Here is a 237,020-nt window from a genome sequence, read left to right as displayed (position 1 = left end):
AATCTCAGTAGCACCTTAAAGGAAAGTTCTTCAAATCTGGAACAAATTATGAGTTTGACTCAAGAACAAAATGATTAGGAATAGTTCACCAAAAAATGAAATTCAGTCATTATACTCCGGAGTAGTTATTTATTCCTCAAAGTGCATCTGGAGACCCGGGAGGCCGGTTCGTTGTCCAATTAAAACTTTATATGAGATTAATAGGGGCCGACACAAAAACGTCCATAAAACTACACAAAAACCATGTAATATTCCTCCACACTGCTGTTTGTGTTGGGCACGATGCACGCGTGCGTCCCGTGAACGCGAGAGTGCGCCCCTAGGCAAATTCAATACAGGACTGTTTAGGCTGTAAAAATGTCCTAAATGACATTGTTTCGAGTATAAACTCTGGACTATATCCCTTCAGGACACTTGGATTACAGTGGACGAGCAGTGTGGAGGAATATTACATGGTTTTTGTGTAGTTTTATGGACGTTTGTGTGTTGGACCCTATTAATCTCATATAAAGTTTTCTCCAGATGCACTTTGAGGAATAAATAACTACTCCGGAGTATTCATCAGTATGAGGGTGAGTCACTAATGACTAAATTTCATTTTTTGGTGAACTATTCCTTTAATATCTCAGCGATGCCTCAAAGGAAATTGTTCAATTTTCAAACAAAGACAAACGTATTACATTTTGGTGGATGACGGTCAAAGTCAGTGTGACTTTACCAAGCACTTTTTACTCAAAACTTCATACATGATTTATGTCAAAACTTTAGTCCAGTCCAGTCCAGTCTGGTGGAACCATGAGGCGGTAATTCTTGTTTAAAGAGTTTGCTAAAAAAAAAAAAAAAAAAAAAAGTCCACAGAAATTAAGTAAAGTAAAGAAGAATTACCCAAATTCATATGGGAGAAGTAAAAAAACAACTTCTCCCATATGAATTTGGGTAATTATACAAAAAGGCAATTTTGTGGTCACTGCTTCAGCAGATAAATGTATGTGTCCATCTTCATTTTAGCCTTTTCCTTGGTCGCTTTTTAATTTGCACAATGCCAGTGATTCTAATTTGAATGTTTTTTAACTTAATGACTTTTGCCACGAACAATCTCTTTTGAATAACCCCTTTGAATTTCATACTATAATTATTGTTTATTGAAACTGATCGTACAATTAATGTAATGTGAAGCACCATGAAGCACAAGCTGCCTCTGCACGTCCAAAGTTTTATTTCTGAGCCAATGTTCCACACGTTGTTGCTTCACACAGGGAGCAATGTGTGTGTGATTGGATACAATGTGAAACCTGCTGGAAGATAATCTGAGCACGGTGGGGCCGATGACGGCGTCTTTGTGTGGAAGAGACAAAGATGTCCTGCAGGACACGGCGGTGAGTGGAAACATCAAAGCACTGAGGATCAAGAAATCTCAATCAATAGCTTTCCTGAGTGAGAAGTGTGTCGGGGGAGCGAGAGAGAGAGAGAGAGAGAGAGAAAGGCACAAATATAGAGCTAGAGAGACGGATTTTCGGCATTACAAGGTATCAGTGTTTCTGATAATCTCATGAATGCGTGAACATCTTATTCACTACATTATTGCAACGATAAAGAGTCTGAAAAATACTACTGGCATGAACACATCCTGCCAAAGTAAACATATTGTTAAGGTTTAATTATATTGGTTATTAATGTTAAATAAAGCCTGGGTGTTCACTGAGACACACAGGTGGTGAAATTATATAAATAGTAAAAACAACATCCAGTCACTGAGCTGACATCCTCACACTCTGTCTTTCTTGATAAGCCCAAATTTCACATATATTCGGTTCACAATTACAAGCAACAGAAAAGCTGTAAAGCTTCACAATTGGGGCACAAATGATTGGAGCTGATTAGCTTCTCTTGATTGACCAATCAGTTACTCAGTTTCTACTTTCCAGCTGTGGATTAATAGCAAACGATTAAGAAAAAAAAACAGCTTTGACAAGAGAAGGTAACTTGAAGGCCTCGTCATCAACCGTTACACCATCACTAACTAAACTCTCCTCCTTTCAGCCATTATTGCATCTTTCTTCCCCAGTTTCAGCTCTCTGTTCTGAACAGTTCCAATTATTTCTGCCCAGGGGGAAGAAAGTTACAGTGTATGGAAAACGCCTTCTGCCTGGGTGTCTCCTTTGATGTATGATTGACTCGTCATTACCTAGTTAGCCTTGAGAGAACAGTCAATTACCAGACTCTCTGCTGCTCACATCTCCCTCCAAGTGACAATGCAAAGGGATATTTTGACACTGCACATATTGCACACAGAAGTCAGATAAGTACCAATTCGGGTTTTTTAACAAGCTAACAAAAAAAAAAAAACAATATGGCACAAGATGAAGCGTTTCATTGATGGCATTTTGCTCTGCAACAGGTGAGTTCTTCCAGCTGAATGGTGAATTGGCAGTGACACTGTACCCGTTTCTGTTAAATTAACCAAACGAACACCTCACACATTTTACTGCTAAAGCTTCTGGCTCAATGTGTGGAGTTAAGCACCGCTAAATTAACGTGTCTGCACTAAAGCAGAAGAGAATTGGGCTGGCTGGATCAATGTTATACCTTAAAGCTTCATTTTCCCCAGAAACATTCATGCTCCATTAACATCAACCCACGGTTAAAGAAACTATCTTTTTGTGTTGACGCTGTACAAAGCAGAGTCCATTTTCATGTCATGATCCTGAGGTATGTTTAGACTTTCGCTGCATTATGTCCTCACTTATCTCCTCCCTTGTGTGTAGTTGGCATAAGCATGTCGGGCCATTGAGACAAGTTCAAAATGAAATATATTTATCTTTTAGGCAAAAGTGTAAGACAAAATGTATCAAAATAAAATCTCAAGTGAAATATTTTATGTAAATAAACTGGATAATGTTCAGCAGTGTTGCTGATATAAATATTATTTAATCCTTCTTGTAAATAATGTATGTTTACATGTACACGTTGTGTTTGAGCAAACAAATGTTTTTTTCTTCTTGTTTCCTTTGTATTGAATTTTTGCTAATGTGTTTAGAACAGAAGCACCAAGTGTTTGCTGGTTCCAGCTTCTCAAGGGCAAGGCCTAGGTTGAATATTTGATGCTTTTCTTTGTCATACATAATAATGAAGTGGATCTCTATGGGTTGTGGACTCTTGGTCAGAAGAGTAAATAAGACATTTCAAGATCTCTAATTGTACCACAGAAAAATATATAATGCATGTTTTTCCACCGCTGGCCTTTTTTTTCAATGATTATATAGTCAGTACTGAAAATAACCTTTTGTTGCAGTCTTGTTTTTAGGAGGTCAAGTTTTTTAGAAACCTTAAAAAAGAGCAACGGGAACCAATTTTTCAAGTTATTTGTTTGGTTGAACACAACAAGGCTCCTCTATTTTCTTTACCTCACACAGGCTCCTTAAAGCTCGAATAAACAGTACAATATAGATGACCATGATACTGTCACTATGGCAACCTGGGAGTTACGTGCATACCTGAATTATACATATTTTGAAATATACTGTATGAAACGAAGCTGGCACAGGTTTTCCTGTTCTGTAGCTGTAATTCAAGCAGCTGCACAGCGTTATGATTATGATGGGTTGCCAATCTGTGTAGCAGACCCCTCACCTTGCCAGTGTCCGGTCAGTGCTCCATCTATCCAGCTACACGTAATAAAACCCTTAATCCAAACAGAGTTAGTGAAATGCTCTGTCCACTGAGCTTCATATTAGGACATGAGATATCCAAAATCCTGAAGCACTGAAACATCTCAGCAAACAGGATGAGATCATTAACAGCAAGGGAAGAGATGAAGTGAAGGACAAACACATACATTATGACACAAAACCTCTCTTTCCCAAACACCAGAGGGAAAGTCTCTCTCAGTCACTGCCTAATTTCCCACGGGGAACAGAGAGAAGGTGCCCTTGAGGTTTGAAGATACTGTGCTGTAATTAGAAAGTCACGGGTTAAATCCAGTCAGCAGCCAACACATCCATCAACAGCCATTTGTCCTGTTACAACATCTTTGCCACTCTCTTCGGTTGTTGCATTTCTCATGCACAGAGCACTCTGGCCATCGACCGAGTGCTGGTTAAGGTCTAATTTGGATTAAGCTATCTAAAAAGAGCCAATCACACACTGATTGTATATCCCCGAAAAGCTTAACATAATATTGCATAAGCCCTGTCACCTCTACCCTCTATATTTGACTAAGTGGATGGCTTTCAATACCAAAAGAAATAATTATCCCAGGAGTAATTTGTGCAATCTCCTCTACATAACCTGACAAATAGGCTTGTTAATGCAGATTCTACATGAACAAGCAAGTGCAGCTGCCTGACTTGGAAAAACTGAGGGTGCTTGCTCCCACAAGGCTTTAATGCCATGCTGTGCAGCACCGCCAAAAGTCGGAGAACATTTCTAACAAGAATGTATTGTGTCAAGTCCAGCATGCATCACATAAATACAATACAATGTCATGTAAAATTAAATGCACCTATTAACAGGGCTGTTTCTGTTCTGTGAGCTACAGTGTCTAATTATTTGGATATAATTTTATTATAAGTGTGTATTAATTGTTTTTGCAAATCCAATGTTTGTCGTTCTTTTGAGACTAGCCAAGCAAACGCAGCCAACTGACACAGGTAGTATGACATCACTGTGCTTTCATAAGGCTGTGTGAGTTGAACCTCTTGCAGACTGTGTGAGAGCAGATGATTTTCACACATCACTGTAAGTAGTTTAAGTGAAACAGACAGATTTAAATTGTGTTATTACTGAAACATGAGCTTCCCGATGTCATTCTGAGAGTTGGAGTGACTCAAGACACGGTCATGGTGAGAGGCAGTTAGCTGTGAAACGGTCTGATTTATTAATACAATATCAGCTGAGATTAGACCGGTTATTGGTTAATGTTTTGGTTAAAATATAGCATGATTTATTTATTCGTTTAATTAAAATGCCTCGTTGTCTTGGTCCTTTGGGTCTCAGTTTTCAAAGCTTTTGACTTCCTGCTCAAAGTGAAATTAATAATTAATGCCCCCCAAGTGAAGGTATTCAGTCAAAACTTGTTATTTGGTTTTCATCAATATTACTCAGCCATTATACAATTCATACCCAGAGCCTTATAAAAATTCAGTGTTGCAATTAACAAGTCATATCATCAATTTATCTGCACACTAGTTTCTCCATAATTTATCTGCTGTATAAAACATCAAAGATCTGTGAAAAATACCCATCGACTTAGTGTCTGACAGTACAGGGTGACTTCAGCAGCTCCAAAACCCTAAAATATTCAATTTAACATACTGTAATGTAACTAAGAAAAGCAAAAGTAGTTTGTGTTTAAAGTTACTGATAACTGCATATTATATTTCTCTTAATCAACAAACTGATTAATCAACTAATTTCTTCAGGTTACGTTATCCATTTTATTTTTCAACTGTTACCCAATTGTTTAATTTGTAAGATGCCAGAAAATGTTGAAAAATGTTCCCAGAGGCCGAGGTGGCATCTTGACATTGCTTGTTTATCTAAACCGCAAGCATACACACACACAGGCACAATTATGTACATATATACTGTATCTTCCCGCTGTGACATGTTGCACTGTCTAACAGTGTAGGTCATCCGGCCCTTAACAAGAGCAAGAGTTGCTATTTTTAGCTTTATAGTCTTATTATTTATCCTCTTTTACCAGTAATTTTCAGATAAGGCTGACTAATGTGCACAACACTGCAGGGGGACGTCTCATTAACCATTTGTGCATAATTAACCAAACCAGAAGCTGGTGCATGGTACAGCATCTCAACTTCTTTGTAATTTATAAAAATGAAGCTGCAGCTCACAGATTAAACTGTTCTGTAATCATGAAACCTTCATCTATTCACAGGGTCCTAAACAACACCACAGAGAGTCAACGCCTTCCATAACATCTACAACAATATTCTTATAATTATTGCTGAAGATTTGTTCAACACATTAACCAAATCACAATTTCACTATTTTCACACTTTGTGCCTACGACGAACTCAGACTGCTCTGGTGTACTCAGTTTGCCCTCTCTCTCTCTTTCTGTCTGACGTACATATAGCAGTGAAGGAAAGGTCTGAGAGCTCCAGTGGAACTATAATGTGAACAGAAAGAGGACTGAGAGCTGGCGAGGCCTATAAAGAGAACTGAGACCTCTTTCAAATGAAGTGTCTTTCCTGGTGGTCCACTTTACAAGCTTGGTTGGTTGGCTTAAAAGGAATTGCAAACACCCTTACTGTAGATCGTGTCTTTGTTACAGAATCCCGACATCATCAGCTGTTCTAACCTTGATGCTTTTGTTACGTTTTTTTCATTATTAATTTTTATCTAAGGAGGCCTTGCAAGGTTTATTTCCTTTGCTCATAACTAAACTAATGAGGTAAGTGAATAATTTTAAGAAGCCAGATTCTCGTCAGGATCACAGTTGAAATTGATTGAATGTGTGGATGATTTTACAACAAACTTTCACCAACTTTCAGTTTTGTAATAATAAAAATACTATAACGCCTTTAGTCAAAAGGCCTTAGAAAAATGAGCAATCAGTGTTTACTTGATTAAGTCTAACAGTGGCTCTCTTTTTCATATTTACTTTTCTGTTTACAGCTATCAACCTGAGAAATGTGGTGTTTGATTGTTCCATGCTTGGCAGTCCATATTAAACATTAATCATTAAGAGATAATTACATTAATTGACTGTTTTTCTCCCGGGGAAAAAGTGGATTTAATTATTATAGCTGAATTACATTATGGGAAGTGTTTTGTTTTTTTTCTCCAGTAAAGACCCTCTCACATCTCAAACTGACTATTAGTTCCTGAAGTGCGGCTGATAATAAAAGTTAATTTATTAAGGTGTCGGGGTGAGGTCAGTAAACTCGAACAGAAACACATGCCTGATTTGAATGTACCGCATCGCTGGGAAGTAAACAAATCAGTATATACACTTCATATTGAGTTCTACTGTGGAATGCTCTTCATTTTTTGTATATGCAGTGGGGTTAGTGTAGATTAAAGTGTTAATAGTCACCTAGAGGAAACACCAGCAGTGGTGATAAAAATTGAGAAGAGCAATAACAACAGTGTCTGTGGGGGAAGAGCAACAATGTTGACTTAAGGGGACGCTAAGATTTAGAAGCCATTTTGTTGGTTATAAAATTGAAGATCTCCAAGGCAGCAAAACAAGCTGTGTAATACTTTAGACTAACTGCAGATGGTGGCACGCTGGGGGTTGTTTTTTTTTTGTTTTTTTTTTAAGTATTAAATTAATTTGGGTAGCAAGAAGCATGTACATATTACAGAGCCTGGAGTCAGTGCAATACTTTGTTTTCCCAGAAACTGTAACCTTTACTTCACACAAGACTTGTTTCTGCAGGAAGTATAGTGTGGTCATTAGTGTGTATGAAGACAGGAACTTTACTTTTGGTTCAAAAAAAAAAGCTAAAAATTACACAAATGCATACAGTTTAACACAACTTGCTCCCTGTGAGGATCCACGGGTTTTCTCACACTCACATCCTTCGCTGACCTCATCATCCCGCCCCACCGCCATCATTCATCAAAGTGGCCATTAAAAGTAATGACCTCTGTAGAGCTGCCTCATGATTCAATGGCCTCAGAGAACTTAGCTAAAGGTATTGTTTACAGATGAAGAAAAAGACTGTCAGGGTAATGAATTTTAACACCATCAACTCCCCCTACTTTTTGTGTTTGGAATAATATGCAACACTGATATATGAATGCTGCTGCAGTGATAATGACATCAGGCTAAAATGGGTCTGCATATTGTTCTAAGTTATTGCTGATGTGAAGATAAAACAAACATGAATTATAAAACAAATTATGAGCACCATAACTATATGTTATGGGAACTGATGTGTCAACTATACGAGAAAAAAAGAGCGAGTTATTACCTGGAGCCAAAGTGAAACCTGCGCAGCTAACCCCGAGGACAAAATATCTGCCTACACAATGAAGCTTAATGGGGCAAAAGACCATTAGCATGGAGAGAAACACACCAATAAATTACTCAACCACTGGTGACTTCATTACCAGTAAACTGATTGAAGTGTCTATAGATAACTCAATGTTACACAACCCTTTCCACGGTGGTAATATTGCTGTCTACATAAAACACATAAAGACGTGGTAATATGTGTGAAGGCTCTTGGAAATCCATTTAGTACTGCAATACGATATTGCACCGCAGAGTTCTTCTCCCAGAGATGCGCCATGTAAATGAGATTTCTGAATCTTGAAGAGATGAAAGTGCAGTCTGGTGTTAATGATGCTGTAATGTTCAAGGTTACCAACTTGGTCACAGAGAAGAGAGGCTGTGCAGAGGTCTGAAGTCACTGCTGAGGAAAGTGAGATATTAACACCCATCGCAGGTCATGTCAGTATCTTTCTGATGCAACAAACAGCTGATCATACGAGACAGGTTTCCCCCAGTCGACATAATCAATCAGCTGACCAGCACTGAGTCTAAGTTTTTCAGTTTTCTTAAAGATAAAATCTTCTGAGATTTATTACTAGAGTTTTATACTATGATCATCTCGACACACCGCTATTTTTGAGGGTAAGACATGCTGCACTTGGGCTGCATTAAGTCACATCAAGTCATTGATTATTTCTGAGAATAACAAGCATCACAAAATCAGGTTCATGTTTCATTTGTTGGTTTAAGGTTTAGTTTTGTTGTCAAAAAGAAGACTCATAATCAGCTTTCCTTATGCACAGCCATAAACCTGCATCCACTGTTTATCTTCAAGTACGAAACAATAATTTCCCTCCTGTTTTCTGAGGAGTCATTGGTCATTTTCAAACAAACATTCATGATATCATTCATACAGGTTGATAAAACGGAGAAAAAATGAGCCTGGCTCCTGTCATGTTCTTGTCAAAATGCTCATTCTGCCTATAATGACTGTTTTCATGTCGGATTTGTGATATGCATGTTTGTTTATTTTGCCTAATGACCAGCCTCGCCTCTTTTGTTGATGAACAGCCATTGAAGAAATAAACACATGGAGGACACCTTCTGACACATCTCATCTTTGTGCATTTTCCAAAGAAATGAGTGTCATGGTTATCAAACCACGGCCATTTTCTCCATAACTGTGACAGGAAAAGAGGGACGATTAGTTTTTTACCCAAAGGTGTGCAGTCACATCAATTTCATTCAGCATTCATATTTAAAAAAAAAAGGAAAAAAAAGAAAAGAATTTAACCTCTTGCAAACAGAGATGTGACCTTACTCAACACAGTGTTTTGAACGCCTTTATCTCTCAGCTTGGTCAATTTGATCATGGTCTCTGTTTTTCAAACAGCAGTTCAAAGCCATCTGTTGTCACAGACAATATTACTTTGTAATTGCAACAATCAAAAAACACTGAATTCTTTTGAGGCATACACAGGCGGGAAAAATTATAATGACTCTTCCTGTTACTGGCATGTGATGCAGGGAGACAGCATTCAAAGGCGAGTGGCAAGTCCCCTGCGTATGTCACAGCATGTTTTACCAGATAGCCAAACAGATGGAGGAAGCACTGCAATGATTAAATGAAACGCTACACATTAAAGTCAAGTTTAGTTTTATTTACTTGGGTGCCTAGATCAACATGTTGATCAAAGGGGATCATGAACACCGGATTGTTGTGATTTCCTCAATTTTCGACAAATTCTGCTTAATTGTCTTATTTGAATCACTTCAAATTTAAAATATTTTTCCCCAACTGAACTTCATACAGTAGAAGCATTTTAGTTTGTTTTCCATAAAAGTGAATTGTTTTCATATACAGTACATGTATTATTTCTCCAATTCATGTTAAAAAGCAGGGCTCCAGAATGCCACTAAAACTTTTTATTTTTATCTTAAACTGGTGAAACACGGAAGGGGCGACTCAAAGTTTCTGGTATCTGCCATAACAGGTGTCAGGCCAATGTGTGTGAGGATCATGAATGAAAAGGAAATGTGAATATTTGCTTTGCAAGTCAATTTACAGTGTGCGCCACTATATTTTCTGCTTGGGCTGATGGGCTCCTAAAATTTTAGGTTAGGGGGCCACTGTACTGAAAAAACTTAGTCTGGAGCCCTGAAAAGTGTTACTAAGAGCATATAAACAAGCACAAAGGCATAGAAAAACAACTGTAGTGCCAATCTTGAAAAATCTTATGTTGTTGGTATAGTGTGCTGCTATTAGGGTTCAAAATGCAGTTTTTCTTTAGAGATAACACTTTCCCCATGTGGACCGGAGGGCATCCTTTAAAAACTGACCGATATGCTGTATTCCCTTAGGGTTTTACCAGTGTGATGGAATTATATACAAGTTTTGTTTACATCAGGTGCTTTTTCTGAAGGGACCTTTGACCAAAGTGTTTTTAATTCACACCAGAGCATTTTTAACAGTAAATGTGTTGCAACTTTAAAAGGAAAAAAAATAAGAATATAAAGGTACACTGTGTGGTTGCCTTTCAGGGATTTACTAACCACTGATGGCTGAAATCAGGCAGGTGTAGGTCAGGGAGTCGTCTACCAATTATTGAAAATACATACAGTATGTTAAAATTAATTGGTTATTGTGCTTTCTATACAACCTTATTAGTATCCTGTACAGATTGTGTTGTAATGCCTTAGTTATCACTCATCTCTTTGACAGACCCTTGACAGTTTGACAAATATTGTGTTAATCTGAAATAAAGTAGATAGCAAAAGGAGTGTGAAGTGTGAAACTAATTACATTTACTGACAATTAGTTCAATATATAAGGTTTTAAGAGTTCAACAAGCAGTGGTTTAATCAAACCTTGAATTTCCTTGCCATATCATTAATACTCAGCCGTACCTTTACTTTTAGTTCTAGTTTAGTTGTATGTCAATCTCCAAGCCTAAAGAACTTAAAGGTCCAGTGTGTAAAATGTGAAGGGAACAGTGACTAGCGTTCAGATTCTAGATTGCAGCGCTCACTCGCTTGCTCGCGCTCACCCCTCCTGTCGGCAAAGTGACGGTGGCCTCCGAGGACCAATAAACTTCTGTGGAAATGGCTTTTCCCACAACTGAGATGACTGGGAGTAGTTCAGGATCAAGAGATGTGAAAATGTAAACCATTATGATATGTTATACTGTAGGTTATTATCAGTGAGAAGTTAGGAGTGTTTCATTCCTAATTGTAGACTTGTTTCGATTCCGAAACAGTATTGGAGTCCAATACTGGCGAAAATGCCAGCATCGGTATCGGCGAGTACCTGTTAGCTCTGTTGAGCCGTTAGCGTCGTTTCGTTAGCTCTGTTAGCTCCGTAAGCAACTACAGTCAAACTGCAGCGGTCCATTTATTAAACAAAATGAGCGGTGCTACAAAAAACCTGCGTACCTGTGTTCTGCGTACGTGTGTCTCTGTTGTCAAAGTTTATCGATACTTTAGAGACTAATTTTTACAATCTGGAGTCATGTAAACATAACGACGCGCGTCTTTTTCCGGTGTGTTGTTGTGGAAATACGATGCTCTGCCAGCTGTGCGGCGAGTGAAAACAAACGTTTGTACGAGCTGAAAAATAAAACTATATCACTGTATACCAACAGTATGTGTGAAAACACACTGTGGCTGCACTTAGGCAGTTTTTAAATCAATTATTTATTAACATAGTCGTCTTTGCTTGCTTCTCCTCCCCGCCCCCAACAAAACAAATATATTACACATTGTACCTTTAAGCAACTCATTAATGGATTAGAGGTGTTATTACTGACTAAACATGACTGACTGAATTAGATTTCATGAAATGATTTTCATAGCAATTGATATATGTGTCTTGTCACGCCACTTGGACACAGTGCGATAGGTTAGAGAATAAACTCAGAAGGGAGAGTGACAGACAAACCAGTGTTTCCTCTACCGTTCTGTTGGCGAGCCCCCACCCCCTTGAAAAAGGAAATCTAGGAGCCAAATCTAGGAACCAAACGGCGCTATTCTCCCTCTGCCATCTGATTTTTAAATACCAGCGCTCACCCTCAAAAACTGATCACATGAATGCGATGCAGACTTCAGGGACACGGAATCGTGGATGTTTCTGAATAAAATTGAAGCCGAGTCCCCCCCCCCCCCCCCTTATACGTTTATATAAGTTTGTTTGGAGCCTAAATCGAAATTATGCTTGCTTAACATTTTCCTCACAGCATTTTGAGCTTCATCTAGTGTATTTTCTATTTTTACTTTAGTCTATATTGGTGATACTAGAAACATGTATTACAGCATTGCAGATGAATAACAGTTCTAAACCATCTGCTGACTTAATAGCAGGTAGCCCTATTGATGAGAGGTATGAGAATAATAGTGGGACTGGTTGAAGTTGATTTGAGGCTGCAGACACTCACTCGACGACGCTTCTCACTGGTGAGAAGAAAAGCTTCTCAGAACCTTGAGTTGGATGGACTACGAAAGCATACAATACATCTGAGTACTGGTGCTTTGTGGTCATATATGGTTATCATCTTCTAGTGGCTCCTTCCAGCATAACACAAAGCAAGTCATCTCAAACTGGTCTGGTTGACAATTGGTTCAGTTTACTTGAGTGGCCTCTCCAGTCATTGTATCTGAACATGGGCATCGGAACCATTATATTGGTATTCAGAAGGTCGTACTTTCAGAGTACTGTTACTGTAGTTAGATCCAGTGAGGAATGTCCTGATTAATCAAACTCCACTCCGTGTTTTCGCTCCTGGTTCCTCCTCTCAGATCCATTCCACTTGACCTGCTTGTTCAGAATCTATAGAAATTAAACTCTATGCCGTGTTTTTGCTGCTCCCACTTGTTGCACTGTAGCATATATTTCGAGAGGGGGCTATTTGTATATTTCGGACATCACCTGTAAGGATGGTCACACATGGTGAGGAGCGCTGTGTTGTTTGGCTGCACTTTGTTTGTATAAAAGATCTGAAGATGTGAAGATCTAACCTCCATCTGAGCCACAACCAGCTAAGCCAGAGCTCAATGGATGTGGCTGCACAGCTGGAGCAGTCACATATGTCGAGTCACATATGTTTAATAGAGCATTATAAAGGCATTGTTAAGTTTTTCTGGAGCATTGAGCTTAATTGAAAGGCAGAAATGCTGGCATCTCGCCTCGGCCAAAGGGGTGGGACTTTCAAGCAGCGCTGCAGATGTATCCATTCAGGCTCTCTCAATTTCTCCCACTGTAAGAATCCCGGTCTTCAATTGGCTGGTGCTTCGGCGGTGACTCTGCTCATTTGCGTAAAGTTGAGCTTCTCTCAACTTCAAATTTATGCTTTGGACGCCGCCGAGGCTCCAGACGCCCGTCAACGCTAGCATTAATTTTCCATTGAAAATGACAGTATTGGCTTGTTCTTGACAGATCATGTAGTTTAAGTTTTGTGTTACTCAAATGAAAAGTTGTTTGTGGTACTTAAAGATCTTGATTGTATTTATTTGTTTCAGTACAAATGGTTTTATTTCTTTAAGTGGTGCACAAGGCTAGATCATTATTATTCTCTCATCCCTTTTGTGATCGGTGATTGGTATCGGTATCAGATTTTTGATTCCTGTGACCGGTAACCGGATCGGCCCAAAAAATCCTGATCGGAGCATCCCTAGAAAAAAATCAGTAGGAAATTTGTTACACAATCATGTCAATTAAATAAATTTGAGCAACAATGAAAAAGGAGATCCTACCCAGGAGTGGTGGTGCACAGAGAGTTCATCAACTTTGAAAGAGAGACTTTTTTTCTGGTGCTGGCATATTGTACAAATGCACAGAGCTGCATTGATGCTGAAGTGATTTCTGAAGTGTCAAGGTTTACATGTTGTCAAACACTAGAAATCACTGTTATTATTCATAAAATTGACTTTGAACTAAACTTTCTCTCCTAACCTTCAGTTCTGAAAATGAAACAAAACTTTAACAACTTGCAACTGTTGTCACAAGGACACATTAAAAGATGATTTAATGGATTAATGAAAATATTAGGCCTATCTGCTGATATATATTGGTTGCATAACCATTCCCCCTTAAAAAGGTTCCACAACTGCAAACATCACTACTATAAATTAACATAATTATTTGCAGAAAATGATGCAAACAATAAGACCTTTCTGAACATACCCTTATTCAGTGGAGCCAAACACACAAAGGACTTCACTTTGACAACTATGACTTTGTTTTTTTACTCGGTGCTTCCATCAGTATGCTTGTCAGGTATCTGACAGCATCATGACAGCTCAGCATTACTGTGATGCAGCCAGCTAACTGTGAATGATACCTAAATTACAAATCTCCCTCATTGCTTTTTGCTGCAGTAAAATAGCGAGTGAAAAGCACCTAGGGCTGCAACTAACGATCATTTTCATTATCGATTAATCTATCGATTATTTAAACGATTAATCGATGACGTCCTCAAATCTCTTGTTTTGTCCACAAACCAAAGAGATACTCAGTTTATTGTCATAAAGAAAGAAAGGAACCAGAAATATTTACATTTAAGAAGCTGAACTTTTTTTCTTAAAAAAACTACTCAAAACGATTTTTTCGATTATCAAAATAGGTGACGATTAATTTAATAATCAATTATTGTTCGATTGATCGATTAATTGTAGCGGCTCCAAAAGCACCCTAATACAAGTTACAAATACAAACATAACACACGCACATGCTTGGCAATTGAATGATTAATCAATTCATGTTGTGAACCCCAAAGGGGTAAAGTGTCTGACAAAGCAGATATAAAAACATGTCACATATGATGGAAAGTACCAACAAAACAGCAGCACACCGGTGTATTCAATACAGCATCGACCTGCAGAGCTCATACAAGGACAGTGTGTGTCATAAAAATAAAGCAAGAAAAGCAGGAGAACATCAAAGCTGTGGCCTCCAGATTAGGAGACACCTGTGGTCACTGGTGGTGACGCTAAGAGCACCTTTGTCCCAGAGTTTCACTTGAAATAACACATGTATCGATTGTTTGGGGCATGAGACTTGCTTTAGAAAGGGCTTCTTTGTCAAAAATGCAACAGAAGAAGCATCTTTTGTGTGTGAACCTGAACCTGAACCTACAAGCTATACTTGTATTATTTCTACTACTTGAATCCTTTACAGCGAATCTGGACACCTGCTACCAACAATGCAAACTACCAGGCAACTGATGGGTAAAATAGCTATGGCGGAGTGAATGTCAGTGCCAAATTGAAATTAAAATTGTGTTTATCGTGATGAAATGCTTCATAATTGTAAGTTTAACAAACACACACATCACAATATACACCCTTAACAAGTGTGTTGAGGAAAACTGATGCTGTTTTATAGGCAAGCGCTAGTTATAGCCAAAGCTGTTTACTACACGTTGTATGAAGTTTATTGTTAAATAAAAACTATTCATGGTATTATTTTGATAGCATCCTCTTACTTTTAGTGCCTCAGCAAAGCAAAGTCTATGAGGCCTCAGTATTACCATTTATCATCTTCTAGTGCAACCTTTTTTTGTTATTGTTGTGGAGTTTTTGTAGTTTTTCTAACAAGTGTGATCATTTTTGTAAAGTGTAAAAGCAGAATGACTGGATTTGATTGCTATACATTAATATAAGGAAAATATTCTGACAAATATAAAGATATTGATGTGATATATGGTGTCGAACATCAATAATGCAGTGTGTGGCACACAAAGTCACTCTATAAGCAGTATAATTCTCAACAAGCCCTCTGCTCTCCCCCAATCTCCACGGCTGAGTCAGACTCCCAACTTAATTCAAACACAGTACAGAGATGGAGCAGAGCAGCGGACCATAAAGCTCTTAGGAAGTGATGTAAGGAACAAGAAAATGTGAAAGGCAAGAACGGAAAATGGAAATAAAGCACTGAAACGCCTGCAAATGAAAGCCCCCCCCGGTCTTCTCTGGTAGTCCGGAGGTACATTTGAGGGTCCTGACTGGCAGAGAGGTGCTTGGAGCTGAGCTTCAAAGGCCCATCACCGAGCGATGAGTGTGTGGCAGCAATGTGCCCAAAAGACCAACTTCAATATGAGCATCAAGCAGCCCGAGAAAAACCCATCAAAACAAAATGAAAGAGGAGAGATACACTGAAGCCCAATTTATATCCACGTGGCTCTGCTGTGCCACAATTGAGTTAGTGGGCTGAGACCACAGAGACTTGGACAACCTGTCTCTGGCTTTGTGTTGCTTTCTGCCAGCAGTTTAGCTCCAAAGGAATTAATGACATTATACGTTGATGAGTCAATATATTCAGTGGAATAGGAAACAAAATAACTCCTGAATCACAGGTGTTTTTCCCCCATCGGAAACCTTAAATGAATAAATCTTACAATCTCAGAGAATTGATAGAAAGCACCATGAGAACCAAAACACCTTTATCACTTTTGTATCATTTAATTGGGGGATGGAGTGGTCTCTTAATACTATCGAATTGTCATTTTCCAGACAGCTCAGTGCCACCATGGATATTTGCCAAGCTGCACTGGGAATACTTTCTGTCAGAGGATGAGGTTTTGTTTTGGGGGGGGTTTTTTTCAATTTTTTCTTCACTGTATTAATGGAGCGTGTAATTCTAAGGCAGTTTATTCCAAAATATGCATCGTTCGAAGATAAGACATTCATCATTTACTGGCACATTATAAACTAATTTCATTATTTAATGATTTGCATTGAAAATATCGTTAAAATGAGATTAGGGAGGCAACCAAGTGTAGGTGGCACACAATTGTTATGAATGCTTGTATATTCTCCTAAAGTGACCTTTTTAATCAAAAATGTCCCCAAAAATTAGGGAGTAAATTAGAGGAAAGGTTTGGTGCCACATATATATCACCAAAAACAAGAAAATTTAGCCATGTTGCTAAACTTTAGCTTAACTGTTTTTGATTTAAAGATGAAAGAGTAAAGAGGAAAATTAGTCGTTTGATAGGGCTGGTTAATACACAGAGTTACAAGTATCAGAAAACGCCTTTAATTTAATAAGCCTTTAAATTGTATGTACAATATGCTTGTTGGTGATTGGCTGTCTAATGTGTCTGAAAGTGATATAAACATGTTGAAGAATCACACAGGAAAAATACTGTTTACAGTTTATCGGCGCACTCTTAACAAATATGGTGATACCAACATGCACATGTTTGCTTCATTTAACATTACTGAATGTGTGTGGTGACTGGATATTATATCTTTAGATATAGTATACTATAAATCTAAAGTGGCTAACTAAATTAAAAGATGAATTAGGGATAGCGATAATTCGATATTGATGTATGTGATGGTCAATATAAAAATTTGATAGAAACAGACCTGTGAACAAGCATTTCCCTTCCTGTTACATAAGCCTATCATGTCGCTTAATGCTGATGTTGTTACTTCCTAACAGCCAATCAGAAACGCCGGCCCAGGCATGCACAATTCTTTGAACGATCGTTCGTCATTCCACCAACATGTGTTGATTCACGAAAGCAAATGTAATGAGTCATTGTTGGCTGGTGAGTTAGTGAGTTAGCTCCTCTGACCTGTTGTTGCTGGTTCATAAAACGTGCCGGTTGTTGGCACAATAAAGAAAAATAACCCACACACAATCAATATCGATCAATTTGAATTTTCTTTTACTGATATACTTTTTTTTTTAAATATCGCCCGGCCCTAAGCTGAATATATCAAGTCAGTAACTGATAGGCTTTAGCAAATATAAGTTTGGTTTTAAAAATAATGGGTGGGCTGGACATACTCTATCAAAGTTTGCAATGTTCTTCATCTTTTCAAATCAGTTTAGAAATAATTATTCAAAAAGGTTCTAATAAAGACAAAGTGAGAAAGCAGGAGATGGTGCAAATTCCTGCAGTCAGTGTGCAATGGAAGATGTGATAATAAGGACACACATCTTTCTGCAAAGTGTCTTCTCACAAACATGCATCGTGAGCTCTCTCTCTGACACACACACACACACACACATCTGTGAAACAGCAAGGTGCCTCAGGCAGTTCATTGGCACTGTAAATAACAGCCAGAAAACATGAACTTTAATTAAAGCGCTCCCCTCTGAGTTCTGTTCTTCCAGAAATGTATATGAAGAAACATCCAAACTAATATTAAAAATCTGAACTTAAGTTCTTCAGTTTCTATGAGTTTCTAAAACACAAGTCTCATGCTCTGCATCAAACACTCCTGAACTCACATATTGAAACAACAACGTTTTAGCACAGCCATTAAAAACTCTTGCTTAATCTTGTTAAACAAAAGTTGCCAATCTCATTTGATCTAAACACATTTTCACTCACTAAAAGACTCGGCCCTGTTATGTGATGGAAAGTAGTGTCCAGCTTTTTTAGTAAGTTATTATAATGTATATTGTTTTTAGTTTTTATTGTAGAGCAACGTTTTGAACAGGACTGAATGGAGGTGGGACTGAGAAACACAAACAGCACAGTAAGGAACAAACTAGTTGTAGTCTCTTTATAATTATGAGAATTATGAGAATTGGTTGCAGCTACCAAAAAAAAAAAAAACGAATATTGCCACTTGAAAATTGAAATGTAACAGGAAGAAGCAGGATATATAGTTCATGTTTTCAGCATCATCAACTCTCAACTTTTCTCCACGAAAGCAGCAAACATTGGTCGATCATTTTTTTAATATCCACACAAAAAGTACTGAATGGGTGTTGTATAGCTCACTTGGTTGAGCAGATGCCCCATATACAGTAGGCTACAGAGGCTATTAGTCCTCCAGCAGCCAGCCCCGGTTTGAATTCCCCGGCAGCCCTTTGCTGTGTCATTCCCCTTCTCTATATTGGCATTTCCTGTCTCTATCTGAGTATCCTATCAATTAAAAAGCATAAAAGCCCCCAAAAAATACAAAAAAAATAATAATAATAACTGGTATCGGTACCATATTGGTTTAAATGTGAGAGGTACCCATAGGATACAGTAACTATGCTGCAGCTTGATAGAAAAATAACTGCCAGATTTATACTGTATTGCAGAAACAGACATTTTTTAAAGTCCTAAATTATGCAACATCTTTAAAATTTGGTGTCCATTTGTTTAACACTTATGAAATACTTCCTACCATCTGAGCACAGCTACAGTATACTGACTTGGGGGGGAAAAAATGCTATTCCATTCACAGTATTTCCTTCAGGGCAGGATCCATGCACAGCCACGTCTTATCTGTTATTAATATGGACGAGACATTCAAACACATTTTCTTGCCTTTTCTCCTCAGTGAGCACAAGCCTTTGATATGACTCTTTGGAAAGGGAAAAGATAATTGGTAACACCTTACTAAACCTGACTAAATGCCCTTTTTCTGATATTCCTCGTGTGTGTATTGTTGTGGACAAGGTAAACTAGAGCAGCAAAAGACATGGCTGAGTGGAAGTGAGGAAACCTAAAATTGAAAAGAAAGTTACTCTCTGGCTTTATTACTTGTGTTCCACCTTGTACTCTGAAAACAAAACAACTCCACATCCACAGGGAGTTTCTGGCACTACCAATGACATTCAGTGACATTTTTATCTTCTTAATTATGCATAGCTGAGCTACGAGGAAAAGAGAAAAAAAAACAGTGTTGGAGGATATTTCAGACTGTATAACCTGTTATTGTGGTATTTTTGCTAGGGTACTTTCATTACACATTTCTGCTGTAATTAGGAAGCTTACTTCTACAAATAATCAAATATGTGTTCAGCATTTAATTAAAATCATGAATGATTTCTGATAAAAGTTCTTGAAGCAGTCAATACGCCCACAGCTGGGCATCAACTTTGAAGATTTTTTCCCCTCATTTCTCTACCCATCTTTTTCTTAGAATCCATGCCCCTGTCAATCAGACACATTCATATTCTTCTCAGTGACAGTCACAGTGTAATAATGTACAGTGTCAGCAAGTTGTCAGCCTCCTGCCTCACCAAAGAAGAGGGGAAAAGAGAGCTGGTGCCTTCAGTCGTCAGGGGTCTTCCCTAACCTTTTCCCAGGAAACCAGTGGCTCCTTTACAGAGAGAAGAGATCTTTGATGCTGACTGCAGTCTTTGGAGAATGTCATCCCTAATTACCTATGAAATCCATCTCGTCCCACTCCATCCCCCAAACATGCCACCTGTGTGGACTCCCTGTGTTTGTCAGCTGAAGCCCTGTCCTCAGCTATTGGTAGCAAGTACGGTGAAGCCATTTGCGAATATATGTTTTGTTTTTAAATCATGCAGCACAACTTCAATCAGCTTTCAAGCTGATTATAAGCTTTAGAAAGACTGTTTGAGGTTGTTGTTGTTGTTGTTTTTTTAAAGACACCATGTAGTGCTCTCCCATGTACAAATATTAAACAAAACCTCCAGGACACTGGCTTCTTTACTATCAGTTTATTTCATATGAAATAAACTAGGAATCTGTTAGAAGTTGGTCTGCAGCTGTTAGACATTTCTGTGTACACCAGAAACATGATATTTGAAAAATACTGACATGGCGAAATGAGACTGCTTGTCAGATAAATCTGCAATAATCAATATCTATATATTCAACAACGGACCAAATGACCACACGTAAAAGGGAAAGAGGCCATTCACAGTGACAACCCACTGAGAATTATCACTCTACTTGGTGTTCCCACTGAGCTGTAGAGAGCGTTTCAGCATTTTTGGGCTTATTGCTTTGGTTTTACAGCCTGCGATCTCACCATTTAGTTCAGTCTGACTGCCCTGTTCAACATCATTAACAGACACAGCAAGCAGTCAAAAGGTTCTGATGAACCCAATGCACGTGACCTGCTGCAGATGTAATTAGTGACTAGCTGGTAAACAAAGTGGCGTATTTAGCAGCTAAAAAGATAAATATTTGAGTTAAAACACCACTGTGAAAAAGGCCATTGCTCATCCGTAGGCAAAATACTTCGAAGAGGTGCTGGAGCTGAACATTGAAACTTAGAACAAAATAGCAACCGCACACTCAGCTAAGACACAACTACAAGTGAATATTGAACTTCAATTCTTCAGGTCAACGGAGACATGAGTTCAAATTATTGCTAATGTTTCGTCATTACTGCCTGTCGAGTAAATAAGTAACTGTTTGTTAACAAACTTTCAGCTTTTCCTGCATACATTTAACTAAGCGCTGACCTCAAAATTCAACTGTTGTAAAACTATAAATCACATGATGGGAGAAGACAAAAGCAACTCACTTCATTCAATTACACTAACTTTGAAAACTACTGACAAAGTCTTTTACAAATACAGGTAACACAATATGGTGAAACTATTGAAGAAAGCTTATAATTAACAAACGATTAAAGGGAAAAGTTCAACTAACAAAAGTAATTGCGGGGAAAATATGAAATATTAGCATCACGTATGAATATACCTATATCAGTGTGTATTTTTAAATTACTTCCTTTTATAATACCTAATCATATCTGACAACAACACTTTCCTTTTGACTAAAGTTGGAAAAAAAAGAATAAACTGCTCTGGTCTTATTGTCTGGTGCATATGTACAGTTGAAACACAAGGTGATTACAGGGAATATGACTACTGAACCTCATCACTTCCTACTGTCAGGCTGACATTATAATGAAAGCATAATTTACTCTGTTATCAAGAAATACACAAGAACTCAAGATCAGCTACAAGGCTCCACTTTCAATCAATCACATTTGTTAAATTAAATGTTTTTTTTTCCTCATGATGAGCTCGAACAGATGTATGACAACTAATTAACATTTAATGAAAAGGAAAATCTGTGAAGCCTTTCTTTAATACGAAATGCAATTACAACACCCCACCTCCTGCTCCTCCTCTACCACAAAATCCAACTGTACCTTATGACTGTATCATAATTACATCAGTATAATAGAGTTTATATTGTTCAACACACTGAAAAAAGAAAAATCTACATAACTTCATAAGGAAGGGTTTCCTTTGTAAAAAAAAAAAAATTCAATCCCTCATCACTTAATTTACAAAATTATATGGACTTGCGAAGGGAGGTGGGAGTGACAAACTCTCGCTAATACCTTTGTCTGTCAGTTGAATTTAATTCCCCATTAAATTGAGTAAGTGTGAATCGCCCTGCCATAGACCCCAACGGCTCATTGTTCGAAGCCAGTCTCATTAAATCTGTCAAATGCCCATTTCCGTGCACGGTTTCCTGCCCTCATATTTTAATGAATAGCAGGAAGATTACAATAGCTTACAGTTATAGATGGCGGGGGTATGGGGTGAAACCAAGAAGTCTGTACAAATAACTTGATCATTAAGCCAAGGTGGTGACTGCACAGAGAAAATATAAGACTCACAATGTTGTTTTCCCCCTAATTTCTTTATAGCTTTCCAAAACAGAAAATACAAAGCACAAATAAGAAAGGTGCTTGTATGGCAGGAGTGGGCCTTGACACTTTCATGATTAACTCTGCTTAGGGTCTCAATGAACTACACATTCATCTTGTGCAATACTTCAATATCATTACCTGCTGTATTGCATGGAATCGTAAATGATATGATCACATTGGGAAATCATTTTGTAGCTCAATTCCAATTGTAATGAGAAACTCACAAAACTTGTGGTTAATGGTTTTTGCTTTATATATGTGAAGATTGCATTGCAGTGGAACATAGTCAATCCCACAGTTTGATCATTTTATATGTACTTTTTTTTCAAAAGGGTAAAAACAAAGGAAGCACAGCACTCAACAGGACTAATGTGCCTCAAGCCTATCTGGATAACAATGCTTCTTAATGGTTTGCAAATCTGTTACAAATGACCAAATTAGTATTTCTTTAGTGGACAAACTACGTACGATGATATCACATGCATCAAAATACCTTTAACACATATTTGGCTCTACTGGAGCTTTTTGTTCTGCTGTAAATAGAGGTTAAGGACGTTTTCATTGCAGGAACTATATGGGGCAAATTTATGGGGCCAGGGCAGTTAGCGCGTGTCTCCATACCAGGGACCACCCCTGAGGGACCATCTCCTGGAACTTTTACCTCGGGGTAGGTCCGAGCTGCCCCGAAAAACTGCCAGGTGGGTAAAAGAACAACTGCTGCACAACGACTGTGCAATGATTAAAAATGTTGCACAATGATTATGCAACAATCAAAACTTTTTTTTATTATTCAAAAAAACAGGGCTATTATATGGACTTTTCCTATTTGTATTGGGTTTTTTTCTATGATGGGTTCAACAGGGCTCCAAGCTCCCTCGTGACCTTAGTGTGGATAAACAGCACAGAAGATGAATGAATGAATGGGTGCGAGAGGGCCACCCTGAGTTAATGAACGTTTGACAGCTCTGTACCTGCTTTCCCTGTTTTGTTTTTGACTGCTTAATCTCAAAAGCAAGGTGAAGGCAAACTCCAGGACCTCCATGAGGTAAGATGCAGTGTTTCCCATACGTTCATTTATTTGTGGTGGCCCGCCACGAATAAAATACGTCTGCCACAAATAGATTTTTCAGCTTTTGGTTCGACCAGCGCGATATCGTTCTGTTTAGCGGTCTTTCTCCGTTATTGACACACACAAAGACGAGCGTGCATGCATGACAGCAGTATGCGGTAAAAGAGACTGACTCATCGGACGGTCCAATCGCGCAACACCCCCCCCCACCTGAGCAGCTTGTCGCCCATTATGAACGACATGTGCCACTTGTGTCACACATCAAATGTTATGATGGTGATCTAAAGACCTACAACTCCTCTCTGTATCCCAACTCCTCGATGTTTGACCTTCAGTTACTATAATTGCTCAAACAACATTCTTGTGTTGCCTCGACTACACCTCATCCTGATCTTCACTGTTACTTTGGAATATGCTAATGGACCCAGCCAAATACCATCGCTGGCTGATACCCAATGACTACAAGCAATTATAGAGATTTTTCAGGGTTCCCAAAGGAAGGGGGAGGGTTTTCCATCTTCATCAGGAACTGCAGCTCCAAAGCATCCCCTTATCATGCACCCAATCTGCGTGCACACTCTTGTGGAACAGCCTTGCAGAAGAGGCCTTCAATACCCCAAAGCCATAGTTCACCTCATCCAGCCAAATCCATCCATCCATCGTCAAGGTTGTTGCCTAAGTTGTTGAGGTGCTGACAGCACTTTCCCAAAGCTACTTCAAACCCAAGTTTTACCCATGTGCTTTCTGTCTTCTGTCTTATCACCTTATAGCTCAACAATGGCCCTTTCTTGCCAATTCAAGCCCAAAGCCTCACCCAGGGGCCACACAACCATCCTGCCCCTTGCTTGTGTGATTGAAGGTGTGATTTGGGACATTGAAATTGAGTTATGTAGTTGTCCTCTGTGGTTGTAAAAAAAAGAAAGTCTCCATTTCGCCTTTAATACAGCTTGTATACCTCTCTGAAACCAGTGGTGGAGGCGAATGCTGCCGATGATGGCTTCAACTTTAAGAACATTCAATTGCAAAAGTAGAGGGCATAAGTTTTCTTTTAAGCCATTAAAAAAAAGCAAATTCACTTCTTTCCTCCTCTCCATGCTCCATTAAGTTTATACATGCAATGCTCCCAGGCCAAAGAATACTATCTTACAACCTTAGGCGCAATGTTCAGGATTTGCATTCTCACTGTAATCTTCAAACATGGCAAAGGCTAATAAATATTCGTATTCTTCCAAGCTTGTTCAGTGCTGTTGCACTATAAATATATTCTATTCTTCAAGACACTCTCGGTTGAATACTAGCTTTTTTTGTAGCAGTATCAATAAAACAGTATTGGCCTTGTGGACAGGGCAGAGTTACAGTTTATTTGTTGACTTCCCACAAGAGATAGAGGGTTTCACTCCCTTCTCTGAGCAAAACATAAATCTAACAAGCACAATATGGGTGGGACTGGATATCATTAACAGCTCATGTGGAGTGTCATGTTTATCCTGGGAAATTTTCACCTCTAAGGGAATCGTGGTCACATTGCGCTTTTTTGTTCAAGACCATTTGTACCCTGTTGTGGCTAGCAGGGGACTAATATCTCGTTCTTGGCACTGCAGCTTCTCAACTTTTATGAGGTCTTCAGTTTGTGAATGCAACATCCCGCTGAACCCACAATTACCTGCTAATGCACATTGGCTAATTTGGATCTGGGGAGAGGGAAATTATGCAGCAATCAGCTTCAATCTAAAACCATGGTATGTGCGCGATATGATAGCGCTGTATGGGTTCCTAATGGCTTTCCCATATGGAATCATTTTGGGTTATTCCTCTTTATTACAGCTTTACCCTTTTTTCTAGCAGGAACAGATGCAATTTGCATATGCATACTATATGTGTGTGTGTGTGTGTGTGTGTGTGTGTGTGTGTGTGTGTGTGTGTGTGTGTGTGTGTGTGTGTGTGTGTGTGTTGATTATAAAAGCTATATAAAATCAAGCTAAAATTTACTGATTTTTAAATACTTTCCATCTGATGTGATGTAAATCTGTAAGAGAAAAATACTTATTTAATATGCTCACATTCTATACTAACACCAGATGTTGATAGAACTGTTGTTTTCCTAATTACTGTAACACACAACACTATAACATAAGGTGAAATGTCAAGCATTTACATTAAGTTTACTTAAAGTATGGAATTGAAAAATTCTAGCTATTAGACATACTGCTCAAAAACTTTAGAGGATGAAAGCTTGTTTATAGCTTATGTTGTTTTCACCCTTAAAGAGGCACTTGATAGATCAATTATGAATGTGAAAAGCGACACAGATTTCCATAATGCACCATAACAGATTAAGATGTGAATCAGATAATACAGCGTAATTACTCTTAACTTACCACACACACAGTGTCAAACCTCATCACAAGAGCCCTGGCTGACAAGAATAATAATGTGAACTGTTATTAGCCTTGATTATTTATGTGTATAAAATATTTGTCTTCTAGGTTAAAGTTTGCTACGACATGGAGTACATTGTTTACTATCCGGTATATTGTAATGTAAAGAGTATTATAGGAAACAAAAGGTCAAACAGACACACAGAGGGTACCAGCTAGAGACGTCATCAATCTCAAGATAATGTTTGAGTACAAACCAAGAACATCTAGAGTTACTGCATTTATGTGGGGTATATAGACTTGTACGACACCTTAAACTGCTTTAACCAAGTACTGTACTGTGAATGTCTAGTGGGAGGAAAAGGATTACAGTAGGTTTGAAAGCCACAAATGTTAGAAACTGTCAAAACAATTCTTGAGATGATGACACTGATCAACAGTTATACGTTCTGATAGACACTTTTAATAATTGATTTCAATATAGCTGTACAAAGCCTTTGCAGTTATTTATATGAAAACTGTCAACAACTATAAAATGCAATATGTAACAATACAGAGATAAAAGACAATTAAAACAAAGTCATAACTCTTATAATGAAATCCACTGGGTTTAATTAAAAGTGATTCATATCAACCACAACAACTTTCTCTTAATATGTTTACCAAGAAAAGAAAGACAATACAAGATCATGTCATCATGTCATGTCAATTTTTATTCATACAGTACTAAATCACAACAGACTAAAACAAGGGTTTTCAGAGCAGGTCTAGACTGTACTCCTTATAATATTATTTACAGAAACCCACAAATTCCCACTATATAAATCTACATCTTAATGAATTCTGTCACTGTCTCTCACACACTCTTGATACAGATTTTATGCATGAGGACACATAGTTTGACAGCTATTAGTAGAGGTGATGTACGTATTTTACCTTGCAACGAAAGCTGACTTCTGGGAGTTCTCTTCATTAAAAGGAGTCAGGGAGGGAAATGCTGCCAAATATGTGCCAGCAGATGTTCTAAGTGAATGCCAAATATTATTGTTTTATTCATGTGATCTTATTATTTTACTGTTTTATCGCATTTCTTATGTGACAGTGAAGCTGTTTTTGACATTTAGTACTGTAAAACATCTCTGAAAGGGTTTGGATTGCAACTAATGTCTTTGTTTGGAATAAAATACAAGACAATACAACTGAATAACTTGAATTTTACATGTCACTGTTCCTAGATATTGTGAATTAAGATTCATAGTAGTGTCCAGATCAGATCTGCTAATTAAAGTTCAAAGTGATGTCATCATGAACTGTTCTCTGGATTTTGGATGCTGCTGGAATGAGCAATGTAATGGATAATTTCATTCGCTTGGTCTTCACTTGCATCATCTGACATTCTTTCCAAAGCGCCTTTAAAGTATGGGAGGGTTTTCTTTTTTATTTATTTCATATTTATTCATTATATCTTTTCTTTCTTTCTTTCTATTTTTTGGGGGGGAGGCGGGAGGGGATAGGAAAGAGATGATTGTATTTTCTTCTGACGTCCACATAGAATGTGATCTTCAAAAGAAAATGTTTGAAGTGCTAAAGCTTCTGCATTAGATAGCTCAATCTCTGGTTAAACAAATCCACCTACTAATCTGCTGCCCCAAAACACCATGCGTTTTATCCTAACACTGGTTCAACTTTTGCTCAAGTGATTATGTTGCCAATCGTCAAGGCTGTGCACCCTGGGAAAGCTTGTTCTTATATGCATATTCTGACAAAGAAAAATGACTCAATTAAAATCTATGGTTTGTGCTCTATGGAGCTGTTAATGTCTGCTGACCTGAATTTCTCCAATTGGGTTAAGTGAATGTTTGTTAGAGTGGGACACAGTTCAAAGCAGAAGTCAGTGCCTTTGAGGAGAGTAATTATGGTGCTTAACATTATTATAATTTAGAAATACAGCAGCCCCATCCCATGTGGTCATTTCAAACACTAAAGATGAACAATACACCAAGTACTACAATGGAGTCTGAAATGTGAAATATTTAGTAAGAAACACCTCAGAAGTCAAGGTATTACAAACAGGTATTACTGTAGCTTCTCAGTTCTATCCTCAGATTTATACATTTACATTACAGTTAAACATCAGTAGCTGAAATGCAAAATACTATAGTCAATAGCTGGTTGAAACCAAACTAGAGTGAACAGGATGGTGAATCTTGCATCTACTGCCATCAGGTGAACAGAAAAATGGCTAAAAAATGTTTGATTACACATCTTTTTTGTCACTTTAAAGGCAGAAATAAAATTGGAGAGCTTTACATAGTGAGCTTTATCTGCTATCTAGAAATAATCAGGTGAGAGGGGAACAGAGAATAAAGGATGTGGCTCAAGCTGGGTTTTGTGCTATGCATTAGATGCCTTAACAGCATACTAACTGTTCAGTTGTAATAGGTTTACTGTGTCACATATGGCCCAGAGTAATAAACTCATGGCAGGTAGTTAACACTGATTGATAAAATACCTTTTAGAGGGCGCTGCTCCCTGTGTGGGTGATTTACTGCCTTTTGTGTTCACCACAAAGAGAGATGGGAGACTGAGACCAAAGAGTTTTGACATTAGCAAATGTGGTGCTGGGATTTTAATCCATTTAACAAAACAGTTTGCAGAGAACAGAATAGCCATTAGCCTTCGTACTAAATTACACTTGTGTCTGTTTGTAGTTCAGTGTGGATTATTTTTAAAATGGCTTTCTTTAACATGGCTAAATACTGTAATTGGTTTAAAGCAGAAGTAAGCGATCCGGTCGTTTTGCTAACTTCTTGTCAGCCGATGGAGTTAGCAGCCCCCGCCCTCATCATGGATCTATTGGTCCTCGTCCCTATGTCACCACATTCACGCGCATCCCTTGGCTGCACACACAGCCCTTCATGCCGTTCTCTCTCCTCATTGGATAAAGGTTGTAGGATACAAGGAAAGTTTTCTCCTCGGCTTACAGCAGAGCAGAGTGACTGACAGACCCGTGTTTCAGACCAAACACTCTATATAAGTGATTGCCGTTGGAAGATATAACTATTTAAGACTTATATTAACACAAACATTCCGCTTACTTCTGCTTTAACTGTTTGACAAATTCAAACCATATAGATAGTTGGTTTTTATTAGCATAGCAACATAATGAGTATTTTTGTATAATTTCAACACCAGTAAGTGTTATTAAAATATTTCAGTGTAATCACATGCTTAATGCAGCTCAGCCAAACCCTAACAACTAAAATAGTATCGGCTCCAAGCTGTGTTTACAGAGCCGCATACTTCAGCCTGCCCCACAGTTCTCCTTTCACAAAGTCCATCTATTTCCAATATTATTTGGAATCACATATAGCAGCCAGAGCCACTGCAGTTTCAACACAACTAAAAGAGAAAGAGGATGTTACCACTAAATCAATGGATGGGGCTTTACTGCTTCAACATATGGGAGTTTGGGAGTTAAATCTTGCTTGGTTGCTGATTGAATTTTACAGCGAGAGGCTTCAGGAGAGTGCTGAATGGTAATTACCCCAATGTAGGACCAACCAGAGTGGAAAGGAGTGCTAAAAAAAAGCGAATGAGAATGAATAGCAGCAGGCCAACACTTGGGTGTAACCCATCTGCTTTGAAATGTGGTAAGTTTAAAAAGAGGACAGGGGAAGCTATAAAGGACAAAATTGCAACAGAAGACACATTGTGGCTTTGGTTCTTAACCCTTTGATGCACAACATGGGTCTAAAGTGACCCGAGTGAGTTTTTTTGTGCTATATCTTTGCGAAAAATGTATTTCATCATATAGAATTCCAGGTATTCCTCAATTAACTTGTTTTTGATCATAATACATCCTTATTTTATTTTTTACTTTTTCACTTTTTTAATAAAAACACATTTTGTATCACTACCCCTCTAATGCGCAACATGGGTCTAAAATGACCCACATTCATTTCCAATGTGATTTCATGCTGAGTGATAGTTTCTTTGCTGTAACTTTTGAAATCTATCTATTTTATGATTGAATGTTCCAAGTATTATTTAATATATTGTTTTTTATTAGTAGGGTCATTATTTCCATTTTTCATTTCTTACTTGTGAACAAAAATGAACAAAAATGTCTCAGTGAGTGGACCAGTTGAAAAAACAAGTATAGCAAGAATACTTTAATTTTAGCATTCCCTCACTATCTATACCAACAACAGACCATTGTTTCCTTGATTACAATAATGACTAGTCATTACTTGTCCCTTTTCCCCATTAATAGCTCTGTTGACATATTCTACTGTGGTCAACAGCTAGCCATAGTTTATTCTATCTGAGTAGGCTATTTCAATGTTATATCTTTGAAATCACTGCACAGTATTTATCATTTTCTTCAGTAAATATTCTTTTTTAAGCACATATAATCATATTTACTTGTTTTACAATTATTCCAATTTACCTAAAGAAACATTTGATGACTCAGATAACTGTGCATAATTGATAAGGTTTTAGTTACCTTGAATAAGTAGCTACATTACTTGTCATAAAGGGAAATACCTTAATATTAGCAAGTTAGCTAACTGTTAACATGATGACATGTTCTAGCTGGTGACAACAATAGAATAATATTCTATTGTAGACACCAGCTAGAACATGTCAACAGCTACCTAGCTAGCTAGCTGGTGACATGTTCTACTGTAGTTAACTAATACAGTAGAATGTAGAAATGTCCACTGCTAGCTAGCTAACTGGTCCACTCTCTGAGACTTTTTGTCTGTTTGTTCATAAAATAAGAAAGTAAAAATGGAAATAACACCCTGTACTAATTAAAAACAAGATATTCAAATGATACTTGGAGGATTCAATCATAAAATATATTGATTTTAAAAGATACCACAAAGAAACACTCACCCAGCATGAATTCACATGGAAAATGAATGCGGGTCATTTTAGACCCATGTTGCGCATTAGAGGGGGTGTGCATATGTTGTGCATCAAAGGGTTAATGAGTTTTATCGTCTTTGCAGGCAGGAGGCGTTGCTTTTTTTGTTAACAGTTCACAATGGTTAGGAGATTCCTATTTTCCCCACAAAATTAAACTGTTTAACCAGCCACGTATAACTGAATGTACACGGTTGGACCTTTGAACAATGTCACGTGACCTATTGAAATGGCTGCTAAAGCCAAAATCAGATGTAACCAAATGACTCCACACAGTCTACATGAGTGGTTCTCAACCTTTTGGGGCGGATGCAGTACTGTAGCTTTCAGAAATTTGAATGACATAAAACAGATGTTTTATGCAGTCTTCAAGAACAAAAAAAAAACATGTGAAATCTCAATGAATATCTTAATAAAATCTTAGTTGTATCTGTTGACAGATAGTGTGTGTGTTACCAAAGCAAAGCATCCTCCAAATGAGAATATTCACAGGCTCAAAGCATCCTCACTTCTGTTTTTGTGTCATTTGGGTGTGGTGTGCTGTGCTGTGGTGTGGTGTGGTGTGGTGTGGTGTGGTGTGGTGTGGTGTGGTGTGGTGTGGTGTGGTGTGCTGTGCTGTGCTGTGGTGTGGTGTGGTGTGCTGTGCTGTGCTGTGTAACTGTTAGTGAGACACTTGCACTTGTCTGCCACTCATGACTTTCTGTAACCTGGGTTGAATAGTGTCAACAGCTGTAATGATACTCCTCTCCAGTTGAAGTCTGTTTCTCTGTTTGGTCTTTATGTGTGTCAGAGCTGAGAAAGTGACCTCACATAAGTATGCAACTCAAATGGCTGCAACTGGTAGAGAGCCTCTTTTGCAAGCTCTGGGTACTCCTTCTCCACACAGCACCAAAACTGTCAGTGATGTCTCCAAAAATTTCAGTCTGAGGCCACTGTCTGAAGACAGGTCAACAAGGCTCTCATGGAGTTGCTCTGGTGCTGTATCCATGCTGCTGTGCATGAACGGCCTGCGTATCCAGTCAAGTCCAGTACACATGTCCTCAATGTCTGGGAAGTATGATTCAAACTCAGCTGTCAGTTTGGCCAGGTGCATTTTTACAGTTTTCAAAATGTTTTGCTTCATGTCAGCTATCCAAGAGTTAAGATGAGGGAAATTACTGACATCCCCCTTTTCACACCTTCTCAACCAGAGGTCAGTTTTCCTCATGAATGCTGAAACTTTATCATACATCTAAAGAACAGTTTTGTCATTACCTTGCAAGCTTGTGTTCAACTCAATCAGACGGCCAAAAACATCAGCGTGGTAAGCTGGGTGAGCCAACCAGGTCTGGTCTTCAAGTTTAGCAGCCAGAGGATGTCCATGCTCTGAGAGGAAACCTGCTCTTTCAATTCAAATAGTCTCTGTAGTGCTTTCCCTCTTGATAGCCAACGTACATCAGCTGACGATGGTCACTGCCCGTTTCCTCGCACAGCTTGTGGAACAGTCTTGCATTGAGAGGTTGTGATTTAATGAAGTTAGTGTCTGTCAAAAAGCTGTCCAGTTTTGGGCTGATGTGTTTTGAAAGACAACGCTTCTCTGTGAATTATGCAGTGCATGCTTTGAATGTCGGGATTTACCTGCCTGATGCGAGAGACAAGTCTGCAGTGCCAACCTTTCATAGACGCTGCCCCATCAGTGCATACAGTACATGCGAGCAGCACTTCCAGTCCAACTCGTGCTCTGTGAAAAAACAGTCAATCTATTTAAAAATGTCCTCACTCGTGGTTTTTTCAGGTAGTGGCTTGCAGAAGACGATGTGTTCAACTATATCGTTGACTGTCATCTTTGAAACAAGCAAACATGACCAACTGGGCTTCTCTATTCACCTCTATTCTCTCTATTCTCTATTAGACTCGTCTAACTGTACCGGAAAAGATCCTGCTCTTTTCAGTTTGTCGTCACCTGCTGAACAATGTCACCAGCCATCTCATCCACCCTGCGGCATACTATACTGTCATTAGACAGCTATATTGACCGGACTGCATCTGCGGCTTTTTTATCCACCATGGTTTCAGGATAGCTGCAGCTGGTGCAATTAGCTCCTCAGCTATTGTATATGGCTTTTTAGCTGTGGTCACAAGCAAAGCTACCTGGTAAGAAGCTTGAGGGGAAGTTGCTGAAGACTGACTTGCAGCACGCATGTGATTTTGCATCCCCCCTGAACTCAGACAATTTTCGCGTGAAAAAGTCTGCAGGCTTGCCCACTGACGATTGATGCCTGGTGCTGAGATGCCGCTGCATGTGTGACGGTTTCATGGTATGGTTTGAAAGTACCTCTCCACATTTTCTTCTTCTTGTTTGTGTAACTGTGCTTATCATCTTCTTTGTTTGTTTGTAACATTAGCTTAATTTCAAGTGCTAACCTGAACCTTGCAAGCTAATGAGTTTTACCACATCAGCTTCCTGCAAATATTTCACAATAAAAGCACTATTAAAAAAATGAATGGTGTATGCCCACTGAAACACTAGGGGGCTCATAATTTTAAAAGGATGCAGATCCTGTTAAGTTTGTATTAACAGTCATGCAGTAACTTTAACAATGAAAACAGGTGCAAGATCTCTTATCAAAATACAATGAATTAAACAGATGGACTTCGAGAAAAAAAAGTCATTCTACCCTCTGTAGTTTAGGTAGATAAAGGTCTCAGTCACATTTGAATAAAATAATGCCATTTCTATAAATGTAATAGGATCTTTTTTTAAATATACTTTATTTTCACGGACCCCTTGCAATTACACCATGGACCACTAGGGATCCACGGACCCCCGGTTGAGGATCTATGGTCTACATGACTCCCAGGATGTATTGTGCAAACTAATTTGGTAGGCTTAAGGACTTACCTGGGAGATGAGTGTTTTATGGATGGGGTGAGGTATTCTGAGGTACGTATAGTACAGAATAAATCATCTCTCAAATAAAATGTACTTTGGGGATCTAGAGCCATCAAAAGTTTCCAGCTGCAGTTTTTGTATTTTTGGTCATGTCACAAATGCAAATAATAAAACAGCTGAAAAGTAAACTACTGATCAACAACCTTTAGTCGGTTCATTGATTAGTTTAGATGCTAGAACTGTCAGTGCATGTAACTGTATAACAACAATGGCTGAACATTTTAGGTACACAGTAATTTCATTAACTAATCATTACGGCTGTCAATTGATTTAAATATTTTAAGTGCAATAAGTCACATAGGTGTCCATAGCAAATCACAAATAATCACACATGATTTATTTGTTCAAAATATACCCTGAAAGAATATTTTTCAAGTTTAATAATGAACAAATATGCTTGCAAATGTAACTTTATCATACACTAAGCAGAAACCGGCTGACAGCACTTTCAACTCGTAGTCATTGTTTCATCTTAAAAGCAATGTTTCACTGCCCCAAATTAGTCAATTAATTGATTAGCCCATGGACAGCTTTTGATAACTGACTAATGGTTGAAATGATTTATCAAACCTTAACTGGTTCTATCTTTTCATGCAGGGGATAATTTAATGCTTTCCTCTGTTTTAATCCATTGTGAATCATTTTGGGTTTCTGACTGTTGTTCAAACAAGTTCTGTGAAGAGAGAGGCTTGTAGAAAGGGGATTTGTTTTTGATTTATAAAAGTTAGTTTAGCTGATGCCCTGCACTGCAAATCATTTATAACATCTGTGATTTAATGTCCCATTTTTTCCGAAAAGCACATGATTTCAGATTGAGCTACTACACCAAAACTTTGTGTGTACTACATCAAGTGTTACAAACTCCAGACTTACCACAGATATTATTCCACTTTCTACTGTTCTGTCTTTGCAGAACCACACTGTGTACTGTTTATCTCCACTGAATCCCATGCCATCAAGAGCAGCCAGGTTAAAGATAGATGTGTTTAGGTACTGTGAAGAAAGATTTACAAAATCAGAGTGTGTCGTTAAAACTTTGAACAAGTATATCCCATCTTGACTGAGCCCAGATCTGGCTGAAAGGAAGCTGAGTGGGATTATGTAGGTTGAGTCTTGTACTGTGGCTGATGAGATCTGCTGAGACTTCACGTACTCACCCATATCTACTATACTAAAGTCCTATCCCGTGATGCTTCCTGCATCGTTCTCCTTCACAGAAAGCCTATTTGACTTGTGGGTTTCTCTTTACTTGCAGGGAGGGAATTGTTAGCTATTCATCTGCTTTCAATTGGACTTGCCAGCCAGCGAAGATCTCCCTGATAGCATGTTATATTGCCGCTGGGTCTATCGACTCACTTTGCATCCAGGCAGGCTATGACTGGAATTACTCAATTTGATCACAGGGTAGAAGATTATACTGAGCAAACTCAAGGATGTGACAGCATTATACCTAAAATCTCTGGACATGTATATCCCACCTTAACTGAACTTCGGCTGTGACATATTTTTTTCTAACTATCTGCTTCATACAGGGCTCTGCTTTTTTTAAACATTTTTACAAATATAGGTTACTATTATATTATGTATTATGACATCTATTAATGTTCTCCTGCTCTGGTCTGGCCCTTGCAGCTATGCCAATAAAAGATAATCTACTCAAATATAAATTTTACAGAAATTATCGCAATTTTTAAGGTATATTTATTGGGGTATATCACAAGTACGCTGGCTATAGACGCTGACATTAAACATTAATGCCCTCCTGCACTGCCCATTGGTGCATGGATGCCAGCATCTACAATCTGAAACAAGTTGCTCAGTCACCAAAACTACAGATTTATGAGGTCACACCAAGGTGGACCTTGTTGGACCACCATATTCTTATCAGTTCATCCTTGAGTCAAAGTGAACGTTTGAAGCAAATTTGAAGAAAGTTCCCTTAAGGCGTTGCAGGAGATACTGTGTTCACAAGGCAAAAACTGTGTTTTGTGAGGTTAGATAGACAGGCAGCAGCCCAAAAACCTATTGCTGCTGGCTCTGACTGCACCGAGCCAAAATATATATTATACATATTTTACTACTTGAAATATTAGAAAGCACAACTTAGCAACTTTAAGGTTTTGAACTTTTCCTACCAACAAGTGAACAAGAAGATGGTGAAAGAGAGTTCTGTCATTTCTCTTTTATTGAGTTCATTAACTGCAGATTTTTTCTTTTCTCAAAGTGTTTTCCAGAGATCAATACATTTATGCATAGAAAGTCAATGTTAAATAATTCAAGCAATTAACCTTGCTTTCTGTAATGTTTACATGTGAAGTACTAATTAGGCAGGGATGGTATACCGTAGTTAAGATGTTAATGGTACTACTTATCCTGCTTATTGATCTTCTCATACTTCATTGATTCTTTTTGTTATTATTTAACCCATGTCCATAAAATTTAACTGTGATGAGCATAACCACACTACTGAAGGTCTGGTTGACTCCTCAATTGTTATTGATAGAGAGTTGCCCCCTCCCCTCAGATGCACAGGCTCCAAGAGACAGATCTCTCCCTCTGGATTAAGAAAAGCAAAAAAAATCTCTCTACATCACCAAGTGAGGAATGGGAACACAGTTAACTGTGGGGAATATAAATAAAGTATAGTTCCACCTCATGTAAAATGCACTTTTCTGGTTTAGTGGGGTTACCACCAAGGGGTGAAATTTGAGCTATGGATCTAAACTTGTGTTATACAGTACAGTAGGTATCTATGGAGGAACTGACGGTAAAGACTTGCACGAAGTTTAGCCTACAATCCCATTTTAAAATCAAAACAACACCACACACAAAACTTAAGTGGATATTTCAACATTTTGGCAAATTTGCCTATTGCCATAATCCCTATAGTCTTAGAAGTAGGTTCATTACCTTTAATTGCCAGTGCAAGCTGTTTTTAGATCTGCGGGGCAGAGACGTGAGCTACTCAGCTAACACAGCGGAGGCTCATGGTATTTCTACATTCCTCTCATCAAACTAAATACACAGTCCAACAAATCCAAAAGTCTCTTGTGGACAAGTTGTGACCTGCACATTCGCCACGCTACGCTCAGAGTTGAAATTTGTTAAACTTTTGGAACAGAGCACCGCTCATCAAGCGGCTCGTAAGTGAGACGACTCGTTTTGTAACCTGGTTACAGCAGCATTCTGAGAGAGAGTGGTGGACACAGCCCCTAAGTCTCAAGGTGGTATCTGTCATTTAAGAGTTACATTGCAATATATACTTAACTCAACTGTATCACAATCAAATGCCACACAAAAAAGCAGTACAGGTGAAGGGGAAATCGACTGAGGCAAATTCAACAAGGCAAACCCGCTGTAAGACAGAATTTTACTAAACACATACTGTAGGTCTGTATTTTCCACAGAGATCTGTAATGTAGTACAAAAGGCCAGTTAATAGTACAAAAAAAATGTAAAAGTTTGAAGTAGGTGCAGAAAAGTGAATCTGTCAGACTCATGCTACAATATAAAGTCTTTCAGCATTTAAATGAATGTAAGCCGAGTCTTGAAAATAAAAAGGAAATCTCAACAGTGAGTTTTCATGCAGTAGTCAAGGTCTCCATACATTTTGTTATAAACATCAAAGTCCTTAGATGTGACCACAGATTTAATTTTTAGACAACTTGCATTGAAAGAACTGATTGTATGCGATTACTTCACAATAGAGCGCATAATGTGCATCCACAGTAAGAGGAATTATGAGTGGTCCCCAATCTGCAATTTTCCCATGATCCTTATCTTTATTAGCTCATTATTTTCAGTGAAGCCAGCAGTGGCTGCTGATCTGTGGCATTTATCCGAGAGAGCAGAAACAGCCAATTAGTGAGTGCTTATCTCATCACAGATATGGAGGTGCAATAAGAATTAAATAGCACAGTAAATTTTGTGGACAGGCCTGGATTTAAATTGGGTAACTAATATAAACGTATGTACAGTTTTGAAATTTGGTATTTTGACTGCCTGTAGAACTGAATGTGAAATATTTCAGGAACTAATGGGATTTAATGCAACAACCATTTTGTGTTTTGCTATAGCTAAGTGCTCACTTAGAGGTAATGGTGAAATGTTTTAAAAGTTTGTAAGTTCTGTCCTATATGAATATTATAATTATTCATTTAGCTGCAATGGGAGCAAGAGCAGTGAAATTTCATTCTCTACTGTCAGAGTCAGAATACCAATCTGACCTACACTAAGCCCCACAGAAAACGATAGAAGCTCTCACTTTCAGATATGCTGCATATTAATGTGGCAACGACTGCTTCAAACACCTTTTGAAACTCTGGTCAGCCTAACGGCACTAGTGTTGCTTTGGTGTTTTGGACTGGTGCAAACACTGAAACCACATTAGCAACAATCCGTCTCTGAACAAAAACGAACTCTCATTCACTTCAATTGAAGCATGAATGACTGTCAGAGCTCTGTCTGTAGCACAGACTACAGTATATGCTTTAATTTGTCAGGCTCGCAGCGATTTATTCAAATCTGAACCCATTCTTGTGTTTGTAATTTGTAAGTCATTATTCATCACCATGTCTTGTTCAATGTCACATCACCGAACAACAAAGTGCAGCATCCTCTCATGGTTAGAGTCTATGCTCAGTATATAGTATATCAGCCACACCGGACCTGTGTTATCACGTCCTCTTTAAGTGATGAATGTGGGCCAACTCTGTTTGACTGAAGGCTAATGTGACCGTACCCTTTGCACGCACTGGAGGGAAAGGCTATCATGCTGCAGTATATGTTTTGTGTTGTCATTCAGCTGAGCAGCAAAGTTGCAAAATTAAGCAAAAAGCATCAAAATACAGAAAAAGTGTTATTGATATGTTGAGCTTTGTGTATCTTTACTGAAAGACCATTAACTAACCATTGACATTTGACTGGCTGTAAAGTGTTTTTAGCATCATCAATTACACAGCCAACAAGTGCTCTAGTGTTAAAATTGACCATAAAAACAGATTCTCCATTATACAAACATTTTATGTAATAATTTCTCTATACAGTAGTTTACTCACAGCTCAATCGAGAATGGCTTCACCTAAAAAGTTTGTGCAAGATATTGTTTGCTTTTCTCATGCTCTTTTGTACCTATATTTTGCCACTGACCTGAAATCAGTTGTCGTTTTTTCACTTCAACATGATTGTTGCACCACCAGGCACAGTGCATAGACAGAGTCCAACTGTGCATGCTTCTGTCTGAACACAAACAAATAAGGGGTCATTCTTCAGGTTGAGGATTTGTCTGGAGCCTTGTGAGGCACCGCATGACTGAGAGAAAAAAAAAAAGAAAAGAATTAGCACACTATTTTAGCCTCTATTTTGTTTCTCTGCTTTGTCATTTAATTTGAAGGATTTTAAAGATTTAACACAGTGAGTTGAATGCAAATATTAGTCAAAAGCTCTACGGAGAATAATGACAGTGCCGGAGGCTCTTCTGAAAGCAATAGCAGTTGTTTATATCCTAATCAGTGGACAATAACTGTTAGTGGTGGAGAAATTGCCCAAATGTAACATAAAAGGAACCAGCAAGACTCAAAAATTAACTGTTACAGCATCCATTATGCTCTACCTGTCAACCCAATCCACAAAAGCCTAATTAGCCCAAGAAAAGGCACTAACTTCCTGCCTCATGTTAGATTAAAGCAGCAGTAAGCGATCCGGTCGTTTTGGCTAACTTCTTGTCAGCCGATGGAGTTAGCAGTCCCCGCCCTCGTCCCTACGTCACCACATTCACGCGCATCCCTTGGCTGCACACACAGAGAGGACTGTCCCTTTATGCAGTTCTCTCTCCTCATTGGATAAAGGTTGTAGGATACATGGAAAGTTTTCTCCTCGGCTTACAGCAGAGCAGAGTGACTGACAGACCCGTGTTTCAGACCAAACACTCTATATAAGTGATTGCTGTCGGAAGATATAACTATTTAAGACTTATATTAACACAAACATTCCGCTTACTTCTGCTTTAACGGCTGCCCTTCTTGGAGTCTCTGGTCTAAACTGAGAATCAAATTTAAAATGTTGGAAAAACACTTAAAGTATCCAGCACCAATATTCTGTATTTGTACTCGAAGGGGAAAATCTATGGAATTACTTTTGTACCAAATCAATCCAAACAAAACCTCTTCAATGTCAAACAAAAACTAAAAACTTTATTTAAGAGAGAACAAAACTCACTGAAGCAAAAAACTGTAATCTCAAAAGCAAAATGTATAACTTGAAAACAAATTACAAATATATTGGTCCTTTAATTATTTTGATAAATATGTTTTTGTTTACAGTTCGCTTTGCTTCATTTTCATGGGCGTGGCCAACCGTCACCCCACCTCGTCTGTGAACGTGTGTGTGGATTTATACAATTTGTAGGTAGATGAAAGTGAGATATTTATATTTTCTTATGATAACATTAAATATTTACACTACTAACAGTAATATTTAGCATGACAAAAATAATTTAAATCATTTTCATGGGAGTTCGCGGCCATTTGTTGGACGTTGCCTAGGAGATCTGTGCCAAATATCGCGAGAGTGTGTCGTAGAGACAGAGACAGGTCTTGAATAAAGTTAATTTTCTCCTGATGTGTCCGTCTGAAAATTGCCATTTTCGTGTCAAACTGTTCAGAAGAGATGTGGCTTGTGAAAAATGAGTCCAAAATTTACTTCAGTGACTGTGGGGAGAAAGACTCGACCATAATCTGTGTTCACGTTCAATTTTCCCATTGGAGTCAATACAGTCCAGGCTGCCTCTGGTCTCCCTAAAGGGGCGTGGCCGTGCAGAAGCCCACGTGACATCATACAGGAAGCTGACTCGTCATGGAAGGTCTTGGTTTATAAACCGTCTTTGGTTGTGCTACCACCTCTCTCTCCTTTGCGCTCCCTAAGTTTTTGTTTGCAGTTCTGACATAAACCTCTTAGGTGGGCGGGCATTTTCAGGGGTGTGTCCCCATTGGCTAACAAGTTTTTGATTGACAGCTCAGTGCTTCGGAACTTGGTCAAGAGTACCCTCCTGCCGCTGCGTCCCTAAGCAACGGCCTGGTTAGTACTGGTTCTCTGGTTGAGAAGGGCAACTGTCTGCTGTGCTGACTTTGTCATCCCTGTAGAGTAGCCCACGTGAATTTGTTGCTGGCACCGGCACCGGTACTGATGCCGTAAGTCATGCCTGGAACGCAGCATAACTCTTGACCATGTTCTGGAGCACTGAGCTGTCAGTCAAAAAGTAATTGGCCAATGGGGACACACCCCTACAAAAGCCCGCCCACCTGAAAGGTTTGTGTCAGAACTGAAAACAAAAACTCAGGGGGCGCAAAGGTGAGAGAGGTGGTAGCGCAAAAACTAAAACATATTTATCTAAATAATTAAAGGACCAATATATTTCTCATTTGTTGTTATACATTTTGCTTTTGAGAATACAGTTTTTTGCTTTAGTGAGTTTTTTTCTCTCTTAAATTAAGTTTTATTCTTTCTCAAGCTCTTATTTTTGTTTGACATTGAAGAGGTTTTGCTTGGATTGATTTGATAAAAGTAATTCCAGACTAATCAACATACTGATTGTACTTATGCAACACTGTGGGGGTCCTTTGTTAATTTGCCCACTGGTGAGAAAAGACTGTCACTATAACCTTTAGCAGACCAGTTGATGACCAGTGGGTCGCTGCTCTTGTTCCCATTAGCTAACTGTTCATTTGCATTAAGTTTGATTCAAGTTTTTTGTTTCAGGCCCATCACTACATCTTACAAGATTAGGTTCTGACTTATGAGCAAGGGTTTTGTAGTTCTTCTGTCTTATTGACAACCAGAGCTGACAAGCATGTAATTATGGTTTTCTCTTATTTATAGTCTCAGTAAGGCTCAGTAGTTTTTGTTTTGATCGTATCTAACTGTAGACTGAGGGTAAAGTCAATAAAGGTTCAGTTATGTTCTATTAAAAATAGCAGATCATCACATATTTCCACTGTTTATCTGCTGCCAACTTATATCTCCTTATGTCAAAACTGTCAACAACTAAAAGTATTTGGTACCTACTGCTTGGCCAATTACTGATAAGCATTTAACTTATAATCAATATCTTGCAGACTTCTGCCATGTTCCAGTTTCAGACCTCCATTACTTACTGTACATTATCTCCACATGTGAGTGCTTGATATGTTTACTGACTGTCCTAATTGAAATTTGAGAGTAACTGTGCCACTATATTTTAAAAATGGGGAATGTAATGATTATGAAGCTGAAACCAAAAATATGATACAAACACCCAAATCATATTTCTGGGTGTCTGATGATGACCGCAGCTATGTTATCAAATGTTTTAGCTACATAATATGGGAGGCATTGTGTTCATGATTGTCCAGCAGCAGTTTGACATGTCTTGTTACTGATTGGGACTGACAGCAGTGGTGCAGAGCCAAGAGATCACCATAAACAGATATCAGAGCCAGAGCAGTTACACCTCTGCATACTGTACATCAGGACATGGGTTTATTTTTTGGTGCTTTGATGGGGATCAAAAGGCCCCAAAACAGACACGCACCATGCATTCACTGCTTTGCGAGCATCATTCATCAAACTTACAAGCAAGTATGATCATGAATCTTGCTTGGATAACCTTTAAAAGACGGCAATTACAAGAAGAGGGAGCTTTTTGGGGGGGGAAATTCATGCAAGTCTTATTAATAAAGATGATTCAGGAAGATTTAGAGCAGGAACCAATGCCAGAGTCTTTACTGAGAATTACCAAGATAAACACTAGAATTAGCATCTCCTAGTCTCAGGTTACATGCATGTTTATCCAGAATAATCTGCAAGCATTTGTGGGAAATTTTGTCAACACCCACACACCTGGCTGCTTGTCTGCGTGCGACCTCATAGTCACCAGACAATGACATAGGCTATTATAGTGTTTATTGTGTGCTCACACAACCAGTGCTTCATTAATACAACTGTTCATATACTGCAATACATGTACAGTAGTAAAAAGTCAGATGGAGGGTTGCGTATGGCACCCAGAAGCCCATGACAGTGGTGTTTTGAGGTTAAAGATCTGTGAGTGAACTGCTGAGATGTGTTGCTACTATGCAGTGTAACACTAGCCAATATGAATGCACTTGTAGTGGAGCCTACCACATCTACAAGATGTTTACAAATGTCTGACAACAAATAATCATATTTGCAAGTAGGCTAGAATTAAAAATCTAGAGCTATGGATAAAATCTCATATTAACTAAAACTAAAATCATTTTTTTCTCATCTGAGTGTGAGCAGAGGAGTGATGAAGTGAAATGATAGAGAGGAAACTTCTCTCTCTCTTTCATATGTCTAGACCAACCGAGATCAAACCTTGACTATCTGAATGTCGCATGGTTGCGATTGCTCAAATTGACAAGGACATAAATGAAATACTTTTCAGGTGTTGGGCAGTTTGGTGGGGCAGCCGGTGCACTTGGTGGGGCTTTGCTTCCCCCATGAGTGCACATGCCCAGGGCTGTCCAGCTATTTCCTAAGGATAGGTACCAACAATGAAATAAAAAATGTATATATAGTAACAAAATCTTAATCTGTAACTGAGCAGATGACAGCAGGGGTAGGGTGATTTGCATGAAAATCCCATTGGACACTTCCTAACCTTCTTTTCCAGCACACACTAACAGCATAGGGGGAGTGTACAGCGGGCATATCCTGTTAGGATTAGTGGGTCCCCAGGAGCCTTGGAGAGTCTCCAGGCAGTGATTGCCTCAGTTAGACAGTGGAATGAGTTACAGCTACTGCTGACCAGGGGCGACAGCAAAAATCACCACAACTGCAGCTGGACTGTCTCTTTTTGATGACAACCACCGCAAACCCTTCATCACACGCGCGCACACTCTCACACACGCGCGCAAACACACATTTACAAACACCAACATACTTTGCCCACACATCTCCTAGCCCTTAGCTGTTTAGACAGCAGGGCAGCGGGTCCAGAATCTTATTACTCTTAGAGGAGGGCTGAGCAGCTGGCAGCCTCTCAAATTCATGAAATCTCAATAACTGTTGTTTTTTTATTCCGTGACACAGGACAGCTATGACTCGCAGATCAGCCATTGTTGAATATACAATAAGACTCTGGGTAAAGCAAACCACAAACACTGAATTGTTACTGTTTTGTTATGCACTACATAACTATCTTTTTCTATAGTATATTAAAAATTACAGTTTTTCATTGCACATAAAGTTTGATTAAAAACAGTTCATTATGTGCTGAAAACCATTGGAAACAGATTTGTGACGTCAAGTTATCTGCATCTCCCAGATAGAGAAGTTATTTTCATTCGGTGGAGAAGCTAATCTGGAGTCTCCTATTAATCAAGCACGTCACTTTTATCAAGTACTATTGTGCCTGTCCCAGCAATTTCCAAGTTATGAGCCGCAAGAAGATCACATCATAAATCTTTTTGTTTGTTCAACTGAGAAATATAATTCCTCTACTGCCTCACAAGTGAACGAGCTGTGATATTTGAAAATATAAACTCAACTTGAGAAAGCAAATTCAATAAACTCAAGCCACTTAGTTGGACTGTTTCGTCACTGGTAATTACAAAAAGATTTGCTTTTCTTTTGCGCTCTCAGTTTAAAGAGTCTGTTTCTCATTTGAAATGAAGATCTTACATGGTTTTGTAATTTTGTCATATCGTAGTTTCACTTAAAAAATGGTTACATTTAAATTAATTAATACAATAGGTAATTAATTAAACGTACCTATCAACTGTTCACATAACTTATTCTAGCAACAAAATAACAATAAGTTTGATTGACAGAGGACCAGTTTGGGCTGGAAAATTCCTACAAGTAATATAACTCCAGACAGGGTTTTTCCTGCATTAAAATGTATGAAGCGACCACCACCGTCGAATTTTACGCTGCCTCCAGCTCTTGTCAAATTCTGTGGGGTGTCTTGATCGAAAACATTTACTTTCTAACAAGCGTTGCATTGTGTTGCATTAACACCAATGTTGTGGTGGCACTGTAACGTAATCAGCAAAATGTAGTCCTACCAGGAAAGGAACTGCCATAACAGCCAAAGAGGAAAAGGAGAGCCGCAAGGTTGCTGAAGGAATCTCTTTAGATTAAGAGCATCTTTTTACACAGCAGGAGTGTGTCTGGCAGGAACGCACCGATATGTTCATGCGTTTCAGCAACGGTTTGTTGTAGGGCTGAAAGAAATGATCGTATTCACTTTCCCAACAGTGATGTCAGGGGCTCCTGGAGTACACCTGTACATCACTACAGCAAGGTGAGAGGTTACACCATTACACCATCGACAACATTTCCAGGGAGCATTGAATTTCTCTCTAAGTGTAGCAATGAAGTCGAGAGTCCCCACTCTGCACACATAAAAGTGAAAAACCACAACCTGCATGGATTGTCCTTTTATATGACATTTATAGTCACATCTTATCAAATAATTGGGAGTAATGCAAACTTTAATCACCAATTATTTTTTTTGTTGCAGTTGTTTTACTGATTTAATTAGTTCGTAAAGTACGTAAGTATCTCAAAGTGCCCTCCCCTGCTGCTTGTGAGAATATCCTTTTAAAAGCCCACACCTCATCTTCAAAAACACAACTTAGGAGATAAATTACTGGCAGATACTCGAGGACTGTAATTAGGTCTAAAAAACCCACTTCTCATTGACTTGTAGAAACTTGTTTTGGAAAAACACCCAATAAATGCTTGTTATATTTCTAGACGTATTATATTTTTTTGGTGATGTATTCTTGTTGTTAATTAGCCATAATGAAATGATGTGACAATGACAAGACATCTTCAGTACAGCTCAATTAGAGTTTATACTTGTTTTAAAAACTTTTGTGTTAAAGCAGCAACTTTATGAATAATACCTGCCATTTGGCCACACGATATCAGCAAAATGCGCAATGTCAATGACACTGTTTAATATTGCGATGATGATATGGCGCAGTATCCCAGGGACCTGACAGAAGTCTGCTGTTGTTGTTACGTTACATTACGTCCAGCAGTGCAGCTCAGGTTACAAGTGTAAGTGTAAAATGAGTGAGAAGTCCTGGCACCTGTAAATTAAACTTAATCCTCACATTTCAGGCAACCGTTTGCGATGTGATTATTTTGCATGTTGATACAGCGATGGTGATGAAAGTAAGATTAATCGGTTAGCCCCACCTGCCATTTTGTCCTTACATCTGCAGGCAGCTCAGACTGTGATACTGCTTTGCTGTAGACTAGAGGCATCTGGGTCATAAAGTGCAAGACAGTAGCATTGTTAGTTGAGATTAAGTGCACGTGAAAGAAAAATGACAGAAAATTCCTATTAATTAACCCCTGGTGCAGTGACTATCACATACTGGTGACAAAAAGTGAGATTTCCTTCCACGGCTTTCTACATTGATATGATAAGTTCAGTGTTTTAGTGGACAATTCATTTTCTGGCGCTTGCGGCTAGCAACAAGACAGTGACAAGAAACTTCTGATGCTCTGTCTTCATTTTCAAAGGTTATATTTTCTACTTGTGGTACAAAACATGTTTGTCACACAGCTTAGAGGAGGGATGGATTTGTCATGTCATTGATAAGGCTGGAAACCTCTTCAGTTGTTCAGGCATTCACTATTTCTTTGCTTGAAAGTGAGATATGAACATTTACTCTTTATCTTTCTGATTAATTTGAAGCTCTTTTATACTAATATATTGCCTTTTTAAAGCAATTCAACCCTTAATTTCTTTCTGCAGAGAGGCCTATATAAACAAAGATTGATCAATGTAAAAGCCTCATAATAGTTTAAATAGTGCTTGATCCCAATCATCAGAATTTTCATACGTTATTTGAGAGGGTTTTTAATTATTTAGTCTCCCATTCTGGCTGAGGTCTAGCTGCTACTTGGCCAGAAACATGCAGCTTAAAATTGGTTTAAGCCTCTAATGACTAGTGCGATGAATCTCACAATCTCCACTTACTGTGTTGCTTGAAAGGGAGACAGCGAGGATTTAATTCTGTGAAGCCAAGGGAGAATTATTCTGAAGCGATGTGCCATGTGAAATGATGCATGGTGTTTTTAAGAAAGCTGTGCGCCTGCTTCGGTTCGTTTTAGTGAGAAACAGCAATCGAGAGTTGTGTGTGACTGAGTGATGGGAGTGAATTTAAACTATTAGTTTGCACAGTGTCGGTATGCCAAGTTTCAAGAACTGCTTAACACCCCGCTTGGACCAGTAAAGTCTTGCTGTGATGCTTGAGTAGACATCCAATTCAGTCCAAAGAGGTGCACGCCGCCATGTTGTGTACATGGGCCCCAAACTATCACCTGTTCTTCATTATTTACTGTCTTCCACACCATGATTAATTGAGATTTTGAAAGATTAATTAAAAAAAAAAAAACTGAATTACCACTGCACAATTATGTCTCCACCTCCCCAAATCTAGTCAGTTTATCTCTGAGTCCAAGTGAATTTTCTGCCAAATTTGACCAAGTTTCCTCCAAAAGGGGTTACTGAGATCTGTGATCAAGAGAATGGGATGGACAGACACAGACAGAAGGATGGAAAGACAACCTATACACAAAATGCTACATGATTTGGCCATTTAGTATCCTGATATTTAGATAATAATTGAATGATCCCTAAATAGTCAGTTATGACATAATGCATCAAAAGTCATAGTCACAAGTAGATGCCAGTGTTTTCAGAAACGTATTCAACTTTTTCAACTCTTAATCACAGGAAGAAAAAGTGAAGCAGACACACATAATTCAGCCCAATAAATGTGTGACTAAAACAGCTACAGCTTAGCATCAGGATCGCTTCCTCCCTCTTCATACTCCTCTGACCCTCCAACACTGCGCTTCAATCCACACGCAGGTGACTTGAATTTTTAAGGAATTATCAAAACAGACTGCACCACTGAGGTGCATAGAGAGCGCCTAGCAATCATTGAAACGTGTTGGGTTTGACAGACACCCACTACGCCCAGCTTTGCGCTTGGATAGGTCTGAGATCATTTTTCATTTCATTTCAACTTTATTTCTCTGGGAATGCCGTCTCAGTAATGATACAGCCTCCCAGGTAGTCTCAGGCACATGTAAGAAATCTAGTGGAGAACCAATAAAAATAATTGGAATTTTTTTTATTTTTAAAAAGCATGACAGCCCTGCTTATGCACACCTAATTTAGGTCCACTTCCCAAGTCCTGCAGATAACTTTGTTCAGTGGTAGGTATAATTAGCAAATTTTAAATCATCAATATCAAAGACTGCACTTGATATGGCAACTTTTCACACAGGGATTTTCAGGAGGCTGCTAATTAACCTTAATTCATATCTGAAATCTCTATGAAAGTCAGACTACAGAGTTTCTACTCCCCATCTCATGTTAGTAAAGAGAATATTTCAGAACTATAACATGCATTACAAACCAAAAGCAATGGAGCAATACTTCCTTTGACTTCTCTGCAGTGCCTGTGTCACTCTATCCCAAGGTTATTGCTTCCCACTGCGTGTTAAGTATAATTTTGAAAATAAAATAAATATATAAACTGCCGATTGAAATTTAGGCAAGAGTTATTCGAACAAGCTGATTTCTAGAGACCATTTTCAGCTGTGGATGTACTCACAGTCACACCAGTGTGTCAGACAGTGTATGTGAAACTGACACAAAAACTAACAGTGACTGCTCATTCTATTAAAGCATAACGTTACCTAGTGTAATGGTGTATGTTATTGGTGTGGTTTTATAGGTTCTGGACAACAATGGCGTTTTATAGCACAGAGATGAAAAAACCTGTATCAGACTTGGACTACACAGAAAGGAACAAGCCATTGTTGGTTTTGGTTTTTTTCAGTCTTTTCATGGGATTTAGTGACGATAAGAGAAATAGAGAACATAATACCAGCATTATCCCTTGAGGTTGAAGTTGAGGAATGGAAACTGAAATGTACTGAATGCTGCCATCGAATGTCGGAGAATCTTGTGGACATATTAATTTTTGATTCAAATCAAAATACTGCCAATTGAAATGTTTTTGTTCAGGAAAATTTGTTGTAGTGGGTTGCTTGTTTATCATCATGCTCATATTTCTCAGGGTTAGGGTGGGGAAAGCTGAAGGCAAGGAACACAATGGATGCATCATGAGTGCGTAGCAGCAGTTTAGCGACATTTTCTGTCACATATAAATAAGAAATTAATCCATAACAGAGAAGTCCAACATTCCAGTAACCTGCAAACCGCATCACAGCACATGTGAAACATAGCATGCTTCAGTTCAGCAACACCAGCCACCATGCCCACACAATGCAGGAAACGTGTGTAAAAGGGTAAAAATGTAGTTTTTGTATCAGAACTGAAAGTCTTCATGAACATCAATAAATACCAAATGATACCCAACTCTACTGAGCACTCAACTTGAGATTACTGCCTCACAATTCATTCCAGTACAATAACACTATAAACTCTGACCTTAAAAATGGCATAAATCATCAGCTCACAACAAAGATGTAAGATATATTACACCGACTCTGTACTCTTTTGTTCAGTGTAAGGAATGCATTGTTGTTGCAAGTCAGTACACAGATGTGTTTTTTCATTGTGTCCACCCACTGTATATTTTATACATTCTTTATCCAGTTAAAGCCCAAGGGCAATCTGCCAATTTAATCTGTGTGTGTAGCATCCTAAACAAAATTGAAAATACACTAAAGAAAAAAATACAAGAAAAGCAACTGACAAACAAAAGGACAAAAGAAGCAGAGGTTTTGAATAAACTTGTCTGCAAGAAAAAGGCCCATCCTAAATCCTCAGTGTGAACAGTGAATAGGCCACATCTGAACAGAAACAGCTACAGCAAGCACATCTTAATCTGCATGCTCAACACATAGCTTTGCACACACTGAAATGAGCCCACAATGAATGCAGGAAAGTCCACCTAACTGTAGCACCATTAAACTATGACACAAGTTATTGTTTTTTGATCAGGGCCTATTTATAGAGGATTTTCACAAAAAGTAGTACATTGTGTCCTGTCTAATCCCATGCAAGCTTCCACCCCACCCCCATATCGACACCCACACACCGGCCCTTCACCATGAAGTCAGTCATTTCCTCCCAAGATATCAGACATACTGTGAACAAATCTCATCTTCTCTTGTTTAAGATGTTGCAAAACCTCTTTTGATCCAATGACAACTCATAGACTGGAGAGAGTCTTTCCATCTGACCAGTATGAGTTCCCTTGGCAACAAAGTGTTGAAAGCCAGCATGCTACACTTTTGATTGCTTAGATACACCCTGTGGTGCAACACCAAATAAGGCAATAAGAGGGGATTGATCCATTGGCTCCTGCAGTACTTTACAGAGAGAATTGAAAATTGGCTGCTAGAGCTGACAGGTCTAGAACATATGTAATAGGCTTGATTGCATCTATCACACAAACTCTAGGGCAATTCAAAGGAGGTCAGCGTACCATTTGTAATTGTACAACAGCATACCACACGCCTCCCCCTGGGTGGAACTGGAGGAAAAGTCAGGGGTCTCCCAAAGATCACCAATTAGGAGTTAAATAAAGGTAAAGGTTTGTACAAAGTTTTGGGGCAATCTTTTGAATTTCTGCTGAGATATGTAACACCAACAGGTGACACCTGTCAGCTGTTGCTAGCCTCATTTTGTGAGAACAAACTTCCTGTTATGAAGAATCTGCTACATGTTACATGTGCATAAATGCATCTAAACACACACACACACACACACAAAATACAGTAACTTAAGTGGTGGTGGTGTTATCTCCCACTCAGCTGTGAGTAAATTTCACACCATACTATTTAACGTTCATCACGCAAAGTCGAGACTTTCTTCGCTTTAACAAGACCTCACCTAGAAATTAGAGCTGTAATTGGATTATTGGCTTACATTTGTTAGGGCACAGAGTCAAAGAGAGACACACGGTCCATTGTAGTCTTTGGGTCCTCTGTGAAAGGTGGCAGGTGGTGAACAACAGCTGGCTTCCCATGCTGCTTTGCTCTGGTCAGAACTGTCTTGATCCAAAAACTCCCAGCTGCCCCGTCAGTCTGTCCAGCCAGTCTGCCTTGCCGACTTCTCTCTGTTTATCAGCCAACTCTGCTTTTTTCATATTCCTTTTCTTTGACTCATTTTTAAGACCCTGATTCTTATAAGCCATTTGTCCATATCTACTTTTCATGCTTCTCTCTTTCCTTCCATTAAGCACAGGCAAACAAATACTCTTGACGTAAAGCTTGAGAAGGAACGGAAACATTGACTGTGTGGATTTGTACGGCTAGGATCGACTTAAGAGTTTATTAAGTGGTGTGAACAGCATAGATTCGGTGGCGGCCCATCTTTCCACAGTTAAAATACCAGTGTCTGGTGAGGTCAATAGATTCAAGTCCCTGGACTCAAATCACATCTCACACTAGACACGACCACCTCAAAAGGCAAGCAAAATACCAGCAGAATTCAAAAATCTAATAGGCCTAAGCAACTGTTGTACGTAATGCCTCCATTCAGTCCAACTTCTTTGGACCTTATTAAAGTGCTTCCTGTTGACATATTCAGTTAATATTCCACACATCACAGAGAAGCCCATTGAGGCCAGCACAGACTGTGTGAGAGCCTGAATGAGATTGATCAGTTGCTCATTACACAGATCGGAGCTGTGTCTGGCGCTGTAGGTAGTGTTTTCGATGGGAGAGTGCTTTGGTCAGTGGCAGTCTCGCCCCTTTTGGTGCCTCAGGCAGCATCATATGAAGACATCCCTTCAAGGCATCCTCCAAGGCAATTTAAAAGTGCATCTAATTCCCACCTTATTACTGTTACACAAATCACTTAAGATCTGGCTCTTGGTCCTTCAGCCAGCTGCATATAATATCACCTGACCGGTCTGATTGACCTCCCCTACAGTGGGTGCACCTGAAAATATTCCCCATCTTCTTGCAGGGTCTCCAGTTGATGCTGATGCTCATCTGTTGGGGCAAAGCACAGAGGCCCTGGGCAGCTGCCATGACTGCACTCTGGATTTATTTTGAACTGAAGGATAAAAGCACTCAAACCTCTCAAATGATATTAGAATAAATAAAAATAAATAAAAATCAAGGTCATTTATTTATACCATCCTTCATCAGACTTGTTTCAAATGGCTCTAAAAGAAATCAAGATCTAATAAAGAATCATTGGACAATATTAAATGAATCATTGTACACACAAGAACAGGTAATAATTTCTTCTATTTAATTGCAGAGAAATCTTATCATATTTTTGCAAGTTTTAATTTAAAAAGAAATGTTGATTCAAAACAAGCTGCAAATAAAGACAAAGGGATGTTGTGTTTGCACCGATATGTAGGTATAAGGAAATTTTGTAATGTCACAAAACATTAGAAGGTACTAGAGAGAAAGAGAAAATCTGTGGTGAGCTAAAACTGCTTCAACTTTCTTCAACTATCTCGATATCCATAATTTAATGCCAATAAGCCTTGGTATTAAATTGTGTCACAATAAGTGCATAAATTCTTGAGTTATATCCAAAACCGTAGCCAAATTGTATTAAATGCATCCCCTACGTCCAAGTCCAAGTTCCAGATTAAATTCCCTCTACAGTATGCACTCTATGCACAAACTCTGAAGGAATTTTTACCCAAAGCATCTTAAGATATCTGAATTCACAAAGTAAAAGAAAAAAATCTTTCCTCGTGACCACCAAAATCTGATGAGTTCATCGCTGAGTCCAAGTGTCTTTTGTGTCGAAGTTGAAGACGTTCCCTCAAGGCATTACTGAGATATTGCATTCTCAAGAATGGGGACAGACTGACCTAAGCTAAAGCCTTCAAAATTCAGTCGACTCAACCAGACCTGAATGGAGACAAAGAACACCAACAGTGGCAGCAGCATGATGCACCTCTAATTACTGAGCAACAGTGGTCACAGAGTGGCATTCCCCCTATACTTTACAGTTTACACACACTTCCTCCTGTGGTTATAAATCTGGGGACATGCTTGAAAATAAATTGTTTTTCCAACCACATCAGAGGTGAAGAACAGTGTTTACAGTTGTTTATAGCAACATAGGATGACAATCTAAAATGGAAACAATGGTGCACAGCCTCAGATCATCTCTCCCCCTGTTTAGTGACCTCTACAGCTGCATGTGTATTGGCAAGAATCAACGATACGTATCACGTTAAAAAGTCAATACAGTGCTCCTGAGTATTGATACAGTATTGCAGAACAAAATATTGTGATATTTCAGTATATCAATATTTTCTCACTCCCCTAACACACAACACAGGACCCTGCTCTGTCAGAAGGACTATGATTTTAGTGATGTCATGAGCCAGATCTTAGAAACATGGAACTGAAGAAAAACCTCAACTAAAGACTTAGATAAAGAATCATACATCAGATTTTAATATGTTTTAAAGGGGACCTATTATGCTTTTCCAGCTTTTCAGACTTTTATATATGTTTAAAATGTTGGATAATGGTTCTAGAGGCCGTGGAAGTGTCATATCCTGAGGTTAATGCATTTGGAGGTAAACCCTGCTAGATAATTGGGATTTCTCTGCACACCTGTTACACTCGGTTGCGCTGACTTTTTTTTTACATGAGCTCGCGTCTACGTCGATGCGTGCTGGACTCCCCTACATGGTCATGCCGAGGTCTCTGCTCCAGCCGGCCCCGCCTCCTCCCATGTTGCTCTGTTGTGCCTGGTGTCACAGCGGAGAGCGGAGCGGTCTACTTCCTGCTTTTCCCCTGCCTGTTGTAGGGCTGTAGCGTCACTTTACTAAGTTTTATTTAGAAGTTTACGCCGACGTTTCATGTAAGTGAAGCTGTACCTGTGTGAGAAGCGACGTACCGCCGGCGACGTTGTTCGCCGGACTGACGTAACGCTGGACCGACGGAGCACCGGAGCTGCAGCGGCTCCTCACACAGGCAGAGCCCGTCTGCAGGCCTCCTTGGCCGGGCAGACGTCCGTGCTCATCGCGGTAGAGAAAACCCTCGCTAATAAACATACCGCAGGTTTTTTAGACGTTTACCACCGTGTGGTTATTGTTTTCAGGAGATAAATGTTGGTCTCATTGATGAAATCTTACAATTGTGGCAGTTTAATTAGTTTGAATGAAAAGTGAAGCTGTGAGAAGGAGGAGGAGAGGAGCAGTGCTGCGGAGCTCTGTAGTCTATGTGCACAAATCACCACGTTTACATCAATAAATAACTGTTTTACAATGAACTGACCAGTCTGCATATATTTATTTTATATATTTATTTTTGCATTTATATTACATGTTACATGGTTACAGTAGCCTACATGGCAAAGACTACTCTATACCATCTTTGGTTAGGGTGAGACTAGGTCAAGGGCACATTTCATTACACAATGTAGACTGGTCAGATGCAGACTGGAGATCTGGCAATTTGCCTACTGCAGATTTAGCTTTTGTTTGCATACTACATTTTGGCCAAATCAGTATAGGTACTAGTAGTAGACATCGTCATGGTAACGCAATGCTGAGGGAGTGGTTCATTTGCATTTAAAGGGAGGGGCCACTGAAACAGACCGTTTTGCAGAGCCCTGTTTTTGAGAATGCTGTGATGTTTGATCTTTGGGGTATTTTGACCAAAGCACGTCACAGACATGTCTTTAAGACACCTAGGAACTATTTTAGTTTGTGCAAAAAGGAGCATAATAGGTCCCCTTTAATAACCTCTGATGACACCAAAGAAACAGACTGTCCATGACCACATGTCACCTGAGGCCTGCTACAAAGCAGTTTCAACTTACCCAGGGTATCTTTCAGTTTCCCAGCTTCACTTAACCAAACTATCGCCATCACACGGCTAAGCGGTCACACGATGGTGGTTATCAACTAAGTCAACCCAGGGTTTCACACTCCAGGTATGAGCGCGTTCACATGAAACGGGCGGAGTTTGTAGGATCAGACCAATCACAGACATGGACACGTCTGGCCAGCTGTTCAGCATAAGTTACCATCAATCAATCAATCAATCAATCAAAATGTATTTGTATAGCACTTTACAATAGCCGGACGGTACCCAAAGTGCTTTACATCAAAGCAGTAAGATAATACATCAAAACAATACATGAAAAGAAAGTGCCACAGTGCTGCAAGAAGACACAAGAAAGTGGTACTAGTGCTGCAGGGTGTTAAAGGCCCTCTAAAAGTGCATACAGCAAAATAAAAACAGGCAAAATAGGTACATATTAAGAACAGGACTTCCCTAGTCAGAGTTAAAAGCTAATCTAAAAAAGTGCGTCTTTAGCTTCGATTTAAAAAGGCTGAGGTCAGTAATGGTGCGAATGTCGGGTGGCAGTCTGTTCCACAGCCTGGGAGCTGCAACAGCAAACGAACGATCGCCCCACTGTTTGTATCTCGACCTTGGGACCTCTAACAGAAGCTGGCCGGAAGAACGGAGGGCCCTGCCATGATCGCGGACAGTTAAAATCTCTGACAGGTAGGAGGATGTATCCCGGAAAGAAGTGAACCACCGTCGGAGTGCAGAAAACCAAGAGTTAACCCTAAAGTTTGCTTTTGTTTGCTTTTGTTGTCACTGTAAAATGAATGTCTCCTTTCAAAATGAGAGTTGCTAATATTTACAGTAGCACTGAAATACGCTGGAGTTTGGACACTGAATACCACATTTTGAAATAAACACCAAATTGATAAATGTCAAACACGGATCACTTTAGTCAGCTGCCTCCAGTAACTGAGTTGTTTCTAAACTCTAGAGATCCAGAGGAGGTCATTTTTCTTTAACCTGATTTGGACTACTGCAACTTCCATGTTGGCTTTTTCAATAAAAAAGTCACTTTATGTCTCTTTTATAGCTGTGTCTATGTTGTCGACTTGAATGACCACCATGTCAGTTATTATTTCCTGTTTACAGTTGTGAACAGACTTTACTGGCAGTGTCAAATCAGGTCAGATGCAACCTGACAAGCCAATTAACATCTCTCAATACCTCAGCAATGAATCAAGCCAAGTTTATTTTCATGACTTCACTCTGCTACTCTAACACCCTCAAAGTGTCAAGGTCAGCCACTACTTTTTGGTTAGTTTGTCCTCACAGAGAGTCCAGTACTGAGACTACAAATGAATGTAATGACGACCATGATGAGATGAATATCGACACTCGTTTTCATGCATCATTTAACCAAGAGATGATCCAGCCCATTAGCTTAACAAAGCCGTCAGACAACAAACGCCCCATCATGACTCCTGCAATTCAATGTAAACATACACACGTCCCTGGTATTAGAGGTATTTAATTCCTTTGAAGTCACATTCTTAATAGAGCTATAAAGTCTAGTGGACATTTACCTCAGTCAGTTGACATAAAAAGGATTCAGCATCGATTCAGATAATGAAAAATATCGTCTTCAAAACAGATATGCCACACATCTGCTGGTATTAGACTCAAATTCCACGCATTTGTTTGTTGTGCATGATACTACTAAACTGAGAATTTTTGATAGTTGCACAACCACTGAAAACACTGAAAACTGTGACGATGCATAAAAAAGGCAAATCACCCAAAATATTTCGAGACCCTCCAGGCTGTCTCCTCTGCATCAGAAGCCAGAGTGTGGTCAGCTGAGTGTCTGCGCCTTCAATTGCACCACTCATCGATTATAGAAGGTCGCCTCACTAATGAGCGAAGGTCAGCCCCCTCTCTTCATCCATCACTGTCTTCCTCACCAGCCGTTCTTTCCTCTGAGTTTCCTTTCCTCTCTGCTTCCCTCCCATTGTCTGGCTCGCAGCAGAATGTGGCGAGAGGAGGACATGTCAATGTTATCACCATGCAACAGACGACAGCTTTGAGGGAGACCGTGACTTTCAGCTGCTGCCCCAGTGGCTAATTACCCTCACTCCACATGAGGAGGACCCCCACTTGCCACTTTGCAAAACAAACCGCCAAGCTATGGGTGGCCATTTTACATGTTGGATCTTGTTTCAACTTTTTTTTAATGTTCAATGTTACTAACACTGTGGAGCTCATTAGCAGTGGTTCACACAGGGTGCACCCATTTAGACCACATTAGCCCACTTCCTTTTCCAATTTCCAGGTAAAGTTAAGTTACCATGAGTTGTGAGGTGTGTTAATAAAGTTTTCTTAACTCTGATATTTGAGGATTTAAACAAGCTACTGGTCAATATATTTATTTATTTTCCAAACAACATTTCAATAAGGATCCCAGATAAACTACTACACTATACAGTATATAAAATGGTAAGATAAGGCATCTTTTGCATTTCTATAATGTAAGCAGGGCTTGAAATTAGCGGTCGCCACTCGCCATTTGCGACCCAGATTCCTCTGTGGCGAGACAGATTTTTAGCTGTCTCGCCACTTGGCGAGCTAGAAAAAAAGAGACTCCCAATCTGTTTCCAGGGTTTCCCCCAGTGTATTATAAACTTATAGTCACCTGACAACGTCACAACTTAGTCGCGCATAGCGGGACACGTGACGGACATCATGCTTATCAGACCGCTGCTGCTTCACAGCTGACCGAGAGGAACGCAACGCACCGAGCCCAGTTAATGTGAGCCGAGCCGCGGCTCCAAAAGGCTCACGCCTAAAATACACTGGATGCCGATACGCATTAATTATAATCACCGTGGCAGCGTCCACCGACTCCGGGTCCGCTGCGTCGTGGGTCCGGAACGGCACCGGCATCCGGCAGCCCTCGCAAAAGATACGCAGAGCTTCTATTTTTGCCGGACGCCAGAGCACGGCGCATCAAGCAGCACAGAGCAGGTCGTGTATGACAGGAAATCGTGGGCAAATTACAAAATAAAACACCCGGTTAATTTTCAAAATAAAATACACCATGTTTACAGCGGAGCATATTTCCTGCTTTACACCTTGAAAACGTTGTAATGGGCAGCGAGCGGCCTGAAGTCAGCAGCTCGGAGGTTTTCAGACATAATTTCACCCAGTTTACACCATGGACAAGGAGATAGTGATTGTAAAATCAAGTCAGGTCAGCACCAAGTTGTTTCTCTACTACTCCTCTGGATTAAATTAATTGTTTTTGATTTTATGGTTCACTTTATGGAAACTACAACCCGCTTTATCGCGAGATCACGTGTTCCCGCTGTGCGGCGGAGCCGCAACAATCAACATCACGGACGGAACCGGTGTGAGTTGACGGAGTCAGAGTACGCAGCCGTTCCGTAGCGGACCCGTTTCGGAGTCGTTCCGCATCCAGTGTATTTTAGGCGTCAGCTGCCGTAGCACAGCTGTTAGCTGTTAGCTGTTAGCACGCCGGAGTCGGTGGTCGGACTATCTGACGGACGGACGGACGGGGGTATTTGAACACTGTACAATCAGCGCGATATAGCGCATTTACGAGCGGCAAAGTGCCAACTGTCCATGCGCCCGTGTGTGTGTGTGTATGTGCGCGCGCGCGCGTGTGTGTGCGTGCGTGCGTGCGAGAGAGACGGCAGGTGGACTGACAGGCAGAGATGAGAGTTGGTGAAGCGCTGTATAAAAATTATTATTATACTGTTCTTCTTTGAGTGGGGATTGTGGGAGGGATAAAAAAACTGGGGGAAAAACGGAAGAATGGAAGTCTTCTCTGTCACGTTGTACTGTCATGTTGCTACCTGTGAAATTGCTTCCATTAAAGAAAGTCATCAAAAAAAAAGAAAAAAAGCCTTTCTTTGAGAGCCTGTGGAAGGCCGCCACACATATACTGTTATTCCAGAAAAGTTGAAAGGTCATCATCTACAGAGTACAATTGATTGAGAAGAACAGGATGACTGTTATATGGTACTACTATGACTGCTATATAACTAGTGACGTCGAAATACAATAGTGAAGCAACTTGTTGGTTTTGGCTAGTACGAAATCTGTCTGCGTGTAACTTTTTTGACCTACTAGCCACTTGGCTAGTAGGTCAAAAAGTTAATTTCAAACCCTGAATGTAAGTGACTGATTTCTAATGGATCCTGATGAAAATGCAATGAAATTAAAAACAAAATGTTTTATATAAACATTTATTTAAACAAATTAATTATAATTAACTTAATTTATCTTGGTAGAGACTTATTCACCTATGGTTTTTCTGCAACCAAAATTACAAAAATAAAAGCTACAGTAATGTTAATGATGAAATTATATATTTTACCTTCTGTGACAGTGAATTGAGTTTTGATCTCTATAAAATTATATAAATACGAAAAAGTATAAATAAAAATATATAAAGTTTTACTAGAGCCCTACGAAAGAGCCAATAAGATTAAGTATATATTTTGTGTATTGAAAACCTTTAGTTAATGAACTGGATCATGGATTCCATTAACATTTAACAAGAGGCAATGTGTTTGATATTTACTGCACCAAAGCACAAACTGACCGTATTATACCTGCAAGGGACTGCTGATCAATACCAATAACTTTCACTTGGTGTGACTTCACTTTCTGACCTGTGCTATTTGTTTTTAAACCAAAAAAAAAAAGAAAAACTCTGCTCACTACTGAAATATTAAACTGATGCTTTACTGTTAGTGTCCGTTACAATATGTAAACAGACAATGAGTGGGGACATTTTGCATTACATTTTGGTATAACTTAGAATAGCATCTCTCATGTTGCTGTTCGAATAAAAATGAAAGAGTTCACTATCGCGAGCAGCACAAAAAGCCTCACAAGCCCATAAAACTGAAATTCTGAGGAGGTTTACTTTCAAGAAACATTTGACATTGATGTTATTGCTCATTTACTTGAGACGCAGAAAGGCTGTCACCAGTCCAGATCTATTCACAGCTTGAAACTATCAATCGACAGCAGATGAACATAAGCATGAATTACACGAATCACGAGCCACATCTCTGCTTTCTATAGATGTCTTTTTGGTATTTTCAAGCAGTTGCTTATTGAAATGGAAGAAAGGCTCTGGATCAACTGTATTTGAATCAATACAGAGGAGGGCAACAAATGACTTGGCCTTGGAGGTAAGCTGCAGAGTTTTAAAGTCTATTGTCACCACTAGAGTTTTTCTGAGCCATTCAGTCATTTCTAACATTTCTAACCCTGACACCAAATGAACCTTTGCCTATGGATGAAGTCAAACATAAAGTTTACTCAGTGGGTAAGCAACTCATTGATTTTAAAGCCTTTTCCCCATTTTTGACTAAGAGAATGCAAATGTACATATTAGATACTGAAATCTATCAGTATCAGGTTTCTTCTACAAATTAGCACACTCAAGGCTCAATTATGCTCATAGCCATATCAGTAGCAACTGCAGCCATTGCACCTGTGGTGTGCATGTATTTATTTATAGATTCATAGTGGCTTCTGTTCCACCTGCAATACAGTACTTGTGGTAAATCTGAATTCAGAAGATTCCCTGATTGTCTCCCACATCACTTTTTGTAGCTACAGTACATGATACATTATTTGTGCAGCCGGTCTCTATAAACCTTAAAGAAGTAATCTGCCATTCTAGGGGGAAAAATTTAATTGCTTTCCTGCTTAGGGTTACATCTGTACAGCGGCGGCAGCAATCAACAAACACCACAACCTGAGATATTTTTCATCATTACTGGCAGCTTCAATCAAACACATTTAAAGACTGTTCCCAAAGTTCCAGCATCCTGTCCAGTTTGCTTCAAGAAAATACCCTGGACCTTGTTTACATCCAAGTTGTTGCTCACTCTGATGGTGACTACTGAGTTGGCTTTCTCAGGCAGCTCCACTGGCAGCTCTTTAGACAATCAAATGTGGCAAGAAAAGAACCAGACAACTCTAGAAATGTTTCTATGAAACTAAAAGTGAATACGTTTTGTAGGAAATATAATGCACGTCTGTATTATGTTAAAAGGAAGTATATTTTCTCAATTAATGAACCTCTAACTTTATTTACAGCAGCAGAGGTGTAAGGCGGAGGTTGGGGTGGATGGTGGGCGTACAAAGTGCACAACTGTCACACTCAAGAGTGGAGATTGTGGTTTTGGTTGAAATACACACATTGTGTTTGAGTTCCTGTAAAGTTTTCTGATATTAAACCAGACCACAAACAAAACCAAATGCTGTGAGTGTCTAAACATAACCAGTGTTTAACAATGCTGTGGTCACTGCAAGTGGATACTGTTCTGTTGGCTGAAAATATAAACTGTGAGCATTTTACTGAAAGTCAGTGCTTGTCACGTATGTAATGAAGCATTTCCTCATCATTATTATTATTATTATTTTAATCTATAAGCACTGCAGTGATGCTTCCTTTAAAACATATTTAATGTTGCAGTTCAGTTTGTATAGAAAGAGAATTTCTAGGAGACAGTGTTGTGGTGAGGGAGTTTTCCTCATGTTCTGCTAATGAAGCCTGAGTCCTCTCCTTTACCCAGAAAAACAAACAAACCAGGGAAAAAAAACATGAAAGCTGTAGCCATGGGAAGCTGTCAGCTGGTCAGACTGGGGTAAAACGCAAAGAAAACACTTAATAAGAACTAATGGGCTCTGCTACATGCTCTCCCTTTAACTGTCGCAGCTGACAGCAGCAGTAAAGATTAGATATGCCTTTTTCCACATGCTTGCACCCACAATGGCAGAGTGTGGTGTTTCTCTCTTGTTGTGTGCACATTGTTATGCTCAGTAGGAGTATGACGGAATCAGAGTTGTGCTGGAAAGGCGTCAAATCATATTTAACATTGTCTGTCTTTCTAAAGCTGGTGGGAGGATTACATGCCGGCTTCTACATGCTACTGTCCTAAATAAAACAGGACCACACTTCTCTGGGATTGTGGCAGAAGCCCAGAAGGTCCACATACATTACCCACTTTGGTGCAATGTCAATAAATTACGCTTTGCAGATGCTGTTTCCACTTCACGTCTTCATATGACAATAATGTGGCACTATAAAGTCTACGTTGCAGGACCCCATAGCTGTTAGCGGCTGCCTGGGTTGTGACTAGGTTTTTAAAATGAGTCAGTTAGCCGATGGCAATTCAGTTAGCTACTTAGGACCCAGTAGCTGTTGGTGGTGATGGTAATGGGAGGATGGTGGGGGGCATGACTTCAGGGATCAAACACTGGAAAAAAAGTGTGTGGAACTAAAACAAATGATTATGTTTTTGCCTCTTTTCATGATTGTAATAACAGGCAGGAGCTCTTTACCCTTCAAGCACTGTTCTACATTGGAATATCCCGTGAACAGAGTTAATACTCAGGTACACTTTGATTTGAGCATTTCTGATGCTTAAAAGCAAAAAGGCGCATGACATTGAGGTGGGGGGGGCTACAGAGGTGGCAGGTGGCAGTGCTGGTAATTTAGACTTTGAATACAGGCGCACAACAACATTCACACTGAGCGCTGAAACCACATTTTCATATGAGTCAAGGACCTATGCTCTTTCAGGAAACCCCAACCACTATGAGTTGGACCACTCCTTCGCTTTAGTGGTCACAAACTGACCTTGAGTAGTTGAGACCAACAGATGCCAAATGGCACTCCATCTAAAGTCATTAGTTTGAAGAAAAAGAAACTGTTTAGAGTCCAGCCAAGGTCTTCTGGAGCCTGCACAGTTTATTCTCACACGTCCACCGCTCTGCCTCTCTTAGCTAAATCAAAAATAATCATCCACACAACAGTAAAATGAGCTCACAGCAGACTGAGGGGTTTCAGACATCCTCCATCACTGTCATCACTTCTTTGTTTTTTATCCATTCTATTATTTGATAAGGAATTTGAGTCACATCTCCTCTGTCAATACAGCCTATTTAAACAGGCGCATCCTTTCGACTGTTAATGAGTGAAGCTGGGAAAAAACATGCTCCATGCTTCAATGGATTTATTGATGCAGTAAAGAGGCATATGAGAGCATTTTAAGGAGAGATATCATTTGCTTTCCCTGCATTTATACAGTATATAAACTAAACTCTTGATGTCTAACTTCTCACCACTGCAACTGTTTGGGATCACCGAACAAGGGCACTTGTGGCTTCTTCAAAATGTCAGCTTTGTAATTAACAGGGCCATGACGATTCTTTTTTTTTAATCCAATTAGGGTGTTTTAACATTTCAGTATCAGTATACCACAAGTGTATGATTCTTTTTTCTCAGGCCTAGTCCACACGAGCCCGGGTATTTTTGAAACCGGAGTTTTGCTCCGCGTCCATACGAGTGGTGTAATAAAAACCCTCCGTACACACGCAACCGTGGAATCCGCTACCAAGTGACGCAATGCACGTGTGGAAGGCTGTTTTAACCAATCAAAATACAGTGGAAACCGCTTATGGATCAAAAGGCTTGGGACGGAATCATTTCTATACAAATGCTGTTTAAATAATTTGTTATCAAGAAATCCGCTTATAGTGTTCATTTTTGGTAATTTTATGGATGAAAACATGCGCAAAAACAATTTAAAAACTATGTGTAGCCTATTTATTTTATTTTCGGCGGTGTCCCTTTGACGTGCACTGCTGCAGCAGCCTACACATGTTGCTGTGCTGTGTCTTGACTCTTGTGCTGTGTGTTGTTGTGTGCTGTGTTGTTGTGCTGTGTGCATCACCTGGCTGCTGAGCCACATGACTGTCGGTGCGGCGCAACTCTTTATCACTGGCTGTTGTGTCAAAACATGGATGAATGAAACATATCCACTTTATATCGACCGCGGACGTCACGTATACATTTTCGGCTTTTGGCTCGTTCCGTTCATCTCCGCATAGCCCCCCCCCCCCCCCCCCCCCCCCCCCGTCGTACCCGGTCTGACAGTGACATAGGCTGTTGCCTGTTCATTCATGAAAATCATCCCGAAAAACTCTCAATCAAACAAGGTGGGGAATAAGAAACTGCGGCGCTACTGTAGTAGTTCTGTAATTTAAAAACACACCGGCAGCGGCCCCCGCTGATCTGTAGCGTCACTTGTTACTGTAAATGATGCTGTGTGGAAAAGCAGCTGTGGTCTGTGATTGAGGGTGAGTTTGGAGCTGACAAGAGGATCGCCCTGACGACCGTGTCGTTATATTTTTCTCATCGAAAAACTATACAAATAGCATTTAGATGATGTAAAAAAAGAAAAAAAAAGAAAAGTGAAATAATAAAAATCCACTTGTCACCTCCATTTTTGCGAGCTCACGTCAACTTCTGCAAACCGCTGCAAACAACCTCTGCAGCTGGCAGTGTTTACATCAGCACGTGTGCAGCTATGACGTAAACGAGAAAAACAATCACGGTTGCAGTGTCCACACGCACCCGGTGAAACCAACCCCGGCCGAAAACCCCACCCTGGACTCCGGTTTCAAAAAAACACAGTTTCAGGTTTCCAAAAGCGCGGTTGCGTGTGGACAGGACATACAACCGGGAACATATGTTCACGGTTTCAAAAAACCCGGGCTCATGTGGACAAGGCCTCAATCCATAGGTGCAGTCTTGATAGGTGAAAAACAAAAATCAACAAAACAAGACTTTACATTTCATTTACACCGGATTTAATAAAATACATTTAAAAAAAATAATAAGTTGAGCTGATTATCTGATTTTGAATCCTGAGTCTATGTATAAATAAAGTGGAAATCCAACACTAACCGTTCATACTTAGTGCCATCAGGGTTAAATTGGAGCAGTCACTTACTCAAGTCAATCTAAATATTAATAATTATTTATTAATTGCCCTAGGTTCTGACATCAACTTTGGCACAGGCAACCTGTAATGAATTATATTTTGACATTTCACTTCACTAACTAACTAATCTATTTATCAAAAATAATAGCAGCTTCTTCTCTGTTATTGTAAATAGAATATTGTTGATGGTAAGATTGTGTTTGAGTTGCCTTGGCAATTTAAAAACAAGCACATTAGGAAATTGAGATGTTAAAAAGGAACTATGCAAGATTTCTACCTTGATTTAACAGCTTTGGAGTAATTGTGATGATTAAATGACTTGTTAAGGTGAGAATGGAGGCTCTCTGCCTTCCACCTATAGTGTCTCGTGGCAAAACAATGAAAAAGCAACCATACCTGCATAGTTTACCTTTAAAATCATCATTTCTTTTCTAACAATACACAGAGAAAACAATTAAATCAACTACCACTGGCAGTGCTACAATATATAATGAATATAAATTAACTGCACAGCAGGATATCAACAAGGCAGTGAGGGCTAAGAGTTTTTTCAATGACTATGGAGAATGTGGGATGACACCTCCACCTCAACTCACCCAAAGCATTAGAAATTGCCAAATCCTAAAACAGTTGAAGTGTGCAGCGCAATTACACAAGAATTTTACTGCAATATTTTGGTTAGTTTTTAAAAATGTACAATTATATTTCCAGTTATATCAGCATAATTGGGCTATCTAATCATTCAGGGTTGTTGTGTTCCAATGATTGTGTACAGTATTAACATAGTGTGCTAGATTGAAAAACACTGCAGCTCCATAAACAGTTGCAGCCATGTTTAATAATGTTCTCCTCATTATGCTAAGAGCTGCTAGTGTTCTCTGCAACAGCAGCTAATATAATGCCATTTTAACTTCCAAATGTTTTGTTTTGTTTTATTTTGCTCAGTCGGAGATGGCTCAAAGAGACTCACTGGAGTTCCACCTGTTATTGGTTATGATCATGGCACATTGCTGCAGCAACAGAGTTGTATTTTGCTATGAGGATGCACTTGAAAAACAAAACAAAAAAAAACACCAACACCCCTCTCTCTGCTTTATCCATTTGAATAGCCAAAAAGATAAAGCAATGCATAAAACCCAGCCTGCTGGTGAGTTTATTTCTTTGCTGTGACTGAACACATCTAAATTGATTAGAGTGAGGGAACTGCTACATGCTGATTTATTTTAGAGATTTGTGTGACAAAGATGTTCATGTAAGATACTTTGGTTCTAATCCATTTGTCCGATTCAGAGTTACCTCAAGATTTCATCATATTTAGATGTAGAGATATAGGTATGTAGATAATGTGCTAGGATACTGTACAGTATATTATATAGGCCTACTGTAGATGTTTTATCTTCCCTACCTTTCCTTTCTTCCTGTGTTTCATTCACCTAATGTCACAGAATTTAGACTTAAAGCCTTTGGAAACCTGACTATATATAGTAAAAATGCTTATATTATATCAAAGTCAAGTGCCTCATTAAGCATCCACAAAAGTCTGAGTGACAATAACTATTCATAACTATTAGAAAACCTTGTTTAAAAACAGCTCATTTTGCTATTGAGGCACTATTGAGGCCACTGGTCAGGACAGTGTGGGCGTGGCAGATAACGCTATGATTGACAGCTCCATTGTCATAGCAACACGTCAATGGCGACCGTTAAAAAAAAAAAGTCCTCACCGGAGGACGTGCATCGATTGATTGATGCTATTTAGCAGCTAACTAGTCTACCAGCTTCGTTTTGGAGCATCATAACCGTCTTTGGTGTAGTCTCACAGAAAAAAAAGAAGCTTTTAACCGTCACTCATGTCTGTGTGAGCGCCAGGAGGGGCTGACTGACACACACACAGAGACAAGGCAGGTCGCACTGGAAAGCTAATAAATGCTAAATGCTGATCGCGGATTTAAACCGCCCGCCCCCCCCTCCTCCCCCCCACAAAAGAAACGGCTGTATCGGCTGCATGTAGAGAGGAGTTGTGAAGAGTTGTGGGCACTGACAGACAGACAGACAGGGCAGGTCGCGCTGGAAAGCTAATGAATGCTAAAAGCTAATCGCCACACTGGTTGCCATGGCTCTGGTTGTGAGGACTAGAGAGGAGTGGTGGAGCGACCGTTAGCAGAACGGTTTTGTTCGCTGCCACTGGGGGGCTGGGTGAGAGAACTGACGTGGCGATTTATGAGTGGTAGGATTTATTGCGTGATAAATCCCAGAGATAACTCCGCCCAATTCAAACCTACTGTACAAAACCTTAAAAGACAAATATTTTCAATTTGGATGGAAATTTTTTTCTAATTATTTTTACATGTTTAATAATATGTACATAAGACCCTAAAATACATGGTTAGGAGGCTTTGGTCGATTTGGGTTTCCAGAGGCTTTAAGTCCTCCAGTAGTTTTAGTTCTCTTACAAACTAAGTTGAACCCATGTCAAAAAATCAGACATAACTAACTCTGATGATCCTGCTGTGTGTGTGATATTTTCTGAATTTGGCTTAATGTTGTGTGAAAGCAGCCGTCTAGATGCTAATGGATCAAGATAACTCAAGTGGACACCATTTAAATGCACATGTCGACTCAGATATTTGGTGGGCATCTGGGGAAAATAACACAAGGCAGGATACAGGAATACTAATATCATGGAGCTGATTGGCTGTTCTCCAGGGAGAGCGGAGGGGAAATGGGTGGGTTGCAGTCTGGATGCTGCCATCAGCCTTCCACTCCCCCCTGCTGTATAAGAGGTCACATGACATCTGTGTGAAAGTCCCTCTAATCCCAATATCATCAAAACCTACCACTGGAGACAACCCTGGTGGTTGAGGCGTGTGAGAAGAGAAGAGCGGGACATGAGAGCTAAACACAACCCAGACAATAATCAGAACCATGGTTATCACAGCCATGCTCCCATGTCCACAATCTGATAAGTAAGATTTTACGCTCCAAAGGAGTCTCCGTACAGCTGGCACTTAAGTGAACCATGTTTCTCACAGGCAAAATATGTCAAAAATGAATTTTAACATAACAGATAACAGCTGATATGAGATAATGGTCTGTTGATTAGATGCAACTTCACTGATTCCTACTGGGCCATTCAAGCAGGAGACATGAAGGCAGCGAGAAAATTAGATAATAAATCTAGAATCACCACATTGCCTTTGTGTGGCTCAATCGCTCACGCTAGTTTCAGATCCCTGTTCTAAAAAATATTAACCAGTTATCTGAGATGTTGGCAGATATTCTTATGAGTAATGGTTGAAATGTGTTTTGTAAGGTCATACTGACTTTGACCACCAGTTCAAGCTGTTTATCCCTGAGTCCAAGTGAACATTGTTACGAAATTTGAAGAAATTCCCTCTTGGCGTTGCAGACACATTGCATTCGCCAGCATGAGCCAGACAGACAGAAAACCCCGCAAACCATATGCCTCTGGTTCTTGGAGTTATAAAACATACACAACCCAGCTCATCGAAATGGATTCAGTGAACGATTTCTGTACCGTTATGAAGAGCAGGAAAATGTGCTCAACTGAAGGGCACTTCACACAGCTTGCTATAGAGCAGCATTAGTGGTGAAACCTACTGAATAAATCATTGAAATACTGTGGAGTCAGTGTAAAGGAAACTGAAAATTATTCAACATGTCGCATGTATAACAAATGAGATAAAGAAAACATTTGCTGAGATCAATTCTTCTTAAAGCTTTCTTTAAGAACAAATAACATATAGTATGACTGCAGAATTAATTGTGTACATTACTGAGGGTCTACATAGGTGAAGCCAATACTCTTGTTGCCCTATTTCACGTATTTATGCGTGTGTGTGTGTGTGTGTGTGTGTGTGTGTGTGTGTGTCTTTTGGTTTTACTTGTGCTTTGTTTTGCTTGCTTTTATTGTGTAAAGCACTTTGTGCTATATTTGTGTGAAAAGTGCTATACGGTAAAGTCTGATTGATTGCCTGAGATGAAACATTACAAAAGATGCATTTCACTTCAATTCACTAAATGCAATTTTGAGAAGTTATAAAGGTGCTTCATATGTTCACTCATCTTCAGGGGCTTTGTAGCAAACATAAATTACTGAAATATAGGATGAGTAACATCTGTATCATGTAGGCTACTACAGGGCTTTCCACAAGCGCCGGCTGCCGGCCATAGCTAACTACACAATTACATTGTATATTAATTAACTGTCAGAAGGACTTAACAATCATTTAAACAATCGTAGTAAACCTATGATCGTACCATCTTACTTTTTTAATCATCTTTGTTTTAAAGCCCATGTGAGTCCTGTAAAAGTCTTAGTACTCATTCCATTCCTTAAATCCGAACATTCATGAAAGCGCAGCACCAAAACCAGAACGCTGATCGCTTGTTCTCGCATGCTCTATGGGCCCCGTAACACGGAAGTAAACCCGTAAGTCAGAAACTTTGCGCCAGGCAAGCAACTCCAATTTAAATCAACGGGCGCCATTTCTGATCCAGTATCCAGATATAAGCTAATACATCCATGGTTTGGACCATAACACATCCATGGTTTGGACCAGAGAAAAAACAAATGTAAACGCGAAACATACAATGAAAAATTTCAGTATGGCTACTTGAAGGATAAAAGTAACGTCACTTTCTGTGCAATGTGAGAGGTTGTTAGTAGGCCGGGAAGGCTACTTATTTATTATGGCTGGCTAGTCTGTGCCTTAGTGGTAAGCTGGTGACATTATTATTCAATTTTCAATATGTGACATATTCCATTTCAAACATGACACATAGTGTAATTTAATTCGGCCACATCACTAGGAACAGATTTGTTTACAAGAAAACATAAGTCTGAGACTAGTCAGTGACAATAATAAACTTTCCACTTAAAATAATATCACAAAGCTTGATTACTGTTATGTGAAATATTTTACTTATTAGCTGGACGCCAGCTGTCGCATTGCCATTCCCACATCTTGACACTGCTATGAATACATTACCTTGCGAATCAAAATAGATGAATCCAAACCCAGCGCTCTACAACTGCTTGATAAATAACCTGTGTAGCAGATGATTAATAACTTACTTTAAAAAAAAATATGTGTGTGTAATATGCAGGATACAGTACAATATGGGCCTCAAGATGATGAACCAGCCCCTGGTGGAGAAATATGCAGGCAATAGAATCCACACTAATCAAAAATTAACATTCATATGTCCACTAACTATGTACACAAACAGCATGAATGCATCATGATGCACCTGCCAAACAGCCACAAATGAACTTAGCCACACACCAAATTGGGCTCATTCACGAGAAGTGCCAATGCAAACACACACAAATACCAAAAAGAGGCAGCATCCAAACAGTAATTAACAGCCAGCAGGCGCCAATATATTGACAACAACAAAAAAAATGTGAAGAGCAATGAAACAGCCAGCAGTCTCAGCACAGCAGCAGCCTCATACAGTAAAAAGCCCACATAGAGGACTAAACACAGCCAAGAGGTCAACTGAAAAGAGTCAGTGAAAGCAGCAATTACTTAGCTTGTTGAAGAAAAGGAGTGATGCATGGTGTCTCTGCAGAGAAGTCCGGGTCCAAAGGTGCTGAAGGCCCGGACAGGAAACTAAAGCTTCGGGCTTGAAAAGTGCCTTTAGTTGGAAGAGCTTCCAGCAGCAGCAGCAGCAGCAGCAGCAGCAGACACAGGTCCACAATCCGTAAATCGCTCCATAGTTTCTTTCCTGAGGTGACACGATGGAAATTAGTAGGCCTATCTTCAAAATTGCTTCACAACAGCAGAGAAGCTGCCCAGTAAAAACAGTTTAAATACTGTCGTTTTGTTCTTTTAAAAGTCGTAACAGTTACCTTTGGAGTTTGGGTCTGAAAAATGATGGTCAAGGAATTTAAAATATTTACTTCTTTTACTTCTGTTCGTGGTGAAGTTAGTTGAGGACGGATGCTGAGAGGCGCCCACAGGTGAAGCTAATTAGCTACCTGCAGATATTTCCGCATTGCCCAGTAGCTGTCGGACTCGGTACGCCGCCATATTATTCTGGGAAAGACCGCTCTGTAAATAAAGGGAGGAGGAACTGCGTTTTTTTTTTCGCGATAAACCCCGCTGTAACGTTTATATTTCTTATTTGTATAACATATCTTAACTTCATATTTCTCAACGTTTAGCTAGGAACGCTTCCTGCTTTGGCTGGACAATAAAGTTTTTTTCTAATTTCAATGAGTCCTTTTTATAGTTTTTTTTTTGTTGTTTTTCTGGTGGAGTGAAAAAAATAAATAAATAAAGGTTGTAGGCTATCAATCAGGTTTAGGCCTATATGCCTAAATAGGCGTTATGAATATGTCTTCACAAAAGTGATAGCCTAGCTATTTTTCTTATAGGGAGGAAGCAGCAGCAATGATGACAGCTGGTTGAATTATCAAAAAGGATAGGACAATTCTTCCAAAAGATAGGATATATGTGACATATGATATAGGCTAGGCCTAGGCCTATTAAGATCCTATACAACTTGTATAATATATTTAAGCAAAACCTATTAGAGCAACAACTAACAGAAAGTAAACATTTGGCAAATACAGAAGAGAGAGAGAAAAATATTTGTATATTTTTATCTATATTTTTTATTTGTAAATATATCACCATGTTTACATTCAACAGGCTCAGTGTTGCACTTCCCCCTCTGCCTTGATTTTGGATTAGAAACCACAGTAAAATAGAGCAGTGATGCATCATTACTTACGTTCTAATAATGTAAACATGGTGATGTTATGAAATAGTGTCTGTAGCCTACACTAGGCCCAAACCACAGTTGATTATGATGGTGGTCCTGCTGTCTGTTCTTTATTTTTGCTGTTGTTGTGTTATGATATCTGCAAAATACAAAACATGTTGGCATGGACAAAATGTTTGAACCAGAGGAACAGGAGTCATCTGAATTACAAAAAGTGTCAATCCAGCACTCAATGCCTGAGGTCTGGATTGACACTGATAACTGACTGTTGTCAGCACATTGATCCACTCTCACCTCCTCAGTGTCTGTCAGTAAGTGTAATATTTGTGCATGAGGTGAGCCTGCAGATAGTCACTATGCATCCCTTCAGTGCTATCCTACCTAAATCAGCTGTCTTGGAGATGTTACCTCTGGGGAGACACATGCACTGCAATGATCTATTATGACTTCACTCCAAACAGTGAGTTCATTTAAATATTGGTAGGCTACATGTGCAAACTTATGCCCTTGTTTCATTCTCTTTACCATAGGAAACACAAGATCTTCCCAAAGAAAGGAGCAAATGTAGTCCCACGGTTCCTTGCTACAACAGTTACAGCTGTTGTTGTTAAATGTCAATATCTTTATAGATTAATGATATTGCCTAGGTGTTGTTTGCATTAAGACTGGAAACAAGGAAAGGCCACAGCAGATAACTAATTAGCAGGACATATATTCTTTGTTTAATTCATTCAAGGTATAAACAACAGATTGTTGCACCTTACAAGACTGCCAACTATGTCTCCTGGTTGTACCATTAGCAACATTAATTATAAAGATATATGAGGCTTTAAACTTGCCATCTTGGCAAGCAATAGGTAATTCTTGTTCTCTTGCAGAACAACCACTGTACAGTACGAGTTTTCTGTTATTACACAAGAGCAGTTACAGCACTGCATGCATCTTGCACCTTGTGATGCTGAAGCAGAGGCTGGAGATGGTCTGCAGCTCTCAGCCCACCACAGAGGGAGTGGGAGATGTTGCTTAAGATGGAGATCAGTTCAGTCCTCATCCTCCCCTCTGCTGCTGCCTCCAGGCTGTCCAGAGCTTTTTTACACCAGTTTGTTTATCCTGCCTCCCCCGCCGTGATGCTGCCTCCCCAGCACACCGCTGTACACAACAGTGGCTGGTACATACTGCAAAGAGAGGATTGAGAATGTCAGTCAAATGAAAGAAAGAGATGTAAAATGGTGTTTTTAACCTAATTAATCAATGTACATTCCCAAAAGCGTCCAATTCTGTCTATCTGTCAAGTGAAATAGGATTTTGTAGAAATGAAGCTCAGTAGAAATGCAGGAGGAACATCCTGATTATGGTAGGAGAACATGTATGCACATGCTGATGCACAGGTTATATTGATTGCTGGAACTGCAAGTGAGCAGTGTAAGATGTTCACTGGACCATGCAGTACAGTACATGCTGCACTACAGATATATTACTCCAAAAACTCCCCGTGGATCCCAGACCAGCTGCAAGCCCTCTGACCTTTTAAGCAAACTTTTACTCTATCTATTGTGCTACGAGTCGGCACTTTTCTTAATTTATGTGCATTATATAAATTTGATAAGTGTAAGAAATTCAGATGTGCTCTGTCACCACTTGCTGTTAATGATGAATTATTGACCATCTGTACAAGAAGCTTTTGAAGTATAAAATTGGATGCATAATGAGAATTTGGTTCAGAGGCAGTTCCAGTTCCACCTCACCCTTACATGATTGCATGTTGAATAATGATTATGCAAAAGCCTTTAAATGACACTAAAGACTAAATCAGCTTCACACCAATCAAATCTACTGTATCGCCAACTTGTTTATGTTGTGATCATTTAAAGTTGATCTGCTCTATTTACCATCATTTATGTTTCATGATTTAAACAGCAGCAGTGCAACTACTTGCTAATTTACATGATTGATTAATTGATTGGTTGATGAATTTTCTAGAAAAGGTTTGTTTTTTATTTAATTCTTACAAAATCATTACCAAAGTTATAAGGCGGAGATATCTTTAGAAGTGGGCCATGCATGTTAAATTATCAAACCATCTATGGGTTAAACATATTCTGTGTGAAGTGATTCACAATTTTACTCATTAGCTGGTACATCTATTTATCCCCAGCCCACTACTTTCCACCTCAAAGGACCACTCAGATAATAAGCCTGTAATTAAACCTGGCTGCAGTGGTTTTTGGTGTCCGCGGAGGGAAACAGAAATAGCAGCAGAACTAATACCAGCTTTATGTTGTGCAGAAAGAGCCCCAGATTAATATGGTCGGTTGTACTAAGAAGCAGTGACAGCCAGGCCCCACTAATGTCCCTCGATGTGGACCAAACTTTCTTTCTTCCTTTTCTTTCTTTTTTTCTGAGGACAGGCAAACATGAAAGAGCTGTCTGATGTTCTGACCTGTGAGTTTACCTTTTGTTCATCCTGAACCATGCGCTTGTGTGCAGCGGGTCCTGCATTTCAGATCTGCAGCTTTCTGTGAATTCGACCATGAAAAACTACTGTACCGCTCCTATATCCCCGTCCATCCTGTGTCTGATTTGCTCTTCTTTTGATCTATATGTAACCCTTGTTGTCTCTGGAGCACTTGGTAAAAACCTGCTTGTACCATTTGACAGCAACAGCACCAACAACTACGGTATTATATCTTCATAAATGTCTGTATCATAATCAACATAATGATAATCGTTTCACAGCAATGTAACTGCATTGTACATTTGTGTAATGGGTTACTGCATACGTTGTATTACGACAATTTACAGTCACATACTGGTAATATTGTAATAATGACTTAAGGAACTTTTGTGATTACTATGACACTAATAAAGTTAATTACAACCAGCATCCTGTTGTGCAAGCATGAAATACACGAGACTGATTGACCATCATATTCACAGTTGAGGTGACTTCATTTACTCTGTTATTAAACTTAAGTTATAGAATTAATGTTGTTTTAAAATAAAATCATTATTTAATCACCATTAAAAAATATGTAAATGCAATCACACTGACTGTTATTATCATTATTGATTAATCTGCAGCTGTACAAAACTCAAAGATATTCTAGTTATGAGGAATACCTGATCAGACTAATCAATAAAATATGCAGTGCACATACTGAAAAACAGGAAGACATTAACACAGGTCTGACAGATTCCTCCACTTATCCCCAAATTACTTGTCTTCTAAATATAAGCCGGTGTGGAGGTGAGATGACCTATTCGTGGTCAGACCTGATGTGAGGAGGAAGTGACTGTGGCCCTTCAGACCCAGTTAGACCTAATAGCCAATTAGTGGTTCAGAAGGAAGGTGAATGTCAGCTCATTGTTGTGATGAGTGTCAGAGCAGCTGGATAATACAGTGTCTTTGCCTGAGGGAAAAACTCTCCAGTTAATGATGTCTAATTGGTATGTTGCTGTCAATAAGGCATCTATAAAAACGTACTGTTATTGATCACAAAACATGAAACTTGACCTTCAGACACTTTTTTTCCCTCCACGACACTTCTTGAGATCTATGAATTTCAATAAGTCATTGACTCTACTGTAGGCTAGTTATTGTGTTGTGTAAATCCTATACAGATAGTTCAAATTGTGGCTTTCTTGCACAAAGACACATGAGAAGACCAATACCACTCACATGTCTGTCTGTAATGAAGCTCCAACCAGCAGCTGGTTAGCTCAGGTAAGCATAAAGACTGCAAACAGCTGATTATCCCAATACTGTATATCCCATGTCTAATTGTGACAACATAGACTAAAAGAGCACTTGCTTGTTCATACAGTTAGACGATCAGGGGTTAGGGTTAGAGTAATGCATCAGTTCTTGCAGGTTGCAGGCGTAGAACAGAATGGTGCAAAAAGGAGAAAAAAAATGCAGTTATGTGGATGTAAACACCCTGTTGATAAGAGAGGTCAGAGGTGAATGGCTGGACCGGCAGGAACTGACAGGTATGCTCAGGTAACACAGATAACCACTGTGGTGAGCAGAGCAGCACATCAGAATACACAACAAGTTGAACAATGAGGTAAATGGGCTAGGGCAGAAATCTGAGACGGCACGGGCAAGATCTGGACAGATAAGACGACTGGTCAGATGAATCTAGATTTCTACTGAGGGACGCAGATGGTGGAGTCAGACTTCGGCATCAAAAATGTGAATCCATGGACTCAACTTCCAGGGAGGTGGTGTAATGGTCTGTTTGTGACTGTTTTCTCCTTTAATATCAGTCAATTATGGTTTGAATGCTACAGCCTATTTGTGTATTATTGCCACATTATGGCCACAGTCCACCATTGTCTAATGATTAATTTCAGCAGGATAACGCTCCGTATCACAAAGTCAAAGTGACCTCAAACTGGTTTCATGAACATGACAGTCAGTCACTAGATCTGAATCAAACACCTCGGCAGCATGAATGTGCATCTGATGAATCTGTAGAAATGATGAACCTCAAAGGAAAGTTTCCAACATCTAGTGCAGTCTACGCCTCAAAGAGTTGAAGCTGTTTCTAGAGCAAAGGGAGGCCCTAGCCCAGCACTTGTGTGGTGTTCCTAATAAAGCGCTTGGCGAGTGTGTAATCTGTTACCTAATTAGTTAAAACTTCAAAGGCCAGCTGCCTGTCTTTAACTTTGTTCAAAGTACGCTTCGTTTCCTTAGCAGCCGTGCACCTGCATGCAAAGTGAGGGCAGAAGCCCTGCCCTCAGTAAAATAAGCTATTACCTCAACATTTCACTATAATGAGCCCAAATTATACGATAACGTGTTAAAACAAAAAATAGTCATAGTTTTTTTCTTTTTCTTTTTTTTTTTTTTACATTAGAGGAACCAAGCACTGATTGATATCAGATTGGCCAATCTTATTTTCGCCAGATTTCTTTGTCAACCACCAAGTAGCCTACAGTAATTTAGTTCCTTGCACTCAACTGTGAATTAGGCTGCTCAGGGGTCATTAACTTAGTAACAAATGTACTTTTATTTCAGCCACTATTCCAAATGGCAAAGTAATGCTGGGTTCACCACCTCTCTCAACAATGGTAGCTCAACAGGAGACGGAACTGCATTTAGCCTTGTGAATCCCATTCAGTGCAAATAGAGGGACTTGGACACTGAGTGCCATTATCTATCCCCAGATTGCCATCACTCCAAGGTAAAAGTCTGAATGGTTATTTTATTACAAAAAAAAGACGAAGAGAAGAGAATTCAATATAAGACATTTTTTTGACAATTTAGTGAAATATCTGCCTGAGAAATCATCACAAAACCCCCAGCAAAGTTTTATAATCCCCATTTATACAAAGGGAGGAACAGGGTAATAAATTAAAGACGTTTCCATTAAATTGCGGTAATATGCAGAGAGAAGATTAATGGAGCTTTGATGATCACGGATAATATGACATTAACCGTTTTACTTTTGACATTTTCAGCACTGTTGCTTGGATTCAACTGTGATAGCCATATATCTTAGACAGCGCTTAAACATATAGAAAATTCATATAGCTCATTACATTATAATGGACTCCTTAAATCATTTCTTGCATTTAAAAGTATCACCCTTCACTAGGTTGAGACCTTTTAATCACATGCTAACACACTCAGCCAATGCAGGCCATTGAGATGGAGAGCCAGGCTCTTGCCTCTGCATGCCAACTAGCTTATTGTGAGTCAGGTTGGTAAAGTGAGTGAGTCCACGGGTGGTTGTTCCCTTAAAAGGACCTTTTGAATTCACAGCATCCCAAAGTGTGGCTCTCAGCTATATCCTATATGTACAGCAAGGATGGTGATCGAGTGTGATCTTTCAGGGTCAATGAAAAGGAGCAGAACACAGCATGTGAAAACACACGAGGGAATCAGTCGTTTACTGGGTTTCATGTCTCTGACACACTTTAGATTACATTTTCAGAATGTCGTTTCTTTTTTTTTTGCCTTAATAAAGCTTTTACATGGTTGTGGAGCATTTTTAATGGGTGTACAGTTGACTAATATATTCGACAGAACTTACATGGGGATGGCTTCACAATAGCACAGTATATTATAATGTAATGTGACCATGGCTGCGAATCAGACTGCTGAAATTAATGGATTGCAGCCTTTCCTTTCAAAGGATGTTCTCATATCCATTCTGTATGTGGTTATCAATAAGGTCACATCCCTTTTATCAGACTTCACAGTCCTTAAAGGTCCCATATTCTACAAAGGGAGACTTCTATGCCTTTTTATTTTTTTTTGATTATCTAGCTTCTATATTAATGCTGTGAGAGCATCAAAGCCTCAGTCCATAGAGAGATGCACACAGCCTGTATTGAGGAATTGAGCCTTAAAATGGGCCATTAGGACTTCTGTCACTTTATGATGTCACAATAAATCAGACACTGCTAGTCATCATGTCCAAAGACCTGCCCACCTCGACCTATATTATCCAGTCATGCAGGATTTAGTTTCTCTGAGCGTTTTACCTGAAATCTGTTATAGTTCTATATCTATTCACTTAGAAAAAAGTCAGCCAATCAGAAGAGAGCCTCAGGGCCTCCTTACTTCTATATAAACATAATATATTTATCAGGCTTTTTGCCTTTAATTGATACAATAGTTGAGAGAGCCAGAAACTGGGGAGGCAGAGAGAGAGAGGGGGAACGACATGCAGCAAAGAGTCACCAGATTTGTGCCGCCTTACTTCTGATTGGCTGACTGACCTATAGTTACCAGAGATGCAGAGAGAGGTCTGAGCAAGGAGATGTAAAACTACACTAAATGGCTTTTGGTTCTTAAATCCATAAATGCATCTTCTTGGATCAACCCTTCAAATAAAATGAAACAAAGGTGTAAAATATGGATCCTTTAAAGGAACAATTCAACACTGAGATGAGAAGAACAACACATGTTTTATAAAACAAAGGCAACAAAATGCTAAACTGATAACAACAACAACAACAACAACAACACCTAACCCTATAGTTCTCTATCCTAGCCCAGCAATAGCTTCACTGTTTAGCGGAATGGCTAGCATAGCTTAGCATGGACATTAGTCTACTTTATGTTTATTTTCATCTCCTTGCAGCTCTGACTGAAACTGTAGCTTATCCATTATATCCATATATGAACATTTACAGTTTTTCTCAGTCGCTTTGGTGCTATTCTCAGATCAGAATGAAAGTTCTCATAACTATTAGTTCAACCTCCACAACATGTAGTCATTCGTCCACATCATAGTAGCAGTTTCTCCTTCCTCTGAACAAATTGCAAATGCTTTTGGACATGTATCAGTTGCTCTCATACAATTCTCTGCTGTTTTACAACATTATCATTTGTTTATGTCATGTCAGTCAAAATGAACTATACTTTTGAACGCTGAACAGTCTTTCCCTATAAAACTAATAGTCCTCATTTCATTGCTTGAGTCATTACATACAAAATTCTTGAACTAGTTTTCAAAATCTGTCAAACTAGTTTTAAATGTTGGGAGAAGCACTGTGAATTCAATTATTCAAACATTTACAGTAAGGAACAACAGGTATGTATGGTATTGGACAGTAATTCAGCACTAAACAATCTGCACTGCTGTCATTGTGTCAGGCATTACTGTAAGATACAGTGGGACAAGAACTTTTTTACATTTACATTTAGACTTACAGCTTCACTAGAGAACAGATTTACTGTATTGTAATGTATTACAGCAACCACTGTAAAGATGGGAAATGGGATGGGATGGGAGTACTACAGCATTTTAGAAGTAGGAAGCACTTTTACAGTATTGTACACTACAGTAATAATGGTTGATGCAGTACATGTACTGTACATTACTGTAATTTTACTCTGCATCACATAGGATCACAAGACAACCTCACAGAGGTGGAAGAGACTGAGCCCATTACAAACAATGGCATAAGGTTGAAGACATACAATGTAAGGATGACATTACTGTATCTTTGGGAATATTGAATCTGTTTCAATCGCTACAACTGACAGAGTGATGTAGATGAAAATGTGACTGGAACGTCTGGATGTGCAGGAATGATTTACAGTACTCTGTAGGTTCAGTTACTATATGTACTGCAACATTGTAGAGTGTTTCTTATGTTTGTTGTAGATGACTGTAGTGTATTTTTCCTTTGCACAATGCTGTGAACAAATCAGAATTGCAAAGAGCATATGCAGTAGAAATGTGAAACATACATATTCAGTATCTCCACTAAATACAGTAATGTGTAACTTTACTGTAGTTTTCACATGGCTGTACAAGTAGTGTATAGTGCTGTCTTGAGCATTTTCAGGTAGTATCATCACTTTTTGCATTGGAAAACACTTAGAGAATAAAGTGTCCAAATGAAAACATGACAAAGCCATTTGACTATCTTGTTCATAAACGATGGTGTCAGGACTTCTCATTTTGACGACACTGACAGTTTCATTGACATGAGTACTTGCTTTTGAGGGATGGACAATCCATTTTGAGCAAGTGACGCGCTTTTGCAGGTCATCCACTAGGTTTTGCAGTTTGTGATAATTGTTCTGAGAAATGCACTAACTGTTGTGCAAATGTTAAGAGTGATGTGAGAATAGCACCAAAGCGACTGAGAAAAACTGTAATGTGTCTGGTCCATCTACATAATGATCGCAGACCTTTACTCTGCTCTACAGCCCATAGAAAGAGAGCGACAGTGTCCCCGCTCTGTGATTCCTTCTGCCAGCACCATGAATGACAAGAGCGTCATTACTGCAGGAGGCAACAGGTTCAACTGACTCCTTTCTCTGAGGAGCAGGAAGACACAGATTTATTTATGAGCCCTGCAGGCTGGATAGATGGATAGATAGATAGATAGATAGATAGATAGATAGATAGATAGATAGATAGATAGATAGATAGATAGATAGATAGATAGATAGATAGATAGATAGATAGATAGATAGATAGATAGATAGATAGATAGATAGATAGATAGATAGATAGAGCAGCAGCAGCATCAGTCCAGCAAAGAGCAGAACAGAGGAAACATTTCCTCTCCGCCAAACACAACAGATAATAACAAGACACGCATAGTTTGAAAATACTGTGGCTGCTGCGCTGATTTTGTCATATTGATTTTTTTATCAAGGTGTCATAAGATTTAAAATTGTATTGATGTAGCTCAAAATGTTTTTACAGTGGCAATTGCCTGTTGGAAATTTGTTATTGGAGGGTGAGGAGACGAGTTCACAGAGCCGAGAGGACGGAGGAATGTGTCTCCATTGTGTGAAGAAATGGGCTCCGATTCAACACAGGAAAACATTCTGTGTGATGGTTCAACAACACCTCAGCATCACGGCGTTCAGACTTAGCTGAGCTGAAGCAGTTAGATATTAAATATCTGACAGAATCATGTGATATACTGTAATCATCCAGAGTGAGAACCTGTGGTATAATTAGAGAGCGGCTACTGATATTAGACCATGGACTCCCTTTATGAACCAGGCTGAATGTGAATATTTTCCCCCGTCAGAACAAAAGGAAAGAATTGAAATCCTCTCCCGAGCCTCCTCTCAGCCCTCAAACCCTTCTCTGGATTTTCACCAGAGCAAATTGCAGAGGAAAGCACCTGAGCAGAGAGGAGAGAGAGAGAGAGAGAGAGAGAGAGAGAGAGAGAAAGAGAGAGCCGCTTTTATTAATCTTTCTTTTTCTCAATTCTTTGACTCTGACAGCTTTTAACTGAATTGTCTGCTCGGGCCCCGTGTAGCCCCATGGAGCCCAGACACAGGCCGGTGAACGCTGTGACATCTCCACTCCCCTCAGCCCTAGTGCTGCTGCCTTCATCCAATTTACCATGAAAGGAATCCAGACAGTCCCATAATATGACCCACAGCTGCCTCGATTGAACACGGTCGACAACTCTGTGCCTGGGCTTTACACACATAACCAGCCCGGCTATCTACAGAGGACCATTGGCTGCCTGCTACCCCTTGATAAGGTCCATTGCCCAGGGAAAGAGTGGACAGGTCCGTGTGCGGTGGTGGTATTTAATAGTGAAGAGTGCCCCCTGCTGCCCCTGAAGGAGAACCGCACCTCCAGAGCCAAGTCAGCAGTAAACACCACGCCTCCCTCCCTCTCCTTCTCTAATCACAGGGTGGTTTCACTGTCAGACTCAGATTACAGACGTGTTTTCCACTGTGATTTCATGCAGCCGCCTTGCTCGGGGTATTTTCTTGTTGTTTTGTTTCCATCCCTGCGTCACTCACAGTTATCTTTCTAATGCAGGCGACTGCAGTGAGGATATTTTCCTCTTCAGATACTTTATCACAATGAAAACATGATTTGTCATTGTTAGGGCTCTACCTCCATTTGTTTGCAGGCAAAAATGGAAAAATAAAAAATAAACAATTCCATTTCATGAAAAATATAATAATAATATAATAAATCAGTCAAGTCCCAGATTTCTGAGAGAGACAGAGAGAGAGAGAGAGAGAGAGAGAGAGAGAGAGAGAGAGAGAGAGAGAGAGAGAGAGAGAGAAAAAGAAAAACAAGGCCATGTTTTCATTCACTGGACAAAAACTGGAGCTTATTTTGTTTGTATCCTGTAAAAGTAAAGTCCAGAGATAATCCACAAACTTCAGTCTCCTCTCACTCCTCAAAGTCATACTCCAGCAGCATCTCTTCATTTTCTGCTGGTGGGCCGGTAACACAAAGCTTTGGTAAAACCACAAGCCACACCAAAAGACATTTAACTGTTACAGTTTTGCATGACAAGAGCGGTTTCCCTCTCAAAAGTCCTCAACGAATAATAATAAACAAAATAAATGAAATTCTCATGGCTGCCTCTGCATTTTTGACAGATTTACAGGAAATATTGGCACAAATTCCCAGCAGCTTTGATTCAGGAAAGTCTCCTCTCCCACACATCCTCCTCCTGTGTTTCTCTCTGTGTGAGAGACAGAGGATCGAAATAGAAATGGAGGCAAGAGACAGTAAAACAGATATTTTTACCTTTATTTACTGGGCTCAAAGTTCGTGTGTGAATGTGTGTGCGTGTGTGAGCAAGTGTGCAGCTCCTCATTTCTCATGGTAGGAGTGTGTATCAATTTTTGGAGAGGGTGACAAATTGGGGCCCTCGGCTCGGTGATAGAGGAAACCAGGACCATCTCGCCTGCATTATTCATGAGGGCGGCTGGGGATGTTGAGCAAGTGATACAGCGTCGAGAGCAGCAACAGAGATACAGAGTCGCAGGGCATCTCCCCAATCTGAGCAACACACTCTCATCACAGAGGCAGTATAAACCCCATAATAACACACGGCAGCAGCAGCAGCAGCAGCAGCAGTAGCAGGGAGGAGTGTCTCCTAACGAGGTAAACACAGGTATAACGACGACTTCTGAATTAGTTTGGACCAATTACAGTGAATTTAGTGTGGAAACATTATAATGATAATGCTGTATATCCAACACATACACTGACTAGTGCATGGTGCAGAGAAACAGCGCCCTCTTGTGGTCTGAAAATCTCATTAAAACCCACAACATCTCGGGTCCCTTTAGGAAAACTAATCATCATCTGTGTTGTGTTTAACATTTAAGATTTAAAAGCACCACCATTTTCAAACAAAAACATGTTATTTCAGGCCCGTCTGCTTTTATTACGTCGCTACAGGCAGCTCCTCTGTCATTGTGAATTATTTTTTAATCTAATGGAAATGTTTGCCTCATGTTTTATTCATGGTATATTAATCTTTCTCCACTCATTACACATATGAGTAAATTTCGGCAATTACGTTGAAGAAATTTAGACAAAAAAAAATTAAATGCTTTACTGGTAGGAGAAATAACTAGAACAGCATGTATCCCCCAAACACTGGCCAGAGGTAATAAGTTTGGTATCACTTCATTTTTCTTATACAGGGGGGCGATGCTGCTGCTGCTGCTGCTGCTGCTGCTCAGTGAGGTGGAGATATAGGATTTATGATGGAGGAGCGAAGCAGGATATCTAAGAAACACATTAAAAAACAATGAGAGTAAAAGATGAGAGATGGGGCTCGAACTATCCTCACGACTCTGCGTAACAACACAGGACAAAACAAGCAAATAAAAGCGAGGGCAGACTTCAATATCTCTTTTTTATTAATTCTGACACGCTGAGGTCAGATAGAAAAGTATGAGAGTTACACTTTTCAAGTTGCTTCCATGACTTGTGCAAACACTAGACGGTATCTGGGGAAAGAACCAAAAAAAAAAAAAAAAAACTCTGAAGGAAAAAAAACAAATTAGAAAAGAAAGACATCAAAATGCAGAGGAAATGAATAAGTGCATTTAAACCTAGGTGTTGATTCTTTATGCAGTATTTATTGATTCCCAGCTTCATATAAACTGGATGTTGAGGCATAAACATAGTACATTTGAACAAAAATATAACCAATATTTACAATTATTGTATTAAAAATACAAAAACAACTGATACATACTCCACCAATTGTCTTTTTAAAAGACATACAGGTCAAAGTAGTACAAGAAAGAATGAAGAACAGAAGGTCATCACCAGCTAAATGTACATTTCTCACTGACATCACACATCAAACGGAGTAGCAGTTCTACCTACTACACTTATCTTTACGCTTGTACATTTTTGTGCAACTTTTTGTTTTTCGAAATAGGACTCGGCCCGCTAATATGCACATTATCTTCAGAGTTGAATGAAAGTGAATGATGCATGTTACCACTGTACTGTAATACAAACAAATTATTAACAATCTATCTGCAGCCATTACAAAAAAAAAAAATACAATAACAAAAGAAACCCAGGAAAGAATTAGTATGTAGTCACAGAACACAGTGGAAAACACTGCACTCATTCATCTTTTTCTCAGTCTGTAGTTTCCAAGACTGATCAATGTGATCAGTGCGAATCAGTGATTGAAGAAGAAAAAAAAAGTTTTCACAATTGGATTTCTAATCGTTCTGATTGGCAGCCTTGAAAAAAACAAAAAAGTTTCTTCAAAATGTCTTCCCCACCGGAGTCAGAGAGAGAGAGAGAGTTAAAAACAAAAATCAAACAAAAATCTTCAGTCACTTCCATCGATGGTGAGTTATATGCTGGAGAGCTGGATGCAGGCGTTGGCGATTTACATACAGCATCCACTGAGCTGACGTCTGTAACAGGTGAGAGGGCTGTTTCTGTTTTTTTGTTCTTTTTTGTTTTTTAATTGTCTGAGATGAATCTGGTCGCACAACAGCAGAGGAAGAGGTGCAGGGTCACTGTGCATAGATGAAAAACGATCTACAACACGGTGACGCAAAGTCCGAAGCCACGTAACAACAAAAACAGAAAGAATAACGCTTCAGTTCATCATCTTGTACCGAGTCTTAAAAAAAAAAAAAAAACGTCAGAGGGGGGGGGAAGTATCTTGAATATAAGGCATTTCACTCCACTATTGCTTGATTCAAGATCTGCTCTTGAAACAAGGTGATTCATGATGAACAACCATGCAAAGAAAAGTATGCAATCATGGCATCGTAAGGCGCTTTGGACATTCACGACATGTGGCATGTGTTCAGGAAGGGGAAGAAGCCAAATCTGAATCTGTGGGAAAAACATTTGTTTGTTTCGTTTTTTATTTTAAATTATTTTCAGGGGGAGGAAACGTGTAGATTTATAAGACTCTGTACAAGATCGTGCGTGAAAGCAGATTGTTCGAGGTCCACTCGCAATTTTCACACATGAGCAGCTTCTGTGATCTGCTGCTGTTCGACTACCCTGCTTGGTTTGTGTCCCTGGAGACCAAAAAAAAAAGAGAGACAACAAGAGGCAACTTTTTCAACCAGTGAGTCAGTGAGCGCTCGCTTACAGTTAAAACATAACAACAACAAAGTCCATAACAACAGGCTTCACTCTCCTCACTGCTGCTGCACTGTCTGGGATTTGATTTGATTTTTTTTTTTTTAGTTCATGTTACCTCGTTGAACCTCTGATGCGCCGTACTGTAGAGACCAACGTGTTCGCTCAGTTTTCAGCGGGTTGGCCGATCACCGGTGTGCTTTTTGAGATCACCTACTAACAGGCGACTGACAAAAAAAAAAAAAAAAAAAAAAAAACGGTAAAAAGCTTGTGATGTAACAGCAAAGCCACAGGATGATGAAAAGACTCTGATATGACCAGACAAAAAGCTCAGAGGTGGGACGACAGTCAGACATGGCTCACTCATACCCTGCTGTCCAGCCCCAGGGTCTGGTAACATCTAGGATTGTGCTGAAAGTGCTATTCTTCTTTTTTTTAAATTTTATTTAGAAATGAACTGTATTTTTGTGTATGTACTGGTATAAAAATGTACTGTGTGTGTTTGTGTTTGTATATGTGTGTGTGTGCGTGTGTCAGTACACTGTGCATGTTGATTCTCTCCTCCCAGCTGTGATTTGAACCAACACTTGATAAGCTTTCACATGTGAAACATGAGATAATACTGGATTCAGAGTTCAAACACTCAACAACATGATCAGGTTGTTTCAGTCCAGGCAGAGAAATCATGATGATGATGATGATGATGATGATGATAAAGATAACGATGAGCTGACTTGGTTTCTCTTTCCGCTCCCTCCCCCTCCCTCAGAGTGCAATCAGTCAAAGAAAGGGAAAAAAAAACTACACAAAACAAAAATAAACCCCCAACAAAAACAAAATAAAACAGAAATCTACAGGAGAGTTGAAAATGAAGAGTCCAGTCAACCTCTGTGTGTCGATCTCCGTCCGCAAACAAGAGTCTGTTCTGACTTTGTTCTGCTTGTAGAAAGTAGAAAATGAGAAAGTGCAGATGAAGCTCAACACGTCATGATGCTGTCATGTCAACAGGTGGTTTGGGCTTCTGTCACTGGGGGGGGGGAGGGGCCGCTCGCGAGGAGCCGCTCCCATTTCTAACAGCAACATCTATGTGGTTGTGTGTATGTGTGTATTTGTATGTATGTGTGTATGTGTGTGTGTGTGTGTGGCCAGGTCGACTCCCCGACGCTAGTTAGTCTTTTTCCAAAGTGCCAGGCTTTTTGTCATCGTTTTTGACCTTCTCTCCATCGCTTCCTCTTCTTCTTCTTCTTCTTCACAGTATTTTTTGCATGCAGGGTCATTCAACCCCCCATGATGCTTTAAGGCAGGGGAGGGAGATGAGCAGAGGAATCCACCAATCAGGAGGGAGAGCCAAGTGGAGGAGGCAGGCACGTACGTAACTGATGATGAGTCTATTGGTCAGTCTGTCTTGTCTGTCTGTCTCTTTAATCCCGCCCACCCCGAAGCAAGGAGAGGGGGAGGGGTGGGGGGTGGGGGGCTTCAAGTTACTGCAGAAGGACGTCCACTGTCGTCCCTCACACTGCTGACACCTGTTCATCCTCTGTGGAGAGAGACACAGGACACACACGGTCAGAGGTTACCATGACAAAACGCTGTTTACCTCAGTGATGCTGAAAAATAAAAGAGTCAGGATCTAAACTTTACTACTGTCCAACGAGTTCATTGAAATTTGACAGAGACAAAGGAGGTCGGATCTTTTTTTCTTTTTCTTTTTTTTTTTTTTTATTACTGGAGAGTTGGAAACTGGAGATGTGTTACCCTGCATGTCCACTGGATGTCTTCCAGATGTGCCAAAGCTGTGTCACAAGCTCTTTTCAGTCTCCATATTTGCAATATATAAAATATACAGCAGGGAAAATAAGTATTTGATCCCCTGCTGATTTTTTAAAGTTTGCTCCCCCACATAGTTTTTATGGTAAATTTATTTTAACAAAAAAACCTAGAAATAATAATATTATCATATAAAGGTTATAAATGAATTTGCATTTGATCAAGTGTAATGAGGGTAAAAATCAGCAGGGGATCAAATACTTATTTTCCCCACAGTATATTATAGTTATTATCAGTATACTGTAGTTGTTTTGTTCATGTTAACTGAAGATTGTTTTGTGTTCAATCTTCACATTTTGGAGAATCAGTGTTTAGATTTACAGTTGCTCCAAATATACAGTAGTGCTATAAAACATCATAGGGGGTGCTCGGCGGTCGAGTGGTTTTAGAGCATGTCATTCCCTGAGTCTCTGTCCGTGCTTTCCTGTCTACCTACACTGTCAACACTATCAAACAAAGGCAAGAAAAAAAAAACCAAATCTTATTAAAAACGAACAAAAAAGATATTGGGCAGATATTGTGAGTAGTAGTTTTTTCCTTTTCATTTTTACTTTAAAAAAATATAAAATTGATGATGTGAATTTTGTGCTTTTACATTCTAAGAATACTTATTTGTTGTCCAGTGTGTCTCTGTAGTATCACAATGACAACAATAAACCACAATGTGATGACACATTTTACTACCAGCTCCAGCAGCTCGGTTTAAATTGCAGTTTCAATTTCATTGTGATTTTTTTTGTGCATCGTCTGTCAATACATGTTTTATTTTGTATGTATGTTTTTTTAGGAAGCATCTGTCAAATTGAAAACAACTCACTGGTTCATTACAGAGTAGTTTCATCAATAACACACAGCTATGAGGGAGGAAAACTTTCTAAATACTAATTTTGGTAACACTTTATTTGACGCCTATCTCTATAACGCATTATAACCATACTTATAATGAGTTATAATGCACTTGTAGCACTGTATAACTATAGTTATAAACACTCATAAATGATCGTAATGCTTTATAATGATAATCATAACATATTATAGAGCATAACTCTATTATAATACTTGACCTTATAAGCCATTATAAAATGCTCTGTTTATTGTTATAAAGCCTTATGATAATTTACGAGTGTTTATAATGATAGTTATACACATTTATAAGCCAATTATAACACATTATAACTATATTTACAACATATTATAATACCTGACCTTATAAGTCATGATAAAAAGCTGTTATGATTATTGTTATAAAGCATTATGATCATTTATGAGTGTTTATAACTATAGTTATACAGTGCTATAACTACATTATAACTCATTATAAGTATGGTTATAATGCGTTATAGAGATAGGCGTCAAATAAAGTGTTACCCTCATTTTCACGCTGGTGTATCTGCTTTGATACGACTGTGGAGAAACGTCACTTTTACTACACAACACTGACACACCTGAACACATCTCTGTCTGTCAGTTCGACACCTGGTGACAACAACACAGAGTTCAATCAGAGTCACTGTAGGTGAGTCGGGTGCGTGTCGGTGCGGGAGGATGGAGGTGCATGTTTTCAGGCATCGGGTTTGATTGCATGGGTGAGAGGATGCGAACAGCGCGAGGCCTGCAGCTGATGGAGGCTGTTCGATGCCGTGCGTGAGACAGAGAGAGAGAGAGGTGGTGGAGGAGAATGTGTGGTGGCAGAGAAGTGGTGAGTTTCTGATCCAACCAGTATGACTCATGCATGATGACTTATTGTGAGTTAAAGGTGAAGGTCCCACTCCAAATGAAACAATTCCCAGATCATACAGCTCTGGAAAAAATTAAGGGACCACTTTAAAATGATCAGTTCCTCTGGTTTTAGTATTTATATTGTAGGAATGAGTTTGAGTGAAAGGAGCACTTTTGTTTTATTCTGTAAACTACTGACAACATTTCTGCCAAATTTGAAATAAAAAAATATTGTCACTGAGGTCATTTATAGATAATGACAACTGGTCAAAATAATAAAAAAAGTTCCAGTGTTTTAATTTAGACCTTGAATAATGCAAAGAAAACAAGTTCATAGTCATTAAAAAAAAAAACACAACACTAATGTTTTTAATTTAGAAAGATTTCAGAAATCACTGGTGGAATAATCTCTATTTTTAGTCTCAACAGTGGTTTTTATAATCTTCATCTTCAATGTCCTTGTGTTGAAATTCAATAGACACTGGAATCGCCACATGTAGAGAAGCTGATTTATTAAGAACATTTTAGACTTGGTCTCTTAACTTTTTTCCAGAGCTGTAAATACTTAATGTCTCAGGGTTCAATTGATGGGAAACTGTAAATTTGAAATGGGACCGCTCCTGGTGCTGTGGGAGGTTTGTGTGAAGAGATGGTCAGTCTCAGTCCAAGTGTGTGTTCCTGTTCACATGCAGGTTCGTTGAAATGGAGGAGAGGAGGGGGGGGGGCAACCTGATAAATTAGTTTTTACCTGCCTTGGGGAGAGGGGCCCTGCCTGTTAACCCCCGTACACACACTCTCATGGTCTGGGAGTCTCGGGTGTATGCTGAGCCACTGGCTTTGGCTTCCTCAGAGCGACTAGTTTGGAAGACAAGGACTCACCCTCCTCTTCCTCATCGGGCTCTTGCTCCTCGGCCGGCGAGCGCGTGCGGTGGAGGCCGCCCGCCCGCTGTTTCGCCCCCTGGTGGGCCTGGTGGGAGTCGGGCGACTGGGTGACCATGCGCGAGCGCTGCAGGGCCGTGGTGTAGTCCGGCGGCCGACGGCCCGAGTGGGTCGCCGTGGTGGTGGGAACAGACGGCGCCGCCGGGTGCTGTCCCTCGGCGAGGTCGGAGATGGTCAGGGCCGTGTAGCCCGGGGGGGTCGGGGGAGGCTCGCGGTAACGACTTTCTTTTCGCGCTGAGGGAGGACAAAACGGAGAAGATGATGAGGGAGGAAACTGAGGTCAGACTTGAGATTGATTTCAGTATTTCAACAGTTAAAGGGATACTTCACCCAAAAACAATTCACCAATTTTCTACTCACAGTCATGCCAAGGAAGGGTTTGGAGAAATTTCAGAGTCATCAAAACGCTTTTGGAGTTCCAGGGGGGGTCCGGCTGGCAACCGATTTTCATATACAGTAATGGCGGCGGATAGAGTTCACTTTTGAATCGGCCAAGACGCACACTATGAAACATCCAGATACCTCCATACTGCTCGTCTGTACTGACCCAAGTGTCCTGAAGCCGCCACATGAAAAAGTTGTTTGGGAAAATTTAATTTGATCTCTGTTTTCAGCCTTGTTGTAGTAGTAGTAGCTCCCAGTGGCTCTGTTGATGTTTGTGCGCATGTGCGAGATTTGCTGCGAGATGTTCGTTCATCATTGTAAACCACTAGATGTATGACGAAACACGAAAGAACATCTCGCAGCAAATCTTGTGCAACTTTTTCATGTCACAGCTTCAGGACACTTGGGTCAGTACGGACGAGCAGTATGGAGGTATTTGGATGTTTCATAGTGTGTGTTTTGGACGATTCAAAAGTCAGCTCTATCCGCCGCCATTATAAGAAAATCCGTTGCCAGCTGGACCCCCCCCCTGGAACTCCAGAAGCGTTTTGATGACTCCGAAAGTTCTCCAAACCCTTCCTTGGCATGACGGTGAGTAGAAAATTGGTGCATTGATTTTGAGTGAAGTATCCCTTTGAATTGCTTCAGTATAAAAACTCAGTGAATGAAGCAACTGGACTGTGAAGTGCAGCCACTCACAAAGTAACCCTTTACCCCCAGCGGTGATGGGCGAGGGGGACGGCCGGCTCAGATGCTTGGCCTCCTCCGACCCCGTGGATGTGATGCTACTTGTCTCCGGGTCGGCGTTGACGTCCTTGCCCCCCCTCCTCTTGATGGTGCCGGTGTCGCCCTCGGAGTCCTCCCCCCAGTACGCGGCCGAGGACGAGGAGGAGCTGGCGGATGCCCAGCTGCCCCTGGCCTGCGCCGCCCACAGCGCGGCCGGTCCTCCTAAGAAGGCCTCCGGTCCGCCGGGGGGCAACCCTCCGATGCCGCCGCCGCCTCCGCCTCCGCCGAAGGCCAGGGTCTCCCAGCTGCGGCCCTGCTGCATGGTCTGGATGTTGTCGTGGGAACCGGAGGAGCAGGACGTCCAGGAGCCGCGGCCGCTGTCTGCAGCATCGAGGGAAACGCGGTCGCCCTGATCCTGAGTTAGCTCCTCTGAGCTGGGCGAGGAGAGCACCGTGGGGCAGCCGGCGTAAATACCCCGACAGTCCTGCATCGACGAGTACGACCTGAAATATTCATAGTGTTAGTTTAGTTTTCTGTTTTTTGAATTAATGAAAATTTGTTTATTTCGGTCAGGTCATTCAAAGTTAAAAGTCCAACAGAAAATATCAGTTCAACTAGAAAAGAGCCAAACCGAAAAGGCATAGGCTGAAGCTATCGCTTATTTTCCGCCTATAAGCGATTTTAACCCTCCTGTTGTCCTTCTGGGTCAAATTGACCCAATCTGTTCCCTTCCTCCATCCTTCCTTTCTCTCTTCCTTCTTTCCACAATCCTTTTTCCCTTCCTTCCTTCCTTCCTTCCTTCCTTCCTTCCTTCCTTCCTTCCTTCCTTCCTTCCTTCCTTCCTTCCTTCCTTCCTTCCTTCCTTCCTTCCTTCCTTCCTTCCTTCCCTCCTTCCCTTTGTCCTTTCATCTTCTTCCTTCCTCTTTTGATCCAATTGACCCTCCATCTTTCTTTCCTTCCTTTTTCCCTTCCTTCTTTCCACAATCCTTCCTTCCTTCCTTCCTTCCTTCCTTCCTTCTTGACCCAATCTGTTCGGTCCCTCCATCTATCTTTCCTTCCTTTTTTTCCGTCTCCTTTTTCCTTCTTTCCCTTTGTCCTTCCTGCCTTCCTTCCTTACTTCTTTGCCTTCGTCCTTCCTTCCTTCCTGCCTTCCTTCCTTCCTTACCTCCTTCCTTCCTTACTTCTTTCCCTTCGTCCTTCCTGCCTTCCTTCCTTGACCCAGGTGGACAACAAGAGGTTTAAAGTGAGACAAATAAAACAAGAGGTTTTCTAACTGAATCGTATTATGTTCCTACCCCAGACTGTACTGATCGGGGTCGGTGGTGGCTCTTCGTTCCAGCCGCGGCCCCCCGATGTGAGAATCCCCGACTCCCCCGGAGTGACGGAGCCTCCTCTCCTCCTGGGCCATGTCGAAGGAGGAGTTACTGACCAGGCTGGAGCGGGAGGAGATCTCACTGTGACCGGAGTCTGAGTAGGCGTCTCCCATCCGGTTGTAACCTGGGTGACAAAGAGAGAAGGGAAATTACATTTTGATTCTTTTATTTTTATTACCTTGTGTCGAGAGTTTTTGAACCTCGGTCTCTGCGTCGTTTTAACAAGAGAACGAGTAAAAACCAGACAAACCGAAATAACTGGAGCCTTGTAAGTGAATTTACAGCGTTACATAAAAGCCCTAACGCAGCTTTTTACTCTATGTGCTGAGTGGTCTTCAGCCAAATTCCTACGCACCGCTCCAATCCCCTGAGGAGACATCAAAATAACTTACAGTGGGTTGCCTCCGTTTTACCAAACTGTAAATCATCTCTCATCCACATATCTTATCTCAGGCAGGTTTTAAACCAGGCATCGCAAACACACACACACACACACACACACACACACACACTGTGAGGATAATTGCGGAGTGACATTTCCAACTTATCCGGCCGTTAAGAAGAAGATGAATTACCGAAGCAGCGGTTCACTACTACGACGTTCTGGGTTTCAACAAAGCCCTGAAGAGTGCGGAAAAGTTGAGATACTACATGTGACAGGACTGGGAATTGCACGGCAACGGTATAGAGAAATCACTGGTGCTGACTGCTGACACATGTAAGTATATATTTTCTCGTTATAAGCGACTGTCATCACGGTCTCTGCTGCAGCTCAGCTATAGAGTTTAATAGCCCGGCGGTCATATTTCCAAGCCATCATCAGTGTAAATCAACCCGGTGACCTCTCCGTTTCCTCCGTACTTAAGAGTCTGAGCAGAAGGAAGGAATGTTAAAGGAGGCATCACCATAAAATGTAAAGAAGTGCCACTGGATAAAGGATTGACCTCCACCAGGTGACTTACAGGGCAATCTGAGGTCTCAGTAGTGACAGAAACAGTTTCTAAGTCGTTTTTATACTTCACAGAGACAACAGAGCTCTTTCTACAAAGCCACATTATTCAGAATCAGAGTGGTGGGGTCTGCAGCCAAACACATCCAGTCCAGCTGCACACAGCCTGCAGCCAGACACAGCTGCACCGAGGACCCAGGTTTTTAAAATTGAGAAACAAGAGGCATTTCTGATGCTTGTCATTGCTTCCTAATCTTTCTGGATCAACATTAAGCCCTTTGTATTTTGTACAGTCTATTCAATAAGTGGAAGGAGATCAAGCTACAAAGCTCTTCTAAAACCCAGAGTGTTTTCACAGTAACAAAATCATCTTGGCTTGGAATAAAGTGGGAAATAAAGTAACTCTGATTGTGGAGGAGAAAAAATATATTTTTTTTTTGCTGTATTAATTGAAACTTAATGCATTTCATGATGGCAACCACCAGGTGGCATTTGTGGCCCATGGCGACAGACAGAAGGAGCCTGTGGAGTGGTGTGGGAGGGAGGGAGGATTATTGGCTTACTTACCCTTCTTGGGCGAGCTCTGGGGGGAGGTGGGAGGGGACGAGAGCTGGGAGGAGGCGTTGGACACCGTGTCCTCTGGCTGCCTCCGATGCCGATCGCTCGCCTCCTCCGACAGAGACAGGATCTTCTTCAGAGACTGTGGGGAACTGGTGCCTGTGGACATTTGCAAAAAAGAAGATGAAGATGAGCAGAATTAGCATCAGGAACGTTGCCATCCCCCCCCCAAGGGTGTTGGGATGCTAAACTGCTTTGTCTGGGATTTTTTTTTTTTTTTTTTTTTTTAAAGATATATGTGCTTGTTTCCAGACAGCCTCTAGGTGGCAGCAAAACCCTGAAGAAGCTGCAGAGGGCGGCTCTGCTTTTGTCTGCAGATACAACAGGATGTGGATAAGAAAACAAGGCTGGAGTGGAGGCCTCCATGCTGTTATCAGTAGACGTCATCAAAATGATTGTTGAATCCAATCAGATTTCACATGCACACGCATATAAATGATACATATAAAGATATTAAATGTTAAGTATAAGGGTATCTAGCTCATCTTACTCATACCGAAGGGCGGCAGGTCTTTCACTGGCACTTTCTTCCGGGATGGGTAGAGGGCCACTGCAGGGACCTGGAGAGCCTGGTTCCCCTTGGCCAGCTGGCCCCTCTGTTGACTGGCAGCTCTGGACACGACTGGAGAGGTGTCAGGTCGTTTCCCGCCGGCATTCTTGGGTACTGATCATGGTGAGAAAGAAATATGCATGTACAGTAAGCAGAGTTATGAGAAGACAGGCGCTTTCTGTCTTGTTAAAAAAAGAAAGAAAAAGACAGACTGCTGATGGACGGAGAGGTTTGTTGCATGGATCAAATTAACAATGTGAAAATGGGCGAGCGCTTCAGCCATTACTGTTCGCTGCCAATAAGTGTTTCAGCAGGACTGAGTGTCTTTGTTACTACAGCGGTCCCCACCCTGTCTGCCTCTGGGCTGTGAATCCTGGGAAACATGTGCAACAAACGCCTCGGCATCGTATTTTAATGTGTTTTTTTTGCACGTCACACAACACAAACTCACGCGTACTGATGGATGGCTCGCACTGCAGCGACAGCGTCTGCAGACTCTCCTCGTTCGTCTCCAGGCTCAGGTTGGACAGGTACTGTTTGACCTTCCTGGCCATCTGGGCGTCCTCGTAAAGCTTTTTGGCGTTCAGGAAGGAGCTGCGGCGCACGCGCTTCTTGTGCCCGCCCGTCTGGGTGACGTCGAGCACCGCAGCGTTGGCGCTGCCCTGGCTGAGAGACCTGGTCGCGCACAGACACACATGACACGGAGGAACAAAGACACAAAAAACACAGAAGAGAGCAAAGAGAGACTCGTTTAGTTTGTGAATGAACCGTCAGATAATCACTGTATGGATGAATAGAGGCTACTGGGCTGCACAGAGGGCATGGTATTTAAACTAGGACATGCAGAGAGCAGCTTTAGGTATTCGTCTCAACACCAATGCATTCCAGTCATTCCAGGCAGCGTGTGGAGGGAGGGGGTAAGTTATGGTCAAACAACGGGGGAGTAGAGAGAGAGAGGGGGGGTGGGGGGTGGGGGTCTACTGGTGTAACACGGTCATAGTTTACATTTCTGTGGCTTGAGTCAGAGCTGGTTGTAGTAGCAGTTCACTGTTCAAGTCTTTTTTTCTTTTTTTGTGCATGGTTTCAGCCAAACAGAGAACAGACACAAGGCCTCAGTGTTAGTGGTGCTTGTTATGTGTCAGTCAGTGGAAAGACATTTATCCAGTTATTCAATGTTGAATGTTAAAGAAAAAGTGTCTTTTAAGTGATACTGACTGTCAAAATACCAATATGTCTTATGGGATGTATAAACCTCTCTTTTCTTTTTTTTTCCTTTAGGTGAATGAGATAAGCATCTGTATATTTCCCATTGAATGCACAACGGTGTCCCATTTGACCACAAGAATGTAAAGCATGATAAATAAAAAAAATATTTTATATCCAGAATCTGTGGCTGTTTGGAGGTTTCACACACAGACTAAACCTCAAAGACAGGAGAAATTCTGAAAATGAAGTTTGCATGCATTTTGTTAGGGTAAAACAACATCTCACAGAGGTCACGTTTGCTACTGCAAGGCTGGATCCCTTGCTTAGTGACATTTAGGAGATATGTAAACTGGTTTGGAAATAATATCCCATATGTTAATAGTTTTGTCAGCACAAGTGACCTTTGTCTTTTTGGTTAGGGAGTCAGGCAGTGTTAGTAAGAGGATTCAACTCAAACTGATTAATGGAAACAAAGAAGAAAAGCAGCAAAGTGCGGTGGTGCAAGGAGGGGCAAAAGGCTGCAGGGTTACCCAACTTACCCTAAACTTCTCCACTTCTTCTTCCTAGAGGGCGGGTGCCATGAACAAGAGAAGCATGGGGGGCAAAAGGGTGGATGAGAAGAGAGAGAGAAGGAGACAAAGCTTAGGACAGGAAAGATCACCAAGATCACCAAAGAGAAGCAATTTCACCAAAGACCCACATGAAAGTCAGCGAGAGAGGAACTCAAATGGCAACACTCCACTAGGAAGAGACATCATTAGACAAGGACACACTTTCACAGGAGCACTGTGCACAATTTTTTTTTTTTTTTTTGCCAACAATGTGTATGGGGGGAAGGAGGGCGGGGAAACAGTTACCAGAAGAAACAGTTGCCAGAGGAAACAGTTGCCAGAGGGAACAGCTGCTCGAAAAAGAAAAGCGTGATGCAGAAATCTTTACTGAATCTATGTGAACTGGCTAACCCCACAACAGAAGAGCCCGGTTAGTCAGGAGAGTGCTGACTGGTCCTACGGGGAGGGGGGGGGTGAAGGGTCATTAACAACCTCGAAATCAGGCTTTTTTTTGCCTTTTAACGTGTCTCCTCCTCACCTTGTGCGGAACATGAGGGCCGGGTCCATGTTGACGGACGCCATGCGGCCGACGTGGCGGATTTCTTTGGCAATCATCCTCAGCTTCTCAAAGTTCACCAGGCCGTCCACCTTAGAGTCGTTACCTGGGAAACAGAGGGAAGGAAGAGGGTGATTACCAATCATTGACAAAACTGATGCTGATCAGAAGCACAGCAGGAACAAACTCTTAAAGGGATAGTTCACCCAAAATTCAAATTTCACTCATTATCTACTCACCCTCATGTCAACTAAGAGCTGTGAGAATTTTCAGAGTCCTCCGTTCCTTCTCTGAGTTACGGGGGGGTCTGCGCAGCAGTATTTGTCCATATAATGGTTGTGAATGGACACCAGAGCTCTTCGTCCAAAAAGACACACCAAAAAACATCCAAATACCTCCATACTGCTCGTCTGTAATGTCCCTCTTGTATTGAAGCCCCGACATGAGAAATTGTTCCGAAAAAAATTAAATAAGTCTATATTTTAAGCTTGTTTGTAGCGGAAGCTCCCAGTGTCTCAGTTCACTGCTCTGCCTGTGTAAGTGCAAATCTCACGTGATTTGCACTGACCGGCGGAACAATTTCTCATGTCGGGGCTTCAATACAAGAGGGACATTACAGACGAGCAGTATGGAGGTATTTGGATGTTTTTTGGTGTGTCTTTTTGGACGAAGAGCTCTGGTGTCCATTCACAACCATTATATGGACAAATACTGCTGCGCAGACCCCCCCGTAACTCAGAGAAGGAACGGAGGACTCTGAAAATTCTCACAGCTCTTAGTTGACATGAGGGTGAGTAGATAATGAGTGAAATTTGAATTTTGGGTGAACTATCCCTTTAACACTGCCCTGACATGGAGTTACAACCAAACCCCATCAGTTAAATAGACAGTTAGCATTAACACAGGAAAGCTAAATCAATGCCAAAATTCTGCTAGTTACATTTATGATGGCATTTAAATATCAGTAATATGGCCCCATATGGAGACATAGTAATTCAGTTTGTCATACAACATAAATAAACAGTAGATGTAAACATTTAAAGGGATAATTCAACGGTTTTGGCAAATTGGCCCATTGCCATAGTCCCTATAGAGACAACTATGTCTCATAACGTTCTGTTATTATCTCATAGCGCGGTGTCCATGAGAGTGTTTTGGAGTTGTTGGGTTTTTGTATTTGATGAGTTTGATGAGGGAAACCAAGAAATCCCATTAGCCTCCGTAGCGTAGCTCTGAGCAGCTCGCGGCTCTGCTCCGCTGTTCTAAAAATAGCTTGCACCAACAATTAAAGCTAACAAACCTACTGCTATGACTATAGTGAGTTTGCCAGAATGTTGTACTATCCCTTTAAACAGAGTGACCCCAAAACAACATGAGCGAAAGTGGTCTCACTAACTTAGCTTAGCAGAGGAGCCTGAAATAGTGGAATTCACATCATGAGGTTCGGTTGGGCTTCATTTACATGACATATTTTAGACACATTAAACATTTATGTATACATTATTTATGCATTACTACAATCACATCTGAACGCCTTATTCAAATGCTTTGAATTCTGGACACATTTATTGCTATTGTTCACTGAAATGGACGGTATCGTTCATATTCACTGTGCTACAGTGCTGTACCTGCATTTTTATACATTAAATAGGATGTGTGCCATTTAGTGTAAAATACTGCAGCCTAAAACTCTTAGCGTGGTATAGCTATAAACAAATGTGCGCAGAAGAGAGTTATTTCCATAATATTGACATTTAGAATTTAATAAATCAAATAGTTGTGGGAACGATAAAATGTGGTTAATTGGTTAGTTTACACATAGACCAACATCTACCTTCATGTAGGAAGGTGAGGTCCTTCTTGATGACGGGGAACAGGGGGATGATTGGTGGCTGGAGGTTTTGATTGTTGAGGACATTCCTGTACTTGGCCATGTTTCTGGAGGGGTCGAACAGATCCTGCAGGTCCCCGAACAGCTTCTCGTACTTGCTCGGGAGCTTTTCCCACGTTCCCCTCAGTCGGGAGACCGGAGCCAGGTTCAGACCGCTGTGGGGAGAGAAACACGTTTTCAGTGAGAGCGAGTGAAGAGTCACAGTTTATTTGTCCGTGACTTGGCTGATTGGTATCTTTTATTGGAAGCTAAAGAAGAAAAAAAGCTATAGCTGAGATATGAAGACGTGATCACAGAGATAACATAAATCATTCCCTCCTCTCACCTGATGATGGCGAACATGGAGTTGAAGTTCTTGCACTCGCGGCAGTGGAGGGCGATCTTGATGAAGTGCTTGACGGTCTTCATGCGTTTCAGCTGGTTGGGCTCCCGCGTCACCTCGGTGGCCACCCAGAAGGTCTCGTGATTAATGGCCTCTTCAAAGCGCTTCAGGCTGGCCGAGCCCGTCTTGGAGCGCAGCTTGAACAGGTCGTCGATGTATTCGGTGGGCTCGATGGCACAGAAAAGTTCAAACGCCCTCATCGAGAGCTGAGTGGCCACCTCCACCGTGCTCAGCTGCAACAGAGAGATCTGACCCTCTCTGAGGAGATCCTGGGCGTCCTCGTCAGAACATAATGTCTCTGTCTCCATGTTGCTCTTCAGGTAGTATCTGATGATGGAGGAAAAGGTGCGATGCTTACTTTCTTTTTTTAATAGTATACGACAGAAAATTGACTATTTCATTGTAGATTATTTGACGCAAACTACAACTACTACTACTAAATAAAACTCTTGCTGTTTCTTATCTTATGCATTTATTTGTTTAATATCATTATATATCAATCAGGGTTCAATCAGCTTTGATATTTGAGTTTTTAAGTTCTTAGAAAATGAGTGCCATTTCATAATTAGACTTCATAATAACAGAAGATCAATTGAAGATGAAAATAATTGTTACCTTCAGCACTCATTTATATTAATTTGAGCTTTATTAACACATTACAGTGTCTTAAAAACCTCTAATCTAAGAGTCTTTGTGTTACAAAACAGTGGATCAAACTAAAGACGTCATTACTGTACCTGCCGCTGAGCTGAATCCTGTCGGCCAGTTTAGAAAGCTGGTCTGGTAATCGCCTCTGTTTGATGACGCCCTCTGGTGTGACGGACACCTCGCACAGCGAATAAGCCTCCGGCGCTGCGGTCAGGGCGAACTCCCTGATGGCCTGGGCCACCACCTCCTTGGCCGTCGTGTCCTTCCCGATCATGATGTAGCGGGACTGCTGGTCCGCCTTGAAGACTCGCAGCACCTGGTCTGACATATCTGTGGACAGACACATCATAGCGATAAGGATACAGGTTAACTAATCAGACTTGTTTCATTACGAGGTCTTTTTAGCAGCGATTTTTTTTAAAGCTTCCATCTTCCCAGCGTTAACCACCACCTTTGTGATGTCACCCACAAAACCATATTTCCCATAATTCATTAGTTTATCCAGAAACACACCCGCTGCAAATCACATGACCCCAAATCTCCATGACAAGAATCACACCCCGTATTCCCCCGGAAAACTGTCAGTGATCAGTGCCAGGCTGTTAGCATAACCCAATTAGCATCCACAAGCATGAATGCAGATTAACTGAGTTCATGTTACATCAGCAAACTGGAGTACGTCAACTGATTAATGTCTGTAAGTCTGATAGAGAGGCTGATGGCTCTGACAGAGACCGAGCTGTGTCTGGAGAAGCAGCGTCACGGGGAGGGAATATACTCACTCAGTAACGGGGAAGGAACTGGAGGGACATAAACAACATGTGACGGACAGGAGTTAATAAAGATGCAGGAAAAAAATAAAAAGGATTATAGATCTACCACTGGTGTGATGATATTGGCTGTACAGCTGGATGATGTGACTGTACTTTAAATAAATACTGTGGTACTGTGACATTTAGGCAGCTACACCTTTAATATATCTGGATGAATTAGCCAATACTGCAAATGAATGAACAGGGGGCAGGCATTTACAACTCTGCTGCATCACTGTGATTGAATACATACATCTACCAGGTGTTTAATTCAATGTATTACTCCAAAAATAGACCTTTAATCCTGTTTATTTTATTTCTAAATGTTATTTAGAGTGAGTTTCTTGTTGACCTTGAGGTCTGTGTCGTTTCATCATTAGATTAACGTTGTTGAAACTCAACGTTCCTATAAGAGCTGGACCTACTCACTCAGCTGATGAAGATCATGTGAAAGATCCAAAGATACAGAAAAGCTACTAAACAAGATCCTGTGGTGACCTTAGTTAGTCAAATAAACCTTCACAAAAAGATCCATGACGATATACTGTATGATAATATCAATATAATGATGGAAGATACTGAGTATAATATACTGCACAGTGATTTCATATTTCATCTCTATCATCGCCTAATGCAGACCTCTCAGGTTTCCTTAATATTAAAATCTCTGCCAAAAAAAACACAAAAAGAAAAGAACTTGGCCCATTTATAGTGTAGAATCACTTAACTTAATAACTTAATTATTTAATCTTATTGGCCAATGAGGTCAAATGTTTAAAGATAATAAAATAAAAGTCCCAGTTTCTTGTTAAATCCACGTGACAAAGACATTTTTTTTAAAAACCCACCAGGCTGGTTGTTGAAGTCCAGGATGCGGTGGTGAGACTGCAGGAGGTCGGGGTTGGACGACGACAGGTTCCCGCTGACGGGCAGAGCCGGCGGGATCTGTTTGGACTGTTTCATCCCCACAATGCTGTCGTCCTGCGATTGGCCCACGCAAACGTCACTACGGAGGAAGGAAGGAAGGAAGCAAAGAGAGGAAGAGCGTTGGGAGGGGTGTGTGAGACGGCAGTTCGGTCAACAAAAGGCAGAGGGCGCCGTGTGCGTTGGCAAGCGGCGCCGGGGGAGGCGTGGACACCTCTGGCTTCAACAGAATACAGTATATTCCACATGAATTTGATCCACATTTCACACCCAAGACCGGTCGACTGGTGCGATGACAGGCTCACGCTCGGCTCAGTGAACAGAAATATCAATCTCAGTCCTGTACCTGCTGCTGCTGCTGCTGCTGGACGCTGCACTGGAATAACAAACCAGAGTCTTACAACGTGAAAATGAAGAGCAGCTGTAATATTGTCAAAGGTATTGATCATATTGTGATATTGTGCTGGTTTTTTTTTCATATTAAGATACAATAATAGGAAGTGGCACAATGTCAGACAGCAGAGGTCACATGCTCTGTCAGTCAACAGCTGCTTTCAGATTCAGCTCAGCAGGTGGTTGATTGAGTGAGTGATTGATCACATTTTAGCGTGTTGCAATCTCAGAAAAAAAGAGGCCTAACCTTCTGAGCTTTTACAGACTGAGCAAAGTGGAGCTGGAAATATCTGACTGCTTCCTCTTTGCACAAAGAACAGGATCAATCAGCACTTGGGAGGAAAATGCAAAAAAGTCTGATTCACCGACTTAGAAACACAATCCAACGTGATTATTGGGTATTAAAAATGAAACATCTGTAACTGCACATGTGTATGGGTCTTATTACTTGTATGGTTTAGGAGGCAGGATGCTTGTGAGCGTCTTGTCGAAGATCTTCTTCAGCTTGTTGCGACCTCCCACCGTGTTGGTCTTGGCCTTCTTGCTGACCTTCTCCAGGCCCATCACCTGCTCCACGTCCACCGCCAGGTCGGGGATGGAGTAGCGACTGGCCTTCTTGATGTCTCCGATCTTCGGAAGGTGGGGCGCCCCGTTCTTCCTGTCGTGCTCCTCCTCACCGTCCAGGTCGTGGTCTTGTTCTGGCCGAGTTAGAAGGTCTTTAAACACTGGAGAGGAGCAGGGACAAGGAATGAGTGTTACTGGAAAACAGCATCTACAGTATTTGGCTTCTTTTGAATTCTTGCCAAACCCCAAATATCTCCTCGTCTTTCATCGCCATTACTTATAAAACACAATGCTCAGATTTATTTACTTTATATAACAAAGAACAATCTGGCCTTTTTGTACACAAAGCATGTAATTTGTCTCAGAAATGTGATCCCTGAGGCCTTACCTAAGAGGTTTGTTTTCACAGTTATGGACAAGTGGGTGTTGTTCTTCAGAATCTCGTTGGCTTTGTTGAGCTGGACATTCTCGAAATTCTGCCCGTTGACCTCCAAGATCTGCAGAGAGAAGAAACCCATCAGTGTACCTTCCTGTTTGCTCATCGTACAGGTTCAGGACTTAGTATTTTTTCCTAATGATACAATTATTCAAAGCAGCACTGGCGATTATGCAGTGATTTCAGGCTGAGCTCTGTGATCCTGAAACCTGAGAACAAAGCAATGTCTGTTCATGGTCTCATAGGTTTTTGGACTCAGTTACGCAGAGTTGTTATTCCTTCTCAGGATGATTTTAGGGTTTTAAGGAGGTAAACAATAGAGCTCAGTTTACAAATACCTTAATTTTGTGTTTTTTTCACTGAGGTTGGTGAACAAATCTCAGCAGGACTTTGACCTTCCTGTATTTTTTAATACTGTGTCTCAAATCTTTTAATCGGTTCATTAGAATAAAGCAATACTTTCAGTTAACCACATACACGTTAGTCTAAACCTGCAGCTACCTAAGTGTGCTGGAGGGAATAACGACTCCTCTGCCTCGCTGTCACGTCAAACCACATGACAGATTGGACGCATGCTCTAAGTGTTGAACCATGAAGTGCAGGAAACGTGCCAGGTAACGACACCCTGCGCTATATTTCATCTAGTGAACAAAAGGAGGGTAATAAACACTGGCATGTTGTACATCTTGACATTTAGTGCGACACATGGTTTTGACATTAACATGCTCCGTGTCACCTTCAAATTGTCATGTCTTTGTCTCAACGGCCCGACCTTCGTATAAGAGCCGGATATTTGCATTTAAACACAATGTGGCGAGCAGGCTTCGCGGCTTCCTCTTTAGCGGAGAAAGGAAGTCACCTTTGACAGTAACGTAAGAGCAGGCCATCCTACTGCCGCTAATCAAGACCCACTTTAGCAGCGATGAGTGACATGCCGAGGTTTACTCCCGCTAATGGAGCAACGACAAAACCGCTGAGATTAATAATAAAGCTGAAATGATATGTCCTGGGTAAACGATGGCAGTCACTGTAGCTGCTAAAGAGCGGAAGGTGTAAGCTGCTATGAGAGAGTGAATGCTTCCAAGGATGTCAGCTTCTCTGCTTCCTTTTGGGGGGGGGAAACAGCTGCAGGGGATGTTTGGAGTCACGAGGGCTTAATTCGTATCCACACACTCTCAAGATGGTTTCAAGGATTAAGGGACTTTGCTTAAAACCCCGAGGACTGCCGGGTGTGAAAATGTTTGAGAATTCAAGTTGGGAGAGAAAGCCAAACACAGGGCGCCTGCAGCTACTGGCGAGTTCAATTTTGGGACCTTTAATGCCAGTTAGAGGAAAAATGTAAAAACCAATTTCACAACAAAAATTAATTTACACTGGAAAAAAAAAAAAAAAAAGTGAATCGAGCGCTGGTCTGTGTGACGGGAGAGATCCTTCCTCACAATTGTAGCCTACAGATAGAAAAATCTGCCAAACTTATGAAACTTGGGAGTTTATGTGCAGAATTTTGTCTGACAAAGGAAAAAAAAGCACTACCTGGAAAAATGATACCCTACAGACAGATTACGATGACAATGTACAGTAGAGGATGTAACCCCCAAACACAGCGTTAAAGGTGCAGACCAGACATCTCACCTGATCTCCACGCTTAAGGCCGGCTTCTGCTGCCTTGCTCCCAGGCTCCACAGCATCGATGAAGACGCGAAAGCCTTTCTCCTGACCTCCGAGGAGGCTGAACGCCAGCGGAGAGTCCCTGGACGGCTTGGTCAGTGTCACCAGCCGCGGCTTGGCTTTAGCAGCACACGCAATATTTAACAGTCTGAGGTGCCCACACATTTTCTGCAAAGATAAAAGCAACACAGAAGTGAGAGGAAAGTTTAAAAAACAAGAACAAAGGCACCAAATGAGAGTTTTTGCATGCTGAGCTTCTAAACTAATTATCATTCAGCACTCGTTGCACTTACTTCTTTCTCCAGATTGTTTTCAAACTCCTCCAGAAAGTGAGTCATGGCAGGGTCACCCTCAAAGTCATTGAAGTGATTGTTTACCCACAGCAAGACTACCCGTGTAACCTGCAGCAATCACAGGATCAGCACAGGTCAATGCACAGTCTACTGATGGACTAGTGGTGTCAACACGCTGCTCTTTACATCCTGACCCCCCGATGTTAAAGTTTTTTATAGATCTGATATTATAGATGGTATAAAATGTGTGTTTTTAAGCAAATAAAAAGCAAATAATCTATTAATTACAAAATATTCTCATCATCAGGTGAACGTACCTTGTCCCTGAGACTGGGGTCGTGGAACCACTCCAGAAGCTTCTTGCCCACGACCATGGGGCTGGAGAGGAAGGTCCTGTAGGTCAACAGGAAGTCCTCGATGTAGGTGGGGTCCACCACCGAGTGCTCCTCCACCAGGTGCATGGTGAGACGCTCTGATGTGCCCTGAGGTTTATCATTGTCATAGTAGATGCATTAACAAAAGGAGTTGCATACAATTTGCATTCAAATAACTGTTCATGCAACATGAGGAGATCTGCTCAAACATCCAGACGTGATGTGAAATGTTGATGAAGTGAACGCTGAGCCGTCACCTTGATTACGATGTGCCCTTTCCTGGTGCCGGTGCGGTCCAGTTCGCGGTGCTCCTTCACCATGACGATCTCTCCTTCCTCCTCCACCTTCTGCATGTTCTTCTCCACCTGGTTGAGGATGCAGCAGTAGTCCTGCTGGGCTATACACACAAACTGGACGAGACACAGAGAAAAAGAGACAGAGAGTGAACAAGAGTTAGAGAAAGGAGCTGATTCATTTAGAAACAAATGTACAAAATACAAAACGAGTGTCCTGCTTCATCTGTTAGTGTGACCACTGCAGCTGATTGTAACTCATAAACAAACGGCCAAATGAAAGTTAAATTAGTGAAACTGATGCCAGCTGACTGGAGATAAATCCTGCAGAGCAACTTTGCTACTATTCCCAGTGATAAATTATGGAAAAGGGGCTTTCACTGATTACGAGCACAGATTTCTCTCGTGCCTGATGATGAGCTCAGCTCCTGATGATTAAAGGACTCAAACGTTTCACTGTCTTTACTTATACATTGTTCAATCAGTGCCTCATTCGCTCTCAAGATATGATACAACAAATGTGATCCACGGAGGCAGTGCAGTTACCAAAAAACAACTTGTAAAAACACAAGTGGGTCTCAGTGGGAGCTAATATCACACAATGGGAGAGATTGTGCTTCACTTTCCTCCCTGAGATGCAGAGGGAATAAACCCAGAGGGTCGAAGAGCCATGTGAAACTCAAGAACATCCTGACCCTACCTGGCAGTCGTCCACCTTGGTCTTCATCACACCCTTCATGTACTCCTTCTCCATGGTCGGTGACACGCCGAAGCTGTTCCCCATGCACAGGATCTCTGTCCGGCTTTCTGGATACGTCACCTCCACTGAACCGTTCAAAATCACCGACCAGGAATCCAACTAGACGCGACACACGATCACAGCAGGTTAGATGTTGGGGGTTATAAAGCGGTAAAGCAGTAAAAGAGACACCTATGACAATACTAGAACTTTGTAGATCCGACTAAGTTCAGTCTAATGATATTCCCAACAGCTGCCGTCCCTTAATGAGTCAAAGTTATTTACCAAAAAAGTGCCATGTGCAGAAAATACAAGGGGCCCGCTGCGGCTAACAGATGGTTTCTTACTTTCCTCAGAGGAACACTGCCGCAACATGGGAATAAATGAGCTGCCCAGCAAAACACAACTAAAATCACAATCTGCACTACACTGCAAGTATTGTAAGAAGTTGTTTTTGATCGATTTATTTATTTATTTATTTTTAACTTTTTGAGCGATCAAGATAAATATAAGGATGTTTTTCAAGAATTCCTAAAAAGCTGGCATTTAGTAGACGCTCAGCTTTCACCCCCGACAGCCAATATTATGCTCGATGAACCTTTGATTCTCTATGACCGGACATTCACTTAAGTGGTCGGGCCTTTGGGGCAACTTCTGCTCTATCTCTCTGCGATAGAGCAAAAAAAAAAACAACCAAATAGTCTTCATTGAAACTCGTGTCATGTCTTGACCGCAGAGAGAAAAAGAATAAGTGATGCCCTGCATTAGCTGCCTCGGGGCTCCTGGGGAGGTCTGGTGATAAGAGATGCTCACCCATTCAGGTTTAATAGAGCAGAAAAAAACATCAAATGGAAAAAGAAAGAGTCATTGGTGTGAAGGCGGTGACACACAGGTTCGGTCTCCTGAGAGACACACACACACACACACACACACACACATATATAAATACAATTAAATATAGGACACACGCAGTCTTAAGACTCGGGCTCTTGTGTTGATGAATCCTGACTGACACCTACCTCCTCCCCGTCGTTGAGGACGATGGTGCCGGCGCGTTCGACCACAGCGAAAACCATGACGGCGCAGAGTTCCCTCCTCACCGACATGGTCATGTTTGCAAACGCTGGCAGTTGATGCATGAACTCCAGTAATTGCTCTGTGTGAGGGGACAGAGAGAGACACAGAGAGAGAGACAGAGAGAGAGACAGAGAGGAGGAAGCGGAGGAGGTTGAGAAAAAAAAGAGCAAACAGAGTCTCGACACTCAGAGGAGAGAGAGAGGACACTCAGCGCTCTTGGCAAAAACCTCACGAGCTCCTCCTCGCTCTCCAGCCCGAGAAGGCACGAGCATCAAAATGGATCATCACCACAATGAATAGCCGACACAGGGATCGTTATCTGGAGAACATTAAGCCAAATATCAATTCCATTGATATAAACTTTCAAGGCGGGCCAAGAATAATCGCTGACACTTCACTCGGTGACCTCGCTGCGAGTTCACCACGGACAATGAACCCGCGGTGCTCGGTCAGCCCATGATCCAATTTAAAGCTTCTATTCGACTTAATTACCCCCCAAAAAATAAATAAAATAAATAACACACATCCCTCGAGGTACAGACGGATGATAGATTCACGCGCTGGGCTGCCAGACCAGCTGCGATGTGGCCTAGTATTGATTCTTTAAGTCTGTGGATGGGATGAACACCCTACTTTATTCCCTCATTTGGTGTTTTGATGATGATGGTGGAGAGTGCTGCTTCAAAAACCTCCCATTGGTGTTGAATTGGTGTTGAGATCTGAACTGGATTGAGAGAGCCTACGTTTGACCCCTCGTGCACTACACATGAGGACTCTGTTCATGTTTCTCTGCTCATTTTTCATGTTTTTTTCCTGTGGTGTGCTGCTGAAAGCACCAGAAAAAGAACAAGAGCAACTTTCCCCTCCAGAAACAGTCTCCCTGTTACTCTACAGACTTTTCTGTAATCGATGTCTACAAGGAGAATATCTGCACAGACTGAAATCTGTGGATTGTGCAGAGTAAGGTTTATGGTAATGTCCCTATTGTTTTTTTCCCTCTTCTTTTTCTTTTTTTTTTTTGGTTTGTTTAAATCTATTTTCTCTCCCATCCCTTATCCAACATCCACCTCGCCTTCACAGCGGCAGTCTGGCGTTTCGGGCCTGACCTGTGCTTGGCATGGCAACAGCGTTGTGTGTGAAGCTGCGGAAGTACTGAAAGTTTAATGCGCTGGGAGAGGTGAGGCGAGAGGATGTGCCGGAGTGACCTAGAAAAGCCTGCCGGCAGAGGGAGGGGTGGTACAGTGGCGGGATCAGCGAAAGAGAGAGAGAGGGGGGGGAGGGGTAGTTGGCACGCGTTCTTACTGTCCCTGCATTCAATGCATCTGCATCGTCCTCCCCCGGTCCACATCTGTAGTTAAGCTCTAAGAATATGGACTTTTTTTTATTTTTTAAACATGCCTATCATTATCTTTGGAGTTGAGTCACAGCTTCGAGGGAAATGATACTGCGAGCGTGATGTGGCTTTGAGAATTACTCGAAAGCTTACATCGTAAATGGGAGCGCTTCAGACTTCAGACAAATGTAAATTTACTGTGACCGATTTAAATAAGAAGGGAGGGCGTGGCCTTCATAGGGAGCTGAACTCATCTAAAAATTGGGACGACTACTGTCCCAGCTGAGGAGAACTCTGTGTTTTTCACTGATACAGTAGTATCTCGGAATCACACCGAAAGTGTCCCACTGCAGAGTTTGCTCAAATAAACAGTGGATGTATTTAGAATAATAAGTGTATTTGCAGTGGAGATGCAAACTCTGATCGCTGCAGTGCAAACAAAAGGAGACGATAAAACCCCAGACCGGGTGCTGCTGCTCACCTATGTCGTCATCGGTTCTGTCCATCGGGTCCTTCTCCAGACAGTCGCGCACGATGTCCCGGCTCATGAGGGGATCGGACGCCCGCTCGATGTCCTCTTCGTCGTCATCCTCCTCGGAGTCGACGGCGGTCTCTGGCAGGCCACTCAGGTCCATGTCACCTGGTTCGTTCTCTGTGGCCTGAGAAGAGAAGAGAAGAGAAGAAGGGAACAGATGAGAAATGAGTTATCGATTAGCCATGACAACGGAGGCGGGGAGGTGGCGTCTCTGTCCAACATCAGCGGTTGGCAAAATACAGCCGGCGGTGCCCCCCCCCCCCCCCCATAGCCGGGGTCAGAGTTCAAATCTGTGCAATAACCGGCGAGTCAATTGAAAGCCATGTCTCTCTGGGCAACACAATAAATCAAGTACCTGCATGCTGAGCAAGCCGGACATCAACTCATGTCCGACTGTCAAACCGCACCGACGGAGCAAAACCTCAGACTCATTTGTAAACAGCCAGTGTAAAAAAATCAGCATAATCAAGATGCAGAGGTGCAGGTTGCACAAAACACACCGGCACACACTGCTGAAATTATTTTACAGTACAAACATCAGCAGCAGCAACAAACAAAAGCCAGACAACAACAACAAAAAAAAGACCCTCTGTAAAACTGCTCTGCGGATTTGACCCACTTCATGAAACGGATTAGAGGTTCAGTACAGTATGAGAACGACAGGCATCATCATCGCTGCATACCAAACAGCCGGCTATGCATAGCAGCAAGCTAATTATCTCCCAACCTTCCTCTCCTCTCCCCTCAGCCAGCTCCAGCGCCTGCCTCGCAGCCAGATCCTGTTCTTTGAAAGCACAAGATGCAATATGTGTGGAAGCAGGAAAATGAACGAGGACGAGGAGCGAAAGTAATGCAATCGCTTGCGCATGAGCGATACTAACAGAGTTCTTCTGCTATAATCAAAGAAAATATTTCTAAAAAAAAAAAAAAAGATAGAGGAGCCACGATGCCCAGTTCAAGCTCCTGGGTTCAAAACCTCCTCACATAATAAAAACCAAAAACAAGTCAGAATGAAATGAGTAGAAGAACAACCAATGGTCAACTCCTCTTACCTCACAGTGGAGCTCAACCTCCCGCTTCTTAATAGAAAGAGAAGAAAAGGTTGCCTTTGCAAAATGTCCACAAAATCCCAGAGCCAGACGCATCTTCACCTCCCAGACTGTCAGTCTGCCTTTAATTTTTCAAAGCTCAGAGTCCCCGTACCCAGTCTCTCAACGAAACCCTATGTCATTTCTCCTCAAACGCCATGTGCAAAAGGCTCATTAATGATTCAGGCCAGTGTCTGAGTGGCCATTTGGGCATCACCGGCGGGTGGGGCCATGCAGGGTCTGCAGAGATGATGTGTGTGTGTGTGGCCTTTTGACAGTGGAAAGTCACAGATTTAGTAGAGGAGCAGTAAACACAAGCAGTATCATATATCTGATCTCAAACTAGAATAAATTAACAACAATAAAGGAAGTAAGAGACACGAGAGCGTCTGCAGAAAATACGTCGCAATAATTTCCATAGAAGATTGTGAAACACTCCCTGAGCTCTCTTTGTTTTCAAACCACAGAGAGCTGCGTCTTCACTGACCAGTTTCAACAGATGGACAAACATGAGTGAAACAGATTCACCTTTTATCTGCAGGCGGTGAGTTTAAAAATCTGTAAAAACAGAAGTGAGGTTGCATATTCCTTTACTTCAATTACCTCATAGGATTCTAACAGGGAGAAACAAAAGATACCACAATGCGGTGACGACTTGTTTGAATGCCGGGGCGGTACATTAAAGCCAAGGTTGCTTGTTTTGTCTTTGTGTCTGACGTGTACCGGCTCGTTTTCGTGTCATGTATGCATCAAAAATCCATAAATGTGCAGTAAGCATCGAGAGTCAGTGGGCGAGTCAGGTGCTGTTAATATTTCATCAGGGCTATTCTTGGATCAATGCTTTCAAAGTCCTTCTGAAGGACCAATTTCATGATTTATTCAGGCACAAAACAGTGCTCCATGTCGGCAGTGACGTGAAAATGATGCGGTCCTCTTCGTATAGAGGCCGTTTTCACTGCTTTCCATTAAAAAAACAATTGGCGCCGTTGTCTCCTCCACAACAGCATCACCTGAACGTAAGTACAACTAAAATCTAATACTCCGTGTTCCTTTGTGCCATCAACGTCCTGTTTAAAGAGCCATGATGTGTTTATTCAAACATCACTGGTGATCTACTCCCCCACTGTTATTAATCCTGAAACCTCCAGGGAGCAACTTTAGCTACACATAGAAAAAGGAATATAACATAACGCAAACAGTTTGAGAAACCATGCTGCGGACCCCGGGATAGGAGGAGATGAATTATAATTATTTTCTCAATTTTTTATGTTTTGTGAATTTTAATTTAAAGCACTTAATCCAAGTGGATCAGAAGTTAGAGGAGCAGTTAGTTAGTTAGTTACTTCAAGTGGTCCTGAGAGAAACCTGAGGGGTCAGGAGGGGATGAAGAGAAGTACAAAGTCCTATTTCTGCAATATAAAATATGCAAACAAGATGCTGTTTGACCCGTTATGAGCTAAAGATTTGTGAAACAACTGCTCTGATCGCTGACAAAGCTTCTCTAGAGTCCAAACATATTCATTTAACCGTCATTCGAGACAAAGCAAAGCAGCAAATCCTCAAATCTGAGAGTCGACTCAATCCAGCTCATGTTTGGTATTTTCATTTTCAAAAAGACTCGATACTTGATAAATGAACAAACTTCTGATTAATTATCTGTCAACTGGAAAACGACAGATCTAGATTGTGACACACACACACACACGTACAAAAAAAAACAGGCTGCGTACTTGACAGAAACATTAGGTAGAGACACACAGACACACACACACAAGTGAATCAGCAGAGAGCTGAGCAGAGACGTTTGATCACCTGTGACAGGAGAGAAGGATTAAGACACTGAGACAAAGCAAAGTTACAGCGAGGTGTTTGAGTCAATCTGCTGAACAAGGACAAAGCAGCTTTTGCAGTTAGTGCAGTGAAAAAGCCGTGTGTGTGTGTGTGTGTCTCTGTAGGGGACCCAGCGAAGGAGAAGAAAGACAGCGAAGAAAGAGGAGAAGAGAAAACAGGACAGTGTGTGTGATTCAGAGAGAGAGAGAGAGACACCAGGAGACTGCCAGAGAGCGGCTAGCAGATGGCTCTAAGACCAGGATCACAGACTGGGGACAGTAAAGCCTGTTCAACCTGCCCCAGCCAACCACAGCACGGCCAAACCTACACACACACACACACATAACTCTACAGTAACACCTACTCAAACCGGCCTCACGTGCAATTATAAATCTGCATTCAGACGTTTTATTGCCCTTTGCGCACACAAACTCCATGCCAGAGAGAGAGAGAGAGAGAGAGAGAGAGAGAGGGGTCTGAACCAAACAAAACAAAGTGAGTGGGACCGATGCCCCTGAGCTCAGTCACAAGCAAACTCACAAACAAACATAACGCACACATAAATAGGCACACAGCAGGTGGCAGCAGTAGGAGCCAATGGGGTGAGTGCGCTGTGTTAAGAGGATTAGTTGCAGGGTTTGGGGCACGTCCATAGTCACAAGAGTTACTGTGTGTGTGTGTGTGTGTGTGTGTGAGTGTGTGTGTGTGTTCTGTTGAGCTGAATGATGTTTATACACCACTTATTTTATTACCACTTTTCTTTCTTTCTCTCTCTCTCTCTCTGGAAATTGCCGGTCAGGAAATTGCTCATAAAGCTCCTTATCGCACTATATTTGTGTGTCACAGCTCTCTGGTGGGGAGGGAGGGGGGAGGGAGGGGGCAGAGGGGGTCTGTACCTCTGCTTTGAGGTGAGCAGAGACACAGCTGGAGTCAGGATGTCGGCTCGACCACCTGCTCGCAGCCACCGACCGGCCTGTTTGCTAATGATCAGCTGAGCGGTGGCAGCGTCCTATTAGAGCTTTATCTGGCTGCAGAACGTTTTGCATTCTTCTGCTGCAACGTGTTGATCGTCTTAATGAGACCAACTCGTGCTCCCCGGAGCTGCGTTTGTTATTTCACCACGGAGAGTTTTACCTGATAATACCTACCTGATTAATATGAGCTTTACCTCAACCCTCTTACTTCATTTATCCTCTCAGATTGGGTTAGAAACACTGGTTAACGGTTCATTTTATACCATTTAGGTTACACGTCTGTCACCCTGTCTTGGATTATTGTTGTACAAAGCAAATATTAACTAACTCAGAATCTGAAATGTACAAAGGAAAACCTTTTCCTTTTATTTTTTTAGAAATAACTTTCTATAATTTTGGATTTTTCTTTAGATCTTCTAGAGATTGATGCAGCTTTCCTGTCTGAACAGTGGATATGAAGCTGGAGCCAGCTACTTGTTCATTAGCTTAGTTTAGCACACTAGAACAGCTAATGGCTCTGTCTTAACATAACACACAGCCCTTAATGCTCATTAATACACATACAATGAGCATATTCAATTATTTGTGTAAAAAAAAAATCAATGTGTTGTCATGGTTTCAGTCTTTAAACAAAGATAACTAGTTCCATATTTGCCTTCCAGGCATCAGTTGCATCAATTCTCTCATGTAATCCAGAGCAAGAAAGTGAATAAGTCTGTTTTCGTTCATCACGTGACCCACTTCATGACATCATGCACTGACTATTATTAGTGAACAAACTGCAGCACCTACTCATCATCTATCCAGGTGAGTCCGAGCTGGGTGGTCCAGCAGCAGCGGGGGTGGTGGGGTGGGGGGGGTTGGGGGCCTTACCTGGTAAATATCTGACAGGCTGCTGCTTCCAGAGTCGCTGGTGATACTACATCCTGAGTGGCTGGAGGAGACGTGGGTCACCTGTGGGTGCAAGCCGTCGGCCAGGTGAAGTCTGCTGAAGTCTGCGGGGAGCTGCACATATACACACACACACACACACATACACACAGATGGGTCAGTATCAGCCAGCTCAGCAGCCGCCCGCCACTGGTGGTCACTCACACTAACACAGCCAGGCGTTTGGAAACACACTTAGCGGCATGCCGTCCCTCGGTTAGTCTGGAAATATATAACGTGTAAACATCTCGTCTTCTCCGCTCGGATGCTATTGCATTTTTTTTATTGCTCTTTATATTTCAAAGGCGACCCCCGAGTTAATCCTCGTCCCTCTTATCATCGCTTAATTTTTCGGTGAATTGAGCAGCCAGTCACTCAACAGCTGTTTGCACTTTATTTATTCGCCAATCACAAAACTATGGCTCCTCGAGACTTAATTGGAAAGTTTAAAAAAAAGAAAAAAAAAGAATTAAATAAACTGCTGAATAAAAAAGGGATTTATCTTTTGTCCTTATTCGAACTGGTGTGATTACCCAATGTTAAGGGAACAAAAAACCTTAATTAGCCACGCTGCACGAACTCGACTCATAATTCGTTATCAAAGCGGAGGAAAAGGCAGGAAACACAAGTTCTTAATTAAATCATCTGACTTTGTGGAGGCTGTCAAAAATATTTATCAACAATATGGGGCTGAAAAACACCCCACACTCCTTTTCACCCTCTTCAATGTGTCGTTTGAAGAGCTGTATGATGATGTTATCTCCCTAGTGTCGAAGAGGGGAGTCTACTGGGTCTAAAGGAATCGGCAGGGTTTCAGTTTAGAAGTGACAGAGTAAAAATGTATTTGAAAAAAAAGGGAAAACTTCAGTGACACATTTTTTCTCCCCTCTTACACTAGTGTGTAAGAAACATCGGCAGCGTGTAGCCATTAAAAGTGCTGAAGCTCCTTTCATGAACTGAGCAAACAAACAACAAGAGCTGCATACATCAAGGAAATACCCTAATTAAAGCGTGCAACTTGGTTAATCTAAACGAACGCCAGGCGGTAATGGGGGGGAAACCCCCTCTGAGTAACTCGCACTCTGTAAAGTATCAGAGAGAGTCCCACTGTAATTAGCCACATTTCAAATGAGCCAACCCACTTCTCTACGGAGACGACCCTGTAATGTAAAATACATCAGAAAACGCCCTAGTAAAGTTCTGGCAGGAAGCTGAATGCTACAATAACACGGATGTAGTGAGTATTTCTGTACGCTGTTTTTTAAATTTGTAAACAGAGCTAAAATTATTTGTCAAACAAAAGCCAACTATTAATAAGCTAAAGTTATTTCTAGAGAAAAAATAATAAATAACTGTTGGTACAAATGTTAACACATCTTTTTTTAAATAAATTAACAGATACAAAAATGGGCGGGGAAAAAAAATTATTAAAATAATCATTCACATAATTTAAGAAATCTATAGTTAAAATGTGATACAATAAATTATTGAAAACTTTTAACCTAAAACATGAACCTTTAGATAAATTACCATCTGTACATGTCAAGTAAATATGTATTGTAGCCGTCATTTTTTATTTCAAATGATATTTTATATATTCTTCTTAATGTGCACAACATATTGTGTTTTCAAGTAAAATTCATCATATCTGACAAGAATGCCGAAGGGGTGAATTATGAATTTAATCAAACTGAGTAAACTGGTTCATGGGGTCTATAGATGTGAATATTTTATAGCTTTAAATGTTTTATTTACCAATATATATTTGATCCTCAGCAGGGAGACTGCTCTGAACCACTTTCAACTCCACTTCTGGCTGTGGCGCATCATCAATATTACATTTTAAACACCTAAAAGTCAAATGTGGCTGGTTTAACTAGGTTGTTTCGTTCATCACTGTTCATACTGGAGCCAAATCTAAACATCCGGAGAGGGAGTTTTATAATTTCAGATGTAGATAGTAAACAAGATTTGGAATTTAATTTATGTGCTGTGTTTTACGTCTTCCTCTAGATAGTAAAAACTTTGAACTTTTAAGTGAACCCTGATGAAGCTGTGACACTGGGTAGGAGGTACAGTCACTGCCTGTGTGTTTAGCTCCTCTTATCTTTAATGTACAAGTTAAAACAGTGTCTAAAGTAAAGTAAAGCATCATGTGCCTGTAAATAGCTGCACAGCCTCAGATAGTTGTTTGGAAATCAGATGTGAAATCTTGGATGAGAAGTGGAATAGATTGGATGGAAATACATCTTTGGGAGGTTCATTTGCAAGTAAATGGGTTGGAGCCGTCATCTGCTCTCAAACGCACTCTAGGAAAACGTCCATCGTCACAGCTCCCCTCTGCATTAAGGCTTAATTAAGGAGTTTTTTTGGGAGATTCGAAGGGAAAAGTGTTTTTGCTGCCAGAATGATCAATGTGGAAAGACTGGAAAACTGGTTTTGACTAAAAAAAAAGACAGCTCACTCACTATTCATGATCCACAGTGAAACAGAGGACCTGAGAGGTGCTATAAGTTTATTTTTAAGGCGTTTCTGAGCGGAGAATGAGAATACTATAAGTCTCGTCTATTCACAAAGTGTCTCCCGGCGTGTCAGAGACAGGAGACTGGGAGCCAGACAGTGCAGCTCCTGTGGCACTGAGGTGTGATGTGATTACACTGTGTCAAAGATTGCCATCACGTTTAATTATCTGGCTGGCTGCACTAACCAAAATGGTCGACCAGAGGGGCCAGCCAGTCACCAAGCCCCCCCACCCACCCACCCTCAGGCTACTTTTTTCCACATCCCCATCGCTCGTCTGGTCCACTTCACTCCGACCGCCTGCAGCTGACGTCCACGCTATTATCATCACTGGACTGGACAATATTGTGTTGGTGTGATGAATGTCTTTGTCTGTAATTGCAGTGATAAAAGCTCATCGTGTTTGTTTTCTTTCAATGACTTTTAGGACAAAAAAACCGATGACGCACCAGTGTCTGACTGTAACATGCGACATAAAGCTCACATGTTGGAGCTGCCACTGTGGTCGTTTATATTTATTTTTTTGACACATTTGTTGTCAAAGTGCTGTCGCTTTGAGGCTCAGCAGAAAGTTTACTGTTATTGTGAAGGAAACTGACGGATTACACGATGATAAATAAACAAAAATGCAATAAAAATGAATTATTCTGCTGACTGTCTAGGTTTTCTTTCGATCGGCAAATCCCACACAAAACAGAAACCAACCATGACCTCAAATTAGTCTTTCACATATTCACTATTGAGTAATGTTTGTGAAAAAAAACATCAATTCAATACAGGAAATTGCAAATTTAAGTATATGTTCTTGATCCGTTTGTAAAGATTTAGACCTTCAGGGTTGGTGTCATCGAAACAGATGACAATAACAACAATGTAGAATAATTTATCAGCCAACATCAAAAGCCTCCTGTCTTACATTAGCATTTTGCTACAAACAATAAATACAATGCATCTGGTGCTTGTGCATAATTACATGTTGCAGTTACAGAGCTATTGTTACGGCCACAAATAGCCCACCGCGGATAAAAGTATCATCACTACATGGTAATCAAAAGTAAAGTGTCAGCGTCAAGTAAATCTCTAATTGTTCACATGTTCTTAACATTTTGGTTGCCTATACTCAATAAGTGGGAGTGCACCAGGCAGGAAATGAACTGAATATTCTCATTATGGAGAGTACAGGACCGGTCATGTGGAGCTGGTCAATATCGCCTTCCAGCCAGGCGCTGGAGTGGTCGACGTTGTCAATAATAATATCCCACTGGTTTCCACAACCAGCTAGAAAAAGGGTCCCACCTCCTCCAAAACAAAACCCCCCACACACACAACAGACCCCTCCCCCCTGGACAGAGGGAGAGATAAAGGGAGGGAGGGCAGGAAAGAGGGATAAAGGGGAGAGGATAATAAACACTTAATCCTTTCTCTCCACTCATTTAGGTCATCAGTCTGTTGGTCAATAAGCCAGGGTCCATTCAGACCATAGGCATGTGGTCCATTGACCTCCTCGGCACGTCAAGAGATTGAGCCAAGATGGATGCCGGCACGACAATAACCACACGCACTCATTAAGCTTCTCCAATCAGCGACACGACGACATGGAAACATTGTTAACCTCCATTGATCTGCGTCTTGAGTCTGAAATCACACGCTATTGTATAAATCTACTCTCTGATATGCTGAACACCGACATGAAGCACCGAGTTACATTCAGTCTCCTACCTTATGTACGGAGCCTCTCTCTCTTTCTCTCTCCTTGCTCCTGTGCTCCCAATTCACTGTTCTCTCGCAAACAAATGAAGTGAGCTCTGCAGAATGGCGAGCCGAGAATACGTACAATCAGCTGTCACAGGAGGATTAAGCATCGCTCTAATGCTCGAGCCACAACATTCAGTTCTGCCTACATGTGAGCAGATGTGGCGCTCCTTAAATTACACTGTAGACCTAATGACCTAGATTGCTGGGTGGAAGCCCTGGGTGGAAGCGCTGGCTGGCTGGCTGGCTCTCAATCTCTTTACCGCCTTTACATGCTGGGGGTGAATCTGTGCTACTACAACTCCGCGGCCTCTCGATGCTGTGGGTGGCCCGAGCTCAGAGATGCATGCATGCCGTGCACCCCCCTGCATGGTGTGCAAAGCAGCAGAGCCCTACTTTTTAGTGAAAAAAACACACTCACATTTAAACTGCTGGTTTAAAAATGTTTGAATTATTTAGAAAAAAGACAACGACTCTCTGAATCCCAGGCAGATTTAAACTTCCTGCAGCTTGTACTTGTAGCTACTTCTCTTCTAAACGTTTCACATGTGGTTTTTTAACTTTGTCTGCTTATTAAAAGAGACAACAGACACATCCCAGAGTTCCCCCCCCTCCCTGACCACGGTGGCGGAGTCTCGCTTTCCTGAGCTTCACGGATCAAGAGATTAAAACCCTTTCAGCGGGGTGTCCGATTAAATGGGCCTGATATGCTCTCTGGGCTTTCCTCTCCCTAGTTACAGCTCCACCAGTCAACACCACACAAGCCAGCAGTTGGGACAGGGAGGAGGGGAGGAGGGGGGTGGCAGAGGGGAGGAGATGATTACCTCTGATGAGGAACACAGTCCGCTGTGCTGCTATTAACATTACAGTTGTTCCAGATGTTCCTCTATGTAAAAAAGTATTCTCATTGATGGGAAGCAAATCAATAAATCTCCAAAAAAGGTATGTTTGTTCTGCACAGACTTCATTTAACATCATCATGAGGGATGAGGGTGATGACATTTATATATATTTTTTATTTACATATGAGATAAATAATAAAAGCAGCATGATGAAGGCTCTCAGTGTCAATTCAATGACTGCACTTTCCATCTGATTTATCTAAGGCCAGCAGGGCTAAAACATCTGGGCAAAGGTCTTATGGACATATAGACATCCTTTCCATAAAATGTGCAAAGATAAGGCGACAGCATTCATGGCTGAGCTATCAACCAAGAGATGAAGCCATGGAGGTCCATAAACAGCTGATAAATCAACATGAATTGTAACTGTGACTGTGCACAAGTCAACGCCTGCATGCGCGCCTTGTTGCAGCGAAGATAAAACGCAGCTGTAAGAATGGAAATCACAGGTCTCCAGAGGAAAGATAAGCAATCTGGGCATTAAACACATCACAGCCAATGGTCATGAGCCCGCTGTGGTGATGTCATTACTGTAATAGGATATGGTGGCTGTTATTGACTCTACCCGTGGCGGGCTTCCTGCTGGGTTAAATGAATATTTACACAAGGCTTCATTTATATGCTAAAAACATAAGAAAACAAAAGAGAAATGAAGGGGCGGGGATGGAGGTAAGACAGAGGACAGAGAGGAGATAAAGAGAAAGAGAGTATAAGAGAGATATGGTGAATCTGGACATATTGAATTTAGCTTTATCAAGACTGTGGGAAAAATGCAATTAAAAATGTCGATCAAAAATAAACTCGGTGCCAAAAAAACAAAAACAAACTCAAATACAATGCTGGGAGACAGCCAACTGCAAGCTGAGCCAAACTTACATTGTTGCATTTGTACTTCCCAATGTTTTACATAATAACTATTAGTGTGTTAACTTGCCGACTTGTCTGCTGCTTTACTTCAACTCACGGCGCATGACATGTATGTTGGACTTAAATCCCATTTTGGCCGAAGAAACAACGTCATCCCGCCAATAACGATTCTTCAGTAACAATGATGTAATGCTGGAGGGCTCCTGTGCTTGTTTTTGCCTTTTGTTTGTTAAAAGTAAGTATAACAAATCACACAATAGGTGTTTTATGGGTGTTATAAGTGTGTGGAGTGGAGCTACCACCCACGTGCTGCTGTTCTTTTCAGAGATTCCTGGAAAAACCAGCCGAATCAATGTGGAAAGATCTGTTTCCATAAAGGGATTACTCAAATGACACAGCACATCTTTATGTCTATAGATTATGGAGGTCTTATACCCACATGAGCCAAACAATGCCTTGAAATCTCGCATCACACACACACTATGTCTCCATGTTAAAAAGCCCTGGGGCCTAGAGAAGATTTAGTTTGGGCACTGCATATTTATTTGTGTAGTGCTTCTCAAAAACAAGGCAGCTACTTTACAGGCGACATAAAAAGGCTGTAAAACATGTAGACTGCATTACTAGTCTCACTTACAGAGTTGCCTTTGGCTACATATGGCAGATGAACAAATAGCACTGCACTCCTAAGTATCCACACAAAATAATATGCAACTGTGTAAAAGAAAATGTTGTAGAAATGGAGGGTGTCTCCATCTGCAGCAGAGATTAAAGGGCCCTCAGTCTCCTGTGAGGCCCTAAGATGAGGTGAAAGTGGTTGAAATACGTCATCAACAATGACGCGTCTATGACTATTACAAGAATATTAAGGTGATTTTTTCGTTCGGGGTCTGTGCTCTATGATCCAGGAACCGTCAAATCAGTGTGATTTACAGCTATGCCTGCCTGCCTGCATGTGTGTGTGCATGTGTGTGTGTGTGTGTGTGTGTGTGTGTGTGTGTGTGTGTGTGTTGCGGTGTGGTCCCGGTGTGTGAGTGATGCCAGCGGCGCTGACAGCCGATCAATCCGTTTACCGTTCAAGTGCAGATGAGGCTCGGGGGCCGGCTGCAGCTTCCAGCACCACGGACAGCGCCAGCAGCAGCAGCCGCGGTAAACAACCCGCTGCATGGGTCAAACCCGAGCTGCATGGAGCTGCTGATCTTTATCATTAGCATCATCATCAGCATCATCAAACATAAACGACTACAGACGCGAAAATATCATCATTGATCTAATAAAAAGTCGAATTTCTCTTCCTCTGATTCTGAATATCTCACCTTGTATAATTTCCTGAAGGGCTGTGAGAGCTCAGAGAGGCTAAAAGGTGGGATAAGTGAATTTAGGGCAGCTTCATCTCTGCACACACACACATGACATCACCTCCCATCAAACCACCCTGATGTATCTTATAGCCCTGCTGGGTTTTTTCCCCCCTTCTTCTGTGCAAACTGCACCTTGACGTGTCTGATTGGCTGATTTGCTTCATTTCACGGGCTCGTCTCGTGGACCTATGATCAAATAGGCTACTGTCACATCGGTGCGTCGGAAAACATAATGTGGGCAGAGACGTCGGTGGTTAAACACACACACACACATCTGCAACACCACACATCTGTGCATGTGTCTTTAACCAAAGGAGGCAGAAAAAAATCACTTTGATCGATAGTGCATCTTATTGATCGGATGTGTTCCGACGTTTAAACGGTCTGGCGTTGAAAAAAATAAATAAAAAACGCAGCCCGCTGGGCCTGGACGATTTTTTTTTTTTTTGGGGGGGGGGGGGGATTCACGCGAGTGTGTGTCTGCGCGCGTGAGTGACAGCAAGCACATGGCGGCCGTTTCTAGTACAACACACTGACACACATCGGAGGCTCGACAGGGCAATAATCAGCCTCTGATCAACATGTTCGGGTTTCTTTCTGGTCCTCGGTCTGCAACGCGTTCATTCATCTTGCACAGGCTCGATAGAAATCCGATGCACATCCATTATAGGGCCAGTAATCATATCTAGTGGCTCATAAATGAGGGAGGGAGAGAGAGAGAAAAAAAAAAGAAAGGAAGGATGGGGAGAAAACACTGCACGTCGATAGGCTACTTACCGGGGTTTTATCTTGCTGGCTCGGGACTCCATTGCTGTCTGATGCTGCTAATGGTTTCATAATGAAAAAATGTTCGCCGGGCTAAAATCTAACATCCCGGAGCTGCTCTAAGCCACAGCGTAGACCCCCATCTCCATCAGAGCCCCCCTGCCCTCTCTCTCTCTCTCCCTCTCCCTCTCCTTCTCCTTCTCTCCCCTCCCTCGGCTGCACCGTCTCTCTGGCAGGAGGCGGCGGCTTGACAGTTTTGGGAGTATCCGCTGTTCCTGGGCCTGATCACACTCTCCAAACCAACAGCAGCCCTCTGCGTTTCTTGCAGCCTCCCCGCTGCTGCTCCCCACAGGAAAAAAAAAATCTTAAAACCACAGCGGAGGAGGAGATGGAGGAGGAGGAGGAGGAAGAAGAACAGGAGACAGATAAAAAAAATCCTTTTATCCAAGCAAAGAAAACGCCAGCTTCCTCTTCTCTCCGCGCACTTGACACTCACATCTCCAGCCGAAGGAGCAGCGGCGCCGATAATAAAGCAGAAAACACAGGAGGAAAAAAAAAGATGATGAGAAAAATGGCTGACAACACTTTCACTCACGTTTGCTCCCTCCGCCTTTCCTCCCTCTCTCTCCCACTCTATCTCTCTCCCCTCCCTCTCCCGAAAGTAAAGCCACACACACACGAAAACACGCGCGCACACAAACGCCTTTATGCACCATTAGATTATTTGGAGACCGAGACGCCTGCAGCCTCCGCCGAGGTACTGTACGTTAAAGCCAGCGGTTTGTTTGTAACGGGAGGGAGGGGATGTGTGTATGTGTGTCACGGGTGGAGGAGGGGAGGCGGGGGAGGAGGAGGAGGAGGAGGAGGAGGAGTGGGGTGGTGGAGGGGGTCGATGGGTGTAGGGGTAAAAGCCCTCCCTCCCCTCCCCTCCCCTCCCCATGCCTGACAATGATGCTGTAAGAGCGGCAGCGATGGCTGTGTTCCTCTGGAGGGCTTACAACGCCCCCGGCGCGAGGAGAGGGAGAGACAGGGAGAGACAGAGAGATGGGAGAGAGGCCGAGGAAGTGAAAGTGAGGAAACCATGCAGGCACGAGATGGGAGAGATGAAATGAGACGACACACAGAGCAAAGCGACAGGCAGAGAGCTGCAGACGAGTGGTGGGAGGATGAAAAGGAATTACAGGGTAGAGGAATAGATAGATGGATGGATGATAGAAGGATGCGGAGAGGTTGAGAGAGAGGGAGAGAGAGAGAGAGGGAGCAGAGGAGCACAGTGCGAGTAATGCCATTATCACGCTCACTTCGGCACAAGACAGCGGCTGGAGCCGGTTGGCATAGTAACCGCATGAAGGAAAGCCATTTCCTGGGCGGGGAGACAGAAACGGAGACAGAAGCACTTCCTCTTGAGAGAGTGAGTAAAAAAACAGAGGGAGGCAGAGAGAGAGAGAGAGAGAGAGAGGGAGAAAAAAGGAGGAGGAGGAGGAGGAGTAGCATCACTTCTTGGGTTAAAGATGGAGCTGGAGGAAGATGCAGGAGGAGGAGGAGGAGGAGGAGGAGGAGGAGGAGCTGGAGGAAGATGCAGGAGGAGGAGGAGGAGGAGGAGGAGGAGGGTGTTCAAAACGGGCCAGCGGCGGCAATGATGTCACCCTGTCACCGTCACTCAGCTGGAATAGCCATGGCAACTGGGTGAGCACGAGCCCCCCGCATCCAACTCAACACACACCCACCCACCACCACCCTACCATCCATCCCTCCATCCCTCCATCCAGCCCCCTACACACCCTGCGGGTCCCTCGGTTGCTGTGGCGACGGAAGCAGCGAGACATGGCGAAATGGAGGAGGAGGAGGAGGAGGAGGAGGAGGAGGAGAGAGAGTGAGAGAGAGCGTTTGTAAAAAGAGAAAGTGGCAATAGACTCGCTCCCACTTCACCTTCACTCAGCTCTACTACAGTCAGCAGCAGTGTCACTCACACACACAGCTTCAAATAACAAACAAACAATCAAACAAACAATGGGCTGCTTTGTGAGAGCAAGAGCATGAGGGACAATGTGTGTGTGTGTGTGTGTGTGTGTGTGTGTGTGTAATATGTGTGTGTGTGTGTGTGTGTGTGTGTGTGTTCAGGTGGCGGGCCGGGGGCCTCAAGGGACCCTGGGTATTGGCTGCAGAAGGTCTCGTATTATATGAATGTCATGAGCTGGGTTTAATGGACAATGTAGAGAAGACAATAAATAACAGACCTGCAGTTCACAAAACAACCAGCAGCAATCCAACACAAACACAGACCTGAGAACAGCTGTCATGATGAAGATGAAGCAGCACATCACTATGAAGTGTCACGTTTTTAAGTATATGACATTTATTTTTATATATATATCATTTTGTTGTCAAACCAGTGTCCTTCATTTCTGACAGTCTCAATCATTTTCCGTCATCTTGTTCCATTACGGTTATTTTCTTGTCATTTTGATGCTACTACAAAACATAATTTTTTGCAATAAAGCTACTGGTCATTCATTTATCAGAAAATTATTGTTCCAGTTACATCTATGTGGTTCATCAATTATTTGTTGTTCGGTATATTGTCGTGATTTTGGCCTGTTTACTGGACACAAATCTTAGTTTTGAAGGTTTCACTTGGGGCAATTTTCCATATTTGTCATTTCTGAGGATTAAACAATGAATCAAAAAATGATTTGACAGATTAATAATAATGAACATAATCCTTGGCTGCAGCTGGAGGAATCATGATGTTGTTTCTGAGCTTCGTACTAAATGATGATCAGATTTAAATTGTGCTAAAATAAATAAATTGCACCCACGCTGACTCTCAAATATAGAAAACGGTTTCTGACCCCGATTAATGCACATTTGAAAAACAGCAACAGCTAATCCAATAAAACCAATAAAACATCTGACACATTCATTTCTGTGTGTGTGTGTGTGTGTGTGTGTGCAGACAGCTGAGGCTGGAGCTTTTTGTTGTGATGCATAAAGAGCCTCGGCTGCTCCGGCTCAGACAATGCCTAGAAAGCAGCGTATACTACTACTACTCGCTGGTTTTGGAGCCGCTCCAGTCAAAGCAATGGGGAGGTGAGTGGGAGTGGGAGGCGGTGGCGGTGGCGGCGGTGGGGGAGGGAAGCTGGAGACCCGGTATGACATCACCTCTCCTGCCCCGAGCCATGATGTAATGTATCAAAACAACACACACACACACACACACACACACACAAAAAAAGCTCAGGTGCTTCGCTGTGCAGCCCGGTCATTAACGTCTCCAACAACCACCGGCGGGGGTGGGGGTGAAGAGGGGCCGGGGCATCATTACATCACCGAGGCAACGAGGGTCACGTCTGGGGAATATCAGACCTCTTCCTGCCCATCCCCCCTCCTCCTCCTCCCACACACACACACACACCATGTTTAAAGCTTTCTAGGAACAAACAAGCCGTTATTTTTACTGACTAATCAGGAGCTAAATGTAAAGGGAACGCGTCGGGGGAGCATCGATCCCAGAGAGCTGTGACAGTGATGTGAAAAACGCCACTTGAGAATAACATTAATGCACTCACCCTCAATTGCAGTGTGTGCTAAATGCATGAGCTAAAGAGAGAGAGAGAGAGTGATGGAAGAGGGGTTGAGGGGGGCGGAGCCTCATCTGCCATTTGTAAACAGTCTGTGAACCTGCCATGCCATGCCTGCGACTATCCCATGCATTTAGAGGGTGGGTATGATGCGTAACATTAGAGCCATAAAAACCTCATTATGCTGCTGGATGACACACACACACACAAACACATGACGCACACACGCCGGCAAGTGTTTAAGGGTGATAACAGACAAAGTGATCATTACACAGCAGCGTCTTGATGTTCGGAAAAAAACAAAAAAACAGCATAAAGCGTCTCAGCAGTGATTTCAGTCAATATGCTGCAATGAAAAACACAGGCTCATCGCTGTAAAGCATTCATTTAACTCATCAGATGTTCAGATCTGTGACGTGACGTCCCGGCGAGTATCAGGGAAAAAAACACAAGAGGAGCGACACACAAAGCCAGAAGATATCCAGCAGCACATTCAGAATCAACCCGGCGCCAATCTTTAACAAATAAAGCTACATCTTGCATCACTGAGCACTGAGACTCCGGCTCCCAATCTTCTCCTCTCTGACTTGCAGTGAGCGAGCAGGTTTGTCTTTCTGTCTCTTGCTTGAGGAAACTTCAACAAAATGCACACACACACACACACACTCACACAGATACACAACATACTCTCATTTTATTGATCTGTGTCTGACACCGTTCACTGGATTTGTGCGTGAGCCAGCAGGAAGCCACATGCAGAGGAGACGCAGCAGCAGCAGCAGCAGCAGCAGCAGCAGCACTGACTGCCAGCTCGCTGCATTAATCCTTGATGTCGGTCCCAGTACAACACCTCTAAATAGCATTGTTAGAACGAGAAAGATGATCTAATAAAAAGAGTACGTTCTCATCGCTGCTACAGCCCAGGGGATTATTTCATTTATCAAACCGTTATACCTGCTCTGGAAATAATTTGGCAGAAACACACACACACACACATACACAGTCGGGGCGCGTTTAAAAGATTATGGTTGTAGGTGCACGGGGGCACAACATCTGTCATACCTCTGCACCTGCTACAGGGGCGGCAGATGAATCAAACTGGGGGAATGAAAAGAGAAGCTTGTAGAGAATGAAGCGAGTGAGTGAAAAGTTGATGATTAATTAGAGGTTTTTCCGGCTCCGGTTATAGACTAACTGTGGAGGGTTATGAAGTGGAAGTCTTCCACTACACTACAATGAGGGCAGAGGAGGAGGAGGAGGAGGAGGAGGAGGAGGAGAGTCGGCAGCAACAGGAAGCGAGTGTCACCTTTCTGTTTCTTACCCAATGTTCCTGTTATTCTCCATTACATATGAGAAAAAAAAATAATGGAGAGAATGGTGGAGAAAAAAAGCAAGAAGGTCAAATTATGCACGTGGTGGTATAAGCTGAGGGTACAGAATAAAGAAAAACAACCGAGGGAAGCTGCCAATTCAGTTACGAGCAGATTAAATGTAGGTAATGTGACTGTGTAAGTGCAGGTGAAGTCAAAGGATTCATGTGGGTTGCAGCTATAATTATAAACCACAAATTTGGCTTGAACATGATCAACAGAGCAACCCTGTTGAACATTAAACCAAGTCGCTAACACGCCTAAAGCAGCTTTACATTACATCTCATTACTTGCATACAGTTTTATTCTCTGTTTTTACTCTGATATGCTAATGGCCAATATCAACATTAACATACTGCTATATACATTTGAATATGATAATATTAAGTCGGTATAAAAGACATTTCCTTTTTCCAAATGGAGCTACAAACATCAAACCACCATCATCATTCTCATCATTGTGTTCCTCAGCATTAAAATGCATATGAAGGCTGTGCAGCACCAACATGTTTTACATTCATAGAGATATTTTAACCCTTATTCACCCAGACAAGCAGACTAGTCATTATATCAGTATACAGTATTTCCTTCCTGCAGCACCTATAGTGTAAATGTCTGACAGCGGCTCGGTGCTGAACAGATCAAACAGTTGTGCTATCAATTGTTTATATTAGGGAGATACCGATCAAACTGAAGTGACACAAACAACACAAACATTGCACTTTGTTATCCTCGCCCCAGCACACGCTCATTACCATCTAAATAAATGTCAATCTGTCAAATCCCCCCCTTTTTGAAAATACTCGACTTTCAAAAAGGCCTTTGAATGTCACAACTGACATGAAAAGCACATCAAATGTCAGTAAGTGTGTCCTGTGACGCCGAGCGGGGAGACGAACCGCCGGCTGGTTGTAAATGAGCAGCTCGGTTTCCGCAACAGTTTCAGCTGTGTGCTGCTGCTGCTATCCAGTGTGAACTCTGCCCAAAAATATCTGTTCTATTTCCATCAAAGCTTAATGTTTGATTTGTTGCTATAAATAACTAGAAATAACTATAAATGCAGAATCGTCTTTTTTCTGCTGTCTGTGCAGGAACAGGAGCGAGAGAGAGCAACTCAACGAAACAAAGGCAGAACAACTTTAACTGTGACTCAAAGTGAATGTTTACTCAGATAGTATAGAAATTAAATGCACAAGGTCGTCTTTCATCGCTCACCGTGACCATGTTTGACAGTCAAGTCATTTTCCTGGTCTTTGCTAATTGAAAAATAATATAAAACCTCTAGAGCTGAGACAATTAGTTAATTAACTGGTGAATACAAAATTAATTGATTAAGCACCCTGGTGACATTTTAAGCATAAATGCCAGTTATTCCCTGATTACAGAGTCTGAATTATTCCTGTTTTCCTTCGTCCTCGCCTTACAGTAAATTCAACATGTTTGCCTGTAAGGTGAAGAGGAATACAGGAGGAAGAGTAAATCATGAAAAAGAAAGTGTACAATGAACTGTTTCTGCGTTCGCCGCCGCCGCCGCTCCTACACAATGTCTCTTCAAAAGACGAGGCTTTTGTATCCGTGCACAGCTGAAGCAGAGCAGGCTGTCACAAAGGACAGCTCTAAAAATAGGAGCTCGGCTTTTCCTCGGCCGTGAGTGGCAGGTTTGTTCTCCCTCGCTCTCGCATTTCTCAGCAGGTCTGAGCGCTCAACACCTTGAGCTCTGATCTTTTCAACCTCTTAACTCGCTATCCGTTTCAGCGCGGACGCTCGCTGCAGGACTCTGAGATGAAACACCGCGATACGACACACTGCCTGGCTGGCTGGCTGCAGACCTTAATGGGGACCGGTGATGCTGTTACTGGGTTTATGTGATTTACAGCTGAAGTCCACGCGGCGTAAATGTCAGATATGCTTGGATTATTAGCTTTCAGTGCTGTCATAATCAAGCGCATGGCACATTAACATTAGCGTCAGTAGATCGACACAACAAGGAGGAACCAATAGAGTAGAATAGATGAAGAGAACCACATGGAGACATATACCATTATCACATAATGCACAACACGACAGCTGTCTTTCAGGTGCTATGCACCTTCAATCAAGGAAAGTGTCTCTATTATCTCAGTGTACAGGCCCATCCGCTGCAGCAGGAGTGATGTTTATCATTTTTTCTATCATCACCTGGCAACGTAATGAGGTCGAGCATGCCTATTTTCAGATTCAATACAAGATAGCATAATATATGTAATGTTTATTTTTCTTTATCATCGAATAAAGAGAATTAAATTCATGTGGTTATTAAGGTGATAAAAATGGAGTGGGAGCAGGCTTCCCTCTTCACCTTTATCAGCCTGCTTGCCGGTAAATGGAAGGTATTTATAAAGAAAGCCTACCTGTAGCTACAGATGGAGAGACACAGATTAAAACCACTAACAGGAGCACAAACACAGAGAGCTATAGGAAACACAGGGAATCTGACACAAACACATACACATACTCACACACACAAACTATAACGTGACAGACAGTGGTTAATAGATACGGTACCTGAGGTTTATTGCATTCCTGGGAGCCAGGTTAAGGAGAGAGCCATGGAAAGAAGAGAAGGAGATGAAAGTTATCAAATGTGCCGCCACAGCCAGTCAGAGAGGGATGGGGAGATATTGCGGGTGAAAGCTTCACCGACATGTTAAAATGTAACGTTCTGCACCAAACTGAGAGAAAAAATGTCTGACTTAAACACAGACTGACTGCAGCTGCATGTGTGACTGCATCTTTGAATATTCCTCACACCTACTCTTCTCACATTCAGACTTAAAATAACCCACGGATATCTCCCGTTATTTACAATCTTTTCCATGAAAACAAGTTCCTTCCTTTACGTTTCTTTTTCAATGTTTAACATGAAACTTTATTTAAAAAAACACAAGTTTATATCAACCTCCTGGCAAAGAATCTTTCTCCTCGTCCTCTTCCTGAGCAGATTAATGAATATTCAAGGTGAAAATTCAACTTTCTCTGAGCCAAGGACAAGGTAGAGAACACACAGACACATGCATTATTATTCCGTCTTGCACACACATCTTCCACCATTGTAGCGTGCCTGCGGATTACTGAACAGATGACTTTTTAACTTCTCAACCTCCTCATTACCACTGCAGACACATTTCTCGACCTTGAGCCAGACAATAATACTTCAAATAAAAAATAAAAAGGTGCCATGTTGAGTGGCTTCTGGAAATCACCGTGACTCGCTGCATTAACACTGAAAACTTTAATTAGGTGAAATCTGAGAGCCTCAGTCTGACAGCTGTATTATAGCTGGACTTATACATCCAAGGCCACAGTTCATACAAACTGTTGGTTTCTGTTGCAGAGGACGTTTGTCAACACTGCCTTACCTTTGTTGCCCTGACTTCAACTTTTACTGATTCTTTATAAAAAAAAGAATAAGACGAAATGATGCAGCTGCTCAGTTGTGAACTATTCGACACACATGAAACTGAGAGCATCTTCATCTAAAATAACTCCCCCTCCTTCTCGAAGCTATTAAAAGTCGTCAGTAGACGAGCGAGCAATGTCACCGCCAAGGACACTTCAACGGAGCATATGATTGCTGGTGGACACATTGACTGTTTGAGGGATTAAACCTGTGACCTTCTGATTACAGGGCCGCCTCGCTAACCACCAGGCCTCGCACCGGACGGGAGGGAAAGAGTAAAAGGAGTATTGATTGTCTGCCTCCTGCTTCTTGTATAATTATAGAACAGCTGTTTGGGGCCTTGGATGCCCTCCTGCCTGGCCACGGAGTAAAACCCAGAGGAGGAGGAATATTACTCATCTGGGGCGGAGTTAAGGGGGGGAAAGGAAGAAGAAGAAGAAGAAGAAAAAGAGGAAGAAGAGGAGGAGATAATGTAGATAGATAAACATCAGGAGTGTAGCGTTGAGTAAACACCAGGCCTTAACAGCAGCCACATCAACATTTCATTTCAAAGTGAGTGACAGACAGAATCTGTACCGAGGCCTTCAGCGAGAGTGAGAGATCAGGCAGAAAATCTGTGTGTGTATGTGTGTGTGTGTGTATGTGTGTGTGTCAGGTTCGACGGCACAAATGGCTGTTGATATTAGAGGGAGAGATAACGTGTGCGAGATAAAGTGCAAAATGGAGAGCTACTGAAAAATGGAGATTACAAGCCTTTTTGCCAGGGAGAATATATAAAGATCAAGTGCACAAATGTGTGTGTGTGTGTTTGTGTGTGTGTGACAGAGTGAGTGAGTGAGAGAGAGAGAGAGAGAGAGAGAGAGAGAGAGAGAGAGAGAGAGAGAGAGAGAGAGAGAGAGAGGGAGAGTGATGCTAGAAATAACTGGTGTCCACTGTGAACAAGGCGCCCAAGTGTTAACCCACTGCTCTGAGCGCACGAGGACACGTGTTGAATTCTAAACACTGTCCTCTTTCACTGGCCCTGATTTATCCAGGACACATCTATGGAAACAGAAATTTATTTTTATTCTCCTCTATCCTTAGCCTCGTTAAATCCCTGGATTGCCATCTCGGCATCCAAGCGATGACAAACTACAAATTTAGGCTTAAAACCATATCTGGGTGGGTATAAGGGCACCACTTCCTTTAGATACGAGGGGATAAAACCTGCAGAGTGGTAAAACAGAGGAGGAACTTAGACCACGTTGTAAATCAGGAGCTTTTAAGTAGGTGTGGTCTTTGACTCTGGCACTAAATATGAACGGCACATTAGAACTAAAGCCACAAAGTGCCATCTTTCACCTCAGAGATACTGCAAAGGTCGGTCAGTTCTTCTTGAAAGGCTAAAATGCTGCTTTACTGTGACACACACCTGTCCAAACCACAACAAGCTCCTGTACAACTTGTTCAGGAATTGTGCCCATGAAAGTGTGTGTATGTGTGTGTGTGTGTGTGTGTGTGTGTGTGTGTGCAGCCCTCGCTTTAATTATAACTGTCAAGTGATTCACATATAGGTGGGGTGCACAGCTGCTCTCCCCAGTTGCAAAAAAAAACACAACTCCAGTCTTTCACAGCTTTGTGGGCGGAGTTAAAGAACAGAGATGTTATCTTCATGTGGCAGAGCCAGAAAAACAAGGTGAGGGAAAAAATGGCAACAGATAAAAACCGCCACATGGGCTGATGGCACCTCTATGATTGTTTGATTTATAAGATGATCATTCTGGGCAAACCACAAGCATTAACCACTTTTGTTGTCACCTGTAAAAATCCGTTAGATGCTCCGATTCCCGTTACCGTGACCACAAATTGAGATTTAATGGCGTGGACGTGTATTTTATAGCCCATGTGTCCTCTGATGACCTCCTCTTGGCCATATCTAAAACAACAACCGTCGTATTTGCCCTTCTGTGTTAGTATTTGTCATTTAATTGTAATGCATATTGCTTTAAATAATGATAACTGATTGACTGTAAATGGAAGCAGCTAACGGTTCGGTCCTTCCTGGTCACAGTCAGCTGATCTGCATGATTTGCAGGGATATTATTCTTCAGGCCAGACTGTATTTACAGATTAAAGAAATAACTTGCATTAAGTTTGAACCCTGAAAGCCAAATAATCCTCACTTCACGCAGATAATAGCTTCAGCTCGTGGTGGAGAATGGGGGCTGGGGGTAGTTGTGTGTGTGTGTGTGTGTCTGTGTCAGCACTCCCACTGGGAGTTCCACTACTGGGTTAGCATTACATTTATGTCTTAGATATTAAGCCGGCGCTCTCCAGACTAACTCGCAGTGACGGAGCATGTTCAGTCAGTTACAGTCTGTGACACCAGCAGCTCACACAGCTGTTCGCAGGACAGGAAGTCTGGTCTGTGCACGGGATCGAAGCTGCGACCTCGCAGTTACAGTTACATCCCGCTCTCTCGCTATAAACACGCGCCGGCCGTCCCTGCTACTAGCAAAAAGAGACTTCTTCTCATTTTGAGGACGATGATTTAATGCAGCTCTGAGGACGAAGGCTGGCACTGGTGTGTCACAGCTCATCATGCTCAAAAAGCCATTAAGATTTTAAATGAAGTGGTTCACTCCACTTTTTTAATGCGAAATTCATCTCATCGCAAATAATCTCATCCTCACGTAGCTCAATGTTCAAATTTGCTCCCCTAATGATTTTTGCCTTTAGAGAAGCAATTTCACGATCAGAGGGGAAATTACTTTTTTTCTTCTTTTTAAAAAAAAGCAGGTTTGGTTAGTGAGCAGGCTGGGACAGGAGTCGTGTTGTGACAGCAGAGCCGAAGGTGAAATCTTCTCTGTACTTACTAACAACATGGAACAGTCTCAGGCCACATTATGGATTAATCTGACTATTTTCTCAATCAATTGATTAGTTGTGAATCTATTTAGCAGAAATGAGTTAAACATGAGCATAATCATTTCTAAAATACTAAACTTACATCATCAAAATTTGTTTTGTCAGACAAACAGAACATGAACTCATTCAAACATCTAATCTGTTTTAAAAGTAGTTGCCAAATATGTTTTTATTGATCAACTACACAATTAAATAGTTAGTCTTTAAAACGCTTTTATATGAATTGATTCTGACCTCACTGTTCCCACAGACACGTTTGACATTTAATAGAATAAACAAGTAAAAAATTAATAAAAGTTTGTCAATAATCATCTCAGCCTTAATAAATCTCTTCTCTCTCCAGAGGTTCATCATCATCACGCCCACTCAACGAGCTCCGGTGCCTTTAAAATCACTGACTCCTCTGATGTTTTCATACCTGGCCTCACATTTGCCTTCACAGGAGTGACTAAGCTGAATAAAAACCTCGCCTGCTTGAGAGATTTCCTTTCTTCAATCCCAAGTTTCTCCTCTCCTGTGCGTTTCTCACCTCCTTAAATATGCCTCGGGGTAGGCGGAAGGAGACTCTGAGCGCTGCCTGGCATCCTAAATTCTGGAAGATTAGCTTACTGTGTCAGCTTAGCATCCGCCCAGATTCATTTCTCTGTCGCTGTGCTCGCCTCCACCCCTCTGTCATCATCATCAGCAGCAGCAGCAGCAGCAGCAGCAGCAGCAGCAGCAGCGGCGGCGGCGGTGGCTCAGCTAGCTTGCCTTCCCTACTGTACTTCTGAGTGCACTGCTGGTGTTAAGTTAGCTCCCTTCCCCTTACTGTACGTCTAAGTGCACTCGAGCGGAGCCCATTTGGGACTGCCGGTTGCCATGGCGCCGCTCCATCCCTTCCCACAGGAACTGCTGCACAGGCGCGGGGAGAGTCGAGTGTGTGACGGGGAGATGTCAGGCCATGAGAAAGTTCAGTGCAGCGTTTTGAATCAAAAAACACAAGCCGGGCTATATTTAGGGAAACAGGGTGGGGCAGCGTGGAGGCAGGAGGAAGGAGGAAGGAAGAAGATGACATTTGCCGCAGTTTTTTCCCTTTTTAAGCGCGATTGTTCCTCGGCGTTCCGAGAAGAACTGGTACACTGACAGAAACCTCGAGGGAGCGGCAGGAATGAAGGGAATGCAGTGAAATTGTGCAGAACAGGAAAACCTCTGCGTGCTGGGTATTTACATCATTAGTGTGAAAACGCTTTGCTTCCTATTCCCAGGGAAAGAAAGCACAGGGGGAGAGAGAGGAGGGGAGAGAAGGCCTGGTGCAACGCAACGGGCAACTAACTCTCCCTCTGCTGGAGGCAAATCCCTGCACATGGGTGAAGCCAGGACTCTCTATGGCTCTGGGAGTTAATCAGACTGGAGAAAGTCAGAGTCACAGGCCACAACTCTGCTTTTATGTTGTCAGTGTATGAAGTCACAGTCACAGTTTTAGCTGATCTGTCTGACCTCTAAAGAGTCAGATCAGTTATGAGAAGTATTGTCTGACAACAGAATGTGCTTTTATTACTGCTGTTTTATGCATCATGGGTTCAAATTGTGGTTTTTAAGTGTGTAGTGGTTTTATTTATGTTTTGAGCCCTCAACAGAAGATGATTTTCTATCACTAGGTGATGGATAATAAAGTTTTTTTTAATTGATTTGAATCAAATTAAACAAATGTAAAGCACTTTGTGCAGGTGCATTATTTAAAAACAACACAACAACCACAATATAAAAAGAAAACGGCTGTAAGTTTCATGAATTAAGGAGAGGTCTGATTATTGCATTTTCTTTTCCTCAAAAATCTCTTCTTCTTTCACTTTCTTTCAAAACACAATCACAACAAATAAATCACATATTTCCCTAAATGACATATCAGTAGTAGAAGACCGACAAGACTTTTCTACATCGTGTAACTTTCTGAAGTCAAACTGGACTAGAAATAGATGCCATTTTAAAACTTTTCACATTTCACATTATAGCCCATAGAGCTGTTGAGTGCATCCTTAGCAACCGTTCACAGTGATCTGCACTAAAAACCAACCAATGTTATCGGTGCAGACTGAGAAGCATCATGGGATGGGAAGATGATATTATCATATGTAGTTCTTTAAAACAGTGCCCATGCAAACTGTGACATGTTGCAGGAGCAGATCATACTGTATGTGTGAGCACCAGAACCAGAAAGTGATTTACCAAAGTCAGAGGATTTAAAAACAAAGCAAACAGTGAAGTGAAATCCAAAAACCATCTTTTTCCTCATAATTATTACATTCGACTCCAAAAATGATCCTGTTACATCTCATATTCATCTCAAAGTCCCTAGATGTGGTCTAGAGACCAGAGGTTGGGAAACACCACTTCAAAAGACACAACTCTCAAACTGAAACTAATTTCATTTCCATTGGTTGGACGAGCATCACACACAGCAACAAGTCTTTTGAGGAAAAGATGGATTCTCCAGTTGTAAAGCAAAAGCAAACGCTGACTGTATTCACTGTTTTACATCATTCTCACAAGTTTGTTGTTGCAGACGACTACAGAAGGATGCATTTGTGTAAAGGGAGTTTAAGCACAACCCGAGAAGATGGAGAAAAAAGTGCACAGAAACATGAAAAACATTTCACATTGCAGAAACCTTCTAACAACTATAAGCAGCAGAGACAATGGGATGCTCAGAGAATTATAATAAACACTTATTAAAGCGCAAGAAAGAGCAACACACTGAAGCCAGCGAGAGCCATGAACTACACAGGAGGAGATCGAATCTAGAAAGAACAGGTAAAACAGCAATTACACACTACAGGGAGGATAGCTCAGAGTCAAGATCAGGAAAACAGGCTGCTGCGGGGGAGAAGAGAGCCCTTCTCCAGGACACAGAGACACCACAACACAACACAACACAACACAACACAACACAAACAACCTCAGCCGAGGCCACCGCAGAGAGACAGAGAGGGAGAGAGGGAAAACACCAAGTTGGTGAAACAGACAAGACAAGAATTTTCAGCGAGAGATTCATTGTGCAGAAGGAGCAGGAAGACACACAAACACAACGGCAACGCTGAGCCTCGCAGCGCACAGCCAGCGACCCACCGCAGCGGGGATAAACACAACAACAACACTGGGGCGCCACTCACCGTGTGGTAGCCCCGGGCTATGGGCGGCTTTCCGGTGGGGTACGGATCCACCGTGTCGATGATGGTCTGCCTCTCCCCCTTCTGGTTAATCTTCCGAAAGCGCCGCCGGGACTGTCTGTGCGAGGCTTGTCGCTGAAAGTACTCCTCATTTTCATCCATATAGTCCACCTGGAAACCAGAGAGAGAGAGAGAGAGAGAGAGAGAGAGGGGGGTGTGACTGCCTTTCGTCTTCATTCACGCTCCTCCCCGCTCGCCCCCACCCCCCGAAAAACACAAACACACACACTCATCCCAAAAAACCCCACCCTCCTATACTCCGATTCCTCCTCCTCCTCCTCCTCCTCCTCCTCGCCTCTCATTGCGTAAAAATAGCAGTGTGTGTAGGATGCTCGATGCACACCTACGTCAAAGGGAGCTCACAGCACAAAAAAAGAGAGATGGAGCGAGAAGGGGGAAAAAAAGAAAAAAAAGAAAGAAAGAGGCCCTTCTGCATGAAAGGATGAGAGAGGAGAGCGGGAGAGAGGGAGTAGATCGGCAGGCGGAGATAAACAGAGATAAAAAGCTGGCGGAGTATACAGATGAAATAGAGACACTCTCAGCTCTCTCTCTGTTAAACATATTAACCACAATGAAATTACATGTTAAAACAAGATAAAATCCATGTTTCCATTTTTAATGAACAGAAAGAAGGAGGAGGAGGAGGAGGAGGAGGAGGAGGAGGAGGAGGAAGAAAAAAAAACATTTTCCAAGTGGAAACTGGCACACGATGCTACTTTAGCACAGAACTCAGTGAAGTTATCCTCTACAGTTTTTCTAAATGCTCCTTAAATGAGACCGCTCTGTTGCCTGGCAGCTTTGGGTCATTATGGGATGACATATTTAAGTTTTTTTCTTCTTCATTTTCAACCCCTCTCCTCTTCCTCTCCTCTTCCTCTTCCTCTCCTTCACTGCGGCTTCACATTTCACAGTGCTCAGCCTTTGGGATTACACTACTAAAATCTCTCTCTCCGCTGTACCAACTGCTGCCATGACAACAGCAGGAGAGTTGTGTGTCTTGTGTCTGTGTGTGTGTATGTGTGTGTATGCGCGAGTGAGAGAGCATATAAGTGTGATTGTGTGTCTAATTGCAAACCTCTGAGCAGTGTGTGTGTGTGTGTGTGTGTGTGTGTGTGTGTGTGTGTGTGCGCCGTACAGTATGGACACGTGAGGTGTACATTCGTCGACGTCTCTTCGATCTTGTTTGCATGTGTGTGAATCTTCCTCAGACTCGTATCAGTGGGAGTTTATCTATATATTTGCGGCAGCACAAAAAAAGAAAAGCCCTCTGGGTAATTACAGAGTAGCTTGGCACCTATAATAGCAAAGGAGGGGGTTTAAGGCCACTAAGTGTCTGCAGCGAGCAGAGTGCAGGGTGTTATTACCGGGGGTTTGTGAGCCTGATACAGTCGAGGCTCAGTTAACAGAAGCAACCTCCATATGTCAGATTACTGACATGTGGTGTGACTGCAGCGCTGCCAGCCACTCATTATTCCAACATGTCAAGAGATGGGTTGCATTTGATCTCTTCTTTAAAAACAAAAAACTGGCGGAGGACAGATGTGTACGTGTTAGAAATGGCGGAGAGTGAGTTAAGTGCATATGTGTGATTTTTTTTTTTTTTTTTTTTAAAGAGGCAGCATCCAGTCGGTGAGGAAACACAAATCTGCATCTCAGCTCTGGTCAGATGGTCAGTGTGCAGGATCATGTTGGCTTCACTATCCTCAGTGTGAGAGTGTGAGAGTGTGTGTGTGTGCAGTGGGCTGGCTAAAGGAAAAGGTGGTCAAAATATTTGCACAGCTTTGTTCACAGCTCTCGACACACTGTTGCCTGCGACTGGTCAACAACAACACACTGATAAACATGCTAATTCTGTTTTATATGTGAGCTGTGTTGGTCCTGCTTCTTCTTTCAGGCCTTATCAATGTAAATGTGATTTGTGGAAGTTACAATGAGGATGTTTGCCGTGCTTTTAATCATACAGAAACAATATTCCTATTATTATTATTATTTTATGACAGTTTGTCTTATCTTTAAGGTGGTACACAGTGTGGATTAAGTTAAATCCAATAGAAACATCTCCTAAAGCTTCAAACTGTTTGCAGCTGTAGACTTCAAGTACCTATTCTTGCAACTGTGGTAATTAAGAAACTCATTGTTTAGGTATTTTTCATAATTAACTGATAGAAATATCTTTTCTTTAAGGTAAAGTCCCAACTTCTCTACAGATTAAAAGATAATGAAAACAGTCATTAGTTGAAGTCCCATGATTTGTTAATCCCCCTGTGTGGACCTCCCTGATTGCCCATGATGAGCTTAAACACCAGCATTATTCAAGATTTAAGATTTTAAAAAGTTAAAACTGAATAAAACATCTTATCATTAGATTAATTTCCTCCAACTTCCTTTCCTGCTGTATTTTTTTTGCTTGCATAGTGTTTCATTAGATGAACCGATCTAAGCTGCATGTACTGCACACACACATTATCTCACAGCATTGTGATTAACAGCTGTTCAGATTTTTGCACAAGGTGGATTGTGTTTCGAGCGCTGGCTGCAGCTGATTGGTGCAGAAATCATCAGCAGAACTGCATCTGTTGTGATCTCTGGGCCTCGGAGGGCTTCTGTTCAACAAATGACTGTATTGTGCGGCTGCTGCTACCTCTTTGCTTCCGTGCCCCCATTGAGACGCGAGTGATTTGTTCTCAACAACTTCTTCTGTGAGCCAGCATTTGATTTTTCCATAAAACTGGGTCAGAGCTTTTTCTTACCAACCTTGGACTCGTGCAACCCCCACGAGCTGGAAGGACTCCAGCAAAGACACGGTTAAATACTGCCGTGATAAAATATCAATGGGGAGGCGCTTACACTGATTGGTCTAAAAAACATCACCGGGCCAACTCTCAAGGACGTTGTTTCAAACCATTACCACACTCTGTTGTGGGGGTAATGTGCATTTGATGGTGCACATAGGTACAGTTTGCTCTTACTACATGGGATTACTAAATCAATTGGCACGCAGTATTATTTTTCAGTCTAGTAATATCAGAGTTATAGCTTCAGGGTTTTAGAAAGTCATTACCGCTGGTTTTCAATCAAAGATCTAAAACGACAGGTTTGCAAAAACACAACACCGCTGTGATTCGGTTCAAAAGTGACGGAAAGTGTGAGAATGTTCTTTGCTTTCGATTCTTTCTCCCACTTCTCTGGTAATTGCACACAAGGATTTACTATTTTATGTGTGAGGTTGTGCGAATGTGTGTGTGTGTGTGTGTGTCTGACACTTGCGTGCTGAAGTGTCTGAAAAATGGGACTCACCACAATCATCTCTGAGGGTTCCAGGACGATGCACTCACATCCGCGTCGCAGGCTGCCTGCTGATCGCTTCCCAAAACTAGAGAAGGAAAGAAAAATAGAAAACAAATGAACAAAAAAAAGTCAACACTCACCTCAATAAAGTGTCAGTTTGTGTCATTTAACCGTCTCGTCTGTGACTGAAAGCACCTCGGCATTCTCCCTTCGAGTGTGAAACCTCACGCGGCCGCGGCCAAAAAGCACGTAAACGCCTGCGGGAGCCTATAAGAGCCACTGTGCCCAACATCTTAAATATGCAGTATGGAATTCTTGTATAAAATGTGAAACAGAGCAGCATTGAATGGACAGTTCCCCCTTTCAGCTGCGACTCCCCCCCCCCACACCTCCCACCTGATGGGAAACACCCGCCTCTGGAAAAGTCCACTCTCATGACGTCACAGCCTGTACAGTACTGCAGCCTCACACTCCTTACGATAGAGAGAGAGAGGTGGTGGTGGTGGTGGTGGTGGTGTGGGGGGAGGAATTGGGGAATATTAAAAGCAGCAGAGACCTAAACGCCTCGCAGAAGGGCAGCAGCCCCTGGAAACTCTGAGCATGAGGAAATCAAACTTGTGGGCTGGGTGAAGAATGCCGCCTTTGTCCCGCGCCCGACCTCCATGCAGCGACATAAAAGCTTCCTTGTTTGTTATTTCTATCGTCGTCCGATTGAGAACGTGACCCACATCTTGTTGATTTGCTGATTATTTTTTGTTAGATAAACTCGAGTGACTCCACAAAAAAAAAACAGGCCACTGTCGAGTCTCTGTGCATGCCGTCCCTCTGTTTCATTATTCAGATTCAGGGGCTGGGATTGTTGAGTGAGAGATGTTTCGCTTTAAATTTTAATTTGAGCCACACGCATCACTTTATTCAGAGTTTTTGGAGCTGAAATGATGAGCCTATTAATCACTTTGTTATGTAATTACAGAAAATGGCTGCAGTCAATTAATTGAGTAATTGATTGGATTTAGTACTTTTTTCTGTTAGGCTATTTTATTTCTTAACTGCATCATCTGTTAATATGTTGTATTTTAATTTGGTTGTTTATGTTGTCAATTGTTTTCATCTATTATTTTACTCTGCCTGTGTTTTGATAGGAATATGCTATTTCTCATAGTATTATTATTGGTTCCAGCTTCTCAAATACGATGATACGATTCTACCCATCTCTGTATAAATGTTTTTGCCAAAAAAAAAGCAACTTCTGGACATCCAGTAAGTTGTAATGGATGTTTTTCATTCCTAAAAAAGGAGGGTTCATGGGTACAAAAACCCAGCAGATAGTGAAAATAATCATTTTTTGTATCACAAATCTTTATTCGTTCTCAGTCCTATAGAGAAATCAAGCCAGCTCTCCACAGTGAGTATTTCACAGATGAAATGTGTGGCTACCTGCACGAGGCCGTGGAAGTGGCAGCTCTCATCAGTCAAGTGGACAGGTGTGGACCTCAGGCACAGCGTGGCCTGAATGCTGTGGAGCTCTGGGCCTGTGGCAACATGTTGTGGGCAGAGCTCGGTCGGCCTTGGACATAAACACCGGCCAGCTGCAAAGAGCTGGTGACGCTCTACCTGCTGCTGTGGCCAAGAGCAAATAAAGATTTTTGTGGGGCCTTTTATTTTCTAAAAAGTCAATTTAGCTGGCTTTGCTTTTTCTCTTTCTGCCTCCATTCACAGGCTGTGTAGCCTTTGTTGGGTTTTGTGTTTTGTTTTTTCTCCTCTTTTGTCAGCCGTTCTCTTGTTTCTCTGCCAGAGCTGCAATTTTATTGGACTAATTTGTCAACTTTCTGATGCCTTTTGAACAACAGTTTGTCAAATCGCTGCCCGACTCTCACTGAGCTACTGCTGAGCAGCACCAACTGAAAAATCAAAGACAACATGAGTGACTGTGTCCGGACCACATGCGAGCTGGGAGACGGCGAGAGCGGCAGAGAGGGGGTTAATGCTGATGGCTGCAGTTTGCTTTGCCTGAGCTTCAGTTTAATGCGTTTTAACTCTGCTAGCATCCCTGACAGACACACACACACACACCAGCCTGAATCTCACCACAGGGCCAAACAGAGCAACGGCCTGGGAGAGCTTACTCAGTGTTTCACTCATGCTCCTGCAAGAAGACAATTACTGTAATTCTTTTGCAACTTATATTTCCAGCAGAGATGATTTGTCAGCTGGGCAGCAGCTTCAGAAAAAAGAAAAAGCGCACAAATGCTTTTGATCTGTTTTTTTTTTGTTTTGTCTAACAGACGGTTGGAGCTGGTTACAGCTCTTATCCTGTTGAGCCTCTCTTGGCTGGCGCTCTCCTATGGAAAAGGGAGCAGCAGCGATTCCACCCATTAGAAAACACAAAACACGTTGGGCCACCAAGCGCAAACCACCAAAAAGTGACATGTTCAATCATGTTCCTCCATCACATTCCTGACAGTAGTAATCCATTCCTCCATTTTGCAGGAGGCAAATGCCACTGGGAATGTGAGATATTAAAGAGGGGGATTATGGAAGTGCAGAGTGAGGGGGTGGGAGGATTTTTTTTCTAACACAAAAAATGTCTTGTTTGGAGATTAAAGCCTCCACTGCACTATGACTAGTGCTGAGCAAATATAAAAGTACCCAACCTGTCATGTTGGTGTCTGTATATTAGACAGCAAATATTTAAAAAAAACTCTTGAATAAACTTTCAATTCTCCCAACAGATGCTCGACTGGACCAGGATGTGGGAACCTCAACGCAACACACACACACACAGCAAAGTTTGACCAGTGCAAATATTTAATCTTTATTAGCTCTATTAATGACGCCAAAGTGTGCAATGCACACGCTATGAATAATTAAACGCAGAGCAATATTCAGGTCCACAAGACACAGCGAGGTAAGGTTTGTGCTTTCTTTGTCGAGAACTGCAGAGTGTGTTCGGCAGCAAACCTACGACACGAGATAAGAGGATGAGTGCCAGGTGCTCAGGTACGTATGAAACAGTTTTATAAAAGATGATCAGCATCTTAACTCTCCACACCGAAAAGCTGCTGGAGAATTCATAATCTTTACTTCACTAGTCATCAAAAATACAACACGCAAAACATAAATATGCAAAAACGTTTATGTGCGCCAATACATCTGAGTTGTTACATTCAATATGCATGTGCTTGAACAGGGTCAGCCACAGTCTCTTGTTCTGAGTCATTAATTAATGAATGTAAAAAAAAAAGCTGCAGTTGCAAAATCATGCAACAATCCTTCCGCTTTATGAGGAAAACAACGCTGGACCTCTTCCTTTCTAAGTATCACGCTGACCTTTGTACATGTGACTCAGAGCGGCACCTGTTGCACAAAGATGACATCCAGATGACACCACTGGTCACTGACGTAATGAATTGTTTCAGAACATTTCACAACTTCTGTCTGTCCAGGAAATTGATGTGGTTCATCAATGAAAATCGGAGAAATTAGTCATAATACGGTACCGACACGGCTTCAACCAATCAAACCCCCTTTTTTTTTAAACAGCTCAATTCATACCAATTCAAATGCTGTTTACAGGTGACTGACTAGTTCACAACAACAGCTGGAGTCAGACACATGAAAAACAGTGTCGACATTTCTTAAAAAAAACATTTCCTTTTTTTTTGTTGCTTCTCTCTCTGACCGTCAGACACTTTGCACGAGCTGCTCTCAGACCGACAGCCAGTATCTTATTTTCAGATGAAACCCCGTAGCTCTCTATCTCTCTCTCAGTTGACTGACTGACTGACATCTCCTCTGCCTCGGTGGCCTTGCGTCCCTCTCTCCTACCACCACCACCACCACCACCACCACCACCACCCCTCCCTCGTTATACAACAAGCCTGGGCGTCTGGAATGTCATTCCACATGCATCACCAGCCTTTCACTCGGCGAGCCCAGCAGCCCACTGCCAAAGCCTCGGATCCACTCTGCTGCCGTCTGACTGAACCGGAGCGGAGCCTCATCTGCAGCCGGACGGTGAACGGAGAGAGACGCTGATGGTGATGGTGGTGGTGGTGGTGGGACGGGGGGGGTTTCTTCACTCTTGTTAAGCTATTTAACTAAGTAAGCGGTGAGAAGGCCCACCAGACCTTTAAGAAGGACCAAGATTAAACTCCCTTTTGGTTATGCAAGACTTTAGACCCTGTACAGAGGGAGGGGTCATAGAGGAGGTGTTTAGTGAATGACAACAGCATCCAGGATTGAAGGCTTTGCGGACATCCCCCCCACCCACCCACCCCACTGTGAGCTGCTGCAGCTGACCAACACGACCACCTCTCACCTCACCTCACAAAACATAAACAGAGTTCCTTCAGAGTAAGAGCACAGGCCGCCCGGACCTTTGCCACGCCACTTCTGAAATAGAAGCTGACACCACCGCCAAGAATGTGTGATTGACTCGTGACTTCTGCTTCCAGAAATACAACTTCACTGGCATTGTAATGGCAGAGAGAGAGAGAGAGAGAGAGAGAAGGGCACTGATGTAGAGAGTTAGAGAGAGAGAGCGAGAGCGACAGGGGCTAGCTAACTTCTCCGAGACGAAGTAATCAATCATCACCGCCGTGTTTATCATCGGTTTCTCACACAGCGGGAGCTCCATCTTTGTTTTGGTTTCAAAGTTGCCCAAAAAGTCGTCTCTAACCTCCTACACCCCCCAAAAAACAAAAAAAACATGAAGAACAACACACCCCTTTTCCTGGCAGCACACTCTGCTCACTCACAAATCCAAAATAACATCAAAGCCGTGTTTCACATTCCAGACTTGAAGGTTTTACTGCAACCAGCTCCCGGTTTGGAGACGAGTCAGGTTTTTAAATTACAACCAAAAACACTGTGGAGTTTTTTTTTTTTTTTTAAGGCAGCGCTTTAGTGACTCACACTCACACACACACACACACACAGAGACATGCATACACAGCAGTTAGAGTAACATGCTGCCGTGGTCTGGACACTCACCCCTGGCTGTCCAAAGTGCGCCCACAGTGACACCAGCTCCACCAACACCTGATAAGATAACAGGGTCTCTTCTTGCTCAGAAATAAATGTCCCCCCAGCTGTTAGTTAGTCCACCACACTGAGTCCACCGGCGAGCATGTTCCACGTCCCAGGACTTTGGTGTGACTGCGGCATATCGTCCTGCGTGCACGCCCCGGCGCTGCTTGTCTGAGATTTGTGTGTGTGTGTCAGAATGGGAGTGTGTAGCTCTGAAAGTGTGTGTGTGTGTGTGTGTGTGTTTGTGGATCAGCCCGTGTCCAATGGCTCTGCCCCTTTTCTCTCTCTCCCTCTCCCTCTCTCTCGCTCTCTGTGTGTAGCGTGGTGCATCGACTACATCCAGCATTCCAGTGTACGACTCACTTCCTGCTACGGAGTTACAAGTGAGTGAGAGGGCGGGGTGTGTGTGTGTGTGTGTGTGAACGTACGTGTATGTGTGTGTGTTACGGGGGAGTGGGTAGATGTGGACAGTCCCCATCCTCCTCCTTTCACAGTACAAGTTACTCACAAACCCTCGGACAACGTTGTAAAACATGTCATAACAAATATAAAGCGGTGTGACCTTAGCTCTGTCAGAGCCGTTTTATTGAGGTGACATGTTTTTGTAAAAAGAGATATATACAAAATCCCCTCTGTAAAAACTTCTGACTCTAATATGTCAACAAAATAAAACAAGAATTTTGAAAGGGGCTTTATCCATTGTTCAGATTTCGGTTCTGGAAATGTAATGCAAATTAGCGCATATTTCATTAGATATTGCCTCATTTACATATTTAAACATACAATTTGACAAAACTTGCAATACAAAAAATATTTGTGTTAATGTAAGTGATAAACTTGGGAAGTTACATGGCGATATGTGTTAGTTACATTTTTTACCCTATTCACCTGTAGTGTCTTTATGTTCTTATGCACTTTTTGTGTGTCTGTGTCTGTGTGTTTCAATTTGTTTCCATTAAAAATTTGTGGTGACGCCAAAAGTGAATCAACGTTCTGAGAAGTAAAGAGTCCGTTTCAGCCACTTCCCCATTTCTCTCTCTTTCTTTTTAGTCAGAAACATGAGCTGTGTGGCCTGGACTCTACGCCTATCAATTAGCTCTGATCCCTGCTTGAATGCGGCTGCTAACGGCTCAGCTAAAGATGTAATGATTAGGCAGAGAGGTGCATAAAGGATTAGACTTAGACCTGCTTTACGGGTGAAAAACAAACACAATCGGCGGGGATAGAGTCTAACAAGCAACTTTTGTCAATACTTAACCTCCCGACACGTCAGTTCACAAGTGTGTGTAGCTTCAAAGAAAATCACAGTCAAAAAGTGACACAGCAGTGGAAGAGGTATACGCTGAATTTTGGTCTGTAATAAATAAATAAGTAAAATCGTGCTAATTAATTATTAACTGTGTATAATTTTTGCATGAATCTGAAAGTCAAACTCAGCGAACGGTGGGAAGGAAATATTAGACTTCAACAAAAGTCCTCAAGGACATTAGATGATGATGGTCAGAGATGTGAAGTTGATCGTTACATAAGCAGGACTTCCTGTTCGGCTGCGTTACTTAGTAACACAGACAACAGAAAATATTCAGAGAATCAGGATCTACGTTTTTATGATGTTTGAGTTTGAGGGAAGCTACGTCTGAAATCGTAGTTCAATCATTTTACATTATTTCAACTAATTAACAAATTATACACAACTCATTCACTTAATTAAATACTTTAAACAGGCTGGTTTAATTTTACAGCTTACATCAGAGTGTTTCACATGCAGTCAGTGATCTTTGAATAGATTTATTACTCTTGGACCAGTGCTCTGTTATGTTCTTTAATTCTCATGCCAAGTATGAAAAGCATGGAGCTTTTTTTTTTATCCTGAACTCGAACCTATTACTGTCTGTGAGCTACCACACAACGCGCCCCATGATGAGCTATAGGCCTTCTGAAAAGAGATGAGTAAGAGCTGCATTAGCACAGTGGGAGAGAACCTAATCACTGAGTCATCTGCAGTCACTCACAGATGACTCTGTCCACACCGCCGCCACCACTGCTGCTGCTGCTGCTGGCTGCCATGAAACGTTTTGAGCTCCACTGACCTTTTTCCTGAGAAATTCACACCTAACAAAAGTGACGAAGACGACATTCTCGCGCTAAGTGGAATTTCTGCCGCCGATATGAACCGGTTCAGTTCAGAGACGTGGTTTCTGGTTTGATAATATCAGGGCTGATGATGAGGAAATGGTTTAGTTGACAAGCCAGAGTCCTGACACCAGTCTGATAATGACTGATAATGATATTTAAGACAAACAACTGCATGTAATAGGAGCAGTAAAACCAGCACTAGAGTTACAATTAAGAATTTCATACTGTCAGTATCATTTTAATGGGATAGTTCAACATTTTGGTTTGGTTTCCCTCATCAAACTCATCAAATACACAATCCAACAACTCCAAAACACTCTGGTGGACAAGTTGTGACCTGCACATTCACCACTGGTGCGTGTTCCCGTCAAGGGCAGTTTTTGGGCAAGCAGTCTTTGCATTTGTCTCGAAAACAACTCTGTCTCGTAATGTTCTGTTATTATCTCATAGCGTGGTGAATGTGCAGGTCACAACTTGTCCACCAGAGCGTTTTGGAGTTGTTGGATTGTGTGTTTGATGAGGGAAACCAAGAAATCCCATTAGCCTCCGTAGCATCTCTGAGCAGCTCGCGGCTCTGCTCCGCCGTTCTAAAAATAGTATACACCAACAATTAAAGGTAAAGAACCTACTGCTAGACTATAGGGATTATGGCAATGGGCCAATTTGCCAAAAATGTTGAACTATCCCTTTAACTGTAAAATAAAAATATTTGAATATGTTCATCACACAACATCTAAGTATTTGGTATCAAAAAAGCTCACTTTCAGTTCTCAGTTTCACCACTAATACCTCTTATTTAGGAATAACTTCACATTGGCAAGTTTTCAGACCCACACATGTGCTCAAAGTCAGTGGATTTCAAAACCTGAAATCAGAGTCAGAAACAACAGAAAATGAGCCAACATGGGGCATCTGGAAGGAAGATGAACAGCAGGTGGGAATTTTTTATATTCTGATTTAGTAGGAAACAACCAGCAAAACAAAATGTCAAAAGCACTGCTGGTCAATTTCCCCTTTTTAAAATGCATTTTCATGTCTTAAATATTCACGTTTCAACTTTTTTTTGGGTTGGTAAAGCACATTGACGTGCATTTTGTGTTTGAAAAATACCAGTAATTATTGTGATAAGACATGTTCCATAACTTGGGCCTGTATAGCCACAGTGGGCTTTAACTCAGTGAAGCTGAAACCACTTGACTATCACCCACAGATCAGGAGCATGATTGCACATTAATCATACTCAGGGTGATATCACTCTACACACACATGAGAAGAAGAAGAAAAAAATATATAAACAGGTTCATTTTTGTTCATAAACTATTATTTTAATTACTTAAATATTTCTTGTTTATGCTTGTCGGGTCTGATCACTCTTATGTTGGTCCAGTCTGACATAAATCATCATCTCGGCATTACAGGACCTGATTTCCTTTAATTACATGTTTATGCAGCTTGTGCCTGTGCATGTTTTAAACCTGTCACCCACTTATTAAGACCTATTTATTTAGTTGTGCTTGATTTCACGCTTGCCTCTGGGTTAAATAAGGCACGGAGCTGCAGCTTCTTCATGTGGTGACTGAGTTGTTCATCTTCCCCTGGATCACATCTCACTCCAGCGACCGGTCGAGGGGGAGAGAGAGGGAGACAGAGGGAGAGAGAGGGGCACTAAGAGAATGATGGAGGCGTATCAGGTTTTCAACCTTGCTGCCAGTGTAGATATGAACGGCCGTTTCTAGGCAGGGCCTGCCTGAAACCCAATTCCAGCACATCTTTAAAAGCTTCAGGAAGTCCCGCTGGACTCAGTTCAGTTCCTCGTGTCACAACCAATTTCCCCTCCAAGCCATTTTACCCTCATCATTTCTCCTCTTTATAGACTACATGATGCAGTGTGGACTGTTTTTTTTCTCTTCTCTTTGTCACCATGGACATTAAATTAGACGGTAATGACGATGATGTAAGCCAGATTGTTGAAAATACTGAAAACTGAAAGTCATTGGAAACACAAAGGTAGTTTTATCTCAGGCTGATGAGGAAAGTCCACAACAAAACACATCTTTTGAGTTCTCCAGCATATCACTTGTGTGAAAGCACCTACATAGAGGGGAAGTGTGACGTACACTTCCTCTTGTGACGTCTGGTGGCGTCCACTTACATTGGCGGCATTGTAACCATGTTGTTTTTTAAGAATTTCTCTGGTAAAGAAGTCAGTTTGAACCACGACTGCCACGAGTCCACGTCCTCTCTTTCTCATTCCTGAATTGAAAACATTTGCACAGTCATTGAAGAGCTGAGTGAGTTTCACGACCCGTAAAAAGTCCTTGAAACCTTGAATTGTAAAGTGTCACTCTGAATGTGTCATTTCACAAATGTCGCTGGGGAAATATTCTTTGCTTCATTCCACACACGAAAAAAAAAAAAATCATGTTTTTCATGCTGCAGCTGCCGCACGCCGAGGTAGAGGTTAAAACTAGTGATGGCGGACATGGAAAAAAAAAACTGAAATTACAAAATGAATGACAAACTGAACACAAAGTTTCTCATATCACAGTCTCAATCACACAGAGCTACAACAACCAACAACAAGCAGTCACAAGTTTATGGCAATGGGCCAATTTGCCAAAATGTTGAACTATCCCTTTAACTAGTGCTCTAACATCTGTCCTACTGTAATTAATAAAGAACAAACAGAAGTGAGTCTGCACAAGGAAGGAACTAAATGTCGTATCATATGGATTAATGTGCCTTCATTACCTGTAATCAACTATTATACAACTTTTATACGACGAGGTGTAGCAGATGCAAGTTGCAGGTTTTCTCGTCTCCAACCTTCATGGTTGAGCTTTAATAACATTTATGAAGTGGTGACTAGTTGTTTTTGGTTATAGAAAGCTCATTGTGGTCAGGGAAAACAATATACTTTTGGACGGAGATGAGACATGAACCAATGGATGGTTTCAAGTATCAAAGTCTCATCCACCTCTGCATGTAAAAGACAACAGTCACTGTTCAGACAACAGGAGGCTGTTTAAAGAAGCGATGAAGCACGTGACTCAAAGCTTCTCAACACATGACAGATACCGTTTTATTCCTGGTATCAGTGTTTGACTATGTTATCGTGGAAACTACCTGCTGCATATACATGTCGTAATGTGTGCACTACGTGATATAAGGTCTGTATGCAATTAACGTCAGTCAGTTGTTGATCTATACTAGAAGAAAAAAAAGCCTGCACACGTGATAGAAATTATTTTTTACCGAAACTTCTCGACGTGCAATCTGTGCGTCACGTGTTTGATTTAATGCAGGCGACAGGAAGCCAGCTGTCTTATGCACTGCAGTTGACATCACTCGAAAACAAAAAGAGCTAATTATCAACCCCGCACACTGTGATGCAGCACCGTGGAGCCCTACACGGGATTTCTTCGCAACATATGCTTAGTAAACATTTTCACATCCCCCTCCCCACAGAGCGACTGCAGTCTGGCTTTAACTTTAATCTGCCAATACCTGCAAATCCCCCTCCAGCATCCCACTCACACTTTCACCTTGGCCAAACTGTAAAGGTTATATTTAAGAGAGAATCAGCCTTTTGGCACATTTCCGATGAAGCCTTCAGGTTTTGAATGCCTCCCACGTTCGTGTGAATCCAGAGAATGACCGCTGCCGATCCCCTCCCCACTGTCCCCATCCCCACCCGACCCCTCACCCCACCCCCCACCCCCGGCTCAACAGGCTGCAGTGACGGCCTCGTGCTCTCTGTGGCCGTAGGTGTGTTATGCAAGCCATCGCGGATGAAAAGATCATTGTTTAAGACGCCCACGGCAACAATCCATTTGTGGAATCACAGCTTTTTAACATTAAGGACTCAGAGGCTTCAGAGGTGCTGATCACCGCTGTGAGCTGGAGAGGGACACTTGAATCTTAAAGCCCATGAAGATGATGACACAGATAACTATTATCCACGGCCTGATGATAAACTCGCTCCCTGCCGCTCCGCTTTCTTTGAAAACTCACACGTTTGTTTCTTGGTAAAAACCCACCTCATCAGAAATAGCTCCCAACCTGAGAGGGCGATTGTTAGATTTCCCCCTTCAGTGTTTTTGCACGCACACTCACACAATCAAAGTAGCTGGTGGCCGATCACAAGTTCTGCATGTTGTGCTTCCACTTGTTTCACTTCCTCTTTTTGCTGTGCTTGTTGACTTCTTCATGGGGCCATGCACGCTGTCTTAGCTTTTCTTCCTTTGTCACTTTTTTTTTTTTTTTTTTTTAACTGTTTGGAGCTTAAAGCAGAAGTAAGCGATATATTTGTGTTAATATAAGTCTTAAATAGTTATATCTTCCGACAGCAATCACTTACATGAAGTGTTTGGACCGAAACACGGGTCTGTCAGTCCCTCTGCTCTGCTCTGAGCCAAGGAGAAAACATTTATCGTATCCTACAGTTTTTATCCAATGAGGAGAGAGAACGGCATGCAGGGCTGTGTGTGCAGCCAAGGGATGCACACACAGCCCTGCATGCCGTTCGGGTTAGAAGTTACGCGTGGCCGTTATAGTGACTTTCACAGGTAAAACAGGTCGGAAAAACACGAGTGTGTTGCCTGAAACGCTACAAAGTCGTAAGTTGTGACTTGAAGCTGTAATTTACGGTTTCAAAAGCCTGCCTGGAACGCAGCATTAGCCAAAACGACCGGATCGCTTACTTCTGCTTTAAGTTTCTTTAATTTCAAACTCTAGTCTGGAGAGAAGTTTGCAGAGGCCTGAGCGTAGCAGCTTTGCAGAGTTGGGTTAGTGAACAATGTTGGCCTGTGTGGATCATATTGTGACTCTGTTCATGCTATTACACTTGCTAATAAACCACTTAGCCAAGATAGCCGGTGCGAATGCTTTGTTTGTCTTCAGCTGTGGTTGTGTAGGTTTGTTGTGCCTGGCTATTTTTCACTTGCAGTTTTTTTATGCAAGAGAAACTCTGAATAGGCGTGGATGTTTTGTTTCTATAGAGCTGCATTCAAGTCATTCACATTTTGTCCAGTTGGCTGAAGTGGTTCATGTTTTTTTCTCAGTGACATCATTAATAAAACTGATTTTTGTGATAGCGACTAATCAGTGACAGGATTAAAATATTCCTTATTTTGACGAATCCATCAGTGTGGCATTTCTACCCTTTAGTATGAACATATTGGCTTAAAAAGCCAATTTTGGTAAAATGAGTCTCTCCTGTTTACTCGTCTAGATGAGAAGGGAATAACTTTTCTTTTTTGAGGTTGAATAAATCAAAGTTGGCTCTTTCTTGAAGTCCAGGATTAGCTTTTATCTCCCTTTGTGTCTGTTTTTAACAGCCTTTGAAAGGAGGAAGCAGCTCATATCCCAGTGCCAAGATCAAACAGCACCCAGACCTAAAATTATAATGATGATGATCCTACCTGCTCCTGGGCAGGAACATGGACTCCTTGATGAAGACTGAGCCGGACAACAGGATGTACCAGCAGCTTCCAATGTCGTCGGGGCTGAAAAGAGAGAACGAGGGAGACGTTGAGCACAAATTAGCATAGAAGTACAATGAATGTGAAATTATGGAGTGATGAGAGTATAATGATTCTGAATAGTGAGTCAGGAGCTAGGAAGACATGCCAAGATATCTGGCTGATATAAGACATTATATTTGATTTTCTTGAAGTCATAAAACAGTACATTGCAGAAAAACTCTCCATATGTGTAGAGCTGTAAAAAGGGGCAAATTAAACTTTTAAGGCCCAAGCTGAAAGATTAGTTTAGTTTATATTTAAATGTGCTTCAGAAATAAACTTGATCGATTGATTGATTTTGAGCAAAAATACCAAAAGCTTCTTGATTGTGAATATTTCAGAAAAACGGAGCAACATGAAGACATTGACTTGGCCTCTTGGAAACGGTGGTGCACAATATTTATTAGTCTTCGGCTTTTTTATGAACCAAGTGATTAACATTTTAATCTGATAAATCCTCAACAAAAAACTCAGAGTTTGTGTCAGTCCCAACACTCTTTCATGTTAATATTCTTTGCTTTGTCGTTTGCTTCATCAACATGTTCATGTGAGGACACAGTGACTGAATGCATCAGCAATGTACAAGTGCTCACTGTGCCAAATACAGACTAGAGTTAAAAAAAAAAAAGACAGACAGGAAGGAAATATGAGAAAACGAGAGAGAGAGAGAGAGAGAGAGAGAGAGAGAGAGAGAGAGAGAACTATGAATGAACTGAGGAATCATCTCTCATCCACCCACATCCACGACCCTGTTGAAACACACAGACGAGGAAACTGCTGGGCATCGCAGACAAAGTAAACTCCGACTGACCCCTGAGTGATGCAGCTGGCTGTCAAGTCTGTGCAACATGACTTGTAAACAAACACGCACAACTACACAGTACACACACACACACACACTAACACTACCGACACACTGCACAATTGGAACCACAGGCCTTCTTAAGGAAAATCAAAGAAAACTCAAGAGGAGGATTTGTCTTCAGATAAACAACTCATTGTATATACATTTCAGATATTAAAACTGGGCTGTCAGTGTTAGTAAAAGCATGCTGGCGATGTTCAGAGGATAACGTAGTTGTTAAAATGCATGAATTTGGTTTCCTTGCTCATGGAGCTTATCCGTGGGCCTTCATGGATAGCAGAGGGATTGCGGAGAGATAATCTCACACAGCTGAGATACACTGAATCTTCTTCGCCCAGTACACGCAGGATTATCAAAGAGCCTGTGTATGCTAACCTACTGCGAATGTAAACAAATGCTATAGAGACGGATATAAAAAAGTTAATGCTTGCTTTCATTTATATGCAACCCGGCCGTCAGAAGGCTCAGAGGACAAACACAACATGTGCACTCACTGAGTTTAAATATCAGAGCAAGCTGATGATCTACAAACATGGTTCGTGGTAGACTTCTACTTTTGAGCTTTACTCTAACCCTGAGAGTATCACTGTGTGTTTAACTGGTCACATTAGATGGGCTGAGTCGATAAAACAAGTCACCTAGCAGCTTATAGACGGTAAAAAGGAAGTAGAAATCCAGACAAGGAAGTATTCTCATGACACGTAACACTGATACCATCTTCCTCCGGTGCTGGGAACTTGACATGAACCGTGAAGTTTCGGCTCCGGCTGACAAAAATAGGCAAGGCAGGCACTAAACCAACACACGCAAACACTTTCATTTTTTAATGATTGTGATTATCTTGCACATTTATGATTATTGTGCAAGAAAATCTGCTCATGCTAAGCTAATTATGACGTGTTACGTCTCAGTTTGGTTCCACTTTTGCTTATGTCAGCATCTGGACTGATGTAAAACACAACAGACATTCAACTTACTGTATGTTTTACTATAAATTATAAAGAGAACTATCATGAAAGAGAATTTATTGCATGCTATGACATGATTTGTGCAATATTTTTAATATTCACAGTTGTTATAATCATGCTAAATAATGCATTTTGAGAATTAGTGAGACTTAAATGAGAGGACCGACACCACTCTAGTGTCTGCACAGTGGAAATAAAGCTGCAGTCAGCAGCTAGTTAGCTTAGCTTAGCAGAACAACTGTAAAAAAGCAGGACACAGCTAACCTGAGCCTGTCTCACTAATTAACACTTTATATATCTTCTTTGCTTATTCCGTACAAAAACGACAAGGTAGCCGTTGTGCTACGCTAAGCAGCTGTCTGTGGCCTCATATTTCTCCCGTAGAATAAAGAAATCATAAATTCAGTGAGTATCATCAGTCTGCATCAATTCAGGTATTAATGTCATGCTTCTTCAAAACTTATAATTATCTGAGCTTTGACTGCATCTCCTCCACCCGTCTGTTTACCAATAAGTGCTTTGGAGACATCACCTCATCACGGACGACGAGCGCCGGCTCATCAATCTGGAATCAAGTATTGTACTTGAAGGAGCTCTGGTGTTAATAAGGAGGCGGCGGAGGCGGCGGCGGCGGCGGCTCGTGTGATTATTGCTGAACATTTTCACCTGCTCTGAGTGAGACTTTTTAATTGAAACCAGAGGGAGAAAGAAAAAGAAAATCAATGACCGGCCAGACATCAGCAGGGTGGGACTGGCTTTTGCTTACAGAAAGGTAAAGGATGGGTGCACTTATTATACACCCGCCCCCACACTGACACATATATTCACACCCAGCATCACTGTGCTGACTGAGTTTTTTTTTAATCACCGAGAACAAAGTCTCGGCTCCTTCCTCCTCCTCCTCCTCCTCCTCCTCTCCACACTTTTCCTTGCAGAACTAATGAGGCTGTAGACAGCACACCCTACTGACACACTACAAAATCTCCCTCGTTCCCTCTAACATCATCCCCTTTTTCCTTTTCTCTCCACTGATCTGCACCCGTCTCCCTCCAGACTCGTTCCATCCTTTTATATGGCTCTTCTTCTTTGCATTCGGAGACGACACGAATGAAATGCTCAATTATTAATTGCTGGCACGCAGATGCGCGGAGCGAGGGGAGAACCTCGCATGGCTGAGGAGGAGGTGGAGTAAGGAGAAGAGAAGATGCAGCACCAAAAAGCAGGAGATAGGAGACTCTTATGTGCCGCGACAGCTTGACTGAACTGGGTCACGCGTACTAGGAGCGATCGTCAAACACTAAACATCATCCACCAAAAGAAAAAAAAAAAAAAAAACACCGGGAAGCTGCAACAGTGGGGGAATCAGGTTATACGAGAGGCACGATGGAAGCGGAAGGGGGTAAAACGACTGGGGAAGAGTGATTATCGCATCAAGACTTTCGCAAGGAGGGGGTTCGAGTCTTACAAAACGAAGAGTTATAAGAATAAGTAAAAAATTTAATTCACTTTTTGAAAATGTGAGATTGACTCAGATTTGACTGTCAGGAAAAATATGGCTCAGACTCAGTCACTTAACAATGTTTGACTTTCAGCGTGCTGGAACCGTCTGTCACTTGTGCACACTGAGAAATCTTGATCAAGTAATATTCCAAGTAAAAACCTGGTATATGGCCGGATCAATTACTATGTCTGTGCAGGAAGGGAGCAATTTGTGAAGAAAAAGAAAAAAAATCAACTCTACCTGGGAGAAGAGGCCTCACATTTAACTTTTCAAGAGAATCTACCAGTAAAATCAACAGTAAAAACAGTATAACACATTATTCAAAAACCTCTTTGATTATTCCAATAACCTGATGAGTTATTTGATGAACTAACACTAGTATATTCTAGATCTTTGTGTTATTGCATTTTTGATTTAAGAAATTATGAATTGATTTTCAAAATAATTGCAGGTTTTTTTTTTTTATGATTATTTCACTTTTAAGCCTTTAATTGATAGGATATCTGCAGAGAGACAGAAAATGTGGAGACGGAGAGAGGGGGAATGACATGCAACAAAGGCGGCTGCAGCGAGGACTAATAGCTTTTATATGGAGCGCCTGCTCTGAGCTAAACGACGCCCCAATTGCAGATTAATTTTATGTTGATGGCCCAGACAATCAATTTGTTCCATGTTTATTTGTGAATGATTTTTTAGCTAATACAGTACATGGTATACGTCCTCAGGCATAGTCCATTAAACATACAAAACCTGCACTCACAATGGGTTTATGGTCATTTTCTTTATTGTTTCCCCTAAATGAATATGCAAGCTCAGTCTGTGCCTAAGGACTTTTCATTATGGGTTTTAACAAGGCCAGAAGAGAAGATAAAAATTGGTTGATATTTACTATCATTTTGCACATACTCATTGTTAAGGGCTCCACTCATCCCACAGCTGTTTAAGCACATCCAATGTTAACAAACCACAAGGTTTAAAAGGAATGGAAAAAACAGGAAGGTGGGCTGTGAGGATTTCAAAACAAAAGAGTGGTGTCACTCAGAGGCCATATATAAATAAGCAGCTAAAAATACAACCAACAACAATTAAAATTGTTATTGTTGTGATGCTTTCACCATGAATTCCTCCAGGGGCTCGCAAAACCACAGTGGTGTGGGTGCCATTACGAAATAAAACATTCATAACATGTTTTCAATTGTATGAAAAACAAAATCTTAAAAAAGCAACACGGAGGAGGTTTCAGAGGACTGACAGTATGTTCTTCAGTGTTTGATTTATAAAAGTTGAATAAAGTTCAATATTTCTGATTTGCACAACATTAAAGTATTAAACTTCAAATAAAATATACTGCCTCTCCACTGTGTTTTCAAATGTAATAAGCAGATACTTATCAAACAACTAATGGCACCTTGTCAGTGCAGCACATACTCCACTGTGCAGTTTGTACTGGGGAGTATAATTATTAGAAGTGACTGGTCGGATGGGATGTACCGAGTTCTTCAGTTTTTATTGCTCACACAGTTTCTCCCCTGCTGAGAGTCTGAAGGCCAGAAAATGCATGTCACTGGGAACAGGAGCTGAAACTTTCTGACAGCAGCACTGGAGCACAGCAGTCCCAGGGGTTAAAACATCACAGTCTCCTCTTTAGTATTGTTACGATACATTACTATCATCGCTATCTGGAAACATACGACAACATTTAAGTGAATACCGTTGTGTGAAGTCGATTCGAGACCCTCTGGTTTATTCAAACAAGGTGGGTTGTCACATTTGATTTTAGCGCCATGATGCAAGTGTTTGTTTTTTTTCTCTTTCTCTCCCGACAGTTTGCTCGACCAGTTTTGGCGACTATTTTAACACCTGTGTTGTCAGCCCGGTGCCAACTGACAAATTCTTTACTCCTTCCTCTTTTCAAGTATTTCAATCAACATGCACTACAGCTCCCTGCATGGCTGTGATGGTAGAACCAGATTTCAGCCTGACAGGGTGGCAAAATCTGATGTTTGTGGAAGACAACATTTTTATCTTATCACCACATCACATCAACCAAATAGTTTCACCCTCAGTTGTGTGACAGATAATGAACAGACATTATGTAACTGGCTGATTTGATCGAGCTGCTTAAATTAACTGCATTTCTATAAAATACAATACAGCATTTAAATATAGCATTAATAAAAAATAATGTCCCTTATTGTGAAAAATCTGATATCTATGTCTATTTCCAAGCTCTACTTTTATTTACTTTTATTTGCTCTTGCTTTTAACTCTGTTTTTAGTATTTGTTTTTATTCTGTTTTATGCGTCTCTTTTTTTTTTTATGTTTTGTCTTTATGTAAAGCACATTGAGTTGCCTTGGTATGAAATGCGCTATATAAATAAAGATGCCTTGCCTTGCCTTAAAATGAGCTGTTATTTTGTTGATGCCGCAAGGAAACAGTCACCATCCTCAGCATCCAACCTTGCAGGATTGGTCCCTACAATAACCAATATCTCTTCTTATAGTTCTCTACAGCTGATATATTCCAGGCTGACGAACAAGCCAACTGTGCAACTCCAACAGAAAAAAAAAAGAAAAAGCAAAACCCATTGCATTGCAAATTCATAAGCCTGGACTTTTCTGTCGGACCACACAAGCCGGTGTGTGCGGGTAGGGTCAGAGGTCAAGGATTGCTCAGAAAGGGCTGACATGGATGAGGTTAAAGGCTGACCGGAGGATACTAACCCTCTTCACCAGCCGCTGTAAAATGTGCCAGGTCAGCCTCCATCTCAGGAGGAGCTTTGCCACTATAATCTCTGGACGGTAATTCCTGAGAGGTTCAGGCTCTCACAGTATGGGATGTTTTCATGAGATATCGAGTGTGACTGTGTGTGTGTGTGTATGTGTAGTGTTTGCACTCCAGCAATCTAGAGCCCCGGGCGGGAGAAATGAGTACTTCTTTAACTATTATCCTGCTATCATTACTCCAGGACGGCCAACTGCCAGAGTGAGGCTGTGAGTGTGTGGGTCATTAAAAAAAAGGCCATTTGAGTGAATCTGAGTGGTTTTATCTGGCATTATGGGAGTTTGTGGAAAAAGAAAATATCATGCATATATGAAGCCAGGATTTAGGTCTATGCAAAATGTTCTCCTGGAGTTTGTCCTCCCTGAGGTCGTGTCTAGGAAGACCCAGCAGAGAGACGGCTGCCAAACAGTGAAATAATATATTATATTACTATTATAATAACATACAGCTCAGCGATTAGTCATCTCCCAAGTATTTAAAGTACCTAAGGGTTGAGAGAAAAATCCTCTTTGCTTCTATGTATGTGTCATGAGATGTGAAACTGATTTGGCCATTTTTTTATTTACCATTTATTATTTTTTACATTCTATTGAACAAATGTTAAACTGATTAGTAGATGTACACATGAAATAGACATTAGTGGCAGCCCTGATTAAATAATTCTAATCGTATCGTCATTAAAAATTATTTTCAAAGAGCTTCCAGAGCTCCCAACATGATTAGACAGCTGTGTACGACATTTGGCGTTTTAAAATAGCATAGTAGTGAAGTATATCAGTGACAACCAATGCTACCAGATTTATCCTTCTCAACCTGCTGGAAATACACCATATCTATTATTGAGTATGACTAATACCATATTGCAATTTTGATCACAGTGTAATACACGTGCAGGCTTGTGGATTTGTTATACATAAAAACATATATTCAGGATATTTCATTCATATTTTCCCCTTTACTTCCAGGATACACCCACTACCCTCGTACTGTGACTCTCTCTGTACTCCCTGCTGATGCAAATGTACATTTACATTGTAATGTTGTGTTCACTGTCCCCATCCGTCTTCCACTTATGATTATTGTATGTTGATGCAACACGGCATCTCTAGAAAGCGGCTCTCCCTCTGCGGTTGTGACAGACTCGGAGCAAAACCTGACATTCGTCGCTGATGTGCGAGCCTGCTGCTGAGAATGTTCCTCGTAACAAAAAAGACATTAGAGCTTCGCTAAAAATATCATCTGAAGGTGGCTTTTTTTTTTTCCCCTTCAAGGAAATTAACTCTCTTTACAGCTGTCTCAGAAATGTCTCAATGTACAAGCCATACAATTTTTACAACTTAATTGAGATACTATCACATTAAATTCCCCCATTGACTTTTAAAGCCCTCGTTCCCCGGCAGATTATTGCCGTTGTTATAAACATGCGAGGAAATGAAGACGGGTTGTTAGAAGCTTGTATTTTCAGAAGAGAAGACTGATTAAGATCCCACTGAGGAGGAAATTCAATCTGATCTGCTGCTGTTTAACACCCAGCTCTTATCAGGCAGAGCCCTGACCGACTTTTATAGGTTAATACATGCAAGCACGCAAACCCAGATATACACACACACACACACACAACACATGCAAACTAACTGTCACGAGAAAATAATGTCAAATTGTACACACTTGTGCAAATTAAATGACCCGATAAACCAATGAGAGGAATAACCTGCTGTGTTTCGGCGCTTTCGGTCTAAATTAAACCGAGAAAAAGTACAAGCAGTCGTGTTCTTTAAATCTGAAAATGCTGTGTACATGTGAAACAGGGCTGCAACTAACGATTCTTTTCATTATCGATTAATCTGTTGATTATTTATGCGATTAATCGATTAGTTGTTTGGTCAATAAAATGTTAAAATATGTTGAAAAATGTCAATCAGTGTTTCCCAAACCACAAGATGACGTCCTCAAATGTCTCGTTTTGTCCTCAAACCAAAGAGAGACTCAATTTATTCTTTTTCCGCATGTGCGTTGAGTGTCGTGTATGTGCTGACCACTGCTGCACAGATAATTGCCCCTTTGGGGATAATAAAGACTGTTTGAACTTGTTTGAACTTGAATTCATTGTCATAAAGGAACAGAGAAACCAGAAATATTCACATTTAAGAAGCTGAAATCAGATGAATTGTTGCAGCTCTAATGTGAAACTGAAGTTTGTCCATATGAGGTTGAGATCTCTGTCCACAGTGAGTTAGGAACACAACTCAATCTCTTCCTCCTTTGCCCTCTTTCTGTCAGGAAACACTAGAGTTGTGGATCCAGGGCTGACGTCTTCCTGAGTGGGATCAACAGCCTGGTTCCTGTGCTGTGTGAGTGTCAGCTGGTTAACATGTCCATCTGCTCTCTGAGGTCACCTGCACTCAGTTTTATTACACATCCAAACTCATGATTGAGTCGCGGCCCCATTCACATGCTCGTGCTTTTGTTTCTCAGACAATGTGACTGGTCTAATTATGGGATGTGGTTGCATGCTCATAAATACTACCCCGTCATCCTTGCATAGCTGCACTGAGGCACCTATCAACTCACGTTTAACAACTTCATAAAACTGGCATGAGGAACAATTTCTGACATGTATTAAATGATAATTACAGAGTGTGTTAGGTCAGGTTACTATTTATATTTATTGTTGCTGAATAGATGAAACCCATACTGTTGTTATACTGTAGGTTTGATTGCTACTTATATCCACTGTTTCTGAATGGATTGGACTGTATCTATGGGTATGTTTTTTTTGTTTGTTCTGTCTTAATTATTCTTTGTTGCCTGCCCAGGGACTACAGATGCAAATTAGCTATCAGCTAAGAGATGTCAGTTATGCGATGTCCCTGACAAATAAACAATAATTTGATTTGATGGTGTCTTTATGTGTCTATATGTATGTAAATGGCAGATGGAAATTTAAAAGCTATGTTTCATCCATCCCCTTTTCAAGCCAGGTATTGTTATTTTCTAACTGTACCGTTACGGTATTGATATGTTAGTGTTTATTGTTTGTTTTGTTGGGTTGTTCTTGTTCTGTTAACAGTCTTGTTGAATTGTGTCTATTGTGGTCTGGTTTGAAATAAACTAAACTAAAAAAATAAACAATAAACTCAACTAAACTAAAGTAGGCAAGATAAGGTTTAGCTCTCAAACACACACCATATGACTGTCTGTCTGTGCACGTTCAGCTTCATGTGAAGAACTCCAGCTTGTTGTGGACGGACGCCAAAACAGAAATGTCTCTTTTGAAGATTCAGTCAGTCTTAGTAACTCAGTGTTCCCGTACTATTTCTTGGTTGTTTGGTTTATTTTTGACACAAATTTGGACACAACATCAAAGCAGGCTTCATATACATATATACTCTATATGTATGTGTGTGTGTTTATGTATAGTGGCTGGCGGCTTTAGAGAATCTAGCTGAAACTGGAGTCTATTATGTGACCACTGCTTAATCTGCATTCCTATTGTTTAATCAGCTCCCACACCGCCAAGTGTGCTTATAATGAGGTGTTGACTCTTTCACGTCACACTCATGACACACACACACACACACACACACACACATGTGGGATTAGGGGGCATAGAAGGGACAATTCGCCCTCTCCAGCCCCTCGAGACGCTGATAGAGTTAATTAACGGCTTTAATTCTCACTGCGGGTGTTTGGAAGACGTCAACACGTGACAGCAGTCAAACACTGCGCGTTTTTCTGCTTGCTGCAGTTGTGGCAGCTTTTCAAAATGGATCCAAACACACTCAGGAGCTGTCTGGATTGGAAGCTGTCAATACAGCTTTCCAATCATATTAACTCTCCGCAACGCAACGCTTAAAGGAGGACGCAAACAAGCATTACCACTTGTGTGCGACTGTCTACTGGCTTCTTCAGAGAAAATGCTTTTAGGAGCCATTAGAGCTCCGGTTTTTCTTTGTCGACTCAGTACAGCGACTTATTGAATCAAGCTGAAATTAGAGTGGAAATCCCTTCCAGGTACTTTTTCTTCACGGATGCTCTCGAGTGGTTTGGTGCTACACTGTAACATACACACACATCTAGACCCACATAGAGGCATCCTCTGACTGATTCTGTACTTTATAGACGTTTGTTTTCATTGAAGCCGCCCAGGTCGCTGCGCTGTGTGCAGCCAGCGTGCAGCGGCTCATCAATAAGACTGAGTAACAGCCTCAACAGCCCAGAGAGTGCGTCTTGATCAAACTTGAATTGAAATATTGTTTCGTTGGCCGCTGCTGTTTCTCTTTTATGTTTTCTTTACACTGGTAGAGAGATGTGAGTGATTTGACCACATGTCATCAATATCCATTTACACCCAGGCAATCCACAGCCACACCATACCAGACACCGGAGTACTTACTAGTATAGCACTTCATTGGCTTCGTGTCTCTCGTAGCGAACCGTCTCACACATTATCCTGCAGGGACACAGAGAGGAGAGGGAGGGGAGAGAGACAGTCAGAAAACAACAGGAGGAAACAGTGACTTACAATAACAATAAAAAGGCGGTTAAAGGGACAACGAGGAGTTTCTATTCGGTTATAAAAAAGTCTCACGTTAATGTGGATGAATCTCCGCTACCCACACTTGTTAATGGGCCCATTTTCGATAAATATATTGTTCTGTCTCTATCGTTATTTTGTTATTATTAGTGGTGGCGGAGATGCTGGTCGAGCCGACCAGCGTTTTTTACTTTCGGTTTTGCAACGAATCATGAGAATAACGCAGCTGAATCGCCGTTTATGGTCGGAACTACGACGGTATGTGAACCTCTTTGAACCTCTGACTTTAATTCTTGATGAATGAAAACATGAGTCCGTCTTGCGCCGGTCAAAAGAATTTTACGGTGCGCACGGAGGCTCATAAATGTAGTGTGAAAACGCTTCGCTTTTCCAAAACTCCTCGTTGTCCCTTTAACGTTATTACAAAACAGACCAAAAAAATGAAAGTGATAAATCAAAAATGCATCGCAAATAAAGGAACTGCTTGCTCTGCTGAATTCAGGAAAGGCAGAAATTTAGTTAAGTTACTCTCTGGTAAAATTACAACATATAATTTTCAACATCAGTGGCACATAGTGAACTCATTGCTGATTATAAAGGAAGAAACTACTGTGTGGGCATATAAAAGGTTAGGTAAAGTATGTGTAAAGAGCATGAGAGTCTTTGTGGATAGATAGTTGGACAGTGTGTGTGTGTGTGTGTGTGTGTGTGTGTGTGTGTGTGTGTGTGTGTGTGTGTGTGTGTGTGTTCATATCCGCCTTCAAACAACTGTACACTGTGGTTGTACTGGAAATATTCTCAAGCAATACGTCATCTCTTTGGTAGCTGTTTCATGGGAATACCAAAAATATGACAAGATTATATAACCAGTCCAAGCATCTGTTTTTTTTTTTTTTTTTAATGTTTGAAATACTTTTATGTGCACTTCACAGTCACCACTTAACATTACACATCCCACTGTTGAATAATAATCAGATGCACTAGTGCTGCTACACAGCTCTGGTTAATTTGCTGCAACACACTCATAATAGGACTCATGTCACCTGGCACACATCCAGACCAGTTACAGCTCTGAACACTGAGACCCAGAGCGGCTCCACTGCAGCAGAGCAGAGATGTTTTAGTTATTTTTTTTATTTCAAAAATTAAACTTTATAGTCAAAACTACTTATTCCTCTACTCCCAAACTAAATGTCAAAGGTTTAGACAACTGTTTCAGTGGATGATGCTTTACTTTGTACTTCAACTAAGGATTTACCCTTAAGATGCAAAGAGTTCTTTTGCACGCAGTTATTTCCTAATGTGTAATGTGTATATTATTTAATATTTTTTTATTTAATATTTATTAAGTGGATGTTCTCTCATTTTCAGAGTGGGAGGTAGTCATCCGTAGATGCCTCCTCCTCCTCAACATTACAGGCAGGCAGCTGTAGTAAAACAGTAGCTGATCAAAACACAAAAGGCTTCAAAAATAGCTCGGGGGCGGCCGTCGTGTTGTAGCCCCGTTGCACAAGGACTGAAAAACAATCCTGGCTCTAAAAAACAAGTCGCTGTGTGAAATAGAGAGAGCCACAGAAGAAAAACAACACATTCCTCCCCTATGAAATGAAGTGAAGAAGGAACTATAACATAATCCCGCGGTTAGTGCGATGTCTGGCGGGCTGGGAGTTTTTTTTTTTTTTCTTTAAGTTCAGGGAAACCAAAAACCGCTCAGATGGAGTTGGCAGGAGCGTCGGGGTTGGTCTGTGTGCGACCACGGGGACATTCCTCAGGATCCGAACAGGGACTGAGGGATAGAGGGGGGGGGTTACTGCGGGGTGGGAGGCCTCAGAGGGGTCACACAGAGGAATGTTCCAGCTCGCGGGTCATGTACTGCTACATTGTTCCCTCGCCAGTATAATCCACATGTATGCACACGAGGCATGCTGGGAACAGACTTCTGACATGCACTGTTTGGAAAAGTCCATGCCCGGCAGAAAGGGCTGGAAGGACGACGTGGTGACAGGACAGAGGAGGAGGAGGAGGAGGGCAGAAGGCAAAAATCCTGAATTGTGGAGAACAGAGCAGCTCGTTCACGTCAGTTCAGGTTTGGGTATTTTCACACAGGTTTATGGGAAAATACACTTGTCCTTTCAGCCTGAATCAGCTCGAATATTCACATTTGACCCATACGGACCCTATCAATTTCTCTTTCAACTGCCCTATTGAATGTTTGGTGTCAGAAACTGAGGCCGATTCCTTTAAAAACACAAAAAACATGAAAGAATAGTAGAAAAGTTCAGGTTTGGGTATTTTTCGCACAGGTTTATGGGAAAATACACTTGTCCAATGTCCTTTCAGTCTGAATCAGCTCGAATATTCACACATGACCCATACGGACCCTATCAATTTCTCTTTCACTGCCCTATTGAATGTTTGGCTTCAGAAACTGAGACTGATTCCTTTAAAAACACAAAAAACAAGTGAAAGAATTAGGAAAGACCCAATGCATTCTCCATAAGTCAAAGGAGACTTCAGAAAATTGCCCTCAATTTACTGACTACTATTACTGATCATATACCTTTTACTATACTGTTACATTAAGGCAGTCAACCTTGGTTATCATCTGTAGCCGGTGACGTAACAGCAGTGAAATTAAATTAGTCTAACTTAACTAAAAGAACTTAACGAACACACTGATCAGACTGTTGGACTGGACTCGACAACCGAAAGACGTCAGGATGCAGGAAACTGAGTTATGTACCGAGAGATTCTACACATGATTTTACTGTGTAGTCTTTTCTCTATATAAACATAGGACTAATGTGTACAATGCTAAGCCTGGCTGGAGCGAGTACGTGCGGGAACTCCACGCTGAGACTATGGGAGCTTCTACAGAATGAGCTGAGTCATGTAGATATAAATACGGAGCCATATCTGAATGTAATACGCATGCTAAGTCAAATTATAAATAATCTATTTGAGTAATATGAATGTATTTTGTTTTATTATTTGATTTTAGGTGGATTTCTTTATGTTTCTTGTTGTTTTTTCTTCTGTGGGCTTCTAATGAGCTGTGCCTAAAGATTGAATGAAGAACAACCGATAAAATAGAAACGTACATTTTGAAAGACCAGCAGCCGCCACACTCGACAGAGATTTCATTGCATTTGGCTCAGTGTTAATCTTGCACCTCTGTCTGTAAGTGTGATGGAGCACACACACACACTGAGGCGTCGTCGCTGCATTTGAAATTCATGTGACTGTTATGTCGTGTTAATGAAGCGGAGGGACACGTGTGCAGACAGACACTCACTTCAGCTGGTGCTCCCGCAGGTTGGACAAGGCCTCCATCCCGTGGAGATAAGAGTAGACGATCTCCAGGTCCTAAAGGGAGAAAAAAAAACACAAGGTGTTATCACACGCACAGGGGAAGTCAACATCCAAACAAACACTGGGGTTTTAATTAGAGCTGAAATGATAAGTTGATTATAACGTTTGCCAATTGACAGGAAATTAACCTTGATGATTGAGTTACCTTAACAAGTCTCAGGTGTTTGCAATGAAAGCAGGTTGTCATTTTGTAGGTAACAACTGTTTTTATTATACATTATATTTTCAATTAACCGTTTAGTCCAGTGTTTTTCAACCTTTGGGTCGGGACCCCACGTAGGGTCGCCTGAAATGTCTGGTAATTGATATAAAAAAAACATTCTGATAAAAATGTTTTTTTAAACAAATTATTAAGTCATTCATTTGGATTAGCAGGTTTCAATATTGTCTTTATGTTATAGACTAAACCACTGGTTCCCAACCTTTTTTGGCTCATGACTCCATTTTGACATCACAAATTTCTGGATATAGTTGTTTAAGATAATTATAACACTGCTTCTCTAAACAGAGCAGAGTTATGGCGACGTGTTGACACTGACGCCTCAAATACTGATCATTCATTCTGCAGAGGACAAACTCTTGCTTCTCACACAACTGAGAAAACATTACACAAGGGCAGCGCCAGCGACATTGATTTGTGCGAGCGAGCACTGGAATAGAAAGCAATAAAGCACCTCACAGTGTAAAAATAAAGGAACTACACTGCACAACTATAAACTCCCCATTCAATTACTTCATCAAGTGACCCAGTGAGCGACTCTCAGATTGTTTGGCCTGAGTCCAAGGCAGAGGTGAAACAAAGTGGCCCTCTCTGAGAGCTGGCAGCCTGCACAGCTACTCCACTGTCTGCTGGTGACTACTGATAGTGTGTGTGTGTTGCAATGTTGGTTGCAGCGACTGGGATGCCTTTGTCGGCAGCAACTGGAGGTAGATGTGGCGACAGCGGAGTGGAGGGACAACAGTGAGACTCAGTGTTGAGACCTTTAGCCAGACGCACAATCGCACACATGGAGCCGCTGCTGCACTGCGCTGCACTGCGCTGCACTGACTGGCCCCCCTGTGTCCTCCGGGCTACGTCTCTGTCTCTGACACCAACAACAATCACAAGCTTATTGAAAAAATTTATGAAATGTTTGACCGCATATGCAAAATAAGACGTTGTTTGTGCTGCTTTGGTGTCAAAAAATGGCCAAAGATACAATATCAGAGCTTTGATGTACTGTGTTGAATAATATTCTGTGATAAAGTTCAAAATAACAGAAAGAAAACATTTTAAAAAACCCCTCTCTCCCTGTTGTGATTTTCAAACAAGTGGGGGCGCCAGTGAAAATCTAAAGTCAGATCAAAAACCCTAAAGGAAGAATGGATCTCATGACCTCGGATTAACAGAATAAACAAAGGTATGAGGCATTAAAACAAAGTCAAAGTTTCCCATTAGAAACAACAACAAGAGAAACCACCACAGTTTGTAGTGAAATGCATCATCACCACCTGTTTCAAATAATCTAACAGTTACACATACTGACTATGAATACATAAAATAACTAACTGTGTTATGAAACTACACAACTGTTTGTGTGTTTGGCCTACGCTCTTACATCATTATTATTATTTTTTTTTCCATTTGGGTTGGGCTTTTAAAAAGGAGCGGACACAGAAAGAAATGAATTGTCCTGAGGGCTGCCCGGCCCTGTTACATCACAGCGATATCCTCACTAACCAACTCCTTATGTTCAAAGTGTCTGTGGTCAGTGAAGCACTAAGAACAGGAGCAGCCGTTCAGCAGAGGCCCATGCTCTGACACCCACTGCCACCTACTGGACCACTGACAAACTGCAGCCTTCACCAGAGAGAGAGAAATGTTTCTGCTTAAAGTGTAAATGAAAATTAAAATGTCCACTTGATTTTTATGGATTTTTTTTCTCCTTTTTTTTAATGGATGCAATTATTGGTCGGTGCACTTAGCTGAAGACAAAGGGCAGCCATGTTTTAAAAGTAAATTATTGATACATATATATTTAATCTAGTGCAGAGGCAATTTCATTTAGTGCAGTAGTGGCTCATTTTTGTGGGAGCCAAAACCTTCACCAGACATCGACATAAGAAGCTCCTAAACATAAAGCTTTTAAAAACACACGACTCCCCGTATTAACTTCAAACACCACCATTTTGAACACATTAGTGGCTTTAATCAATAATAATGTCTGTGGCAAAGACAAACATTACATTTAGCAGCTATGCACTGAAGAGGTGATTTTCATTGAAGGTTGTCTTGCAAAACAGAGACGTAGTGCTGTTCAAAAGCATGTAGTAAACCTGACTTCTGGCCTCCAAGGAGAAACATTAAAAGCAAAACAAACATCTAACATTAAACCACCTATATAGCTGTGATCATATAAGTTATGCTGCTGACAAATGTGACGCTAACCACTGACACCGAGGTGGCGTTTATGTCCCAGAGGTCATGGAACTGCAGCGTCTGTAGTCACAAAGGTCAACGACCAGGACGTGTGGTGCACGTCATCACCATCATCACCCTTCTCTTCTCTTCTCTTGCTTCATTCATGTTCTGTCCCACACAAACTGAAGGAAACAAACTGCCTAGTAACACAGTTAAATAATTTAAATATAGAAACTAATGTTCCCTTTTAGAGCCGAGCTTGAACAGCCCTGGTGTATTGAATGTGCGACACAAATAAAGCTGCCTTCCCATAATACCAAACATCAGCTTCTCATAAATGATGCTGGGAATTTGTACCAGAACAGTAGAGGAGGAAACACTGCGACTAACCGTCAGTCACCTGCAACTTACAGATCAAGTTCGACTGTGTTTACTGTCAAAAGGAAGAACATATTTTAGCTTCTGTGCTACTGAATAAATCCAGACAGACAGAGAGGAACCACTAGGTGGCAGTGCTGCAGATTTCTTTCTCCCCCCTCATCCCACAGTGACATCATGGTGAATAAAACAGCCCCAACTCAAATGCAGCCTCACAGGGAGAAATATGCAAAACCATCAATTGTGGCTTGAGTCTCAAATATTTGAGATTGACTGTATGGAAAGAATGTAAAGGACCCCATCTTTTCCACTCGCTGGGCCCTACATTTTCCGGTCTGATTTTCTTTCTTTTCTCTTACTGGACTCTCTTGGTCTTTTTTTTTTAAAGACAGAGCCAAATACAATCAGCACAAAGTGCACACAGAGAGAGAGAGAGAGAGAGAGAGATGATACAATAAACGCTTTAGGACCTGGACCTTGAGCAGCAACCTTCAGAGTTTTTTACTGCGTCACGTTAAATAATTTAACATCCAAAATATAAAAAAAGACCTTGGGTGGACTTGAATTATTCTAACAGCCGCCCCTTTTCCCTCGTAGCAGCGAGATCAGAAACTAAGGTGTTTGATGTTTCCTCCTTTCAACAGCAACTTAAGGTGCTGCTGCGTGTTCCTTCCCATCGGTGGTCTGAAAACAGGAGCGACAGTCTCTCACAGAAACAGAAACAGGAAGGAAGGAGATCAGACCAAGAGTGGTGGTGGTGGTGGTGGTGGTGGTGGTGGGTAGCTGAAAGTAGGACATGCTGATGAGGGCTGCATCCAGCCAAAACGCTCTGCTCATTGTGTGTGTGCTGAATAAAAGACAAAGCTCGTTCATTTTTTAAAAACTGCTGGCTTTTGGGCTTTTTGAGGGATGGAGGAGGAGGAGGAGGAGGAGGAGGAGGAGGAGGAGGAGGAGGAGGAGGAGGAGGAGTGGTGGTGTTGTAGCTCAAATTCCCAGGCTACACCAGTAACACCATCTAATCCCGCCCCCCCCCTTCTATTTCCAAACTAATCCTTCCAGGAACACAGGTGGCCCCCACAAGAGGAAAAACATACCGAGATGCTTCCCTTGATAAAAAAAACTAAACAAAAAACACAACAACCTCTGGGACACTTGAAAGCCGGTTGAAGGGAAACTAAGAAGCTACTCATGGCGTTCTTTGCATACCAGTTACATACTGTCAATCAAAAGGCCTTTTGTAAACTTCCTCTGCTGTTCCCTCGCTGCTGCTGCTGCTGCTGCTGCTGCTGCTGCTGCTGCCGCACAACGTGTCGTCACTTCACACCTTCATTTGTAAGACAGATGGTAGCAGTGCAATGCAGCCAAACAAGTGGAGGCATTTCCTTTCCAGAATACAAATTAAACAATAGCAGGCTTGTCTCCCCTGTTTGGGGCCTGAATACACACACACTCACTCTCTCTCGCTCTCTCTCCCTCTCTCACACACACACATACACACAGGGACCATGAGGTCCTCCATTTTCTTCCCATTATGTTCGGCCCCAGGGGGAGAGGGTGCAGCGTCGGGCCCGCTGCCAGCCCGCTGAGTGGCAAAGCATTCAATGGGCAGGAGGGAGGTCAAGGAAGTTGTGATGTTTTTTTTTTCTCTCTCTCTCTCTCTCCACATTGTGTTCATTGAGACTCAGGAGAAAATAAACGAGCGTACGGTTGGTTGCAGCGAAAAACGAATACGGTTTCACATTAAAACCTCTTCCGGTTAAAGGCCGGAGCAGTGACAGGTTGGTTTTTGATGCATGTTGGGGACACGACTGCTGACACAAGGATGAAGCATCATTTCCTTTAAAAATCTGGAAAAAAAAGGTGTCATTAATTAATTGTTTAAATTAAACCCTTCACTTTAAAACATTGTCTGGCACTCACAATGTCATTAGTATTGTCTTTAATTTGTCTAAAACCTTAAAATACTTATAATTCAAGATCATATATGACATTGAAAAAGGCAACCAGCCACATTAGAGACACTGAAGCAAGAGTGTGTTTGACTTTTTTGTGAGCGAATGACTACAATAATAAATCAAATAGTTGTCAATTCTATACTGTCAAGTTTTTTGTAGCATCAGTGCCAGAAAGGTGATGAATTTTCTCTGACATAGCGTGATCTGTAAGTTGTTTGTGTTACTGCCTCATATTGCTGTAACTCTAAGAAATGAGTGCAAATCATTATTTTCATTGAATAATCTGTTAATTTTATTCATATATAAAGGCCAGAGTAGAAGTGAGCTCAAATTGACATGTCAAACCTACTTGTTTTGTCAGACCAATGGTCAAAAAGATAAAGTTAAGAAACACATGCACTGTTTCAGTCCTCACATTTAATAAGTTTGGACAAGATGGTGCTTGATAAACGACGATTAATCGATACATTTAACATAGCTCGAGTTGATAATGTAATTTCAGTGCTTGTTTGAATCAATGCAGCAGCCCGGGGTGGTCCTGAAGCCAGGTAACAAAGCGCTTATCTCAGTGCACGACAGAGTCTGCTCGGCAGATAGGAAGCTTTTCTCTGGTCGGGCCCTTTCACTGTGCCACAAATTGTCAATCCATTTATTCATTTGGCTCTGGCTGAGTGCAGATAGCAGACCACCGCATGCATCCATCAGCCACAGTAGACACACATCAAAGAGAGGGGGCTGCAACCTTTCAAAAAAAACAATGGGACACTGTGGGAGAGATAAACAAAAGAGTCTCAGGTAGAGGTGAAGGACACTTGTGTTGACCCCGAGAGCCTGATGGATGTTCAGACAGCACATTTTCAACACATGCCTCAGTCTAAAAAACACATGTCGCCGACACATCTTCTTTAAAAAATTGATGGCGCAGTCTCTTGTCCCGAAATAGACACACAATTCATTGAAAATGTCAAATTCTCTAGACAGATTTGAGCACTGGCGGCTGTTTTCTAAAGCCATAACTCAAAAGACCGACCTGTTAATGTGAGTTTAACTGCAGGAGGTGATGTTCTGCTTTTATATCTTGCAGGGGGAGACTGCTTTAGTGTTATGAAACCATAAAACCAGGCACATGATCGCTGTTTCAGTGATGTGCCGCCCAGACTGAATCACCCGGCAGAGTAAATCGATAATCTTGTCTCCCAGTTGACGATATTAACATATCCAGACGTCTGCATTTCTATGCATGCAAACCAGGGCTGCATAATCATATTCTCCAGACATAAAGGAGGAGGAGGGTTGTTTGGTACGCGTACATGACAAAAATCACATCTGAATCATCATTTTCACATTTTCCTGCAGTGAAAAAGAAAAGACAACCATTCCTACTGAAACTGCAGTCACAATCATTACCGAAATGATCGCAATGTGAAAATTGCAAACCAATTTCTAATCCCAATTACTGTCAAGGAAAACCAAGGCATGTTTCCTTTAGTCTTGCTGAGGTGCAAAACTTTCACCTGCAAAAACTAATATCAGAGGTTTTTCTTTCTTTTTCTTCCCTGTTGTTTAATATATTAAAAAAAAAAAAAACTTGTTTTCATTTTTTCACTCAGTCCTGCCTATCCTTGTGTTTATGAAATATTTTTTGGTACCATGATGTACTGTTTGTTTTTGTGGTCAAGGAGCAGGATGTTTTTGTGGCCACCACAGCTTCATATTACATTTTGTGGCGACGCTTCAGGTGCCTGAGGTTTTCTTTTATATATATATATCCTCCAGAGCTGCAACTCTGTGCAACTTAGTTATAATGAATGTGAGTTTCTCGAGGGTAAAAACTACATCAGTGTCAAGGCTCCGGTTGAGACACTTTATCAAAAAGCAGTGAAACATGCTCATTGTGAACTTTTTTTTCTCCTCTCCTCCTCTGTGTAGGTGTAAAAGCAGGGAGTTTGTCTGAGGAGACTTCATCTCACCTCATCAAGTAACGTAAAAGAGAGAAGAGTTCGAGGAAAGTGAGAGCAGGGGGAGGGCGTGTAGCTACATCTGTTGGCGCTGCAGGGAGCCATGTCTGAATAAGTTCTTACATCAAGTGTCATCTCACTGGAAAAAAAAAAATTGTGCAAGCTGGGAAACTGTAATGAGTCCTGCTATCTGTGTCCGTGGCGTTGGTCACAGGAAAAGACCTGCACTCCAATTCTGTTGACTGATATCTGACAATCTGCTGAGCGCGACACACACTCTGTCATCAGACACATTTCTGAGTTACAGGGCAGTGAGTGGAGGAGGGAAGTGCTGACACTCCAGAAAAAAGAAAAAAATCTTGACTTGCGATTCAAAAATAATGCAATTAAAAACCCAGCGTTGTTCTGCTGCCGTTTCTAGTTGTTTTTTTTCCACGAGAGGCTGCTTCTCTGTCTGCCAGTCGGCTCATTACACCATCCCCGTCTAAGATGCTTAGGACCTTGATCCCTGGCAGTCGGAGAAGGAATGGCCGTCGTTCTAATCGCGGCACTTTGAGCTGGGGGGAGGATTTGTTGTTGTTCTTGTTTCAGAAAATAGCTGCAAAAAAAGCACAAATTAATCCCCCGCGACTCGGGGAGCGAGGACGACCTAGTTTTTATAACAATTGCTCACTTGTCACTGCGGGGGTGAGCTTTGCTACACTCTGCACCTTCACCCTCTGAACTCTGCTGCGTCCCCCTTTTAAGGCAGGAATCAAAGGAGAGTGTGGCGAGGCAAAAAAAAAAACATCTCATTAGAGCAACGTAACAGAAGAGAAGTCGGATGAAAACTTGTTTGAACTGCAAAACATGTGGACTTTGTATTCTCAGTGATTTCCCGACAAGGGGGTTTTAATGCCTGAGATATTAAAGCAAATTCAAACACCTTTCTATTCAAACTCCTGCCGTTCGGACATGTATTTATTCATTCATTCATTCAGCATTTTTGTGCAGCCCACACACACGCTGTGCCGTGATGCCCAGCATTCCTTTGAAGTGTTGACCTTTTGCAGGTTCCCCCTGTCTGTGCCACCGACCCCCTCATTCAGAAAACGGGCTGGTATTCCTGGATCTTGTTACCGTGACAGCGGAGGGGGCCGTCTTGTGTGTCGGACCGGGGTGAGGCTTGCATTCCTCGGATGACACCGGCCAGATAACGTCTCACTGTCCACACCGCTAACCGACACACACACATACCTACACACACAGAGTCAGTCACACATAACGCCTAAATAGGCTATCTCAGTGGTGCCTCCCACCCCCCACTGCTCACTAACCTATGGAAGGTACCATATAGCCTACCAAGCCATCTGGGTCAACTATCAGGCCTGTGGCATGTGTGTGTGATGCTGCTGGGATACCAACAGTCTTCAATGATCCATGCTGGGTCTGTAAATTACCAATATTTTTGATCAGTCAGTCGATCCGTCAGGTAACTGAATGATTGTTTGGCCGATGGATTTCAGAAAAAGATGAAAAAACATTTCATTTCTTCTTTTTGTTTTGTTTGAAATTGAACGAGCCAACGATTCAGTTCAGTAGCCTGTCACACGAGACAAAGACAGAAATGATTTGGACACATATATATATAATGTATTAATTCTATGATTGTTACTGCAAACAGATTTTGCAGCCAATGCTGACAAGACAGTGGCAAAAAGAATAACTATAAAGCCTGAGCTTAAAGGTGAAGACTAAAACACACAAAGTGACTGGGCGTCCTGGAAGTAGTTTATAAGCAGTTTTTAATTACAAATCTCCTCCTTCATGATTGAGGAAGTTAATAAACAAGGACAATTTGGGTCCTGTCATTGACAGTCCTTGCTGTAATTCATTCATAGCTTGCATACCTTTACAAGAATAAATGCCACACCGTCTCTACTCACTCATTCTCAGCGGTGAATATGTTTTGCTTTTCTTTGTCTTGTCACAGTAGATTTAATAAGTTCAGGATTTGGACAAAAAGATGCATTCAAAGATACAAGCTTGGGCTTTAGAAAATTGCAAACTGCACTGTTATTATATCGTTACATACACTTCAATAATGAAAATAATTATTAGTCGCAGCCCTAATTTAGCGCACTAGACATCAAAACATGCTGTCTCTCTGGTCTTACTGGGGTTCATTACTTTAATTGTTAAATGTCATTTCCTTTCAAAAACAAGCCTTAAATCCTGCTGTGCATTTTTAGGATTCTCCACGCCGCACCTCAATGTGGCGACGCATGAAATGAAATGCGAATCGTTCTCATCATCAGTGTCTGGCGGTGTAATAAAAAGCATATGTCTGTATCAGGGACTGAACAACAGTTTAAAGCGAGTGTCGGGGCATAATGAAGCGGACGGAGCCGCTGTGTGAGGAGGATGAGGACGAGGAGGATGAGGAGGTAAACAGCCTGTGGCCGTGCAACGAGGTAAACAGACCGCTGGGAGTCAGACAGCCAGCGCTGAAGGTTGGAAGGTCATGTTGCCTACGATGCAGTATCCGCTAATGGCAATATATTGCATTATATTGTGTGTTCAGCACAAATGCCGCAGCATGTCTGTGTCAGTGTGCCAAGTGGGACTGAGGAGGACCGCCACCCCCGCCCCCCTCCTCTGCCTGGAGTCAACAAAACAGCAGTGATGGCAGTTTTTGTTTTTTCCCAAAATGTGCACGAGGTCCATCATCATACACCTCGGGGGTGGGGGGGGTACGATGCTCCAGCGGGCGCCACTGTCTGTCTGTGTGTGTGTCTGTCTGTGTGTTAATATGTGGGAGTGCATGTGTATGTACTCGCTTTGCCTTTGTTTGTACATTCCCTATGTTAACAGGGTGGCTAGCAGCTGTCCTTGAATCTCTATTGACAGAGAGTGTGAGATCTGCTGGGTATTTTTATCCATTAGCCTGTGTGAGAGAGCAGGTGGAGGCTTTGTGGGCTACAACAAGGTCACACACACACACATACACACACACGGTGAGGACGAGCGATGGTACAACGCTATCTCTGTGTCCAAAACATCCAAGTCTAAAATGTCCGTTTTTTTTTTTTTTTACAAAGACACGGCATGTGACGACAGCGAAGAGCAAGAGCGGAGGAGTTCATTATTAAAACACTACATTTGCTCCCTAAGAGCAACAACAACAACAAAAAAAAAAAAACATGAGATGAGGTTTAATCCTTCAGAAGAGCCAAGAAAATAAATGGACCCAGGCAAAGTGGGAATTAAGCAGCTCGCTGCCATTAAAGAACTTTGTCTTCAATGTCCTGCCGCTAAGGCTACACTGAAAACATGTGCCACCTGAATGAAGTTGGCACATACTACACAAAGCTAATTAGCAGTCTTATTAACATTAAGCACGGGGTGTTAACTCAACAGGTTAAGCTAGCAGAGCACATGGCTGCCTCCTTCTTCCTCTCTCTCTCTCTCTCTCTCTCTCTCTCTCTCCGCCTTTAGATGCTGAATTAAGCACCGAGGCCAAACCAATACACTTCCACTGCCACCTGTTCAGACGTGCTGAAGAAGAAGAAGAAGAAGAAGAAGAAGAGGAAGATAGGGCTCTTCTTTGTCTGTCCAATTCATCCAGCCATCTTCCACTTTCACTTTTACTCCAGCTCGGTGGAATTTATTGAATAGAATTAAACCTGTAAATGACGGCGGGTGGGTGAAGTAGCCGCTGGAGTGGAACAAGTCTGCAGTTGCAGACTAAATCGTAAGAGCACTTGGGAGCTGCTGTTTATTTCCCACCGTGGTCGGGCAGCTGGTGGACATGGCGACTGGCTGGAACAGGAATCAGGGAGGCATGTGAATGAGCTTAACAGCACCTACTTGAGCTGCCTGCCAGTATAAAACCCTCAAGAACTAAAATGCACTCTGTCTCCCGAGGCATGCAAATTAGATGCACAAGTGGGAGCAGATAGTGGTAGTAGTTGATTTTCTTTTTCTGGTAAGAATTGTGGAGTGGTGTAAGAAAAAAAAATACTAAAATGTACACATGTTTCATTGAGATCCAGGACATTCGTCTTCGCAGTTAACATGTCAGGATGAATCCTAAGGGCTCGCTGACCTCTCCGACCCATCTGCTTTGATCAGTGCTGCAGACACCAAGCTCTTGGAAGTGTGCGCAAACATCTGAGCAGGTCTACACAAACAGAGCCAGAGCAAAAGCGTGCAACCTCTTCTTGAAGATAAAAAAATGGTGTTGCACAAACGATAAGCTTCATTATCGCTGTTTACATGTCAAAACAGATCTTACAGTGCGAAGGAAAGCGTTGATAGCAACTTACTCATGCAGCTCACTGTGCAGACTGATGGCTGCGTGATAGGAGACTAAAAAAAACAACAAAGCAAAAACACAAAGACAACCTCCAGGGGGGAGAGAAATATAAAATACAGCATAATTCATTATGTTGAGCAAAACAGCAACTGAAGCACAAGCGAGATGTTTCTAATTGTTCTGTTTTCAACAAATAAGAGATATAAGTGAGGAGGGAGTGCAATTATTTCAGTGGGAATGTGTGATCAGTGGAGTCTAAAAAAAAAAACTTCACACTAATTAACAACCATCCAACTGGGACTCGAATGTGGCAATTAAAAATTAAATCCAATCATGTAATTGAAAACACCACGACCCCCCCCCCCTGCCTCGACATGCACAGCTTTTCTGTCACTGATAATACAAAGAAACCTATATAGTATTAGTCCATGAGCCAAGACCCCAAAATTGGCCTCCCGCAATCGAACGGGTGGGCAATTTCTAGTTTGTTTTTTTGACTTGGTAGACATCTCTAGTGAACAGTTTGGCATGATAACCATTGCAAACAGGTAGCTTAGTGGTGGTTATCATGTGTTGAATAGGTGGACCGGTAGAGTGGAAACTTGAAAACTGTGTATAGTGCTTGTTCGGTATTATGCTGTTTGTTGACCACTCAGTGCCTAAATCACTTCAAGGATGTTTTTCCCTTTTATCAAGACCCTACTGTAATAATAATAGACTCACCTCAGGAATATGTGAATGAAAATGTGATAAAAATTAGAACATACACATGAAATAGCCAACGTTTTTAGAGTGTTTTACTTTTCATGCAATAACAAGAACAAACAAATATTTTTTTATACAATTAAAATCAACTAAAGAGCTTGCTCCTTCTGTCACAAATAGTGTGGAGCATACTGCCAGTACAGTATTTCAAGTGTCCCTCTGTCAATGACCTACGCCTGGCCAACAGCCTGAACGAGTTCTACTGCTGCTTAGAAAGACAATGGAACAGACCTGATATCCCCCACAGCTCCGACCACCAGCCATCGATCAGCAACAGCTCCTCCAAACCTGGATCACCTACACAGCCCCACACCCAAGTGCCACCCTCCCCCACACCTCTCACACCTCTCTCCATCATAGAAATCAAATCAAATCAAAGAAGGAGAGGTGAAGAGACTGTTTAAACGGCTGAACCCATGCAAAGCTGCAGGCCCAAACTCTAGCCGTTTTCCTACTAACATCAGCGGGTCGACGCAGGTTTTTTAAATGCGGGTCGACCCGCTAACAATCGGCATTTGGCTCCTTTCCCATTGACCAAAATGAGCCGGGTCTGTCTGTCTAACCCCCGCATAAACCAGTCGCCCCACTTTCATTCGCAGTGCGAGAAACACCGTGTCATGCCCCAGCCGCCCGCCACGGAGGACAGCGAGTCTGCCGCGGCCGCCTTATGATGGACGTCCGCGGCACAACATGTCAGTTAAACAGACTGTCGCTTCTTTTTTTTCCAATCTTTTTTGGTCAGTGTTCTTTGATCTTCAAATCCCAGTCTTGAATGCAAGCAGAGCTTTGTTTTGGTAGCCTACGTGAGACGCGACTGGTGCGATGATGTGGCATCACGTAACACCCAATGTCATCACATAAATTAGCGGGTTGAGCCGGGTCTGGTGTTCCCACTGCAAGCCGATCAGAGCCGAGCCGATTGAAGGCGATTTTAACCCGCGTCGCTTGCCGAGTCATTTGACGCGGGTCGACGGGGGGGCATACATCAGTCCGACTGAAAAGTCCGACAGCTCATTTCTCCGACTACCCATTCTACAGTGTTAAGGTTAGGTTTAGGGTAAGGTTGAGGGTTAGGGCTACTTAAGTCGGAGAAATGGGAGGTCGGACTAATGGACTCAAAAATAAAGAAATGTATGGTCGGAGAAATGGGTAGTCAGACAGACGTCCCGGGTTGACGCGGGTCGGTGCGTTTGTGGGTTTAAATGGGTTTTTTGGCCAGTGGGAAAGGGGTATAAGTCTCCCCCTCCACCCTGAAGCACTGAGCCAATCAGCTGTCTTCGGTGTTCACACACATTTTTACACCTCACTGGAGAACTGTCATGTGCCAGCTTGCTTCAAGGCCTCAGCCATTGTTCCAGTTCCCAAAAAGACAAGGCTCACAGGCCTTAATGACTACAGACCCGTTGCTCTGACTTCTGTGGTCATGAAGACTTTTGAGTGCCTCGTCTTGACCCACCTTAAGGACATTACAGTTCACCTACAGAGCCAACAGATCTGTAGATGATGCTGTAAACATGGCCCTCCACTAGCACCTGGACTTCCCAGGATCCTACGCCAGGATACAGTTTGTGGACTTCAGCTCTGCCTTCAATACGATCATCCCAGCTCTGCTCCGTGACAAGCTCTCCCAGCTTAATGTGCCTGACTCCATGTGCAGGTGGATTACGGACTTCCTGACTGACAGACGGTAGTTCGTGAGGCTGGGGAAGCATGTCTCTGACACCCGGACCATCAGCACTGGATCCCCCCAAGGTTGCGTCCTTTCTCCTCTGCTGTTCTCCCTGTACACCAACAGCTGCACATCTGGACACCAGTCTGTCAAGCTCCTGAAATTTGCTGACACCACCCTCATCGGCCTCATCTCTGATGGGGACGAGTCGGCCTACAGCAGCGAGACGGACCCTCTGGTGTCATGGTGCAGCATGAACAACCTGGAGCCCAACGCTCTGAAGACAGTGGAGATGATAGTGGACTTCAGAAAGGACCAAGCTGCCGTCCCCCCTGTCATCCTCTGTGACTCTACAGCGACCCTGGTTGAGTCCTTCCTCTTCCTGGGCACCACCATCTCCCAGTAGCTCCAATGGGAGCAGAACATTATCTCCCTCACCAAGAAGCCTCAGCAGAGGATAGGCTATACTTCCTGCTGCAGCTGAAGAAGTTTCACCTCCCTGTGAAGATGCTGGTGAACTTCTACACTGCCACCACTGAATCCATCCTCACATCCTCCATGTCAGTCTGGTGTGCTGCAGCTACAGCCAGAGACAAGGCCAAACTGCAGCGTGTCATTCACTCTGCCCAGAGGGTGATCGGCTGCAGCCTCCCATCTCTTCAAGAGCTGTACATCTCCAGGACCCGGACCTCACGCCACAAGAACAGTTTCTTCCTCTCTGCAGTCAGCCTAATGAACAATGCCCCAGTTCCCCCTAAACCTATGGATGTAATATGCTATAATGTTAACTCATTGAGTGCCGCGCTCCTTTCCAAAGTGTACCGGCAATTTAGACCATTTTTGACTTTTTATGTAGAGCCATAGTGTATTCTATATTATTGCCACCAACACATACTGTAGCTCAATTGAAAGGTTTAACTTTATGCTTCAAATGACCACAAACCGTTTGTTTCTACGTGCCACCGTTCCTGAGAAAAGTCAAGCTAAACATGGCTGGGTTTCACCAAAATCCCTCCTTTTTTTCTAGAAAAGGAGATAGAGCGTCTTTTATGAAAGCTGCTCTGTTTGTGCCTGTCGCTCTTCTGACACTCGCATTTCTGGATCAAAGGGCTCGTATAAGATAAATATATACAACAATTGTTGTTCTATTCACAAAACCACCATCGGGGGCGGGGGGGCGCCACTAAACAACAATAACACAGACGCACCGTGCCGTGTCACAGCCTCTAGCCGCGGAACGTGAGGGTCTGTCGGCCACAGCGCCTCGGGAAGACTGGTCCCGCCGGTGGTCGCGGTCCTTCTGTGGTACGGGTCGGTGATGCCGGTCTGCTTTGGCCCAGAGACCATCAGATTTTACCGCGGGAGGACTTTGGGGAGGACACGGTGTTGCTCCAGATGAAGACCGGGCGGGACAGTCGGCTGAGAGCTTCCTGTTTCTGCTCCGAGCTGCTGCTGCAGCCTCGCGGGTGAGAGCAGAGCAGCAGCGCAGGTGAGAGCAGAGCAGCTGCTGCATCTGCATGCAGAACTCCTTTTGCAAAAGCCGAGTTATGATAAAAACTTCCAGATCATGAGCTGTCATGTGACTTTGATCGTCATCTATTTCAGTTCTCCTCGTCATAGAGTCCCCAAATTTACATATAATGTGTATTAAAGTGTCTATTTTCATAATTTAAAAAAAAGGCAAAAAACGAAAAATCTCGTTTTTGGCACTCAACGCATGCGAACGAAAAACGAGTAATTACGTGGTTGGCACTCAATGAGTTAATGTCATCTTTACTCACTACATCTTAGCCTTCTTAACCTTGGATGTATATATAAACATTAAAAATGTTCCCTGTATAATGTGATTTCACAAAAGTCCTCTGCTACTTCCTGCTAACAGCAGTATTAAAGCCGATTTTCCCCCTCGCTCCCTCATGCACCCAGTGGAATTAGCGCCAACTAGTGGTGCAAACAAATATTATCTGCAGGGCCTTTCTGCAACTGCAAAGGCGCTCTAAATCATCAGTAGTGGCACACAAATTATGAAATGTGCAACATCGGAGAATGGCCATAATTGGTGTATATGGCATTTTTATGGTCAAAATAGTGAATGCATGATAAATATTGTTAAGCTACTCTTGTGCGAAGGTTATCATACCAATTAATAATCTGGACATATATAGGAATAATAAAATAGCAACAAGAATTTGCCCACCCTTTCGATTGCGATTGGTGGTCTGGCTCATGGACTATATATGTACACTGTCTTTTCCAGAATGAGATTAACAAAAGGGAAAAGCTGTGGTGGGGAGCTGCTGCAAGTTACAAAGTAAGAAGGGAAATAATTTATGAGGAAAAACATGGAAGAAGCTTCTGGTCAGCATTAAGGGAGCTGCATTGTTCACAGTTACAAGTACAAGAGTCCTACATTTATTACTTTAACGAACTAAAATCAGTCACAAAGAGCTGCACAAAGTGAGAAAGGGTAAAGTTTCTTGTGTTGGGGCGCCGACTGATTACAAATTCAGAGTCTACTCTGCAGTAAACGCTGCAAGGACACGACGTGGCTGCACTGTCGTCCTTGACTGGAAGACCGAGACGAGGCCGCGTCATCCCAGTACAAATTCACTTCCCCACATTGGTCTGGGTTTTCCGTTTTACTATTACGCACCGAGCTTTAATCAAGCTACACTGATCCCGGATCTGACAGCGATCTAATTAGCACCACTTGATATTTGCTGAGTCAGTCACACCCTGTGCTTTCACACGAGGCAACGAGTCAAACCCATCAAGAGCATGACGAGGATAAATAAAAAAAGATCTGTGATTGGACTGAAGGCGTCATTGTTGTTGTTGACCTGCCAGGACCTGCAGCTCTAACGGGTCAGAGATTAGCAAGTTAAAATTCATGCTAAACAACCCCCCCCCGCCCCACTGACACCGTTACTGTGTTTTGCAAAACAAAGCAGATTTAGAGCAGCTTCATGAGAACTGTCTCTGTGACAGTGCAAATAGAAATGAAAGATCCACTTGGAGGAAATCCTGAGATCAAAGTGTTAAGTTTCTGTTTTGTCACAGGGAGGCATCGTGCTAGAATCTGTTTCTCTGCAGCTGCTGCTTTATAAAGCAACTTTCAAGTGTTGCCAAAACTTCCTCTGTGTAAAGGGCTTAACACTCTTGATCACATTTTTTTTCCCTTTCACCATTTTACACCAAAAAATCTGAGCAATCTGTGTCACCGACGCTTACTCAATAAACAAACACCAACATCCAATCCACAGCCCCTCTGTTTCCACAGTGTTGCACCATGACCGCTACTCTGACCACAGCCTCATTCAGAGTTAACCACTGTACCCAACTATAAACACAACCTCAGCACACATACTGCAGCTATGCACTGCAGGCCTGCACACTTAATAACAGTAATAAAGCTACAGTTCGTATTTTGGAGAAGGAAACAAAGCAGTTAGCCTACATTTGCGCTTTGGATACAATTTACATTCAGAGATATCCAACTAACATTAGGCTAAGTTCTTCAAAGTGAACTTTTGTTGTTTCTCCTTATCTTTACATATATTAAAATAAACATGTGGCCTTAACCACAACAATGGCTCAATGTGGATTCAACGGTGGACTCTGGCCGATACTGGACACAAAGGGATCTCTCAGTTCTGTCATTGAACCTCATCGTAGCAGGTCTCTACCCGGGAACAAAGCCAACTGTCCAGCCAAATGAAACCCGCTCCATCTCGCTCAAACAAAGGCCTCAAAGAGGAGCCGCGCAATCATCACAAAGTTACGCAACATCATATAAAGATCAATTCATGAGAGCCTCAAAGCAGAGAGCAAGGAGAGCCGGGGGAACGGTGGAGGATGAAATGGGGTTGGGGATGTGCTTTAATCTTCCCAGGGCAAATGGCTCGCTTGGTGGCCTAAATGATCCAAAAATGCTCAGTCCCCCCCCCCCTTCTACCCTCCTCCCCCCCTTTCTTCTGTCCAATTAACTTGACACAAACTGAAGCCGGGGGCTGGAGGAGGGTTACTAATGAAATCCCCTCAGAGTTTCCCCGCAATGGGAAGAAAAATAACATAATTCCCAACTCTGTCTGAGTTCAATATTTCGCTGCGACTGCATCCATTTGGTCTGTTTTGTTCAGTGCGTGCGGAGCCATTAATCCCAGACCTCCCATCCCCTTGCTGCGTTTGAAATATTTATGGAATTCAATAATCAATCTTTTAAATCTCTGCTGCTCCCTCCTATGGCTCCTTCTGCATAAAGTAATTCCAGCATTACAATGCATCTCCAGCTGCCGGTTGTTGCTAGGGAACAACCGGTGAAATCTCTTATCCACTACGAGGAGGACCGCTTTCACACAGCCAGATTGCTCTTTTCTCCAAGGCCACAAACACACCCAGGTCACCAGAGGGACATCAGGGTATGTTTGTCTGTCTGTTTGTTTGTTTGTTTGTAAGAAACTTCCTGCACTGTTGCTAAGCAGCAGGTCCTGAGGATGCTGCTGCAGCAGGAGAGGAGGTGATGTTCCAGATATCAGTTCATTAACAATACTAATAAACGCCTGATAGCAACTTGACTGATCTTTATCCTTTTGTCTATTTGCATCGTCACCATTCAAAAACAAAATGCCCATGAGTTGTTTTTTTTGTTTTTTTTTACCCCTATAGAACATGCATTGCTTAAATCTCTTGGCTTCCCATTTTTAACCAACTCTACTTGCACAAAACAATAAAACAAAAAACAAAATGTGACCTACAAACAGCAACATTTGCTATTTAAATAATCATTACTGAAAGAAACTGAATTACTAATGCAAAAAAGGTACCTGCAGGTGCAACATGATGCTAAAAATTAATGCTGAAACAAGGGACTGTGGCTGAGGCACATACTACGCAACATAAAGACGTGCATGCATGACACGGAGCGCTAATTACTTGAGTAAATACGACTTACTGCTTTTAATTTGGCAATCTGGTGCACTAAATTCCTAAATTAATTTTAAATGCAACCTTGGCAGTACCAGTGGTCTCATGTTTGGAGGGTTTCCAGAAGGGTCTCTGGGCTGCAGGACTGGAACAGCATGTTCCCTCCGAGCTGGGAGCGAGCCAGCAGCGTTGCCTTTGTTAGTAGCTAGACAACATTGTCATCTATGCTCTTTCATGGTTCTGTCATCACAATGAAGTGGGGGTCTAGCGCCTGCCTGTGTTAAGTGTGTGACTTCTCACCTTTTTTTATCTCAAAGGCCGTGACTGTCACACTGTAAACCTCCAACGCAAAGGAGACAATGACGGCGTTGTTCCCAAAAAAAACAAAAAAAAACCCCAACAAAACATGACTTTAGTTGATGTTAGTTGATGATGCATCTGGTCAGCTGCCAGTTTAAAAGAGATAGCGATGCCGTGAGAGCCACTGAAACCTATACGGACCACATGTGTAAATAAAAACATACATAATAACCAACTACAAGCTTGAACCATACATTAGGGGGGGAACTCTCCAAGCTCTGCTCAGGATCCAAGAGTTGCACCAGTTGTGTTTATCATCCGCACCACACTGGTGCACCCGGCTCGCCTGAGTCTTGAATGGAAGTTTCCTGTTTACAGAGTTGCCTTATGATCCCACCCAAGGCCTTTCACTTCACTTCAGACTAAAATAGGCCACAGCTCTAAATGGATGGGGGGTTTCAGGCTATATCCTGAGGATGTTTTACAAAAGAAACATGGTGAACCATTGTGATCTTTAAGGGACTTCAGTCACAAGTTTAAAAGTTTTCCCTTTTCCTCGGCCTCAGCTCCTTCAGATCTGTTTCCACTTCATTTCAGATTCTGAGCGTCTTATCTTCTATCTATTCATCGCTGTGATTTGATGTAGTTGCACATCATTGCGTGCTCTGTATAGGATGATTAAGATTTTTTTCAGATAAATACACCATTTATAATCCATTTTATTTTCTTAAAAATCCATCATCACAATTATATAACAAGTATGTTTCACTTTAGCCCATGAAAAGCTGACATGGTAATATATGGCTTTAACAAAATGTACTTCTCATTGAATCCCATCTTACGCTGTAAATGCTCCAAATAGTGGGATCAGTCGGGTCAGTGAGTATTAAACGCCTAATTTATCTGTCATTCCTGTTACTTCTCTTGTTGCAAATATTCATTAACTGTTGTGTAAAATTTAGATCGATGTTAGGCTGTAACTCAAGTGGAACCAGGCTATAATACAAGGCTTTGTTAAAGTCTACTTGGCAAGTCCACGATCGGAGTTTGGTACAGTTTAGCTAAAACAGCTATTCCCACTGCAGCGACACTATAATTGGTGTGATTTTAACTGTTTTTGACAAGCAGAAGCTGGTTGTAACAGGGAGTCATTGTGTTGGGTCCACACCACACTCGCTGGATTCAAAGTGCCTGAGCATATAGGGAAGCATGCCTGAATGGTCCGCATCTTTTCCCTCCAATTATAATCAAATGCAGTCCCCGTTTAGTGCAATAATAACACAGCCGCAGGCAGTCAGGAGCGACACAGGCGGGCAGGGCCGGGCAGGGCCGGGCGGACATGAGAACGCCGCCCCGACGTGAGTCACATACTTCATGACAACTAACACAACAGCAAATAAAGACTGTATACTCTGGAACAGGGCACAATGGACACGGTCAGGATGTATTCATAAAGTCATGTAACACACCAGTCTGTCAACCAGCTCTATAACAATGGAATTTTCTTTCCTATATGTCATTCAAACTCAATTGTAATATGAATCTGACATTGTAATTAATAGGAAATGTATTTAATTTAATCTTCAATTAGAAAAGTAAGTGTGTAATGCATACAGTATCTATCACTTGAGCTGAAAGGTTTTTAGAACAACTTATATTTACGTTATTTTGGTTGAATGTCAAGAAACACCATCGAGAAAATACTGTAAATAATATGAGACATGAGGCATGTATGTACAGTATGGGTCAAAAGTTTGGACACAGCAATCTCATTCAATGGTTTTTCCTTCTTTTTTTATTATTATTTTCTACATACTTAAGACATCAAAACTATGAAGAAACACATTATGCAATTATATAGTAAACACAAAAGTGTTAACTGAAACAAAAGTGTTATCTGTCTCCTGACCTAAACCCAATTGAGAATTTGTTTGGGATGAGTTGGACCAGAGAGTGAAGGCAAAACAGCCAACAAGTGCTCTGCATCTCTGGGAACTCCTTCAAGACTGCTGGGAAACCGTTCCAGGTGGCAACCTCATGAAGCCGATGAGAGAATCACAAGCGTGTGAAAAGCTCTTATCTAAGCAAAAGGTGGCTACATTAAAAAATATAAAATATAAATCTCTGCTTTTTTTTTTTTAACACTTTGGTGTTTATTTTTGATGTTTTCAGTATGGATCTACAATGTAGAAAGTAATAAAATAAAGAAAAACCATTGCATAAGACAGTTTGTCCAAACTTTTGACTGGTCCTGTATATGGAGCCTTTGTGATTTACAAAAAAGAAAAACCACACTCGCAGCCTAATTCTTATCTTTTCATGGCCACAGCATCAATCATAACTCTGTGCCCTTGGTTGAATCATTCCTCATAATCTCGACATTTCACTTTGCACACGGAGGAAGCAGCAGTGTCTGATTAATCAGCCATGATGAGGAAGATTTCATAACTACTCACTGCAGACACAGAACCACATTAACTGCAAGATGCATGATGCAACTGTGGAAATGCACACACACGCTGCGCTGAGGTTTCTGCTGTAAATAACCCCGTAAGACCATCAGAGCCTCTGCCATTATGACACATACTCTGCAAAAAGCGCTAATTTTTGCTGTGATCGATTGGTGCGTATTGTGTTTTGTACAGTTCAGAATAAATCCCCTTTACTCAACATTTTGTTTACTTACAGATTCCTCACAGTGGGACTGACCAAAATTACACAATCACAAATGAGCAAATACTGCTTTAAGAAGATTGTCCGAGCATTAGCCGCCTCTGAGAAGAACTGCTAATGTGGCCTTATGTAAGCTTGGTTTTTTGATACTTGCTCTATGCTACATATAACAAATAAGGAGATTTGTATGCTAGTCATGGCAAGAATGATAAATGAAAAGGCTTTGTTCCCAGCAGGAGGGGTTCAAGTGTGAAGGAAATATAGGGCCATATGGGGAAACGTCTGGCAGCGGACGGCCGTCTGAGGTCACTCAAGGCAAGTGTCAATTAGCCTGGTCAAGGTCTGAGGTACAGATGAGATAATGCTGTTTAATAAATGATGCTGGGATGCAACGGACATTACGACATTTAGAGTCAAAACCATTGCTGGCATGAAGCGGGAGAAGCATACCACAATGTCACCAGTGTGAAATCAGTGTCGACCGGGGGCTGTGAGAGGAATGTTGCATCACAGCGGTTAATGTGTTTCCACAAACTTGTTCCAGAGGGAAGGTCCTAAAAAAAAAAAAAATCTGGGTACACATAAGATCCCTGATAATGGGTCCTGATAATCTCCCGCCTGGCACCCAAAGTGATCCGGACTCCGTTCGAGAGAGAGAACGTAATTGGTGGTTCGGTTCAAGCGAGCTACGATAATTATCCCCCTTCTTCCCGAAAGCAGGAAGCAGCGAGAAACTGTCAAACATTCCAGTGAGAATCAGATTACGTCGAGACCTCGGTAATGAACGGGCATTTTCCCCCGATGGGCAACGGAGGAGCACGGAGGGCTGAAGGGTTGGGAACGTGACCAACCACAGGTTAGACAAACCCTCGGGGACCAATTACAAAGATAAGGTTTCAACAAGACAGATATGGTACACCAAGCCGCTCCGGTGCACACAGGAAGTGGAACAACACTATTGCTAATCTGTGATTTATAAACGGGGGGGGAAAACGATGTTGTGAGGAGGCTTTTTTCCCCTCTTTAGGTTCGAAGCCGTTCCTTTCGCTGCCCCCCTCGCGTTCCTGCTGGCAGGACTCGACGACTGCAGCCGCAGCGGTTTTCACTTCTGACAACAGCCTCCATTAGCACAGACAGCTGTTTTTGCTCATACTAGCTTTGTAATGAATCACCTCTCTTAGCTCGCATGGCAAGTAATCACCTGCCTACCACCAGCACAGCTGTTAATAAACCACGCTTTGCATTAGGCCTCGACGGGCCGCGTTAGGATCAAAAGGCACGACCGGCAACCGGTGCAATGAGTCAACATTAGAGCTGGGTCTTTACTCTTTACCAACCAATGTAAAACGATCCGCTGGGTCAGACGAGTCGCGGCTGAGTGACGTGACTGATTATCACACAAAGCGTTCCTTCTATTGGCTCTTCTCTAATCTGCCATCTTCACACACTTTCACTTTACACTCCTGCAGCCCTCACCCACAGCGCAGTGTGTATTTGTTTACACTAGAAAGGAGGTGGGGGGGGTGGAGACTTCCTTCGCATACAGACACACAATTGGCCGGTGGAAGTAGATTAACTTCATTGCGTCATTGGTGTTGACTTGGAGAGTGGTAGGCCTACTTGCCAAATCCGTGCAAGAAGGAAATTCAGGTTGTTGCGTTTTTTATTCTAAAAACTAAAGAAAAAAACTTGAAAAGTAAAAAAAAAAATTGCAGGTTTACATACTGTTGGAACAATGAGTGCAACAATCCAAAGTATAGACAGTAAACACAGGATGTGCACAGCCCTAAAATATTTGGTTTGTTGTGTAATCAGGTGAAACATTTAGTCAACTGATGTCTCAGTAAATCAAGATTACATTCATTGGGAGCTATTCTGATCACGGAATAGTTGTTAATGTTGTTTTTAAGCAAAATATTCTCTGCTGTCTGTATACAGATGGCTGACGGAAAGAAGCTCTTTGAAAACATCACCTTTAGCTTTGCAACAGGCATTTCTCATTATTACTTCAGCTCTATAGACCGAGCACTTATTCAGTTACTTGAGATAACAACCAGCAGCTTAACTGACACTGAAACTCCCTTTCAGGTTCAGTCCTATAACTCTATGGCTGTGAGTGTGAGGTTTCAACAAGTGCGGCCTGAGCTCTTCACTGTATCTTGATAAAAATGTAAACAGATCTGTCCCGTGTTCGTCGTCGTCTATTCAGCTCAGACCTTGTATATAATTACTGCCTGACATTACTCGTCATGACTGGATGTGATGTGGGAGAAAACACTGCAAACTTTCATTATTATGATGGACAGTTTCATGTTCCTTTTATGTGTCTGTTTTTGTCAGCAAGTCATGTAAAAAATCAGTTGAACTAAGGAAACGCTAAGACAAGTGAATCAGTATCTGTATTAAGTCTGATTCAGCATAAACAGACATAATAAGCGCAGCAGGCTTATCAGTCTTGAAGGATCACACATGTCAATACATGAGCTATGAAGGATTTGAATGTTTCAGTGCAGTGAGAAAAGCTGATACCTTAAACTTAGGCAAATGAACAATCCACTAGAGCCATAGTGTTAATGAAATTGGCCCGCGGATCCTACAAGTGTATAAACACGTACGTACTGTAGAGCCAAGATGCTAATGAAGCTGGCTGTGGTGCCAAGAAGCTGCCAATGACTTGGGTGTTTTCTCATAGGATGGAAAAAAAAAGCACTTGTGATAGTAAACAGGTCGACACAGGAATGTAATTAAACAAGACGACGCTACACTGACTGATCGGCATGAGAGAAAATCTTTAATTTCAACCTACGCAGAATGTAAACATTAACTTCACCCTGATCATTAAGGAGTGAAACATTAATTTATGCAAAAGAAAAAGCGAGACTCATTCATCTCCTAATTAAAATCTACAAAGACAATAGCATTATAAATTTGTTTACACACGGCCCTGCCAAAAAAACAGTTTGTTGCCCTGGTCTTCACTCTGTGTGTGTGCAACAGCAGCAGCAGCAGCCATCTTTGAAGTGCCATTGTTACAAATACTGTAAACAAGCATTAGCTGCATGTTGAACCCGTATACTGGGATTTAAGAGATCTCTAATCACACAAATTAATCAGCTCTCCATCTGATCCACGTCAGTGTCTGAGCAGTTCTTCCGTGAGGGAGGATTACACGGCAGATTATACACCAGAGTGAAGCTAAAAAGCAAACTCACTCAAAGACATCTGCTGGTTGTTTACATCAATCACGTTACAACCGTTACAGGTGAAGGGCCGACTCCCTAAAACATATTCCTTTCAGTTTAACAGCTTAAACGCCATCTTTGTCTCCTTGAAGTGATATTTTAATGTCAGCCATAGATTAAGACATATCCCACTGGAGTTTGTGCTATCAGTCTTTTCTGTAACGTAGCCTAGGCATCACTTTTTCCGATTGCTGGAATTTCCAAAATCTCATTCAGGAATGACGCTTCCTATAACGACAGCCTCGGTCAGTCGGCGCGCAGCGAAACTCAATAGCGGTCATGTAAATATTGCACGTCAGGAATGGTTTATTCTTTAAGCTCTCCGAGCGGCCAAGTGGGTCTCGGGCTAAGTTATGTAAAGACTGTGGTCGCTCAGTGGCATGAGATCTGTTGCCTTCTGCTGCGAGGACCAGTGGAATTTCTGGAGCCTCGACTCCAGAGCTGTTTTTCTTTGCTTTAAAAATATCTCGAGGAATGCGAACATAAGGAACTGAAACATGCCTCTGACATTAGGATCTGTGTAATTCAGTCACAACAAATGTACAGTGTGACCATGAAGGCAGCATCCCCGACCTATCTGACAACATTAACTCAGATTTACAGTCAAATAAAACCCCATTTTGACTTTTCTGTGTGTTTTATGTTGAAACAAGAGATCGCTTTTACATGGTGACCTATAAAAGAGCAAGAAATAACAATGTGCAACACAACAGATCAAAGTGAAAAACATGAAAATAACCTGAAGTGATCCCTCAGTGAGGCCAGAAAATAAAAGTACAGCAGAGAGAAGACCGCAGAGTAAGCAACTCGGGAGCCTGCATGGGGTCTCTGGATCAACATTTTACAAATTGTGTTACTTTAACTTCCTCTCACCCTCTATTGTTGGAAGAGGAACACTGATATGATTCTGCTGAGGGATATCAAGGAGACTTTTGCAAACCTCTGCGAAAATGAACGCTCTTTTTTTTTCACACGCACCTCCTGAGGACGAATCGACTCAACCATCGTCAGAAAGTCTTTTCTAAGCACTAAAAATAAAATTTAAAAAAACTGAGTAGGGGCTGCGGACTCCTTTTGTTACTGATCTGGAAAAGAGAGGGCGCCCGGTATCACATTTAATCTGCACTGGATTTTTTTTTTTTTTTACCTTGGTGGAGCCTTTCAGGTATTTTACAGCAGTCGCAGCTCATGAGCCGTACAGAAGAGAAACCTGCTGCACAAGAGACAAAGCCGCCTGCTGTCTCCGTGGCCTCAATGGACCAGAATGCAATGCAGACGGCATATCACATCCCTGCAGGTCTGTGTTCAGAGCAACAACCGAATAGGATTCGTAATCTCTCTCTTAACTCTCTCTCAAACTATCGGATTGTTCACAGAAAATTGCCGCCTGGAGCTAAAGTACACAGAAAAGTCAATTACTTCAGAGTATCACACCTGGAATGCAAATTGTCATCCGTGATTAACATCAGGCGTTCATATCTGAGACTGTAATGATGTTTCAGGTTTCTGTGTCTATATCTGTACTGTAAAAGACATTAGTATCCACCTACCTTAGTCATAGGTGAATAAAAACATGTATCAGTGCAACCACAGAGGTAGATACACGATGGTTAAGAGCTCGAGCTTGCTTTTGTGCTAAATGATGCCTCGTGGGATGAAAAGGCGCAGTGTGTGTGTGTGCGTTTAACTCACTTCAATCTCAGTGGTGCGTTCAAACACTAACTACCCTGGATTGGTCGCTTCGTTATTAGATTTAAGGGAGTAACAGGCACACACGGGGCAACACAAACACAGTGGTGGTGTATTACAGTAAGGAACTGTTCCTGGAATGCAAATATCTCCTGGCTCGTATCCTATCGGACATGTATCGGTACAATTAAACTGTAAAAAGCATCATAAATACCAGCTAGCTCCCACAGTGACGAGGATGTACAGTAGCCTATATGTTTGATTTAAGATGAGATCTTTTCATCAGCTGCTCCCTGTTCAGTCGTAACACTGAAAAATCGATGCCTTTAACTCAATAATCAATAGCTTTTATGACCCCGCTGACCACTAGTCTGCACTATGTTTTATTATGATCACTATAAAACAAAAGAATGTGAAATTAAGCATGATTCAAATGCACCAATCAGAAGCAGCGCTGGTCCTCTCCTCTGTGTGTGCGTATTGTACATTGGTGCATTTGTTTCTTTCTTCCTTTTCCTGAAATCATCCCCCTGTATTTAAACTGGGAGGAATACGTCACTGTGACCGCGGAGTGTGTAACCACTTCGGCCTCCGCTTTCAACACAAAAATAACATGTGACATCACTTTTTCTTCTACAGGGGTTAGCGCTGCAGTGCACATTACAAGCCAAACGCCAAGGCAAGCAAGCACCTAAAATTTACAAGATAGATCGCAGTTCTGGAGAATTAGGAAAAAAAAAAAAAAAAACCTGTGTTGCCTGGGAAAATTACACCGTAAAGACCTAAGTAAAAGAAAATTGCCACAGACGTCCGCCCTACTTTGTGAGACAGTGATACGGAGGGTTTTTAAATAGACGTTTGCATGCTTCTGATGCCCTGACAAAAATAGGAAGACAGTTACAAAACAACACCCAGTTTCAGAAAAGCAAAAAAAGCAAAAGCAGCTTCGGGGGGGGAAGGCTTTTCTTTTTTGTTCTGTTCTTCCTGCTCGAGTTCAAAGAGCATCCTGACGCTTTTCCTCTGTCTGATTGTACTGAGCAGGATGCTGAGAGACGGGGCAGCTCGGAGCTCATCAGTCTTTTTACAACCTGTAGCAACTGCTTCCTGCACAGGTTGATTATGGGCTGCACCGTGTTCAGGCTGGAAGGGCCAGAGTTGAGGTAATGTGAAGTAATGTAATAATGTTTTATTATCTACAGCCAACATTGTAAACAAATGTCTTGCATAACTATTCATATTTATTATAATCTACTTCCTAAATTTCAAATTGTTATACAGTATTTGCATTAAACATTTACTCCCTCAACTGTATCAAGAAATCCAAATAATAATACTATAAATTGCAATTTCCTTGTTGTTGTAATTAACTTCCAAGACTTTTCCCATTGCATGCAACGCTTTTCTTCTACACAACATGTCTCTATCATGTTATAACCATTCTCCAAATATATGCAAATTTGTGTCATTTTGAATATTAGACATTAGCAGGATCTTTAATTTCCATCCTGTTGGCTTCTTTAGATAATGGCCGGCTTGTGGCCTAGACGTTAAAATGTATTGTGCATTTATTCATGGAAAGTCATAGGGGTCGTCACTCAGTGCCCACTAAATGCCACACTGCAATTTGTTTTCCTCCTTTGTCTGCGTACAGACACTGCGAACCAGAGCTGCTCTCCGGCTTAGGTCCAGAATATGTGGAAACAATGTAAAGTAGACAGCTTGTCCTTCCAGCTCTGAAGCTCTTAAAGCAGGGTCATGGCAGGGGAGGGCTGTCGTCGTTTGTGGCCTTTAGCTTTGCCACCTGGCTAAACAAGAGGAGAGATGTCTGTCCTGAGTCCAAGCTACTTGCTGAAAATAAACAGAGCGGCGAAAGCAGAAGTGCTCATCTGTGCACGACAGACGGCCCAGGTGCATGCTGATTCCTGCTTTTGTCAGGGCTACAGAGAGCAATTTCACTCATTGCTTCCTTATTGGGTTTCTTACTCTTGGTCCTTCATCATGACACACACTTGAATGATCAGATAAGGACATGGATGCTGCATCAAAACATGCAGTTTGGTGCAATTCAATACCTCCGTATAGGACGTAATGACATCACCTATGCAACAACATAAAAAAAAAAACTATTCCTGATACAAGCACAGCATGAAAGTGAAAGGTGAAAAGCCAGTTCCATGGACCGTCCTGTGTACATGCAAATGCTCCAACTATGAAATACTGAGGCTACAAAAACATTACAAGCACGTATAACTTGGTGAGAGAAGCCAGATCTCAGTGCTGGGGCAGTGCAGGATTTCTACAGCTGACGAAAGAGAAACTCCCACCTAGTGACCAAATAAACAAACATGTCATCGATACCACAACAGACAAAGCCTAAGGTCCATGTTTGATGTTGAACACACCTTCTTCTACTGAAGCTATTATTACATAATGACTGATACAATGGTGGGAAATGCCAATAAGAGCTGAAAGAGGCATCTTCAACAAACTGCTTGTTTTGTCCGACCAGCAGTGAAAATGCACAATATGCAACTGGCAGTGATGTGAGAACAGATCATGACGCAGCCACCGAAATTTGATAAGATGTGCGGTGTTGCTACTTGATCGTTTCAAGACAGACAAAAATCAATTCTGCATCTCTGATCGATAACATTTTCAATTTGGATTTTAAATAATCTGCTCTGAAATAAAACGACAGGCGAACTCGCCTCTTGAAGCAGACTTGCTGTCATTGTGTCACAGTGAAATCTAATAACGTATCTGCCCTGCCATCATTTTTATAGTGAAGAAGAGGGAGGGAGGGCCCCGAGTGGAGAAGCCCTTTTAAGATGATTGAACCTTGACTTGATTGAGTCTACAAGATGAAAGAACCCAATTAAGGATGAAATTGAAAATAACTAAAATGTGAGACTAGCCTGAATACATCTTGTGGCCTGAAAGGTGCTTCAATCTTGTTCCTTTTAAATCATTTAAAATCTTGAGGATCACAAATTCATAACATGTTTCCAGGGTGCACTGAGCACCACACTGCATGTTAGAGAGATACTTGCATACTCTTGCATTCACAGTGATGTAACTTTCCCCCAAATGCATGATTGAAAAAAATAATAAATTACAGATCAAATAGCCATGCCATGTTATCTTAATTCATATCACAGCTGCAGAAATGTGCAGCAGTGGTTTACAGAGGAACTGTGTCACCCTCCTCCCTCCTCTCCTCTGCCTCTTTAATCCACTGTCAAAGATTTCTGTGCACCTCCAGTTACAGTTCAAAACAACTGACAAAGCCGGTGTGAACGCTAGCTGTCAAGTGGTCAGTTATTTAGCCTGCCATGTGACAATGGGGTGAGGCGGAGGGTCAAATCCCACTGTGGTCAGTCTTGAGCGATAAAGACAGATCCCTGTAGCCGTTAGCTAATCCTGACAGAGAGGCCCTGCCAACACCATTAGGATAAAGTGTGTCAGCCGCCACATTCGCCGGACACTTGAAAAGAACACCAGGAACGGTGCTGCTATTGAAACACACCCAAGCGGAGACCAACAGAGGCACGCACACAGTCACATGATATTCGCTGCAATGAAGATAAATGTCGAAAACGACTTCTCACTTATCACAAAAGTGTCTTGTGGACTCTCTACAGAATAATCACAGACACATCCGTGCTGTGGGCTGCAGCTAGAAAACAATATGGATGCTGTCTTTTCATACAGACTTTTCTAATTCTGTTAAAACATCACACTTTGCTTTATGCCTGTCTGTCCATATCAAAGACATTCTGAATGAAATATTTGTATTATGACGCAGCACGGGTTCATACCACGGCTCCAGTATACCACTTTTTTTTGTGTAACTCAAGTATCCCAGTAGGACAGCTTTTATTCAAGCCTCATGATCTTTTAATTAAACTACTTTCCAGCTCAGAAACTCTGAGCATATGTTCTCACATATTCATTGCAGGTTGGCGTATTCGGTTCGCAGAAACGCCATTCAGACTTTGATATGTCGCTGACGCACTATAAATTCTTTCAGGTGTTGGCAGCATGAAGCTAGGTTGTATCACATGTATCACTGACTCGCTGCTTTGAATCATATTCTCACTTCCACATCAGCAGTCGGGGAAAGTGCAGAACAACTTGTTTTTAGTAAAAAAAAAAAAAGAAAAGAAAAAATGAACATCATCAAAACTAGAATCAGCAGCGACTATTTCCAGCTGAGAAAATCACCTGTTTAGTGGGAAAAAATGAAACAAAGGGAAACAATTACACACCACCACAACTGCAAAACTGCAAACAATTTGACTCGATGACTCACATTTAAAGTCAATACAAAATTCTGAACCACAGAAACAATTAGGTTACCTAATAGGGCAATTAACAGGAAGTTTTTTTTTTTTTTATTTAGTGCCATGTATACCTATAAGCCCTATATGGATCAATAACTGAATATAAAGACAAAACAAGCAGTGCTCTCTAAGAAATGTTACGTGTGTATATTAGAGTATAAAAGAGTAATCTATAACACAATCAAAGGATCAAATACGCAAATACTAATTGCTTATTTACATCTAATGACATGAGCCACATTCTGTTTGACCATCTTTGTTTCCTGAAGCACGATGGTATCTGACTCCTATATGCAAATCACAGCCTATACGTGGAGCTGTAAAAGACCATGAGCCCGGTGCAGTTAACAAGTCATCAATGACACCATAATTGTTTCCTCGATGTCAGATAGAGGGATAGAGAGCAGTGCCACTAAACTGCAGCCCCACTGGTTTAAGTGGTGGCCTATTGATTGCCCATTGTGTGTAAAGCCTCTCCTAATGCAGCAGTATCCATGTGCAGTGCAGTGCAGCATGGGAAGTGCTCCAGTGAATTAAAACCATCTTTGGAGCCAAACTGGATGTGTTGTGTTGTGTTACAGTAACAACTGCTAATATTCTAGACAAAGTGACATGAGTGTTTGTGTGTGTGGCTCTGGGGTAATAACCACAGCCCACAGCATTTACATCCATAGTACCTCCAACCAGCACTACAAACTTCCCAGAGGAAGCTATTGACATTTATCAGATGATACTGAAGCTGACACAGTGACTGTATGGAGCTGTGGAAGTAATTCAAACTCCACTGCACCACTGGTGATTTAAAAAACAAGAAAAGTCAAAGAAAATATCAAAAGTAGGTCATAATCAATCTTTAAACTATGCCTTCCTTTGTTATAAATGATTAGAGGTGAGGTTTGTTTTGGTAAGCTTACATGGGCTAATGGCTAATTTAGGATTAGCCCCAATCTGTGCCTTTTACACACTCATGTTTGCAACCAATCTTTATGCAGTTTTGCAAAATGCATAACTATGATACACCCAAGTCATTTAAAGAAGAAGAATTAGAAGAAAAAAAGCAAAGGAAACCCAGACATATACTGTTAAAAAGTTGCTTATAATTTCCCACCGTGGGCTGCAGCTCCAGCTCCAGCTACGTTAAGTGCCCTTGATTATCTGTGCTGATAGAGGGCTTAGCGGGATGTAGCCATGTACGTAACACTACCTAGTACTAGCTGAATGGCAACAGTTGCACAGAAAACACTTGCAGCAGTTTAACACACTGGGGTAGCGGATGTTGCAGCGTTACAAATGTGGCAACTAAGTGGAAAAACACTGCAGAGAGTAGAAGAAGGGGGCGAAAAAACCCAGAATGCGGATTCTATTAATAGTTAAATGCAATTAGTCATTTCGTCTTACTGACCTGTTGCGTCCTTTCAGCCGGATTCATCATCACAGCCTGCCGAAAGCTGTTATCCACATAAGACGCCATTGTTTTGGAAGACGCCGTCTGGATAGATAGTGAATTCCTTATCCTTTAGTGAGGAGGGAAGGAGCAGGGAAACGGCGTTTATAAATATCCAAGGGCAGGGTGGTGGGATATTAGCTACACCACACGACACAAGTCTCCTCGCCGGCCGTGCCGCTTTATTCTTGTCGCCTGTGCTCCGATGCGAGCGGATAAGCTTGGGGCTGGCTGGGAGTGCCCGGACCCAGGCCACGACTGGAGCCAGACAGCCGGAGCCGAGCGGTCTCCTCGGGGGTTGTCTGTCTTTTCTGCTAAGCCGGAGCCGAAACCCGGCAGTCCCACCGGGAGGAAAAAAAACTTCTTTAATACCAAGCGCGTGCTCAAAACAGTCTCTTATTATTATAAACTATTTAACCTAACGTGGAAAATGTCCCTTTTTTTATTCAAGCCAGCAGCGTTCATCAAAGCCATTCCTTGTCTCTTCAGCTTTCTGCTTGCAGCGACGAAAAGAAGAAAATCCCGTGTAAGGATCCGCACAAACATAACAAAAAAGTGAGCTAACACTTAACCCGTCAACAACAACCTGGCGTCCATGATGAGAGGTAGACCCCGGATACACTCACTGAGAAGTATTCATTATATTAGCATTATTTAACGGGTCTAAAAGTGAGGATAGGTCCACCGCCGCCGCTCCTGCTGCTGTGCTCTGTTGTGTGCCACCATGGTGACTGACACACCAGCCGTCAAGTCGGACGGATTTAAATGGAGCACTTCCTGGTATGTTTTTCAAAATAAAACTCCAAGGAGGATAACGAGCTTATTGCATGAAATAAGAGACAATGAATGAAGGATGCGAGGACGTGGTAGCTTATTTTTGGGTAAATTAAAATAAGGTTGATTTTTTATTTCTATCTTTTTTTTTATCTCCTAAAATGTCCTTTTCATTTCTCGAGCTAAGGTTAATATGCGAGATGTTATTATAGCCTAGTAGCATACCTTTACATATAGCACGTTGCTATTTTTTTTAAATGATGACCTATCCCATTTATTTAGCCGCACAGTAGGCTACATTGTAGAAGTGAATAATTGCCAGCGACAAATGAGAACCGCATCATGAAATGCAACATGGGCATATTCATTTAGGCTACACGTTGTGTTTGTCAATTCCGAAATTTAAGGCCTATGTGAATGTTTCTGATTGAGTGCTGCTCAGTAGTGCTTCGACCATATCATTATCATTTTTGCTTAATAACAATAATAATAATAATTGTTTTTTACGGTCTATGTTAATAACACATGCTCAGTCTCGACGTTTTTATTAGGCCTATCTTATTTCGAAGGCAAAATCAATGTATTTCCTGTCTGGTCGTCGCCATCTGCAGTGAGCTTGACAGAGATTTAGTCACAAGGGGCGGCTCATGGGCGAGTCCATTTAACAAAAAAGGAAAAGAAATGGGAATGCTGAGGAGGAGTGAAGTGTCACAAAGTGATGCGTTGATGCCACCTAGTGACCTATTGCAGTAACACTGGTGTAGATGGCACCATCCACAAAAAATGCAAGTTGTGGTCACTGATAATTTATTAAACACGTAGCCTAGAGGTTCAAATAAATATGAACAAGACCTGTGCAATATCCTAACAGGATATTAACATTTTATAGAACAACACAGATAATGGTAGCGGAGAGTTCATCCAATAAGTAGCACTACATTTTGAGCAACATTAATTAAACTAGTAAACTTCAGATGAATGAATTCCCAGTCACTTCTCTGAAAAACATGTCTTCTTCAAATGTATTTATTTTGCAATAATCCTTGTACATTTCCATATGATTCAAGGACTGACCTGAATCCTCAGGGCCTGCAGGGCGTTGTTGAGAAATAAGATAAGATAAAACAAACAATGTTATTGATTCCAGAGAAGGAGTTAGCCGCACAGATAAAGGACAAGAGATGAGGAATCAGTACATTTTTAAAAGAATAGAAGAAGTTAAGTAGTCTAAGTCAGAGAGGTGAAAACAGTAACATTAAATACAATGCTTTGTTCCCTACTATTGATGAATTATGAAGACATTTTGTATTTAGGACAACTTCTGCAACCACAGTGAACTAAATACAGCATGAATAATAACTTACTTAAAATAATCTGAAAAAATATAAAGGTAATGGTGTTGTAACAGTATTCATTGTGGACTGGTGCTCTCATATTGATTGATTTATCTCAGTACTCAGGGAGAAAATTGAGATCAAATGTGAGGTGAACAAGCTTCTGCGGCAGAAACATCCCCTGTTTTCAAAATGTAACTAGGCCACCAGCACTGACACCATGACAACAAGTTGTTGCATGACAACCAAACCGTGACCCCATGGACAGAGAGTACCGTTGCATGGGCTCAAGTTATCACCCAAGGGTGCCCATTATTCTGGTGTATCCAGACTTCAACAAGAGTACAAACATAACAGAGAAGAAGAAAAGAAAAAAGAAAGAAAGATGCGAAGCAGTGAGAGAGCAGCAGGAGGGCCGGAGCCTGGACGGAGGATGATCTTCACAGGTAAGAGAGATTCTTCCTTTATTGTGTCATTCAGCTGAGTGCAGCTGTGGGAAGAAAAAAAAAGTCTGAATAAGGTCAGGGTTAGAATTTAAGTGATGTCTCTGTTCTTTTATGTATATATTCTTATGTGTACTTACTGTTATCCTTTACAAGAATGGAAGTGGAAGTAGATATTGCTTTTTTGATGGGAGTAAATTTTACAAGGGCAAAGCAGCATGACTGTGCAAGTTTAACTGGGTGCTGCTCATGTACTGTGTATGCTGCCTGGTTTGTCTGTGCAACATGAGTGGTGTTATATTTATGATATAAAATGTAATGATGATAAAACTAAAATAAGCCTGTTGCATCCATATAATGTCATTAGATTACCATATCATTATCATAAGCAACAACAAGATAACCTATGTGTTGTCTGTTTTATACTGAAGACCTCAAAGCAACTGCAATTCATTGTCCAATCACATGGTCTGTATCAAAGCTAATATAACTGTAATTGGACACACGATGGCACTATAAACCAGGGCCAAAAGTAACCCTGTGTGCGCCCTCATTGTGCATGCATGAGAGTGCATTGGACAACATGTCATTCTGTATGCATTAGGGCATGTTACTGCTAATGCATATATCATCATATCACAGAAAACAGTTCAATATTTATCAAGGATTGATAAGATATCCCATATAGGTGACTGCTGCTTTTAAACATCTTGAAAGACTCATTTAGTTTCTCTGTTTCTCCTCTGTCCTTCAGTAGCTGCCCCCTGCTCTTTCCTTATACACCTGTGCTGTGCCTGTGGAAAAATAAGTATTTTTAGAGGTATTATTTTCAAAATGTTCCTCCTTTCAAATGTCCTCTGTTTCTAACAAGGCCCAGATGGAATTGGAGACTACCGTCCAAGATCAAACTATTTCCCCAGGTACGTCGGTGTGGGCGCCTCATCACCTCAGGCCACCGGTGACCTCACTTATTTGTGCCGAGCTGCACCGTGCGCCCCTCCTCCTATGCCCAGGCAGAGCCATGTGGGGGAGGTGGGCTGGGCCTGGCAGTATAACCAGCTGTTGAACAGTGGGACCCTGCTCAGCAATATGCAAATTAAGGTACTGCTTAAATCCATGTGCTGATTATGCAAATGAGCAGAGAGCAGCATCACCTTCAGTTAATGTTACACTGAGTCTGACTTTGAAAAACACTGGGATATGAATCAATGTGCAGGAATTTCATTCATGTTGCGATAAATAGAGATAGAGTTGTAATGTATGGATTATTTATTAGGTTTTAGACGTATTGACTTCTTATTCTTATTATGATGTTATGTAAATAATTGACTAGGTCTTAGTTTAGTCAGATAATATGTGTTTGCATCACATACTGACTGCACAGGCTGTGGGGTCAGCAAAATGTCACACGTTATTTGGCAAAACTGTGAATTTTCATTTTCTTTCCCATTAAATCCAAATATGATAATGTAATGTGTTTTATGAAAGAAAATAGAATGAATCTGACTTCAGTCCTTTTGCTCTAACAGAAAACTGAGATACGAGCTGCGCTGGAGGACAGAGTGACCCAGAGGTTTCAGGGCTAACAGTGAGAAATAATTTGTGACCTTCACTTTGCCCATGTTGAATGTAATTTGTTTCCATTGCACATAATCTTATTATGTGTGTGTGTGTGTGTGTGTGTGTGTGTGTGTGTGTGTGTCCAATGAATAAGTCTCAACATCTCAGGTGTGCACAGTGTTGAGTGACTGCATTGTAGGCTATCTGCTTGCCCATTCATAATGCAAAACTTCCACTTGTGCAGTAACACACACACACACACACACACACACACACACACACACACACACACACACACACACACACACACACACACACACACACACACACACACACACACACACACACACACACACACACACACAAACACAAACACACACTGCCTCAAGCTGTAGACAAGAAATCAGACACACAAGCAGACACATACACACATGCAGTCACGCAACTGATATAAACAGTTCTGACCCAACATTTCTCTAAATGGATGGATGTAATCGGGTTGGGTATAAATATCCTTCTTATTTATTTATTTTTACCTAAAAAAAAGTCACATTTCAAGAGATTCACTCTAAATTATACGCCAGGATGAGACTTAAAACCAAAGATGTGTAATTGTAGAATGTAAACTCGTCCTCCTCGTGTCATTATAGGCTACCTCCCAGATTCCCAGAAGTAAGCCTGACATGACCTCAGTGGCCTCTGGAGTCATGGCTCTGGTTGTATCAGTCCGGTCAAGTTCCAGGAACTTAAAGAAACTTTTGTGTTTTTGAATGTGTGTCCCATTTTTCATTTCTTGGGTGATTTGGTTTCCTGGTGTCTAATGGACTTTTCAGTCAAGCAGGACTGACATTTGTGATGTTTTGTTTTTTTGCAGAGAGTGAACATTTGTCTATGTCAGTGTGACCCAGACAGCTCATTTCCAACCGTTATTCTAGAAAATAAGTGAGTAAATAGGAAAGAAACTGAACTAAGAAGGAAAAGCACATCATTAAAAATGACACAAATCAATCATCTGAAAACTGATGTTAAAAGATAGACAAAATAGGAGTGTGTTGGATGATTTTCCAACTACGTTTTAGGACTGAATAAGAAAGTGTCTTTATGTAATAGAAGGATGTTTGGATGACAGGAACATCTCACGTGGAAACAGTAACACGTGACGTGTGTGTGAGGGTGTAAATTTGTCATTGTGGTTATCAAATGGTCACATTTGTTGAAATGGTTTGTTATTAGTTACACAATCCCTCAGAACTGTTCAACAACCACTTTCCTGGAATCAGCCCCTTCTGTCATCAGCACTCACACAATACAATATAATAATAGATGAGTCAGTACTGTGCATGTGTCCAGGGGAGCAGGACACAGGAAAAGCCTCAGAAAACAGTAAACACAGAACAGCATGGATTCTTAAAGGGGCAGTCAGCATACAATGGGTCAAAAAAAAAAAAAACATATTGTGGAGCAAGGAAATATTTAGAAAATAGTATAGTTTAGTAAAGGACATGCTGCAAACTAGAAACGTGTTATAAAAGGTCAGAGAGATGTTTTCTCAGGTTGTCATTCTTGTCTTAACACAGATCCATCAGCTGGGTCAGAAGTAATACAAGACATACTGTGAGTGACCTTCACTAAATTGGTAAGATGTCAAACCTCCCTGCCATTATAAAAATACAATACTTTGAAGAAGAAAAAGAGCTTGATGAATGTATCTGTACACCCATCAATATCTGGAGCTTTTACAGATCCAGACTCACTGCTGGCATCCCATAAGTGTTTGTTGTTTGATGTGTCTTGTGAGATATTATAAAGGAAATTAATGAATGACTCTCGAAAGAACGTGATAGGTGATAAAGTGAGAGTGTGTTCACCCCGTAGGTCAGTGATGTCAGCTGATGTATCTCCTTCACCACCTCTCTGTGGCCTTTCACGGCTTCATATGTGTTTGTTTTTTTCCAGAAAGGATGTGACAGATGACTCACAACAAGGCAGCAGCACCAAGTTTTGCATCAACACGTCTAACGGCAGATGGCACCCACACCGGCAGGAGGACCTGACTGTTAATGAGATGTGTCAAGTTTGATTAAACATCTTTTAATCTGTAACATGTTGACTTTTCCGCAGTTTCATTTTTCCTTGCCCTCTGGCTTGAATGACTAAAGAGACCTACACCTAGATTTTTGATATCAAATAGACTCAGATCTTATTCCTCAATTCACACACACACGCACACACACGCACACACACGCACACACATGCATAAATGAGGGAGATACATCTTTTTAAATTGTAATTTTATCAGAATTTATAGTTAAATATATTTATAAAGTGTATAAATTAGACAGACTGCCAATATTCTCTTCCATCTCCGGTAATAGGCTTCTACACCTATGGTTGCTGTAATTCACAAGTCTGAACAACTTTGACAATACAACTGGGCAAAAAAAAGTCTTTATCAGCATTCTTACAATTTATTTCTAAGTGGTATAACCTGTAACAGATATAGTATCGACTGAAGATTATTTCCAAAAATAACAGCAATAAACCAAGTTAGTCACAGAAGGTCTCTTCTCTCTCACTGTGTCACATGGACTTCTGATTCTTATATGAGAAGCAGCCTGTAATCCATCCCCACGGCTATCATATCCACAGCTGTAGATAACTGCACAGATTTTTCATCACAAGAGAAACAACTTTTTCAAACTACTAATTTCATAAGTAAGCCAAACAGACAGCAAATTCTAGGGATTAGCTACAATTTGACAGCAATGCCGTCACTGCAGAAGGCTGCACTCAATCTGACAGCCACCTGGAGGCATGTGGTTCAATTTTGTTGAGACAGAATACACACACACACACTTTGGACAACAAAATCTAGGCTATTTAAGGGGTTTCACAACAGTGTTATGCTATAATGTGATGTTGTCAATTTAATATCTCTGCTCTGTATCTATAATTGGCCACTGGGGAAAACCACAAACCACAACTATAGCAACAGCTATCTTGCAACAGCTAGTTAAACACAACGTTATGAAGTGCTACCTTATTGGCTGGAGTAGGCTAATGCAAAAAATATTTTTCCTTTCTGGCTATTTAATCCATTAATCAATTTTTCCAATTGATTTTGATTACTATTTCACACTATGCTGTTTTATTTACACTTCATTCATACTAAAACTGGCAAATGTGTCTTGTGAAAAGATATTATCCTGGAATGACAGACAATTGATGTGAATATAGGCTATTATGTGTGCCTCTTCCTTTTTGTATTATGCATCAAGTCTCCCATTGTTGTAGTTCTTTTTTTTTTTTTACTGAAAAAAGTAGGAATATAAACAATATACAGTGAACAGCATATGAGCCAGAGGTAAATTACATTAAATAAAAAGGTTGGCCTTTTGATGTGTTGAAGAATTAGTAAGTAACTTCAACTGCTCATATCTCTTCAGAAAGCAACAAAACAAGGGGTTTTCTTAAATTTACTATTATGAATAAAGAACTTTATGGCAAAAACAAAAAAAAACAAAAGACAAAACATTATAATAATCATGGAAACCAAAGACAAAAATTTCCCCAGAGTAAAATAAAGTCTCTCGTGGACTAACAACTGTTTCTGGATGTGAGCTACAAAAAGAACAATTTTAGTAGCCTACATGTTTTTACTTTTGTTTGTTTGTTTTGTTTTGGTTTTTTTTTTTTTTTTTAGCATATAATGTTTAGCAGGACAAGTGTGTACCTTAACCTTAATCATAATCTCAAAATTTCAAAAACTGAAAATAATATCATAGAAAAATAAGTACATAACTGGTGGGATTTTATTTTGAAGACTTCCGGTCGGAAACGGTTGAGTCCGTTCTTCTTCACCCGCCCCAGTGCACCGGCCGGGGTTTTTGGCTAGCTGAAACAAGTGTCTTACATCGCCTTGTCCTTAAAAAAAAAATGTCTCACCCAACACCGTCCGAAAAGCCTTCAAACCCTGAAAACCCCCGTGTCTTCTTCGATGTAGACGTCGACGGTGAAAGAGGTCGGGACATTTTTTAATTGAATATCTGTTAACGGCTCTCTGTGGCCAGTTTAACCGTTAGCCCATGTTAGCTTAGCATCGCCCTGATCGCTTCCAGAGACTTCTGGAAATGGATTAATTCACTAAACTGCCGGGAAATTGTTAATAACTTAAAAATACGCCACCTTTTTTTAATGACATATGGATATTTGTATTTGTTATAGTGAGACTGATGTTTGTAACGTATTTTCCTTGAATGTGAGAGGTGTTGTAGTTAGAGAGCTCGCCTCTTGTCTTGTGAATGTATGAACCACGTGTGGTTGTTTTGTCTTGTCAGATTTGTAAATGTAGCTGTTTCCTAACCTTTCCTTTCTCATACCACTGTGATGTAGTTGCAATTTTTTGTGATTTAGTTTGCATGAGCTATTGATCGTTACACTAACTGTTGCTGTTACCATGTCACTCTGTCTTGCTAAGGCCTAATTCTGCAGACCGCAGATTTGACATTGTTAGGTTGTATGTAATGCTTCTTGAATACCCCCATGTCCTGCTGCTACACGTGTAAACGTTTAAATGTAGTGAAGATAAATTTAGATTTATCAGATTATCAATGATAGGAAAAACGTGATTTTTTCTTCTTCCTGTTTTTATTATTTGGGCACAGACTAAGATTCAGGCACACACTGAGATCCTCTATCTGTTGATTCAATAGAAACAGTAAAAATGAGTTTAAAATGTTGTGAATCATAATAAGCTATGGCATTTATCTGCAGATCTCAACCCTATGGGAGAATCTGGGACAGACAGATAGTGCTCTCCATTATTTAATCAAATAGAATAGATTTGCAACCAAAAAAGAGATTTGAGAGCAAAAGAGAATAGGTGACAATCAAAAAAAAAAAAAAAAATTCGGAGCGAAACAGAATAGGTTGCAATTGCAATAAAAAAAATTTGAGAGCATATTTCCTCAACTTCAATTAAAACTAAAGTTTGTAAGTAAAAATGTACGTTCATTTTGCTTATTAATCAGTCCTCTCTACTTGCAAGTTAAAAAGCTGTTCTGGTAGCGTGTTGGGGTTTCCTTTAGTGTTTCACACCATGTATCTGTGATAACTTGGTCCAGATTGTTCTCAGGGAGCTGTTACTGTTAGGGTGGCTGAGTTAGTGTGTCTGTACTAAGCTTGCACAGTTTTTACACTGTAATGTTTTCTGTCCACAGCTGGCCGAGTAGTCTTTGAGCTTTTTGCCGATATTGTCCCCAAGACTGCTGAAAACTTCCGGGCCCTCTGCACTGGAGAGAAAGGCACTGGCAAATCAACCGGGAAACCACTGCACTTCAAAGGATGCCTGTTCCACAGAAGTAAATAGACCTCACATCTGCATAAAACGTGACATTTCAGTTCAGAGGGACACCTTGACCTTGTAGTTTACACACATGAACTAGCCTAATACCAGTGTAGAAGAAGCTGAAAGGACATCCAGGGCACCCACTGAGCCATTTGGAGAATGGGTAACTTCTTTGATCCCGAGCTTCCTTGTAAAATACATTTATGAAAGGTGTGTGTGTAACAAAAATCTGTATCAGACAGGTAGTTAACATTATAATATAAAAAGTCTACCCACTAATACATTTTTCCAGTAGCCATGCAAAAACACATTACTTAAAATGCAACATAAGCAGATTTTAAATAGACTGAGGCACTGCTGAAATATAATTTGACTGAATTTGTTTTTGTCAGTCATCAAGAAGTTCATGATCCAAGGAGGAGACTTCTCCAACCAAAATGGCACCGGTGGAGAGAGCATCTACGGGGAGAAGTTTGAGGATGAAAACTTCCACTACCAGGTAAAACTACTCTGTCAACTTAACCTATTCAGATTCAGGAGAGTTTCTGGGGTTTCTTCATCCATAATTCGTTGTATGCAGTTGTTATTCTATGCATTGGGGAGAGTAAGGCACTCCACATCTAAAGATAAAACTCATTAATTTAGTATATGGCATTCAAAGCATATTACCTCAGAAGGTGCTGTTGGTAAATTTTTTTAAAGGGACAGCAAGGAGTTTTGGAAAGCGAAGTGTTTTCACACTACATTTTCCATGAGCCTCCGCGGGCACGGTGAAATTCTTGGACCGGCGCAAGACGGACGAAAGCGTAAATATTTACCAAGAATGTTTTCATTGATCAAAAATGAAAGTCGGAGGTTCGAAGACAATCAGATACCATCGTAGTTCCGACCATAAAGGGCGATTCTTAATTCGAAAGTAGGAAATGCTGGGCGAGCCGACCACTAATAATAAAAACAACAAAACGATAATTAATCGAAAATGGACCCATTAACAAGTGTGGGTAACGTAGATTCATCAACATTAATATGAGACTTTTTTTTATAACCACTCCTCGTTGTCCCTTTAACTGGAATTTTTGTTCGAATAAGCCATACATTTCCCCATTCCTTCTTGTGTGAAATTGATCTGTCTTTTCTTCACCATGGTGGTGGTGGTAACTCTGCTGCAGCATTTCTCTGCTGTAATTATTTATTTTCCTCTCCATGCAGCATGACAAAGTGGGTCTCCTAAGCATGGCCAACGCCGGGCCGAACACCAACGGTTCACAATTCTTCATCACTACCGTCCCCACGGCGCACTTAGATGGGAAGCATGTCGTCTTCGGACAAGTGTTGAGAGGGATGGGGGTTGTCAAAATGCTGGAGGCGATTGACACCAATGAAGATAACCCTGTGAAGGTAATTATATCCATCTCTATCTGTGTGTGTACAGATGAACTCCGATATAAATTTGGTAATATTGGTTGGTTTGTTTTGTGTTCAGGTGTTGGCTCATTTGATATTTTCGTTATGTTTAAACTCTTTCACAGTAAATTTTAAATCTGGGTTGAATCATGATTATGTTTTAGAAAGTAATTGAATGTCCCTGAGAGTTTGCAACATTTTTCATCTTGAATTTCTTTTAACAACTTTTCCTTGCAGCCGTGTACCATCGGAGACTGTGGTGAGCATAAGGACGGCGACAGCTGGGGTGTCGCATCAGCTGATGAATCAGGGGACACCCACCCAGACTTCCCCGAGGACTCGGACGTCGACTTTAAAGATGTAAGTCTCAGTGCCGTCTTTGATCTACAAGGACACGGGTGAACTTTAACAGATAGCATCAGTCCGCTCCGCAGGCCTGAGTTACAGGGCCACTCTGGCATTTGAGGGAAAGTGAATGTTTGTCAGATGAGAGGATCAATATAAATTTCAATATCAAGATCCAGGACATGTGTAGCATAGCAAACACCGGAAGCAGAGGAACAGGGTCACTAAACAAAACAAACTCGAGGGCTTGTCCCCAAACGAGGGATGATGGATCGCAGCAAATATTTTGGATGTGCTCAGTTTCGATTTTGCCTTGAAATAAAGTTGTTCAGACGGTCTGGCTGGACCAATATCTCTGTTGTCACACCTCTGTCTGCATTCTGAACAAAACGCTGGTCATGACCAATAGAAAATGATGTCCAAACCCACAACAAAAAGATCAAACATCAGCCACGGTTTCCAGCTAAATAAAGGGAACGAAATTGAAGTTTCCTTTTGTGCTTTCACTTTCAGGTCGATAAAGTTCTGTCTGTGGCCGAGGACGTGAAGAATATTGGAAACAACCTTTTTAAGAATCAGGACTGGAAAGCTGCTGTCAACAAATACAGCAAAGCCCTCAGGTAAAGCACAATTACTTTCAGTCTCAATCACAGTGAAAATAAATCTCTAACACATTTCAATGGCCAGGGTATCTCTGTGAGTTTTAAACAATGTTAGAAATCCTATGAGGAGACCAAAACCAACAGCATATTTGTTGATCATCCCCACATCATCTGTTGCTCTTGGCTTAAAAACAGTTAGATCCTATTGAAGACATGAATGAGTCACACTTGCAAAGATTAGAAAAAGGATGAAATTGTTCTCTAAAAGAGAAACACAAGATTTGTCTCAATGTTCAATCAAACAGTCGTAAGTGCAACAGTGTGGCTCATTCATGTGTTTCTAATCGTTTATAGACAACAGTGGAGTCAGTGTGGAGCGTTATCTTCTTAAAACTGAAATTGGAAGCCAGACTTGTATCCACTGCCAGTTCTGTTGAATGATACATGGCTCTGGGGGAAAAAGCCACATCCACCCCCCCTTTGAAAATTAGGCTAATAGAGAAAGAAGAGACTGGAGTAAACAATGCAGCAATCACTTTGTGACAGATTGTTGTTCAGTGAGTATGTCTGTGAATATTGATTGTGCTGCTTATATACAGCATGGCAGGTGACTGTCACCAACTTTAAAGGGCATTTCCAGTCGCAATCAATGTTTACTTCATATATCAGGTCACCTATGAGCAGTTAATTTCATACCATCCATACTCCCACTGCAGCGTGTGGACGTTTATATTCGTTTTTGTTCAAGAATCTATAGATAAAAATTTTTTTTTTCTGTGGTCGCAAGTAACATCCTTTTGACCATCATTTAAATTTGAACCCTCCTGTTGTCCTTCTGGGTCAAATTGACTCAATATGTTCACTTGCTCCATCCTTCCTTCTTTCCACAATCCCTTTTCCTTTGCTTGCTTCCTTCCTTCCTTCCTTACTTCCTTCGTCCTTACTTCTTCTTCCTCCCTCTTTTGATCCAGTTGACCTGGTCTGTTCCCTCCCTCCATCTTTCTTTCCTTCCCCTTTCCCGAATTCCTTCTTTCCACAATTCTTTTTGCCTCCCTTCCTTCCTTCCCTTCGTCCTCACTTCTTCCCTCTTTTTTTACCCAATCTGTTCCCTCCCTCCCTCCATCTACCTTTCCTCCTATTTTTCCCTTTGTCCTTCTTTCCTTCCTTCCTTGACCCAGGAGGACAGCAGGAGGGTTTGCTTTACAATTTAATTAAATCAAAAATTGGATTTACCGCAGCTTCCGCATTGTTCCTTTCCAGGTCAGAGAACACAACAGCAGAGGGACTATGAGGCGTTTGTTCTTCACTTTAATTGTAAAGCGAATTTTAAAATGTAAATGATGGTCAAAAGGACGTTACTTGCGACCACAGAACAATTTAAAAATCAGTCTGTGGCCCATTAATAAACATTGAAAAAACAATAGATTCTTGAACAAAAACTAATATAAACGTCCACACGCTGCAGTTGGGAGCATGGGTGGTATGAAATTAACTGATCATAGGTGACCTGATATCTGAGGTAAACATTGATTACGTCTGCAAATGCCCTTTAACATAGTCCAAAGTAGCCTACAGAGATTCAGGCACAATACTAGAATCCTTTTATCCTCCCACTGCAGTGTCACCTGGTCTCAGTTCAGCTCTAACAGTGCACAACACCATCTTTCCAGTGTCATATATCAGTGGTGTCACCAACAAGGAGTCTGATTTTACTCCTGCAGGTACTTGGAGGTGAGTGGAGATCTGCTGGAGGAGGCGGCGCAGCAGAAACTGGAGCCCACAGCCGTCAGCTGCTTCCTCAACACAGCAGCCTGCAAGCTGAAGATGCAGATGTGGCAGGACGCCCTGGACAGCTGCACTGAGGTAACATGGGCCAGGGCTTAACTTTTAAATTAAACACACATTAGGTTTACAGCTCAAATACGGCTCAGGATTCCCCTGCTAAGAATTCACGGCTTCTCAGTCGTAGATGAGATCAATATCACTCACTTAGGGATGTAAATATGACACTACACGGCCAGTAGCTGGTTAGCTTAGCATAAAGGGGTGAAACAAGCAGCCTCGCTCCGAAGATAACCCAATACTCCCACCAGAACCTGTGAAAAGCAATGACGGAGCAGGGATTTCTTGGAGTCTTGTCATAACAGATGTTGAAAAGCAGCCAGTGGATATTAAACCGGATGAGCACATTTCTGATTTACTGCTGCTATACAATCAATCCAGTTCTTTGAATTTAATTTCTGATGTGAATTTCTTTTGTGTCTCGCAGGCTCTGGAGCTGGACCAGGCCAACACTAAAGCGCTGTTCCGCAGGGCCCAGGCCTGGCAGGGCATGAAGGAATACAGCAAAGCCATGGTAACATCCACAACAGCTCCATAGTCTCTAAAGTAGCTTTAAAGAAGTTCAACTTAGACTGATGTGTCCTCGTCTGTATAAATGGACGATGTTCTGGGCTCATAGAGTATTAGAAGCTGGTGTTTAAACTGGATGAATTAGTTTGATTCAGTGGTATAATTGCAAAACAACCATTGTGTGCAGTAGTTAGGCAGATGACAGGAAGCAGTTAACTCCTCTAACATTTCTTGTTAAGATGAGGCTGAATCATTGAATCTGATGGAGACATTGTTTTCTGTGCTTCTCACTTGACAGACTGATCTGAAGAAAGCTCAGGAAAAAGCTCCAGAGGACAAAGGTGAGAAACTTTTATCTTTGACATTTCTTCAGCTTCTGCACAGAGCCTGCCTTTCCATGACTTCATACCTTGCCAAGAATGCAGAATGATTTCCACATGTGCACATTTAGTTGAACATTTCATGCACATTCACACAATGGCTACTGACGTTTTACTGCAGAGGAGCCAAGTGTAATCAGAGGTGAGGTTTTATAAGGAGGCAACCTAATCCACGAGTGGATATTTAATATAAGATGTAGAACAACTTAGATAAAGAAAATGGAAACTGCATCAGGGTATTATTAGAATTGAAAAAGTTCCTTGACTTTGACTTTAATGGATGAAAGAAAAGGATTTTACAAACTTAAAGGGACAACGAGGAGTTTCTATTCGGTTATAAAAAAGTCTCACGTTAATGTGGATGAATCTCCGCTACCCACACTTGTTAATGGGCCCATTTTCGATAAATATATCGTTCTGTCTCTATCGTTATTTTGTTATTATTAGTGGTGGCGGAAGTGCTGGTCGAGCCGACCAGTGTTTCCTTCGTTGCGAATCATGAGAATAACGCAGCCGAATCGCCGTTTATGGTCGGAACTACGGTGGTATGTGAACCTCTTTGAACCTCTGACTTTAATTATTGATGAATGAAAACATGAGTCCGTCTTGCGCCCGGTCAAAGAAATGTACGGTGCGCGCGGAGGCTCATGAATGTAGTGTGAAAACGCTTCGCTTTTCCAAAACTCCTCGTTGTCCCTTTAACCTTTGTTCCAACCCTGAGAAGGTTATTCAGTTGTATTCTGTCTAATATATTCAGATTCATCGGCAAAACATTGTTCAGAAATGATTAATTCAGTGTGAGGTAAACACAAAAACCTTAATAAATGTTTATTTGAAAAACCAAGGTGCCAAATCTATTCATATGCTGAGCGCATGTGTTATTTAATATTAAGACTGTGATCCAGTGAGATCAGTTGACACACCAAGCATGTTATTAGCTGTAATTTCCAAACGATAAGCCTCGTCTTCTTGTTTTTTGGATTAAGTCTAGTCATATTATTGTTGTGGATATAGAAGCCTCTGATCCTGAGCTTTTACTCCACCTGCTCCATCTGTTTCAGCAAAGAGTTTAGGCATGTTACATCCTCCCAATAAGTAAAACCTGAAGTGCACTCTCTTAAATCTGGAGCTCGTCTCTGCTTTTTCACTGTTGCTGTGCTCTTTTGATATTTTAAGCTGCAGTTTATTGGCTGCTGGCGAACAGATAAGAGCCATCAGTGTGCTTCATGCTCTCCCTGTGCCTTTAGGAGTAAGCTGTCTTTAAAGTGAAATTGACAGTGTGCAGAAAGACGGGCAAACTGTGACAAAGCGGATGCATGGGGGGACTGAAAACAATGTTTAAATCTTTTAGCATTCAAGGGGAAATAGTTTCCAGTTTTGATTCTTCTTGTTGAATTTGGTTTTTGACAGACTAAGTGAAAGTGGTTTCTTATCATTGACAGCTATCATCAACGAGATGAAGAGAGTTCAGCTGAAGGTCCAGGAGGAGAAGGAGAAAGAGAAGAAAATCTATGCCAAAATGTTTGCGTGAAGATCTCACATGATGATGCAATGAATTGTTCATATCGTTGATCAATATTTGAAGTTATCTCAAAAAAAAAAAAAAGGGGGAAGCTGCACTTAACACAGATCACGGGTCTGTAACCAGGTACAGTATTTTCAGTTAACAGGCTCTTTCCGGTCGGCACATTTCTCACCGTCTGTGTTCTTATTAGGGAATAACTGTTGTACCTTTCGAGCTGTCAGCATTTTGACAAGCGTGCTCACTGTAATGAATAGTTTCAACGTTCGTTTTGACACGTGCCTGACTCTGCTGCTCTGAAAATCTGGGTTCACACTTGGCACCAGTCTTTGTTCTGGGGTTTTGAAGCAGTTTAGCAAAAAAAAAAAAAAAAACTTCTGTTGCATCGTTTCACAAAAGGCATTTTTGACACGGCATCCTCGGCCACATAAAGTACACCCATTTGTTTTTATTTATGTTTGTTTTTTACAAAGGTCAATAAATCAAAAAAGGACAGCAGTCAAGTGTTCTTTATTCATTATTACTGTGATATTATATTATCAACGATACTATGTACAATACTGTGTGGATCAAAATATACCTGCAATAATGCTAAAATAAACCTTAATTTAAGAAGAGTTTGTTCGTTTGTTCCATTACTGAGCTGAAGGAACTATATACCATTACACAGTTCAAGTATATCTATAATAGACTATTATTAGAAAAGCCACTTTGCATGTGAACAGTTTGAAATGCCCATAATGTGAATGTGATAAAAACTGAATGCAAAAACTACAAAACTGCTGATTTTGATTTGTTTTCTTTTTTTAAAATGGTCCTGTATCAATGGGTTTCATAACCCGCGACTGCGAGCCACATTGAAACGCAAGTACCGCACTGTATAATTTAAGAATTAATTTCTATGACACAATGCAGTTCTCTTTCGAAAATCTTTACGGCTTAGAGATTTATTATTGTTTTTTGCATCCTCAAACAGCTACAGGTTATATTCAGTTCCCTACTTAGGCACATTACGAGTACTGTAATCCTGAATGTTTTTGTACTTCACGGTCATTTCTCAAGACAAAAGGTTGAAGAAAAAAAAAAAAAAAACACAAAAGTATGAGGTTCACATTCCATTGTAGGCCGGTCCTCCGCCGCCTTCAGGAACAACCCAGTTGATATTTTGGCTCGGGTCCTTGATATCACAGGTCTTACAGTGGACACAGTTCTGAGCGTTTATCTGCAATCTCATCCCATCTCCTGTTTCCACGGGAACGTACTCGTACACACCTGGGGGGAGGTTGTTGAAGAGAGAAAGGGAAACTTGTCAGAAAACATGTACCAAGGAAAAAACGATGTGGGGACAAAAGGAAAGCTTAGTATTAGAGATGGAAAAAAATAAACACAGCAGTGCATCTTTATAGGCTCTTCGCTGTCTAACAGGTCAGGGACACGGGTGAGTCAATACATGAACACATGAGACACATGTCATGCATTCATCTAAAGCCACATCACTACAGCCTCGGTGCACTCAGAGACCTTCCAGGTTTTTCAACAACTGGAGCGACACAACACGAGCTGCTGTTTGTTTAACAGACTTCAGGGACGTTCAACCGATGTGTGGTCAAAAATATCTAGCTACCTATAAACACTGGGGTATATTTGGCTGATCAGTTCATTAATTTAGCGTGAACTTCAAGACAATTGCACAAATGTGATTAAAAATGGAAAGTCTTTATGCACAGCTCACTAAAATGTCACAGCACAGGTTGAGACGACGCAGCAGCAACAATGGCAGCTTAATGAGTTTTGCCTGCAATACAAATTCTAGTTGATGTACCATAAAAGGCAGGTTCATAAGGGCGGGAATGAGAAACAGTGAGGCTGTTCCAGCTGATACAAGTACCTGCTGCTTTTGAACGGTCTGTACCGTTTCAATTGCTTCCCTGCTTTATTCTAAGCCCCCACCCCCCACCCCCCACCCCCTTTGTCACGGCTCGTCTCTGAGGGCTACAAAGCGGTCGGCTGTCTCAATGCATTTGGACTGTGTCCGCATTAGCACGGCCATCAATAAGTTTCAAAGTTTCCAGAGAATTCAAAGAGCTCCAGTGTCTGAGACTGAATAAAGAGTTCAGCTTTTCAATCAACTGCTTCACTGGAAATGAGATAAACACAGCAAATAACTTCAGACGGCAAAGCCAACACACACGCACAAGCACACTCTTATCCTGTGGATAAAAAAAAATTCATTGTCCATTTGTTGCATGAAAAATGTTGGTTTTAAGCCAAATAATCAAAGTTTTTTGTGTATAAAAGTTTTCTTTGTATTTCTGAGCAGAGTAAAAAAAATTCCACCTCAGTAATTTGTGTGTACAAAGGTGATGTAATGTTTTTTGTTCCTCGCTTCCCGACTCTGACTTTGATTCATTTTTTATCTCCAAATAACACCAAAGTCAAAGTGTGTCGTTGGCCAAGAGCAGCATTTTAGGTGCTTTTAAAACTCATCTCCAGATCGAACTGTGCTAATCTCTGCCTCGAATGAGAACAGCACCTGAAACATCTGTTGGAAATCATGTAAAAAGACAACGTTTGATGATTTATGATTTTGTCTCAGTTTATTTGAAACAGTTTGGTTTGACAAAAGATGAGTTACCAACCTCTGGGGAGCTGTGACATTTCCCTTTTTTTCTTACAAACCAAACATTTAATTGGAAAAATAATTGGCAATAAAAAGCTGTTATTGTTGATTTCAGTCCTTCTTTAGTATGAGCACAGGAATGCGAGTTTCAGTTTCAGGAACCACTACACTCAACACAAAAACACTCAATTATACCACAGGGACTTGGGCATTTTTCATTACCAATTAATCTGATAAGTTGTTCTGTTTCAAAGTGTGACGTACACCTCCCTGTGAGGTGGAGAGAAAAAAAAGGAGGAGGTACGATCTACATCTATTTCTCTTTATGGTGTGTGTCTCTGCATCGATAACCTGTAGTTTGCACATAATAGGGCTCCATCTCACACCTGGCAAAAGCAGCACCAGGCACAAAGCAAAGTGTCAGATCGACACAGTTGTCATTTTCCCGTCCAGTGCCCACATTATTTAAGTAGCGCTCTGGTCTGTGGTAAGTGGTAAAGTGTTGCACTGTTATTTCAAGGATGAATTATCAAAGGGAGTAACAGGCGGATGCACAGAGGACACACACTGTTAGTCACACACAGGCAAAGAAAGATGTTTGGCTCTGCAGAGAAATGTCTTTTCTTACTACTTTGGTAAAGCACCTAAATGTGTCCACACGTCACTGAGTCTCATATAGATCCTATTAAAAATATGTCTTGTGATTTGTGATGTCAGTTACAATGTAATAAGGGGGCCAATTCAGGTTTATAGTTGGCTCGCTGTTTGGTATTTTTGCCTTGATAACTTGATTTGAAATGTTAACCAACTGTCAAAATCGTAGCAGATTAATTTTCTGTCCTCCGGGAACACTATTTAATTTGCAGAAATTTTCCACAAAATTGCAGGGTCTCACCTCTCAGGCCTTGCAAACATGGATCATATGAAGTCACATTCAGAGCACTGAGTCATATTGTGTGAGCCAGATGCCACAAAAGAGGGGGAAAAAAAGAAAAGAAGAAGAACGACTTATCTCCGCTCTGACAGACACATTCAGAGGCTGTGCTGTTTTTACCTGCAGGGCAGAAGCGCTGCTCGGGTCCGTCGTATATGGCCAAGTTCCTGTCGACCGGGACGCTGTCATCCTTCAGGGTCAAGTGCGGGGGCTGGTCCCCCTCGTGATTGGTGCCGCTCAGCGCCACAGAGGAGAGCAGGTCAAAGCTTATTTTGCCGTCTGGCTTGGGATACTCGATCGGTGTACAATCTTTAGCCGGTTTCAGCTGGTGTGCATCAAGGCCTGACAGACAGATAGAGTGCAGCCGGTTACGAAATGTTGATTTTCTCTGCCGAGATAAGACGACCTCATAACTCACCTGCAGAGAACCCACTGGCGCTCTGCAGCACGGCTAAACAAAGGAAAAATCTATAGTGCCCCACCTCCTATGTAATATGCTTTCCACATTCAGCTGAGGGTATGGGCGCTCTACTGGCTACAGCTAGAGCCATTTAACTTTTATTCTGTTTGCAAATACATTGCTGTTTTTTTCTTTTGTTAGAATCTACAATATAAGAAGCACATCACCCTTTGTAAATCCTTCAATCTCATGTTACTCTTTGTGTTTAAAATGGGCTCTTTGTCGAGTCTTCGATGAGCAGCTAAACATTTCTAAAGCTGTTTTTTTTTTTTTTTTTTTTCCAGCGATGAATCCATTCTGCTGAATGATACTCACCGCAGTGTTTAAGTGTCCATGGCTCTTTCCCTCTGAAGACCCAGTAGAAAATCCCGGTGTAGACCATGCCACCGTACAGGCCAAAGTAATTGTGGAACGACGGCCTGATGTTTCTCACTGCGTGCAGCTCTTTCCACACCCAAGAGTTCTTCAAGGTGTCGGCGTACTCGGACACATTGAGTCCTGGAATGACAAAGAAAAAACTAATATTTTACTCTGCTGTTGTCAAGTTGAATATATCCATCCCCACCTCACTGGGTAAATTTTTTTTTTTAATTTCAATAGATTTCAATGCATTTCCAGGTGTGGAGGTTACATTTAAGGTACATTTAGAGTTTAGAGATTTCCATTGTGATGTTTTATATTTTCCCATGTAATTCTGTCATGTTTTAAGCAGCACAAATATGTATTGAAATGATCTGTCATTATTTTACTTTGCTGTGTAACACTTCAAATTATTGTAATACTATTTGTTCGCTAAGCATTTGTCAATACCAAGACTTTATGAACAGTAATCATGTCACTGTGGCTGGTGTTCATCCAGAGTTTCTCACAGCAAACACCAATACACCAACAATGCTAGTGTAAAGTTTTCTCCTTTTGCTGTAAAAACTGATATTTAGAGTTTATTGCCTGACGCTGCACAGCCGACACATGCTGCTACCTGACAGCTCTGTTTATGGTTATGTAACTTGTGATTATGTTGAAATCTTTTTCCATGTTGTATTTCCCTCGTTCAGTGAGATTTTTGAAAGAATTTTGCTTTTAAGAGTGGAACTGAAATAAAAATGAAATGCAACTTTTTACAGCTGCTCCGATAATGATTATTAATGGGTCTTAAATTCTGCACCTGTCGTCTCTGAATCCAGGCTCTCAGCGGTGACTTTGGGGAAAATGGCCTCAGCAGCCAGCATGCCGCTCTTCATTGCCGTGTGGGTGCCTTTGATCTTTGGGACGTTCATGAAACCGGGGCTGCAGCCAATCAGAAGCCCTCCAGGGAAAGTCAGCTTCGGGACAGACTGGAGAGGACGAGGAGAGAGTTTGAGCTCAATTACAACTTTCTTGCGTTCTACTTTCTGAGATCTTAAACTTCAAGAACATGACAGCTGCTCAGTGTACTGTATCTCGAGTAAATACACTCACTGTATTGCGCTTTATTAAGAACACCATACTTCCCAACACTTCCTTTGCTCTCAAAACAGTCCCAATGCTTCTCTTTGTGCCGTTGCACAAGATGTTGGGAACTTTTCTTTTAAGATTCTGCTCCATCTTGACATGATTGCGTCACAATCTATTTCTGCAGATTGGTCCTGCTGAGCTGCTTGTTTGTTTGTTTTTCACACCATTCTCAGTAAAAACTCTTGAGACTGTTGTGTGTTTTAAAATCCCAGGAGATCAGCAGTTTTAGAAAATACTTAAACCAGGCCATCCAGCACCAACAATGCCACCAAGGTCAAAGTTACAGTAGTTCTGATGTCTGATGTGAACATTGATTGAACCTCCTGACCCGTACCTGCATGAGTAATTGTAATGCACTGCTCGTACACGATTGGTTGTCTGGATAATTGCATGTACAAGCTCGGCCGTTATGTGCATAGGTCAACATTTATCTATAAACCTATAAATTACGGTGTGAATACACAAGCAGAATGTGCTGTATATTTTAAATAAAAAAAATTTTGTGCATCTGTGTTTGTAAAAGGTTCACATTTTGTTGAAATGAAAGAGCTGTGTATTTATATCTAGACATCAGTTTTCTGCCACTTATCTCAGTCAAGTCACAGTGGCAGCAGGTTAGCAACAACACCCAGCTCCTTCTGAAGGGTCCTGAGGTGATCCCAGACCAGATGGTTTGATATAATCCCTCCACTGTGCTCAAGGTCTCCAACTGGAGTCTCCTACCAGTTGGACATGTTTGGAAAACCTTGGCTTTCACAGCAGATGCCCCCACTTACTCATCAGACTTTTTCATGTCAATACTCTTTATTTACTTAAATAAATACATGTGCTGTTAATTAGACAAATGTATCAACTATTATACAGGTTTGGCTTATTATCAAAATTTGTTCTAACTGTGAAACTTGACACCAGGTAACATCTGGTCTATAGATGATATGACAAACATCCCCCATCTGTGATTAAGTTTCTTTCCTTTAATCATATTCTAATCTGTGATTTTTTATGCCTAGTAGTGACTTTGTATATCGACAAAACATTATCTATCCCTGTGTTAAAGTTTCAGAAGACATTTAAAGCCTCACAAGCATATTGGGTGTACAATAAAAAGACCAAAACACAATCATGTATCAATAGTAGTGAAAAGATTTAGATCAGCTGAGTTTGCAGACAAAGTAGGATGTTATATTTTACGTTCTGCCGACAGCTCCACTTTAATATGAAAGAAGGAATAACTTTAAGCAACTGATGAAAAGTTTAACAAAGCCATGCCCTGCGGTCTTGTCTGTAGTTCACAAACATAAACTGGGAGTACGTCTTTTTTCTTATTTCCCTGAAGACAGAGCCCCACTCACACTCAATCTTGTCACTTTTGGATTAGGTCAGCTTTATGGCACTAAAAGACTCAAGGGTTTTTATCTTGTAGAACAAAAGTTAAAAATATAAAAAGTTTGACAATCACGCTTTATGCCCGAACTGTCCTTCTACTTCACATTGATAATACCTGTATTCCTCCTTCGTTCAGGGCCCTGGCTCCATATGCAATCCTGTGTCCTCCCTCCAGAGTGGGCGCTACAAACGGATGGTGTTTCCAGCGCTGGAACTCTCTGAAGGGGCTCAGATAAGGGTTGGTGTAGTCCAGCCCGACCTGGAGCGTGAAAAGATTTGCTGCTTTAAATTTAAATCATTTAATATAGTTACAGTTTCTTTTTCTTTTGTTTGTTGAAGTCACAAAAAAGATTAGTTTTATATAAAAACTAGATAATGATTATCCTATGAAAGCTTTGAGTGTGTAGGATGTGCAAAAACCCTGAAACACCTCATTTGAATACTCAGACTGCTTTTATCATCCTCAGTGTCTTTACAGGGATCAGTGCTCACGGTAAATGTCAGAACAAACAGCCAACTAGGTCTCTGAGGTCCTCTGAGGTCGTCCTTTCACAAGTTAAAGGTCTAAGGGAGCGTGTAACCAATGTAATAAGTGAAGAACTGCAACGACTTCTCTGTGCTCTTTGTCTGACTAGACAAGTAAAGCTTTGGTCAGGGAGGTGGAACCTGCCAGAAACTCACAGCAGTGACTCTGTGAGGTGCTATTCAATGTTGTGGTTCCACAGTTAGACCTTCTACAGTCTATGGTTTAGTACTACAAAAAAAAAAAGTCCAGTCTGAACACAAACTGTAGCTCATCATCTGGTAAATTATACATATAGTCGAATAATGGCAGTGACATAATAACATGGGGAAGTTTCTTAATAACAGGAAGTGGAGAGAGTCTGCGCTGAATAAATCAATAAAGTAAACAAAATACAGACTGGACAGAGTCCAGTACACACAGTCTGTGCCTAAAATCTGGGATTCACTTCATAGCAAAACAACCAAAAACCCGCAATCAGGACAGAGCTGATGCTGTCAATGTGCTGGATATCAATCAGTGCTAAAACAGTAAAATTGAACTCAATTAATGCTCAGTGGAAAAAGCATTTCACCACTGCTGACCCATCAGGTCTGCTACTAAAAGAGCAACTGTCCCAGTTCACAAGCTATGATGACTTCCGAAGTCATGTTTAATGTCTTAATTAAGTTTTTTTTCTTTTAATTTTACCTTAGGGGTACTGTGGCTGTCAAAAACGTAACACATTTTAACACACACTGTGCAACAGATAAAACACATGCACATCTTGCAATTACAGTACATAAGTATAGTATATCTCCACTGTGGTTGTCACCATTAATTGCAAAGACTAAACTGAACTTGCAATGAGTGATATTACTGGCTGTTCTTTATTCACAAAGCCAAATAAACAAACTGTTCATGACCTCACATTCTATACAATACAGTAAGAATACGCCTTCAGTTAGTTACTGCATGAATGCTATTCAACTGTTACTTTTCCATTTATAAAACTGAATGCAAAGTCTCTCACCACAAAGCCCAAGGCCACTAGTGGTTCTCCTTCATTCAGGTGATACAGGAAGGATCCCCCGTAAGTGTTCCTGTTCAGGGGCCAGCCCACAGAGTGCTCCACTCGGCCCGGCCTCCATTTCTTCTCATCAATCGTCCACACCTGACACAAACAAAGAGGGAAGGACGGAGAAAATTGATTAACTTCCACTCATTTCTACGTCTTTCAGATCCAAGCTGACCATGTCTGGCCTTGAAATGAAAAGACAAGTTATGTTTCCATCAAAGTAAAAAAAAAAAAAAAGACGATGTTAAAGCAGAAGTAAGTGATCCGGTCGTTTTGGCCAACTTCTTGTCAGCTGATGGAGTTAGCAGTCCCCGCCCTCGTCCCTACGTCACCACATTCACACGCATCCCTTGGCTGCACACACAGAGAGGACTGCCCCTTTATGCTGTTCTCTCTCCTCATTGGATAAAGGTTGTAGGATACAAGGAAAGTTTTCTCCTCGGCTTACAGCAGAGCAGAGTGACTGACAGACCCGTGTTTTGGACCAAACACTCTATATAAGTGATTGCTGTCGGAAGATTTAAGACTTATATTAACACAAACATTCCACTTACTTCTGCTTTAACAAGAGGCAGCAGGTTTAAATAGTTACTAGAGAGTTACTATGGTAACTCTATACAACTATTATTGACAGCAGATCATTTTCTTGATCTCAAGCAGTATTGGTGTGGAGATCAGGTGGTTGCATTTCTATTTCATACTGTGAACCTGAAATTTAGGCCAGATGGTGAATTCAGCACAGAAAGAACATTCCACCATCCACTTTTTATCAGATTCCTCAAAATGGATATGACTCATTAAGAATAATCAGATAAAGCAGATTAAGTGGGGGGGTTGGGGGTAAAGTAGGCCAAGAACAGAGCAGCAGCAGAGTTTCATCCAGCATTAGCTTGATGTGGGTGGTACATGTTATCTACCTCCTTGAGGCCGATGGCATAGGTCTGTGGTTCACAGTTCTCCCGCAGGTTGAACTGCTTGTAAAGCTGCTTGGCCAGGTGACCGTGACAGCCCTCTCCGAACAACGTGACTTTGGCGTGCAGCTCCATTCCCCTCTCAAAAACATCCTGAAGCAAGAGAGAAACAGGAGGACAAACACATATTTCTTGGATGAGAAGCAACTGCGTGTAATTTTGAGAATTATTTGTCCAATTGCTTTCTGTGCATAGGACAACAAAACGTGGTAGAAAAACAACAATTTTCCTTCTGTGCCAGTTTCAGACTATTTTGTCTGACAAAGCCGGCCAGGGAAGAAGAATGAGGTAACAACAGAATAGTGTTTTGAGGACACAGAGTTCACTGTCTTTTTCCTTCACCTGGCCTGCCTAGTGGTTTTAGTGTCAAGGTGAGATGAGGTTTTCCAGATGGGGCATTGGTTGCCATCAACTATGATAAACTGTATAAAGTAAAATGATCAACTGCCTTGTCAAATACTTATTTTTAGTCTTCCTTAGTCAGAACCTGGCATTACCCGAAGAAGCAGAAGAGCACTGAAAATACTTTTTACTGCACAGTACCTTTGGTGAGCCATCCTTGGCCACGCCCACATCATTGGTGGCAATTCCTTTTACACTTCCATCTTCATGAAACAAAACCTTGTCAAAAGCAAAACAGATAAAAGGTTAACATTAATTTGATGGGACTATGCACATTTTCTATTACAATCTAGTGAAGCTAAAAGGGGCACTGTACATCTGATTAGCATGGTACATCAACATTTCCACTGATAAAAAGGCAAAACAATCTGATCAGCCAGAAATGACGGACCCAATGCATCGTTTAGGCTGTTAAAGTAAAAAAAACTGTCAATTATTGTGGTCTTTTTGGATGATTTTTTGGATCATACAACTAAGAACTTGTTCTCAGAAATGTAGAAAAGTTTGCTCTCCACTTTTGAGTGGAATGAGGCCAAACTAAACAACTTTAATTAAATAGAGAGTATACAACACTACAAACAACAACAAAAATCAGGCAGGTTTCACTGACTAATGATCTTCACAACAAAAGCCGAAACAATGGCTGCACCAACTGTAGAACATTTTCAGAGATAAAGGCGAGGGGAGAAAAGGGAAAAATATGCGGTACATCAAAGAAATTCAATGACTCACCTCAGCTGCAGCATAACCAGGATACAGCTCCACTCCCAGCTCCTCAGCCTGCTCACCCAGCCAGCGAACAAAGTTCCCCAGCCTCACAATGTAGTTACCATGGTTATTCATGGGCAGACCTGCATAAATAGAAATCCATGCATTGAGGTCACAGTGTTATTACTAAGTTTATAACAAGCCGAAATACAGGTTGAGAGGTTATGTATGGGGCAGCATTTTCCCTTTGAAAATAAAACATAAATACATCTGTAGCAGAATGGGCTCTTATGCACAGCTCCATTACTTCCTTAACTTACTATAATGCTGCTCCTTTGTTTCCCGTCTTACATTATTGGATAAACTGATTAATCCAGGTGTGTCTGACCATTGTGACTACTCAAACACACCTGGATTAATCAGTTTGTCCAATAATGTAAGACAGAAAATAAAGGAGCAGCATTAAGTTCAGGAAGTAGTGGAGCTGTGCATAGAGTCCGTTGTCGTGTAAATATCACATTTAAAAGATCAATCAGTAACTTAAACTATCAAGATTACAAATTAAAGTCAAGGTCATGTGCACTGAAGCTAAAATCTCCAGTTCAATCTTAGTTCTTCTGTTAGAAGCAATTTCCCCCCCAAATCTCACTAAAACCATAAATGTGAAAACATACTCTTTGTCTGCTGCAGCAACAGTGAGGCTTAAATAGCATCAGATACCATTATTATTCCAAAAGGATATCATAGGATCTTACCTGGCAACATGGGGACAGGGATTCTGTATTTCTCTGTTAAAATGCTGAACACATCCTCAGTCACTGGAGTGTTGAGAGGTGCCTGAGTTGAAAACACAATGTGTCTTGTTAAGTTTGCCTTCAGAAGTATTTGTGCATATCAATAAATAAATGAAACACCTTGAGATTCAAAACAGCTTTCTAATATAAACTCAAATGCTTAATCATACACATGCATACAAATGACGATGGATCTATTGTACTGCATACAGTACAGTCACAAAATAAAACATATTACACAACATAGAACAACATGAAGCATCTGCTACATAAATGCTGTGCTACAGGAAGGAAATCTTTGTTGACAACAGTCTATTCACCAAACTCCAAAATGTTGATGAAATGAAATGCTGAAACACTTACTCCTCGTTCCTTCCAATCAGGAAACAGCTCAGTGAGTGCCGAGGGCTCCAGACAGGCTCCTGACAGAGTGTGCGCTCCAATTTGAGATGCCTTCTCCACAAGGCAAACTCGCAGCTCCTTCTCATGTTCGTTAGCAAGCTGCTTCAGACGAATGGCAGCTGACAGGCCGGCAGGGCCGCCACCTACAATCACCACATCTGCCTCATCCGCAAACCTTTCCATTTCGACCCCTGGAAAATATTTTTATTTAAAAAGGAATAGTAAAGGACAAGTGCACCAGCCTTATGAACCATTAAAGATAGAAGTACTGCACTCAGACTTCACTTGGCAAAACTTAATCCAAAATAGAAAGATGACACTTATTTGGACTTATTTACCGATAACTATCAACATGAAACTCATAATTAGCAATACATGCATTTGCTAAACTGCAAAGGAAAACCTACATTAACTTAAAAATGTTAAATAATGTTATAAACTGGTTCAGATGTTATTAACAAAACACTTTTTCTGCAGTTCTTGGATTTGGGAGCTTGGAACATTTCTGTCTAACCACCATCTTTCAATGGATGTTGTACAATAATCTATGGGGTGCAATACTACTGTAGGAGGTCATCAAAGGAGAGACACAAATCCAGATTATACTTTCTTGATACCTATAACTGTCAAGATGCACACAACTTTATTGTGCAGACACAGTAATCAAAAACATGAGTGCAGGTGCCTGCACATCAGACACCTGGTTAAGAAGACTGGACTGATAGAAACAGTCCAGTCCCATCGAGGGTGCCCAGAGCATGTCTGGCTTTGGTCAACAACATGATGAGAAAACATCTTGACCACTGGTCCTTACAATAACAATAACAATAACAATAACAATAACAATATATTCTCCATTGCATCTACACAGTGCAGTGTGTCTTACCTTCCCATCTTGAATCTTTATCCCGAGGATGGATGGTGTAGTGTGTTGTGATGCGGGGTGCTGTTCCTGAAGAGCATGCTCTTCTGTGTAGTGTTGTGTACAGCTGGGGGGCAGCATGCTCTGTCGGTATTGTTCTCAAAGCCCTGATACATCTGTGGGCTGCAAGAGGGAGAACAACCCCGAGTCAAGAACACCAGTTCATACCGGTGGCAATATAGCTGAAGTGTGCTCATTGGGTTAGTTGGGCCTTTTTAAAAGTTCAATTAAATAACAACAACAAACCTTTAAAGTTTAGACAACATATTGCAGCTTGAACCTCTGAAAATATGACACTTCAACACACAACAGAGACAAACAAACGTCTATTTCAGTAGCTGAAGTAATAGGTAACGTGTCAAGCAGCTGTCAAGACTATTTATTTGCAGCTGTAGCACCATGCTAACTAGCAGATTGTAATATGACTGCTGCTAAGCTAAGTTCAAACTCCAAGTTCCCATTTGAGATCCTTTTTTCATCCGAATACAGTCAAGTCAATGATAACTGAGTAACGACATCGGTATTTTCCTGAAAAGCTATAAACGGATCGTATAATCCATGACAAGGACACTGTACAAGTGACCTACATAATAGTTCAACTTTCACCTACATTTTAGCATGATGCTAACACAAACTAGCAAGCTAATGTAGTCTTGTGCTAGTGCAGAAAGCAGGCAAATTTAAGTTTATCATATGGAAACGTTAGTCAGCATTTATCGCCTGTAAACAATAATAAAGCAAGGAGACACCACAGCTGGTTAAATTAAGTTAGCAGCTGAGTAACACCACAGACAAACTCGCAACAGTTTGGCTAACTAGCCATTAGCTCACGTACCTTGACTTGAGTATCTGCCAGCTGGAAACATTATTTGAACTCTCTAAAGTGAACAGCGGTTTGTGTTTGTAAAAGGAGCCGAAGTGAAGCTCAGGTGCCCTCACTTCGTCGCCAGTGCGGAGCTTGTGTAACCCGGCAGCCTCTGCAAACAAATGCTGGACCTTACAAAATACGTCTCATAACATGGACATTGGAGAGCGTCACAACGCTGCGCTGCTGCTGCCGCTGCTGCTGCTGCTACGTCGGCGGTGACGTGTCTACGTAACTGTAGATCTCCACACGTCAGCGCGCAGCGCAGCTGTGGTAAATCCTATGGGTAAATCCGAGAAGGTGAAGTTTAGGAATCAGGTGTTGAGTTACAGCGGCCATACGAGGTTACTGGGCCACCACCGTCCACCGGTGAAAGGGTGGCTCGCAGCAGTGAAGTGCAGTCTAGGAATTTGACCTTTGACCTTTACTTTATTTTATTTCATTAATTTAGTATTTCTTTTTTATTTCATTTTATTTTATGAAAAAAAAAAAAAAAAACATTTGTTGTGAGGTGACAGTGCTAACCACTGCACCACCATGCAGCCCATTGTGGTATGCAAAACAAAATTTCCACCATTCAATCCAACAAGTCAGAAAAAGACAGATAAGCATAACATGGGATGTTATAGAAGGCAAGGCAAGGCAAGGCAAGGCAATTTTATTTGTATAGCCCGTTTTTACAAACAGTTTGTCTCAAAGGGCTTTACATGGCATCGTAACAACATCCTCTGTCCTTAGACCCTCACATCGACTGAGGAAAAACTCCATGGAAACCCTTTTAACAGGGAAAAACAGGAGAAACCTCAGGGTGAGCAACAGAGGAGGGATCCCTCACCCAGGACGGACAGACGTGCAATAGATGTTGTTACAGACAAGAAAACAGTTTACAGTTTGTCACAGAATGTGCGGAATATGGAAATGTTAGCAGGGGGAGAGGAGGAGAAAGGAGAGGGCTCTGTGTAACCAGATGTGTCCCCAGCAGTCTAAGCCTATAGCAGCGTAGCTATAAAATGGTTCAGAGCTACCTGAACCAGCCCTAACTAAAAGCCCTGTCATAGAGGAAGGTCTTAAGTCTAGACTTAAATGTAGCTAGAGTGTCTGCCTCTTTGACCCATGGAGAGAGCTGGTTCCACAGTAAAGGAGCCCGGTAACTGAAGGCTCTACCTCCCAGTCTGTTTTTAGAGATACTGGGAGTCACTAACAGACCTGCGTTCTGGGAGCGGAGTGCTCTGGTAGGACAGTAAGTGTAGACTGTGTTGACAGTTGCTATGTTACTGCTACAGCGTGATGACGTCAGGGGCGCGGGGAATGCTGGGTACGCGTGGTTGTTGTGGTTGTTCATTATGGGCTAATAAAGCTAACGGGTGTTTCACCGTAACGGTCCCCAGTCTCCCTCATTCATGCACATCTACATGGTGTAAGAAGTGAGCCGAACTTAATCTAAGATGGCACAAGGACTCCGCCGGATTGACCCGCTCGTCTTTAACGAGGATATCGCTCACAACTGGGAGAAGTTCAAGCGGGAATGGCACGTCTACAGCAACGCCGGGCTAGCAACGGCTAGTAAGAAAGTGAAAGCCTACACATTTCTCAACCTCGCCGGTCCGGAGGCACTGGATAAATTCGACACGTTTGATTTTGCGGACGACGAAGATCGCGAGGACCCTGCCGTGCTGGTAAAGAAATTTGAGGAACTATGCCTGCCAGTAAAAAACGTAATTATGGACAGACATGCATTCAACACTACTGACCAGAAACAGCACGAGTCAGTCCAGTCATATGTTTCCACGCTGAAAATAATGGCCAAGAAATGTGACTTCGGGACACTGCATGATGAACTGATAAGAGACCGGTTGGTCTGTGGTATTCAAAGTGACGCTGTCCGTGCACAGCTGTTGAAGGAAAAGAAACTGACACTAAATTCGGCCATTGAAATCTGCATGCTACATGAACAATCTGAGAAGGGCAACAGAGAACTAAAGAGGGAAGCAGAGGTGTGCACAGTGCAATTCAACCCATGCACAAACTGCGGCGGTCAACACGCACCTGACCGAAACAAGTGTCCAGCTCTCAACAAGCGCTGCAACACATGTGGAAAAATGAACCATTTCTCAAGATGCTGCAGATCGGGCAAATCGTTTGCCGCCAACAGGCCAGGGCAGGTTCCGCCCCCCACTGCACGCCGGGGCAGATACACACACGTGAGTGAACTTGACACGCAGCCAACGCAAGAGCCAACTGATGTGTTTCGCTGCGAGACTGTAGAAATGTTTTACTGTGAGAGCATAGACAAGCCAAAGGATGTGCATGAGCAAGATGAAAGGTTTGCTGAACTGTCTGTTTGCAACACTGGCAGACAACTGACTGTAAAGATTGACACTGGGGCCAAATGCAACGTCATATCCAGGGCTCTTCTTCAGCACATTGATCCTACTGCTCACATCAACCTCAGCAAAAGAGCAAATCTTGTAGCCTACGGAGGTCACATAATCCAGACTCTTGGTGCGGCAGACATGAACTTTAGCTGCGGTTTGCTGCGATTCCAAGTTGTGGACAGAAACGTCAAGCCATTGATGGGTCTCAGAGACAGTGTCAGACTCGGCTACGTGACTTTTGGACCAGAGGTGCATGCTGTCGTCCAGCAGGAAGCGCCAGAGCTGACAGAGTACAAGGACTTATTTGACACCAGCACCATCGGTAAGCTGCCTGTGGTGTATCACATGCGCCTGGATGACACCGTGCACCCCACTATATGCGCTCCGAGACGGGTGCCACTGGCCATGAAGGACAGGATTGTGGCAGAACTGCATAGGATGGCCCGACTGGGAGTCATCACACCGGTTCAGGAGCCCACTGAATGGGTTTCAGCCATGGTGGCTGCGAGCAAACGAGATGGTAGCATCAGACTATGCATCGACCCCGTCAACCTCAACAAAGCCCTCCTCAGACCACACCACCCGTTGAAAACTGTGGAAGAGGTGATCGCTGACATGCCTGATGCCAAAATGTTCAGCATTCTAGATGCTAAGTGTGGTTTCTGGCAGGTGCCGCTCAGCAAAGAGTCCTCAAAACTCACCACCTTCATGACTCCTGTGGGCCGCTATGCTTTCCTGCGAATGCCTTATGGCATCACCACGGGGAGTGAAGTTTTCCAAAGGTGCATGGAGCAGCTTTTCGAAGGACAGCCGTGTGCAATTGTGATCGATGACATCTTGGTGTGGGGCCGCTCGAGGGAGGAGCATGATCTACGTCTCCGCCAAGTCATGGACAGGATACGGACTGTCAATCTCAGACTGAACCCTGAGAAGTGCCGTTTCAGGGTCACGGAGGTTGCTTATGTCGGTCACTTGCTCACCAACCAGGGTGTTAAACCCGACCCTGCCAAGACCGCTGCCGTCCGCCTGATTTCCCCGCCGGAGGACAAGCGCAGTCTCCAAAGGTTCCTAGGCATGACCAACTACTTGGCCAAGTTCATACCAGACTACAGTGAGACCACAGCGCCCCTGCGCGAGCTGTTGCGCCAGGATGTAGACTGGTGCTGGCTGGAGCACCACACAGCGGCATTCACCAAACTCAAAGAACTCATCGCAGGTCCCCCAGTGCTGCGGTACTTTGATGTGCACCAACCTGTTGTACTGTCAGCTGACGCCTCGCAGCACGGACTGGGTGCTGTCTGCCTCCAAAACGACAGGCCGGTGGCTTTCGCTTCAAGGGCCCTCACAGAGACTGAGTCACGCTACGCTCAGATCGAGAAAGAGCTCCTGGCCCTTGTCTACGCTTGCACAAAATTCCATCACTACATATATGGACGGGCTGTGACTGTCGAGACTGACCATCAGCCGCTCATTACCATACTAAAAAAGCCACTTCACACAGCCTCTGCACGCATCCAAAGGATGATGCTCCGCCTGCAGCGTTACAACCTCGACGTCATCTACAAGAGGGGCAGGGAGCTCTACGTCGCTGATGCTCTCTCCCGTGCACATCTGCCCTCCACTGACCAGGCTGAGGAAATGGAGGAGTACGAGGTCATGGTGGTGGACATCCTCTCCTCACACAGGGTTGAGGAACTGAAGCGTGAGACGTTGGCTGATCCTGTGTGCCGGCGTCTCTCTGAGGTCGTTGCTGCAGGCTGGCCTGACACATATAGGGAACCATCTACAGTGATGTTGAAAGAGAAGTTTCCAGGTGTGCCCCCTGTAATGCTCTTAAGCCACACCAGCCTAAAGAGCCCCTTCAGCTGCATGACATCCCTGACCTACCGTGGTCCCTCACTGCAGCAGATGTTTTTGACTGGGAGGGAAAGGAGCATCTTGTGCTTGTTGACTCTTACTCTGGCTGGTTCGAGATAGACCGTCTCCCAGGAACAACCAGTGCCACACTTGTAGCCAAGCTTAAACGCCACTTTGCTACTCACGGAGTGCCACAGCAACTCATGACAGACAATGCTGCTTACTTCACAAGTAGGGAGTTCCAGGAATTTGCTCGCAAGTGGGACTTCTGTCATGTCACCAGCAGTCCCCTGTACCCTCAGTCCAACGGGCTTGCTGAGAGGGCTGTGCGCTCAGCAAAGCACCTGCTGGAGAAATGTGCACGAGATGGAACGGACATAGATGCAGCTCTCCTCAGCTTACGCAACATGCCCAGGGACAAGCTGCCATCGCCAGCTCAATGCCTGCTTTCTCGGCGCACCAGGGCTTTCATTCCCATGACCAAAGCCAGGTACTCACCCAGAGTAGAAACACAGGTCCAAATGGCCCTGACACAAGCGAGACAGAGAGGAAAAGCCTACTACGACAAGTCAGCTAGGCCGCTGGCTCCACTGCGGGCTGGGCAGACAGTGAGAATGCAGACACAGAGAGGACATGACAGGCTGGCAACAGTGCTAGGAACAGCACCACAACCCAATAGTTACCAGGTCAAGGCTGGAGATGCTACATATATCAGGAACAGACGCCACCTACTTCAGACACCTGAAACCTATGTGTCTGACTCCACGGCAGGGGATCCACCTGCTGTTGCCGCAATCGCACATCCACAAAGCCCACAACATGACAGTGTGGGACCAGCACTGTCACAGGGACAGCGGCCTATGATTGTTACTCGCTCAGGGAGAGCGTCAAGGCCCAGCTCTCTCTACAAGGACTTTGTCACAGACCAGCTCTGTGATGTGCAGGCACACTGACATTTGACCCCCCCTCATGTTGCAGCCTGTTCTGGCTGAATGGACTGTTGGACACTCTAAAAAAAAAAAAAAAAAAAAAAAAAAAAAAAAAAGACAGATATGTTACATGTTTTGCATTTACACATTATATGCATAACCCATGTTCATTCTATAATGCTTGGGGTTTCTTTATATGCAAGCCTGTGCTATTTTCTATTATGTGCTCGTTGACATATAACTTAAGAAGGGGGATGTAGACTGTGTTGACAGTTGCTATGTTACTGCTACAGCGTGATGACGTCAGGGGCGCGGGGAATGCTGGGTACGCGTGGTTGTTGTGGTTGTTCATTATGGGCTAATAAAGCTAACGGGTGTTTCACCGTAACGGTCCCCAGTCTCCCTCATTCATGCACATCTACAGTAAGGAATGATTAGTTCTTTCAGATAGGATGGAGCTTTATCATTAAGAGCCTTATAAGTCAGCAGAAGGATTTTGAAGTCTATTCTAAATCCTACAGGAAGCCAGTGGAGAGAAGCTAAGGTGGGAGAGATGTGCTCTCTCTTCCTAACTCCTGTCAAAACTCTCGCTGCGGCATTCTGGACCAGCTGGAGACTCTTTAGAGAGTTTTTCGGACATCCTGACAGGAGAGAGTTGCAGTAGTCTAGCCTAGAAGTGATAAATGCATGCACTAGTTTCTCAGCATCACTCTGGGAGAGAATATTCCTAATCTTAGTGATACTGCGCAGATGGAAGAAGGCGGTCCTAGTCACATGTTTTATGTGGGAGCTGAAGGAAAGGTCCTGGTCAAAAATGACTCCAAGGTTCCTCGCGGTTGTACTCGGGGTCAGGGTGATGCCATCTAGAGTAGCGATCTGATCAGAGAAAGTGTCCCTGAGATGTTTAGGTCCAAACACAATGACCTCAGTTTTATCTGAATTCAGTAGCAAGAAGTTAGAGGACATCCAGGATCTAATGTCTTTCAGACAGTCTTGCAGATTGATGAGCCGGCTTCTGTCATCTGGCTCCATGGACAAGTAGAGTTGCGTATCATCCGCATAACAGTGAAAATTGATTGAATGCTTCCGGATGATGCCACCTAATGGGAGCATGTAAAGAATGAAGAGGATTGGCCCTAAGACTGAACCCTGCGGTACACCATGCGTAACTCTGCTATACTCTGAATGGTCGTTATTAACATTAACAAATTGAAACCTGTCAGATAAGTATGACTTAAACCATTTCAGGGCGGGCCCTTTAATCCCTATTTCATGATCTAGTCTCTGCAGCAGGATGCTGTGGTCGATGGTGTCGAATGCAGCACTGAGGTCCAAAAGTACAAGAACAGAGACGAGACCTCTGTCTGAAGCTATAAGAAGATCATTAGAGACTTTGACAAGTGCTGTTTCAGTGCTATGGTGTTCTCTGAATCCAGATTGGAAAGCTTCAAAGAGCTCGTTGCTGTGCAGATGTTCATGTAGCTGCTCCAGGACAATCTTCTCAAGGATCTTAGAGATGTAAGGAAGGTTGGATATAGGCCGATAGTTGGCGAGGACATCTGGGTCAAGAGAAGGTTTTTTAAGTAAAGGGTTAATGACAGCCACCTTGAAGGCCTGTGGCACGTAGCCTGTGGCTAAGGAAAGATTGATTTGGTTCAGAAAAGAAATGTTAATTAAGGGAAAGACATCATTAAGTAGTCTAGAACCTATATCCTTTTCATTACAGAGAACTTCACATTGCTATAAACAATGAATTCCCTAATATTTATACTGTAGCCTACTCATATTTATTGTGCACAATTGGCTGAGTTATTGTTTAAAGTAAACTATACTATTTTCCAATGTCAAGAAACCACTGTTTTATTTGTGGGAACCATATGAGTTTTTTTTATGGATGACTAATGTTTATTCAGTAGTGATGATATTTGATTCACTGATTCATTCACAGTTCATGTCTTAAAAACGGATTCTGACAGCCAAATACTTAATTTAGCCTTTTGTTTCAACTAGCGCGACATTCATTCAAAAAACTTGGCGAATTCTAAATGACATTTCAGTAACATCTGTTAGTAGTTTATGAGCAAACTAGAATCTACCTCTTTGTTTACAGAAGGTTAATGTATTGAAGTACATTGTGAGGCTTAAACAATCAAACTTTATACTTGAAAGTCATAATTCAACATGCAGCTTCAAGTCAAGAAAAACAGAAATACATTAACTAACATCAGACATAATTTTATTTTAGGACACAGGTCAATACAACAAATGAACTGATAACAGTTTTCCCATCAATAGTAAATGTAAGCCTGTCGATATTATCAGAATATCTCAAGCAAACAGCTGGCTTCTCTGCCCTTTCGGCATACTGTAGGAACATAATGGAAACACTGACAGTCACATACATTGTACTCACACATTTAAAGGTATAACATCTTAATAACATCTCCTCCATGTTTGCTAGAAATTCATAAATTTACAATGTATGAAAAAATACAGTTCCACAGGAATCAGCTTCTCACTGAACAAAGTATGCACAGAAGAGTTGATGGTTATTTGTACAAATGTCCTCACAGATCATCACAGTGTTAAAAATGCGTGGTTTGGTGCAGTTGTGGGTGAGGTGAGGGTGAGTCTGTGTTCCCACCCACAGACCAGCTGGGGAATTTTTTAGACAGCATTTATAAAAGGCATTTCAAAACGGCTGCCTGTCTCTGCAATCCCACATACACCTTACACACCAAGTCACACCTGTATGAATTGATTTTTTTTTTTCAAAGGAGGTTAAATCGAAAGCAACTGGACTTAGTTATTTGTCTAGGAAGACGTTTCACCTCTCATCCAAGAGGCTTCATCAGTTCATGTACGCAACTGACCAGGCTGGGACTGGTCCAACTATCTGGTGTGGAGACTCACTATTTAACCTCTTGTGTGGGCGTTCACAAGGGTGATGATGTCACTGGTTCCCTTTTGTGCTCCAAGTGCCAACGACAGTCGTTTAAAGGACTGCCTTTGATGGAAAGTTGGTTTCGACTTCGTTAGTGCCCTATGTTGTTATAACGACAGTCGTTGGAGTCACTTGCCACTTGTGAACAGTTGTTGTTCTTTGAGGCTAGATTGTTGAATCTCCTGGGAAGGGATGAAAGGGCAGCATTGTAAATTGGAGATAGGTGGTGTCTGAGGCCACCTCCCCTGTTGAGGGATGGTTTCTCTACTTTAACATAGATGGCTTCTTTAACTCCTCTTGCTTTCGATTTAACCTCCTTTGAGATACTATGACCTGGGCAAATGAGAATATGCACCGGCCTGTATGAATTGAATACATTCTTTGTTGCACACACTGGATTCATGTCATACATTACATTCAGCATTTTACTTGATTAATCTTGGCGGCAGATGCAACACAAACAGAAAATACAGACTCAAAAATGGCATATTTTTCATCACTTAACAGATTGGACAATTCTGTAACTTCAAAAGGATAAATGATGACAGATGTCAGAAAAAATGTTCTTTGATGCAAATATAGGCTGTCTATACAGTATTGAACAGCAATGAACAGCATGAAGGGTAATCTGGTGGCGGTACAAAAGAGGTTCATTCACTCACCGGCTGCTCAGTGACCAACTGTACAAAAAAGCTTGATCGTAAAAAGGTTTTTCAAAATACATCATTAAGAAACTACAGTGGATTTGCAAAGATAATAATGAAGCTGCAGAAACAAACCGAAGATGGTGGCTCTTTCACTGTACTATTTAACTGTTCGGCTACTGTTTGATAAAATCAAACACGAGCACCGCAATGAGCTAGAAAAGGTCAATTTTTATTACATTTTTAATCTTTATTGATGTTCTGCCTTTTTGTTTCAGTTTTGATATTTACAGTGAAATCTAGGCTACGCATTTTAGAAATATATATATATGTAAACATCTTTGGTGGTAAATGGTCCTTGTGGTGTTTTGCTATGCGCCTCCCATCAGATCATTTTGCATTAGTTTGATCAGTACCTAATGTTACTGTACATCTTCTGCCACGCCAGCATGTGCTGATTTGCAGCTACAAATATGATAACAGTATTGAAGCTGGT

At 41.6% G+C, this 237,020-nt stretch overlaps 3 protein-coding genes across 10 annotated transcripts; 1 reads left to right on the top strand and 2 right to left on the bottom strand.

The window, feature by feature from the left end:
- Positions 1-86,268: 86,268 nt before the first annotated feature.
- Positions 86,269-198,882, bottom strand: rapgef2b (Rap guanine nucleotide exchange factor 2b). Of its 8 annotated transcripts, none has more exons than XM_083981295.1 (29): positions 198,133-198,882; positions 166,061-166,131; positions 162,625-162,681; positions 152,007-152,090; positions 139,426-139,501; positions 136,072-136,239; positions 113,402-113,533; positions 108,583-108,760; positions 106,711-106,847; positions 105,653-105,811; positions 104,917-105,069; positions 104,603-104,767; positions 104,286-104,393; positions 103,957-104,160; positions 102,277-102,385; positions 101,773-102,049; positions 100,856-101,013; positions 99,978-99,995; positions 99,285-99,525; positions 98,491-98,874; positions 98,109-98,320; positions 96,257-96,380; positions 94,413-94,636; positions 93,902-94,075; positions 93,361-93,510; positions 91,767-91,968; positions 90,445-90,974; positions 89,302-89,595; positions 86,269-86,413 (listed from the first exon to the last, which is right to left on the bottom strand). In XM_083981295.1, the coding sequence occupies exons 1-29, from the start codon at positions 198,199-198,201 to the stop codon at positions 86,388-86,390; spliced, it is 4,884 nt and encodes a 1,627-aa protein (XP_083837421.1). In that variant the 5' UTR covers positions 198,202-198,882; the 3' UTR covers positions 86,269-86,387. The 8 variants fall into 8 exon arrangements, with proteins under 8 accessions (XP_083837421.1, XP_083837417.1, XP_083837419.1 ...); XM_083981291.1 differs by having other exon boundaries at positions 86,290-86,413; positions 89,171-89,595; XM_083981293.1 differs by lacking the exon at positions 86,269-86,413 and having other exon boundaries at positions 88,141-89,595; positions 90,460-90,974.
- Positions 198,883-206,126: 7,244 nt separating this feature from the next.
- On the top strand, positions 206,127-214,434 carry ppid (peptidylprolyl isomerase D). The gene is made up of 10 exons (XM_083981300.1): positions 206,127-206,306; positions 207,505-207,645; positions 208,025-208,131; positions 208,842-209,030; positions 209,274-209,396; positions 209,895-210,001; positions 211,705-211,846; positions 212,253-212,339; positions 212,634-212,676; positions 214,158-214,434. Exons 1-10 carry the CDS (start codon positions 206,222-206,224, stop codon positions 214,244-214,246), a joined length of 1,113 nt encoding a protein of 370 aa, XP_083837426.1. The 5' UTR covers positions 206,127-206,221; the 3' UTR covers positions 214,247-214,434.
- Positions 214,435-214,731: 297 nt separating this feature from the next.
- On the bottom strand, positions 214,732-227,945 carry etfdh (electron transfer flavoprotein dehydrogenase). Its single transcript, XM_083981299.1, has 13 exons — positions 227,746-227,945; positions 226,875-227,033; positions 225,950-226,179; positions 225,548-225,629; positions 224,817-224,935; positions 224,226-224,303; positions 223,629-223,775; positions 222,667-222,807; positions 221,247-221,390; positions 219,417-219,585; positions 218,567-218,749; positions 217,912-218,133; positions 214,732-215,509 (listed from the first exon to the last, which is right to left on the bottom strand). Exons 1-13 carry the CDS (start codon positions 227,774-227,776, stop codon positions 215,346-215,348), a joined length of 1,869 nt encoding a protein of 622 aa, XP_083837425.1. The 5' UTR covers positions 227,777-227,945; the 3' UTR covers positions 214,732-215,345.
- Between the last annotated feature and the right edge of the window lie 9,075 nt (positions 227,946-237,020).

The sequence above is a fragment of the Trachurus trachurus genome (assembly GCF_905171665.1).
Source record: "Trachurus trachurus genome assembly, chromosome: 10".
Classification (NCBI taxonomy): Eukaryota; Metazoa; Chordata; class Actinopteri; order Carangiformes; family Carangidae; genus Trachurus; species Trachurus trachurus.
Note: the sequence above shows the minus strand (reverse complement) of the source record. Positions and strands in the feature narration are given on the sequence as shown.

Coding starts and splice junctions, on each gene's coding strand:
- rapgef2b (XM_083981291.1), bottom strand. CDS start 198,201: ATGGCGTCTTATGTGGATAACAGCTTTCGGCAGGCTGTGATGATGAAT. Junction 104,768..104,916: donor AAGGGCACATCGTAATCAAG/GTGACGGCTCAG, acceptor GATAAACCTCAG/GGCACATCAGAGCGTCTCAC. Junction 104,161..104,285: donor AAAACAATCTGGAGAAAGAA/GTAAGTGCAACG, acceptor TTATCTTTGCAG/AAAATGTGTGGGCACCTCAG.
- ppid (XM_083981300.1), top strand. CDS start 206,222: ATGTCTCACCCAACACCGTCCGAAAAGCCTTCAAACCCTGAAAACCCC. Junction 210,002..211,704: donor AAATACAGCAAAGCCCTCAG/GTAAAGCACAAT, acceptor TTACTCCTGCAG/GTACTTGGAGGTGAGTGGAG. Junction 212,340..212,633: donor AGGAATACAGCAAAGCCATG/GTAACATCCACA, acceptor CTCACTTGACAG/ACTGATCTGAAGAAAGCTCA.
- etfdh (XM_083981299.1), bottom strand. CDS start 227,776: ATGTTTCCAGCTGGCAGATACTCAAGTCAAG. Junction 227,034..227,745: donor TGGCAGATACTCAAGTCAAG/GTACGTGAGCTA, acceptor TCCCTCTTGCAG/CCCACAGATGTATCAGGGCT. Junction 223,776..224,225: donor CCAAGGATGGCTCACCAAAG/GTACTGTGCAGT, acceptor CTCTTGCTTCAG/GATGTTTTTGAGAGGGGAAT.